This window comes from Cupressus sempervirens, chromosome 2, assembly GCF_028749045.1.
Source record: "Cupressus sempervirens isolate cs-2001-9-10 chromosome 2, ASM2874904v1, whole genome shotgun sequence".
Lineage (NCBI taxonomy): Eukaryota > Viridiplantae > Streptophyta > Pinopsida > Cupressales > Cupressaceae > Cupressus > Cupressus sempervirens.
The window spans coordinates 430918093-431176689 of record NC_143119.1 but is presented as its reverse complement, the minus strand read 5'-3'; the positions used below and the strand labels follow the sequence as shown (position 1 = coordinate 431176689).

Genomic DNA, 258597 nt, shown 5'->3' with positions numbered 1-258597 from the left:
TTCATCACCTAGTAAATTTTCAAGTGTGAATGGCAATGTTAATAGTTTTCATTGGCACCAAGAAGTTCAGAAACAATAAACATTTTAAGGCAAGCATCCCCCATTGTCCTCATAAGATGAAGCCCTGAACTACTTTCTAGTTATTCTTTGTCGAATAATTATGAAGGGAATAACATTCTTACCAACAAATTCAGTTGCCTAGCACATCTTTTCCTTTTGGTTGTGTGGATCAGATTTTAGTATCAAAATCCTCTTGATGTCTTTTTCCCAATATACACGGTAATGTATAGCCATTGTAATGTGCTCCATCTTATCATCTTCAATTCTTATTATTAGAATGTACATAATTGCAAATATTTTATCGGCTTCACAAGCTATAGACTCCAAAAGACCACTAATAACTTGATGCCTTCTATCTATTGATAACTCGAATGATGGATAAGCAAGATATCCAAGGATAATTATATACAAACCTTTTTTTAATAGAACTTCTCCTACTAAAATATTGTGCAAATAAATAGTAGTTGAACCATACACCTCCTTTTTCTATACTTCTTTTGATAGTTTTCAAGCTCCAAGAGTCTCATACATTGGCGTGCTCTGATGATCCTATAGATTGTTGAGACTAGGAAGACCTAGTTAACATTTTATTGGAAATTCGTTCAGTGCTCCCCTTAGGATTAATGACAAGGGCTTAACCACCACCTATGTACTATAAGTTGAGTGGTTGTACTAGGCATTGATAGATCAGTCTTTTGGTGCAATGATAACCCCACTCTAAAAAGTGGTATCAGAGCTTGGTCACAAGTTTGAATCCTTGGACCCTCGGGTAATGTTGAGGGGGAGATTGTTGGAAATTTTTTCAACACTCCCCTTGGGATTCATGACAAGGGCTTAAATGCTTTGTATGTGTTGGTAGTGGTCCAATGTCCCTTATAAGATTCACAACATGGCTTAACCACCTCATGTGGTTCTATAAGACTATTGGTTGTATCAAGCATTAACAGATCGATCTTTTGGTGCAACAATAATCTTGTCCTTTCTAACAATTGGTAGTAGAGCTTGGTCACGGGTTCAAATTTTGCTAGCCATAGTTCTATAAGACTACCTCCTGTGGTTCTATAAGACTATTGGTTGTATTGGGTATTAATAGATTGATCTTTTGGTGCAATGAAAATCCTATCCTTTCTAACACTATGTACTATAAGTTGACTAGTTGTATTGGGCATTAATAAATCGATCTTTTGGTGCAATGACAACCCCACTCTAACGCATTCACCTTGGTTGCAATTAACACATGATGTGCATGTGATCCTAGATGTCAAATAATGATGATGAATAATTACCATCTACTAATAGATCAAGTAGTGACAGAAGGTCTCAGTGCACATGTACTTAGAAACAATATTTTAAGGTATCTTATGATGATTCTTGAGATTGTTATGATTGGGAAGACATAGTTAACATTCACTTTGGTTGTACTCAATACATGATATGCATGTGAGCCTATGTTAGATGATGATGATGAATACTCACCATCTACTAGTAGCTCAAGTAGTGACAGATACCTAATACCTATGGTAATATCTGCAATATGGATTCCAAGGATTGCCCAGCTTCATAAAAAAAGAAAGAAAACATCCCACTGTAGAAGTAGCATACATATTTGCATAGTGATCATATTGTTTTGAAGATGGCTTATAATGTCACACAATGGTGATGATGATGATGAATGCTCACCATCTACTAGTAGCTCAAGTAGTGACAGAAGGTCTTCAGCACACATGTACTAAGAAACAAAATTTAGAGAGATCTTAAGGGGTCCTAATGTCTATTTAGACACACTAGGAACCCTAATGGCCTCTTTTGATACATTAGAGCCAACAAGTCTCTCGAAGCACTTATATTTGTTAATAGAGGAGATACACCCATTGGATTTGCAATAATCTTAGATATATCACCTCACTAAATGTCATGTTGATTTTGAATTTTTCTCCCGACTAGACCTCCTTGTCCTTTTATAGTACCTACATGAAAATAGAAATATGAAGTTTAGTGACAAGCTATATAGATACCTTGAAAATGAAGGTGCACTAAAACACAACTTAACATGATCTTAAAAAAAGATATAGAAGGGATGAAAAAAAAAAACATTCTAGTTGTCAAAAACCATATCAAACCTTGCTTGATTCAAAAATGTTATTTTTATCTTGACTTGATACCTATGTTCATCTCTACTAGTCTATTTTTGTTCTTGTTCTTGTTGTTGCCACTCTGAAGAATTTTGTGAATTGGGATTCAATGGCTGTGCAAAAGCTTCATGAGAAATCCAAAAGAAATATATATTTCTCAGAAATAACATTATTTAACCCATACTACATGCCCCATTAACATGTAGAGTCATAACTACAAACTTAAACCCAAATACTTATACAAAAATTTGTTACAATAGAAACAAGCTCATGTTTATAAGTGACAAAATGATTGTAGCATGTGAAATTAAGTGTACCATATATGATAATGATGGCTACATTTCCATGCCCTCGAAATCTAGTGGTGGTGACATATTGACAAGCTCTGATAATTTTTGAGATTGTTGAGACTGGAAAGACATAGTTAACATTCACCTTGGTTACACTTAACATATGATATACATGTGAGCCTATGTCAGATTATGATGATGATGATGATAATGATGAACACTCAGCATCTACTACTAGCTCAAGTAGTGACATAAGGTCTTTAGTGCACATGTACATAGAAAATTTGTCATGAAGATGGCACCTGCAACTACTAGATTATCATGGAAAACTTGTGATGAAGATGATACCTATAACTACTAGACCATCATGAAAAACTTGTGATGAAGCTGGCACATGCAACTATTGGACTATCATGGAAAACTTGTGATGAAAATGACACCTCTAACTACTAGCGTTTCATGAAAAAGTTGTGATGAAGATGACACCCACATTCACTAGAGCGCTTATCAACATGTTTCATTATTTCAAGATCTACACTAAATTAGCTATCAATGTCAAGCATCAATTTTTCTTTCATCTCAACAAGAGGTTCAATAATTTGTTTGGTCATTCAAGAAAAATATTATTTTAGGTTTCCTTTTTTGTCATAGTGATGCACCCCTGGATTAATTTTAAACCATTATTCTTTCTATTCTTGACATACACACAAAGACTCATCACTAAATTATCCTATATGATAAAAATCAAAGAGAAAGTTTAGTAAAATGAATCAACATACCTCAAATCCTTCACATGAAGTCTCTGTCATTTCTTCAAAAGATGATTTATCTTCTAGTTCAACCACAAGAATATCTCTCCTATATCCCAACCTTACATTGTATTCTTGCACTACAATTAGGTATGCCTTGTAAGGATCGCCATTTTGATGAACAACTAACTGAATGATTCCAAAACCCATAGTCTAAGTTCCAAAAGCTAAACTTTCCTTGATAGAATTGGCATTTGAATCTCTATATAAAACCTTTGTATATACCCACTATGCAACATCCCTCGAATCATTTATTTGATGAAATTAATCCATTTTTAGGTAGTTGCTTCAATAAATGGGTGTAATTAGGCCTATTAGGCCTTTGAACAATTGACTATACTTTTACATAGACATAACACGGTTGCTTTATGTCTAGTAAAGTCATATTAGACATAACATGACCGTGATATGTTTATTAGACATGATGCGATCACATTATGTCTAGTGTGACAATTTAGTCATATGAAGAATAACATGATCATTCTTTGTTAACAAAAAAGCGTGATTTTTTTTAGGCTTGGTAATAGGCGTATTTAACTAGCCAAAGGCTTGGATTGATGTTTTCCCTCCATTTCTTGTTCGTTTAAACATTTTTTCAACTTCTAAGATCAATTCTCATCTTTGACTTCATCAGATTTGCAAATGGTGAAGTAGATATCTATAAATTCACACCATAATCTCACAAATTTTCTTACCTTTCTAACCATGTTAATTTTTATTTTGTGGACAAGATTAGCATTGTGAAGTTGATTTTTCTATATTAGTGTCTTGACAATCCTCTCAGACATATGACTACCATTTTTTTAATAACTTTTGATCAACTTAACCAAATGGAAAATAAAATTACATATTATTGTTCTACAATTGATTCTATACACTTATAAAAAAAGTGTTGATTTTAGATTATTTTGATGCAAGTTATGCCTAGCACAAGAATAGGTACCAAAATCTTAGGATGGAGTCACTTCAAATAATCATAGAAAAAAAACTACTCTTCAAAAAATTATGAAAAAATACACAACTGCAAGACCTCACTCTTACCTATCATCCTACCAAAGGGTGTTTCAAAATACTAAATATAATTAAATGTTTTTTTGAGCACACAAAAACATCTATTATATATTTTTCACTAAAAAATATGAACAATTTTTTGTGCGCATGAGTTTGACCCTCTTAATCTTATCCATTTTTTAAAAAAATGAATAGTTTATAAACTAGATTCATAATACTACAATTTTTGTGTTTGACACCTTTTTTTTTCATTTTGAGTGCATGACCCTCAAATGGGTCTTCCAAGATCAGGTTTTCTTTATTTTAGAAAAAAATGTGTCCACTTATACCCCACTTCTTGCACACCATCTTGATGTACTTACCCATGTAGAACATAACTCTTTGACCTCTAACCTTGTTGAATGAGTCTTCTTTTGCAACTATGAATAAAATTTCCATAAAAAATGACATGTTGACATCAATGACAAACATAGTCATGAATGCAACATATAAGCACTCAATCATCTTACTGAAATACTGACAATCTCCCTGATACTGACATGCCTTAAGAAACATCAAATATTCACACTAATATTTTTCCCCTATTCCATTGATGACAACATAGATGAAAAACATCTAAGTACCATAAATACCAAAATATATTTCTTCCCTATCTTTCTTTACTCCCCCATTCATGATTCCCATTAATATAAATATATCACTCTCTTATATACAAGTTGTAAAGATTTGTTCACATTCTAATCCCCTTTCGTGACCAACGATGTTTTATCTAATCTCCCTCATTGAACAACATGTTTTACCTAACCTCCCTCATTGATCAACAATTTTTTACTCTTCCATAATATTATTCATGTATACTTCTCCCCCATTCATGAAGAAGGGTTTTCATTAACATCTCTCCCCCATTAACATCAATGATGAAGGGTGTCATTATGCTAATTCTCGAAATCATCTCTAATCCAATCTACAAAATTTGCTACTTAAAAACTGCTCCAAGGAGAATTTGGAAAGCTAGGGCCAAAGGCACACCTAACTATCCAATCACCCTACTGAGTAAACACAATGGAAGCAAACAACATAGAGAATAGCACCAAGGAGAGAGAGAACAATAGATACTTTATTGATTCATCAAATTATCAACATACATGCCCAGCTATAAGGCCTTATGGGTTACGACCAATAGAAAAGATTCAACTTCAAGATCCATGATCTCTATCAATCCAACTCTAAACTCATTCCTCCAAGATCATCTTCTCCAAACTCTCCAAGTACTGCTAAACCTAAACCTAAACACCCCTATTTATGCTTTCCAAAATAGCTTAGAGAGGATTCTAGATCTTTCCATAATAGAAAGTCGACCTTAAAACAGTCTGCACACATCCCCATACAAGATCCTTACTTGAAAGTCACAACCCAAATTAAACACACAAGTGGGCTCACACTAGGAATCAATCACAACAAACTTAGTCAAATAAAGAACCGAACATTAACAAACATTAGGTTCACTCATCACATGAAGGAAATCTTAGCCAAAAAAGCACTCGACCAACACTGGATTTGGTAGCAACTGCATCTCAACAACCCTTGGACCTTGAGAATGACTGCAACTTGACACTTACTAGCAGAATGACTAAAGATGAGCAGGATAGAAAGACAACCCAAGATGCTCTACATGAGACAACCGGGGTTGAAAGAAATGATTCCCTTGAATCATTGAGATGTCAAAACCTGAGCTAAATCCAAATTAGATTGAGAAATCCATGTAGCATCTTCAGTAATTCTATTCTTCCACTTCACCAAATATCCATAGTTATTCCTCTTATGCTTTTACCAACTCTCAGATCTGATACATGTTCAACCTCTTCAATTGGCTTCTTGAGATTATCATCTAGTACAATAACTTCATCATCTGACTCATGATATTTATGTAAATTAGAAACATTGAATATAGGAGACATATCCATGTTATCAAGCAACTCAATTTTATAAGCATTCCCACTATCAAACCTCCTCAAAACTCTACAAAGACCAAACTTCTTCATTTTCAGCTTATTGTATGTTCCAAAAGGAAATCTACCTTCAAATGAACCATCACCTCATCAAGGAAACCACAACTATTTTTAGTTCTTTTGGGTAGAATTTACTATGGCTACAACACACACACACACACACACACACACACACACACACACACACACCACACATATATATACACATATACATATACATACATACATAGATATCTATCTACACATACATATATGTATGCGTGTGTCTATACACACACACAGACACACACATACATATGTATGTATCTATATTAATATACACATATATAGAATGTAATATAAAAAATACATAATACAATATGCATACCTTTACAGATTTGGGGTGCAATGTGCTTTCATTTCTTCAAGTTAAGTCTTTGGCAATAATTAAATTGTACATGTGATTATCAACTTCAAAACATGTGCAATTGGTTGAACCCCTATAGTGCTAACTTGAATAAAATAGAGAGCAATTGTGAAGTATCATCCTATTATTTTGCATTTAATTGGTTCCTCTTTGAAAATTAAATACAATTAGACTGGTTAATGCTATAAATTCAATTTGCTTGGATTGATAGAACTTGGTGGTTGATGGTTCATAAAAATTCTTGGACTATCTTGTAAAAAGCACATGAATACATGAAGGAGGTTGACTTTGTGCCCTAATGGAAAAGGGACCAGTCCACAATACAATTTATTTATTTTACTAAATAGATTTTGGGTACTATAGTAATCTTGAAGTATATTTTTGGTAGGATTTCTTCATAAACCAATTAAATCTTTTGAGAGAATAAATGCTAAGGTACAATCGCCTTGGTGTGGAAGAACTAAAAGAGTAGAGGATTTGACATTTCAAAGGTTAATCTTGTTCATTGGCCAGAATTGTATATTTGTGGTTAAAAATATTTGAGATCATGTTCCCCAAGTTGTAGTTTTGAGACCCAACAACTTCAATTTTAATATTTTTTTAGTAAATGAAATCATTTAAAATATCATGTTTTTCCTTTGCCTTATGTGTTCATGTTTTTAGTCTATAGGCTTTAGAGCTTGATCACATATCAACTCCATGAGCTTGTCAAGACAACTTTTGAAAAAATAGTACAATTTATTTTGTTGAATAGTAAATATTTTAATGAATGTTGTTATTTTTAACACATGCTTTAACATATATTTACTTTTTTTTATGTTGCTTGAATCATGCATATGATGGGTTTGACATTAGCATAACTACTTATATAACATTACTTGTCTAGCTTCTCTTGATTGATCTAATGACTTCACATCAAGTGAAAGGTTAAATTTTAAGGCCTATGATTATGAAGGAGACCCCCCTCCCAAGATTGATAATTATGTAGATTGCTCTTACAAACAATGTTATGCCACAGATTATTGGAATAAGATGATAATTTTTTTTAATTATTGACATTAATAAAAATTATGCTTATTGTATTTATAATTTTTTATAATAATACAACAATAATAATATAGTTGAACATATTTTTAAAAAAAATTGAATATAATATTTTTAGAGTAAATGAAATTATTTTGAAAAAAAACTTAAATTTGAATTTAAAAAGTTTATCAATAGTTCCAATCATATATCAATTTTGGAACATTTACTTTTTTGACAGAATGTTTAGTAAATGAATAACGAACTACTATCAATTACAAATTAATAATATTATCCTATTTCAATTACAAATTAAGATTATTATCTTCTTAATATAATTCTCAGAAAATTTTAAAATTTAATATTTAAACAAGTTTCAACTATGTTACAATGAAACATGATAATGAATTTTTTAAATCATTTTATTACAATATATACAACACCATTTAAAATGCACTTAATTATACTCCTCATAGACGTGCATATTGACTATTGAATATTGAAATTAAATAATGTACAATTAGAATTAGGGCTATGTTGAAGTTAGAATTAGTGTTAGGATTTAAGTACATGTTTATCATTGTAGGACAAGACTATGTTAGGGTTGGGGTTAAGGTTAAAATCGTATTAGAGCAAATGTTAGTATTATTATTAGAGTCAATATGATTTAGGATGTAATTAAGATTATGGTTCTATTTAATAGTGTAATCTCGACTCACTCTAATCTTCTTCCTACCTAAACATTGAGATCTTAACAGTAATCATATATCTTATTCTATATTTAACTATAACTCTAGATCATCAACAAATAAGACTTAATAAAGAGAACAAATCTAATGATATATACTATAGACACATAAATTTATTGTTAGTCCCTGCCTCTATAGGTAGGGAACTAATGTTTACAAGCGCTCTATCTATATTAAAACCCTTACAACAATAAAAAAATATTTCTAAAGTTTAAAGAAATTTTATTTTTAAAACTTATTTTTAATTATTAATTTCTACTTAACCCTTAGATTGATAAGGCACTTGTCAATCACATTTACTCACCTACTCACATGTCAATTGCATTTATATTAAAGTTTCCAATCAATGATAGATAAATGTTTATAATATAATATTAACTTATAGTTGGAAAATATTTTGAGATCATAATTTCATTATAGTTTTGAATGGAGAGTCCAAGCAGGAAGCTAGATGTGAGTAACAATCATGGAGTTTTGAACTGCAATAGTGACTCAAAGCAGGCAAGTGATGATGGGAATATGGATGATCCTTGTAAGGAAAGTTGCAACCAAAAATATAACCATTTGCACATAACCCACAATAGATCTGAAACAAATATGTAATTGAAATTCACATGTAAAAGAGTAGACAAAATACCCACAAAAATGTGACACAAGATATACCCTGAGAACCCCTCATTGAGAGAAAAACCCAGCCTCCAAAAACATTCATCACCATGTATTATTCAACAAAAAACTATTACAATACCACCATAGAAGCCTTCAAAGTCATAGCCACAACCAAGCAATCCATACTAACAAACATGAATCCACACATCTCATGTTATGCTTCCAACCTTCACAAACTCTCACATGGCTAACTTGAAAAGCCTTGTCTTGCTCAAGTTTTCTTTTCTCCTTTTACCCTTCTCAAACAACAACTACTCTTCTGGTTTCTTATATAATAGCAAGCTCCCACAAAACCACCAAGTGTTGTTACATAAACCATGTGCTACCTAACCCCTTGACCCCACATTTAATATTTTTTCCCCAATATTAAATAATTATATCAAATATTATCACAATCTTACAACACAACTCATCAAGTATATCCCATGATAATCTCTCCATGTTGCATGTCCATCTAGGTGCTCCTACGTAAAAAATTACATAATAAAATAAAATAATGCAATATAACAATATTATGCAATGTGTGCAACACACATAATCTCAACAAACTCCCACTTTTTGTATACATTGCATAGGGTCAATCTGTAGCCACATAAATGAACAAAGAAACAATCCCTCCTAGCACATCCACCATTATGGATCAAAGTACACCATGTGCTCCATCTTGGTACCCACAACAAAATCAAATTATCTAGAATCTCAAATATGAATGATCCCACCTCATACTATGCCACTACTACTAGACATGTACATACTAGTCATCCAAAGAGAAAACCACCAAACTTGTCACATAAGAATCATAAAATCCTATACCAACTAAAATATCAAACACAAACACTTGATCCAAAGGCAATCACATATATGTAGTTGTCAAAATTCATAGCTGAAATAACACCCACAATAAGTGCCAACCCATCCAACTATCCATACCTCCAAAGGTATACCAAGTGAATCTCACACCATCAATATATCTAATCTATAACCTACAATCACAAGCCTCAAGAGCAATACTTGCCACATATTGTTAGATTGTGGTGACTGATCAGGAAAGTACTGTACATACTTCATAATTAGTGGGGTTCATGGCGTCGCCCAGAAAAAAAAAATTTTGGTACTATTCGTAGATTCGCCACTAAAGTTATGGCTAATTTATGGCCGACATGTTATAACCCTAAAGTAGTTTAATACTTGTATAAAAGGGTTTAGGGTTGGGTATTTTCATTATGTTGTGATGCGAAATTGCTTCTTGCGGCGGTATTGAGCGGTAAGGGATTACAATTTGTAATAAGGTTGTAATCACTGGATTGTAATAATATTGGACTTGTTCTTTGGTGAACGTAGCCCAGGGATTGGGTGAACCACATTAAATCTTGGTGCCTTGTGTTCATTTCTGTGTGATCTATTATTTTCTGTTATTGGTTATATTTGCATGTAGTTTTTATTTCTATTTGTGGTTTATCCTAACAAGTGGTATCAGAGCGACATTGTCTTTTAGTTATCCTCTACAGGAAAGTCTCACGGTTAAGTGGGAGTCTCACGGTTGAGTGGAAGTGATGGCAGATGAGTGTAAGCGGAGGGTTGACAGGTTTAATGGGCAAAACTTCCAGTTATGGAAGATGCAAATGGAAGACTATCTATATCAGAAGGATTTATGGAAGTTGTTGGAAGGAAAAGCCAAGAATCAGGGAACTATGTCAGAGGCTGAATAGGATCTTTTGGACAGAAAGGCACTCGAAAGCATTCGATTATGCTTGGCACCATCGGTGGCATTTAATATTACAAAAGCAAAGACGATAAAAGATTTGATGAAAACCCTAGCAACACTGTATGAAAAGCCCTCCACTTCAAACAAGGTATTTCTCATGAAGCGTTTATTTAATATGAAAATGGAAAAAGGTGGATCTATTGCAGATCATTTAAATGAGTTTAATACTATTACTAGTCAGTTATCTTCTGTGGGTATCAATTTTGATGAAGAAATTAGGGCTCTCTTGATTTTGTGTTCTTTGCCTGAAAGCTGGAATGGCTTGGTAATGGCGGTGAGTAATTATGTTCCTGGATCTAGTACCCTAAAATATGATGATGTGATTGGTGTTGTTTTGAGTGAGAAAACTCGTAGGAAATCCTCAGGTGGATCTACATAAGGAAGTGCTTTGAATGCACAAAGCAGGGGTAGAACGACTGAGAGAGGAAGTAACTCTAGAAATCGTGGGAAATCAAGAGGAAAGTCAAAGGGGAAGATGTCTCAATCAAGAGGATCAAATGATTGTTGGTACTGTGGGAAACTAGGGCACAAAAAGAAAGATTGCTGGAATCAAAAGAAAAATGAAGGAGATAAATCAGATGGAGAAAAGAAGGCAAATGTGGTAAGTAACAAATCCGAAGAGGATGCTTTGCTTCTGTCTTTAGAAAGTGTTGATGATTCATGGGTTTTAGATTCTGGTGCTTCATTTCATGCTACACCTCATAGAGTTTATTTCATTGATTATGTCCAAGGGGATTTTGGGCTTGTTTATTTGGGGGATAATGAACCCTGTCAGATTGTTGGAAAGGGAAAAATTAAGATTAAATTGCAGAATGGGAATCATTGGCTACTACATGAGGTAAGACATGTTCCAAGGCTGAGTAGGAATTTAATTTCAACTGGGCAACTCGATGATGAGAGTTGTGTAGTTACTTTTAATGATAAAAATTGGAAGGTTTCAAAAGGTTTCCTTGTAGTAGCAAAAGGTGTGAAAGTAGGCACCTTATATCTTTGTACAGGTCATATTGTTCCTTCTACTTTGATTATTTCAGAGAAAAATGAATGTTCAGGAACAATTGCTGCAATTGAGTAGGGAGAACAAATAACTGTTGTAGATTCTGATACAGCACTGTGGCACAATAGACTTGGGCACATGAGTGAGAAAGGTATGAAAGTACTTCATTCAAAGAAAGTTTTACCAAGTATGAAATGTGTTAATATGGATTTCTGTGAAAGTTGTGTGTATGGAAAACAAAATAGAGTGAGTTTTGTAAAGACTGGGAAGGAAAACAAAAAGGAGAAATTAGAGCTTGTACATACAGATGTATGGGGACCAGCTCAGGTACCTTCCCTTGGTGGCTCTCATTATTATGTTACATTTATTGATGATGCAACTAGAAAAGTATGGGTTTATTTCCTTGGACAGAAATCTGATGTATTTCAAACTTTTAAGAAATGGAAATGCTTGGTTGAAAATGAGACTGGTAAGAAATTAATATGTCTCAAATCTAATAATGGTGGTGAGTATTGCAGTCATGAATTTGAAGATTATTGCTCCACTAATGGTATTCGTAGACAGAAAACTGTTCCAAGAACTCCACAAGAAAATGGAGTGGCTGAACACATGAACAGGACTATAATGGAGCGCACAAGGAGCATGAGGTTGCATGCTGGGTTGCCCTTACACATGTGGGCAGAGGCTGTCAATACTGCAGTATATCTGATTAATAGAGGTCCCTCTACTCCTTTGGGTTGTGGTATTCCAGAGGAGGCATGGATTGGTAAGAAGGTGAGTTATTCTTTTCTCAAGACCTTCGGTTGTGAAGCTTTTGCTCATATAGACTCTGAAAATAGAACCAAGCTAGAAGCTAAATCAAAGAAATGTGTCTTTGTTGGATATGGCATTAATGAATTTGGTTATAAGCTTTGGGATTTTGAAAATCATAAAATTGTTAGAAGTCGGGATGTCATATTCAATGAGAAAGTGTTGTACAAAGATCTGTTGTAGCAACATGAGGAGAAAGAAGATGATTATGTAGTGTTGGATGATACTCCAAAATCTGATGTTCCAGCCATTCCTCATGATGTGCAACAACCGCAACAAAAAATACCACACACACCAGTGAATGTTAGACGGTCAATGAGGCAAATTAGACCTCCACAAAGATTTTCTCCCTCTTTGTATTCTATTTTACTTACTGATGCTAGTGAACCTGAAAGTTATGATGAAGCTGTGCAAGTGGATACTAAGATTCAGTGGGAGTCTACAATGAAAGATGAAATGGACTCTTTGCTAAAGAATAAGACATGGGATCTATGCAAGTTGCCTGCAGGTAAAAAGGCTTTACATAATAAGTGGTTTACAGGTTGAAAGAAGAGGAAGGAGGTAAGAAAAGATTTAAGGCCAGGTTAGTTGTAAGAGGATTTGCACAGAAAAAGGGAATTGATTTTGATGAGATATTTTCTATTGTTGTTAAAATGACTTCTATCCGTACTATTTTAAGTCTTGTGGCTATTAAAGATTTGCATTTAGAGCAGCTGGATGTTAAAACAACCTTCCTTCATGGTGATTTGGATGAAGAAATATATATGGCTCAGCCATGGGGATTTGAGGTCAAAGGTAAGGAGAACTTAGTGTGTAAATTGAAGAAAAGTTTATATGGCTTGAAGCAAGCACCTCGGCAATGGTATCTAAAATTTGAGAGATTTATGCATGAGCATGACTATAACAGGTGTCATTCATATTATTGTGTTTATTTTAAGAGGTTGGATGATGATAGCTACATTATTTTATGTTTATACATTGATGATATGCTTGTAACTGGGTCTAACATGGATCATATTAAGGGGCTAAAATGCCAGTTAGCTCATGCATTTGCTATGAAGGATTTGGGGGCAGCAAAACAAATCATTGGTATGAAGATTTGCAGAGATAGGGAGAACAGAACATTGACGCTATCTCAGGTTGATTATGTTGAGAAGGTGTTGCAACGTTTCTCTATGGAGAATGCTAAAGCTGTCAGCACACCTTTACCTGGTCATTTGAAGTTGACTAAGGAGATGTGTCCTAAGACACAAGAAGAGGAGGATAAGATGTCCAAGGTACCCTATGCTTCAGCTGTAGGAATCTTGACGTATGCTATGGTATGCACTAGGCCAGATATTGCACATGCAGTGGGAGTCGTTAGCAGGTATATGAGTCATCCAGAATTTGCACATTGGAATGTTGTCAAGTGGATTCTCAGATATTTGAGAGGAACATCCAATAAGTGTTTACACTTTGGGGGCTCTACTTCTGATTTATAGGGCTATGTTGACTCGGATTTGGTAGGGGATATTGATACCAGGCATATTACTACAGGTTATGTCTTTACTGTTGGTGGGGCAGCTGTGAGTTGGGTTTCTAGGTTACAAAAGATTAATGCTCTATCCACTACAGAGGCAGAATATGTTGCTATTACAGAGGCAGCCAAGGAGATGATATGGCTTCAGTTCTTCTTGGAAGAATTGGAACATCCTCAGAAGGATAATTATTTGTTCATAGATAGTTAGAGTGCCATTCATCTTGCAAAGAATTCAGCTCTGCATTCTAAGACCAAACACATACAGTTGCAGTACCATTTCATTCGGTCAGTTTTGGAGGATGGACAATTAAAGCTGGAGAAGATACATACAAATGATAATCCAGCAGATATGTTGATAAAGGTTGTAACAAGGGAGAAGTTGAACTCCTCTTCAGCTTCGGTTGGTCTTTTACACTGAACATAAATAAAAGAACAGCAGAGTCCAGGTTGGTTTGATCTAGTGGGAGCCCCATGTGGTAGTAGTATTGCTACAGGCTCAGTCTCCAAGTGGGAGATTGTTGTTTAGTGTGGAGCATGATCAGTCCCCAAGTGGGAGATTGTTAGATTGTGGTGACTTATTAGGAAAGTACTGTACATATTTCATAATTAGTGGGGTTTGGGGCATCGCCCAGAAAAAATAAATTTGGTACTATTCGTAGATTCGCCACTAAAGTTATGGCTAATTTATGGCCGACATGTTATAACCCTAAAGTGATTTAATACTTGTATAAAAGGGTTTAGGGTTGGGTATTTTCATTATGTTGTGATGTGAAATTGCTTCTTGTGGCGGTATTGAGCAGTAAGGGATTACGGATTGTAATCAGGTTGTAATCACTGGATTGTAATAATATTGGACTCGATTTGGTGGACGTAGCCCAGGGATTGGGTGAATCACATTAAATCTTGGTGCCTTGTGTTCATTTATGTGTGATCTATTATTTTTTGTTATTGGTTATATTTGCATGTAGTTTTTATTTCTATCCGTGGTTTATCCTAACACATATACACCATGAAGCTCCCACTGCAAAAGATAATGTCAAATCTATAACCAATTCACTCACAACATCTCAAAGAAGTGAATCCATGTAGTGTCAAGGACATTCACAACATAAATAAACAAATAACCTGCAAGAACAACTCTTATAACAAGTCTCCAATTCTCTCCCAAAATCTCCAAAGGATAGATATAAAGGAGTACCATGTCATCTCTCACATGGCATACATGAACACAAACTAGTGATCACAAGTTCCAACCAATCTTAAATCCAATATAAGTGTAACTAAACATCCAAGAAGATAACCAAGACCAAAGAGAAACCATGCAAATCATAACTTGTACCATGTCCTTCTACACACACCTCTAGATGTAAATTATGCCAAGTAAGTTCTTCTCCATAAAACCCCAACCAAAAGGCCACAACAACACCCAAACCATACCATATAACCAATCATGGATGTAAGCCTCTCACAATGAGATCAAACTCATAAATCATTCTAAACTAAGGAATAACCATTCTTAATTCAAGGAATATGCCCAATATTAAACTATCTCCCAAACTCAAACAATATAACAACAACATATGCTCATGGAGACAACCAATGCTAAATCATCTCCTAAATGAACCCTCTAGAACTAACTCATGTATCATAGCTCAATATCTAGATCCATGAAAGATAAGCATAAACATAATAAACTAGAGAGAAATAATCTCAGTCTATACCTCTCAAGTACTAAATTACCGAGTAGACCAAGAGTGGGGAATGTGAATGCTCAACAAGATATCCAAGTCTCAAACCAAGACTCATCTAAGAACAATCTCCTCTCAAGTCCATATAAGGTGAATGACCCTTGGACTACATACTCAAACCATCAAGTGTCCCAACAAATACTTCTCTAATCCAAGAGAGATCAATATTACCATCATCTCTAAGTATCCATGAGCACCTGTAACTAGTCAATCCATGCCAACTCCAAATGCAACATAATAATATCATGAAGTATCGAACAAATGATCAATGTATTCAATACAAAGAAACTAAACCAAGATCAGTGTTAAGGTTCCAACCACGGTCTCAAGAACATGAACATGTAAACATGATCTAAACCATCTCAACCAAAGAGAGAACATTCTCCATATCAGCAAACCATAACATGTCAAAACTCTAAACATGTATTAAGAGTATACCATGACATAATAATGAAACTATCCTAATACCAAGGATAACATATCAAATAAAAGCATAAACCACACCTTTACCAAGAACCCATGAGTCCTCAAGAAGCAACCATCTCCACACACCATAAAGAACCAAGTGCACCATGCAAATTTCAAAGACACTTCTGCAACAATAAGATCTAAGGAAAACCTCCAACATCTGTAAACACTCAAGAAATATATCGATGGCAACAACTCCCACTCAATTGTCGTTTCGAGATACCCATGACATCATAAAATCCATCTCCTACATGAAGATCTTGTAGGTCTACACACACACAACCAAAGTATTGGTACCAAGTGAAACCAATATCTCTAACCCAAGAAGATACAAACCAAACCAATAACTAATCTTGTACAACCACCTCATTACTATTACAAGCTCCCACTAAAGTGTGTATCCAAGGCATCCATGACATCATGATGAAAAACCATCCTCTAACCATGAGAATCAACAAGGTGTCAAACCATCAAAAAACTCAAAGTACACATCATGAGATCCGCAAAAAAAAATCAAATAACCATAATCCTCAACCAAGAAGATATACTATCATAACCAAAATAGGAATCCAAACTAATGAACATCAAAGATGTACTTGTATATTTAATCATTTCATGGCAAAATCCATGACACCATGATCACATCCATGAACTGAGCATCTAAGTCTCAAAGTGTCCAACTTATTAGCATAAAATAGTCAACCACAATCCTCTGCAATGATTGTACCTAGCAACAACATCTCATCCCCTCTACATGAAGACAAGTCAACAAATCATGTGACTAAGGGTGTAGACAACCCAAATACAAGCCACCAATTTGAATATGCATCAATAATGAAAGATCAATGGGAAAAGACAACCCATATACAAGTCATAATTACAACCTATAAGTACAGATTGCTTACAACACTGCACAGCTTGTAGACCCAACAAGTCATCATACATGTCCAAACCAAACATTGATAATCGTATTATCATGAGACCAAATTGAAATACATACTAAATATACAATGACATCAAAATCAGAATCTCCAAAATATACAATGTCATAAACTCACAATGTTACCACAACCAATATATATCATAAACTATTCAGATTAATAAATCATCTAATAAACCATGCTAAACTTGCACCAAACTTGAAGTAATGTGTAGAGCTCTCCAAGATCTTGTCGTTGACTATTTAAAGTCAAAAATTTGACTCTGTATGCACATGTTATGCTCAAATATGTAGTCAAAATAAACAACATCTAACTTTTGGGCTCTTAAAAACCTGACAAAATGTCAAAATCATAAGATAAAATCTACATCAAGTTGTAGTGCTCCAAATCAATTTTTCAACAACTGTAAGAAGTCCAAAATCTGATATCCTAAGAGAACATTATGATCATTTTGTCAAGATAACCTTTTGACCATTTTCAATGCAATTTATTTATTTTGTCACGAAAATTATGACTGGATTAAATTTAACAGTTGTCATAGGATGAAATTAAAAACCTTTTACATTTTCTATCAATATGGCCAAACTAGAGCATATTATATAACAAAATTTATGGAGAGATCAACCCAGATCTAGTGGTGAAGTCTGTTTTAGCCCAGGAGGTCATTTCTACAAGTTTCCCCCTAAAACCCTCATTTAAATCAAACATCCAAAAAACCCTTTCGGCCAACAATTTCACATGCCCAAAATATTCTAACATCCCATCGTAACAACAAACCCAAAACCCTCAGATCTACAATAAACAACCTACAAGACCCATATATATCTTGCCCTTTCTTTCATTCTTGCATGCACTGCAATGGAGTTAATCTAATGTTACAACAATAAAACCAGGGCTCTGATATCGCTTGTAAGGAAACTTGCAACCAAAAATATAATTGTTTCCACATAATTCATAATACATCTAAAATTAATATATAATTAAAATCCACATGTAAAAGAGTAGACAACATACCCATAAAAATGTGACACAAGATATACCTTGGGAAACCCTCATTGACAGAAAAACCTAGCCTCCAAAAGCATCCATCACCATGTATTATTTAGCAAAAAAATATTGTAATACAATAATGGAAGGCTTCAAACCCTTAGCCATAGCCAAGCATGAAACCACACATACCATGTCATGCTTCCAACCTTCATAAATGCTCCATTGGCTAACCTGTCAAGCCTTGTCTTGCTCGACATTCCTGTTTTCCTTTTGCCCTTCTCATACAACAACTACCCTTCTGGTTGCTTATATAGTAGCAAGCTTCCACAAAACCACCAAGTGGTTACATAAACCATGTGAAACCTAATCCATTGACTACACATTTAATAGTGGACATTTAATAATTTTTCTCCAATATTAAGTAATTACATCAAATATTATCACAATGTTACAATGCAACTCATCAAGTATATCCCATGAGTATCTCTCCATGTTTCACATCAATCTAGGTGCTCCTAGGTAGAACATACATGATAAAATTAAATAATATAATGCAACACATGTAATCTCAACATTGTGATTCATGTCAATAGTGTTGCAGTTTTGATATTCAGAAGGAGACGAGCCTTTGCATGCAAAGAATAATGTTCTAGGTGTAGATCTTTCACGTGAATCTGATGAGGTGGATCAGGGTAATACAAAGAAAGGGCCCCTTTGGTCTTTTTTATTCAAAAAAAAGCTTGTGGGTAAGTCCTTGTTTCCACGTGTCACTTCCAATTCTTGTTGGAAAAAATGAGAGTTTCAAATTTTTGTCTTAGATCCCATTGTAGATCACTCGATATCTTTGATGGAATTTACCTTGGTCAGTAGATTTTTGGAGTTGAGGCCAGACATTGAAAATTTGAGATCTATGCTAAAATGGAAATGAGCCCTTCATGGTCAAGTTGATATTGCAGCTATGACCAAAGGGTTCTTTTCCTTTCTTTTTACTTGCAAAAAGGATTTGATTATGGTGTTATGTGGGGGATCGTGGTCCTTTGGGAAAAGCACTCTGACTATGAAGAAGTGGGAACCTAACATGGATCTATTAGATGCCTTTTTCATCATGACCCATATTTGGGTAAGACTTCTGGGTCTTCCATTGGTGTTTTGGCATGAGCATGTTTTTAAAGATTAGGCAGGGTCCTTTGGGGAACTGTTGGCTATAGATAATAAGACAGTTACCAGGACAAGGTTGGTGTTTGCTAGAATATGTGTCAATGTTCATCAACTTAAGGACCTTCCACAGAAGATTGACATCATTTCTAAACTAGGAAAATGGTCTTAAGAAGTGGATTTTGAAGATCTTCCGAATGCTTTCTTTTACTACAAAAAGGTAGGGTGTTAGGCTAAGAAATATCTAAAGAAACTAAAGCCAATTAATAAGGAAGCACAAAAAAAAAAGTCCAAGTGAAAGAAAAAATGGTGTGGGTAAAGTTGGGCAGGATAAGAGCCATAAAGAAGAATCCATGAAAGATCTTCAAGGCGAAGCTACAAAGGTAGTTGATGAAAATATATTAGTATTAATGAGGAGTTGATAGCTTATAATGAGATAATGTTGGAGCTAAGGATGGGGATGTTCCTCTAACTTACCACAATGAGAATAAGGGAAAGGACGATAAATTGGTTGAGCAGGATTTGAAGGACTCAAACACTGAAAATAGTCAAAGTGGAAAAGATCATCCTGTAGAAGCTCAAGCAACTAATTTAGGGTTTTTGAGCTAGTGGGAAGGTATCAAGGAAGGGGCAATTGCTAAGAATGAGAATGAAGAACAATTTATAATTTTTCGTGAGCAGAGTCAAAGACTTGTTGGAGGGAGATAACCTCCCAAAGTTTGATTCCTTTTATGAGGCTAAAAAATGTGGAATTCTTGGATTTGATTCCCCATTGATAGAGCTTGTAAAGTCATCCTATCTAGATGATTGTCCTAGAGTCGAGGAATCTCAAGATAGTATAGAGCTTAATAAAGGGGGTCCAGTCGGAGTGGAAGACGAGAGACATAAAGTTGGAAATAAGAAGAAGACTAAAAGGGAAGGGGGTTCTTCCTCTTCCTTGTCACTTGGGGTGTCAACTAGATGAAAGAAAATTAATTTGGTATCCCTTGTAGTGAAAGTGGATGTTGGTTCTCTAAAGTAAAGTTGGAAGAAAAGCCTCAAGAATAAGAGAGAACAAGAAAGTTTGTAGAATATAGTTGATGGAAAGTAGGCTATTGATATGGAATTTACACCAAAAAATAAATGAAAATCATAACTTGGAATATAAGGGAGCTAAATAGCCACCATAAAGTTGATATGGTTCAAAAACTTGTTCATGACCATATGCCAGATATTCTATTTCTTTAGGAGACTAAGACGCATAAAGAAAAAGAAGAGAAGATAAGGCTTTTTAAAAATTGAAGGGTTTTAGCTAGTAGTTATGAAGGGGCTTCTGGGAAAATGATAAATTTCAATTTCAAGTGGTAAGACACAAACCTCAGACTATTGTTGATAAATTATGTTCAAAAATTAGAAATAATGATTTAAAAGGTCTAAAGAACCTGAATTTTTCTAAGCTCACCAAAGAAGAGCAAAATAAACTAGAGGAATTTGTGTATGCTATGATGGCTGAGTATAAGCACACACCTCTAGAATTAGATGAATCTATGCCGAGAGAATTGTATAAAATTGTAGAGGATAAATGGCATTTTTGTTTACGAATGGAAAAAGAAATAAGGGAGTCTACATTAGCAAGATTGTTGCCTAATCTGACTAAAGATCAAATAATAAATGTTGTAAAAAGGCATAATAACAAATTCACTCCCAAGTATAGAGCATTTAGTATATTGCAGAATAAAATTGAAGAGGTAGTTACCAAATCCACAAGATTGTGGAAAGTAGTTTACAAGAAAATTGAAGATGTATATAATGAAGAATATAAGGCAGAAGCAATTGCCAAGACAAAGGAAAAGAAAGCATCAGAAACAAAAGAGAAGAAACTAGTGGAGAAGGAGAGTAAATAAGAAAAGGAAGAAGAAGCACACAATGAGGAGAAAGAGGAAGATAAAGATACAGTTGAGCCACAAGATCAAAGTATGCAAGACATACAGGCATCTCCTCCTAGTCCTCCTCATGCCACTATCACACCTGCAGATATCATAAAAATAAAGGATGTTACAGATACTTCAAATCTAAACATCAACCCATTAACTGCAGAGGATTTGGAAATCCTTGACCAATCATCACTTGTAGCAAAATTAAGTTCAAATCCTGTATTGGTCAGTGTTGATGAATTACAGAAACCAGAAGTCAAGGTAAAAGAACAAGTGCCACCTTTGACCACACAAACTACTAGTATTCTATTCCTTCCACCACCACCTCCACCAAGTATAATTACTGATACACTCCAAGTGCCGAGTACAGCAGCAGGGGAAATAAAAGAAACATCTGAACAATCAACAAGTTCAACCCCACCTAGCATTCATAAAAGGGTATTCAAGCTGAAGAAAAAGAGACACAGAAAAAGGAGGAGACTGCAATACAAACATTGGTTGCATTACCAAAATCTGGTACTCCTACACAAACTCTTCAGCAGCCGAGCACAGATGGACTACAGTTGCAAATCAGGACACCAGGCTCGAGCTCATCAAAGGCAGTCAGGAGACTTCACTATGGAGTTCCTAAGCTTGATGAAGAAATAAAGCTCCCATATTATGAATCTAGCACTCTTACTGAAGAAAAGATCAATGAAATTCAAAGTGCATTAGACAAAAGAAGGAGACAAGAAGCACTAAGAAAGGAATACAAGCATAAGCTTACATTAAATGAAATTAAAGACATATTCACAGAAGTTTTTTGCTTACAATCTCCAAATGAGTCAAGACCAATCATGGAACAACTATTTGATATAGTTGACCAAGTGACTAATGAAGACTAGGAAACAAATGCCAGATTGCTTGAATGGTCAGAAAAGAAGTTCCAAGGTAAAGTAAATAGTAAAATATCCAGTGATATAGCACTGTCACAAAAAGAACTGGCAAAGAAAGTTATAACAGTTAAAATTGTACTAGGAAACATTTTTTCCCTGTACAACAAGTTGTGTGATTTTTCCACATTCACACAAGGCACTAGCCAGAAAATACTGAGATTGGAAAACAATCTGAAAACTTCTAGCATGCAACTCCTCACAGATCTAGCTCAGAGTGAGAAGCATTTTGTCCAATCGCTTCACACACAAAGAGAGCTAGTTGTTTTAGCAGCAGAGGAGGCAACCAAAAAAGCCAAATTGATACAAATTCAATCATCAATTACTCCTCATTTGGAGTTACTTCACAAGGAGCAAATAAATGCAGAGACAGTCCTCAGGAAAGATCCCAACCTTTCTTCATCTGATGGACTTGTACACCTAGCAGCAGAGATTGCCATCCAGCATAAGACATTGGATGTTGCATTAGCAAATTGGGATGCAGCTTTGAAGGTACTCCTTGAAGTAAACAACTCATTTTTGGCCAAGTATGGCATTTCACTTTAAAGACCATTGACATAAGTGTCAAAAAGGGGGAGATAGCATTGAGTACAGGAATGAAATGATAAGTATAATAATAGGGGGAGATAGCAGAGATAGCAAATTTTGTGAAATTTTGGGGGAGATAGCAAATTTTGGGAGCAAAGTTTGAATAAAGGATAAATTACTGAGTCACATGGATCTTAATTAAGTGTTTTTTTCACTCATGTCAAAGGGGGAGATTGTTAGCTTAAAGAATAAATTTCACAACTGAGTGTCAATACACTTAACCAAGATCAAGAACAAGTGCTGAGTGATAACAAGTGCCGAGTGATAACAGGTGTCGAGTGATAATAAGTGCCGAGTGCAACATGTGCCGAGTAATATAACAAGTGCCGAGTGATAATAAGTGCCCAGCGCAACATATGCCGAGTGATACAGTTTTTGTTCAAGTGCCGAGCTATCCAGAAAACAATATGTGTCGAGTGTCAGAAATACTTCAGGAGCCAAGTAACTCAGTAGAATAGCATAAAAGTTTGGAATTACACAAATTATGATACAAACAATTTTTGCAACCGACAGAAGGTAAATCTCGAAGGATTGAATGATAAGATCGAATCTTTTAATTTTCCTATGCAATTTGCATGTGGTCAATTAAGAAAATGCAAAAGGCATGCAACCAATCAGCAAAAGATAAGTATTGAGCGGGAAATTGAGATTCAATATGAATCGTAGATCCAAAACAAACCCTAAGTCTTTGGAGTCTTTATAAGGAAGACAAAATTTCACTGTAATAGAGAGATGAGACATATTGAAGGACATACAAGGGCGCAAATCTATTTTTAGAAGCAAGAATTATCAGATCACAAAGGATCAAGATCAGGAGAAGGCAAAAAAGGAGCCTGCATTCAGAAATCAAGGATTGTAATCTATCAGGTTTATTGCATCTAATACTCTCTAGCAATTGTATTAGAATAAAAATCCTATGGTGATAGGTTAGCTTTACAACTATTTTGTAAGAACCTTTTGATTAGGTGATTAAAATCCTTTAACCAGGTGACACTTCATGTTAAGTGTTTGCAAATCCTCTAACCAGGTCACTGTTAACACAGTGTAAAGCCTTTAACAGGGCAGGCCTTTAACAAGGCAAACCATCAGAAGTGGTTGAACAATATTGTTGCAGTAATTTTTGTGGGTATCATCCCCACCCCAGTTTTACCTTCTTATTCCTGGAGGGTTTCTGGGTTACCAAAATTCCTGTGTTGTGAATTATTGATGCATGTGTTTTGTTACATGTTTATTTGATATGCATACAATTTACTTTCAGTTAAAATTTTATTGGCTAAAGTTTGATACTTATGATTCACCCCCCCTCTCATAAGTACTCTTTCCATATTTGAATATTCCAACAGTTTGTAATGTGTAACTCTATCTTCCTTTGCCTCGTTCCAAAAAAGTCTAGAGAAAATTGCTCGAATTCTTATAGACAAATTAGTCTTTGTAATTCGATCTATAAGATCATTTCAAAAGTTCTTAATTTCAGGATCCTTAGGGTGCTCCCTAATCTAATTTCTAAACAATAGAATGGGTTCATTTTTGGGTGGAAGATCCTAGATTCTACTATTGTGGTGCATGAGAATATCCATTTCTTGGTGACTTCCAACTCCCAAGGTTTTGTGATGAAGGTGGATGTGTCTTAGGCTTATGGTCAGGTGGAATGGAGTTCTCTTTTTAAAGTGCCAAGGGCTTTTGAATTTGATGACAGGTGTATCCAACCCATATCCCAACTAGTCACTACTGTTTCTTTGATAGTCCTTGTTAATGGGGCATCCTCCCTTTTTTTTAAACCTACAAGGGGTTTGAGGTAGGGGCATCCAATTTCTCCTATTTTGTTTGTTATTATGGAAGAATGCTTGGGTAGATACATTGGTTCTCTCAAATAATGGTTTTATTCATGGTACTATGCCATCCTCTAACCCTTATCATGTTCCCATGAACAATTTGTTGATGACACGATATTTATGGGTATTGCATCAGTAAGAGAAGCTAGAAGTTTTAAAAAGCCTCTTAGTCTTTATTCTAATGGTTATAGTCAGAAGGTAAACTAGAAAAAAGTTCTATTTTTTCATCTATACCCCTATTCATAGACATGTAAAGATGTATTAATATCATGGGATATTCTATAACTTCATTTTCAGGATCTTATCTTGGTCTTCCTCTTGGTTTAAAGCCTCCTTAATCCTTTTAGGACTCACTTGTGGATAAGTTCAATTTTAAGCTTGTTGGATGGAAGGGAAATCTACTCAGCCAAGCTGGTAAAGTGACTTTACTCAAGTCTTGCCTTCAAAGCCTACCCATTGATGCTCTCAAACTTTTTAAAAATTTGAGCTAAATATGCTGATGTCATGGAAATAATTAAAATAAACTTTCTCTAGTATGGGATTGAGGAGAGGAAAAGATTGCCTTTGGTGGCCTGAGACTTAGTTTGTAAGCCTAAAAGTAAAGGGGATTTGGGTATTAGACCTATTAAACTTATGAAAAATTCTATGTTGGAGTGATGTTTTTGATTAGGTAAAACCAGTTTTACAGGGATCCTAAAACCCAAAGTTTTATAGCAAAAAGAGCGAGATGAAACAGACTAAACAAACAAAAAACTGCCACAAAAGGTCGGAGACAAAAGAAGGCCCAAAACCAAAGTACAAAGGCCAGAGACAGAAAAGAAAAGCCAAGCAAACAGGCTAGTGGCCATCCGTGTCCATGGTCTGTAGGGTTTCTACAGCGTCATTGTCCTTCTGACTGGCCGCACCCTCCTGAATCCTGGTAGGAGTGTTCATCTGGTTCCCCTGATTCACCTAGTCATTGACCTCTTTCTAAAATTCATCCCGGTTGAATCCTTGCTCTGTGTTCTGCTCCGCATCCCTTTCAAGGCTAGTTGTAGTCAAATAGTCCCCCAAATTGACAATATTCTCATTTAAGGTGTGAAGGGTGTCCACTATCTGTTTGGTGATTATCTGGTGGACAGAATCCATCCTTTGGACCTTTTGCTCAAGTTGGGTGAGTCTGTCATCCTGATGGTCTCTAAAGACCTGGCCTTTGTCTTTCTCCTGGCTACCCACCTAGTCCTTGCTTCCTCTAGCTTCTTGGTCCTTGTCAAAATCCTGGTTGTTGGGTTGGTTGCTCCTGTCCTTCATAGCCTCAATTTGGAGTGATGTTGTCATTGCACCAAAAGATTGATATGTCAATGCTCGATACAACCACTCAACTTATAGTACATAGGAGGTGGTTAAGACCTTGTCATGAATCTCGATGAAAATGTTGAACAAATTTCCATCAATCTCCCCCCGAAATCACCTAAGGGTCTGAGGATTCGAACCTGTGACCAATCTTTGATACCACTTGTTAGAGTGGGGTTGTTGTTGCACCAAAAGACCGATCTATCAATGCCTGATACAACCACTCAAATTATAGCTCACAAGAGGTGGTTAAGCCCTTGTTGTGAATCTTGAGGGGAGAAATGAATAAATTTCCAATAAGCTTTGCTTATTAAATAGGGTTGGAGGGTGTTTGGGGATAATAAGGAGAAGAGTACTATTTGGAGAAACAAATATATTTTTAATACACTTGTTATTCAGGAATTTATCAATTCTCCCCCTATGGCTAATGCTTCTTCTATATGGAATGTAATGCAAGGGGTTAAGGACATTGTTGTTATGGGTAGTAGGTGGAAACTGGGAGATGGTAGGAGACTTAAGTTTTGGGAAGGTTGTTGGTTGATGGACCATCCTTTGGAAAGTGATTTCAATGACAGAGTTAATATTGAGAGGTGCAAACAAAGTTATGGGGTTTTGGTTCATGATTATTGAAGAAGTGGGAATTGAGTGAATCTTGTAAGCATTAATCAAGACCTTAGGCTCATTCAAAATTCTTTCAATTCTATCTATACAAACATGCATTTTGGTGATTCATTCATCAGGGGTCTTCATCCTAGTGGTAAATTCAAAGTGGCTTCTGTCTTCAAGGCTAAAAATATATATAGTCCTCCCCTCTAGGTGAAAATATGGATGAAAGGCCTTATTCCAAAGATCTAAGTATTCTTTTGGATTGTTATTCAAAATGAAATCATGACTATTGATAATTTGAATAAGAGGGGTTTCCAATTGGTTAATAGGTGCATTCTTTGTAAGAGAAATAATGAGAAGGTAGGTCATCTCATTCTCCATTGTAGCTATAGTCAACAGGTGTGGAAAATTGTCTTCGACTAGTTGTCTCTATCTTAGGTTCAAGTAGAGAATTTAGCTAAATGCTTCAAAATTTGGAAATGCCTAATCAAAGGATCTAAAGTAAAAATCCTTTGCAGCTTCTCACTTCCACATTTGTCTTGGGGAATATGGAAAGAAAGAAACAATTAGATATTTAGGGATATAGATACCCCATCATGGGTGGTGGGTCTTAAGATCATCAAGGAAGTTAAAGAGAACTTTATTTCTCATACTAGTGGCAAAGGGGAACTAAATATATGCAATTCGACTGGAAATGTTTTAGTAGTTTGGCTTTTTCCTTTTGGTTGGGTAAATGGGACTTTTGATGGACTTATGAAGGACAACCCTAGTAATATAGGTTGTGGTGGGGTTCTAAGAGATCATAATGGTACAGTTATGGATGTAGTTGCAATGCCCCTTGGGATAAATTCTAGCCATGTTGTGGAGGCTTCTGGTGTGCTGATTGTGGTCAGATTTGCAGTGAAAGTTGGTCATAAGAACTTATGGCCAGAAGGGGATTCTCTAAATATAATTAATACTTTAATAATACAAACACAACCTCTTTGACCATTGATTCTATTATTTTAGAGTTCAAGAAACACTTTTAAAATTTAAATAAAATTCATATTTCTCATAGTTATAGGGAAATAAACAGGGTGTCAGATTGAATTGCTAACATGATTGTTTCTAAGTAAGTAGATGATGTGGGATGATGATATAAGCATCTAATTAGAGCTTAAAGAGCTAATTAATTATGATATGATAAATGTTTTTGTGGGAAGGATTAGTTAATTATTTTCTTTTATTTTGTGAGTGTTGTGATTATTATGAGGGGATTGATCAAAATTTGAGGTAGTACCTTGTCGTAATTTCCCTCTTAATGAGGCACATATTCTGGGTTTCAAAGAAGGCTTTTTGTGAGGTAAAAAGTGTGTTTCCTCTCTTAAGTGATATTGTTTGTAGTTTTTTCATCTCTCTACTCAAAATTATCTTGAATCAACTACCTATGATGGGGGTGAGCCAAGGAAACAGGAGCTAGATAGTTGCAATGACTGAAAGAAAAAAGAGTCAATTTGGAACCAACTTGTTAAAGGTAAGGTTGCCTGTTACCTTGAGAAACTCCATGGTTATAAACCTAATGTTATTGAAGAGTTCTTTAGAAGTTGGTCAAGAGATATAGTTTGTCTCTATGGGGTGTCTATAACTATCAATGAGGAATTTTTAGCTAGTTTAACTTGGCTTCCTAATATTGGTCTAAAATTTAATAAGGAAACCATGATTTGTAATTTTCTTTAAAGAAATCCCCTAACAATCAAGTGGAGGAGAAGACATTAGTTAAATTTGGAGATTTCTTTGACCTCGAGTAGATAAAGAATTTATCACAAGAATTGTTAACCTATGCTAGGGAGTATTTCATACCGTATGGTTGTTCGAAAAGGGTGCATAACTATCATTTTGTTTTCCTTAACCATTTTTGGTATAAGGATAGAATCTCGTTTCCTTATTTTCTTAAGAATTCCCTTTTACAAGGGATTTGAGTGCACTATAAAAAAGAGAGTAGACCTGTTCTCCATGAAGGCCCAATTTTGCTAATTGTAGAGCATTATAAGGATAGGGCTCCATGAGCTTCAGTTTCTTCTGGTAAAATCAAACATAAAGCTCTAAAGGATGCGATGGAGAAGAATGCTACAAAAAAAGGGAAAGGGGTTTCTGGAGTTGGGAAGAAAAGGAACATGATTCAAGGTATGGAGATAGTGTCAGATGACGGGTCTAATTCTAAGGATTGGAAGGTTACAGCCTCTGCGAAAATAAAGAAGATGGGTTTTGGAATGGGGAAGGGAAAGATTAAGAAACGAGAAATGAAAATTTAATTGGAGAAGGATTTAGAGCCCAAGACGAAGAGAAGGATTATGATGATGGTTGTGATTAAGATGATATGATTGATAATGGAGAATGTAGGTCTAATAATGATGGTTATTCTAGTAGCCAAGGTGATACCTCTACTAGGTCTATGAATAAAAATGGCGAGTGTTCAAAGATGGTATTGGGTAAAATGTATGATTCTGAGACTCCTATACCTGAGAATAAGAAAAGGAAAGACACAAAGGCTACTTGCCTTAAGGAGGTCAACAATTAGGATAGATTTGAGGATCCTCCAGCTATTAATTTGTGCAATGTCGAGAAGACTTGAACAAAAGACAATAAAGGGGACTCTATGAAGAAGAATTTAAAGGAGAAGGTTTTAATGAAGGAGGATGTCCTTGAAGACGATAAGGACAAAGACCTACAGGAGACCTCGATTGAACAATTTGAAAAACACATGGAAAATGTACCAAAAGAAAATGAGCCAGATGATGGAGTGAAAGAAATGGAGGAAAATGATCAATGTAGGGTTCATCATGATACCAAAATGGAAGAAATCAACACTGAGAAGGGGAACTATGTAATCAAGGAGCCTAAAGATGCTCATGGGGGTAACCTTGAATTTCTTCATAAGGCTAAAATGAGAGCTAATATTTCCCTTATGGTTGATAATTTCTTGTACAATGAGGTGAACTCTTTGAAAAGAATGGTTAGAGATTTGAGATGAACCTATAAGTTGAGAAGAGTAAGAGAATGGAGCTAGAGACAAATATTGGGGATAATTCTAGGTAAACTGTTGGATTATGAGGCTAAACTCTACTAACTTATCAAAGATAGTGAGCAAAATATCAATAGAGTGACTTCAAGCCTTTGTGCAACTATTGCTATTTTTGGCAAGATGAGTTCAAATGAAATTGTGTCCTTTTTTGTTGTTTCTTTGAGTGGGGGACCAAGCAAGCAGACTAGGCAAAGCATAAAGAAGGAAACTTCTAGGCTAATTGTGAAGGATTCAATTGAAGAGGTGTCTAGCCTTGGGAAGAATTTGGCGAAGGTAGTGAAAGAGCTAGTTTAGCTCTTTGATTTGCTAGTGGCTTTTTCTTTTATGTTGTCTTAGTTGTCTGGTCTCTAATTGTGGTTGCATTTTTTGGTCCCTGTTTTTTCCAATAGTTTGTTTGGGTCTCTTTTGGGGATTTTTAATTTGTGCTTTGATGCATACTATTTAGGTTCTAGGTCCTTGTAAAAACTGACTTTATCTACTACTGTGAAAGTTTGAGTTGAATGCTTATCTCATAATTTTTTATTTAGTGTTTTAGGTTCTCTCAAAACCTGTTTTTATATTAATCCAAAAAAATATTTTTAGATCATTGGATGACATAAACATATAGTCCCCAAAATAAGAAAAGTACATAAGATATTTAATAAAGCATAAATTAATACCTATTAATTGTTGTTTATCATTTTGTATTATATAACTTATTATAAATAATTTAAAAGAAATACAAAGATGGTGGTTAAGAGCGTGGTATGTTTACTTCAAAATACTCATTATCATTCACACTTACAAATAACTTTTCTTCTTTTGGAAACAAATTCTAAGTTTAATAATATATTGGACATTTTTTATGAAAGTTTTTTATCTTAAGAGGTGTAAAATTTAAATTGATAATTTTTAGGTTAAGAAATGTTGATTTAAACTTAAAAATTACCTAGGAATATTTATGACTCCAATTTTTTATTATTTAATTTATATTAGTTTCTAATATTTTCCTCTCTCATTGTTACTTTAATTATACAAAATATATTTTATCATTTGAAGTTATTTTTTAATTAATTTCACTTTTCTATTTTTAAATTTAATCACAATTATTTTTTCCTATTTGGCCTCTCCCATTCTAATAGTAGTTTTAATATTTTTACTTATTGAGCAATAATAGAAATGTGTATATAAACAAAAATAAAATATGCATATAAACATCAATTAATCATATTTATTAAAGACCTTGAGAGACTCACAAATTACACTATTTTCTAAGCTCTTGCCAATGAAAATGTCAAACTTACTCTATAAGTTTTCAAAATTCAAGCATTTTATTGTAAATAGAAATAAATATAACAATATAGCAATATAACAATTTATTAATGATACAATTTTTAAATTTAATTCTTTATTTTAAAAAAAAAAATTCTTTATGTATTAAGAAATTAATGTTTCTTAATGACATCTTATGTTCTTTTTTAGATCAGTTATAAAGTGATCTAAAAAAACCAATTAAAAATTTATAATCTTAATGAAAGAAAACAAATATTTCACAATTATTAGTCCTGCCTATTTATAGGTGGGGTATCTTTTTTCATCAGTTTCAACAAAATTAATGAATATTCCTAATGTTTTTAGTTGTCTTATTTATTTAGTTATTCTTTGACCTTTGATATTTTTGGTGGCCTTTATTTTATTTTTACATTTGCAAATTAAATTTTTCTTGCGCGCCAATGAGAAACTAGGTGGGGAAATATATTTTTAAGTTTCTAATGTTCTAAAATGTGTCTTTTTGAGGTGGATGTTTTATTGAGCTTTCTCTAATACTATTAAATTATGTCATTACATATTTTTATAGCCGTGTCTTTATTTTTTAAATTATTTTAATCATTTTTAAATTTAACATAAAATGTAATATAAGTATTGAGATTAACAACTTTAAAGAATTAATTCTACTAGATTTTTTTTTAATATCTATGGCAAAAATAGCCAGTTTGGTTGAGCATATCAAATATTCTATAGAACAACTATTTGAAAAAATGTTTAATCCAACTTAAGAAAAGATTTTATATGGCATGGTACATTACACTATTTCACAAAAAATCTCTTAATCAAAACCACAACATAAAACCAAAACTACTCTCCAAATTTGCTTGTCAAAAAGAACCTTTGGACAACAAAACAACTGAGAAAAAAAGTCTTTAACAAAAAAATAAATACATAGAACTTATTTAACATACACATACACATACACGTACAAATACACATACACATACACATACACATACACATACACATACACATACACATACACATATCCATATACATACATATAATTTAGAAATAACATAAGAAAAAGTTTTAAATTTTTTTTTTACCTTAGCTAATCTACATTTTTTTTAAGGACTTACTCAAAAAAAATTAGACATTTGTGGCAAACTTTTAAAAGCACTTTTTCTTTTTGACATATAAAAGAAATGTTTTAGACTCATAACCAAAAAACATGTAATGACTCACAATTTGACTATTTTGTGTGAGATATTTTCATTAGTTTTTATACTTTAATTAATATTAAATTCTTGCCAACCCACCTTACCAATCCTTTTTTCAATAAGGTCTCTAGCTCTTCATGATATAAATTTTTAATTATTTATGCAAGTAATAACCTTAAGGACTTCTGGGTTGTGATGATAAAGACCCACCCTCGGTTGACACTTCTGCTTTATATATATTTTTGATGAATAATTGTTCATTTGAACTTGTGAAATGATCTTGTATATCATTGATTGATCAACCAAAGATAAGAGAGGCACAGTCAGAACTAGATGGGTCCACCTTGCAAAACACAGGATCTGATAGTAACAGGGTGGCAGAGAATTAGATAGTCAGGGCACCTGTAATAGCAGAATAGCAAACAAGTCTGGGAGAAGCTACGAAACACAATGACATCTCTAGTAATAGTGGCTTGGTCCTGACATACAGGGATAGTTTAATGCACAAAAACATCGTCAAGTGGAATCAAGGGAGCTTCCTCATTCTTCCAGGACCCTCAGCCGGACACACGAGTTCATTCAATCTTGGAGGGACAAATAGTAATTTACCCACAAACACTCTAAGCTTCTCACAAGCCAGCGGACCACCCATAGGAGGAAACTACATCTATGTGAATGCCAAACAATATAAAAGAATAATTAGACAGAGAAAGATACAAAAGTTTAAAAATGCAAAAAGAGGGAAGTTAGTAGCTTTACTTCTGAAACCGATTCCACAAACCCCAGACAGCGCAAGGGAGGGGGAACAAAGTCTGAGGCTGACTGAAATCTATGAAACAATTAAGCAGTTTGATAATATCAGAGATATTCAAGGTAAAGGGAAGACAAATAATTCTCAGGTGACAAACACAGTGGAGGATAGGCTGCCAAATAATTACAGCCCCACAAGGACACCTATGACGTGGTATCCAGACATCTTTGTGAACAATTTGGTAGCTATGAAGGAAAGAGTGTGGGCACTTGAAGAGAGGAGCCAAATAGAAAGTATCACAATGAAAAGAGTTACTAAGGATAACTGAAAGCTGGCAACGGAGGTCAAGTCACTTAGAGAACAAATTCAAAAATTGCAATTTAGTATGGAAAAAGGAGAGTATGAATTAATATTGTTAAAGAAAGAAGTAGGGAAAAAGAGGACAGCAACAAGTACTATGGGAGAAGGAGAGGCTACGGAAGGAGACAAAAACCTGTAAATGAAAAATATACAAGATGCCATGGCCAATATGGAAATAAAAGAGAATCAACTCAGAGAACAAATCGAAGAAGTTAGATCATGGGCTAACATAGTAAAGGGGCTAGCAAACACTCCTATTAACAACATAGAAAAACAAGTTCAGAGATAGATTAGAGAGGAAAAAGAAAAAAATGAGAAAGCAACAAATATCGTCATCAAAGGGCTACGAGACTATGGAGAATAGGAGAAAACAACGGATTTAGTTAAAGACTTCTTTAAAGACCAATTAGACTGGCATGGAACAACCATACAAGCACAAAGAATCAGAAAATGGATTAAAGGAGGCAAAGACAGACATGTTAGAGTGATAATGAGGAATACAAGAGATAAAAATAACATTTTCAGCAAGAGGAAGTTTCTTAGAGGCACACAGATATATCTTGATGATGACCTCACCGTAACTCAACGAGAAGAAAGGAAGAAGGAATGGGAAAAAGTGAAAACAACAAGAGAAAACGGCAAGTGGGCGTGGCTACAAAATGGCAAAGCCCAAATTAGCGACAAAATTACACACAATAAATAGGAACTCGAGCCCACCTAGGAACATTTAACTATAGTTAGCTGAAACTGTAGAGGTTATCCTTGGAGAAGAGGACTTGGGTTAGGGCCGATAGCTAAAGATAATGACATCATTATGCTTACCGAGACTCATGAACATGATGGATGTAGGGTTCCAGATTTTGAAGGGTATAAGAAGGTATCACTGTAGAATGAGAAGATAGATAATGTTAAGGGGCATGGAGGCATCACCGTTCTAATAAAAGAAACTTGGAGTAGATTTGTAAACTTAGAGAAAGGAGATGTAAACAAGCAATATATTTGGATAAAAATAACTGAGAATTGGATTTCTACAAGGGTGGCTGTCTGTTACTTTGCTCCAAAAGGCTAAAAAATGTATAAAAAACATAGATTGGATCGAGAAGACCCATTCACTACAGTCAAAAAAGACATAGCAGCCTTTAGCTCTTTAGGAGAAATAATGATAATAGGGGATTTCAATGCTAGAACAACAAACAACAAAACTCTCAATCTTAAAGAGAGTTACAATGAAAGCAGAGACCCAGTTTGGCTCGAAGAAGAAGGGACACAAAAATGGGAAAGATCTTCATAGGATAGCATGGGAAAGATTAATCATTTTGGTGCTGAATTACTAGGCTTATGCTGCCTATATAACATGGTCATATGCAATGGTATGGAAAAGTGGCCTAAATAAGGTGGAATCACATGCAAAAGATACAATGGACAAAGTGTTGTTGATTATGTAATATGCTCGCAAGACTATATCGCAAAGATAATTAACTTTTAGATAGAGGATTGCCCCATGGAGCTAAAATATGATCATAATCCCATCTTGATAAGGGTGGCCACTCACTTTAAAGATCAACATATTGTCCCAAAACCTTTACAGAAGAGGAAGATGATTCTGTTTGGCAAAGTTTTAATGACACAAGAAAACCATGATACTTTCCAAGACTCTCTTTTGCAGCTGTCTAGGGTTCCGGGAAACCATCCCGAGTCTAATAAACAACATTTCACGAACAAGGATAATCTTGTTCTAGTTTAAAGCACTAGAGGAGTGTAAAAGATCCAGGGCCATAAGAGAAGTCAAGAACACTTTTTTGGCCAATCTGTGGTTTGATGAGGAGTGCAAAATGACAAAAAGGAATTGGAAAAAGAACATGAACAGAGAAAGTAGAAAGGAGTATGATCAACTGATTAAAAAAAAGAAAGAAGAGTATGTGAACAGGAGAAGAATCGAGTTGATTAATCTTGGTAAAAACAGCCTCAGAAAGTTTTGGAAAGAGCTTCAGCAGAGAAAAACTTAGATAGAGAACAACATAATAGGAACCAAATGGCTGGAATATGTCAAGACTCTTTACGAGTGTCATCTAGGATAATGTAGAACCATGGAAACAAAGACTACAGGGGAGTTATTCAGTGAAAAGGATATTATTCAAGGCATACGGAGGTTAGCTGCTGGTAAAACGCAAGATATAGATGGGTTACAAGCTGAATACTTAAAATGGGGTGTTGAAACCCTCACACCACACATCACTAAGATTTTCAACTGTGTCAATAGAGAAGGTTGCCCTGTAAAATGGACAACAAGTGTGGTGATCCCAATCCACAAAAGTGGAGATATAAACAATCCTTCTAATTACCGAACCATCATGATCAATCCACTATTTGGCAAGTTATTTGGCAACTTGGTAGAACAAAAAACCAGCAACTGGGCTGAAACATAAGGCAAATGTGCAAAAGGGCAAGCATGCTTTAGACCAAAACACTCTACTATAGATCACGACATCACTCTCAGACACTTGATAGAGAAAGTGTGGGACACTCCGGGGACTGAGGCTTTTTGTTGTTTCGTGGACTTAAAAAAAGCATTTGACATAGTGCCACGTAATAAATTATGGGATAGAATGGAAGAGTTGGAAGTTCCTAAAGAACTTAGGTCAACTGTTTATAGATTATATGAGTAGGTCAAAGCTAGAATTAGAACGACAGAAGGGCTATCAGAAGATTTTGACAGCAACATTGGGGTTAAGCAAGGGTGTCCGCTATCTCCAACATTATTCGGGCTCTATATTGACAAGTTAGAAGAGTGGATAAACAAGACCAATGGTGAGGGGGTGCAGCTGGCCCACTTTGTGATAAGATTGCTCTTATATGCAGATGATCTCATAATTCTTGCTAGAACAACTAAAAGTTTGAAAGAACACTTGAAAGCACTAGAAATTTTTTGTCGTGAAGTAGGAATGCAAGTTAACACTAGGAAAACCGAAGCTATGATCTTCTTGTTGAAGAAGAATAGGGGCATACAAGACGAGTTTCTATTTGAAAATAACCCCCTTGAGCTTATGGAAGAGTACAAATACTTGGGCATCAATTTTCATAACAAACTCAATTGGGATACTTGCAGATCAAAAAGGATCCAAGGGGGCTGGAAGGTGTTATACTCTTTACAAAACTAGTGTAGGAACGCAGAATTATGGGATTGGACGACCATGAAAACTCTTTTTGGTTTGCTGGTCACTCCGATTATTCTATACAGATGTGAAGTGTGGGGTGGTAGTATGTTCGAACAGAAATGGCGGCAAGTAGAAAGAATTCAAAAACACTTCATCACATGCAATCTTAAAGTCAAGACCACAGTTCCGCATGAGATCCTTTTGGCGGAGGTGGGTTCCTTTCCATTAGAAGCTGTTGCATTGGTCCAAATGCTAAGCTATTTAAAGAAAACCCAAGGTCTGGAAACACATTGTTGGCCCAAGTTGGTCATAGAGGAAAAACTTGTGAGGTGGAAAAGCACATGGATGAAGCAAAATGACAAATGGATGCGAAAATGGGATATCAATATCCAAACTTGGCCGGATAACATTAAAGAAATAAAGAAGTTTGTCAATGAAAAATTTCGCAAAATTCTCTAGACAAGACACATAGTGCGATCTTATTATATTAAAGAATTTAATCCCACTTCTAGTCATGATGAAAAGGCCTATATAAGAGCACCTATTAACTGGAAAGCAAAAATGTTGATGGCACAACTTAGAACTAGTTCACATCAGCTGCGATGTGAAACTGGTAGATGGCAAGTTCCAAAGGAAGAGTGGGCAGACAGAACGTGTTTATTCTGTAATATGGGAACAGTTGAGACAGAGCAATACTTTGTCAAGGAGTGCTTGGCTTACAACGACATCAGATCTGGTTATACAAAAATATTGTAGAACAAGGACTTCAACTATTTATTCAAGGAAGATCAAGTGAAGAGAACAACGGATTTGATTATCAAACTTCAGAAAAGGAGAGACAAGTTAACCAAAACTTTGCAACTGACTAGTTTCGCTCCTGACTCGGGAGGGTGATTGCATGGGTCCCATAGACTACTACTTTAGTCTCGTGGACGTCATTAAAATATATCATATCATATCATATCCCTCAACCCCATTTTAAAAAATATGTATATTTAAATTTTAATTAATAGGAAAGATCTAGTCATTAAAAAAAACTACTATTGGACTTCCTTTTGATACACTTTGCTGAAATTTTGAAAAACTTAATCGAATTTATGAATTAAAAAGTGAGGGGAACGAAGGTCACACGTGAAGACGACGTCCCTAGACGTTCAAAATTTCTCTTTGCCTCCTGGTATGTTCAGAGTTCCAATGCGGAAGCATCACGTAATTGTTAAATACTGAAAAATGTTGACCGGTTTGTACATTACACATAAAAAACTGAAAAATGTTGGCTCTTTACCCTAAATTTTGCCCGGTATTCTTATAATCCGGTAGCTTCAATCAGGTATATGCGCGCACACAGTCCACGCGAAGTTCGTATACTCAGCTGGTTTAAAAAATTTCGATGTCTCTTTCAGTATCTCCCATCTACTCGTTCCAGAAGCTGAGTAGGAACAGGGCAGGGACTGGAAGAGGAAGAGGGAGAGGAGGTTCAACACCATATGTTTTTCTTCCCACCTCTATGCTGGGGTTCAAGAGCACAACGGAGTCTGCTTCACTTTCCCACACGAATGAGGTATTTTCTCCGCAATACATTCAAACATTAGTATCTTTTCCCTGTTCTGAATATTGACATCGCACTAATGCAGAAGAAGAAGAAGGGGGATGTGCTTCATTTTGTGAAATACCATGGCATTGGTAACGACTTTATCATGGTACTGTACTTTCTTATTTCTCTTGTTTCCTTCATAGTTTCCAATGCTTGAGAAGCTGTAGTCTGATGATATTTTTATAGGTTGACAACCGGGATAGCCTGGAGCCTTGGATATGTGCAGATCAGGCAATTGAGCTGTGCAATCGGAATTTTGGGGTTGGGGCAGATGGAGTCATCTTCACAATGCCTGGAGTCAATGGCACTGACTACTCCATGAGAATTTTCAACTCTGATGGAAGCGAGCCTGAGGTATAGTGATATTTTAAATCTCTATTCATCTGAGGTGTGTTGAGTCTAGAGTATTTTGAACCAGTAACCATAACAACATTAGAAGTTAAACATGGATTTTCCATATACAGGACAGCTCTTAGAAGACATATTTTTCTTAGGATCCAGTGATTGCAAGGTCCAAGGACATTAAAGGAGACTCCAATGTTTTGGTCAATTCTGTCCTAGATATGATGGGCTTCGCTAAAATTGATGTAATCTTTGTTGAGTTGATTACGTACATAGTTTGTAAAGGTATCATTTTTTATTGACGTTCCCCATCTAATTGTTTTTAGAAGGGAGTTTTAATAAATTTAAATCTGCTATATAAAATTTGAATAAATAGTTAAGCTAAACAGTTATGTTTAATTTCTGGTATCAATTTTGGATTACATTTTACGATCTGTTATTAGGATGAAGAGGAAGGATAAAATGGAAATTGAAAATCTAAGCTTATTAAAAGAAGGCAATGAAGGAACAATGTACAAGGACTTGTGGAAGTAAAATAATAAAAACAAGAATATAATATCAACTATGAAAAGAAAAAATATAATTATGACTAAGATAAGAAAAAGATTATCTAATTATTATTATTATAATTTTAGCACTATAATACTTATTGTGTGATAATTTTTTTGATAGGTCTTATTGTGTGATAATTATTATAAATGTTAATTTTCAAAAATAATATTCTCTTCCCTCTTTATTGTGTAATGGATCATGACAAGTGAATTGAGAAGTTGATGCAAAATTCTCTGTCATAAGCTTTTTAACTAAGTATAATGGATTGTCGAAAGATCATGCCTTTGATAAATAAATAGATGTCACTCCACGTGAATTGATTGTATCATGTTTTTAATCCATTTTATGCCAGCGCAATACAGAGTGGATTCAAATGTGTTGAATTCTTATAACATTTGGATAGCTATGTAAGAATACAATTCTAGTTCCATTGCATATCCATATGCAACATCAGTTAAGCATAGACAATCACAATCAAGATATATATACATAATGCAAATAAAAGGTAATGCATGAATGAGTAAAAAAATGTTTATATTGTGTTTACATCAATAATGTGCATCAATGAGTAGCACAATGGCTTTTGGATGAGAGCATACAACTTTTTATTCAATCATGCAGATTTTGCCTTATGATTTTATCAACGTCCTTTTATAATGAGGTGAATGCACACATACGTACCGTGTAACATGTTGGGAGGTTGGCGCCTTCGTCCCCTCTAGGTGAAGGTACCATTTAGTATAGATCGATGAATTTGTGACGTGCTAAATTGCCTCTTGTAGATCCTTGTCTCTGGCTGTTGTGACGTTCATTGATAGCTCGAGCTTTTGGTGGAACAACAATAATGATTCCAACAAGTGGTATTAGAGTGTTGGGTTACGGATTCAAATCCCTCGGGTCATGCTAAGGGGATATTGTTGAGAGGTTGGTGCCTCTATCCCCTCTAGGTGAAGGTACTGTTCAGCATAGACTGATGAATTTGTGACATGTGCTTAATTGTCTCCAGTGGATCCTTGTCTCTGGCTGTTGTGACCTTCATTGATAGCTCGAGCTTTTGGTGTAATGGCTCTAGTAATTCCAACATAACAAACCTCAAAAATTTCATTGGCTATAAAGATGCAATGCATTGTGTGTGGTCTATGTTCCATGAAAATGTAATGTCCCCCTTTTGAAATAGAATTTAATAAATAATAATAATAAAATAAATATATAAAAATAAATAATTAATAATATAATATAATATAATTACAAGTTAATTAAGTATAGTGAAAGGAGAGGTATGCAATGAAGAGTTGCGACCCCATGAACATGAGATATAAAGCAGTGGAGAGAGGGAGGAAGAGAAAAGAGAAGGCGGAATCAAGAAATAATTTGGAAGAGAAAATTGGAATGAGAAGACAATATAGAAATAACTCCCTCAAATGGTAAAGGTTATGAAGGGTTGCAACTCTTCCAAAGGGTAGTAATTATGGAAGTCTATGACTCTTTTAGGGAGTAGAAATATTGAAGGGTTGTGACTCTTCCAAAGTGTGGTAATTGTGGAAGGTTGTGACTCTTTTAGAGGGTAGAAATGATGGAGGGATGCAACTCTTCTACAAGGTGGTAATGGTGAAAGGTTGTGACCATTACAAAGGGTAGCCATAATGAAGAGGTGTGACGCTTCCCCACATTGGAAGATAGAAAGGGGAGAAGGTTTCATTTGAGGACATCCAAGGAAGAGCAAGTTGGGGAATAATACATTATTCTCAAATGCAACAAAAAAAAGTGGTGACTCAATTTTTATGAAAGGTGGTGATCCTTTAAGTTTAACCAATGAAGTATAGAGGAGATTTCATTCCAAGCATTAAAGGGCTTATCAATCATCATCTTTCATCCATCAATGATCAGTCATTAATGTCTCAAGAAGTCAAGCAAATAAGCAAACAGCAAGATCAAACCGACAATCATATCCACATCAACCATCACTTTATGTTAGGATCAAGAAAACATACAATTCAGCAATTGAGCATCACTCTATCAAATCAACGTTCATTAAACTGTCATTTACCACTATGTCAAATCAGCACTCATTACATCATCACTCATCAATCATTAAAGAATCCATTCAGTCAATCAATCATTCATACAAACATCAATTGTTTAACACCAATCAATCAACAACAAAAGAAAATATATGCTCAACAAAGATAGTCAAACGAGTTAGCATAAGTGCATAAAATAAGCAGCAGAGACAGTTATATAGAGCAGAAGGATCTGTACATGAGTATATGCAAATAATGCATACTTGAATTTAGTATCTATCTATTCATCAATATGAAATTTTACAATGATCATTCATGTTGAGGGAACGGAGTGCAAGGAAAGGGAACAATACCTTGTGAATATTGTTAAGGACCATTGTTTAAGGACCACAAGGCCACCTCATGATGACAGTTAAGCACCTCATGAAGCTAAGGAGAATAGGGTCTTGAACTTGGGCCTAGGGTTGATGATAAAGGGCACCCTATTGCAGCTCCCCTACTAAGTACATCCATCAATTGTTGAAGTGAATTTATCAAAGAGGGGAGGGGTTGACATGATTGAGGGGGACAATGTAAAGCCCTCACTAGGTACACCTCATGTTGATGGTTAATGACCATCAATTAAGGACCACATGAGGCTAAAGAGGATATTGTGTTGTTTTTGATTAAGTGAAAATAGGTTTTGATGGGGACTTGAAACCCATTACATCTAGATTTTGTAAGGGATCTGAAACCCACAATAGATGAAATGGTGCAGGAAGATATTCAAGAAAAGAACAATAGAAAAAGGCTAGCTAGGGGCTAACAGAAGGACAACAATAGTAAGATGGAAAAAATGAAGCATCAGTTGCAAACAGAAGCCCTCATGAGGTACACCTCATGTTGATGGTCAATGACCATCAATTAAGGACCACATGAGGCTATAGAGGATATTGTGTTGTTTTTGATTAAGTGAAAACAGGTTTTGATGGGGACCTGAAACCCATTATATCCATATTTTGTATGAGATCTGAAACTCATCATAGACAAAATGATGCAGGAAGATATTCAAGAAAAGAACGACAGAAAAAGGCTAGCCAGGGGCCAATAGAAGGACAACAACAGTAAGATGGAAAAAATGAAGCATCAGCTGCAAACAGAAGCCCAACAGGGCAAACCAAGACCCTACAAGGTCCACCAAATCACGGGGAAAAGAGAGGGACTCTCTCCCAAACCTAAAACATAACACAAAACTTAGAACATATCATGGTCAGTCTCCTAAAAGTGTGTGTCCTTGAGCCAATTGAAACCATAGGGAGAAAATATTTCTCCATACTAGACCTCCCAACAAAACTCCCTTCCACCTCAATAGTTAGGGAGTCCACCTCAATAGGAATATGGGGAGAAATAATCTTCCCAAATAAAACTACTTCTAAAAACACCCCACCATCCTAGCAAGGCAAAAGGAGACAACGAATCCAACCACCACCGGCTTCAAAACACAATGTATCATCAACTCAATAGATGATAACTCCATGTCAATATGAGATACGTGTTGAAGACACAACATCAAAAAACAACCCTCAAACCAAGACCGAGTGAGGAACTTCCCCTCAATAGAATTTTCTGGGGAGTGAAACAAAAGAAAGCTCAAAGTCCTCCAAATGATAGATACATATATGCACCAGACTCTAGAAGGGGGAAAGCCCCCATAAAGAAAACTTTCACTTAACCAGAAACAACAAGAAGCCTGGGAGGGCCCCAGAAAACTTTCTATGCTTTACCTTCAATTCCATTGACACTTCCTTGTGGTTTTCAATGAGCCCTTTTTTTTGATCTAAATCCTAGGAGGTGGGGGGTCAAACCTCTCTTGTGAAGGATGGTGTTTATAATATTATGCAAACAATGAAAGACATTAAAAAGCCAATTGCACAATTGAAGTGGAAAGTCACAACAAATTCACAAACATGAACAAATAGTATACAATGTTTGTTCATAGACTCACAAGTAGGAACGAGGATTCCTATGACCAAAGAAGGGAACACATTTGACTGGTTTTCTTATGATTATATACTATCCATTTAATAATCTTCTCAATGTGAGAGATGCACATATAAATGGCATATGGTATGATAAAAAAATAGAAAGAGAAGTTGTAAACTATTTACCTCCATTCATCCTATTGATTATGTTCCTTGATTGTTGGCATTCTATTACAAACCAAAATGTGTCCATGTGTAGTGTTGCTAAGTTTCCAAGTGTCTTGTGGAGGACTATGCTTGGTCATGCATGGGAACATGTGATGAAGAAGCATAGTGTCATGTTTAGTGATGTGTGATGATAACGTAAGTTGTGTTAAAAATTGTAAAGAAGAGCGCAAGGGATTTTGCACATGCTTAATGGTTTCAATGGCTTGTGTGGCTACACTCTAATCTTTTTCCTTTCTTTGAGGAGAGATGGCCTGGACAATAAGCTGTGAAACTTGAATAGAGTTGATGAAGGTTGTACCACTTCACTTGATTTGCATGCTGCCTTGCTTTTAGCCACTTCACATCAATGATGTGAACCTTGGGGCTTGTGTATTGTGGTTGTTTGAATGATCTCTCTCCTCTTGCATGATAGTGTGCAAGTGCGTAGGAATCTAATTTGAAGGATATTAAGTTGCTTATTTCTGTAGAAGAGGCTGAAAGTATGGTTTGAGGAGTTATAATTGAATACTAGATGCAAAACCAAGATCTATAGAAGATTGAGAACAAGCATTCTTGTGAGCTGAGTGCAAAAATAATAGATGCTATTGCAAAGGCTTTATTTTCTAGTATTGAGCCTTGAAATGTTTTTTTGGAGATAGAACTAAACATTATTGTGGTCCTTTGAAGGAATGAGATGTTATGTTCATCATGGCACTCCTTGTATTTCTATTGTTGGCATGATAAAATCTGTTCAACTTGCTGGTGAACACTTTAAATGTGTTGTAGAAGTATTTGCACTTCATCTACTTCCCATTATTGCATGCATGACTTAGAATATGGTGGTGCGAAGAAGAATATGTGTACTTAAATTTGTTGTAGAATTTTTTGCACTTTATTTACTTCCCATTACTATTCTCACGAGTTAAAATGTGGCGGTGTGAAGAAGGATATGTTGAGGGATGTTGCTGGTTAGAACTCAAGACATGTCTAGAATGGACTATGCATTGCATAATTGTGCATAATATTGTTGTAGATATTTTGGATGTAAAGTAGGTTGTAATCCTAAGTGTTTGTGAAACTATAATCACCAACTGTCTAGCATTGACTAGGCTATAATACTGATTGTTGGAATTATGTTGATAATTTTATTTGCTAAGAAATCTTGCATATGTGTTTCAATCTAAAATTAAAGTTGCATTGAAATGCATTCAATCTAAAACAAGATTCTTTAACTTGTAAAAGGTCTATAATGCATAAAAGATACAAACAAACCACAAAAGGACACAAAATATTCAGGGAGAAATCCTTTAAGGAAAAATGTCACCAACAAAGAGGCCAAGATTCTATTTCTCAATCAAATAATGGTTACACGGGCTCAATCTTCTTCCAGGCACTTACAACTTGTAAAAAAGCACCTTTGTTCTTTGCAAAAGCAGCCTCAAACCCTTTTTCAATCAACCATGCTTCTCCAAACAAGAATTTTTATCAAAACCTTACACCTTAGGCATCTAAAGTCTACTACAGGAGAAGCCGTGAATCTTTCTTCCAAGCTAGAACCTTCTAGAGCTATGCATGTTGGATATGATGAGAAGGCCTTTGAGCAATAAAAGATGGATGAAAGTGGATGAAATCAGCCTTTTAACTGAGAGCAAAGATGAAAATTGAGCTTTTTCTGCAGCACTGCAGGTGGATGAAATGCAAGTATATGGTACAGAAATAAGATGCAAGTGCATATGTACACAAGAGAAAGCTTTTCTTACTGGTAACCGGGGTTTAGAAATCCAATTACAAGTCATTTTGGGGAAGGTTTGCTTCCTACAAATGAGTTTTAAAGCCCATTTGTAGGTAGGGGAAAAACTTGGCTCTTTTGGCAAAATAAACTTAGAAATGGGAGTTTTTAGTCCGTATGCAAGTGGGAAAAATATGCATTCTTGAAGCTCTTTCTTTGCGGGAAAACCTTGCATTGCATCTTCCATCATTTGGGGAAGAACATGTATTATTTTGAAAACAATACTCTTCAAATTTTCAAAGCCAAGAATCTTTTAAATCAACAACAAAAAAAAATATGGCTTGTAAAAGCCCAAAATTGCTGCTCGGAAACTTAGGAAAAGATTTACACGTCACGACTGTATAGACAATCGAAACTTGACAAAATCCTCACAAGAATGAAAGTCCTCTTTGAATCCTTGACAAATGGCCATTAACGAGAAAAAATATGCTTGAGAGTAGCTCTCTTTAATATCCTTGTGAGTTTGTTCTTTCAAAATTCAGCTGTGCAGTAACTATGTTACTATTAAGTTTAATTGGGCTTTGAAAACGAATCCTAGTTACCAAAAATATAGGAACTGGGATCACTATCAAACTGATTAGTAGATTATTGAGTTAACAGCCAACATCAGTATTGCAGTCTTTAAAGAAATATATATAAGAGAAAATGCTTAACCAAACATACAAATATGTAGTGCGAATTATTCAATCCATTTGTTTACTTTACGCATAGTCATTAACATTCCACTTAATATGAAATATGAAGTGATGCATCTCACGATATTTCAATGGAAGACCAAATTACATTCAAGTCATGGATGCATGCATACGAACAACTGCTCTGCAATAGATAAGATAAATTATTTATGTCCAACAAGAGACCAGAAATGAGTCTAAGGGTCTAAAGAGTACAACAGGGCCGCAACTAGTAGTGAGAACACCAAACATTGCCCGCCGAAAGAACAAAACGAAGTAAAACAGAAGCAAGAAGCAAGAGCCAGAAGAAGAGTCTAGGTACTTCTCACAGGCGAGAAGTACCCTAGAACTGAAGGATAGGACCTGAGGCGAAGGTGAGTACAAGTCCTGGACTGTTGCGAAGAACCACTGGAGGTAGGATGGAGTTGTTAATTGTAATTGCATCGAGGCCTCACAGATCTAGTGCACCCTTGAGAAGGGGAGGGAAGACTAAGCGACGTCTTTGTCCCACAAGCATGAGACATCAGAGTAAAGGTGGTAATGAGCTGGTCACACTCCTGACGTGGGGGGCATTGAGACTCGAGAATATGCACCCAGAGCTGCAAGGTTTCTTGAAGATAAAGTGCTAGGCACTGCCAATCGATGTATCTCAAGGAGGAGGATAAGATCTAACACTCTCTGAACAGGTAATAAAATCTCCCCTTGATCTCATAGTAAGCATAGAAATGAAAAACAATGTGTGTCTTTGACTCCATCTCCCCCAGAGAGTAGAGGTGACAAATTCTATCCTCCTCGACAATCTCGTGATCTGTTTGGATGCGGAGCTAGTGCGAGCCTACCTAGAAGGAGCCCAAAGAGATGCAAAGAGCATGAGTCCAACGACAAGTGAGGTACCAAGGACGAACAATGATCCCATCCTGAATATACAAATTATGCTTAGTATAGAAGGCCATCCTCGGTCGGAGACCCCTCAAGGGGTTAACCCAAGTCGTGATAATGTATTGTTAGTAAATGTCAGCCCTGAAGAACCCGTTCAAATCCTTGCGGGAAGGAAGGAGGTGAGTCGGGGCATCTAAGGAGAATTGAAAGGGGGAGGTGGTCAATTGAGATCCCAATCAAACCAAGAAGGGCAAAGGCCTGAGTGAACCAACAACGAGCCCTACTAGTAGGGTTAGACCTGGCGACCTCCACAAAGGAGCAATAAGCTAAGTAGGAGTATTTGTTGTAGGCCTCTGAGGAGTTTGCGAAGCACTACGACCGATGAATGAACCAGACCAGATAAAAAATGGTCCCCAACTTGAAGGGACGAGCATTAAACTCAGCCAAAATGATACCGTGGGGAGTGGATTTATGACACCTGAGGTATGTCGGAGCATGATAATATGGACTCTCTTGACCGAAGCCTAGGCGGACTCCAAGAGAGAGGGCCCCCAGACAGTAGAACCATAAAGAACAGTCGGTCTAACCAAGGAGCCCAAGAGGGTCATCTTGGTCATGGTGTCTGAAGCACTATAGCCGTCTCTCTGGTATCTTCCTCTAGTTGATAGTCCGCTAGAAATGTCATCCCCCTTGCAAATAACTCAATGTTGCGGGCCAGAGTTCATAGACTTACTTCTGTTAGTATGGGGTATCCGTTCTTTCTCATTGTAAATAGCTACTTGTAGCGTCCATCTGGTCTCTATGGCTTAAGTAAGCCTGATCACGCCTGACACACCTATGGATGGAAGCTCATGCTCCGGTATCAAGCCAACTTTGACTCTTGAGATTGTCCCTTACACACACCAAACGTCTTCGGCAATTTTTATAATGCCGTTGCAACCACTTCAACTTCCATATCTCTATTTACTTCTTTGCAATGTCAACTGGATTAATTTCCAACATGTGAGTTTTCAAGGATTGTTGTCCTCAATCTTTTTCCAGAACTATTGAATTGCCTCTTTTCTTGTCTTCCTAGTTCGCTGACATGTAATTTGTTTGTCGTTCTTCCCAAAATGAATGTTTCAGCATTCAAACTCCAGTATGTAACTTTGTGTCCTCTTGTCTTAATTCTCCCTAAGTGTTTGCCACCATCGAATCCCAAGTAATATGTTCACTTCCTCAACTAGGACTACGTCTAGTCTCAACTTCCTCCAAGTTTGTTGTCCTTTAGGAACTCTTAGTCTCAAAACTTCATTCTCAGGCAAACATCAAATGAATGAATGTTCTTCCTTTACCTTGCAGTCTTTCCCGCTTAAGCTAGGAAAGTGGGACGTTACGACTGTAGCAACACAAGAATCTTGATAGAGAGGAGTTCCCGCCACCATGGGACAAGAATTAGGCACCAAAATTGCAATGTATATATCTGCCAAATGCCCTACCTTCAACCAAGAGTAATGCCCACCAGCACCAATGAGAAAGTTCTTAATTACAAAGCCTTAATAAGATGGGGAGCATTTAATGATTTAAAAGAATGATTTGTATTTCCTCCTTATTGTCATTCCTTGTCTTCAACGTTAACCTACTAGGATAAGGAATAGGCTAGGTAGAGCTCTAGCTGCAAATGGATGATTTTTTGACTTGGACAAACTTTTGGAATAAAACTCCAAGCGTTGTAATCCTCGTTCAAAATTGTCTTTTAATGCCTTATATGTGCCTTTGTTTTTAACGTTGCAATTCAAAATAGTTTGCAGCCTTCCAAAATGTCCTAGATAGGATTCTTGACGCACGATGCAAATCTCAAAATGATGCAAGAAAGTAAAAACGGATATTTTGATCCATTAAACACGCCAAAATCACTGTTTATAGGAGGGAAACAGGTTTTTGAATGTAAAATGCAGGCCTTTGATGGGGTCTTAATAGCGATGACACGATTTTGTAATGATTTAGCAGCTAAAAATCACTTGCCTTGCCTTCTATAAGCCATACACGAGCTTTTGCTTCGCATTTAACAAGTCTTTTACTCATGAAAACGGTTTTTGAAAATGCAATACATGCTAAAATCACTGTCCATGGGTAATAACAGAATTTGGAAACTCATATGCAAGTAGTCTTTCATTATACATGGGCTTTTATATATGTATCATATATAAAGTTCACCACTTTTGAGTAAAAGGACTGCCAATAAAGTTTGGTTTTGGTTTTCATTCATAAAAGCAATTTTTGGTAATATGTATTACATACAAAAAACAACATTCTGACATAATGGTGGTATTTGGAATTGTTTTTACAAGTCAAACCCACATAGAAAAGCAATTTCGAGCTTTTGATTCTTATTCGCAAGTCAATTTGATTATAAAGATAGGCTTTTGTAAAAGTTTTGCAAAATGTTTTATCAGTAAAACATGCCCTTTTCACTTAACAGGCTTTTAAAACATCTTTACAAGTCAACACATGTAATCCTCAAAACAAAAATAATACTTGTAAATAAGCTTAAAAAGATCACTCAATGAGTACGAGTTTAACTAAAGACATCCTTTTGTTTTAAGGATGGGTCTCTCATGCACACTTACAAGTATTTTAACTCTAAAGAGAAGGCATACATATTAAAATCTTCACATTTTTCCTTGCAAATATGTAATGGTGGGATTTTGATTCCGCATTGTAAGTAAATGACACCCAAGTTGATATGTAATGACTGACAAGAAACCCACTTGACATGACTTTAAGAGGCCACGGTAGACATATATTTCCACATTGCAAGGTTTTTGTTAATTTTTGGTAGCTTTGGTTGGATAAACTTTAGAGAATGTATATATATATATATATATATATATATATGAGAATATTTATTTGTCATTATGTTAAATTAAATAATAATGAATGGACATGTCCCGTGAAGGGACATGTCTATCCGTTCCTCATCCTAGATTAGAAAGATGGCTGTCATTTGGAAAGCATATACCTTATTTGACAATGCAATTACATTTGCGGTGATCCTTGAACCTCAACATGGTATCAAAGCATGCTGCAAATGTAATAAAACAAGAGACACAACATCAATATATAGACAAAAAGAAAATGCAGAAATGAATTGAACTCGGCTCACGTGAATGTGATGTTGGAGGGTCACAAATTTGTGTAGGGCTTGTTGGCGCTTGGACTGCAAAGAGCTCTGCGTGACTTTGAGTGCTATGATCCCTTGTGGAAATTTAACTTATCATTCCATGTAGATATGTTTTGCATGATGGGTACGTTCATTTAGATTGGGCCACATTCACCTTTTCTTCCCATATGTGTCTGTGATGAGATGTTGCACTCAGGATAGCGTCAGAACCAACTAGAAATAAGAATGAAGGAGGAAAAGGTAGATAATAAATGTTAGACCGTCTGCCTCAAGATTCTTGCCACATGCAAACAATAGTCCCTCGGAGAATAAAGCCAATGATGGATATGCAAGGGAAAACCACAAATCAGCCGACTGATGAAGGAAAAGACTAAAAACATAGTAATATCCATACATAAATTAGCAGAGATAGCGACTAAATTGCTCAATGTGTAGATTGGACAAGATCATATTCGATTGTAATTGGTCTATGTGTCGAGGTATTTGAAATATAAGAGATCACAATATTGTGATTATTAATAGCAGAATAAAATATAGCCACGTAGGAAGGAATGGTACATCGAAAAGACCAAGTCTTGGTCAACACGACCATCGGAGACAAGTTGTACATGTGGAGGGAACGGACAGTAAGAAGTCGGCATGTGGGAAAGGTTAATGGAGGTCCCAAACACATACAAGGTACTGTCACCATTGTGACATGGCACACATCGCATATGAACTAAGTATGTACACCAAGCAAGTCACATCAGTCTGTGAATGATTTGGAAAGTTGATTGATTGGACAAGAAAGTACTTATTTTCCATTTGTGGAAATAGTTATGATATTAATATATATTATTAATATATGACAACAAAGAGCTGTTAGTAATTTATATATATGATATTATTAGGATAATAATGATTTGCAAAGAATAATAAATATTAGTAATTTATATTGAGAATATATATTTATCCATTTTGGATTGATGCAAAATTATTATTCCTGAGTATTATATTAGTCTATCTTTTATTTTTATTTCTATACAAATTATAAGAAGTTGTTGCTTTGATCTTTTCCTCTAAGAATGTTAATGCGGGAAGAAGAGGGAGATTGTGACTCAGAGGGAGTAGACCACGCTGAGATGGATTCTTCAATAATCAATAATTGTCACAATCAAGAGGACTGTGATTCATAAATATTCTTCAGAACTATATGGGCTTGCCTGTGTATACCATGAGAGACTGACGAATTCTAAATGATTATTACTTGTATTTGCAAAACTTATTGAAAGGTGACGATCTTTCAATAACTTATTCTATTATGATGGATATCTTACGATGTCTATGCAGATCATGGTGGATGTTCATATGGTAAGCATTACGAGAATGCACGTGCACATACCTTATGAACATTTTGAGTACATGGTGAATGTTAGGCAATTGATGTTCAGGAGGCCATTACATAGAGTACTTGGTGATTGTCAAATGAGTTGACATTCAGAGGCCATTACTTACAGTACTTGGTGAATATCTTGTAATTTAACATTCGGGAGACCATTACTCAAAAGGTAACCAGTGAATGTCAAATGTGTTGACGCTTAAATATCAAATGAGTTGATATTCAAAAAACTAGAAAGTCAAATGAGTTGGCATTCAATAAATTGAGAAGTCGAATGAGTTGACATTCCAGAAATCATTCTTTTTATGTTGAGGTAATATGTTATTCATATTGTGTATGAATCTTGTTTATCCTCCCTAGCTAAGAGGGGGGTGTTAATTTTGGGTAGCTTTGGTTGGATAAACTATATATATATATATATATAGTGTGAGATATAGTATATATAGAAATATATTAAATATATGAGATATTTATTTGTCATTTTATTAAATTAAATAATAATGAATAGACATGTCTCGTGAAGGGACATGTCTATCCATTCTCCATCCTACATTATAAAGATGGTTGTCATTTGGAAAGCATATTCCTTATTTGACAATGCAATTACATTTGTAGTGATCCTTGAACCTCAACAGTTTTAAACAAGAAATGAAGACTTGTAGTCAAACTTAAAAACCTCATTTGCAGGTTGGTTAATTTTTCATTATCTTTTGAATTATAGCTCTGATTTAGGCCTAAGATTGTTCAAATGAGCGGAATTCAAAATGCAACAAATCTAGGACGAAAACAAAACCAAAAACAAAGAAAAATAAAAGACTCAAAGGTTACCCATAATCGAGTACCTACAATTAGGGAAGAAAAACCCATCACAGCAAGAAACACCAAGATAAACTCGATGGAAACCTTTGAATATAACACTCACAAGATATAAAACTTTGGACAATTTAAAGGATAACTGATTGCCTTTGTAAAACACCATTAAGAACACCAAACTTAGAGAATTTGTCTACGAATTTTTGAACAAAATTTGCGTAGGTTTGTCCATTTTTTTGAAAACAAAATTGAGGACAACAATTTCGAATAAGGGTTTGCCAAATTTTCCTCAAAATCGTGGTTTCAATTTCATATTGGTGTCTTTGGTTAGAAGGAGTGATACCTTTGTTTCCCAATATCAAATTGGATAATTTGTGGTTATCTTCCTCATTTCTAGAAATTTGATAGATCAAGAGAGAGTCTTAACAACATGCGCATGCTGCAGAGTGTTCTAATGAGAATGGTGCAATTTGTGACCAAAAGATAGGTAGATTGTCATGCATATGGTAGTTGGTAAGATGACCATTAAGGGAGGGTATTAAAATAATAATGAAATGTTTTAAATGGTCATATTTAGCGAGTTCACTTTTATTAGTTAGTTTCTATTTTCATATTTAGTTAATGATTGTTTTTGATTAGGTAAAACAGGTTTTACAGGGATCCTGAAACTCAAAGTTTTACAGCAAAAAGAGCGAGATGAAACAGAATAAACAAACAAAAAACTGCCACAAAAGGTTGGAGACAAAAGAAGGCCTGAAGCCAAAGTACAAAGGCCAGAGACAGAAAAGAAAAGCCAGGCGAACAGGCTAGTGGCCATCCGTGTCCATGGCCTGCAGGGTTTCTGTAGAATCATTGTCCTTCTGACTGGCCGCGCCCTCCTGAATCCTGGTAGGAGTGTTCATTTGGTTCCCATGATTCACCTGGTCACTAGCCTCTTTCTGAAATTCGTCCCGGTTGAATCCTTGCTCTGTGTTCTGCTCCGCATCCCTTTCAAGGCCAGTTGTAGTCAGATAGTCCCCTAGATTGACAATATTCTCATTCAAGGTGTGAGGGGTGTCCACTATCTGTTTGGTGATTATCTGGTGGACAGAATCCAGCCTTTGGACCTTTTGCTTAAGCTAGGTGAGTCTGTCATCCTGATGGTCTCTGGAGACTTGGCCTTTGTCTTTCTCCTGGCTACCCACCTGGTCCTTGCTTCCTCTGGCTTCCTGGTCCTTGTCAGAATCCTGGTTGTTGGGTTGGATGCTCCTGTCCTTTAGAGCCTCAATTTCCTGTAAAAGCCACTTGATGGAACGAAAGTTGTCAATCAGGCTGTTCTTTGCATTGTTCAGGAAGTTGAAGCCAGTTTCTCGCACATTGTCAGAGATAACCAAAAGAGCCGGGTCAATGAGCTCGTCGTATGTCATGTCCCTTTTTCAAATAATTAAAAATAATAAACTTTGCTAAGGCAGGTAGGCTCCAAAAAAGTGAAGTTTCGGCAAAAGGGGCTAATCTTTGGAAACCAATGGACTAATAAATAAAAATTATTATTAAATTATATTTTATTAACCCCTCTTGGACGTGAGTTAGGGTTATGCCCTCTTTTAAGGGGTTTGGAGGCATTTTGGGCTCATTCCAGAACTTGATTTTTGCTCATTTCTTTGTTGTTCTTCAGAGGCTGTCAAACCTGTGGAGAAGGAGACCCAAGAACGGGAGTTTGAAGCCATTCCATGTGCATGCTCATACAGAGTTTGCCTTTGTGCTGAACAGTGCAGATTTATGGATTTTCGGGTGTGTTTTTTGTAAGAGTTTGGTGTTTCAAGTTGAGTATTTCATATCAGTTTGGGTTGTTGCTGTATTTCAGACTTTAGGATGTTAAAATAAAGCTGAATATATGTATTGGGACTTGGTTAAACTTCTGAGATAGATTATTAGTGTTTTTGTGGTGTTTCCGGGCATTTTTGTGCTAATTTCGGGAGCCCGATGAGCATGGTTTTTGTCCTACATTTGGGAGCTGTTGTGTAAATGCTATATAGATCTGGAAATGTCATTTTGTAGGCCGTTATGTTGCTGAAATTTCTGTAAAAATGTCCATTTTCAGATTTATTAATGATATGTGAAGTTGTGAAGTTTTTTGGCACTATTTCGGACATACCCGATTTGGGGTCTATTGAGAAATTGGTAGATCTTTGTAATATTGGTTGTTTGATTTTGAAAATTTGATTAGAGGCTTGAAATATCAAAAAAATTAGAAAAGAGACATTTCAATGGTATCAAAGCAATGATCTTGCTAGCCTGAGAGTTTGTAGAAGTTTGCATATCAGTTTTGACAACTACCCAGATCTTGCATGTCAAAATTTATGGTTGCATGTTACTTCTAATCATTTGCATGTTAGTTCTTGGTGAATTTGGTGGTTGCATGTTGCTTCTAATCAGCTGCATGTCAAAATTTATGGTTGCATGCAACTAAGTAAAAGAGAAAAAAGATATTTGCAGCGAGAAAAGAATAAATAAATTTTGATCAAACCTCCAGTTGAAAGTAAAAGTACAAAATCCGAGGAAGGGAAAAGTATGGCTGATCCAGATGAGATGGCAAAGAAATTCTTCCAAGACATCCAAAATACTCGGAAGCAAACAGTGGATAGTTTGGCAGAAACTAAAGAGGCTTTGCGAATATTGACAGAAAAACTACAAAGAGTTGCATCTATTAATGAGAAAGGGAGCACTTCAGAGGAGCCAAGAAATCTGAAATCCACACCATCTAAATCAACCAAAACTATTTTCTTGCCTGCAGATGAGCCACCAGTACCAAATTTAGCCATTAATCCCGTGGAAGAGGTTACAGGTAACTTGATTGCATTAAGAGCTACTTACAATGGCTTAGATGATGACTTTCGTAGTTTGGTTCCTTTTAGAGAATATGTGGATATGATGAACACTTTGATGCCCAAGAAAGAGAACAGGAGGGAGCATGACATAAGTGGAAGAGAGCTCAAAAATAAAATAAGCAAGTTTACAACACCTACTATTGATGGAACAAATAAAATTTCAGCTAGAGCATGGCTACAAAAATTACAGACTTTCTTCACACTTAACCCCATGAAGGAGAGTGATGTTGTTCAATTTGCAAGTCTACACTTGGAAGATGCAGCCTATGATTGGTGGTATCATGGAATGACTACTCAAGGTCATGATCAGGTAACTACATTTGATGATTTTAGTCAAAGAGTGAGTGATAGGTTTGACCTTAAGGATGATGAAGAGTACTTTAAAGAATTGTCAAAGTTGAAGCAAACCAAATCAGTTAATGAGTATATAGAAGAGTTTCAAAAAGTGGTTGTTATGGTACCTGATATGAGTGAAAAGAGGATTGTTTATCTTTTTCTTGATGGTTTAGAAGATTCTGTTAAGGGTTTGGTTAAGGCTTTTTCACCCTCAACCTTACAAGAAGCTATCAAAAGAAGCTTGCAACTTGAAACTTGCGTGCCTATGAAATCAGTCACTAATCAAAAACCCCCAAATCTTTGGCAATATAAGGGAAATTTTCAGAAAACGACTTTCCCAACACTACCACCAAAAGATGTGATAAATGTGACAAAAAAGAAGGTAGATGAAGAGACTAAGAGTGAATTACGAAGGAAAAAGCTTTGTTTTACTTGTAGAGAACCATGGGTTCCAGGACACAGATGTTTGGGGAAAGGTCAAGTGCACTATATTGAAGTTGCTTCAGAATCTGATTCAGATGAGCATGAGGAATTTCATGACACTAAGGAGGAGGTAGAGGAAGAGAAAGAAAAAGAAATCAGCAAGGATGGCACTTTAGCAGCATTATTAGGAGTCCCAATATACCATCCCTTTCGAATTCGAGGGGTACTAGCAGGGTAAAGGTTGACAGTTCTTCTTGATAGTGGGGCAACTCACAATTTTATTGATGAGGGATTTGTCATGAAAAGAGGACTTAAAGCAGAAGATTTTGAGGGATTCAATGTTACTGTAGCTGATGGATTCACTATGCCTTGCACACGGGTGGTGAAACAACTCAAGATGACCTTAGGAGATTATGAGTTATGTGATGACTTCTATGTGGTTGGTATTGGGGAGATAGATCTTGTATTGGGTGTTCAATGGTTGCACTCTATTGGAGGCTATTACATGTACCATCAAACTATGGAGTTTAAATTTCATTCCAATGGGAAAGAAGTCATATTGAGAGGCTTATCGAATGGAGCACCTAAGGCGGTCTCTGCAAAGAGGATGGAGAGGACTTTTCGAAGAGGACAAGTAGCATAGGCAGCAGGAGTCATAATCCATCTAACAAGCTCTCCAAAGAATCAAGGTAATTTCCATTTTGAAATTCAAAATATTCTTGATAAGAATAGTATAGTTTTCAATGACTTGCCTCCAGGATTACCACCAGATAGAGGTTTTGAGCATGTTATAGAGTTAGAACAGGGTGCCAAACCAGTTATAACAACCCCATACCGCTATCCAAGAGGTTATAAGGAAGAAATTGAAAAAACTATTACAGAACTCCTGGACATGGGATTCATAAGGCCTAGCTCTAGTCCATTTGCATCATCTGTGGTACTTGTCAAGAAAAAGGATGGTACAATGAGAATGTGTATAGACTACAGGGCTCTAAACAAGAAGACCATAAAAAATAGGTATCCCATACCACACATAGATGAACTCATTGATGAGTTACATGGTGCTGTATACTTCTCAAAAATTGACTTAAGATCAGGGTACCATCAAATCCGAATGAGGAGTGAAGATGTGGAAAAGACTGCTTTCAGATGTCACTATGGGCACTTTGAATTTCTTGTTATGCCATTTGGCCTCACTAATGCACCTACAACATTCCAATCTTGTATGAATAAGGTATTCAACCAGTATCTTCGAAAATTTGTTTTGGTATTTTTTGATGATATCTTGATTTACAGTAAAACATGGGAAGAGCATCTAAAGCACATAGACACTGTTTTGGGAATCTTGGAGTAGCAATCCTTCTATGCTAAGCTATCTAAATGTGAGTTTGGTTTGACAGAGATCCTAAATTTGGGACATATTATAAGTTCTAAAGGAGTACAGGTTGATCAACAAAAAATTCAGGCAATTTTGGATTGGCCTCCACCCACTAATCTTACACAGTTGAGAGGTTTCTTTGGGTTGTGTAGCTACTATAGGAGATTTGCCAAGGGATTTTCTCAGCTTGCTGCCCCCTTGACTGATTTGACAAAGAAAGGAGCTTTCGTTTGGACAGAAGAGGCACAAAAAACATTTGATAAGCTTAAGGAGGTAATGAGTTCATGCCCTGTGCTTGCAATTCCAGATTTCTCTTTACCTTTTGTTGTTGAATGTGATGCTTCTGGAGAAGGTATAGGGGCTGTCCTAACTCAAAGGGGACATCCATTAGCATTTGAGAGTAGAAAATTAAATCAATCAGAGAAAGGTTACTCCATCTATGATAAGGAAATGTTGGCAGTCATGCATGCACTTCATAAGTTTAGACAATATTTGGTATGTGGGAGATTCATTGTAAAGATAGACCATAATAGCCTCAGGTTCTTCTTGAACCAAAGGGATTTGAATGATCGTCAACAAAAATGGGTAAGCAAATTGCAAGCTTATGATTTTGATATTGAATACATAAAAGGAAAGAATAATGTGGTTGTTGATGCTCTCTCAAGAAAGCCCACTTTGTGTTTCTTAACATCTATCTTTGCTGATTGGAAAGTCTCCATAATTTTAGAGTATGCTAAAGATTCCTTTGCCACCAAGATTTTGGATAAGTTAGTGGATGATAATAGGTACAAGGTTGTTGATGAATTGATTTATTACAAGAATAGGATCTTCTTAGTGCTAGGATCAAAAACTAAGGAGAGGATATTGAGGGCCTTTCATGACACACCTTTGGCTGGTCATCAGGGATACTTCGAGACATACAAGCAAATTCGAGAGCGGTTTTCATGGAAGGGTATGAAGGAGGATGTCCTTAAACACATTAAGGAATGTATAGTATGCCAACAAAGCAAGAGTGAGCAAAATTTTCCTGTAGGGTTGTTGCAACCACTTCCTATTCCTGAACAAAAATGAGAAAGTATTTCCATGGACTTCATCACTGGGTTGCCCAAGGTTCAAGGTAAGGATTGCATATATGTGGTGGTAGATAGACTAACTAAGTATGCACATTTCTTTCCTATCACATCTGATTTCAAGGCATCACAAGTGGCCGAATTGTTCTTCAAGGAAATTTTTAGATTACATGGCTTGCCTAGAAACATTGTTAGTGATCGGGACAGTAGATTGGGAGCTCTTTCATTTGGCAGGAACTGAACTCACTCCCAGTACTAGCTATCACCCTCAAACAGATGGACAAACAGAGATAGTTAATAAATGGATAGAGGGATATTTGAGGAACTATGTTTCAAATTAACAACATGCTTGGGTGAAATGGTTACACCTAGGGGAGTATTGTTGCAATACATCTCATCACATGTCTATTGGTATGCCTCCTTTTCATGCTCTTTATGGTTATGATGCCCTTTCCTTTGTTGATCTAATACTTTCCGATAGCATAGTACCTGCAGCAAGTGATTTCGTCAAGCAAAGCCAAGACATAATAAGGTCCCTCAAGGATAATCTACAACATGCATAGAACCAACAAAAGTTATATGCTGATAGGAAAAGGATTGAAAGATCTTTTGAGGTGGAAGATTTGGTATTTGTTAGGTTGCAGCCATATAAGCAAAGCACCTTGAAGAGGAGTAGGGCAGAGAAACTCAAGCCAAGGTTCTATGGGCTTTATAAGATCATCAAGAAGGTAGGAGAGGTAGCTTATGAATTGAAGCTCTCACCAAACAGCAAAATACATAATATTTTTCATGTATCTTGCCTGAAGAAGGTTCTAGGCCAGCAAACCATAGTATTTACAGAATTACCACCTCTTGATGATGAAGGAAAATTAGTTTTGATACCAGAAGAGATTTTGGATACAAGAGAGAAAAGATTGAGAAATAGGAGCGTCATAGAGCATTTGGTCAAATGGAAAGGATTACCACTAGAGGATGCAACTTGGGAAGGAGCACATATTCTTGAGAATTCCAACCTTCATTGCTTGAGGACAAGCAATATTTGGGAGGGGAGGACTTGTCATGTCCCCTTTTCAAATAATTAAAAATAATAAACTTTGCTAAGGCAAGCAGGCTCAAAAAAAGTGAAGTTTCGGCAAAAGGGGCTAATCTTTGGAAACCAGTGGACTAATAAATAAAAATTATTATTAAATTGTATTTTATTAACCCTTCTTGGACGTGAGTTAGGGTTATGCCCTCTTTTAAGGGGTTTGGAGGCATTTTGGGCTCATTCCAGAACTTGATTTTTGCTCATTTCTTTGATGTTCTTCAGAGGCTGTCAAACCTGTGGAGAAGGAGACCCAAGAACGGGAGTTTGCAAGTTTCCAGGAAGGCTAAGGACGGGAGTTTGAAGCCATTCCATGTGCATGTTCATGCAGAGTTTGCCTTTGTGCTGAACAGTGCAGATTTGTGGGTTTTCGAGTGTGTTTTTTGTAAGAGTTTGGTGTTTCAGGTTGAGTATTTCATATCAGTTTGGGTTGCTGCTGTATTTCAGACTTTAGGATGTTAAAATAAAGCTGAATATATGTATTGGGACGTGGTTAAACTTCTGAGATAGATTATTAGTGTTTTTGTGGTGCTTTCGGTCATTTTTGTGCTAATTTCGAGAGCCCGATAAGCATGGTTTTTGTCCTACATTTGGGAGCTGTTGTGTAAATGCTATATAGATCTGGAAATGTCATTTTGTAGGCCGTTATGCTGCTGAAATTTCTGTAAAAATGTCCATTTTCAGATTTATTAATGATATGTGAAGTTGTGAAGTTTTTGGCACTATTTCGGACATACCCGATTTGGGGTCTATTGAGAAATTGGTAGATCTTTGTAATATTGGTTGTTTGATTTTGAAAATCTGATTAGAGGCTTGAAATATCAAAAATATCAGAATAGGGACATTTCATCAGAGTGGGTACTTTTGTCAAAGTCCTCCAGCACTTGGATTTTAGTAGGTTCTCTAACTATACCCAAACTGACCTTGTCCCCATAGAAGTTCCTCCAGGCCCTCCTCTTGTTCTTTCTGATTACCTGCCCCCCTTTTTCAACCATGATTTCAATCATCTCCTCCGGGGGCGAAATGGGAACCTCCTGAGGCGAATTGGGTAGGATGGGGCTGGGGGGCACATCAATTTAGTTAATGATTGTTTCATACGAACATCGTCTTGTACTTTGCTATTTAAGGAGAGTTTGTCTCCATTGTTTAATATTAAACTATCAAGTTTCATAACAATAACTTTGTGCGTTGTTTCAATATTTTTCGTAGTTTCTTTCTCAAGTGTTAGTTAAAGTTTGTTTATGGAGAAACATGGAGATGCTTAATGAATTCCTTGGTTCATATCTTTTTTTTTATTGCAAATTGTAGTGTATGGTTAGTCTGAGTTCGCTTAAACATTAGTGTGATTATGGATGTTCATTTGGATTGTGCCTAGTATTGGGTACTTGTGTGAATGTTACAATATGAAAATCCTTCCCTATCTTTGGAGATTGCATCGAGTTTTACGTAGTTGTTTCCTCATGGCTAAGCAATCTTGGTTTGAGGAATTCTAATATCCAAGTATTTACAAGTATTTTAATTCTAAAGAGAAGGTATGTAAAGAGGCTTAAAAAGCTCACTTAGCATATTAAAATCTTCACATTTTTCCTTGCAAATATGTAATGGTGGGGTTTTGATTCAACATTGCAAGTAAATGACACCCAATATGATATGTAATGACTGACAAAAACCCCACTTGACATGATTTTAAGATGCCTTGGTGGACTTTTGTTTCCACATTGCAAGGTTTTAAACAAGAAATGAAGACTTGCAGTCAAACTTAAAAACCTTACTTGCAGTTACTTAATACTTCATTATCTTTTGAAATATAGTTTCGATCTAGGCCTCAGATAGCTCAAACGAGTGGAATTCGAAATGCAACAAATCTAGGACGAAAACAAAACCAAAAACAAACAAAACAACAAAGAAAAATCAAATAGACTCGAAGGTTACCAATGCCCGAGTACCTACGATCAGGGAAGAAAACCCCATCATTCCAAGAAAAACCAAGTTAAACTTGATGGAAACCTTTGAAAATGACACTCGTAGGATATAAAACTTTGGACAATTCAAAGGATAACTGATTGCCTTTGTAAAACTCCATTAGGAACACCAAACTTAGAGAATATGCCTACAAATTCATTAGAAAATTGCGTAGGTTTGTCCAATTTTACAGTTCTGGACAAGGTTTTGCCAATTTTTTCTCCCAATCGTGGTTTCAGTTTCATATTGGTGTCCTTGATTACAGGGAGTGATACCTTTGTTTCTCAACATCAAGTTGGATAATTTCTAGTTATCTTGGTTGTTTCTAGAAATTTGGCAGATCCAAAGAGTCTTAAGAGCATGTGCATACCGTAGAGTGTTCTAATGAGAATGGGGCAAGCTTTCATGAAATTGTGACCAAAAGATAAATAGGTTGTCTTCCATATGGTAGTTAGCAAGATGACAATTAAGGGGGGGATTAAAATCATAATGTAGTGTTTGTAATGGTCATCTTTAGTGAGTTTAGTTTTATTAGTTAGTTTTCATTTTCGTATTTAGTTAACGCTTGTTTCGTTTAAAATATCGTCTTTTACTTTTCTATTTAAGGAGAGTTTGTTTCCATTGTTTAATATAAAACTATCAAGTTTCACAACAAGATCTTTGTGTGTGTTTCGATATTTTCCGTAGTTTCTACTCCTCAAGTGTTAGTTAAAGTTCATTTATGGAGAAACATGGAGATGCTTAATGAATTCCTTTGTTCATACAATTTTGGTTAATGCAAATTATAGTGTATGGTTAGTTTGAGCTTGCTTAAACACTAGCGTGATTATGGATTGTATTTGGTATTGGGTATCTGAGTGAATGTTACAATATGAAAATCCTTTGCTGACTTTGGAGATTGCACCGAGTGTTATGTAGTTGTTTCCTTATGGTGAAGCAAAGCTCGGTTTGAGGAATTCTAATATCCATGCATTATTCATTATTATCATTATCCTTGGGTGCTAGATATAGTCTAGATTCCCTAATCCTTATCCTTTTGTCTTTATTTAAATTTAGAGTTAGTTTAGAATTGAAGTTCCTCCAAATCCAGAAATAATAGCATAAGTTTCTTTGTGTGTTACCAACAATATCACATCTCTTCACTGAGTCTATATCGAACATAAAGTTGCATGTTCACAATGTTAACCTTGGGGTTGCCTTATTTGATCACACGGTTTCACATTTTCTAGCATTTGAGGTTACCTTCCTCAAAGAGATTATAAAATACTTAGTATTTATTTTGTGTTGGCAAGTGTCATCAAACACACTTCAGTAGGTTCTAATTGTGAAGACCCAAGTTCAAATCTCGAAAGTGAGGTAAGACTCAAAGTTGCAACCTTTGGTTTTCCACTGTTTGGCTTCTACTAGTAATTTCTATATTTCTAGTATAACTTTATAAGATGTTGTTCATAAGGAACTAAGTTTATATTGCTTGTCAGGGGCTAAGGATTTGTTTCTGTTAGTTCAAACTTCGGATGCTTGTTTGGGCTATATTTGCAGACTATCAGAAATATGAAACAAAAAAAAACCAAGGGATTAACAATTTTCTTTTCATGTCAATAGAAGGGATTAACAATTATCTATTCATGTCGACACAATATTAAGTGTTCTGTAACATTTATTGGGGAAGTTTCTTCTCAATCTTATGGATTTGTAGGTGCAGTTTACTTTTTGGGTGTGCAGCTGCTGTTAATGATTTTACTCTTATATAATAGTGTATCCTATGGTTGCAACCTGCGGGTGCCCTACAGGTTATCTGAGTGGGTTTCAACTTCCTTATTTTTTGATTGAAAAATAGTACAAGGTATAGAGTGCTTTGTAAGTTGTACTACAGCAACTTCATATTCCTCTTTTATGTGAGTATTTTGGGAAACCTTGAAAATTATGCCGAAATTAAATTTCTGAGTTTGAGTTGAAACTCTAACAAACAGTAGATCTTGTAGTCTAGAGAAAGCTTGTTTTTTGTATCAAAGTCTGATTTGATTTCTGTACAATTTTTTTGATTGACTTTGTGCTGTGTGCAAATTGAACTTTCTAGCTTGGACTGAAAAGTTGAAGGCAGATGAATCTTTGAATTCTAAAAACTCTTTACTTCTGCTACTGATTCTGTTTTTCTGTCATTTTTAAGGTATTAAAGGTTTACTTTTCTTGAGAAGGAAAGGAGTTCTGCTTGCTTTCTCATGTATCCTTTCATAGAGTGTTTTATGTTCAATCAAAAGGATATAATTTATGAAACAATCTTTGGCAGATGATAAAATATTGAATATAACTTTAATCCAGAGATTTACTTATTATTTAATTATCCTTTACTGACACAAATGCAGATGTGTGGAAATGGAATTCGTTGCATGGCTCGTTTTGTAGCAGAACTTGAAAGTTCAGATGTACCTCGAAGGTATTTTATTTTTTGACTGTATAAGATTGATGGTTTATATACACGATTCAATCTTAATCTGTCTCTGCATTTACTTTTGTTTCTTTATACGCCATAGATCAATTATCCCAATTTTTTTTTACCTTATCAAATTGTGTGCTGTACAAACTCTTAATTTGCGTGGTTTATAGAAGAGAAATGATTTAACATTGATAATGAATAAGAGATGTTTCCCATAAAGAAAATTAGTATAAAACTAGAGATGAAACCAGGGGAATTCGAGGCAACAATTTTTTGTGGAGTTAGTTACACATTTTTCTTGTAGGAAATGAATTCTAAATCAAGAGTTGGCATCCATTTTTTTTTACAGAAAGAAACCTTTTTGAATTTAATGGCGAATGTAGAGGCGTTGCTTCTATGTCCCAGTTGAGATTGATGGAAACATTTGAAGAGTAGAGGAAAATCTTTGAAGTCTTGCTATGGTTATTCTATCCTTAAAAAGGTTTTCTAGAGAATGGTGGGGATTTAGAGTCTGATTTGTTCGCTTTGGGCCTGCAATGTTCTTTAGTGGATAGGGAGGGACCCTTTATGTGTTGCAGTCATCACCTTCTCTAGTTCTATGAGTCCTCAAACCTGATTATCAGGAATGGTCTTTCTTTCTTTCTTGGATCTAGTTTGCTCACATGTTGGCCTGGGGAGCGTGGTGGACTACGCCTTCTCTTGTCCCTCTTTCATTCCCTCCATCAACTGCTTCACCGTCTCCCGCCTCCCCTTGGTAGACCACACCCTCCTTAGACTTACCATCAAGGTGCCCCCTTCCTCCCACGCCCCTCCCCTTCCCCCCAGTGCTGCCCCCCTCCTTCACTTCCATTTCATTCGATGATGTAGAGCAAGACCTCTTTGCCCTTCACCTTAGGTGGCTCCTCCCCCTGCCCCCCAAATCTCTTCACAGTTTTTGAGTGTGCCTCCATCAGATTTGATTGCGTTGCCACTACAATTTGGGAGTCCACCTTCTTCTTTCTTCATCGCACTACCTCTTCATCCCGCAATCCCAAATGCAAGAGCACTTGTCCTATGAGCTAGTGGTAGGGCAAGGATTGCAAGTCGTTCCACCACCCAGTTCGCCTTGCCACCCCATCCTTACCCTCTCATATAGTCAACTGAACTTGCCCTACCACTGCGTCCTCTACCATAAAAAGCGTGTATTCATCGCAATGCAGTGCAGATCCCTTTACATGTCACTTTTGTAGTCTCCCAAGTCTTTTTAGCGCACCCTTTTCCCCCTCTATCTTAGATCATAGTTCCTTGGTCCTTTACACCTCCTCCCTTTACGACATCCCAGGCTAGCCCCCCATCCTCCTCACCCCCCACTTCATTTCCATCTCTTCACCTTCTACAACATCAATGAAGCTATCAAATCCATGAATAATAGTAGGGCAATGGATGACAAAGGGTTCCAAGCGAAACACTTCAAGCTTGGCATTACAGTTCTGGGCCTCTTCTTCAAGATGGGAGCATGGTGGACTATGCCTTCTCCTATTCCTCTTTCATTCCCTCCATCATCCATTTCACTGTCTCCCGTCTCCTCTTTGTAGACCATGCCCTCCTTAGCCTTATCGTCAAGGCCTCCCCTTCCTCCCACCCCCTTTCCACTCCCTCCAGTGCTGCCACCCTCCTTCACCTTCATTTCCTTTGATGATGGAGAGCAAGATCTCTTTGCCCTCAACCTTAGGCGGCTCCTCTCGTTCCCCTTGAATCCCTTCACTTTTGTTGAGTGTGTCTCCACCATGTTTGATCGCCTTGCCGCTGCGATTGGGCAATCCACCTCCTCCTTTTCTCATTGCACTACCTCTTTATCCTGCTATCCCAAATGCAAGAGCACTTGTCCTATGAACTAGTGGTAGGACAAGGATTACAAGTCGTTCCACTGCTTGGTTTACACTGCCTCCTGCACCCTCACCCTCACATGCAATTAATTGAAGCTGCCCTACCATCGCTTCCTCCACCATAAGAAGCGTGTGTTCATCATGGTGTAGTGTAGATCCCTTTACATTTCACTTTTGTGGTCTCCCAAGTCTTTGTAGCATACCCTTTTGCTCCGCCACCTCGCCTCTCTCCACCTTGGATCACTGTTCCTTGGTCCTTTACATCTCCACCCTTTATGACATTCCAGGCTAACCCCCCATCCTCCTCACCCCCTACTCCATTTCCATCTCTTCACCTTCTCCAACATTAGTGAGGCTATCAGATCCAAGAACAGTAGTAGGGCAACAGATGACAATGGGTTCCAAGTGGAACTCTGTAGGCTTGGCATCATGGTTTTGGGCCCCTTCTTCACGATGCTCTTTAATATGGTGGTGTGTACTAGTTTCCCCCCTCTTAGTTGTGACATATTATCCATCTGATTCACAAGGTTTGTCGGACTTCTTACCCCAACAACTACAAGACCATCATAGTTGGGCACACTTTCTCCAAATTATATGCCACTGTTTTGCACACTGTTCTCTCTAGGGAGCTTGACCAATGTCATTTGTAGGGGAGGAGCAAGCTGGTTTCCTTACAAACTTTCAGACCATGGAACACATTCTAACTCTACGAGCTATCATTGAGGAGACTTAACACCGCTTTGTAAAGGTCTACTATTGTTTTATGTACTTCCTTAAAGTGCTTGATTCCATCCCTCAAGAGACTCTTGTTTAGAGACTTAGAGACATGAGGATTCTTGAGATTCTCCTAATGGTCATCATGAGGTTGTATGAGAGTGTGGTGGGAAAATTCAAGACTCCATAGGGTTTTTCGAACCCCATTCAAAGCACCATTGGGGTGAAGTAGGGTTGCCCTCTCACCCCTACCTTGTTTGGGATCTACATTGATGAGTTGGAGGCTTTCCTTTCTTAGCAGTCACTCCTGGATGATGGTTGCCCCTTGCATCAGGCCTTGATGTCCATTTTATTCTTTGGGGATGATGTGGTCCTCTTAGCCTCCTCCCTAGAGGGTTTGCAATGGGTCATGGATGGCCTAGCCGCCTTTTGTGATTCACAGAAGCTAGTGGTTGATTGGGCAAGACCCAAGTGATGATCTTCAATTGCTTGAAGACCTCTAGTCTCTGCTTCCTCTATGGTATAGAGGTTGAGATCCTTTTTTCTTACATGTATCTAGGGGTCAAGTTTTTGCCCCTTGCTTCAACATGAGATCAGCCATGCAACATCAACATGGGTTATCTTCCCTTGTGCTTTTTGAGAGAGTTCTTCCGACATCACTTCCAGGAAACCACATCCAAGTTGGTCCTCTTGGACACCTTGATCATGCCGATTGTGCTTTATGGTTCTGTGGTTTGGGGGTCCTCTTTTTTAGAGTCAGACTGGGCTTCGGTGGAGAGCATCTAAATCCTTCTTCTCAGGTGCATCATTAGGTTCACCAGTTTACTCCTCTTAGTATCATTTTGGCTGAGTTTGGGGCAAAATCTATTTAGACTCAAAGCCATCTTCGACTTGGTTTAGTTTCTATACTATCTTTAGTGCTTCAAGGATTCGGTTGAGGGGCATCACATTCTTACTTGGCCTATTGCTCCTTGGAGGCAATTGTGGGTGTTTGCTCCAATGGTCAAGCTCGGTGTTGGTATGCCCATGCCTCTGCTCTTTTGGGTATGGTGGGGATCAAGATTGACCGCCTTTCTCCTTTTTAGTACTCTTTGGATGCTCCTACTCATTTCCTCCCCTCCCAATAGGAGTGGAATAGGCATGTTGGGATGGACATCTACATAAGTCTATTGATATACATGACGGGGTCATTGTGCGCTCTTCATACCTTTCTTGGAATTGGATACATGCACTCCACATCTCCTTGGGCTCTTTTAGGGTGGGCTCTCATTGGCTCCGTATTCAAATTGACCACTAGATTGACAAAGGGAACCAAATTTGTCAACTTGTGACATGGGGAGGCTGAGACGGGTAGACACTTCATTTTCTATTGCTCCATCTAGTCTGATGTTAGAGAGAGGTTTTACTACCTATTTAGAGGGTGTTGGTCTCTCTTGTCCTTTTTTGGAGACATTGATTAGCAATGTCTTGTGCTTAATCTTCAGGAGGCCATGAGGCTTCAGGACCACACCTTGCAACTTCAGTTCCCTTCAAGATAGACCACGGAAAATCTTATCACTTCCTTCTTCACGTTGGTCTCTCTGGCTCAGGGTACCAAGTTGACTGCTTGGTCTTCCTACCACTAGACACAATAGGTCCCCGTGGCATCTCAAGGATTGCACACAACTTCCCTCCACTCCTAACAGTTCTTGGATAAGGCCCGAGGCCTCTACTCGCCTCGTACTGTATCCTTTTGTTTTGGACTTATTCTTGGCGGCGAGGAGTGATTGGCTTGTTGCTGGCTGCTGTTTTCGTCTCTTGTTTTGGCTTTGTTCTCTTCTACTTTTTATTTTTTCTTTGGGTGCTGTTTGGCCATTGTCAGTTGGTTCTTTCTTGTTGTGTATTGGCAGTCCTTTAGTGGGTAAGTAATCATTCTATTGTGGAATAGAGTTTGACTGCATAACAAGCAATGAAATATTTGATTTTCTAAGTCCTTTCTAATGTTTTGGAAAATGTAACTTATATTGTTTGTCTATTCTTCGATGCCCCTATGATATGCAAGAAGAGAATTTATTATCAATATTTATAAATTTTCTTACCCTTTAGTGGTCTTCTTTTGGGTGCTTATAAAGTCAAAAAATGGAGTTTTGGAGTGTTTAGCCTAGGTTTTTTCCCACCATTCTGCCATGTTGCTGGCATGGTGAACCAAGTGGAAAAACATGGCAAAACAACCTGGTGAGTAAACTTTCTCAGTACTAGACAACTTGCGAGTACTCAGTGTCTCATTGAGTTTCTGAATTATGGTTGTAATCAATACAACATACTTTCTTGACTCTTTGCTAATTTCCTTCAATGCCTTCAACTCCTTCATTGTTTAAAACTTGTTTCTTCTTAGTGCATATATTCTTGTTTCACTATCATTGATTATGTTTGAACCATCTTCTTTATGCATTTTTTTTTCAGACCATGAAGACATTTTGCCCCCACTTTCTATAATAGACACTTTCTATATCCATTATACTCTATTTTATGCTTAAGCATATAATGATGGTAATACTAGATAAACAATTTTTTTCTTAATGAAGGAATAATCCTTTCAATGAATTATCTATTTTTAACCTATCAATGCTTTTTTTTCTAACATTTCAAGTAAGTCTACAATTATAGGCTCTTTCGATTTTTAATAATTAAATGGTCTCTTATGGAAGATTTTTACTACAATTTTCTTGTTAGCTCGAAGCAATTTAAATTCTTCTTCAAAGGCCCTCGATTTCTCCCACATATTTTAGATGACTGATTCAATCTTTGTATACCAGATGATAGCTAGACTTCTTAGGGTGCCTAGAATAGTTTAGTAGGTTATGCAATTGATTACTATATCTCTAGCCCATTTCCTATAAACTTAGGCAGCTTTTTCCTTTTCACTTTGACTTCATGGGAGAGTACCATAGGTTTTCCTTGGTGTGATCTTAACACTTGGAACCTACTCCAATGCTATTTTGGCACTTTGAGACATGTGAGAACCCTCTACTTTAAATGCAACTTCAACATTCCATAGACTTGTTTCACCTTAAATTCTCTTGTCTTCCCCAACTCTTCGCCCTCGAGGTTTTGGCGCTAATCTTCTTCTATTGGCAATTGTTCAGTGCTTCAAAGGTTTTTCTGTTGTGTTCCCTTTCTCATGTGAAGAATTATATCTCCCAACGAAGATTATCCTTGTTTAGAAGAGACTTTGTGGATTCTTTTTATCAAACTTGGTTTGCGAGGTTGATGCCTGCTTCCTTTAGCAATGGAAGACGTCTTGATATTGCCACCTACTTTGCCTTACATGTTTATGTGTAGAGGGTTGAATATTTTTGATATATTTTTTGCTTGCTATGACTAACTAATGCTTTGACTCCAACTTTTGCTTTGGGCTGAACTTCTATTTAGGGTTTGAATTACAAGATTCTCTTTGGTGGTTTCCTAGTTTTCTTTTCCATTCTCATTGCTCTATCTTAAAGATTGCTTGATCTCTTGATCCTTCCCACCATTAATTGGGTGTGGGGTTTAAGCACATGGATCTCTCAAATTGAACTTGACTTCTTTAAGGCGATGGTAACAGTGTTCACTCTTCTATTTGTTAAAACCAATACTTGAAATATTGAATAGAAAGAACTATGCATACCAGGTAGAGTAGTAAAAAATATCTTTATTCACATGTAGTTCTAACTTCTTACATAAGCAAACATTAGATGATTATCCAAGGATTATACATCTTTCCCTAACTAAGCACAGTTCATTTAAAGAATCCAATGGCTACAAGGATCATAATTCTTTATCAGCTGACTTCCATAACTACATGGAAGCCGACAAGCGATTAATTACATATTTGGGTACAACCATTTTAATGAAACATAATAAAGGCATTGTATTCTAACTACAAGGACTTGATTTTATGATTCTAGTTAAAGTTAAAGTTGCATTGTTACAAGTATCACATAATGCTTGAACAATTTGTCAGAGACCAGAGCTTTGCTTGACAAAAGAATTGTATGATTTATATATGAGGAGGTAGCCACTAGATATGGCTTTCCAGTGTAGATAACAAGTTATAGAGTTGCACATTTTATTAACCATTTTATCTGGTTGACAACATTGGATACACACTGTTTCTAGTCTGCCTATCCATGCATAAATGGTCAAGCTATGGGCACTTATAAAGACTTGATATTTGAAGTGAGATATTTTGTATGGTAGAAGTAGTTGATTGAGAAGAGCACCTTCCTCTTGTTCCAAGGTCTTACTGAACACCCTACAAGGTAAGTAATAAGTCAACATCAGGGCAAACAATAAGAAAGATTTAATACTTTATATTGAATTCAATATGGTCTATACACATCAATCCGGGGGCATAAGCTTGTGAAAGGTGTCTGGACAATATGTCCTCAAGGGGTGCTACTTGTGAGTTGAGTGATTATGAATGTAGCTAGAACACATGAAAATAAACTTGTAGCAAACCAAAGAAATCTTTGCAACAGGAGCTGTGCGATAGGAAATTTAAAAAATGTAATATTTCTAGAAATAAAACTCATAAATCCAAAGAAGACTAATCTACAAACTACACAAGTACATAAGGTATGAATAATTAATCTGGTAAAGCAGGAATTTCGTCAATGCACATTTGATTAAATTTTCTATTCTATTTCTTTGATTAAAATGTGACAGCAACTACGCAGAGAAAGAGGATTCTACAATGAAACAAATTAGCTATTAGCAGAAAGAAAACCATTTTCATCACATCAATTATATTTAAACCAAACTTAAATCTATTATTCAAACCAATCTTAAATCATGATCATTTCATCAAACCAAAATCATTGAACTTTAAATCATACAATGCGAAACCAAAACAGAATAACACACAAAAACATAAAACATCACCAAGGTTCCGAGGAGTGGGCCCTTGCTCCTAGTCTGCAAGGTGGAGGAAACAAGAAGCTTCATTAGAAAACTGGTTCGATCGGAAGAATTGAGTCTTTATTGACACAATAAAATAATACTGTCTGCTTACATAACAATCTGCAATATACAATAATCTGCAATGCTGAACTACTCCTGATATTCCCCCTTTCTCAGTGATGCCCTTTTTACAATATATAAGAGGACTCAAACCCTCTATTCTCAGCCCTTTCCATGTATTATATTATGCAGTTATTATAATTTACGAAAAATGTGCATAGTGTAAAGGTTGAAAGGTGACAGTTGGAAGTGTTAAAATTTGAACCCAGAAATATAAAGATAAACAACAATAAGGGAGAGCAAAAAAGAAACAAGAGACACACAAACTTATCCTGGGAAAACCCATCTAGAATGAAGGGAAAAACCCAGCTACACAACAAAAAAATATCATTTAATTTATAATAAAATTCAATTGTTACAATGCCTTTTGCTTGATGTGATATATATAACTTAAGGATGGACTCGTCACATTCCAACCGAAGGTCTCTTCAATTCCCAACAATATAACTCTTTACTACAAACACAATGTTTTGTATTTCAATGTTTTAATGCATGATGAATGACACATGTCAAGTATCATAAATGTCCTTTTCAGCTGAAGGTGACTATTAGGGAATTAATGTCTGGAGATAAAGATTTCTATCACAACTACATACTCCAACACTCCCTCTTAGCGAGAGATAAATCTTTAGTTGAGTAGTCACACAAGGGTGCAATCAAAATGTCAATGATAAATTCTAATCACATAGATCCTACAAAATTTTATGGAATATGTTAAGTAACATGGACCGTGTGTGCAAATGTAATTATATTGTCATTATTATCAATATGTTCCAAATGCAGATTTAGATCTCATATAAGTATGAGAAGAGGAGACATGTCTCCAAGGTTTAAACATCATTAGCTAGTATATTAATAATATAAATAACCATATGTATAATAAATGCATATATATATGTAATATATATTATATATTATATATAATAATATATGTATATAGAAGAATATTTATCTAATGATTATTTAGCATCAAAAATGAAAATCATGATCATATCAAACAGATTGTAACTGCAAGCTTAACACTTCCTCTTAGTTAAGAAGGATTGATATAGAACATATTATGTTCTTGAGTATATGAAGAGATATCATCTCAGTATGATATTCCTAGAATGACACATTTAAGGATATTAACATAAATCTATCAACACACATATATGTAATAATATATATTACATATGGAATTGGCTTCGATTCACAATGAGGATAAATTTCTCAACACATCTTCTTTATCAAAGAGGGAATTGAAGCAAATTCTATAACTTTAGTATAAGTTTAAACATCACCTTAAGTGTGATCTATAATTAATTTATGTTATAGTGTCCGATAAGATCCGGCCTGAACAACCATAACAATTTAATTTCATGGTGTCCGGCAAAATGCGGCCAGAAGAACCATGATGAGTGGTTATCAAGGTGTTTGGCAAAATCTGACCCGAAGAACCATGATAACACTCGCTCCAACACATTTTGGTGTTAGGAGATAGGTCTACTATTGATAAGATTATCACTTTACAATAGTTACCTTCTGTTCATTATCATAACTTCCGACACACTGGGACAACAACTTACTGTAGATTGCTATGATAATAGGTGCAACTATTGATAAGATCGTAACCTTTCAATAGCTCCCCTCTAAATGTATACATCAATGAAAGATCGTCACCTTTCATGACATAATCACAACAACATGCAGTAGCTCACATGATATTCACCATGAACTAAGTTAGAGGGTGGACCCACCATAGCTGCTACTAGAGGGTGGAACAAAGGGTTTTCACCTCATACATCTCAATCATAGAGGAGAGCGCATTATAAAGAATTTCTCTTAGAACTTCTCCTCATAGATAATATATCATCCACAAAGGATTGCATCTCAAAATTTCTCCCTCTGAACATCGATCCTGGGAATTTAGGTCCTCTAGTTACTTCCTTAGAAACTCTCTTCACCCAAGGATGCCTGTCGAACTCGCTCTGAATCTGATATCAATTTTTTGATTTTTTGGTATAAGTCACCACTTCCTCATGATATACGTAGGAGTAGGCCCATCAACATCATGCAGTCACCCACATGTATTTCTAGACTCCCTCTGAGTATCAATCTTCTAAGCTCCTGCATTGCTTTCGAAGAAGTGTCATACTCCCTCTCAATGTAGAAGAATCTCATAATCTCAATCATCAAAGACGAGTGCCTCATTTTATCCATCTTGATCATTAGGGTCTTCAGAGTTACTATCATTAGGTTGAGTCTGCACAATATCTGGTAGCATGTGTAAAGTATTAGCTTTTTTTTCTTGTAAGAACATCTTCAAACATAAAGGAAAAGATCAAGGCAAATAACCTTTATAGTATGTATAGAAATTACAAATAAGAGAGATTAATGTCAAAAATAAGAATACTTATTGCACATGAAGATTCATAATTTTTTTCTCAAATTATTTGAGAATGGAACATCTCCCTTCTAAAAGTGGGAATGGAACATTGACTATTATTCCCCCCACATTGTAAAATTTCCATATTCTTATATTGTTGAACAATATGATAACTCCTTTCTAAGTTCTAACTTACGCTTTTTATCCATTGAAAGTCCAAACATTCATTTAGCTTAATAGTAGAAGCAAAGACAAACTCGTCTACAATACACCAATATCTTGATTGAGTATGATTGTGCCATTTGAATAACTTTACAACTCATGTGTCAAGTTTCATTTATCAAAGAGAGACTCGTAGATGGTTCAATTGAAGTCACCACTTTCTTATGATGTACACAAGGGGTAGGCCCATTAAAATCACATAGTTGCATGGATTCCAGTCCTCTTGACTGTTACAATTTATCGATCACTGAAGATTCCATCACAACATGGTTTACTCCCTCTAAATCAATATGATCGAGATCATTGAAGGTTGATGAAACCATATCCTTTATCTGCTCCTTCTCTTTCAAGGTTGCAGCTGATGAAATGTCAAATGTCCGGCTCCCTCTTAATCTCAATCTCCCTTTTTTTTTCCTGCAAGAACATTCTTGGAGGAGAAGATCAAGGCAAATAGCTCTTATAAAAATATCTTTATGAGAGAGAGAGACTACAATAATATTCAAGGATAATGATTAGTTCTACATAATAAGACCATTCCAATAAAAATATAGATAAAATATATTTTGAACATACATATATTCAAACTTCTTTATATATTTTAATCTATATATTAAACATATATATGATCCTTATAAATACCACATAAAAATCTAAGATAACCAATTTCACTTATATATATTATTATTATTCCAAATTAGTGACGTATGGAGTAGATGTTATCCAAGTTGCCTAGATGCCAAATATGCAAATGGATCCCCTCAAAGTTTATAGGTCCAAGCCCATGTCTCGAAGAATCATGGGTCGCTGATCCCTACACTATCTTGGGACAAAGATCCAATTGCTTGGACTTAGACAAGCTCCTCCTTGGTAACATTGCATACTTTCAATCAAAAATTCAATAATGATAATATTAGAAATAAATAGTTATAATATCATAAATTAATTTCATTAATCTAACAAAATTATGGATCTTCTAATTGTGTATAAACAATTACAACATAACTCTTATTTTGTATATTTAATAGTAAAAGGATGCATCATATAAAAAATTATAATGATGTATAGAAATTAAAAACATACCCATTCCTTAGATACCCTCGCGTAATTGGATGGGTCTTTTTATATTAAGTTCACTCCATTTGATACAGTACTCAATTAGTGGTGGGCCCCTCATGCACGCATGGCAATACCAACAGATTTAGCATCGTTTCTTTTCTTTTAAACTTTTTTTTATTTCTCCCCATTTGCTAATAACGTATACACTTTGTAGATGTGGCAATATATTTTATTTTTCATGGCCTTTATCGGGTTCTATGTGATCCACTGATGTATAGAAATTAAAAACATACACATTCCTTAGATATTCTTCTTTCTCACAAATGAAAACTTATAGCTATTTTGTTGATCGTTTGTACCACTTGACTGTATGTGTATGTTGAGCATTGCTTTTCATATTATTCATTGCCTTTGTCATTTTTTATATCCTCCATCTCTGATTGCTGACATATATATCAGTATTTGATATTGTTCACTTTTATCCCTTCCTTTTTGGTTTATATTGCTTAACTATTTGGAGATAATTTCTAATCTTATTGTCTTGATTCATAATCTACTCATGAATTTAAAAAGGTTCAATTTGTCTCTCCCTTTCTTGACTTCTAACTCCAGTTTGAGTTTTGAATTTTACTTGCGAGAACTACAATTTGACTTGTGAATATAACTTCCACAATGTTGTATATATTTATATTTTCTCTTATGTGCGTTTGGTTTATCGGATGTGGATATTTTTATTGGATTATATGTTAACTATATCTTACTAGTTTGTACCACTGTGAATTCTTCTTGGGCGTAGTTTCTTTTTCCTGAGTGTGGAACAATATATTATTGCCTCTGATGTTTAATAACAATAATTCTTGCCTCATCTAATTGTTATAAATCGCCTCATATTTCCTTTTTAAAATATATAATGTATAGCACGTATGAATCCTTGTGATGTCCCCACTCTAATATATAAATTAAATAATAAATAAGTATTATACATAAAGTGATTAATAAAAATATTAAAGTAATAATATTTTATATGTAATATTATATAATAATATCCTTGCATTATAATAGCAATATGGAATTATGAAATTAATTAAATAATAATCTAATATAATAAATAATTATATTATAATGATTAAAATATGATTTAATATAGAAACACTATTAATATAAAATATTATAATATTATAATATAATTTATATAGTTGATATATTCATAAAATGATATATGTTACAATATAATTATTATTAATAATAATTATATTAATATTACAATTACTAATATATTAATAATAATTAATGTTACAATATATTATTATTATTAATATAATATAATTAATATTATAAAAAGACGCGACTCTTAGAAATGAAAACTATATATACATAGAGGAATATAATATGGAGTGATATATGATAAGAAGGAGAAATATAAAGGGAAATAAAAGGGAACCAGTCGTAATCTGGGAGAAAAAGGAGAAAATTATACACAGTAAGGTTATGAATTCTAATGTTCCAAAAATGGTTCATTACAAATGGTATCAAAGCAGGTTTTCTTGCCAACTTGTGAAACTTTATCAGAGATAGTTACAGAAAGTTTCTTATTAGAGCAGATAAAGAGAATAGTAGCCTGGTTTTTGAGTTAAATTTCAGGTGGCTACATCAGAATAAAGTTTATAATCCTTAACTGAAAATAAATTTTTTCAAGTCTGTTGAAATTTATATATTACTGGCAATCTAGAATATTTCCTCTAGAAGTTGTATTGTACCTGCAACCCAAATTTAATCAAATATAAACCTGTTCATATAGTCCCGAGTAATGAGTGAAAGGAATAAAATTATTAATGTTAATTTGTATAGTTTGGATGGGTTAGAAATTGTTGGGCATGTACATATTTATCAATATCTGTTGAAAGATTGACGTGGGAACATAGAAAGTTGGGAATAAAATTTCAGGAAGCCATTCAGAGACCAATAGGCAATTTATTAAAGTCTAACTTTATCCAAATGTTTTATATAATTATCAGAAGGACTCTCTAGTTTGAGCCGAAATATTTAGAGACATGCCCAAATTTATAAAGTGAAGTCTTCGCATTTTAAAGCATTAAAAATCATTGGGTGTAAAGTTTGAACAAAATATTTGGAAAGAGAAAATGACCCTTTAGTGCTTACCTATTACAAAGTTTGGCCAAAGAAATATCTAAAGTCTAGCAAATATTTAACATATCCAGCTAAGCATTTCATGGAGCTTGTGCGAGTCCAACCATCATTACAATATTAAATCGATTTTCAAGTTCCTTTCCAGGTTTTAAATGTAGAACGAATGAGCTCAAGGTCGACTGATCCATGCTCAAATATTGCCATATCTGTAAGGCAACAAAATATCATATAATGGAAAAACGAGGCCAATCAGTACAACAAATGCAATCAAATGATTGCCACAGAACTTAATGAAATTAAGTGTCCCCAAGCAATGAAAATAGTGCTGGTAATGGAGTATGAAATGCGTAAAGATGGACAAGAAGGAAAATCTTTTGAGTCGATGTAGCAAATGGGGTCAGTTGGCAAAGAATGACCCAATGCACCCACAGGAAGGTTAAAGGTATATACTGAATGTGATCGCAGTGACCACGATGAAGTTGATCGCAATCCAACGTTAGAAACAATGAACATCGAGGAAACAACACCAAGACACATGATTGATAGTTGGCTTTGTAATGGAAAAGAAAAAGCCCAATATGCAAAGGTAAGAATCAACCTCATTACAAAGATGGTGTGGGTACTTCTCTGGCATGAGTTATCCGAAAAGGACAAGATGGGCTAAACTATAATAATTTTGAATTGAAAGTGGAAATGAACCTTTGTTTATAGTATATGGGACCACACTATATTCCACATACGAGGCATCTAACATGTTACAATTAGTACGCATTCTAAACAAAGTTATGATTGAGATCTCTTCCAAGAATGCAAGTTCTCTAAGGGTTATTTGCGGCTCGTCTCTTTGAATTTTAAACTAGGCATTGGAAAAATAGCTAAGGAAAGAGATGATATGAAGTTGCCGAGGAAGAATATTTATTGCAGAGCTAATATCTTATTTTACAGGAATTATATTCTGATAGAGTTGGAGAACTTGTTTGCACAGGCCCATAGTTTGGGATTTATTTGTTACATTCCCCACAAAACAAATAATCGTGATCATCAAGAAGTTTCAGAAGGAAATTGAAATTCTATTCTGTGCAGTCGCCAAGAATGGGAATACATCGAGTTCCATTATTTGGAGAAGTAGTAATATAAAATAATATAGGCGTTACAGAGATAAAAACGATCACACCAGGATAGACAGGAGTTTATTAAAGAATGATGATCATTGACAAGTAGACCAAGAATATATGACATTTGATGGGCACTTCCTAAATGTATGTCTCATTTGAGATGGCTGCGTTCAAATTCACGTTTATTAAAATGTTTGCCATCGGAATGGTCTGCAAAACGACTCATTGTACTGGATTTGAATCCCAATATAAAGGGATCTCTTAGTGAGTTAAGAGAATACTAAAGCGGGTGAGACAAACATTGGAGATCCTTTTTCACTATTGTCTTTAGAAGAAGATGAGATATGATCAAGGGAACATCAATAACATTCAGTCAATGAACAGAGAGGGAAGCCAGTGGAGCTTCGAGGAAGTTCAACCATAGTTAAAATATGAAATTGTAAGTTTTCTTAATTAATGTAATCATAAAGGTGTAAAATTGATTATTTGAAAAATGATTTAGGGATTTCAAGTAGCTTTCCTATGGAGTCTACAATCAAGGAACGTCTATAAGACGCCTTGTTGTAGTACTAGTTAAGGGAAAGACTATATAGAAACCCTACTGTATATAACTTTCCTATGGAGTCTGCAATTAAGGGAGGTCTGTTAAGACACCTTATTGTAGTACTAGTTAAGGGAAAGGCCATATTTAACTTTCCTATGGAGTCTGCAATTAAGGGAGGTCTGCTAAGACACCTTATTGTAGTACTAGTTAAGGGAAAGACTATAAGGGCATCTATCCTTCCTATGGAGTCTACAATCGGGAAAGAGCTGCTATGATACCCTATTGCAGTACTAGTTAAGGGGAAGATAGTAAGGGAACCCTACCACTTTCCTATTGAGTCTGCAATAAGAGGAGAACACCCTATTGTAGTACTAGTTAAGGGGAAGATAGTAAGGGCACCCTACCAACTTTCCTATGGAGTCTGCAATCAAGGGAGAGCGGTTAGGACACCCTATTGTAGTGCTAGTTAAGGAAAAGATAGTAATGGCTCCTTTTCACAAGAACCTTTCTAGCCAAACAAGCAATCCACTAAGTAGACCACCTCGTGTGGATGCCTAACATTTGCCACCGGGGCCAAGGGGGCCAAAGTTCCGCTCTTGGGCTTAGTATGGAACTGGCTTGGATTAACTTATTATCATTCGAATTTCTTTGAAGTTTATATATATTTACATGCATGTACTGATGCTTATTTTGTGGTTGCAGGGTTCATAAGCCTAATGAAGATGTATAGTCATTGGGCATTGCTAATTTTAGGATCTAATCAAGGTTATGTATGATGTGTCTTCGTTATGTTTGCTTCGTGCCTTCATCTGTTTGCATCGTGTCTACTTTGTGTTTTTCATAAATCTCTCTTGTCCTTGAATGCAAATGTGTTTTGTGTCTACGACAAAGTTTGTGTATGAAAGATTTTGCTTGAGGGCAAGCAAATTCGAGAGGGGAGGACTATGATGTCCCCACTCTAATATATAAATTAAATAATAAATAAGTATTATACATAAAGTGATATTAATAAAAATACTGAAGTAATAATATTTTATATGTAATATTATATAATAATATCCTTGCATTATACTAGCAATATGGAATTATGAAATTAATTAAATAATAATCTAATATAATAAATAATTATATTATAATGATTAAAATATGATTTAATATAGAAACACTATTAATATAAAATATTATAATATTATAATATAATTTATATAGTTGATATATTAATGAAATGATATATGTTACAATATAATTATTATTAATAATAATTATATTAATATTACAATTACTAATATATTAATAATAATTAATGTTACAATATATTATTATTATTATTAATATAATATAATTAATATTATAAAAAGACGCGACTCTTAGAAATGAAAACTATATATACATAGAGGAATATAATATGGAGTGATATATGATAAGAAGGAGAAATATAAAGGGAAATAAAAGGGAACCAGTCGTAATCTGGGAGAAAAAGGAAAAATTTATACACAGTAAGGTTATGAATTCTAATGTTCCAAAAATGGTTCATTACAATCCTGTAATAGATTACTTCACTGGATAATAAAGTTTTTGAACTTTATCAAATGCTCCCTAATATTTTCTTGCAGACTTTAGTATGTTCAATTTTTTATTATTCACTTATACATTTGCAGTTGGGCTCTGATACAATGTTAAGTAACATGGATCGTGTCCGCAAATGTAACTATATTGCCACTATTATCAATATGTTCCAAATGCAGATTTGGATCTCATATAAGTATGAGAGGAGGAGACATGTCTCTTGAAGAGACATGTCTCCAAGGTTTAAACTTTAAACATCATTAATTAGTATATTATTAATATAAATAACCATATGTATAATATATGCATTATTATATATATATGTAATATATATTATATATATATAATAATATATGTATGTAAAAGAATTTTATCTAATGATGATTTACCACCAATAATGAAACTCATGATCATATCAAACTGACTGTAACTACAAACTTAACAGAATCACTCAACATGAAAATCCTACAATAAATATAACTAGATTCAATTATGACACTAATAGAACAATCTACTCATGGAATCACTCAACATGATAGACCTGAAACTATTCTCATAATCATGGAATCACTCCACATGATAGAATTGCAAGAATCCCAGCTAAGCCTTTAATCACAAATTCTCTCCTGGTGAACTGTCATGGAATTACCCAACATGACATCCAACTCCCATCCTCTCCATGTGATGTCATCATGGATTCTCTCCCTATGATGATCATTTCCGGAGCAAAAGAGTTATCATAGCTGGTTCTTACAATCTTATTTATTCACACGAGAACGAAAATAGACATAACAAAACAAGACTTGGTTCCATTTAAGTCTCAGATTTTACAAATACCACAAGCATCACAAGCATATATAAGAATGAAGGGGATTCCATAAGCACTCCCTCCTAATAATGAAGCCTCCCTTTGAAGCTAAAATCTCCCTCTAAAGCTCAACATCTCCCTCTTAATTAAAGCAATCTATTGCTTTTCTTGTTGCATCTTGCAACAATGAGAGATAAAAAATCAATCGCAATTTATAATTAACATTCATAAATACTGAAAGATAACCACTATTTTTGATTATAATAGAACTTCAAAAAATCATAGTACACTTATCTCTGCCAACTGTATTCAGACCAGAGTTTATGTAGAGTCTACACATATTATCAAGATCAAGCTTGCTCATTAAGAGGATGAAGCTGTAATCAAGAGCCAAAAATGAATGATTCCATGTGGTCACAGATGGCCACCAAGGACGGGATACCCAAAACCTTTTAGTGAACAGACTTATTAAAGAGAATTGAATTCACTTTCTCCAGAATGATATTGGAAAATAATCATGGTAAACTCATATGATAATACAGATGATATCTAAAATCCGATGATTTCTAAATACTTACATATGGATTGAAATTATAAAAAAACGTTAAAGCTTATTAAACATAGACGAAATTCCTACCAGTTCTACTAGTTCTGATGGTCATTCCAGATCTGTGAAATCTCGTAGTGGTCTCTTGCGTCAGCGACACTCCTCCACGAGTTTCATAGAGATAGTTTAGGGCTCCTGTCCACTCACAATCTTATCCTTCTGTGACTGATTTCTTTTTGCCAAGGAAGGACTCATAGTCTTTACCTTGTCCTCTCTATTCTTGTTTCTTGTTGCTTCTTGTTGTTTGCTTTTCTCGGACACCGTTTGGTGCTCCCGTTGTTGTCAGCTGTCTGGTTGTAAAATCTCAGTTTCATAGACCTCTTGTGGTCTTTTGTTGGACATTAATAATTTTATCTTATCTTATCTTATCTTATAGATTGGAAGACCAGAAAAATAAATTTTTTTTTTCTAGTGGAGAACAACAGAAGGTGAAGAAAACACGATAACTAAGAAACAAACAAATACGAAACGTGAAACTATTGCCAAGATAAGAAAAAAAAACACTATGAAAATGCTCAAATTACACCTTTCGCTTATCATATGAGAATGATAGATAAAAAAATAATTCCATGAAGCTGAAAAAGAAAACGCATGATAAAGATGACAAACGCAAACAAGACACATATACGGCTCTTCTAATCATTGCTAATAGTCGTGGAAGGGACTCGAGAAAAAACTTGCCATACATTACATAGGCGATAGTCATGGCAAACCTGAAGACAACCTAGAAATAAACAACAATAATCTTGAATGAAGATAAGAGAAACATAACACAAGGTACATAATGCAGAGGTGGGAATAATTGTATCCTAACTAAAGGCACGAACGTGCAAGACTAAAGACACGAACATGTAAAAGAGGACAAAAATACACAAGTGTGAACAAAAATGACAGCCATATAAAAAACAGATTCTCCAAAGAGATTGGATACGACTCTTCATAATGAGGAGAAACGAGCTAACATAGAATCATAAATAACGGACTGGAAATAATAGAAAGTACGATGCTTTGCCAACAAAGACAAGGGACACAAAATAGAAACTGCCAAAAAAAACCTTTTAAATTTTTTTTAATACAATGCAGCAACTCTTACTCTAACCGACTAACAGGGACTAGATGGTCAACACACTTGAGCCATCGAATACTACCATACAAAACATGTTATACTAAGAGCGATTCGGACTGAAACATGCAAGCTTATTGAAACCTGATTTTATCATTCCTTTCCTGACGTAAGTATGAGAGCATCGTGAATGCATGCATGTTAAAGACAATATTATCAGAATTGAGAGCTCAATCCTGCGATATCTCCATATACATAAAAAATAAAAACATTGTACCAGCAGGCACCAAATAATCCAGGGATTTCCATAGTCAACCATGAAAATATGAATGATCAACACTGAACAACAAAAAAAATTGGAGCAAATACATAGATATGCAAATATCTCTCAACAGTGCCAAACTTTAGCACTAACATACTAGGAGAAAAAGAAAAACTTCCATTTATCAAACTAGGCTCTGATACCATGTTAGAATTTGAGCCCAGAAATATAAAGATAGACAACAGTAAGAGATAGTAGAAAAGAAACACGAGACATGCAAAATTATCCTGGGAAAGCTGTTCTAGAATGAAGCGAAAAACCCAGCCACAACAGAAAAATATCATTTTATTATAGTAAATTTCAAGTGTTACAATGTCTTTCGCTTGGTGATATATATATATATATATATATATATAGGAGAGACTCTTCACATTCCAACCAAAGGTCTCTTCAATTCCCAACAATATAACTCTTTACCACAAACACAACTTTTTGTATTTCCATGCCTTAATGCATGATGAATGACATGTCAATTATCATCAGCGTCCTTTTCAGCTAAAGGTGACTATAACGAAATTAATGTCCAGAGATAAAGATTTCTATTGCAGCAACAAACTCCAACAACAGGTGGGAGGTAAACGGTTCAAACAATTGACCTTCCACTTTACTTATAAGAGGCACCGCTTTATTTCAAATATAAGATGATGTGGGTTGGTTTCCGAAAACCACACATGGTTTAGCGGTCAATGCATAAAATAGCATTGAGGAGGTTGCGTGTTCAAAGCTTCCCCTAACAAACTTTTAACAAACAAAACCCCCTTTCTTTTTTCAGCCTGAATATAAAATGGGTGTTTTGTAACCATAAAGAACATAGAATTTTATTGCCCAATATTTGTAATTTTCTCCTCCACATGAAATATTCATTTTCTTGTCACAATAAATGTTAGTAAATACAATCAAATATTGATTATTCATATATTTTATCTCAAAACTAAAATAAATATTACTAATGTGTATTGAAACATATGCAACTTAAAATGGAAAAATGGTATAGAAGTGGAACATGGAAATGAGTATGGTGTATGTGAAGGCTAAAATATGGTATAATTTAGGACATAAAAAGCTCTCATCAGCAAGTACCAACCATACATTCTTTCATTTGATGTACAAACATACAATATCAACACCAATGATAGTCATGTACTACCTTAAAGATTGCTGTTAAGAATTATATTTGGGGATGGAGACACTATGAAAGCTTCTTGAGGTAACTGTAAAATAGCATGGGGAACATTCCCTACTTTTGGTTTTCAGAGTGTTTTTAAAATTAATTTTGAATTTTGAATTGATTTATAGTATGGCACATTTTTTTTCAGTATTATTTGATATTTTCTAAACTTTATCAATAATGATATTTTCTAAACTTCGTCAATAATTCTAACTCGTTATAAGCATTTAAGTATTTTAAACATGTCTTAGTGATTTTAAGTTACATGATCATATTTGAAGGTCTTTAGCCTATTTTGTGTTTTTAATGTTTGATATTCGTCCATTTTGCAAGATCCTGGGCTTGTTATCTTTATCCAGATTTATATGGATCTACTTTATCTCTGAATTATGTTATCTTTGATATTGTCATTTAAACATTTTGTTAATCAATACAATACAGGATATTTAGAAAACAGTGAAAAACTTATGATATTCAGATTTCAAAAATAATGCAATATGATCTCTACTTCAGTTTATTGAATATTGATTTTTGAAGGTATTGATTTTTTGTAACTGTTTGCAGTTATAGCATCCATACAGGAGCTGGTCTAATTGTTCCTAAAATTCAAGAGGATGGAAAGGTAGGAGAGCAATCTACCCAGCAAAGCTCAATAAGCTCAATTGTTTGTTTTTAGGTGAGCTTATTGGAATGTCAAAGCTGATATTAATGAATAATTTCTTATTTTTTGTCATTTGTGGTTAGAAATTATGCATCCAGCCTTTTGTTTTCATATATTGTGTTCCACATCTTGCCCAACATTTTTTTGCCATTCTATGATTTTATTTACAAAGTTTTTCTGAATAAATCTAAGGTTATAAGGTTGATATTTTCATTTTGGATGTTATTGGTTTTGTTTTGGAGACAATTATGAGGCATGGAATATATGATTAGTGTCTTAATTTGTCCTTCCAGGGATAAAACAACATTGAAGGTACAACTTTTCTTCAAATTACAAGTAGCATGTGGCCCCCAAAAAGAAACAATTGTAGAAAAGTGGAACACTTAATCATAAAGGCAATGATGAAGAAACTATGTAGTCAAAGCTATAAAGCTATTGGGAGAGGTCTTAAGTGTTTAAGTGATTTGCATCATGAATAGGCACCCGACTAATGAGCATTTGTCAAAAAAATTATTTGCATAAATTTAAGACTTTAGTCTTTGATATAGTGTTACCCACATTTTGCCTTATATTTTTAAACTTTTTGTGTTGAATGCAAAAGACCCTCAAAGGAGTCTCGAGCCTTGAACTTGAACTTTCTTGGTTCATGGTTCAAAGGTTCAAAGTCATCCCTTGCTTCATTTCGGTTTTTTGTGTCTAGTTTCAGCTTATGTGGAACCCGAACGTCAAACTTGAACCATTGAACCTCTTGGTTCAAGATTCAAAGTTCAATGTTTCATCCTTGCATGTCTTCGTATGTCCGACATGAATTTTTGTGATCGCTAGCTGACCTCGACGCTCTTAAATGAAGTTGAACTTTGTACGTCCTGTCTTGCTAGTTCAAGTTCAAAAGTTCAATTAGGTAAAATTTAGTCAAAGTCATTAGAGTCAGGTCCATTGAGTGCCATGTCCCAATATTATTGGCAAATGGAACTTGAACTCTGAACCAATTATTTCATGGTTCGAAATTTCAAAGTTCACAAGCTTATAGTTGGCCACCCATAAAGACGTGGCATTATGAAAACAACTCAATACCTTCTGAAAAAGGTGAAAGGATATGTATTAAATGGTGATTGAAAAAGGTGATGACAGAATGAGATTTGGTACGTGTGAAGGTAAAGCCGCTCATTAAAGATTATGACACTGTCAAATTGGTACTTTCCCTTATCATTTAGCGAGCATGTTGCCCAGACCTGAGCCATCATAAATCCCTTTTCTGGTAAAGTTGCCATGATTGTATTGTTGGAAATATAGGAGTAACTGAGAGGGGGGGTGAATCAGTGACCACTAAAATAAATCCCAGATCCCTTAGATGTCAACAATGAAATTTAAATTGAGAAAACTGATTGCTGTTGATACTCGGTTAACAAATAGAAAATGCTGTAACTCGATAAACGCAGAGTGTGAATTACTTTTAGCAGATCTTAAAACATTAACAGTAATTAATTTGCAAGCATAAGAGAAATAACATGAACACATGAGACACCAGGATTTAACGTGGAAACCCAATATGGGAAAAACCACCAATATAACTAGTTATTGTTTTTCACTCTTTTGAAGTGAGCCCTGTTAGGAGCCAACAATGAGCTCGGTCGACACTGTCTTCGCAGAGTAAACTTCAGGAATGCTCGGTAGACAAGGAAAACTGTCTTGCTGACCAAGTGAGCTCGGTAAACACTAACTGACAACTGATATGACATTTGTGTGACATCAAAGACAACACACAATTAGACAATTGTATCCAACATGTATGAATGAGGTAAGCTCATTGTGTCTTCCCATTGAGATATATATCAGGACTCACCACAGTGAGGTTCTGGTGTATGTGAACCGCATCACTGTCATGGGAGCCTTAAGAATTGTGCCCAAGGAGTTGTATGAGGATTGGACAATAAGCCTATCATATTTCCAGTTCTTTACAATTACTAAAGACTTCAACAGTGCCAAAGCCAAGAACTAGTTGTTGAAGCCAGGAAAAAGGTGGTTCCTACTTGCCGCGACCTTTAACCAAGAATATCATCAAAAATCAGAAATCGGGGTTATCATCATTTTTTTGAATGGCGTAAAGGGGAATCATCATGCTTTTCTATGGGAAAACTGGATGTGTTACTTTGTTCAGAGTATTCTTGGGGGGGGGGGGGGGGGGGGTAAGTAAATTGACTGGGTAGAGATTATTGTAGACAAGCTTCGTTAGGGGCTTTCACAGGTATTTGGAACTGTTGGTTTTTACATGTCATCTTATCTGTTTTACATTCTGGCCTATTGTAGAGAGTGGGAGGGCTTACCTCACCAAGTCTTGGTTGATAACATGACTATCCATGATTATTATCCTTTGCTGCAAAAGAAATGAACCTTGAAGATTTTTGGAGGGTACAGGACATATTTTTGACTAGACTAGCTTTTGAGTTGCAGGGCAAGGAAAATAAAAGGTTGTCTGAAGAAGCATTTAATTATAATTTCTAGCAATTTCTTTGTCAATTTCCCTAAATTCACATATCTAAGGGTTGGTGAATTTCGGGGGAAATCATTGAAGTTACCCATGTACTATTTGGACAAATATGTGCTAATTGAGATATGTTGACAAGTTGCTGATGTGGACAAAAATTGTAAAGTAAGGAGAGGTTCCAGATTTTTCTTCGCTATTGAATTGGGCCACTTTCGCTGCAAGAGCATTCAAGATGCTTTTAAATTGGATTTTGAATTAAACTATGAACTTGAAGCCCTGCTTGGCCCGACCTAAGTTTGAGAGTAAAAGCTTCTCCCAGTCTCAATTTGAACTAGACCACTCATTTGTCCATGAACCCTAGATGTAAGATTACGTGGCAGATTGCAAGGATGACTTCAAAGTAAGAAAGAGGTGGTGGTCTAGATTCACTTTGAAACAAATTATAGAGTTAAAGTTACCAATGGAGATTTCTGGGATTGAAGAGGTTGAGGACAAAGAAGTAGTGGATCCAAAATCTGTAAAAAATGTTGAAGCCTTCCCTATACCCAAATTAGATTGGGGCAAACCAGAGGAAGATGACCCCCATGCAAGAACTCTTTCTATTGTTAACAGGACTAAGGAATGACTTAAAGAGAAAAGGGAGTTGAATTTGAAGGGAATTGAACAAACCCCCTAGATGGATTCAACTAGTTCTAGTTCAAGATTACCTCCCATACATATTGATGAAATCATACCATGTCCCTTTTTAGGTAATCAAGAACCTGAACCCCCTGTGCAGAAACCAGTTCAAGTTCAAAGTTGACCTTCAGCGCGGATTACCTGTTCACGAAGCCAAAGGAAAAAGGTGCAAGAAATAATTATGGCGGACTGGGTTAAGGAACAAGGCGAAGGTGAACTGGTAGCAAAATCTACAGCGGGAAGTCCTATAGAAGCCATGGATCAAGGGAACAAGCAAACAACTGATGATGCCAACACTTTGAGCTCGCTGGCTGTTGGGAACCCTCAGGGCTCTGAACACCTCAAATCAAAGGCAGCTCCATTGCACCTAATTGGTTCAACTTTTCTGTCAACAAAAAGAGGAGCATAGTGCCTATGATTATTCTGGTAGAAGACATGGTCATCAAGTGTTTAGGTAAAATGCCAAAAAGTGAAAAGCCCAAAGTTAAAGCTATGCTTGAGTTATATGAGAAAAATGGACATTGGGTGGCTGATGTATACAAGCTAGCTAGTGACAAGAGCCAGGATGAAATTCTGCCATAGGACTATACAATCGAAAGAACTAACCTTGGGATCGTGACTAGGGCAGGAGACATGAAAACTTTCAATGCCAGCAATCAAAAGATCGCAACTAGGATTTGGAAAGATTGGAAGGATAAGAGGGACCTAAAGCAATCCATGCGATTGATGGCTTAGTACATTCGTGCACTCCAAAACCATGATACATTAGCCTTGCTAGATGCTACTTTTGTAGTAGATGTTACATCCCCTTTTAATTAGAGGTTTATAGATCAAAGGAAGAGGGATAGATCCGTTGCCAAGGTGTTCAACAATTGGATAAATTTTGTAATGGATGAAGCTAACTATATTTCCAATTTCATTGAAACTAAGGCATGGGCAAACAAGGTGATTGCTGCACTGGAGTTTGAACTCAATGCGTGGGAGGCAGAGAAAGTCAAATAGGATGGAATATATCATCCATATCAGTGAGGTTTAAGTCTACAGTGTGGCCAAATTCTTGACAGAAGAACCCAATGGTGGTGTTAATGCTGATCTCCTGTTTGTGGCGAGGGCCAATTTGGAATGGAGGAATGCGGTTACTGGGTAGGGCTTATTATGAGGTAATTTTTAAATACTTGCTTTATATTAACAAAGACCGAAAGGTCAATTTATACAAAAGAATGAGACCATATTTCCTTAGGAAACGATCATAAAGAATAGAAACATTCTATTCTAGAGAAAGCAAAAAACGAAAGCAAACTAAAGCTTATTAGATATTTACAATAGATAACCATTAACTAATAATGGATGACTTATCTATTATTGTAATACCCTCCCTTAATAGTTAATCTATCTAACATGTCCTCTATATTTGACAAACTTATCAGGACCAAGAGGCTTGGTGAGAGTGTCGGTAGTCTGATCTGTGGTAGGAACATATTGCAAATCTATAGTCCTGTCTTCAACCAGTTGTCGTATGTAATGATAGTGAACATCCACATGCTTGGTTCATTCATTGAAGACTGGATTTTGTGCTAACTTGATAATGCCTTCGTTATCAACAAACATAGTAGTCAGACCTACTGGTGACGTCTGTATATCCTCGAGCATCTGACAAAGCCAAGTAGCTTCACATCCTGCCTTAATAGTCCCTTTGTATTCAGCCTCTGTAGAAGAGAGAGAAACTGCCTGCTGCTTCTTACAGGTCCATGTGACTGCATTGGATCCCAAACTGAACACATATCTAGATGTTGACTTTTTATCATCAACAGAGCCTGCCCAATCCAAATCTTTGAACCCATTGAGCTTATGATTAGAACTTCGAGAGTACAGAAGTCCATAATCTGAAGTGCCCTCCACATAACGAAGCACACACTTTGCTGCCATCCAATGATCAACCTTAGGAGCTATCATAAAGCATGAAATATAGTTGATTGCGAAGCTGATGTCAGGGCTAGTAGCAGAGAGGTAGATGCCTGTATGTAGTATCATCAACGGAAGGAGAATTAGATTTTGCTGATAACTTGAGACCTTTCTTCATAGGTGTAGATGCAGGTTTGCAATACTGCGTTCAAAATTTGTCTAACAAGGCATTGACATATTTGGACTGAGAGATGAATATACCAGAAGACTGTTGCCGAACTTCAACACCTAGGCAATAATGCATGAGCCCAAGGTCAATCATATCAAAAGATTGGGATAGATTCTATTTGATTCCCTGAATCAAAGATACTGAACTGCCAGTGATGATCAAATCATCCTCATAAATAACTAGAAAGATGATGTCACTGTGAGTAGTCTTGATGTACAGATTTGAGTTTGAAGAACTCCTCTTGAAGCCTTGATCACTGAGGTACTTATCAATCTTGATGTACCATGCCCGAGGGGCTTGCTTCAAGCCATAGAGAGCTTTTACCAATCTGAGAACGTGATGGTCTTTACCAGCAACCTTGAAATCAGGAGGCTGCGTCATGTAGACCTCTTCATGGAGATAACCATTCAAGAAAGCACTCTTGACGTTATCTAATGGACCTTCCAGCCAAACTGTGCTTCCATGGATAGGACTAATATGATGGTGCTCATCTTTGTAGTAGGAGCAAAGGTCTCCTCATAATCAATGCCCTGACATTGAGAAAAGCCCTTCACTACTAAACGAGCTTTGTACTTATCCAAAGTAGCATCCGATTTGTATTTCATTTTGTAGATCCATTTGTAGCCAATGGGTTTATTCCCTGGTGGAAGATCAAAAAGGACCCAAGTGTTGTTCTTCAGTAGGCTTTGGTGTTCAGATGTCATGGCATGTTCCCACTCTGGAATCCCTTTAGCCTCAGAATATGTTTGAGGTTCAAACACACTGTGAATGTTGGCCATAAGAGCAAAGTTAACAGAATCTGTAGTTTTACACTTTTTCCGATCAGTTCTCCTATCAATGAGCTCATCATTATGAAGATCAGCAAGTGTCTTAGCCCACCACTTAGGCCGGATAGGAGAATGACCAATAGTAGTACGAGGAGGTGCTTGATTAGCAAGATCCTCATTTGAAGAATCAAGATCAAACTCAGGTAAAGCATCTACAAAGCGAGGTGATCCTGTAGTAGAAGTTAGAGGTGTCTGTACAGGTATCACTGGAATAACTGGAGCTGCAGGAGCTACGGGAGCCCTCCCATTAGGTGGACCTAATGGAAGCTGAACTCCCAAATCATGAGCCATCATAGGTTGGTCTGCTGGATTAGGAATAGGAGAAACTGGCATGAATGGTCCTCGCTGCTCATCAAAGACTACATCATGATCGTATATGAGACGAGATGTCTCAACATCGATCAGGCGGTAGGCTTTGTAAAGACTGCTATATCCAACAAGCATCAGTTTTTGACTCTTGGCATCCAACTTGGTGCGTGAAGCATCAGGGATCCAAACAAAAGCAAGAGAGCCAAAAACCTTCAGGTGATCGATTCTGGGCTTGCGTCCTGACCAAGCCTCTTTCGGAGTTTTACCTTTGACCGCCACTGTGGGTGACCGGTTCAACAGATAAACTGCAGTGTTAACTGCTTCTGCCTAAAACTGCTTTGGAACATGTCTGTGTTCGAGCATGGAATGAACCATCTCTGTGATTGTCCTATTCTGACGTTCCGTGATTGTCCTGTTCCGATGTTCAACTAAATTGTTTAGTTGTGGTGTGTGGGGTGTGGTTAACTAGTATTTGATGCCACGTGTATCCAAGAAGCTGGAGAAAGCATTAGAACAAAATTTCCCCCCCCATTGTCTAATCTAAGAGTAATAAAATATTTCCTAGACTTTTTTTCAACTAAGGGTTTAAACTTCTGAAATATAGGAAATGCATCAAATGTCTTTTTAGGGAAAATATACCCACATTTTTCTATTGAAATCATCAACAAACAATAGAAAATACCTGGACCCAAGAATAGAAGGAGTCGCCATAGGGCTGCAGATATCGGCATGAACAAGCTAAAGTACTTGAGAAGCTTGCCACGAATCACTATTGGTGAAAGGTTTGCGATGTTGCTTCCCAGCCTGGCATGCGTCACAAACTCCAAGCCGTTGAGTCTGAATCTCTGGCAATCCAAGAACAAGCTCATCTCGAGCAAGCTGTGAGAGAATGCACATTTAAGTGCCTATATCGTTGGTGCCAAATTGTGTTGATAGAAGATCGCTGAGCAGCCATAGCTAAGTCCTGAGAATCACCAAGTCTGAAAAGACCATGATCCTCAAGACCCATTGCAACAGTAGACTTAGTCGCCCGATTAGTGATGGTGGACTGATGTGAACTAGAGGTGACTGCCAAGTGTGGAGAATGTCGCAATAACTGACTGACAGAGAGTAGATTTATTTCCATCCCTAGAACATAGTACACATCAAGGAATATGAGATTCCTCTTAGCAGAGTGAATTTGAATGTTGCCTTTACTGACATCCGTGTACTCTTCTCTGCCACAAAAAATAACAGAATTTGAATAAGGCTGGTAGTCAGTAAACCAGTCTCTGCAGTGAGTGAAATGACGAGAGGCACCTGAATCAATGTACTAGGCAGATGACTTCACATGATCTGTAGGTCTTTTAGCCATGAAGGCGTAAAAGGCAAATTCTACCTGTTTAGTGTGCTCTGCATTGTTCGCTTTGGGCTGCAAACCTAATTGGTTAGACTGTGCTGCTAAGCGTTTTGAACATTCAACCTTCATGTGACCAAACTTGTGGCAGTATTTGCATTGAATGTTCTTTTTGGAACCATTTGATGTTGGAGCAGAAGACTTCTTCTGAGATGGTTGCTGAAACTTGCCCTTATTTTTTTGAAAGGATTTCGCAGCAAAGGATTGCTCTGTGGAGGTGGAACTGGAGCTGCTATCGAATTGTTGTTTCCACCGATCTTGCTGAAGCAGCAATGTGCAGAGATCAGTGAACTTCAAATCAACACTAGTAGATGTGATGTTGAGAGTCTCGATAAAATGCTCATAGGATTTTGGTAAACTCTAAAGAGTGATAACTACAATATCCTCCTCCATCTTGCGACCAATGGTAAGTAACTAATCACGGATTTCCTAAATTCGATTCAGGTGTGCCTGGAGTGAGGTGCGCTCATCTATGACAATAGAAAACAGAGTGTTTTTCATAAAGAAGGCTCTCATTTTGTCAGAAGTCTCATGAAGACCTTTGAGATGTGTCTAGATTTCGACAGCTGTCTTGTCGGATGGAATCTGAGAAAGTTGATCACTAGCCATAGAAAAATTTGAGAACTATCACTACCTCTCAATTATTCAGATTCCATGTATCTTGATCAGGACCCGGAGAAGTGGGACGCTTCGTAACACCTAAAACAAGTTGATCGTTGTTCTGATATTCAAAAATTGTAATGATGCGCTGCTTTCAAGTGCCGTAATTGCGACCATTGAATTTGGAGTTATGCTTGAGTAGAATGTTTGTCAGAGATGTCATGGCACGTTTTTCAATGGAAAACTATGAAAATTTGTGAAGGCACGTTCTTCAAGGCAAAAATACGGATGACAGACCCAAAAGAGAGCTCAGAAAACCCAAAAGGAATATGTTGTCGGTTTCTTGATCCACTGGCTCGAAAATCGAGGCATCAAGAAAAACAGACGACAACCCAGTTGAGCTCTTGAAAAACCCATCAAGAGTTTGGAATCAAATAATTTTTCTGACCCCAAAAATTAGGGTTTTAGGCAAAACCCTAATCGTTGGCTTGGAAGGTCGATGCTGCAAAAAAAAATGGTGGATTTTGGATAAGAGGACACCCAAAAAGGAAGATTTTGATGGCAAAGAAAGTCGAGAGGGCTGGTTAGTCAAAAAATGACCTTGTAGCAATGATCACAACAAAAAAACTAGTTGTTTTCCAGCGCTTTCGGCTCAAAAAAATAAAAAACCCGTCAGTTTTTTTGTAGATGTTTTTTTTTGTAAACTTTTGCTGTCGAATCTGACCATGGAACAAGGCGTGAGCAATCACGAATTTGGCGAGCATAGAACTAGAGATGTGCAGGCCATGAATCTCCCAAAAACGACCCTAAACAAACCCGCGATTTTCCAACAAACAAACCCGTGATTTTCCAAGTCCTCAGACCAAAAAAAAGTAGAAAAAAACGCGTTTTGAAGTCACGGTTAGGGCAAACTGGTCTTCGATTTTTCTAGCTAGAATCTCAGAATAATTTAAAAAATTGGCTCTGATAATTTCGGAAAGGAAATTATAATTTTGGAAAAAATTAACAAATATGCTTGGATACGACATTACAAGGTAATTGGTAAATACTTGCATTATATTAACAGAGACCAAAAGGTAAATTTATACAAAAGAATGAGACGATTTTTCCTTAGGAAACGATCGTAAAGAATAGAAACATTCTATTCTAGAGAAGGCAAGAAACGAAAGCAAACTAAAGCTTGTTAGATATATACAATAGATAACCATTAACTAATAATAGACTACTTATGTAACATACCAATTTTTCATAACCGTTGTAAAACAATATTTATCTGACAACAAAAACCCTTTCACAAGACTATGAACTCATTTAACTAACTATAACTAGAAAGAATTAATTGCTATCTAATCTATTGGATCTTAACATCAACGGATGTAAGGAATTAAATAAATGATTTCTTATCATTAAAATCAATCTAACATGCTCAACTGAAAATAAAGAAACAACTACTATTCTTTAACATGCATATATTTGTACGCTACTTATTTAAGCTTTCATGATTTTAAAAGAAAATGTGCAAAGAACATACAGTTATGAGGAAGAAAATCTCTTCGTCTTATTCTTCAAGCCTCGGCTTTGGTGAGAGAAGAAACATTGACATAGGCTTGACCTTCCAACCGTGGACCATTACTTATCCCCACACATCCTAACTTAATACAACGACCCTCCCTACCTCGTGATTGGGCTTGAGATGTTCTTAAGTCCAGCCATCTGAGTAATCAGGTGGTTTGAGTGTCCCAACAATTATTCTCCAAAATAACTGAAGCAACTGGACAAACAAAAAAAAAATCACATGTTCGACACATTTGCCCATTTCTACCCTGGCCAAGGATTTCATATTGGGTCTGTAAACCCGATCTCCACCACTCGACTTGACAATTGTTTTCATCATTGGGACATGCATGAGCTATTATATATGTTTGTTTCGTAGTTATCTGATTTATATTTTGATTCTTGCAGGTAATTCATCACCTCTTCACCATTTATGGGTTCCTGCTGGTGTGTCCTAGGTGCATAAGAGATTGTACCCTCTTTATCTCGATTTCACCTCTTCACCATCAATGGCATCACTGCCGGTGAATTCCTCGGTGTTTTGTATATCATGATGTTATTCACACTTTTACATAAGATATAAAAAGAAAAATAGATAAATCAAATGGGAACATTGTCTTATGGATATCATTATAGTTTCCACCTTTCTTATTTATGACTGTGTCAAACTTATGGATTATATTATTGCTGGAAACATGATAATAGACCCTGTGCTGATTCGACTATGAGTCTACAATTTGCACATATTACCCATTCAACATTACATTTATTGGACGACAACATTAACAATAAGACAGAACACTGACTTAGGAAAATAGTAAATGAAGGAAAGGTAACCAGACTGTATATGCAAAGAAGGGTGGTTTGATGTAACTCACGTGACCTATTGCCATGAACTCTCTCTTCTACCGCGGCCGGGAATGATGTCCTCCCATGTTATTTCTTGCTCTAAACTCGTCGAAGAACAAGAATGTGGATGAGGAGATAGACAAAATGCAGACTATGTGATTGATAAGGGTCAGAATCACTCTATTTGCTCAAACACGAATTCAAGTGATTGGAAAGGTAGCCGAAAATTTTAGGGAGAAGAATGAATCGAAAATGATCCTAGGTGCTCTTTTAAAAAGGCCGGTTTAACTCTTCGGCTGCCTTTGGTTATCAAGAAGGCTGTTTGAATGACTCATAAATTCGAATTATAAAAAAAAAAAGGAAGGAATAAGAGGGAAAGGACTAAGGAGGTGAAGAGTCTTTTATTTAATTATTATTGTGCACTCATTTATATGTTCATGTGTACGTATTGATTAAGTGACATCTTTAAATTATAAACTTATAATTTATTGGTGTCACCGCATTTTTATATACATATGTTCGTATTTGAGGGTGTAAAATAATGGTTAAATAATAAATTCAAATAATAAATCTTCAAAGATATGAATTATATTTTTAATTTATATTATTTTAAATTTATATTATATTGTTTTTCTAATAGCTCATGTGGTCCTATAATGCATCATGTTGTCAAGTCTTAGTATCCTTATCAGGGTAGTCTTAGGTCAAACCTATCGATCCTGATGACTGGACCAATCGACCATCCCCTTCCGATGAGCCCATTTAGGAATGCTTCCCGTCTCTTCAGTCTTCTTCCTGTAATCACCCAAACAAAACATTCTCGCCAAGACATTAGTTCAAAGATATCTTAATCATTAATTAAAAAACCATTGTCGATCATCTAGCGACAGTTATAGATTTCATCAATGTCTACAATAACTAACCCATTTCACATGATCAAGAATGAAATAACTCATCATCAGTTGATACAATGTAAATTAACTAACTCGCTTCACATGATTAGGAAAGAAATAAATTGATACAACGTCTATAATTAACTAACTCACTTGACATGATTAGGAAAGAAATAAATTGATAAAATGTTTGTAATTAACTCACTTGACTTAACTAACAGCTATGATCAATTTTAAAACTTAGGGCGGAATTTTGGATGTAACAACTTATCTATTATTGTAATAGGGCTTAGATAAATCTTCAGAGCTCTTAAAGGAAATGAAGTGCCTCATGTAGATCTTGGATAATGACATCAAATGCATTGATGTCAGGGTAATGGAGAATGAGAATCAAATTGATTGAGGGACTAAGGAAATATTGAATTCTTGCAAGGATTAGATGAAAATTATGAAGATAATAAGAGAAATTTTAGTGAAAGATTTCACTACCATCGCCCAAGCTAACTCCATGATGATCATTTGCAGAGACCATCTAGATGCACATGAGAGGTAAATGGACTACGTTCATAGGGTAAAGGACATATGCAAGTTGAGATTGGAGCACCTTGGAGTCTGACAATCTAAAGTGTTGATCAGATTCATGGCTGCACACAAGGAGTGGAAAGAAGTAGGTGGAGGTCTTGCCGTGAACCAGGATGAATTGGTCAATACTCCTACCATAGCTGGCAATTTAGATAGGGATTTAGAGGCCACTAGCCGATAGAGTGCTTCTTTCTTTAGTTAGTTGTTTTAAAAGGTGATCTGTAAACTAGGATTTACAATTTTCTAGCTTAATCCAAATTGCAGATTTGATTCCTGATCCAGGCAGTAAATGCGTGGTTATATATCTTAAAGCATTGAAATTACAAGGAGATTTATGCATTAAACACTTAAAATTAACAATGTGTTAAATAACATAAAATAAAGAACATAACTAAAAATGAAATGAGAGAAGTAAGAAAGAGATGGAAGAGACACAAACAATTTGATACGGAGTTCGTCCGGGTAGGACTACGTCTCCGGGTCCACTTCTCAATTCGAGGACCGCTTTATTAATGTCGCTAGGCAAAACACGCCTTCTTACAACATCCAAGCTTCAACCTTTACAGTCTCTCTCTTTCACACTTGAAGATAATAACTTCGTGCTTACAATAATCTCTCACCTACAAACTCTCTCAAGAATTACAAAACTTCCCCAAATTCTCCCAAGAGCAATTTTTTTCCTTCCAAGCTAATTGTCCATCTCTTCTAAATTCCCCTCCTTTTATACATAAAATTTCCCTTATTTGGTCTAAAACCAAATAACAAAATTTACAACCATATCCCCATTTTAAAATAACAAGTAACTTCATTTTTGGCTTTTATAATTATAAGCCTTACAAAAAAAACGATAATAAGGCTAACACCTCCATAATTTTAGGGAACATAATGACAAAATATTTTAAGAGGAAGTTTGTATAAAACAACTTCCCGTGAAAATTCTAAATTATATTTGGACTTGTTTTCCTAATATAATTTAAAATTCCTCCAAAATTTCTAATGACATAATGATGACATCATCAATATATATATTTTTTTCCAAACTTTGAATGATGATAACTTTCACATATGTACTCTGATTTTGATGAAACAAAGACCATTGGAAAGCTCTCATTGGGCTCTTCATTTTGAAATCCATTGTTGACCACTTTTGAGATGGTCTGATTTCGACCCTTATCTAGCTCTCTAGTTTGCTTGTTGACCTAAACTTTGACCGAGCATAACTTTTACATATGAGCTCTTTTTTAACCCGTTCAAGTTGCATTTGGTTCTATTCTCTGAGCTCTTTGTAGTGATACTAAATTTGAGAGATTATGAGACTGTTGAATTTTTGGCCTTTTGGATCCACCTGGATCAAAAGGTTAGGCAAAATTAATGACAGTTTACCAATTTCTTGAGTTGTCGGTTATCAAAACTGAATTTAGAAGCCTTGCGTGGCTATTTTAGGATGTTTCTAAGACATTGAAAGGGTTGACTCTCTGTTTGGACAGAAAAACTTATGTTTTAGTGTTTTGCTTTGAATCTGTTTGCAAATATATACGATGCAATAGAAATATGAAATCCTATGGTTCTATATTTGAATCATTTGAATAGTAAATCTTTTGGTGTGTGAATGCATATTGTTTGTCTTCCTATGGAAATGAACGATGTATGAAGTTGGTTCTCTCTTCATTGTATGATATTCTTCTATCCAAAGTATCATAGAGTAGTGATTTGAGTTAACAGATTTTGATAATTTCATTTTCGTAATTAGTCATGTGGCTTATTATTATAGCGAGGTTTGAATGGTTCTTTAATTTGCATATTCTCTTTATTTTTATGAGTTGAATGTTATTGCCTTATACTTTCTGGTTAAAAGTACCATTTTAAGTAATTTATTCATAATAAGAGTTAATTGCAAAATCTTTTACGTAAGCGAGTTGCATCTTGTAAATGCAAAGAGATTGCTAGTAAAGGGACTCATTTGTTGGTGTATTAGTTTTTCTTAATATTGGGAATAGAGTTGTGAGTTAATCGAGATTGCAAAAGGGGAAAAACTATTCACAACATATAGCTTGAGAGATATTCCTTTATGGCAAAATTGATAGATTTAGGTGAGGGAATTTGTCTTGATCTTGGGAGGAGCCCACCCACACTATTGGGAGAATGCAGCCGAATATTGAGCAGATGGTGACCAACCCATTTGTCACCCAACCAATCATGATCAGCTAATTAGCTATCTATCTAGAGGCTAGGAAGGCCACTTGTGATAGGTTTGCGGGCATAGTTAGAGTGGTACGATGTTAGGAGTAAGCGGTGCTGATTTGGTGGAAAATGCTAGTTGTACGAACCGTTCAACAATATCATAGATTGCGATTGTGAAGGTGTTAGTCGCACGTGTCTTGAGGATAGGTTATCCATATGGAAGTAGTTAGTGGCATGCGAGAACATTACAATGGTATCAGATTTGGAAATTTTGCTAGCCTGTTGGGTAGTGGATGTAGGTGTACAACAGTAGGAGGTACCGTTTTGTTGACCGAATGGGGGAACCTCAGGATCCTAGGCATTTTATGTTTATATGTTGATGATATGCTTGTAGTCAGGTCTAATGTGGATCACATTAAGGGGCTGAAACGCCACTTAGCACATGCATTTGCTATGAAAGATTTGGGGGCAACAAAACAAATCCTTGGTATGAAGATTTGCAGAGATAGGAAGAACAGGAAATTGATTTTATCTCAAGCTGATTATTTTGAGAAGGTGTTGCAATGTTTTTCTATAGAGAATGCTAAAACTATCGGCACACCTTTACCTGGTCATTTGAAGTTGACTAAGGAGATGTGTCCAAGACACAAGAAGAGGAGGATAAGATGTCCAAGGTACCCTATGCTTCAACTGTAGGAAACTTGATGTATGCTATGGTATGTAGAAGGCCAGATGTTGCACAGGAAGTGGGAGTCGTTAGTAGGTATATGAGTCATCCAGGAATTGAGCATTGGAATGCAGTCAAATGGATTCTCAGATATTTGAGAGGAACATCTAGTAAGTGTTTACACTTTGGGGGCTCTACTACTAACTTACAGGGCTATGTTGACTCAGATTTAGCAAGGGATATTGATACCAGGTGGAGTACTATAGGTTATGTATTTATTGTTGGTGGGGCAGTAGTGAGTTGGGTTTCTAGGTTACATAAGGTTAATGCTTTATCCACTACAGAGGCAACCAAGGAGATGATATGGCTTCAATTCTTCATGGAAGAGTTGGGACACCCTTAGAAGGATAATTATTTGTTTACAGATAGTCAGGGTGCCATTCATCTTGCGAAGAATTCAGCTCTGCATTCAAAGACAAAACACATAGTTATGGTATCATTTCATTTGGTCAGTTTTGGATGATGAACAGTTAAAGCTGGACAAGATACATACAGATGATAATCTAGCGGATATGTTTACCAAGGTAGTAACAAGGGAGAAGCTGAATTCCTTTTTTGCTTCGGTTTGTCTTTTAGACTGAATAGAATAAAAAAACAACAGAGTCCAGGGTGGTTTGATATTCCAGTGGGAGCTATAGGTTTAGCAATGCTATGATCAGTCACCAAGTGGGAGGTTATTATTGTGGAGTCTGATCAGTCTCCAAGTGGGAGATTGTTGTAATGTGGAGTCTAATTAGACTCAGGTTTATTTGGTGCAGTTTTCTCCCCAAACTATTTCCACGAGGATTTGGGGACAGCACCCTTACGGGGTCTTGGGGCAACGCCCTAGGTGTGCTCCCTGTCGCAGTACAGGATTGGGTCAAAGGGGCAATGCCCAAAGCCAAAAATGACCTTATATTGTAAAAGGTGTTGGCTGCTATTTTTTCCATTGGACGGCTTATTCTAGCCCTAATTTTGAAAGCGGCAAAAGCTTGTATAAAAAGGCTTAGGGTTAGGAATTTCATAATGTAATGGTGATATTGTAGCTTCTTTCGGTGGTATTGAGCTGTAAGGGATTGTGGATCATAATCACTGGATAATAATAATATTGGACTTGCTGTTGGTGGACATAGCCTAGGGACTGGGTGAACTACGTTAAATCTTGGTGTCTTGTGTTCTCTTTTGTGTGATCTATTATTTTCTAATATTGGTTATATTTGCATGTAACTGTTATTTTTGTTTGAAGTTTAATCCTAACAGAGGTGATGACCAATGAAAAAGAGAAGTATGATGAAATTGAGCTTGAAGGAGATGGTCAACAAGCTTTGAAGGAGGCTAACGTAAACCATCCATAGAGCATTGCCACACTGGTGCAACAAGGAGGCACCATTGCGACACTTGTTGGTACTCCTATGTGCAGTATATTTTGTGTATGAGGTACACCCTAGGGGTAGCGGGTCATAGTCGTGCTTGACAGTGGGGCCACTCTCAACTTCATCAACTCGTGAATGGTGTACTGAAGGAGTTTACGAATAGAGGGACGCAGTATTTGAAGTTAAGATGGGGGCAAGAAATCTCTTGTAATGTACTCATTGGGTTTCGCAACTGAGCATCACCATGGAAAACTACACATTGACAAATGGCCTCCTTTTAGTAGATCTGGATGACACAAATGTCATATTGGGCATCTAATGGATGGAGACTCGATGAGTACACACAGAGCGTCAAGAAGATGGAGTTATCTTTTGAATAGATGGCAAAAAGGTGGTGTTGATGGGGATGTCAAATGGCAATGCGATGAATGGAGGCAATTTTCAAATATGATAATGTAGTATGGGCGACACATTGCTTAGTCTCAACAAAATCTATACATGGGCGGAAAATTCACTACTAGGGAGAGAAGCCTTAGGCAGTGTTGGATAAGCATAGTTCGGTCCTCACCTATGTTCCTCCTAGCATACCTTCGCACTATGGCTTTAAGTACACCATCGAGTTGGAGGAAGGAGCCAAATCTGTCATCACCATGCCTTACCACGATCCTAAGAAGTTTAACGATGAGATGGAGAAGACGATCCAGGAACTCCTCTACAAAATGATGCATCGGGTTTAATTCCAATCGCTTTGCATCATCAATAGTGTTAGTAAAGAAGGATGTATCCCTTTAGATGTGTGTGTCTTTTGTGCGTTTGATGAAAAGACCATAGAAAATAGAAACCCCATCCCTAGGATCGATGAGTGGTTGGACGAATTACACAACACAATCTATTTCTCCAACATTGATCTCTACTTTAGATTCCATCAGCTTTGGATGAGGAAGAAAGATGTGGAGAAGTCATCATTCATTGCTATTACTGATACTATGAGTTCTTGATCATGGTGTTTGGGTTGACCTATGCTCTAGCCACCTTCGAGTCCTGCATGAACCACATCTTTAACAAGCAACTATGCAAGTTCCTGTAGGTGTTTTTCAATAGCTCACTCATCTACAAGAAGATGTAGGAAGAACATATGAGGCATTTGGACAAAGGACTAGGGATCATGGAGTCACAATCATTTTTTCCCAAGAGGTCAAAATGTGAGTTTGGAATTATGAAGATATTGTACTTGGGATAGATTATTAGTGCCAAGGGGTTTAAGCACATAGGAGAATATTCAGGCCATTCTGGACCAGCCGACTGGTTCCCAAGACTCTCTTGGAGTTATGTAGATTCTTCAGATTGTGTAGTTATTATAGAAGGTTTGTGAAAAGGGTTTTCACAACTCTGTGCACCACTGTTAGAGCTAACACCTTTGACAAGTCGAAGGAAATCATGGGTTCTTGTTCGATCTTAGTGCTACCAAACTTCACTTGCCCCTTCGTCTTTGACTATGACGCATCAAGAGAAGGTATTGGGGTGGTGTTAATGTAGGACCATCACCCCAATGCATCTGGGAGTGGAGTGACTGTACTCTATTTACTACAAGGAGATGATTGCCATAATGCATGCATTGACAAAGTTTCAATAGTAGCTTGTTGAGAAAAAATTATCATGTGAACAAATGACCACAACTTGGGATATTCCTTGGAGTAGAAGGATTTGAATGAACGTTAATAAAAGTAGGTCAGGAAAATCTATAAGCATTTGCTTTTTCATATTGAGTACGTGAAGGGAAAGAATAATGTGGAAGTTGGTGCCCCATCAAGAAAATCTTCCATATGTTCTGTATCTCAGATTTCGGTCAATTGGAAGGCATATTAGTTGGTTGAATACTCCATGAATACAGTCATGTGCCAACTGATGGATGGTCAAATGCAGGATGACAAATACAAGGTGGTGGATGACATCATTTACTACAAGGGAAAAATCTATATGGTACCCTTATTCAAGATGAAGGAATTTATACTATAAAAAACACAAAACTCACCATTGACCGAACACTTGGGATGCCTGAAGACCTATAGAAAAATCCAAGAAGGTTATCGTGGAAGGACCTTAAGAATGACTTACTGCAATTTGTGTAGGAATGCTCTACTTGTGTGGAGAATGAAGTCGAGCACACCTTACCTGTGGGATTGCTTCAACTGTTGCCAATCAATGACTAGAAGTAGGACACCATCTTGATGGACTTTATTACGAGGCTTGCCTAAGTGCAAGTGAGGGGTTGCATCTTTGTCATGGTGGATTGTTTGACCAAATATGCCCATTTCTTTGCCATCTCCATTATATACCAGACAACTCAAGTGGTCAACTTGTTCTTCTATGAGGTATTACACTTGCATGGCCTTGCGTGGAACATAGTGAATGATAGGGATATCCACTTTCTTAGCACCTTTTGGATGGAGTTATTTTAGTTGGCAAGAACAAAGTTATTGCCGAGTGCAAGCTACCATTTGCAGATGGATGGTCAGTCGAAGATTGTTAACAAATGGTTGGAGGGTTTATCTTAGGAACTATGTTTCAGCTCAATAGAAGATGTGGGTCCATTGGTTACACTTGGGAGAACATTGTCACAACACCACATATTACATGGTGATTGGTATGACACTCTCAAAGTGTTGTATGGTTATGGGCCTTCATTATTCATGGATATAGTGTTGGGGGATAGTCGCGCACTGTGGGCCAAGGACTAACTCCAAGAAAGCCTAGATATCTCGAGATCTCTCAAAGACAACCAAGAAAGAGCACAGTTTCAGCAAAAGATGTATGCTAACTGACTCAAGGTTGAGCAAAGTTTAGAGGTAGGCGATATGGCATACCTTCAACTTCAAATGTATTGATAATCCTCCTTGAAGACATGCGGTAAGGAAAATTTGAAGTTGCGCTTCTATGTACACTTCAAAGTGGTTTAGAGGGTGGGCAAAGTTTCCTATGAGTCGGAACTTCCTGAGGGAGTCAGATTTACAATGTCTTTCATGTGTCGTGCCTCAAGAAGGTCATCGGACAGTGTGTCGTAGTGTCAAAGGAATCGCCACCCATTGGCAAAGAGGGGAACTAATTCTGACATTGATTGAGATCATTGACGCTAAAGAGAAGAAGCTAAGATCGTGCACCATCAAGGAATTCTTAGTGCGATGGAAGGACTCGTCAATTGAGGATGCCAGGCGAATAGATTCTGGAGCATCCAAGTCTACATTTGAGGACAAGCAAATCTTGAACTGGGAGGATTGTAATGTCCCCCATATTATTAAATTATTTAATTTAATAATTATGTATGGCCCAAAATTAATATTATTACTATCCCTCGAGCCCTTCTTACTTTATTGTCAGTATTGTTTTGTCCATGGTGACACATTTGTGATCCTTTGGGAAGTTTTCTAGAGCCATATATAAGGCTGGGTTAATTATTGTTCTAGGTATGCGAATTTGGTGTTTTCTTTGTATGTGCAAATTTTTGTTGGAGTTCTGTTGTCTGCTATTTTGGAGGTGAAAGATCCTCCCTACTTGGCAGCCGTAATTTCAATTGGAGTAACTCCTTACCCTATTCTGCTGTTTGTCCAAGACTAATGTAATATGAAGGCTATTATTATTGAATTTGAAGTTCTACTTGCATTGGCGAACCTTGTAAAAATCTCTAGCGATTCAATGACTATCGCTTTGGTGTTCATTCTTGTGCCAAACTGTGTCAATGTAATTGTATTACATGACATAATATATATGTGTTTTCCTTCATACCATAATATTGGAGTTGTCTGCGCACGAAGAAAAGTTGTTGAAGAAGAATCAACAACTGTAGATTCCACACAGAAAAAGAGCAATCGAGGCTGTATCACCTTTGGACCATACACAAGGCAAGAGGAAGTGATTGTATGGTCACGCTCTCACTATTCGAGTGTCATAGTGCCATTGTACGATGGTTTGACTGCCATGAGTCCATACACCAAGCCGTACGAAGGAGCTTGCATCTGCTATGCTGCATGATGTTGTGAGTAAGTAGTGCCAATTTGGTGGGCAAGGCTAGCCCTATAGGCTGTATGACAATATCATAGATTGCTGTTGTGAAGGTGCCAATTGCATAGGTGTCTAGAGGATAGGTTTTCTATATGAAAGTCAGTGTCATGCGAGAGCATTACATCTTCCTCACTTTGAAACAAAGTTGATAGGACTTAATTAAATTGAACTGGGGACTTAATTAAAATGAACTGGTTTTACAACTCTTTGGTGAATTTCAAATTCATATTCATTTAACCATTCTTGTGTTTCAATGTGGACTGTTGGTTTTAAATTTTGTGGGCTGGATCAATTGTGACCACAAGATTTGACTTGATTCAAATATCTTTTTCTTGGAGGATGCGATACATTAAGAGGTATTGACCAATCAGGATTTGCCAAGCAACTAACCACTTTACAAGTCATAATTATGAGGCCCGAAATGTGAGTAACTTCATTTGAACACGAGGGACACATGTCACCTTGTGCATAAATAGAACACATGTCACCTTGTGCATAAATAGAACGAAGACCAAATTTTTATTTATTCTACTCTTCAGTCCAGACCGACATAATTTTATCATTTAGGTGTCTTTAGAATCCAACATTGTGGAGGACAATTTGGAGGGTTGAATAATAGTGGTCTCCCTTTTACCCTTTTCATAACTAGTAAGAAGAATTTAGCTTTCTTCCATAAAAGCTCAAGTGCACATTTTAAGTTTGCTCTTAGAATTTCACAATGCTCTTGCAATTGGTTTCTTTTCAGGGCCTTTTAAATCGCTATCCGTCCAGTTTACACACGCTTCTTTTATTAGGAGGGCAGGCTTTGGGCTCTTGTAAAGCCTTTCAAAGCAGTTACTGTTTTCCCTAGACTTGGGATTAGAGATGATAGTGTTACTTCGCTTTTTTTTTTTTTTGGTATTTTCTACGAATTCTTCAAAGATAATATCATCTTAATATCTCCATCACATTCATATTGTTTTAGTCACCAACATTAGTACATTAGTACTGCACCTATATTTTTCTGCATTCTGTGCAATACTTTAGAGTCTTGAGCAATATCATTTGCCTTGCAATCATTATCCTCTGTTAGGGTTCATTCCTCCTACCCCCTCCTTCCCCCTTCCCTCCCCCACCAAAAAAAAAGAAAAAAATCTGATGTAAATTTGATCTCCACTTCATTAGATCTTTTTGTCATTTGGTCGGGACAAGGCTGATATAACAAAGCATATCAGAGAGGAGTATGTTTTCCTACAAGGGCTTCCTCCATGTCTCTTTTATCACAACTTCCTCTTCCATCTTTTCTTGGGCAATTTGAAATATTTTATTTAGAAGGATTTAATTTTTTCAATATTCGAGAGCAATCTTTTCTTTGTTGTAAAGTGTAATGTCTCCAATCAGACAACTGTAGGAAATAGATGAGATGTCAAAAATGTGCAAGTTGAAACTATAATCAAATGACGAATGTAGATGTCAAAGCCTAGCTGATTAACAATGATGAAATACTCCAAACCCTTATAAATTAAGTTTATATTCCGAATAACAAATTCAAAGCCTATGAAGTGCCAGCATCCATACTCAAATGCAATATAAACAAAAGATTTGAATTATTTGTCAAACACATCAAATGCGACTGATTTTTTATGAACAACAGATATAAATCCTAAGATATCAAATATGCCCATCTTTGAATCATGAAGAGCTTGGAATAATTATGACAGCGATGTTTCACATCAAAATATAACAGACATAAACCCTAGGGTTTGAAGCTGATCTGTACATAATTGTAGTTGTTGGAATTTTTACAAGTGCTGATGAAATGAATTGGAAACACAATTTGAGGATTGTATATGATTAGTGTCCACTCACTACATGCTGTACAATTGTACAGATAGTGTATCATATTGATTATTGGCTGTTGATAGAGAACACACAATAAATGCTAATCTTACTGTGCTAGTAGAACAATTTACAAGGTTGGAAACCATATGTTAGTGACTTCCATGATTGAGAATGACCTTGAAACATGCAGATCTGAACTTATTTTGCTGATTCCAACCGTAGCCCAACATTACTATGACCCCAGATTGCTAGGCAATCCTCGATATGATGTTGGTACTTCCAAATATAGTGAATAATGATGGTGAACAACAGCATGTATTGTCATGTCCCCATTTTCGGAGGCAGTCTGATTTAATTAATTTAATTAATTTGGTTGTCCAAAATAATGAATATTTTATGAGGACGGCTAATTAATTATTTTAATTAAATATATAAGTGATATTAAGTTAATTATTTATAAAGTTATCAAATAAATAAATATTAAAAGATAACTTTATATTTAATTAATTTAATAAAGTGACTTGAATTATAAAATATTTTATAAAGTCACTTAATAGATAAATTAAAATAATGTTCTAGAAGCTACTGGAGAAAATGGAGAGAAAAGAATAAATAGGCACCCCGGGGCTCCATTCGAATCAAGCGGTTGTTTATTTTCTCTTGTTATCAGATTGTGATTCAATCACATGTGCATTGTGGAACCTAGGGTTTCTGCAATTGTCACAACTGGCCATTGAGAACGATAACTCTCACTTGGTACGCAATTTTGAGGGTGTGAAATATCATCTGAATTATTGCAGATTGGAGGTGACGTTTCAGTCATTTCATCAGGGGCAGAATCTGTGGCTTAAGGCCAAAATTTTGGAGGATCATTCTGAGAATTGAGATTCGAAGATATAAGCTATTCACAAGGTTTTACAGGATTAGTTGGCAAGAGGAGTAAGGCGACTTCTTCAGCATTCTATATGGAAAGTTGCAGTATGAACAGATCGGGAATAGAAGACGAGTTCCAGAGCCAACCTTCCAGCAGCATTTTCATATATCATTAGGGCCGAACCTGGGCCGAAGGCAATTGCAAAGATCATTTATGGTGAAGCACTTATGAACAACGATTGCACTAACATGCATTATCAGGCCGGCCAAAGCTAGGGACATTCGCTGCACAACTATATCAGTGGTCGGGTGTATTACTGGCTTGATGCCTGCAGCTACTCCTGGTTTTTTCTATGACTTGATTTGGGAACTCAATCATAGCAGACATCCAAGAAAGTGGGATTTAATCTACCCGAACAGGGCGTCATTCATCAAGACATTTTCGTCATTGGAGGGCCGGTGAATATCAAAAGGGCAAAGCAATCGCAAGTGCCGGAATCATCTCTTGGCGGAAGATTGAAGAAGGGCACGCGATACAGTTCGGGTGCACTGTCACAGGTCGCGATTTTAATAATAATCACCTACAACATGTCGGGAATCAGTCCGAAAATCCATCTCTGGTTCCAATCATAAAATCGTAGGTGACAGAGATAAGAATTACAGAGGGCAGAGGCGCATTTGGTTTCCCTATCGGCTTCACTTTTCCTTGCAACCTGCGGACTCAACTTCCGTCAGTGTGGGCACCTTAGCAAGTAGCGATTTGATTTTAAATACTCATGGTCGGGTTCCAATCACATCACAGGCGTCAAGAAATAATGTAACCGGGCGGAGGAGCAATGATCCATTGAATAGTTGGAGAGAACCCAGTATTCCGACCAAGCTTAGCTTTCTAAGGCAGATTGTATAATAGGAGAGACGACACCACATCCAGTCTGTGAAGATAGTCAGCTTTGGATCAACTCTTGCATTATTCGATTATCAGGTTCCTTTCATTGCTCAGTTGTAATTTTTCAGACTCAGTTATTATCCATTTGATTGTTAATAAAACGAGTTTGCTATGACCATATTACTTGCAACTGAATCACTTACCCCTGAATTTTGTCATTATCCATTGCATAAGGATTGGTCTTGTTTCATGTCAAGTATTTGATGAGTGGCCATTTTCCAGTATAGTTACTTTAGTGTCTCATTTAGTGAGGGTCATTTCAAAGGTATCAGACTTTGTTTGCAAATTGCCTGACGAAACGTCAAACCCCTGAAGTATTAAGATTTCGGTGTTAAAAGAAGCAATAATCCTGTTGGGGTTATTTCATGTATGTTGGCAAACTTTGAAAAGTCAGCAACGGATACCTTTGGAATAATATTGAACAACAGCATGTATGTTGCTTGCAAATACCTATCGCTTTAATCATCCACAAATTGCAATCTCCAATAAATCACTGTAGCAAGTTGAAATTCACTTCAATCTTGAAGAAAAGTGTGTTTCGTCCCCTAGATATCAAAATTTTGCTCTTATATCAAAATTTGGGAACCAAGAGGGTTTCGTCCCCTAGATATCCAACATCAAGAGTTTTTACCTTTGAGTGCTTCAATAACAAAAATTATTATAATAATGAGATGATAAAATCAAATGATTTTCTCCGAGTCTTGACCTGTCTTTATAGATGCTTTACTTCAGACTCTATTTTAGTTTTCCTTAGGATCATTTTAAAAAATGCTTTAAAATTACATTTGAAGGCCTCATTTTGAATAAAGTTTAAAACACACTTTTAAAATATTACATAGGACTTATAATAGTATGAAGGTTGACTATTTGGAAATAAAGTGTTTGGGTCCAACTTAAAATATTATTATCTGTTGTGAGTTATGCAAATCACTTATGCACATTAAAACCATAAAAGATGCAGATCAATTGCATGGAGCTATTGAAGTTATGCCTTGCAATGAGTTCACCCTAACTTTACACTGCGACTTGCAATCAAAAAGTTACAAAAAGTTTGAACATAAGAGGTTTCACCATTGATCAATGACAATTTCTTTCATTCAATTACGCGACATGAACAAATTCAAAGTGAGAAATAAGAAACCTTGCTAACACCCAAATAACACAAATCTTCACCAAGCTTCAATGATTTTTCAATTATCTTGGCAACAATTTCACAAGTCCCCCCTTACAAGTGAAGTCAGCAAGCCTTTATATAGGGCTCTCAATTACAACCAATAACCCAGATTGATTCAAGATCAATAGCTGAGATAGTTCAGAGTAACCCTTGTAAGGGTCTTCTATAACTACCACTTACAATCATTAAATGCTGGCCAATGCAAAATAGAGCATCAACGATGGGCAAATAGGAATATTCCATGCCACATAATATCTTAACATGTCTTCTTCTAGAATCATGTTTCCCTTATCCTCTTTGTTGATAGAAAATTCAATACATCTAAACATGATAGTGATGTGGAATCATTTGATTGATAAAAATGGGTAGATGCCACATCATCTTGCTTATCTTGAAATCTTCTATATCACAAAAATCATGACAGCCTTTTATGTTTAGTAATATATTTGCATGAACTATTACTAAAACATCAATATTTTTCAAATCCATCTCGTTTAGTACAAAGGTTAAGCTTAGAGTGTTAAAGAATCGAGTTCTCATTGTGGAGATCCAAGTTCAAATCCTAAAGGGATATCTAATGTGAAATTCCAAGCTGTGGCATAGTTTTCCACAGTTGGCTTCTAGTGTGGCTCTTTGGTGTTGTTGCTTGCAAGGGGCTAAAACAAGTCTCATTACTGTGCTGACAAGAGCTTATATTAGTCTCATGTTGATGATCTTATAAGCAGAGGATAGGGTAACCATTAACAATACATAAAAAATTAAAATCCATTTTGTGTAGTGATTAAATAGGTTACCTCATGTAGAAAACATATTGGACATGAATGGGTTGTTGTCATTTGATAATATACAAGTCATATATTTATTCAGCTTGAGTTTGACTACTTGTGAGCAAGTGTAATTTAAGAAGGGGCATTGTAGCAATCAACCATTTGTTGTAATTACACATTCATTATTCACGTTTTCATCTCTTGGGGCAGTGCATGCTTTTGGTTCAGTGCATTATATTGTGTCTCTCTTTAAGAAGAAAGATTGGTAAGTGCAAGATGATTCCAATAATATTGCTATCATCATTGACAGAGAAGGATAGGAAAAACTCTTTATCTCCCCAAGGATAGTCAAGGTGTAAAATATACCCTAGATATTCTTTGTAAAAGATGAAATTTCTTATTAGTTTTGAACTTTTGAGAGTCTGTATTTTGATAACCACTATCTTTTATAATCTTGGTTTAATGATAATTGCAACAACGGCTTCTCTATATTAGTATGAAAACCAAGAATAATATATTAGAAAATACCATGCACTTCAAATGAATTTAAAAAGCTTTTCCTAGCAGGTTATAGTAGATATGGGTCAGCCTATCCTGAATGCAGCAGATATACCAACAAATCTGCCAGGGAGGGATGACGGAGCAGTTGTCAAAAGTGAATTGTTGGTGAATGGGAAAACATGGATAGTCACCTGTATTAGCATGGGCAATCCTCATTGTGTGACCTTTGGTTATAAAGATTGTGAGGTAAGGATGCAAATATATGCTGCTTTTTCTTTTTGGTTTCATATCATGTCTTTGGCACTACTTCAGTAGTCACATTATTAAAATTTGAATAGACAGGATGGTTTCCATGGCTTCCTTTCTTCTTTTCTTTTTATATGCACATTCGGTTCCTTTTATGTATTTACTGAATAAAACATTTGAGAGAGTCAACAAATTGCATAGTTTTATGCCTTCGACAATTTCTTTTAGACAATCTGCATACCCATTGTTTTATCAGAATGATGTGGGAGTAATTAACAAGCATTGATCTGTAGCTCTGAGTTTTTGTTGATTATATCATGATTTGGTTGGCTGCATTTGGAGTTGACAAATAAGACTTTTATCAAGAAAGATATATAAGGATAATTTGAAATGTGTTGAAAACCTTTTTAACTTTTGGTATTAGTACTAGTTATACAGGGCATTTCAATGCATTAGTTGCACTATAACATACATGAACGATTGCATCTTGTTTGTGTCTATTTGTTTGACAGGATCAGTGATCTTCATTTATATGAAGCCCTAATGATCTGTTGACACTAAGTGCAAACATACATGACTAGTGAAGCATACACTATCATACACTTATGCAATATTCTGCTTCATGGATAAGTACTTGTATAATAATTAAAAGTTGAGTCAAATGACCTATGAATAATTGCCGTTTTTTCTCACATCATCTACATGAAGGCATTTAAGTGATTTTTGGATGCCGGCAGACCTGTTGAATGGTATCTCTTACAGCTTCTACTTGGATGTGCTCCCCCTTAGCACTGTGGTATTGTTTCTTCCTGATGGTGCAATTTAGCTTCTCGTTGACATAGATCCACACATCTTTGACCATTCCCAAACCGTACAGGGAAGATGCATATTACAAGCTTCTTCACTAATCCAAGGATTACTTTGGCTTTGGATTTTAGATGCGATCCTAATGAGAGTATCTTCCTTAACCCTCTTGGTCCTCAATGCTCATTGATGTGCATTATCAGATCTTCTATCAGTCCCTCACAGTGATTGATGATGGTGCCAACGAGTTCACCATTTCAAGTCTGTCAAGTGAAGCTCGCACATAGATGTACCAGTCCATCCTAAACATCCTCTAGCATCAAAGAAGTCCTCTATCCTAAATTATGCCAAGAAGTACAAAAGTGGGATCCATTGTCGGATCATTTTTGATGCTCATCGCCCTACAAGAAATATAGTATTCTAAATGAATTTGTTTGGAAAAGTTTAACATGATGTGCTGTTAAGTGTACTATTGATAACAAAAGGTTGATGACTATGGTCATGCTTAAATTTGTGGGTAACTTTTATGCAAGTGTCAATGTTAATTTCTCTATAATGTATTCAGCAAATGTTGGAAAACCTACAATCTGAGTTGCAATGGTTTCTTCTCTCTTAAAGATCACAATGACGAAGATTCTATAAATTTCTTACCTCAGCTTTCGCAGTGACCTGTTCTGCCGGGGTACCATGCATCTCAGATCTGTGAGCCTGGTAGGAGCTATTCACAGCAGCAGCTCACCACCATTTGCAGGACTCAGAGACGACGCAGGGCGTCCTTTCGTTGAGGGTTGTATCCTTCAGTTCTTGGTTTCTTCTCTGCGGGAGTGGGCAGCTAGCTTGTGGCTGGCTGCTGTTCCCACCCCTTTGTGTTCTTTTCCTGCTTTCTTTCCGAGCTTTGTTTGGGTGCTCTTGTTGTTGGCTGGGCATCTCTGTCTCTCTTGGCAGTCCCTTGGACCCTCCTTGTGGTCTCTTGTTGGACATTGACAAATTTACCTTATCTTAGTTCTCTACCTTTCTTGAGGTTTTCATGTAGAGTGCTATTGAAATGCTTGTGCCGTTTTATAAGAAAGTTTAAAAGGCACTAGATTGGAACTCCGATATGCATCTCATCCCCATTTGATTGATATTTGTGATGCCTTGGATATCTACGTCCAAACCTCAGCCACCATAGGTTATATTGCTAAGCAATTTGTAACCTGTACCTGTGATTTGCTTGTTGAAACTGCCAATTTATCCGACGGAGAATATAATGCTTCTTTAGTCAGAGGTTGTTCATTGAATGCCATGTTTAGATGTTTAGGGGGTGGCACTGATTTGTTCACTTGTGTGCATCTTTGGCATTCTACATAAAATTGCTCTTTTCATTTTTGGCATTTAACTTTTGTTGCGGCATTTACATGGCTTCGATACATCTCTCCTTGGCTTCAATCTCATTACTGATGACATGATTATGAAATGATTACATTGGGTTATCAGATTTGCCAACTTCCCCATGTAAAGGTTGAAGTTCTCTTTTGCAATGGAGTATATCTGGCAACTATTGGTTCTTGTTTTTGAGATGTTGGTGTTTTATTAGCAGGTGCTGTTTCTCATTCATGGACTCTGACAGTGTTTATTTTACTTGGTGATCATTCACTACTTATTTTCTTCTTGCATGGTCACAAGAATGAGTGTTCTTTGTTCTTATGGCAATTTTCTAAATTGGCAAAGGATGGTATTAGAATATAAAAATTGACTTCTGGGAATTTACAAGAATGCAATAATGAACCTAGAAATTGACTTCTAATAGATGAAATATGGATTGCAGCTCTCAAGAAATACTCCAATTTACTCGCAGGTTTAGAAATACATGTTCCTTGCGTATAATTGCAGGTGCTCTAAAATCTGATTGCTTTCCTCCAATAATTGATTGCAGCCTTTCACAAAGTCTGAAATCACTGCCAAATACAAGGACGATAGCCACAATACATTCCTCTTTAACCATGCTAAATATTACAATAATAGATAAGACGTCTATTATTAGTTAATGGCTATCTTGTAAATATCTTTAGCTTTAGTTTGCTTTCTCTGGAATAGAATGTTTCTATTCTTTACGATCGTTTCCTAAGGAAACATCGTCTCTTCCTTTCGTATAAATTGACCTTTCGGTCTCTGTTATTAATAAGCAAATACCAATTACCTCGTAATATGGTATCAGAGCTAAATACTTAAATTTTTTCGGAAAAATTTATAATTTCTTCTTGAAATTATTTGTTTAAATTTTTCCAAAATTATTTCAGCTAATTTCTCCAAAACCCACCTAGGGTTTTTTTTTGCTTGGAGAAATTCTCGAATTACGGGTCTGCAAATCGCGTGGAAATCGTGGCCATTTTTTGGAGACTCGCGTTTTTGGGGTGAAAATCTGCATGTTTCTGTATCAAATCTTCATGCTCTTAGCCGTCTCAGTCTGTCATCGTGCTCTGGGAAGCAGATTCGACCATTTTTCATCAAGAAATCTGAAGTTTTTTCAAGCTTTTTTCAGCTAGGGCCGTTTCTTTTCGAAACCCTAATTTTTGGGGTCGAAATTTTTTTTTGTTTGCAGATTCTTGGTGGGTTTTTCGAGAGCTCAATTGGGTTGTCGTTCGTTTTTTCTGGGTGCCTCGATTTTTGCGCCTCGATTTTCGAGCCAGCGGATTCAGAAAACGACAGCAGATTCCTTTTGGGTTTTTCGAGCTCTCTTTTGGGTCATTCTCTGATTCTTCTGGGTCTTCCGTATTTTTGCCTCGAAGAACGTGCCTTCATAGATTTTCACAGTTTTTCATTGAAAAACGTGCCATGGCATCTCTGACAAATATTCTGCTCGAGCATAATTCCAAATTCAATGGTCGCAATTATGGAACCTGGAAGCAGCGCATCATCGCAATCTTCGAATATCGAAACATCGATCAACTTGTTCTGGGTGTTAAGCAGCGTTCGACTTCTCCGGGTCCTGATCAAGATACATGGGATCTGAACAATCGAGAGGCAGTAATGCTTCTCAAACTCTCTGTAGCTGATGACCAGCTTTCTCAGATTCCATCCGGCAAGACAGCGGCCGAAATCTGGACACATCTCAAAGGTCTTCATGAGACTTCCGACAAGAGCAGAGCCTTCTTTTTGAAAAACACTCTGTTTTCTATTGTCATGGATGAGCGCACCTCGCTCCAGGCACACCTGAATCGGATTCAGGAAATTCGTGATCAGTTACTTGCCATCGGTCGCAAGATGGAGGAAGAGGATATTGTGGTAATCACTCTTCGGAGTTTACCAAATTCCTATGAGCATTTTATCGAGACTCTCAACATCACATCTACTGGTGTTGATCTAAAGTTCACTGATCTCTGCACCCTACTACTTCAGCAAGATCGGTGGAAACAACAATTCGGTAGTAGCTCCAGTTCCACCTCCATTGAGCAAGCCTTTGCTGCGAAATCCTTTCAGAAGGATAAGGGCAAGTTTCAGCAACCATCTCAGCAGAAGTCTTCTGCTCCAGCATCCGATGGTACCAAAAAGAAGAACATTCAATGCAACTATTGCCACAAGTATGGTCACATGAAGGTTGCATGTCGGAAATGCTTAGCTGCCCAGTCTAAGCAATCAGGTTCGCAACCCAAAGCGAACAGTGCAGAGCACATTGAGCAGGCAGAATCTGCCTTTTACGCCTTCATGGCTAAAAGACCTGCAGATCATGTACAGTCATCTGCCTGGTACATTGATTCAGGTGCCTTTCGACATTTCACTCACCGCAGAGACTGGTTTACTGACTACCAGCCTTATTCAGATTTTGTTATCTTTGGTGGTGGAGAAGAGTACACGGTTGTTGGTAAAGGCAACATTCAAATTCAGTCTATTGGGAGGAAGCTCATATTCCTTGATGTGTACTACGTTCCAGGGATGGAACTAAATCTACTCTCGGTCAGTCAGTTGCTGCGACATTCTCCACACTTGGCAATCACCTTCAGTTCACATCAGTGCACCATCACTGATCGGGCGACTAAGTCTACTATTGCAGTTAGTCTTGAGGATCATGGTCTTTTCAGACTTACTGATTCTGGTGATTCTCAGGACTTAGCTATGGCTGCTCGGCGATCTTCCATCAGCACACTTTGGCATGAGCGATATGGGCACTTAAATGTGCATTATCTCTCACAACTTGCTCGGGATGAGCTTGTTCTTGGTTTGCCAGAGATTCAAACCCAACACCTTGGAGTTTGTGACGCATGTCAGGCTGGGAAGCAACATCGCACACCTTTCCCCAGTGGCGATTCTTGGCGAGTTTCTCAAGTACTTCAGCTTGTTCATGCTGATATCTGCGGCCCTATGGCTACTCCTTTTGTTCTTCGGTACAGGTATTTTCTGTTGTTTGTAGATGATTTTAGTAGAAAAATGTGGGTGTATTTCCTTAAAAAGAAATTCGATGCATTTATTGTATTTCAGAAGTTTAAACCTTTAGTTGAAAAAGAGTCTGGGAAATCTATAATTACTCTTAGATCAGACAATGGGGGGGAATTTTGTTCTAATGTTTTCTCTAGCTTCTTGGATACACATGGCATCCAATGCCAGTTCACCACACCCCACACGCCACAACAGAACAGTGTAGTTGAACGTCGGAACAGGACAATCACCGAGATGGCTCGTTCCATGCTCGAACACAGACATATTCCGAAGCATTTTTGGGCAGAAGCAGTTAACACTGCAATTTATCTGTTGAACTGGTCACCCACAGTGGCGGTCAAAGGTAAAACTCTGGAAGAGGCCTGGTCAGGTCGCAAGCCCAGAATCAGTCACCTGAAGGTTTTTGGCTCTCTTGCTTTTGTTTGGATCCCTGATGCTTCACGCACCAAGTTGGATGCCAAGAGTCAGAAATTGATGCTTGCTGGATATAGCAGTCTTCGCAAAGCCTATCGCCTTATTGATGTTGAGACATCTCGTCTCATATACAGCCGCGATGTAGTCTTTGATGAGCAACGAGGACCATTCATGCCTGTTTCTCCTGTTCTTGATCTAGCAGACCAGCCTATGCAAGTTCATGATTTGGGAGTTTGGCTTCCATTAGGTCCACCTGATGGGAGGGCTCCAGTAGCTCCTACAGCTCCAGTCCTGCCAGTGATACCTGTACAGACATCTCTGGCTTCTCCTGCAGGATCACCTCGTTTTGAAGATGCTTCACTTGAGTTTGATCCAGATTCTTCTGATCAGGATCCTGCTGATCAAGCATCTCCTAGTACTACTGTTGGTCATTCTCCTCTCCGGCCTAAGTGGTGGGCTAAGACACTTGCTGATCTTCATGATGATGAGCTCATTGATGGGAGAACTACTCGGAAAAAGAGCAAAACTATAGATTTTGTTAACTTTGCTCTTATGGCCAACATTCACAGTGTGTTTGAACCTCAAACATATTCCGAGGCTAAAGGAATTCCAGAGTGGGAACAGGCCATGCAATCTGAACACCAGAGCCTGCTGAAGAACAACACTTGGGTCCTTTCTGATCTTCCCCCAGGGAAGAAACCCATTAGCTGCAAATGGGTCTACAAAATCAAATACAAATCAGATGGTATTTTGGATAAGTACAAAGCTCGTTTAGTGGCAAAGGGCTTTTCTCAGTTTCAGGGCATTGATTATGAGGAGACCTTCGCTCCTACTGCAAAGATGAGCACCATCAGATTAGTCCTAGCCATGGCAGCACAGTTTGGCTGGAAGGTCCATCAGATGGACGTAAAGAGTGCTTTCTTGAATGGTGATCTCCATGAAGAGGTCTACATGACGCAGCCTCCTGGTTTCAAGGTTGCTGGTAAAGACCATCAGGTTCTCAGATTGGTAAAAGCTCTCTATGGTTTGAAGCAAGCCCCTCGGGCATGGTACATCAAGATTGATACGTACCTCAGTGATCAAGGCTTCAAGAGGAGTTCTTCAGACTCAAATCTGTACATCAAGACTACTGACAGTGACATCATCCTTCTGGTTATCTATGTGGATGATCTGATCATCACTGGCAGTTCGGCATCTTTGATTCAGGGAATCAAACAACACTTATGCCAGTCTTTTGATATGACTGAACACTTATGCCAGTCTTGGGCTCATGCATTATTGCTTAGGTGTTGAAGTTTGGCAACAGTGTTCTGGTATATTCATCTCTCAGTCCAAATATTCCAGAGCCTTGTTAGACAAATTCCGAATGCAGGATTGCAAACCTGCATCTACACCTATGGAGAAAGGTCTCAAGTTATCAGCCAAGTCTGATTCTCCTTCCGTTGATGATACTACGTATAGGCAACTAGTAGGCAGCCTCATCTACCTATCTGCTACTAGGCTTGATATCAGCTTCGCAGTCAGCTATATTTCACGCTTTATGACAACTCCTAAGGCTGATCATTGGATGACAGCAAAGCGTGTGCTTCGTTATGTGAAGGGCACTTCTGATTATGGACTTCTGTATTCTCGGAGTTCTAATCCTAAACTCAGTGGGTTCACAGATTCAGATTGGGCAGGCTCTGTTGATGATAAAAAGTCAACATCTGGATATGTGTTCAGTTTGGGATCCGGTGCAGTCACATGGACCAGCAAGAAGCAGCAGGCAGTTTCTCTCTCTTCTACAGAGGCTGAATATAGAGGGACTGTTAAGGCAGGATGTGAAGCTGTTTGGCTTCGTCGGATGCTTGGGGATATGCAAATGTCACCAGCAGGACCGACTACTTTGTTTGTTGATAATGAAGGCGTTATCAAGTTAGCACGGAATCCAGTCTTCCATGAACGAACCGAGCACGTGGATGTTCATTGTCATTACATACGATAGCTGGTTGAAGACGGGACTATAGATCTGCAGTATGTTCCTACCTCAGATCAGACTGCAGACATTCTCACCAAGCCTCTTGGTCCTGATAAGTTTGTCAAATTCAGAGGACAGCTTGGTGTGTTAGATAGATTAACCATTAAGGGAGGGTATTACAATAATAGATAAGACGTCTATTATTAGTTAATGGTTATCTTGTAAATATCTTTAGCTTTAGTTTGCTTTCGTTTTTTGCTTTCTCTGGAATAGAATGTTTCTATTCTTTACGATCGTTTCCTAAGGAAACATCGTCTCTTCCTTTTGTATAAATTGACCTTTCGGTCTTTGTTATTAATAAGCAAGTATTTACCAATTACCTCGTAATACTAAACAATAGACAATAATGGCGTTCCAAATCACAAATTCTCCAGCCACAATGAAATTCCCAAGTACAATACGTAACAGTTGGGAAATACTATAATTTAATTAATGCAATTCTTAGAATTAACTCACAGTACCTCAATTGTGAATTACCAGGCACTTCTTAATTCCAAACTCTTATACTTCAGCAAGGGCAAAGAAGTCGGCAAACTCAGAAACTCTTCGCAGACAACAAAAGAAAATAATCAATCGGATACTTTACTCATCAAATGGGCTCATATTTATAATCTCCAAATGGCACAAAGTTTCCCAAATGAACTTCACTTAAGAAACTTCCCACACACAACATTAAAACATAATAAAGTGCTATTATAAACTAATTTATTAAATGCTTTTGGCTCTAAAAATGACTTTTTCCACCATAACTTCAAATTCTGACATGTAAGGCTATTGTTTCTTGTTTCCATGATTTAAAACTTTTCGTCCTGGTTCCAACGAGCTATGATCCTGAGGTGACCAACCAACAACACTAACAAAAATAACAACCTCAGTGTATTTAGATGAATAATAATAATAATTCACTCGTCTTGTGAAAACAATTGAAGAAGCATCAGAGTCAAAATCCGACAACACTAAAATGATCCTGATGATGAAAGACAATGAATGAACTTGATGGGGTCCCTTACTATAAATAGACACTCCCTCCAAGATTATTGGAGACCAAGCCGAAGGCTCGAAATAAAAACTAAGAGCATCCTTCAACTCCTCTGATTCAACTGAGCTCATCGGAACCAACTGATTGACTTACTATAAATAGTAAGTCCCTCAAACGGAGCCAAAACACACCATAGGCTGCTGGAAAGCCTATAACCACACAACTAAGACCCTCAAATTTTATTGTTAGTTCACGAGGGTTGCGATGGTGAATTGACTTGGCCAACTACCTTGCTAAAAGTGGGGACATTACATTTTTTCTGCAAGTCATATCGATCAAGGTGGTCCTTCACGATCTAATAATCTCTGGATTTTTTTTGGGGCAGCCTTCCTTACATTTTCTAGGTATTCTAAAAGGTGGTTATTTTAATCTATTGACTCCACATGTAATCCATTTGCTACATTCGCTGCAAGTCACCTCTCCCTTTTTGTTTTGCTTTACTACATGCTACCATGCCTTATGTTTGTGTTTTCTTGATTTTGAGGCTACTATGCCCTTTTTATTTGAAGTTGACATAGCTGTTGTAACATGAACAAAAAAATAAAAAAATTCAACATGGTTTTATTGAAAAATAACCAAAAATTTATAATGAATCATTTGATAAAAAATAGTTTAAAAAAACAAGATAAAAGTGCATGGAACTAAGTCAAAAAAAGAAGCAGAAATTTCTTTGCCAACATTTTTGCTTGTTTTTCTAGATTTTCTTGATTTATAATAGACTGAAAAAATAGAGTAGAAAAATTATTTAACTGGATGTATTTTTTTGATTTGATATTGATTGTTCAACTCATAGATTAAAATCTCTCTGAGAAGTGGCAAATATCTCTACTTCTCGTGAAAACTTTTGCGAACGAGAAAACTTAAGGTTTTATGGCAAGAAATTCAAGTCATTTCTACTAATAAGTTTGCCATTTCTTTGCAATAAATTGCGATTTTTTCACGATAACTTAACTATTTGTCTTGGGCAATACTAGTAAAATTGGGACCCCTTTCATTGTTTATTTTGCAATTTTGAGTGTTTGGAGGAGAGAAGGGTTTTGGCAGCCTTGTAGATCGATCACCAGTGGATTTGAAGAAGATTCAAAGAGATTTTTCAAGAAAATCCGGATTCACAATCATGTTTTCTAAATTCTTTTTCATTTTAGTGGGATGGGAAAGAGGAAGATGTAGATTAGTTTCATATTTTAATTAACATTTGTATTTTCTTATCTTCTTACAAAGACAAATTTCTATTTCTAGTTTGCTTTAGATTTTAGAGTCTCTGAATATCAACAATTCCGTACGAGGACACGATTTTATTACATATTGCATTTATATATATATCTAGATCGACTTCTTTGGTTTGTTTACTCATTAGACGCATATCCTTATTGAATTTTGCAATAAAAATGAATTTCTTGTTAGATTTAAGTCATTTTAAAATTTCTTATATTTTCCAAGAATTTATTGATTTATGTCTGATATTTGTTGAGAACTTTATTTTTTGCCTCGCCAATAAGTGGTGTCAGAGAACGAGATTTTGAACTATGGTTCAACTTCTTCACACTGTAAAATCCTATAATCACCTATGTTACGTCAAGTTTTTGGGCCAAAGGGATGGGAAAATGAGTTTCCTGGATGTCTTTTTTTTGTCAAAGCATGGGGCAAGGGACAGATTATATATTAGAGTTGCCAAACTTGTTGCAAGTTGGGCGAGTCCGATGAGTTGGCAAGTTGAGTCTGACTTCTATTCCAGAGTACATTATTCATAACTTTCGTTTATGATATTTTTTTTCCAAAGCCTTTTGAGAAATTTTTTCAAATTTGTCCTTCTAAAACATATCCAAATCTGAGCCTATTCCAATAAACAATTTACAAGTTATGGTCTCTGCACCGAGACCCATATTTTCTGTCATAAACCAGAAATAAAATCTGTAACCCTGCCTAGGGCATCTAATATCTTTCTCAAGATAAATCCAAATGATCCCAAACCAATTTTAAATGAACTATTTATGAGTCTAGTTTCAAAATCTGTAAGCCATTAATTTTTCCAATGCATAAATCATTATACAAGCACAAATCATTGCTTGCAACTCCATTGAAGGTATTTAAGACCCATTTTTCACTAAAATATGTATAACTTCCACAAATTTGAATGAAAATGACTCAAACAAAAAGGGAATCAAAGCTGATTCACATATCTTTCCAGTGAATATACTTAGAGTCCCCAATTCTTCCACGTGTCCATACCAAACCTTGCAATATGATTGTCACCAAGAATTCTCGAATCTGAAAACAACCATTGTTACCAAAATGCTCATAACTTCTTCAAAACTTAATGAAATTACTCCAAACCAAAAAGAGAAGGAGAATTTTTCATCAAACTATCAAAATTTACAGATTATACATGGTTTCTAGGCTGTACATGGTTGTACAAGACCTGGAACCAACACAAAAATTGAAAACCCAATCAAAATAATAAGAGTAGAAAACACCCAAATTCCTCTAAAATGTTTCGTTCTTCTCCTTAATGATTTGGAATGACCAATACAATGATTTTATATTTGTTGTGGTGGTTTATAACTTGCCAACCACCTTCTAAACCAACTCCTCATATTCTTTTAACCCTTTACAACATTATGCATTTGTTTTGACAACATTTTAAGCATTTTATGCTCTTTTGCATTATAACTTACATATAAATCCAACCTAGACCAAACCTATGACTCAAATGAATTTATAGGGATATAAATATGTCCATTCACATATAAAATAATCATTTTGACATTATTAACCTCATTAAGACCTCCTTGCACAGTTTTGACAACTTATTACAAATGACTTTTCTAGCCTTTAAATCTTGATTTATGGACTCAAATACAATACAAATGACTCAATTAAATTTCAATTTCTCATATAAGGACTCTTGAGCACCTTTTTTTTTTGTACTTTAGGTGCTTCTGCAACCTTGAAAAAGCTTCCAAGTCTCTTGGAAACATAGAACCAATAACTTGCAAGAAAAAAATAGACCAAAAATCTTCATATTTACCTTGGCCTCCTCATATCTTCATCACCATCATCTTTGCCTTTAAGGACACAGGGCTGTCCTCAAAATCATATTCTCAAATACTCTTATCAGTGGAGCATTAATGGCTGAAACTCCACGGTGCCTTATCAGTCAGAGATCCACCTTTACCATACTGCTTCAAACTCACCACAAACAACTCTCCCATGTGCCTCACCTAGGAGTCCCATCCTTCCTTTTTCCCTAGTCTTTTGGCATCCATTAGATCTTCCCATGGCCCGGACAGAACTTCATTTCCTGTCAACACAACAACACAACACCTTTATGCAGCAAAAAGACTTGCAACCAAAAAGTCATCAACAAATCAAAACCGAATCTTCAAGGTCCTGGTTTTGATTGCCTCCTTCGCTACTCTACCCACACACTCAAGATCTTCAAGCTTTGATACTAATATGATGCAGAGCATCTTACAAACCAACCAATTGTTAGGATCCATTCTGATGCCTTCAACATCCATTCAATAAATTCATTAATTAGAGGCATCTCATGAGGTAAACAAAATATGTTTCAACTCAAGTTGATCAATATTTTACCATTCATATGGTCTGACTTCTATTCCAGAGTATATTATTCATAAGTTTCGTTTCTGACATTTTCCTTCCAAACCCTTTTGAATTTCTTTTTCAAATTAGTCTTTCTAAAACATATTTAAATCTGAGCCCAATCCAATAAACCATTTACAAGTTGTGGTCTCTGCACCAAGACCCATATTTTGTCATAAACTAGAAATAAAACATGAAACCCTTCCTAGGGCATCCAATATCTTTCTCAAAACAAATCCAAATGATCCCAAACCAATTTTAAATGAACTATTTTTGAGTCTAGTTTCAAAATCTGTAGGCCATTAATTTTTCCAATGCATACATCATTATACAAGTACAAATCATTGTTTGCAATTCCATTGAAGATATTTGAAATCCAGTTTTCACTAAAATATTTATAATTTCCACAAATCTGAATGAAAACGACCCAAATAAAAAGGGAATCAAAACGGATTCACATATCTTTCCAACGAATATACTTAAGAGTCCCTGATTCTTCCACATGTGTCCATACCAAACCCTGCAATATGACTGTTGTCAAGAATTCTCAAATCTGAAAACAATCACTGTTACCAAAATGCTCATAACTTCTCCAAAATTTAACAAAATTATTTCAAACCAAAAAGAGAAGAAAAATTATTCAGCAAACTATCCAAATGTACAGATTATACATGGTTTTCAGGCTTTACATGGTCGTACATGACTTGGAACCAGCACAAAAACTGAAAATCCAATCAAAATTATAAGAGTAGAAAGCACCAAAATTCCTCCAAAATGTTTCCTTCTTCTCCTTAATGGTTTGGAACGACCAATACAATGATTTTATAGTTGTTGTGGTGGTTTATAACTTACCAACCACCTTTAAACCAACTCCTTTCATTCTTTTAACCCCTTACAACATTATGCATTTGTTTTGACAACATTTTAAGCATTTTATGCTCTTTTGCATTACAACTTATGTATAAACACAACCTAGACCAAGGCTATGACTCAAATGAATTTATATGGATATAAATAGGTCCATTCACATATAAAATAACCATTTTGACATTATTGACCTGATTAAGACCTCCTTGCACAAATTTGACAACTTATTATGAATGACTTCTCTAGTCTTTAAATCTTGACTTATGGACTCAAATACATTACAAATGACTCATATATATTTTAATTTCTCATATAAGGGCTCATGACCTCTTATTGTTTTTGTACTTTAGGTGCTTTTGCACCAATGATTAAGAAGGAACCTTGAAGTCATTTTATGATCTTACTTTGCAAGCTTAGCATGAGAGATGACTTTATGTTAGTAAACAGTTTTGTCCTTCCAGAATTAACTAGAAAGAATGACTCAAGATGCCCAAATGGAAGAACAATTGCCACTAACAATTGGAAATACTATCATGAGATTGATAGCTTTCCTCTGAATTGAGTGGTACAACTCCCTCTTAAAAGATATTCAATAAATGTGATATCTGGTTATGTCTTTGACCTGAAGACACAAAGGGTTTTTCAGACATTCACCCATCAATATGCAGACATTCACCCATCAATATGGAATAAATGTGATTAAAGATTGCTAAACTAGAAATGAATGAAAAACTAGTAAACAGCCACAGGACTATCTACCATGTTTCCATATTACAGAGAGAATGGAGAGAGAAAGCTGTAAACATCTTTATGCAAAAGTGTGAATACATAACCATAAGATTATATATATCACATCCGACATAATAATAAAGAATTGCATCTAAAATAGAAATAAAAGGACTTCAAAATCCTCTCAGATCAGAACACAAATGTATATGACTATAAAATCAAACACACTAATGTCCCTCTTTATTTCAGAGACATGATAAAACAATAATAGTACTGTTCCATCCCCTTATTACAATCAATCTGCATAAAATGAAATTGCTTCCTCTGTTACAAAATAGAAATCTCTTCCCCTGTAGCAGTAGCTATAGAACTTCTGCTTCCAAAAAGAAGAACCCCCCTTTCCTTACATCTGAATCTTGCAATAAATAATAACTTTGGGTTGTCTTTTGGTTTCCATAACCGTTTTTTGAAAAATCAATTTAATTATTCTCAAGAATAATCTTCTTTTTGCCCCTTTGGAATTTTAATAGCTGAGCCACTTTAAAGTTTCATAAATTATAACAAATCTTTTATCAAATTTAAAATGAATCCCATGTGCATTCTTGGACAAGTGGCATATGCTGGTTATAGATTGCTATCATGATTTTGTAACTGTCACTGGTAATATATTGCTGCACTTAAACAGTTATAACTTTTGATCCGTCAAGAATTTTGCAAAACGGCTTGGAGAGAATTTAGATAATTAGGTTTCCTCAAACATATCCAGAATTCAGCTCAATCCAATGGTTGGATTAAAAGTTGTGGGCCCCGCAACGTGACTGTATTTTTTTTTTAACTGTGGCATATCTGTATTTGCTGTTCTGTTCACAGACCTGCATTCAGTTCCTCATAACTTTTGACTTTGGCCAAATTTTGAAAATCTCTTTGGTGGACCTTTAGAAAACTTGATTTTGAACAACATATCCAAAATTCGATCAGATCCAATGATGGAGTTAAAAGTTATGCCACCCGCATTGTTACTGTTATTTTAATGCTGTCAAAAATTTTGACTCTGCAGACTCAAACACGAAGTTGAAGTAGAAACCTTTGGTTCAAGTTCAAGTTTGACTCCACAGATATGCTGCACCTTGGAATGTATTAACAATTCAGCCTTTTGCAAACCCAATCTTAAAATGAACCAGAAAATTGAAGTTCTGAATTTGATGGTTCCACCTCAACATATCTTCATAACTCTATCTTCTTCACAGGTTAGAGTTCATAATCTATCATCAGCAATTAAAAACCAACCCAAATTGACTTTGCAGAGTTAGCTTGGGAGTTTAGAATGTAGGTGCTAAAAGCATGGTAACACCTTATATCTCAGTAACACAGGGACATGTTCCCACCCTTTTTGCCCCACACACCGGGGATGGGGATGCACCTAGGACTTGGCGACTCTATTCGCTCGTCCCCAACAGCTCCACCAGATTCCACTACCTCCGCCAAGGATGGGGGGACGTCCTAGTGTTAACTATTTGCTGATTTGACTATTTATGTTTTGATGTTATGTTTCAATGCAATGTTCAAGTATTTACTCTTTTACATCTTTATATCTTATATTGCTACACATCTTTCCATAAATAACATTTTAAGTACCATATGTATAGGATATATAAACCCCCTTGGTTTGCTGTCGTCCCCCTGACATCCCCCTTTCATCTCCAAATAAAGACCCATTTGTCCCTTTGTTCCGAAAACTTGTCCCCTCATTCCACCATCCTCCCGTCCCACAAGGCAGTGTAACAATGCCTTATATCAAGAGAGGATTGAGTGTTTGGTGTTTCTCCTTGAAACATTAAGTATTTGATTCTGCATGCAGTAGTGGAACAAAAATCACATCAACAATTCCTTGGTCTTGCTAATTTGGGTCCAATTTGGGCCAGATTTGGTTTAGAGTTTAGTTTGTTGAGAAGTTTGGCCAAGGTTTTGTAATTTCCATATGGTTTCATTTGGGACAAACTTGGGCAATCTCATCGTATATTTCTCCACTTTTCTCTACTGTAGTGATGAACATGCCAATTGTCCTGCATAAATCTGTATTTAAAATAGCTGAAAATCTCTCTAAATCTTTTTTTTGCTTCTCTAAAGAATGCATTCATAAGAAAGGAAATTTTCACTTGTGTCTATATTTCTTGAGACAAAATGAGCAAATACATGCTGTTAAAATCTTCTAAGAAATCTAAATTGTTTCAATTCATTGTTAAGTGAATTTGGACTATTGTAGTGATATAGAATGTGCAACAATCTAGGCTGCTGCAGCTTGCTATCTGAACCCCATATGTTCACATGATAGCTGTAAATGGTATCCTTGCAAACTGAGAAACAAAGAAATAATATTTATTACTAATTAGAATTTATGAATAGTTTGTTAAATTTTTTTTTTGGATAGGCAACAGGCCGAAGCGAAATGATTTTATTAATAGTGGAAATCTATTTACAGCTCAGCTCACTAGGGGCACCATTAGGAAAGAGCTGAGAAGAGAAAGCCTCTTCTCATTCCTCGAAATAAGAAAACAATGTTACTGAATTTTACAGACTTCTTCAAATGCATAAGGGAACACAATTAATTACAGTCCATCGTGGATGATAGGATATATTCCTATTACAAGAGGGTCATTTATTCTATTCCAACCATTCTGACTTCAGATTAGTTTACAAAATCCTCTGCCTTCATCCAGTGTTCCAGGGTCTTAAAGTTTCTTCTTTAAACCTGAAATCTGCAATTGTCACAACCATTCTATCTTACTAAACAGCATAGATCATACAATTCCAACTGTTACTTATTTCATAGTAATCATAAGGACATAAATAAATTGTTAATACCACTATTAATATTAACAATAGAAAAATAATGGTTTCTGTTAGTTGATTTAAAAAATTAATAATAATTATTGTTATCAACTTAACAAATACACAGACACAGACACATACACATATATAATGTCTTATATTCTTGATTTTATGCTGTAAATATGTATATCTTTCTATTTTATGATTTTTATATGGTTTTGTATTGATGAACCCAAAAGGAACCCAGCCCCCAATTTGTTTTGGTCAAGTCTCCGTAAACAGATTGGAATTAGTACTAGGAAAGCTAACAAGCATAATGAAGGCCAAGCGTTTGGATCCAGAGGGGCTAGGGTGTTGCATGTCAAAATAATCTAAAGCAAATGGAAAATTCAGCCTCCTTGTGGAATGCTTGTATCAGGGGTCTCATCCACCACGTTGGTTTCTTGTTTGGCACCAATGTTAAAAACTACTTTTACCTAAACCTTCTTACAAAGTCTTTGATTTTTCTTTGCAACACTGACTTTTGATGCAGTAACTTTGTGCATCATCAAGATTCTTGGTTATTTTATAATTTTTTCATTGATAACTGGACTGTCCACATTCGTTTAAATGTTTGAATCCCATTGATCTTCTCTGACTATTTGTTAATTATAATACGAACTTTGTATTTTACTATATAGTGAATCGATTCATTAATTTATATAACTACTGTTCAAGTGTTCTTTCTGGCTGACATTCAATCAAGTAGAGATAGCCATCTACCATAAATTAATAATTTTATTGATTTTGTGCAAGAACAAGATGTAAATAGCGAGAGGTGAAAAATGATGTATCTATTTGCTGTATTGGATCAGAATGTTCATTCTTTCATTGTTTGTACCTCCTAGCTTTTCCTTCTTTTGTGGATCTTATTTTCTGTTACGCTAGTTATTCTGATTATTTAGTCAAGAATTCCTAGCCAGTATTTGAGTTCACATCTACGCACTGGCTGATTGTTGCTTATTTATGGAATGGTCTTCTGTTGGTTTCCCAATGGCTAAAACCTGTTATTTTTTGTGTATATACTATGTCCCATTTTTTGTTGTTAGATTCTCTACTATCAAGCACTTTTTGTGTTTTTGAGATTATCTTTATCAGCATTGTAATGTTGTTTCTACTGTGAAGGCATTTGATGTAAACTCATTACATTTGGAGCATCTTGGTCCATTGTTTGAGCACCATGAGATGTTCCCAGCGAGAACTAATACAGGTATTGCTGGATATTGCTGTGTGGTGATTATTTTGCTTTCCTTGAAGACGTGCTTTTTTTGGTTCTTGAACATGCTATACAGATTATATATTTCAAGATTTTCAAAATGTACCTTGTTTGATCTATGAAGATTGCCATTAGATATTTTTTAATACATTCACTTCAATGTTTTTACAAAAGTTGCATAACAAAATTTATTTTCCAAACATTCTTGTGTTGAAGCTTTCAATCATGTAAAATCTTCTCTCGAAATGTATTTTTACTATGAAATTGATTCCAATTTGGCTTGGGAGAGCTGTAATACATTTATAATTGTTTCATAAAGTTTGTCTCTCCACCATTTTTTGACAACAGAGTTTCTTGTAGCAACTTTTGTATTCATTGTGAGTATTGGAGATTCAATAAGGATACACTAAAATTGATTATCAAAATTACTGAGCTATGCTCACATAATACAAATTTCTATCTCCAGAATAGAAATGGTTGGAGCAGTTATAGAAGATCAATCTTTGACATCCATGATGTGGCAGCTTTTAATTATTGGCTTTTCTGTTCTGGGTGGCTTAGAAAGTAAGCTATAAATCTTAGGGCTGATCCAATGTTAAGAACATCAAGTCACACCTTTCTTATTAACTTTTCTAGTATTGTTAAGTTCATTGTAGTGGACAAGATCCCCAACTAGTGAAATATGTTACTTCACTTGTAAACTGCGTTGAATTAGAAACTTGTGGGCATTTTTGAATGGACTCTATGGCTATACAATGATGCTGAAATATCTCAGATCATACAAAAAAGCAAATAAAGACAAGATAGACAACGATCTACCAGCAATATACAATTCCAATTATTGTTCATACAAATATATATGCTATACAATCATGAAAAAGCTCAAAAGATCTTGCATCTTGGCCTTCGAATGATTATCCCACGTTAGAAGTCATGGAATGATGATATCCATATGCATGATATGCCGACGACAAGATGCACAATATGCAGATGTCAGAATGTTTGGTATGTTAGTGTCAGTATATCTGATTTACTGATATTGGAGGTTATTAGCATGCATGTCACTGCACGGTGACTAGTGCTGATGTATGTTAGTGCTATATGATATTGCTGGCTGTGGATGTATGATGTCAATGCAGATGTATGAATGGTTGATATCACTGATTGCGATTATGTAAATATATGTGTCGCCAATGCAAATGTGCCTATGCAAATATGACAATGCAGATATGACAGGGCAAATGAATGAATGATGTTGCTGTTACCAAAAGTCTGATCCCAATCTTGGATGCCTAAGTATGAATGTCTCATACTGAAAGTCTGATTGCTGATCTTGAATACAGAAGTATGAATATTGCTGATACTGAGAGTCTGATTGTCAATCTTGAATGCCAAAGTATGTATCAGATTGATGTGTTCCCTGCTGATCCTAATCACAACCTCCAAACGGACGAGATTATGAAATCCTGCTCATGATGCAAAACTACCATTTCAGTTTGGTCTCTAAGAGACTTCACCAAATTGCGATTGATAGCAGACTAGGAGGATACTTCACCTCTGAAACTGCTTTCTCCCAAAGAACCCAACTTGGAATTACCAATACCACAATTTGCAAACTGTGTATTCTCCGTGCACTATATTTTTTTTTGCTCGGGATTAACTCTCTCATTTTTATAGATGCAAAAAAAAAGGCTAAAAATGTGTACGCATGTAAAGCACTGGTTAAAATGGCTTTTTCACATACTGTTTTTTCCATTAAACCATGCATTTTCTCTTTCAAGATGTCAATTTTTATTTTAATACATTTTATAGTTGGATTTAAAAATAAAAGTTTCTTTAAGAGATTTTAATTTTTAGAACTTTCTAGGTTGCTGAGTTGTTGAGTATTTACCAAGTTTTTGCTGATGTATTATCCCTTTCAAATTATTTTTATCAGATCTGAAAATTGTTTTTTAAACCTTCAAATTTATCTTCGCCCAAAATCTAGAAATGCATCAAACACTGCCAACGGATTTCATTAAACAATCACAACTGGTATACAAAAAACTTCATAGAAATTGATATAATCATTTATTGATATAAGATGGTTCTGTTACCAATTTAGCCTACCTCTTAAATTGCTATGTTATGCTTGCCTATATACTGTGCAAGGTGTTTTAAGTTGCTGATCATACATATTATAGAATGGTTTGGATGCAGAAAGTAAAGTACATAAATCAATAAACAAGAAAAAAATATCATTTTTATTTAAGATACAAGTATTAAAATAGTACATTTTATTGAGATATTCATAACTGTTTTGATAAGGCACAAAGTGTTCAAATTTTAAACAATACTTAATACAATGCATTCAGATACCAGACAAGCATTCTCAGTTCCTAATATGACATCTGAATAAACACACTGCATAAACAGAAAAATACTAAAAAGATAAGGGGAAAGGCCTCCATTGCCTGAATGGAAGGATAGTTGATCTGAATGTTGAGGAAGGTTTGAGCCCGCATCTCTATTTGGGAATAGACCTGCAAAAATGTAAAAGAGGAGGGTCAGTTCATACAAATTGAGCAATGGAAACCATTCCAATTATCTTTACACTACTTAGTGTTCTTACAACGTAATTATTTAGATAACTGCATTAAAAGATGTGAAGGCAAGAGAGATATTTGAAAGCAAAGCAGGTTTTATGCTAATAAGTTTGTTTCATGTGCAAATACAGGTATGAAGTTTGAGGTTGTTGAAGAATTTTGCATAAATTACATGTATGAAGCCTTTCAACTGAAATTTGTAGAGGCCAAGACTAAAGGACTGAGGAGACTATCGAAGGGACACGCATAAATTACAAGCGTGAAACCTTTTGGTCAAAATATGTAGAGGCGAAGACTGAAGACATGGGGAGACTGTTGAGGGGGCATACATAAATTACAAGTATGGGACCTTCTAGTTGAACTATAGCAGAAGATTGAAGACACGAGGAGATTGTGAAAGGGACATACATAAATTATAGGTATGAAACCTTTCAGTTGAATCATGGAGGGCATATGGGATTTTTAGTCGAGAAGCTGAGGGAAAAGATAAGGCAATGAATAGAGAAATCAGTCAGTCAAGGTTAGGAAAAACATTTGTTTACCGTACAGGTAAAGAAATCAACGCATACAGACAATGGAACAGAATGGTAGAATTATATTCGCATATGCCAGAACATATATTATGCTTGATAAGATTCGCAATAGTAGATGATTGATGATTTACAATGATCCCAGACGGGATATGAATACTATTCGCTGAACCTTCCCGGAGGAGTCCGTCGGCCACAAACATTATGTTCGCTACAAACTATTTATCCGTCGGCTACAAAATACAAAACACCGACGACAATCATTCCGTTGGCTACAGAATACAAAACATTGACGACAATCATTCCGTTGGCTACAGAAACACTGCCGGGACCATCCAGTCGGTTGACACCATCCCCCCCAAAAAGAAAAGTCGTCTCCGGACGACAATTAGAAAATATCTGAGACAAATTAACAAACAAAATACATTATCAGAGTGACTACAACAAGAACAATCTTCTTTTGTCACATCACTTCCACATTCATCCCGTTACATCTGTAGCCTCTGCTAGCACAATACTGTCTTCTCAAGCTGACCTTGATAGGCACCCGTGCTACTTTCTCTGCTTCCAACATTGGGTCCACTGAGCTAAGTGTCGCTGCACTGCCTCCTGGATGACCCACTCCTCTCGAGCTCTCTATGCATCCACCAAGATAGCTTATCAGCCAACACCTACGGCCAGTGCCTCGTGCCTCTGGTACACAAACGCTCCATGCTTGCAGCAACTTCAACTCTTCTCAACTGGTTAGACTCCCATGACTGATATCTGCAACGACTGGGGGTCAAGGGGGCAACGCCCCCGGCGGGGTCAAGGGGCAGCTTGTCACAGCACACAGAATCGATTCTCCCCAGGCCTCCGTTCGAACGACTCAAGGAGGTAATAGAAAAAACTTCATCTGATATCGGCTATTGGCTTGATCTGCACGGAATAATGTCCGCCAATCCCTAACAGTAAACACTTGACACTGCCTTTGCAGTCTTCATAAATTAAGTTTTAAGCTCGACTCTGTCACTTTATTTCTCCACCATCTGATTGGTCGCCCAGAAGTATTATAGCAGGCTTTGTTGTAACATGTCTTCAGAAACTTTTCCAACTGGTTAGACCAGATGCAAGCTTTATTTCTCACCCGTGACTCTAAAGTGCGTGGGATTGTTTTGTTTTCTGCCTGCGGAACTCTCTTCTTAATGCGCGGGAACGTTGTCCTCCAATTGCAACCCACAGAAGAGTCTTAAGACGGCGGAGTTCTTTTTGTTATAGCTCGCGGACCTTTCCTTTTTACCTGCGGAGATTGCCCGTAAGGTCTTTCTAGCGGAGGAGTTTAGAGTTAGAGCCTGTAGATAGGCTGCTCGCGGGGCTTTTTATTTACCCGCGGACAGTCTGTCTACGGGGCCTTTGGCTTCCTCGCCCGCGGACCGTCAGTTGTCCGTGGGGCTTTTCCTTAAACGCCTGCGGACAGACTGTTGCCCGCGGGGCTTTCCTGTCCGCGGGGCCTTTCTGTCCGTGGGGCCCCTCAATTTTTCTTTTTTTTTTTTGCCTTTTTTAAAAATATTTTTTATTTTTTCAAATTTTTTTATTTTTTATTTTTTTTTCAAAAAATATACAAAGCACCTCAAATTTGCCTCTGACCGTCGCCATTCGGCAACGACGAGGGAGTCCCCTCTTGCGACAACGACAGAGTCTTCTTGGCACCATATATTTTGAATTTGGATCCGTTGACTGCCAGAGGTACCTTCTGCCCGTCCAAAGTTGATAATTTGATCGCTCCATTGTTGCGGACTTTCCGAATCTGATATGGTCCAACCCATCTGGCCTTAAACTTTTCCACTTTGATTTCATTCCGACCGTCGTACGCCTTATGTCTGTTCTGTGCCACCTCCGTCGCCCACTGTGCTTGCAGTCGTCGCGCAACTGGATTATTTCCTTGCTGTTGGTGCCCTTCCACTAATTTTATGCTGCGGTGTAACCTTTTCTTTCCGCGCGGTCCATTCACTATGTATCGGACAATGAGATCTTTCGTTTTTCTGTGTTCAGACTGTATGTTCTTCCCCTCAGCTTCAGCCATGGCAGCTTTTCCTTCTTCCGTTTCCCTGCATTCCTCCGGACATTCATTTTCCTGTGTTTTGTCACGTTCGTCGACCATTAACATATTGCAACTTGGAAACAGTTCGTAGTCTTCTATCTGCCAGTGGAACAGGCCATTCACCGAGTCCAAGTTGTCGTCATTCGATCCTTCGTCATGTCTCAATACTCCTTCGTCTGGTTCCATTCTCTTCTTTCCTTCGTCGTCACTTTCGCCGTCACTTTCTGAATTTGACGATGCTGCCTCCTCACCAACCATTTGTGTATGCAGGTTAATTGTGAATCTTTTGCCTCCGCGCTCCATTGATAGGGTATTTCGTTTCCAATCATGTTTTACTTTTTCTTGGACCAACCAATCCCGTCCCAGAATAGCATCATATCCTTTTCTTTTTAATGGGATGACCACAAAATCCAATAAAAATGGTTGCGTACCAATTGTTACCGGTTGTGCTTTCAAGATTTCCAACGGTTTGATTCCATGTTGGTCTGCTGTAAGCAACTGAAATGCAGGTGGCCACAATGTCGACTTTCCCAACTTCTTCCAAATATCCTTCGGCAACACATTCACGCCGGACCCTCCGTCGACAATTGTGTTTGTCAAAACATTTCCCAAAATCCCCATCTCGACGACCGCCGGGTGTCGTCCGGATGTGAGTGCCACCAGCATTGGGTCTGTTGTCATCACTTCGCTACTATCCCTTCTTGTGTCCTCCGGTGCTTTCAGAAACAGTGTATGATTTAGAATGGCTGTCCGTAACTGGGGCGTTGTGAGAAGGAGGTCACTTATCTTGACCGGTATCTCCGTTTGTAAGATTTGTCGTACAATGTTTTGTTCTGTGAAGTTCCTTGCCAAGGTGCCAGTGATGTCCTTCAACTGAGATGTCCCCGTCGACGATGCCTTTGCAATTTTTGCCTGCGCTTCCCTCACTTTTCTATTTTCCTCCGCTTTCCTCCGTGTAATTGCCAGAACCTCCTCTACATCCGTGCCAACAGTGATCAAGTTTACTCCAGCCTTTGGACATTTGGAATCTTCGTGATCGCTGGGTCCGCACCATCTGCATAATAATTTCGGTGTGTTTGTCGCACAATTCTGCGCAAAATGGCCCCACAAATTACATGCTCGGCATTGAATGATCAGCCGTTCGTTTGCATCATACTGAGTTCGACTGCGGCTCCCATTATTATTGTTATTATTTGTATTGTTGTTATTTTGCCCTCTACTATTATTCCTGTATCCTCCGGATGTAGCACCGGCGGTATTCGTGTTTCCGCTACTACTCGACGGGGAAGCCTCCTATGTGAGAAACACCTGCGGAGATCCTCTTGTCTTCATGTTAAAGGGGCACTCCTTTATCGAATGGCCCATGATTTGACAAATGTCACAGAATTGGTTCTTTGGACACGATCCTTTAGTATGCCCATCTGTTTTACACTCCGTGCACCACAGCTCACTACCTTTTGGCTCCTTTTGCATGTTTTTAAACTCCATCATGCGAACCATATCCTTCTGTAGGGCACGAACCTTCTTGCTGCTGCCTTTGTCGTCGCTGCTATCATCTCCGACAGGCTTGTCGTCATCAGAATCAGAGGAGCTAGTTTTCTTCTTCTTTGTCTTCTGCTCACTTTCAAGGTCCAGTGCTCTGTTATACGTGTCCACATATGATGACGGTGGCACAATTTTCATTTTCCTCTGCAACTTCGATCGTAGGCCGTCCACGAACCATCTTTTTTGCAATCCATCCGCCGGCTTGCTTTCCATTTTGTTTATTAAGTCTTTTAATCTCTTAGCGTAGACGCGAACAGTTTCGTGCTTCCACTGTTTGGTATTGAAAATCTCCGCTATGATCTCATTATCATCCCGCAAGAGTTCAAATTCCGCTAGGAACTCCTTTTTAATGTTATCCCAGCTATTTAGCTTTTGTGGATCCGTATTCGAAAACCAATCAATCGCCACACCCCGTAGGGTTGCCGGAAATTGCCTGACCCATTCGTTGGCATCTATGATTCCATTTGCCCGCTAGATCGTCTCACATGTCTTACAATGTCGGATGGGGTCTAGAATGTAGTTTAACTTCTTTGGTTTGGAGACAAACCAGACATAGATTCGGAAACAATTAAATATTTCTTAATATCTATGATGTTCAATTTTAAAATGCTATAATTGATCCTGTCCACTTATCTATCATATAAATTATTTATGAAATTAAAATAATAATTATAAAGGACGAAACTATATAATATTTTAAGTCTAAAGCTTCAGGCAAATAAAATAAATATTTCTTATAGATCATGCTAGAAATAAAATTGCACTGCAGACACTCCTTATAGATGATCCATCCAATGCAGTTTGACTCCAGAATCACATAAATATATTTACTCAATAATCCAAATTCATGAGTTTAGTTCAAAAAATCATTTCTTTACCAATGAAAGAATAAAATATATCATAAAGCATATATATAACTTGGGTATGTAAAAATTTGATATAAATATGAATTGTCTTGATTTTACATCTGATATATATATAAACAAGGAATAGGTGCGAATAAAAAGTGACAACCTTACGGAAAACTTAATCACACATTTAACTTGATAAAAACTCATCCGGATAATGAACTATATCATTAGTTTAAATATATCTCAAATATGTTATAGAAGTCGAGAAGCTATTGCAGAAACTTCCACAATGTGCGTCCCTTATAAGCTCCATTTCGTCCCAACTCCTTGCCTCTACGTCCACCTATTAGGGTGTATGCCTGGCAACTTGTGCAACCCGCATTTTCATCATTTGTGTCTACAAATAGTCAGGTGTGTCCTTTCTCATAAACACAATGTGACCACGTCTGGAGTTTGGTCATTGTTCAGAAAGTGTGATGAAAGTTCCAGAAATCCCATACTAATCTTCGTTTCTCATGTGTTCCTGTGACAGATTTAAAAATGCCAAGAAATATTAGACGTTGATTAATAAACAAAATATTAATCGACAAGGTGGCTTTTCCATAGATTTCTAACGCCCAAACACACGTTGCTTGACATTCTCGATAGCATCTACTTTTCACATTGGCACTATTTGAACTCCTTCACTAGACAAGATATTTTGCAAATATCCTTTTTGTTTGTGCCTTCCATCTCAGACATCTAACTGAGCATCTACCTTCACCGCTCATATCTATTAAACACACAGATATGTTCTCCTCTGACTATCGATACAGTAAACTTCAACATAACTTTGGTGAATGATGATATGGTTGCTCATTTTCCATCACTTCATAGACCATATTATGGCAGTGCCTAAAGGATGCTATTCTTATTATTTGACGAACATATCTAGTATTAGTTCCTGTATAAGTGAATCCAGAAATATATAATACAGAGCACTTTACAGATGTTCAAGACTTGAAAATAATCTATCATCTTTAGATTTCACGGATATGGTGAAGATCTTGATAACGAATTGCTTAAAAAACACACAGTATCTCTGTATCATTTTTCCTGAGAAAAAATCATTGGCTAGATATAGATAATCCCCCAAACTTTCTTGATAGGATTAGATTTATTTACATTGCTTCTTCCCATGTATGTCGCTGTGAATCTTCTATGTACAGTAGGGAATTGATGGTTTAGAAACCCCCAATATAAAGATATTAACTCCAGCATATTGTCTCATTCAATCTGCCACACATACTCTGCCATACTCTGTTGTTACGGAATATTTATGATGCCCGTGTGATTTACCTCTGCATAGAATATATAGTTAATATGCTAAGGATGTCTACCCATCATTGTTAACATAATGACAGGACTTCATGTATTGATCGCTGATCATTTTGCATACAATACTCTACGATAAAACTCCATTCCAGGAACAATCTTTAGCAGGAATGGGTTAATTGCAGCATATCTGACTATATCTCAACCAGTTCTTTGGGAAAGACTCTTTAGCTAACCATATATCAAATACAGCCTTTATAGAAAAAGGTACTAGTCTTTTACAGCATCATCCACAGATTGATTGAGAACAAATGGAATCTTCATTGACTTGGGAGACATTGAGTGATTTTCTGGACCAGATTCTCTTATGCATATAACATCCTTCATGTTTCAGAATTAATGAGGTTGGGCATTGATCTGAAAGTTCATGATGATGAGTTTGATATCAAGCCATTTTGGATAGTGATGAAATTCATGCCTGTATGAAACAACTTCCCTTTCCATATTCTTTTGATCATGACTTTTCTTAGTGTCTGGAAACATTGTTTGAATATAAGTAGTGGGTAAAATCTGAACATTTTCTCTTTTCCATGGTGTTTGGTACTCTAAATTTGACCAAAATTTAGAATTCCATTAGCATGCATGTCATATGTTGCTTGGAATGCTGTGCCACTATGACAGATGTGATGTACATGATGGTCATGCAAACACCTATTCTCTGACAAAGGATGAAGTTAGAAGCAAAGGGATACAATAGTGCTAGGGTATGTCTTGTTGATGGGAGATGATTTCTAGATGGCATGAAACATCAATACTTGTGTTATGCTTTAATTCTGAGGGTGGATAAAGAAGGTAGTAGAGAAGTTCCTATAGAGGTTTCAGGTTTGTTAAATGAGTTTCAGGACACTGTGTCTAATAATGTCCTTGAGGGGTGCTACCGGTAAGACAAATTGGTTATTTAAATAGATTTAGTCCTTGGAGTCAGTTTTCTTAACAAGGTTGCTCATAGGATGACTCCTAATGAGGCTAAGGAGTTGAATAGACAAGTTCAAGAATTGTTGAGGAAGGGTCTCATCTGGGAGAGCCCAAATCCATGTGTGATACTTGCAATACTTGCACCAAAGGATGGAGAGTGAAGGATGTGTATAAACTCTAGGGCTATAAACAAGATAACCATCAAATATAATTTTCCCCTACCAAGGATGGATGATCTTATGGACTGTTTGAGTGGAGCTCAATACTTCACAAAGATAGACCTCAAGAGTAGGTATCACTAGATTTAGATCAGAGAGGGTGATGAATGGAAGACTACATTCAAGACCAAGGAAGGTTTGTACGAGTGGTTACTCATGCCCTTTGGGCTAACCAATGCATTGAGCACCTTCATGCGACTCATGAATGAGATACTCAAGTAATTTATGCAAAAAATTGTTATTGTGTATTTAAATGATATTTTATTTTTAGTACTAGATGAACATTTGATGCATATTCGTAGAATATTTGAGAAGGTAAGGGAAGAGAAACTTTTGATTAATTTGAAGAATTGTAGCTTTGTCAAAAGTGAATTAGTCTATTTGGGGTTTGTTGTCTCACCCGATGGTCTCAAAATGGAATTTGAGAAAGTGAAGGTCATCCTAGAATGGCCTACCCCAAGGTTTGTCTCTGAGGTGAGGTATTTCCATGGTTTGACTAGTTTTTATAGGAAGTTCATTAGAAATTTTAGTAGTATTTGTGCACCCCTAACTAAAACAATGAGGGGGGATAGAGAAGAGTTCAAGTGGATTGCAAGAGCTGCAAGGAGTTTTGAATTGTTGAAGAAGAAGGTGATAGAGCAACATGTGTTAGCACTCCCCAATTTCAACAAGGTGTTCCAAGTGGATTGTGATGCCAACAGTAATGCCATTGGAATGGTAATAAGCCAAGAAGGTAAGCCTATTGCATATTTCATTGAGAAATTAAATGATGCAAAGAAGTCTATTGTTTGTGATCAAGAGTTCTATGCAATAGTTCACACATTAAAGAAATGGAGGTATTATCTATTGCCGAAAGAATTTGTTTTGTACACTAATCATAAAGCATTACAATAGCTAAATAGCTAGGGTAAGCTGAATCAAAGGCATTTGAAATGGGTAGAGTTCATGCAAAGCTATACATTTGTATTGAAACATAGAAGTGGACAATCTAATAGGTTTGCAAATGCGTTAAGTAGGGGGCAAATATTACTGATAGAAATGTAGGCGGAGGTGGTTGGGTTTACTGAACTCAATACTTCGTACTCTAAGTCTCTTGACTTTGCATAGGCTTGGAGAGAGGAACAAGGTGGCTAGACTACATGATCCAAGATGATATGCTATTCAAAGGGCATCAACTATGCATTCTGAAGAGTTGCAAGAGGGAGAATTTTGTTAGCTGACTGGATGGTTCCGGCGGTATTTTGTATTCTGTAGCCGACGGTCCGGCGGTGTTTCTGTACTCTGTAGCCAACGGTCCGGTGGTGTTTCTGTATTTTGTAGTCGACGGTCCGGCGGTGTTTCTGTATTTTGTAGCCGACGGTCCGGCGGTGTTTTTGTATTTTGTAGCCGACGGTCCGGCGGTGTTTTTGTATTTTGTAGCCGACAGTTCGGCGGTGTTTCTGCATTCTGTAGCTGATGGTCCGGCGGTATTTCTGTATTTTGTAGCCGACGTCGTCAGTAAATAGTTTGTAGCAGATAGAATAATTATGGCCGACGGACTCCTTTGGGAAGGTTCGGCGGTAGTATTTATATCCCGTCTGGGATCATTGTAAAGCATCATTCATCTACTATTGCTAATATAATTCTGCTGTTCGTGTTCATTGTCTGTATGCGTTCATTTTCTTTATCTGTACGGTAAACATTTGGCGCCGTTGCCTTATGAATCTGGAAGGTGGGAAGAATGAAAATTAATGCCAAATCAGCTTAACAAGGATCAGAATAAGGTCAAAGGAAAAGATGGAATCCGTTTTGCACAAGAGAATTTAATTCTGGCACAGCAAGCCGAATGCCGACGAAGATTTCAGAAGATTGCCGACGGAAACCGAAGTGCGGAGGAATTGTTGGAGGAGACTCAGCAGCGGGTGGCACAGAACAGACGTAAGACGTACGACGGTCGGAATAAAATCAAAGTGGAAAAGTTTAAGGCCAGATGGCTTGGACCATATCAGATCTGGGAGGTCGACGACAATCGAGTGGTAAAGTTGGGAACTTTGGACGGACAGAAGGTACCTCCAGCAGTCAACAGATCCAAATTCAAAATATATGGTGCCAAGAAGACTTCGTTGCTGTCACAGGATGGCCAACTGACTCCGTCATTGTTGCAGAATGGCGACGCCTGGAGGCAAAATGGAGGTACCTCTGTTATTTGATTTCTTTTGAAAAAAAAATAATTTTTTTTTTAAAAAAAAAACAAAAAAAAAAAAAAAAAAAAAAAAAATGAAAAAAAAAAGGGGCCGCGGACAGAAAGGCCCGCGGGCTGAAAAGTCCCGCTGGCAGCTGCTGTCCGCGGGCAGAAAAAGAGGGGCCGCGAACAGACAAGCCCGCGGGCTGAAAAGTCTCGCGGGCAGCTGTTGTCCGTGGGCAGACAAAGCCCCGCGGGCAGACAACCGGAGGCCCTCGCGGACAGTCTGTCCGCGGGTTACTAAAAGCCCCGCGGGCAGATGTCTGCGGGCTTAACATTTTATAGATCCTCGCTCAGTTAGCCGTCGGCGAAAGAATGGGCCGCGGGTAGAAAAAGAAAGATCGTGGGTGAGGACAGAAAGGCCGCGAGGAGGACAGGAGGCCGCGGGTGACGACAGGAAGGCCGCGGGTGAGGACAGAAAGGCCGTGGAGTAGGGTTCGGAATGCAAATGATGCGGTTGCAAGAATCCAAATACCAGAAAAAGGAGGGACAATCACACACAGCTATTGGCAAGTATTGGTTTAATTGGCAGCACTGTTGATTAAGATTTCTCTTCTCCTCTTCCGTGGGCTGAGATTTTTTTATAACTGACGGAGGAAACAAAATAAGAAGAAATAAGTCATTGTTGCATGGAGTCAGCAGGCAAGCGGAAGCCGTGGAAGAGTCAGTTGCGGCAAATATGGAGAAGAATTTCTGTGTGCAGAGGGATTTGTGGTGGATTCTAGAGGAAGCAGTAAAACCAAAAAAAAAAAAATAAAATGCCAAAGGGAAGGGGACACATCCGTGGTTGCCAGAAAGAGTGTAGAATCGACAGATAATGACAAAAATGGTGTGATCCGTGCATTTCTGTGCGGGGGCGCTGCCCCTCGACCCCGCCGGGGGCGTTGCCCCCTGGACCCCCAGTCGTGGGAGTTTGACCAGTTGAGAAGAGTTGAAGTTGCTGCAGGCATGGACTGTTTGTGTACCAGAGGCAGTGGGAGCAGGTGTTGGCTGTGAGGCTGTCTTGGTGGATGCGTAGAGAGCTCGGGAGGAGCTGATCATCCAGTTGGAGGTAGTGCAGCGACACTTGGCTCAGGGTATCGAGGAATTGAAAACAGAGAAAGCATCACAGATGGCTATCAAGGTCAACTTGAGGAGACAGTATTGTGTTAGCAGAGGCTACAAATGTAACGGGATGAATGTGGAAGTGATGTGACAGAAGCAGATTTCTCTTGTTGTAGTCACTTTGATGATATATTTTGTTTGATTTGTCTTAGATATGTTGTAATTGTCGTCCAGAGACAACTTTTCTTTTTGGGGGGAATGGTGTTAGCCGACTGGATGGTTCCGGCGGTATTTTGTATTCTGTAGCCGACTGTCCGGCGGTGTTTCTGTATTCTGTAGCTGACGGTCCGGCGGTGTTTCTGTATTCTATAGCCGACGGTCCGGCGGTGTTTCTGTATTCTATAGCCGACGGTCCGGCGGTGTTCTGTAGCCGACGTCGTCAGTAAATAGTTAGTAGCAGATAGAATAATTATGGCCTACGGACTCCTTCGGGAAGGTTCGGCGGTAGTATTTATATCCCGTCTGGGATCATTGTAAAGCATCATTCATCTACTATTGCTAATATAATTCTGTTGTTCGTGTTCATTGTCTGTATGCGTTCATTTTCTTTACCTGTATGGTAAACAAATTTGATCAAAGAGAAATATAGTAAGAAGTCACTTATTGTGTCTGTTGGAATGAAAGTTTAAGTTTCTTGTGGCTGTTATTATTCTAGAATGGTAGCATGCTAGGAATATCATTTTATATCTCTATTTTGTAACAACAAATTTAAATTTGGAAATTAGATTAGGGGTTTCTTGGCTACAAGCAAATTGTTTGACAAAATGGTCCAGTAGCAGGGGTAACCTATTATAGCGGAAATGTGCATCAGATTTTGGGAAATTCAGTTTGTTGAAAAACAAAATGAAATCAATGGAATATTAGAAAAGTGAACTTTTCTCGAAAGAATTCAATGGCATTCAATGGTGATTAACTAAGGGACTTGCAAAAAGAAAAGGGAATATAAAATTGGCTAATATGCAATTGGATTACAATTGAAGTCTGTGAAATGTTTTGGTGGTTGTCTGTGAAATGTTTTGTTTGTTTCTCTTTAAGTTGGAGAAATTAGATTTATATTTGTCTAACGTGACCAGTCTGATTAGATACTTTTGAATTTGGTTTTGCAACCCTCTGTGCTTTCCTTGGTCTAGCACAAGTTTTTGGGACATCCTTGTGAAGAGGTGAGACTTGCAGTTGCTTCTTGTGATAGTGATATCATAATGATAAGAGTAACTAGACCTATAACACCTTATAATGATGACATATTGATGAAGGTTCTACAACTAATTATGGAGAGCCTACATGGGTTTCATGATGTGAAAACCTCTACTTTGTTGAGAGGGCTAAGATTTTAGATATTATGGTAAGATCCAAACTAGTTGTCATTATGTTGGATATCTAATGTGATAAATTGGTTCTTCAAATGTTTCAATGCTTCTTAGTTGGAATGAGGAAACATCATCCAAACAATGTGAGGGCTTGTATGCAAACCATCACGCCCTCAATCTTAGACAATGACGACGATATATGTAAGTAGTTGCAATCAAACTTGTTGGCCATTTGGAGGTATGAGCAGGCTATATAACCTATTGCTTATGAGTTCTCCAAAAGACAAAAGTATAAATTGGAAGGTTCAAGGATGGGCTTACTGATTGCAGGGTCTTCCAAAAAGAGTAAGAACCAAATGAGGAAAGGAAAAATCTGTTTCACATGTTAGGAGGCATGGACACTTGATCATAGTTGTAAGGGGAAAAAACATTTTGAAGCCAAGTTGTGATGATGGCAGAGATACGAGTGAGAACAGTGCCATGACTCATGAGGAGCAAACTAAATCTACAACTTTGAATACACCTATTACTATGCACGATGAAAGTAAAAAAGATAATGACTTCCAATCAGCCAAGGTAGATAATATGGAGGAAGATTCAATCATCACAAGTGGGGATATTCAAACTCTTTATTTGTGAGTTGCAGATCCGTATTGATAGATTATTTGAAAAGAGAAACTTCTTTGATGAATCCATATGTGATCATAATGCTGTCCCATTGGTGCTCCATGAAGAGTGCATGATATGTTCTATAGAGACAGCAACATGTGATAATCGTTTCATATTTGAGAACAAATCAGAAAATGAAAGAGACGACAAAATGTGATAAATCTTTTCATATTTGAGAACAAATCAGAAAATGAAATGTGTGACAACTCATGTACCCTAGGTGAATTTGAACACAGAGCCTTAGCATTGTAAGATTGGTCTCAAAGTAGAGAGTTGTGCAAGTATTTAGAAGGGTTGATGATTCTCACAAATACATTGAAGATCTGATTTGGAAAACTCTGATTGATGAGAGGCAAAAAAAGAATTGCATGTGGTGTTACTAGTTCTCAGTTGCACATTGTCAAAGAAGCATGTGAAAGAATGAGATCAAACTACTTGCATGTAATGTCCCCATCTTTTAGCCTCTTAATGGAGTTCTTAGCTTTTTAATTCTCCGAAGACTAAGTGGAGAAATAAGGAGAAATTGATTAAATTAATTTCTTATAAAGTCAGTAAATAAATTAAAATTAAAAGCTGACTTTATATTTAATTAATTTAATTAAAAGTGATTAAAGTTAATTAAATAAATTAAAAGAATCTTCTAGAAGGGGGAATTAAATATTATTTTATTTCTTCTAGAAGGAGGTCCATATATTGGAGGAAAAGAATAAATAGGGAGCGCAGCCTCATTGTTGATCATCGAATGTGTTGCTTTCTACTCTTCCGGATAATTTGTGGAGCCAAGGGTTTCTGCAGTAGTTACATAGATGGTTGGGAACAAACACTCCCATTGATTTGCATAACTGAGGTGGTGAAATATCTTGCGAAGGGTTGCGGGTGTTGGAGAAGACAAATCAGTCTTTTTGTTGTGCCAAATTTATGGCCTAGGGCCAGATTTGTGGAGTAAGATTGAAGGAATCAGCCAGATATTGCTACAGTACAGATTTGCTACAGTACTGCTGCTATAGTGATACTGCTACAGTGTTGTAGCTACAGTGATGCTGCTACAGTGTTGTAGCTACAGTGATTTGCTATAGTAACTTGCTACAGGAAAATTCATATTTTGGAGCAATTCCAAGTTTTTTATCTACTACATTTTGCATTGTTTGATAGTAGATATTTAGGGCATTGGTAGGGTTTGTGCGATATGTTGTACTCTGATTTATATCAGAGTTTTATATCAGAATTTGTTGCCCTAATTTCTTATTGCTGTAGATGCATATTTTCTCATTTGTAACTAGTGTTTATATGTTCAAATGAAAAAAAAAAAAAAAAATTGCATCGCCATTGTTAGTCATTTGGAGTTTGCAAGCATATCTCTTTTAGTTTGGCATTTTGGAAAGAAATCAGAGTTTAGATCTGCAATATATCCCTTGTGTGCAAAGTGTTTGATGAAATTCTTAGGTTAGAAATTAGGAAATTAAAATTAGAATTGCAAGGGATATTGCAGTGGTATCAGAGCTTGCTTTTGAGAAGGATTTGGTGTTTCACGAAGTTATAACCAGTTGGTGTTATTACATTGCAGCTGTTAATAGATAGGGATCTTGTTATGAAATTTGGGGAAGACAAGGAAAATGAGGTTTTGATCTTTGTAATCAGCTTAGCATGGCTCATTTCTCTCCATTCAAATCAGAAAATCAGATGTCCATTTTATTTACAACGAAGCATCAAGAAATTGGTACAATAGAGATGAAGATTAAACAAATAGTAGAGAGGATTGATGGAATCTTAAAGGAAGAAATATGAGACATTTTATCAATTTACATACTAGGGACATCCAATATGTTGAAGAATTTCACAAAGTACTTTTCAGCCTTGTCACATTGTTTGTTGAAGAATCATTTGAGACACCACCACCTTTGACCACTTGAAAAGGACATGCAAGAAGCCAAGATTTGGTGATAGATGAGGTGCCCAAAATTCTAATTTGGGGCAGCAAAAGTTCACTTTCTCATTCATATGAGCTCGCAGCCTTTACACGCGGGAAATCTAATGAAGAGGTGTCTACAAGTGTTAGTCCCTGAAGTGCAAGTATGGGCCATAAAATTTCCAGGGAAGAGGTGCTTGAAAGGGTTGAAGACATGAGACAAAAGCATGGTAGCAATTATGATTTTTGTAACAGCAATCATATTTCTCTTCATTATCACGAAGTAACAATTTTTTCACATTAGAACATAGTAACGAGAATCGCCTGAATCGGCGATTCCGCGACCTGATTCATCCTGCGCGATTTTTTTTGAATCGTGAATCGGTATCGCCGATTTCTGGGCCATGAATCGCCTGAATCGCCGATTCAGGCGATTCATGTAAAAATCGCCAAAATCGCCTTAAAAAATCGGCTATGAATTGCCCGCGGCATGTAAAAAGGGAAGTTGAAATTTTAAAAAAAATCACTTGTTTTTTTCACTTTGTTTTTGACTTATTCTCTTTGTTATAACCCTAAAGAGCCTTCTATTTGTGAAGCATGAGTAGAAGAGAGGAAAAGTGAGAGAGAAGAAGAGAAAAGAAAAGCCATAGGTTTTCAACCAGCAAGGAGGAGGAGCACCAAAGAGATCAGCAGGCCATTTGGGGAGCCCATCAATTGCTTTGGGAGCATTAAGGAGCCAATATCAACACTCCTCAACTCATTTGCAAGAGGTAAGTGCTTATTTTTTTTCTTGCATGTTAGTGTATTATGCATTTTTTGTTAAATTTTTAGTGTATTATGCCTTTTTTGTTAAATTTCTATAGTTTTCAAGACTTTTAGTGTAAATCTTGAATGCTCTTTATTTTTACTAAGTTGCAAGCTAGGGTTTGTTGTTTTCTAATTTTTATTAGCTTCAAACTTTGATATTTTACATAAAATTTTTTATTGCAGCAGCCTTTGCTCTCATTTTTCGCAATTCCAATGGGTAAAAAAGATGAATGTTGGAAATATAATGAAGAGTTTCCTGGAAGAACCAAATATCAAACAAAATGCATGTTTTGTAAAGAAAAAATAACTTCCGGGGTATTTATAGATTGAAATTCCACATTGCTGCTATACCTGGACATGATGTTACAGTTTGCACTCACCAAACTCTTGAGGCAAAACGCACTTGCTTAATGGCATTAGAAAAAATTGAAAAAGACAAAGCAAATAGGAAAATGCAAGTTGAAGGGTTAAGGGGTATTGGCTCCCATGTTCCCGCATCCGCAGTCGCATCCACATCTGCATCTGCATCAGTTTCCGCATCCGTAGGTTGTGTTGGAGAGGGTTTTTCTAGGCCTCCTTTTTATCCTAGTTCTTCTGCTCGTGCTAGTGCTAATGCTAGTCGGTCACATACTGAGACGAAGTCCCACACCAACCTATTGCAGCCTAGAGTGCAGAAAAACAGAATGGATAGTTACTTTGTGCCCCGCACTACTCCTGGTTCCCAACCCACGCTTGAGGGAATGGGTTTGAACAAAGAGATTCACGATGCTGCCAGAAAGGAGATATGCAAATTTTGGTACTTTTGCAACATTCCATTTATTGCAGCCAGGTAATTGATTCTTTTTTCTTTGTTTTCTTTAAAGCTAAAATTAAAAGTAAAAGTAAAACTTCAATTATATCTACTTGTTTTATAATTTGAGTCTTTGACATCTAAACTTTTATTTGTGATAGGGCTCCTTATTGGCAGAATATGATAGATGCGGTTGCTATTTGTGGTCCGGGGTTTAAAGCCCCAACTGAGGCCGAGTTGAGTGGATACCTCCTGGATGAGATGGTAGAGGACATGAGGGTTGACCTCGAGGAGAACCGAAAGGAATCGATTGCAAAGGGTTGCACCATCATGACTGATGGTTGGACCGATAGGAGGAATAGAACACTCCTCAATTTTCTTGTATCCTGTGGAGGTGATTGATCATTCTACTTTCCTACATACATTGTAAATTTTGATTTGTTGAATGCTAATTCGTTAATGATCCATTTAATATTATAATTCATTGTTTTGTTACTTGTAGGATATACCATGTTCATAAAATCCATTGATGCTTCCGCACATGTGAAAAATGCCACATATTTATGTGAGGCTATTGAGGAAGTTATAGCAGAGGTGGGAGAACAAAATGTGATCTAGGTGGTGACGGATAATGCAGCAAATTATGTTGCAGCAGGTAAACTTTTAACTTTGCAAGTTTTGAAAATAAATTTATTTGAATTTTGAAATTTGAGTTTCTAATTGACTTAAAATTGTTGTAGGTAAACTTTTGATGGAGAGGCACCCTACCATATTTTGGTCCCCTTGTGCGGCACACTGCATTGACCTCATGTTGGAGGAAATTGGCAAACTTGAGTTTGTCAAGTCATGTGTGGAAAGGGCAAAAAATATATGCAAATTCATTTATAATCATGCATTTGTCCTTAGCACAATGAGGAAGTACACAAAAGGCAAGGAGTTAGCTCGCCCAGGTATCACGAGGTTTGCCTCGAATTTTATCACCTTGCAGTCCTTGTTGACATCAAGGGATGGATTGAGGAGCATGTTTGTTGGGCAGGAGTGGATTTGCTCTTCCTATGCTACGACCACTGTAGGGGTAGATGTGGCGGATTGCATATTTGATGAGGATGGTTTTTGGAAACCCACTAGAGAAATCCTTAAGGTAAATTTATTGCAATTTAACATTTAGTATTTTGCTTTTACTTTAAGTTATATTATTTTATATTTAAGTTTTGACTCAAATTTTTTGTTTTACTTTATATGTAGGTCATTGAGCCCCTTGTAGCTTTGCTACGAACTGCTGATGGGGAGAAGCCCTCTATGGGCTACATTTATGAGGGCATGGATAGGGCCAAGGAGGCCATCAGAGCCCAATATGCAGGAGTGCAGGAGAGGTATGGCCCTATTTGGGACATCATCGATAGGAGATGGCAGAATCAGCTCCATCGACCCATCCACACAGCAGCTTACTATCTGAATCCGGCATTTCGTTTCCGTCCTGAGTTTAAGGCGGATGCAGAGGTTCTCACTGGCTTATACACAGTGATTCAGAGATTGAGTAACGATGAAAATAGCGCTGCTGCGATTGTTGAGCTAGACCAGTTCAACAATAAGGAGGGGCCACTTTTCTCTGGCAAGATGGCCATAAATGCTCAGACAACACTACAGCCAGGTAAAAATTAAATAATATATTCAATGTTCATGAATCCAGATTCTAAACTTAAAGTTGATTATATAATGCATTAATTTTAGAGTTGTAATTTGTAAATGAGACTAATTGTTTTTGTTTTTTCCTTATTTCAGATAGATGGTGGCAAATGTTTGGGGCCACAACCCCAAACCTTTAAAAAATTGCCATCCGCATTCTGAGTCAGCCGAGCAGCGCTTTTGGATGTGAGTGCAGTTGGTCCATGTTCGAGCACATCCACTCAAAGAGGAGAAACAGGTTGACAGTGCAGAGGTTGAATGATCTTGTCTTTGTTCATTACAACCTTCGTCTTAGGATTAGACAGATTTTGGGCGCTGACTCCTCTCCGATCATTCTAGAGGAGATTGATCCAGAATCAGAGTGGATCACAGAGACCGTGGACCCAGTCTTCACTGAGGAAGACCGCGCGTGGGTTGACCAGGTGGATGTAGAGGCTGAGGCTGTGGCTAGGGCAGAGGAGGCAGCTAGAGCACGTTCAAGCATTGGTAGACGCACACGCGCACGTACAGACGCAGGCCCTAGCTACGTTATTCATGAGCCCATTGCCCATGCAGGGGACATGGCTCGACGGTCCTCTAGGACCTACCTTACACGCCTTTCTCATAGACAAACTGGATACTCAGAGGCTGAGGTTGAGGCTGCAACAGAGCTAGAGGATGATGAGGCTTGAGCTGGAGCCTTGTTTTTATATTTTGTTTACACTGTATAGATATTGATAGTGATACTGAATCACTGATAGACATATGTTTCAAACTTTCATGGATCTTCATCTTAGATTTATACATACATTTATGATTTGATGTCTTATAAATCTTCATGATTTCATCTTACTGATTCTATGATTTGAATCATTATGATCATTTGATTTTTATTTACTTCAGCTAGCATACAATTTACATTTTAGTATATAATGATAACATAGTTACGTATGTGATGGATTTTATGTTTCATGTTTATGTATGTTAGATTCTATTTGATGATGTTATAGTGTTTTTAAGTTATATTCAATAAAGGGTGCATGAAATAAGTCTTAAATTGTTAAAATCTTTACATTTAAAGGGTTTTTTCAAATTTGCCGATTCATCGCCGATTCACCGGCGATTCACCCCCGATTCACGATTCGATTCGGCCGTGCCGATTTCGATACGATTCCGATTCACGTTACTATGCATTAGAATGATGATTAATGGGATTTTACTAGTTCTGAAATTTTGCTTGATGTTGATCAAATTCATTGGAGAAGTGGATTTTGTTGATGACACTTGTATTGAACTAGACACTAGAGAGTTGTTTTCCACGGGTGATGAAAGCATCTCCTATTCATTTTTAGGGTTGTCCTCAATTTCATGTGAGATGGCAGTCATTAATTTATTGGTTGGCAATTTTTTCTTCATAGAGTCTTCAATTGGTAGTGGCTGTCCTACTTGGGTTTCCATTGCACTATAGATTTGGCATGTTCTACAATAGCTAGTAAGTTGCATGAGAATTTGAAGAGACATGACTATGTGTTAGATATTGCACATGAGATGGAATTCTTCCCTATACATGGTAATGGTGACACCTTTGACATCATTCTTATTGCTAGCTTAAGTCTTAGCAAGAACATTTGGTAGCTTATTTAGTTGATCTATGAGCAAAATGCACTTGCTTTTGACATCTTTAGAGTGAGCTACTTATTCAATGGATGATACATGAAGATTCTATAATGATAGGCATCTATTTCTGCTCCCATGGCCAAATGGATAGATTGGTTTGGGATTAGGGTGTTGACATGATCAATGCTTCGGTTTTTATGGATCGTGATGAAATGTTTCACAACTCAAGGCTTTGTGTTAGTTTTAGTGCGGTGCAATAGATTGGTTAAGGTTTTAGTCCGGTGCAATAGATTGGTTAAGCAATGTTTTTGATTGACAGGGGATCTTGATATTGACACACAAACTCCAATTGCTTGAGGACAGTCAATCTCTGGGAAGGGAAGACTGCAATGTCCCTTTATTTGGATATCAGAAATTAATTGAATAATTAAATTAAAGTTGTTGAAGTATAATAAATTTGATGACTACTTAACTTAATTTCCTAAAAAAGTTTTAAAATGAGTTTAATGGTGAAATTTAAAAAATGATGAAGTCATTTTAATATTATTTCCCACAGCTGAAATCAAATTAAAAAGGGGAAATTAATAAAAAAGAGAATTGAAGAGATAGACATAGGGAAAATGAAGAATCACTCCATTGGGCTTTGAAAGAAGGGGAGGCTCATTCTTGATATGCTTGGTTGATGCTTGATTATTGGTTTCTCTTGGAGAATTCTGGGAAGCTTTGACTTTCAGTCTGAAACATTTAGGATTTCATGGTGAATTGGACGAAAACCCAAGTCACACCTTGGTGGATTAGTGAAGGATTTCACAGCTGGGTAGATTTGTGACAAAGGTACTTCATTTCTATATGGAAACTAAGATTTTAATGATCTATCCTCATATTTAGTTCAGATCTCTATTTTTCAGTCAGATATTACATGGTTCTTTAGTGTAATCTATTAGTTTAATAGAAAATAGTTGCATGCAAAGTGTATGTTTAATTTTTGTGGTACCTTTTGAAAACCCCGAAACCAATATCCTCGCTGGATATTGCAAAATCTCGGGAAATGGAATAAAGAATTAGAAAATGGCAAGGGATAATAGAAAAACTTAGTGCCATGGATCCTATGGTGCAAAAATTAGCAAATGATCGACTTCAATTCAAGAAGGCAATACCACAAAATCCTCGACTTTGATCATTGAGATAGGTGTAGAGAAAATAGCACTTGATTGTATTGTTGGTGTGAATATAATCACTAAGATATAGATCTTCAAGCTTGCACAAGGAGACCTCTTTGCAATAAACATATTCAAGGCAACTCAGAGGACATTGCAGCCAAGTGTAAGTCTATTAAACGCATAATTTTAAACTTAAAAGTTAACACATTTCACTCTTTCACATAAATAACATAATTTTCGAAGTGAAACTATAGGATCGATTTTTTTTCCATTTTAGATGCGTGTTGATAAAGGTTTGGTGATAAGGTGTCAAATCTTTATAGGAAGCAGTTTGTGTCTTGAATCAACCATGTAGTTCTCTAGGACATGATTGCAATTGGAGTATGTTGGAGCACATAAACTTCAAGAAGCACGATAGGTTGTTAATGCAAATTTTGAATGATGTTATGCATGCTCGTTACAACTTTTGTCTCTATTACAAACATATATTGGGTTTGACTCATCTTGTATGGAGGTCGGTCCCATAGTTAAGAATGGATCACTGAGGTCAATAATCTCGTCTTTAGCAATGAGGACCTTGCATGGGTTAATGAGGTGGATTGAGAGGTAGAGGCAATAGCCATGATAGGGGAGGATAGAGAAAGAGTAGTTAGAGTATGAGGAGACCCCTTGACTGTTGGTGTTACTAAGACTCAAGGTTATATCATGGCTGCATCATCATCTAGGACATAGGATGTCCAGTAAGAGCAGCCACAGGTACAAACTGGTCCTGTGGTTTTGGTCTAGTCTACTTGTGGGTCCAAATAGGGTCCTACCCGTGGGGGGTGGTTCAAACCAAACCACACCTACTTCGGACCTAGGCGGACTAGGGTGAAAAACATAGAACCGCCAATAGACTTGGTCTCGCAGATGATTAAAGTGGGTGGTCGAATTGGTTTTTTTGCAAATTAAATTATTTTTTGACATCCACTATTAGGGTTAGAATATGTTGGTAAATAGAAAAATAACTCTTGGTGCCCCTTGATCCCATCTTGGGGGCGTTGCCCCCAAACCCCCATTAAAAGATTTGGGGGGAAATTGTGCCAATGAAAGCAAGGAAAAATTAACCTTCGAGTGTGATTAGGCTTCATATAATAACATCCACAATCCTAAAGAGTGGATTCCAATGGCTTATGTTGGCTTCTACTTCTTAGGTTGAACTTCATGAATTTGAAGATTTTGAGACCAATAATGTTATTGGTGTAGCTGATCCCATTGGCCTTAGCTTTGTTTGTTAGTCAACTGATGCCAATGTAGAAGAAGAAGACGATGATGATGATGATGATAATGATGAAGAATATAAATAAATTTGTAATGCTTTCATTGAACTTGATGTTATGATTTATCACTTGGAATTTTAATGTTTTGAATCTTTGATGTTGGACTTGACCATATGTGAATATGATGCTATGATTACAAGTTTGTGGTGCTCAAATGTTTTCATGATACTATGTGACATTCTAGTCTTAACTCCTGCTTCTAGGGTGCATAAATATGTGTGTATGTGTGTGTGTACTATTGAACCTAAATGAACCCAAACTCTCAAATGTTTTTATGATCCTATGTGACATTCTAATCTTAACTCGTGCTTCTAGGCTGCATAATGTATGTGTGTGTGTGTATTTTACATGTATTTGTACTACTGAAACTAAATGAACCCAAACCCTTTAAAATTTTGTTGTACCGGCGAACCAGTCTTTAGTACCCAAACTTGGAACCGAACTCAAACCGGCATCCTAGTTTAGGACCCATCTTAGATGCTAACCCATGACTTCATGTGATGCTTGAACGAGCAATGCAGACTTACATTTTCACTTTTGATATTTCCTTTGATGCCGTCAATTTCATAATCCATGAGATTTGTACACATTTGACAATATTTATAATTTTATGTATCTTACAATGTTCTTCCCCTAGCTAAAATTTAAAATTCAATTTTGTACCTCTAAATCAGATGTATACTTCTGTACATGGTCAAATATCTTCTATTTGATTAGTTTGTTGTGTCTTTAAAGTTTATTTATTAAAGGGCTCACTATGCAAGTTTTAAATCCTTAAAAACCTTTGTATTTTAATGATTTTTTCAATTTTCTAAGCTTGGGTGCAAAGGGCAAGTCCTAGTAGAAAAATAGCTTGCGGAGTCTGACTGTTGTAACACTGTTCTAAATACTTTTTTAAGTGAATGCAAATCTTCCATGCCACATTGGTTTGAATGATATCCTCTTGGTCAAATGTGAACTTTTGATCAAACATAAAGAAAATTTATAGAGTTTGTGCTGAAAATTTAATTCATTTTTATAAGTGCAGATATTTTGGCTTGGGCTCAACTAGGGTGTAATAACCCCAACCGGTTATAACTTCATCAAACACCGAATTCTTTTATAATTTAGTTGTTTGGCATTTCTTCAAACACTTTGCAAGCAAGCTTTGATACCATTGTAGTAACTTGACTGACTCACACTACTGTAATGTTGGATAAGATTGTTTTTTGTTTTGAAATGCATTGCAATCTTGTATTTTTTTTCCTATAGAATATATGAATGTTTTCATATATATCAAATACTAGAATATGCAAGTAAATAACTCACAACTAATAATGCGAAATATCAAATTCTAAACAATCTTGCAATTAATGACTTGCAAATTTATTGCTTCACAAATTGAATATAAAAGGAACCTAAAATGTTTGATATAATTCCAATTTGCAGTAGACTGAACACATTCCACCTTGAGCTTTAAATGACACCAATCACAACCTGTATAGGAAAGGCCCACATCCTTTAGTAGTCACCAACAATGCCAACAATGGCTCCAATACTGCAGCCCTTTAAATGCCCAGATAATGGCATTAAAACCAGACTTCCGATCTGTTTCTAGATGCCCAGATTTGTGATTGCAACAGCTTTGGAAAGCGCCAATAATGATGTCTGAAAGATAAAGTCGTGTGGGAATAAACACAACACAAATGCTATCCAACGTTGCTCAATATATATCACCAGCAATTAAAAAACCCAATGCCAATATGCAGCAAAAATTGACGGTAGAAAACAGAGATGTGAAATGCCCAAAATGTGCCTCTATATAGCAGATGCAATTATCAATAATACCTCAAATTTCCTTCACAAATTCAGCCAGCTAAAACCCTCTCAAAAACAACAGCAACAGTCAGGAGGAATGACAAATCGTATACCTCAACACAACTTGCCAACCATTCTCGAAATAATTCTCAGAATTGAATCTACAATACTTCAGCTATAGATCCCAAACACTTATACTTCAGCAAGGGCACAAAATTCAGAACTTTAGAAGTGTCACAAAGACAACAAAGTAAGATAAGATAATCAAATAATTGGATGCTTTTTTCATCAAATGTCCTCATCTATAATCTCCAAATGACGCCAGTTTTCCAAAAGAACTCCACTTAAGACGCTTCCTCTACACAACATTAAAATGTAATAAAGTACCATTAATATAAGTTATTAATTGCTTTTGGCTCCAAAAAAGACCTTTTCCACCATAACTTAATATTTTGACACGCAAGGCCATTGCTTTTTATTCCCACAATTTAAAACTTTTCGTCTCGATTCCTACGAGCTATGATATTGAGGTGACCAACCAACAACACCAACAAAAATAACAACTTTAGCGTATTTAGATGAATAATAATAATTCACCTGTCTTGCGAAAACAACTGAAGAAGCATCAGAATCGAAATCTGAGAACACGAAAGTGATCTTGATGATGAAAGACGATGAATAAACCTGATGGGGTGACTTACTACAAATAGAAGCTCCCTCCAAGATTCTTGGAGCCCAAACAAGAAGCCTAAAATAAAAATTGAGAGCATCACCCAACTTCTCTAATTCAACTGAGCTTATCGAAACCAATAGATTGACTTACTACAAATAATAAGTCCCTCAAACAGAGCCAAAACACACCATAGGCTATTGGAAAGCCTATAACCACACAACTGAGACCCTCAAATCCCATTGTCAGCTCATGAGGGTTGCGATGGTGAAATGACCTGGCCAATTGTAGGAACCTGCTAAAAATGGGAATGTTACATAGGGCATGCTTAAAATGACTAAGATGTATCTTGAATATTTCATAAACATAAGCAAGGAACTTATCCCCTAATCTTGACCCATTTCAGCCAGGTATTGTGGTATGAATGGGTGAATTTAGTTATGTAGCAAAATACTATCACTGTGACTGTATTTAAACTCAGTCCTCCAACTGTAGATGCATCATAGGGTTTTTATTTTAAAATACTCATAAAAATGGAGTGATGAGATCCAAAGCTTATTTAGTCATAATTTCTTCATTCTCTTGGCTTTCTCGTAGTTCAAAAGTATAACAATCTTGGTCATTAAATGATTAGATATGAGAAATATGTCAGTCAATTTAATTTTTTACTTTAAACTTAAAATATAGAAGATATTCATGCTTTTCTCTCTGTTACTTGAAAAGAATTTTATTTAGTTTTCTTCAACCCTATGAATTCTAGCATCTAATTTATTAGTTTTTAATTTGTATATGGGTCTGGGTTGTAGATGATCTTTTGTTTTAGGCTTTCTTGAAATATAGGTTTAAGTATTTACTGTTGTGAGTTTTGGATTTTTGGCCATGACAGAGTTTGTACAAGTTCTCTCCTCTAGGCATTTGCGAATGCGGGTTTGGGAACGTGGTGCAGGTGAGCTATTCTTTTTCATTAGATTTTTTAAAATTGATGCAGTTCCTTACATTAATGCAGTTGCTTGCTTCTCTAAAATTGTTTGTAATTTTGAGCACAGTTGTTTTTTAGCCCTTATCTTTTTTCGGTGTTTTTTTGTAAATGTTGATTAAATTTATTTCAGATTTATAAACATGAATGTCTATTTCTCAGATTCTGATTAGTACTAATCTCAGAATAGTACTTTGCGGAATGTAATCAGAAATGGGTCTTTGTCAAATGTGGATGCAAGTGGTAATTCAATATTCATAAATAGTGAATATTGATTATTAGTTCTGAATCTGATTTGTGTATTCGCCGAACTCCAAGGGGCAGAGCATTAATTAATTTCGATGTTCTTCTTGGCCGTTCAGTTTGAGTATATGTAAGAGATGAGAAGGCATGTCCATGGGTGGACATGTCTCCACTCCATTCATGGACACGTCTCTTCAAATGCAACTATTTGATTCCAAAGAAAAGCCCTATCCTAATCGGGATTAGCAATAGTTAGCATTTAACCAATATAAATGACATGTCGCTGATCTGCAATGAGGAATAATCAGACTCCAATCTGATTTATTCATGCATTTGATCATAACTTCTTTTTTGGGCAAGAGGAACACGAAGTGACAATAATCTGTAGTGGAATCTGCAAGTGTAGATCTACAATATACTTGGATTTATTATGATCTGATATAGATAATTATCTATCTTCAATAAGATCATATATTTATAGAGTTCCAATTAGATATAAGCGTGATGATTGTTTTCCAAACCAATCAATTATTATATCTGACCGAAGCTGCTATTGTTTAACAATTTTCTTCATGGATTTTTTACCGTCAATTTCCATATCATCATAGTTAGTGGCATACTTTCATTTACGCTTTGTCTAGAATGGGTCAATGCCTTGTAACATTATTTAGTCAACTTTGTTTGTAAAATTTTGGAGGGCATTCAAACATGTATGTACACTTATTCGGTCACATAAGAACATATATGTTGCTAAAAAATTCCCCTGTTTAGACATTGGAGCAGTAATTTTGTGTAATAACCCCAACTGGTTATAGCTTCATCAAACACCATATTCTTTTATAATTCAGTTCTTTGACATTTCGTCAAACACTTTGGAAGCAAGCTTTGATACTGTTGTAATGAGCCCTGTTGGCTCTCAAACAATCTCTTCATAATAAATGATTTCTTTTTTTGTTTTTGAGGTTTTGCAATTTAGGATACAACAATATAGCAGAACAATAGAAGATATTCCAATAATTATTTCAACTCAAACATTTGGATATTACATAGGGAATATACAACTAAAAATTCCAAATTTTAATATCAACTTTGATACTGAGTATTTTCACAAAATACCAACAACCCAGTTGATAAAATATCCCCTATTGTTTAAATCAACAATATCCAAAAAAATTAGAAGTTACAATCCATGAACTTACAGGTAAGACATGCCTTGAAACCTTTTAAAATGAAGTTTAGCAACAACAAAAGAATTCTCCAAAAAACAAATGCAACTGTAGATATGTAAAACGCTTCTCCCAAATTGTAGATAGAAAATAATGCCTAGCAGCAAATATAAATGGGTGCCCAACCAACTCGAAATAAACCAACACCCAACTGCTTCTCAGCAATAGTAACAACAGTATAAGAAGATGCCAAATTCCAAATTCCGAACACCACAATGTCTCCCAACCAGAGTGTATACAACAATGGAGATAAAGACCAATTCTCAGAAAACTTATTCAAAATACCTCAGCTATGAATTACAATGAACTTCTCAAGAACAAACCCTTATACTTTAACAAGGGCACAAAAAAATCAGACTTTAGAAACGTCACAAAGACGACAAAGCAAAATAATATAATCAAATAATAGGATGCTTTTCTTATCAAATTCCCTCATATTTATAATTTCCAAATGACACCAATTTTCCAGAAGAACTCCACTTTAGAAGCTTTCTCTACACAACATTAAAACATAATAAAGTGCCATTAATATAATTTATTAATTGCTTTTGGCTCCAAAAATGACCTTTTCCACCATAACTTAATATTCTGACATACAAGGCCACTGTTTCTTGTTCCCATGATTTAAAAATTTCGTCTTGGTTCCAACGAGCTATGATACTGAGGTGACGGGCCAACAATACCAACAAAAATAGCAACCTTAGCGTATTTAGATGAATAATAATAATAATAATTCAGCCGTCTTGCAAAAAGAATTCAAGAAGCATTAGAATTGAAATTTGACAACACCAAAGTGATTCTGATGATTCTGATGATGAATGAACCTGATGGGGTGACTTACTATAAATAGATGCTCCCTCCAAAATTCTTGGAGCCCAACTGGAAGCTCGAAATAAAAATTGAGAGCATCACCCAACTCCTTTAACTCAATTGAGCTGATCGGAACCAACAGTTTGACTTACTATAAATAGTAAGTCCCTCAAATAGAGCCAAAACTCAGCATAGACTGCTGAAAAGCCTATAACCGTACATTTGAGACCCTCAAATCTTAATATCAGCTCACGAGGATCGCGATGGTGAATTGACTAAGCCAACTGTAGGAACCTGCTAAAAATGGGGACATTGCATTTTGTGCCATCAAGCTGAAAATTAATACTTTGAATTAGTAACAACTGAAAATATTCCCTTAGTTTCAATTGCATGGTAGATATGAATAATAGACTCCACTTGGGATATGTGAGGAAGGATGTTTTGTGGAAGGAACTACAATGGGAATTTAATGCATGACTAAAGAAACTAAGGTGAAGGATAAATAGCAACATCAATGTGGAGAATGTGGGTTAGATAAGATCCAGCTAGGATACTGCAGTTGTCTATTTAACTTAAGGAAAGTTCAAGACTGAAAGTAGAAAACAACAGAGTTACGGTAACATTTGCTCAAAGGATAGAAAAAAGGTATTTGGATGGACTAATTCTTGAGTCAACTATTTCAATTTATTTCTGTTAAGGCAGCTTGATTTTATCATAATTAATTGGGGTATGAATTTTGTTTCAAGTCATGGGTTAGCCTACATTTTGTAAGGTTTTTGCAAATTCTGCTAGAAATCAAACTGATATAATGCCTTTCTTAGTGCTGAAGATGGTCTTGAATATACAGACTTGTATATGAAGTGTTACTTGGAGTATAATAATTATTCTAAAAATGTTTTTATTATTATCCCTGCTATAGATCGCATAAGGCAGTTAAGTCACAGGGTTCGCCACATTTCAGCCATGAAGTTCGAAATTCAGCGAACATAAAAACCTTGCCAAAAAATTGTTCGAATTCGCCCCATATTCGTACACGTAAAGGCCATAAAGTTTTTTTGAAATAAAATATATTGCAAACACATTTATAAGGGCTTTTCCAGGTCGAGCGATGCAAATCGGTTCATCCACGAATGTTTTTGCCATCGCTTTTCAAGGTCAAGCGGTTTGTATGAATGAATCCACCCCCGACAAAAACGAATTTTCTTGAGTTGCCGAATGGGGTAAATATGATTGGGAGAAAACCACGTACTCTGATTGGGCAAAACCTTACGAAATGCAAATAGCTCAATGCGTAGATTTGTGAATTAACACTCAGCTGCATTTTTAATATAAATATTAGATTTAGTTTTTAACATTTCCATTTATTTTAAAGTTTTCTTTTTCTTTCAAATTGTCCTTCCAATTATTTTTTTATTAAATCATTTAGATTTGATGTTTAATACATATATTAAAATATAAATTTAAACATTTAAATTTTATTTTAAATTATTAAATATTTGTTATTTGATTTGTGTTTTATTATATATATATATATATATATATATATATATATATATATATATATATATATATATATATATATATATATTAAAGTTTAATATTTAAATATCTAAATTATAATATATTAATTTTAGTATATAATTTAATATATTAATTATTATATTAAGAATATTTTATATAAGTTTTAAAATATTATAATATAAATGACTTTTTAAATTTATTTATTTATACTTATGTTTAACATAATTTTTGTAATTTTAAAGATAAATAATTTATATTTTTAATAATAAAATTAATATAAGACGATTTTTTTCTGAACATTTTGTCCTAGTCAAAGTTCATCTGAATTTTATTGTTGTCGAACTCGAATTCAAACTCGAAACTTGTGACATAGTAAGGCAGTAATGTAGAGGAGCAGACTTAATTGTATTTTTGTGTGTTCTCTATCCTCATTCTTACCTCATCTTATATAGCACCCAAGAGGCATGTCCTTACAAAGGACATGACTCTTTCTAGGTCGGCCCTTATGTATAAACTAATGATAATATTCCAAGATCGGCATCTCCTAGAATTCATAATTACTTAGTAATTATACTAAAAACAACTATGCAAAATGGAACAATATTAAATGCTCCCAAAGAAGCCGCTGATTAGGTTAATCATTAAAGTTTATTAAAGAGGTAAATCCTGTAAGGATATTCATGCTTTACTATATCTGTGCGATCTGTAGTTTGTTTACCGCATAGGTTAATTAAGAATAGCACACAGATAATGAACACGAACACGAATAGCAGAACTCTTCTTATTATTATTCGCATATGCCAGAACATTACATTATGCTTGAATGATAAGATCTGATGATAAGATGAATATAATGCTTCCTGAAGGGGTTATAAATACTTTCCAAAGAACTTTCCCGAAGGAGTCCGTCGGCCACATACATGTTGTTACATAACAAAAACCTTTCCGAAGGGATCCGTCGGCTGATACACAATTTCTTTTGCGAAGGAACTCGTCGGCTGATACACAATTTCCTTTCCGAAGGGACCTGTCGGCTGATACACAATTTCCTTTCTGACGACATAGTTCAGATCAATTATGATATCAGAGTTACAGAATTAACTTCTAATTGTTTTGAAGCTGAAGGTTTTGAATTTTTTATATTTTTATGTGTAGCGTAGAAACTGATTTTCGCTTAAAATGCACCTGATATATTCAATTGACAGTTTTCCCTTATATCTGTGTTTTCTTAGCCACATTGTTGAATTTCCAAATACAATATCTTGGTTGCTTTTGACTTTTTTGTTCTAGACAACTAAAAAAAGTTTCAAAGTTTGATGGCTGCAGAAATGTCCAGCCAGCACTGGGATGTCAAACTTAGTTCTGATAAATTTCAATCATGCATCCCCTTTTTCTAGTACTTTCAGTGATGGCTGGACGATGTCTCTTTGTTGCTGTTACATTTTGAAAACATGAAGGGGCAGGGATGCATGACAAAGGCTTTGGTTTACATCCTCTTTAAGTGGCAATTAAAGAAGTCCAGATCTGAATCACAATCATTAAATAGCCATGTGAGCATCAAAGATCTTTTTTTCATGATTAGATTATAAGGCGTATTACTAGTCAATTTTATGTGCAGACAAACTCGACTTTCATATCCTATTTGTTCAAGGAATAGACAAATTGGAATGATGCATACTAGAACTTAGCCACCATTTAATGCCAATGAAACATTGAGGGTCTAGAAACTGAGAACAAGGAGCCAATGGAAACTGCTTTAAAAATGAGGTTTAAAGCTTGCATTGATTCTTGAAATTTACTTTTAGGTTGCAGATTAAATTATCAACACCATCATAGGATGTGAAAAGGTTGAAGATTTGATGATCATCTAAAATTTGAAAAGGTTGAAGATTTGATGATCATCTGAAATTGTTTCCTCGAGGAAGAAATTGGAGAAATCAGCTGCTCAATTGAACACAGCCTTAGTCTTATATACGAAGAAAATAAAAAAACAAGATTAAAATACAAAAGCTACAGAATCACCAAAGATGATAAATGAAGAGAAGCCAAAAGGCTATGCAGATGCAATTGAGGGGTACATCAATAATGGAATCGACAAAAAGGATGAGAACAATGTTCTTCAGATAATCAACACTTCCCACCAGAACATCAAGGATAAAAATATGTTGAGATTTTTTTTCCCCCTTTGAGGTAGGCTCACATGACTAGGTCTCAAGGTTCTTTCTTTTATTATCACTTTTTTATGTAATCATTTTGGTCATAAAGCAATGAATTGTAAGGAATGTGCAAGAAATAATTGTATATGAAACAAAAGAAGAAGGGCTTCTTGCTTCTCAAATAAAAATTACTATTCATTTTCTCTTTGGTTGGATTAAAATGTCAGAAGTCTAACAACTTCGGACATATAACATGTTTTTGTACAAGTGGTTTTGTGGAACCTCCTAGATAGACAAGAAAGTGGATACCCCTGCTAAATAGAGGAAAGAACCTGCAAAAGTTTATAAAAGGAAGCACACACAAGAAAAACAAATGAAAGAGAAGTCTATGCCAGTGAAAACTACTTTTCATGCCCAAGATGAAGGAAACTGGTGGTACATTGACAATATATACTCAAGCCTCATGACAGGGGATAAGAGCAAGATTCTCATGCTGAAAGTGAATATGGTAGTAGAATAGTTTGTCAAATTGGAATTTCGGGCAAAATTTCTGAGTGCTCAAGGAGAAGCACAAATTCATGGGGAGCTAATGACTGTATTATCTTTCTGCCTTGTAGATTTCTTGACGATGTGCTTTCAAGAGACAGATCAGCTGGTGGATTCCAGAAAGAGTGAGAGTTATAGGAAAAGGGTGATTGTTGCCATTGATTTCAAGAGGAAGAATTACAGAGTGGGGGATATTCTTTGTGAGAGAATAGGACATTCCTTTCCATTGATGACAAGGTAGAAGAGTTACAAAAAGGGACAGTACTGCAGAAAGAGGGAGTATTATGTTCTTGTTGCATGCACAGATGATTAATTCTTTGCAAAGTTGCTGGCAATGACAAAGGAAGAGATAGTTGGAAATTTTGTCAGTGAAGCAAAAGTGTGCTTTGTTCAAGAGGGTAAATTGTTTGAAATATGGTCATATTGATGTTAGAGTGAGATTGTTGCAAGTATTATCATTGATGTCAGTTTGGAAGATTGTTTGTTATATTGGCTTCAATTGTTTGGCTGACTATTGGAATTTTACTATTTTTAAACAGGTGTAATTGGAGACTGGCCGATGGAATTTTATTATTTTGAAAGAGGTGTAGTCGGTGACCAACTTATGGAATTTAATTATTTTGAAAAAGATGCAACTGGAGGCCTACTATGGAATTTTCAACATAATAATTTGATTTTGTATGGAGGACCTGTGTACAATACATTTAATTTTGGTGCATGAAGTGGTATAAAAAGGTGAAGTAAGTTTGTGTGTTCGTGTGGTGCATGAGAAACTGTTTTATCATCTTGTTATATTGTAGGGAAGATTTCAATAGAGCAGATTTTGTGAGTGTGAAAGTGCAGAAAAATAGGTTCATCGTCCAATGTCTGAAGAAGCAACATCCAAAAGGTGAAATCTTGCTTAAGAGGTTGGTGCCTCCCAATATAAGGGATTGATGTCTCTTGCTAAGTTGGTGCTTACTAGTGGAGATTGGTGTTTCTTGTGGGTTGGTGCCTACAGAGATTTGCAAGAGCATTTTATTTCGTGGTTGCATTTGATCAGTAGATTCCAGTAGTCTTTGTGGTTTTCTCCTGAAAGAGTTTCCACGTAAAGCTTGTGTTTCCTAATTGTTAGATCTTATCTGATTGCTTATTTTTGTGGTGGTTAAGTTTTAATAAGTAGAAGATTTTGTTATACTGATTCACCACCCCTCCCCCATCATCAGTATAATTGTGTGGTCATCAATTTTGTCAAATAAAAGTTGGCTTTCCTTGCCATCAAGTAGTAAGTGGAGAATTAAGATAGGCCCTATAGAAATGCCACAGCATATTTGCTTCACCTACTCAAGGAAACATACATAATTAAAACAAAATAGAGCCTTCCGCTGACAGTTAGATTAAGCTTGAAAATAAAAAAGAAATTAAATTTCTTGCTTGTTGATCCTCTGTTTATCAGATAAAAAATATTCCTCATGTATCTGTTCCCCTTGTTAGCAGATAATAAAAGTTTCCCTAAAGCTTCCTTTGTTTGAATTCGGTGTTTAGATAATTATCTCATTGTTAAACTCAAAGAACATTTAGTCAATGCAGATGAAATATTAACAGATTTGACTTTTGCAGGAGCAACATTGGCCTGTGGAACTGGTGCCTGTGCTCTTGTTGTTGCAGCAGTTTTGGAAGGTCGCTCAGAAAGGGTAAGAATAGGATGTTAATTTAATGATATCACTAATAAATTCAACACTTCGAAGTTTGGAATTAGCTTGAAGCAATTGTTTGTATTAATTTCTCTCGTGGATATATTAGTGTAGTTTACTAATTAAATGTTTATGGAAGAACAGAAATGTTTGGTCGATTTGCCTGGAGGTCAGCTAGAGATTGAATGGAACGAAAATGATAATCATGTATACATGACTGGATCAGCTGAAAAAGTATTTTCTGGAACTGCTTTTTTGTAGATCTATCAGTGCATAGCCCAGAGCTTTGATTTGTTCATGGTTGTGTTGGTTAACTGTAGACTCGTAATTTGACAATGCCATTGCTACCCAATCAATTTTTATGTTACCTCATATCATAAGATTGTTTGTGTTAATTTGAGCATTACTTTGTAGCGCGAGATTCAATATTTACTATGAGATACTTTTAGTATGATGTGCAAGATTTTAAAATTGCTACCTTGTGGCATTTGTATAACTAATGTTCAGATAGGATGGGCCCAATGGGTAGTTTTGTAATGATTCAACTTAAAATGGTTAATGTGTGAAATATTATATATTTTCTTTTCAGTAGGCATAATGCATGAAGGGTTTACCCTCCCCAACTTCTATTAGATGAGTGGTTATGTATAGTTGGAAGCAATCATTATGATTCAACATGGACAATGTATTGCATATTATTTCTCTTTAGTAGCTAGACTAAGATAGCAGGGTTTGAATCTTATATTAGGTTATATATCTTGGAGTCTCTCGTCAAGGAATATTTTACAGTGCAATTCTACTGTGAAATATTTCTATTTTCTGTTCAGAGTAATATTGAAAATTAGTGCCTATCAATTTTTTTTGAAAATTAGCAAATTTTTGTTGAATACACCTCTTTTGCATGGAATTCTGAATTCTTTTACATAATTTTTGTTTTTAATATTTGGGTTTTTAACATTTGGTATCAGATCAGTTATTTGGGCAACATGGGAAAACTCATGAGAATTCTGTTTCCATAGCTAGGTTTATCTTGCATAAACTTCCCTAAACATCTGTCAGAATCAGCAAAAAGTGGTTCTCATAGCATATGTGTCAGATTGTAGTCATTCTAGTGCTTTAGATAGTATGCTTGAAGAGCTGTATGAAAGAAGTCACAAGCCAAATATTGTGCAGTACTGAGGAAATAATAACTGAAAAGTTGGCCTCCTGGAACAGCAAACTGTTACTTTTTGACTTGCAGAAATTAAGAGACCTGTTTACATGATTCCTTTGAGAGATTTGGCAGTTTGGTCAGATTTTTATTTTACTCATCTTTTTAAAAATCTTTAAACCGATCTGTGTTGATTGCTTTTAGCCCATGTTCTCTCAACATCCACGTCTTCATTTACTTATGCTAGCATTTCTTTAGAACCAAAAAAAGACATATACATACTCTTCATGTTTATTTAATAACAATCTAATCTTTTAACAATTTGTCTCAGCTGCTGTAACTCCTTCAACATGTGAATGGAGGACACCAAATCTCACTTAATGATCTGGAATAATTAGTCTATTCCATGCATACATCTTTGGTTACTGCCAAATGTTTTCCGTAGCCCAAAATTCATTTTCTAGCTCAAAATATCAGATTTGACAATGACATTACTTTGGAGATCATTTTCGAAAAATTGCAACGTTTGAGCTCATGTTCAAATGGTCATGCTTCAAATCATGTTCAAAAGACCATCTGGACATCATATTTTTGTGTCACAATGACACAGCATGTTGAGGTTCTTGAGATAATTTACATGAACCAAGTGGAAGGCATACAATTGTTTGGTAGAAAGATAATTTATTAGATTAACAATATGACGGTTTAGAATTTAAAGAGGCAATGATGGGTACAGTTGTAGCCTTATTGCAGCAGTGTTGTAACTTTTGTCAAGCACTTTGCTGAACTGCTCTTCTGGGGGTCTTTGTTTTTGCCTTTGTTGTGTCTGGTTGCAAAATGGTTTTCTGCAATGTCCCCTTTTTGGTAGCTTGGGAAATTAAGGACTTATTCATGTAATATTAACATTGACTTATTAGAACATAATGCAACTTAATTAAAAGTGGTCAGTTTAATATTTTAAAGTGGGCAAGTAACAAAAGGAGGAATAAGATGAAAAGACAAGAGAAGGCAGCTGAAGAGGCACTGTTTGAACATTAAAGGAGGAAGTCCCATTCATTTCAGCAAGCTTGGTTTTACTGTTTTGGCACTGGTTTTCGAGTTTCTCTTGGAGAAACATTGGGAGAGATTAGGACTTTTTTATTCATACTTGAGGACACAAACTTTCAGGCCATTTTTGGTGGATTGGATGAAGACTTGATTAATCATTGCAATAGATTTGAGATGGAGTTCATGCTAAACTTACAATTTATTTCTTAGTTTTCCAACCTGAATGTGTAATTGTATTCAAGATTGAATTTTAGATATCTGGTTATTGTATCAGTGATGTAAAATGCAATAACTTATTTTGAGGCATTTATATGAACACTTTTCTGTAATGGGCACCCTAGAAATGCCCAAAAAACTGAATCAACTGCTGATAGTGATTTTAATGTCTTTGCATAGATTTGAAACCACATAACATGAACAAGAAGGAATTTATGCAAAACTGAAGATTGAACTGCTATCGAAATAGTATTAGTTTTCAAGCTAATAAAATCAAATACATAGCAAACTCTCCAACTCACTAATCACTCCAGCATTATAACATATTATTCCAGTCATGATTTCCCAACTTGCTGCTACAGTAATATGAATAGTGCCGTGCTATATTGCTGGTACAGTAAAAACTGCCTTCAATCAGTCCAAGACCCTCATTAAAACATTCCTCCACAATGGCATAAGTATCGGACAAGGAATGAGAATGGTATGAGCAACACCCAAACCTGTTGTAGTTGGAAATGCGCCCAAGCTGCTTGTCAATGAAGCTAATAGCAATGAATTCCAAAGGCCAAATCCTAAGGGAATGACGTCTAGAATTTCACAAGAAAGGATAGACGTCCTCTAATAAGAACAGATCCGTAATTCACGCATCCAATTTCTTCTCATATTCAACCCTGCCTAACAATAGCTACAAGCTCTCCTTTTATTCCTACTTCATAGGGTCTACCACTTTACACAAGCAATGTGGGATAAATAAATTAAATAAAATAAAAGAAAAGACTAACGGTCACACAATTGGACAAATGCTAAAGTGGGAACATTACATTGGCTGGTTTATAATACTTGATTTATTTGCAAAAAGCTATATGTTGTTTCTTGAAATTTGTTGGTGAAAAGTTGGGAAAAATCTCTAGTGGGATATCACAGTGGTATCAGAGCATCAGCCTACCATTCTGTTGGGTATAGTCAAAGTAATAGTTTTATGCAGTTCTAAAATTTCTACTAGAGCCAGCCCGTGAGGCTATTTGAAGGAAAAAAGTGTAAGTGTTCACAAATTGGGAAGTTTTTATCTAGTTCAAGATTCAGATTAAGCCAGGTAATACTTGTATTCGAAAGGAGGCAAATGTTTTACCCGCTGAAAATAATAATAATAAATAAACAGTTCTGAGTTCTTTTCTATGCAAAGAATAACATTTGTAGTTGTTTAATCAATTTGGGGGCCTTTTTTTTTGGTCAACAAACCTTTATGCAAGATGGTACAGGTGAAATATTTGAGGAACCGAGTTGTTTCATACAAGCCTTATCTCTAACAATATTGATTATTGTGCTGATATTAATATTTTGATGGGGACATACCGGGGTTTTAATCAGGTGATTAACGTGAGATTTATATTCAAGTTACCGTAAGTATTCTTTAGTTTTTCCTAGGTTGTGCAAGTTCGTTCCAAGCAAAAAGTATGTGGTGCACAGTTTTGTTTGCATACGATTGTCTTTTCATAAGAACAATCGTACCGATTCATTTTAGTGAGTCTGAAGCTGTTTAATTTTCTCATAGTATTGACTCATTCAATGGTACACCTGCTAAAGAAAGAACTTATTTTAACAAATGATTTTTAACAAATCATCGATCCTAATGACCGTGAGATGAATTGGCTATATGTTAGCGATAATATTCTGGCAGATATAATTTATATTTGCCGCATTCTATTTCTGAAGGCTTATTTATCTGAGAATTAAATTGCTATCATCAACAGTATGTAAGGCAGAACCTTGTTAGGGGAAATACATTGCAGAACCCAACTTTGAGGTTGTTCGCAATAAGTGATAAATGACTTCAAATCACAATATTATGTTTGGGCAGAATCATTAACATTTGCGAATCCAATATCATTTGCAGCAATCATAAAAAAAGGAAAAAGATTCTATTGCAGACTTGGAGTGAATTTTTCAAAGACCAAGTAGTTGTGAGGAGTGCAGAGGCATTCCTAGCACCAATCCAATGGAGATTCCAAGTTATAAACCACAGTTGCGTGATGTAGAATGAAGTTATGCAACAGGAGGATATTATCAGAGGCTATGCACAAAACAATTGAGGATTCACAGTGATGTTATGTTTGCTTCTCAAAACTACCTATAGTCTTCTTCGTTTGTGGCAACGTATCCCTATGGTAACGTTGGAAAGGAAAAGATGACATATTAATGTTTGAAGCTTGTAATGTAGTCAGAGGATAGGTAATTAAGTGATTAAATCTGAAACCTTTGGAGTTACGCGGTAACTCATCAAGGAGATTATTATTATTATCAGTATTGTAAAGTTATGGTGTACAACTTCATCAACTTTGTCGTATATTTCAAATGTTCTTAAGCCACGATGTCTAGAGAACAAATTTTCAGTGCCAAATGTATTGAGAAAAGCAACGAAGGAAGTTGGTAGAGTTTCAACATGTCTGGTAAGATCATTGTGATTTTACTACCATAAGTTTCAGGAATATATCAAAAGCGTTAGTCTTCTGTTAGCAGCGTTAGTCAGATTATTAACGAAGGAAGAAATGCAGTTGGCAACTGTGGATGCGAGAAAACTATTTGTAGTTTGGGAAATAGTGAACTTCAAACACCGGTCAGAAATAGGTAATAGTCGTGGCCCTTGGAGAATCTCTAAATATGTGCAGAAAGATATAATATTCGTACCTATGATTTATTATATTGCCAAATAGAATTATATGTGGTTCACAGACTTCTGAAAATTCTGTACAAACTAATTCTTGTTGGCAACTCTGAGCTGGGAATATTTGAATCTCATTGGAGGACATCTGGCGAATTGGAGTCTTGATTGAGGTTTCTGTTGAAGATTATTATAGCATCATGTGGTGAGGAACGACGACAGAAAAGAGCAATATCTGAGTTATTATTTTCGGCTTTCACTGACACGGTATTGACACTCTATATCATTGGTTCTTGTATCTCCTATCATACCCATTAATTCTATTATCTGAGTATGAACTCAAGAACAACAACGCAATAATTCCCTAGCATTGCTATTGAGGTGTTTGTGAATCCTACTCATTGACGTGGAAGGATCAAGACTGGGTTGATCTCTTATAAAAATGGATAAATGCTAATGAAACAATTAGAAGGGAATTTCTAAGCTACAGGAGTCATTACAGTAATCACGTAGTGCGTTTCTGATTAAAATCACCCGTGGTTAACAAAGGTACAAGTTGTATTAATGCACTAAAGAGATGTGTTTAGTTTATTAGCACTTTGTCGCTTCATACAAAGTCGTGTATTCGTATATGCAGTAAACACATTTGAGTTTTTGTCACTTCCATGATTTGTGAAGTCATCTAAAGATACGTATTTAGACTTCAGATGTTTCCTTCAAACAACTGCAATTGTTGAGAACAAACATCCGTCGCTAAGACATTTACGGTTTTTACTGAATGCTTTTCCCTAGCACCATCCACCTACAAATTCGATCGGTATCTATTTCTAAATTATATTGCTCAATTTATCAAATTCATCGGTGCCCTTAAACAGTTCGTTTGAAGCTTGGCTTGGAACACCTGTTCATCGAGCTTGCACTGAAAAGTCAATGAATCGTTACCAGCTACAGAGGTCATGGAGTTGAATTGAAGGCTACTTTGAGAAAAATGAATCAATGAAAGTAGTGCAAAATACCTGGTAAGGGAGTGAAACAAGGTAGTATCTTCAACTATCAATTAAAGGGGTAGCTAACTATAATAGTTTACAATCAATTATCCGGTAGCTTATTACATCCTATTGAGTAGTTCAAATTAAAGGATTCTCAATTGACATTAAAAGGCACATTAGAATTGGCCAAAATGCCCTATGAGACAGGTCGCAAACTCAAGTTGGCAAGGGAAAAGGTTTTCTAACATTTTGATATGTTTGGAAGGATGTTTACGCATGGTCGAACAATCACCCTCTAATTCATTGTAGATCACTCTTGTTCCTATAGTGATTGCATTGAATCCCACAAGTGGCTGAAGCACTCAGATAGTGAGATAAGGTTGTTGGCTACTTCTTTGTTGAATTTTTGCTCTTCAAGAACCATATGAAGAAGATGTTAAGTTTGTAGTTTAGTCAAATTGATATGATCATGAGATTCATTATTGATGATAAATCATCTTCACGCACGCACACACGCATGCATGCACGCCTGTCCGCCTGCCCGCCAGCACACACGCACGCTAGCAGACTCGTCAAACATTCTACATAGCATTGGAGGACATTAGAAGAGTCCAGATGGATGAATAATTCTCACTTGGATTATAGACCAAAGTGCACTCAACCATAATTACATCTTCAATAAATAAACAAAAGAAGCTATATATCAACAGTTGAGTGAACAAACCAAAAAATCAATCATTCATATTGCCTTATTTCATTCGAATGGGGGATATAATGGATAAACATAGTTTAATCGCAGAGAATTATAGAAGAGTCAAAATAATTATCACCATGATACAATAAACGTGATCTGCAAAACATTAAAGACATCTATCACAGGAAGACAATGAGAAAAATAGAGAAATCAATATTGTAAATTGACTTCAGTAAATTTGACAACAATTTCATCAAGTGGTATATTGGGAAGATGATGATAAGATCATAGTGACTGCAAGAAAAATCCAATAGGACAAAAATCCCTATATATGAGTTGTGAGGAGTCAAGTGGGTAATTGGTCAAGTATAAATAAAAAAATTATCAAAATTGTCAAACATGTAGAAGTCGGGTTAGTGATAGAATTCAAGCCAAGCCTTCATAAACCTGCTAAGGAAGATATATAATGTTAGAGAAAATAATGTTGGGATTTAAGGCATGATGGATAAGTAATTAAAGCAATTTGAGTGAGCAAGTATCCATCAACAATGTGTTCAATATAAAGGAGAATTTATACAAAATCAATAATTAGTAAGTAGATGAGGGAATTCAAAGTTTTTCAAAATATTGCAGATGAAGTCAAATAACTCATTAGCGTTGAATTCCTCTCATTTTGTTCAATATGGGGCATAAGAAATGTATTCCATAAAGAATAGGAATGGGATAAAATATACAATGATTCCACATAATATAATAAAAAAATTGACGAGGGATAAATATGTATAGATACATAAGGATTATGTGATGGAGAAAATAAGAAAAACTTGAGGCATTTATAGAAATCTCAATAGAGAGGAGAGTCTAAGATCAATTTGACAAGACAATCATTTAGGTTGGTCAATAAAATTTAGAAACTAGAAATAAATGAAATGTTAACAAATTAAAGGGTACAAATTTATTATGAAGTGTCGATCTTTGAAAGAAGACTTATAAATGCAATATTTAAAATGAGTTGGAAAGTAATGCAAATGATAAGAAGCCTTGTATAGTGAGAGAAATGTCGGAGGAAGAGTCAAATGAGAATCTTCTTGTATAGAAAGTTGATGGTGGAATTCCAAGGTTGGACCTATAAGGTCAAATACAGGTAGTGAATTATGTACCCTTGAAATAAAGATTAGTATTATGAAGTGTTAAGAGAACAAAGAAGAATTATCAGATGACAAGGATATGGATTATGAAATATAACAAAGCAAGAACACACAGATCATTTCAAGAGGACAAAATATGAATATAATTATGGATATTCATCTAGAAGTAAAAGTGGTACTCTTTTCAAAGTTGCTGAACTATACTTGATGGTTTAAATTAATAATGATGAAGCATGCAGGAATTCTACATTGAGGGGGGGGATGAATGATTACCTTAACCAATGTTTCATTCCCCATTGGAGGCATTTTTTGATGTTTTTGATTAAGGAAAACAGGATTTAAAGGGCCTTGAAACCAAAGTACAATAGAACAACAATCCAGAGGAGAAACATGTCACCAACCCGTAAAAGGTGACCATGGTGACAACAAAGATAACACAATACAACTCAGTCACAACAACAGGTTTTGAACGGGCACCAGGAACCCCATGGTTAAAAAGATAAGCATTAAGACCCTAACCATGAACCACAACAATGGACATCAGGCCAAAAGAGCCAGGAGAGCAAAAGCTGGACAGGGGCTTAAGATTTCCCAATCGGACCCACCTTTTGAGAACGCAAAGGCATATCAAAAGCTGGGGCGGAGAACTTGACCTTTTTCTTCTTGACAACTGTCCAACCATCCTCCACCAAACCGGTAGCCTTCTGCCAAGCCAAGACGTCATCAACGCAACCATCCCCCAAAACCCTCGCAACCCGAGGACCTTGGAGCGAGGCAGAAACAACAACAACAAAAGGAATCATAGGAGAAGAGCCAACATCAGGGGCAGGAATTGGAGGGGTCTCTTCTGCTGAAGGGGGGGCAAGAGGCACCACTGAAGGGGCAGCAACAACACCAGTCGGGTCTGTCGCCTGAGGCAAGCAAACATCCCCAACCGGGGGGGCCTTTTCAACCGTGTAGTGATTGTTTGAAACCCCTTTCCACCAAGAGGGAGACTTCTTCAGTCTGAATAGAATTGAACAACAATGAGCAAGGTGTCCAGTTTTGTGGCATTTCTAACATCGGAAGGGGATGCCCTCGTAATCAAGCTTTTGAATCCAAGAGCCAAGAGAGGTAATCGGCCGAATATTTTCGGGGAGTCCTTTGGAGATGTCAATCTTCACAAGAATGCGAGTATACGTTGAACGAAACACATTGGATGACACTGTATCAACTAGTAAGAATTCCCCAAGGGCCATCCCCATCGCCTCCAAGACAGAATCCAACCAAAGGTGAAGGGGAAGATTCGGTAGCCTAACCCACAGCGGGAATTTATTGAAGGACTCAGTCATTGGGTCAAAGTCCATAAACTAGGGTTTGGACATCAAGGGGAACTTCTCCCCCCATGAGAAACCACGACGCAATATGGCATTTTTGTTGTCAGTAGAGCCGAACTTCACAATGAAAAAACCTTGAGCTACAAGGTAGATTTGGGCCTCATCAGAAAGAAGGGGCTCCCATTCACGGGAGATCCAAGCATTTTTTGATGTTGATGTACATATAAGTACTTATTATTCTTAAGTATTACATTTATCTTTTCATTATAGTCTCTCTTATATTTCTATATGTACTATATGAACTTTTCCCTTGATCTTTGCCTTTGTATCTAAAGATGATCTTACAGGAAAAGAAGATGGTACATTAGGCATATTGTGCATACTAAATCTTATGAAGTAGCTCCAAAGAAGTTATGATGATCAAGCTAGATAAAGTGAGGCTCTTAAAGAAAACATCTGTAATGATCGAGATTATGACTATCCTTCTATATTAAGAGGGAGTCTAACACTTCTTGAAAGGAAACATTGGAGCTTAGAAGATTAATAATCAGAGGGAGTCTAAAAATACATATGTGTGACTGCATGATTTTGTTGGGCCTACTCTCGAGTGCATCATGAGAAAGTATCAACTTATCACTAGAAAATCAAAAGATTGATATAAGATTCATAGTGAGTTCAATAGGCATCCTTGGGTGAAGACAGTTTCTGATGAAGTAGCTATAGGACCTGACTTCCCATGATCATTGTTCAGAAGGAGAAATTTTGAGATACAATCCTTTGTGGATGATATCTTCTCTATGAGGAGAAGTTCTATGTGAAATTCTTTGTAATGTGCTCTCCTCAATGAGAGAGGAGTCCGAGATTGAAACCCTTGTTCCACCCTCTAGTAGTAGCTATGGTGATTCATGGTGGATATTATGTAAATTTTTGATTAAGTAAAACAGGTTTTGAAGGGTGCCTGAAACCCTTTACACCTCAAAATTTTCAATGGAGCCCAAACAAAAAATACAACAGACCAGAGGAGAAACAGGTCATTGATTAGAAAAAGTGACTAGGGTGGCCATACAGATAACACAATTCACTTTTGCCACCAAATTACAACTTCATAAAACCATTTAGGACCCTTTAGTCCCAAAAGAGTGAGAACGAAGAAGCCAATTAGAGGATTGTTGGGATTGTTTGTATTTTTTTCTTTAACCTTTGTCCAACTTTCCTCCACTAACGAAGCCTCCTTCTCCCAAACCAAAGCATTGACATCATGCCCATCCGGAGAAACAGACAATATCATACTAGAAAGATTACCCACAGTATCCTGACCCATAGAGAAAGGGGAAGCCACAACATCCTTATACAACATCAAACAAGAAGCCTGGTTAGACGAGGAAGAAACACAGACACCTAGAGCAACCACAGACTCTGGGGAAACCAAAGGAGCAGGGTCTTTAAGGACAAAGTAATGCTGATCCAAAGCCTCAGTCGACCAAGAAGGTCTTTTCTTTGATTTCCTTAGCTCCACAGGGCAATGTGTAGCCACATGTCTAGTTCTAGAGCAGACCCTACAACAGAAAGGAATAGACAGTCCTCTATGGTTCCGTGGTTTGGGGACCTTCTCTTATTACTTCTGATTGGGCTTCTATTGAGCGGGTCCAGACACTGTTGTTGCGTCGTATCATTAGGTGTCATAGATTCACCCCTCACAACATTGTTTTAGCGGAGTTTGGTGCTCATCCTCTCAAACTTGCCGTTATTTTTGACTTGATTTGGTTTCTTCATTGGCTTCGTGGTTTTATGGAGACTGGTGCTGACCGACATAGATACTCTTTTTTGGCATATTGCTCTTCGGTGGAGATTATGAGATCTGACACTTCTGCTAGATCAAGATGCTGGTACGCTCAAGCCACCTCTTTGTTGGGTTCGATTGAGATTGAGATTGATTGTCTTCCTCCCTATCAGTTTTCGCTGGATGCCCCAGCTCAATTCTTCCCTCTCATCAGGAGTTGAATGAGCATGTCAGACAGGATATCTATAGGCAGTACATTACCACTACTTGGTGTCATCCCCTGGGTGGTTTGCGACCTAAGATGGCCTTCTATGCTGAGCATTTTCTTGTTATTCAGGATGGTATTTTTGTTCGCCCTGCCTATCTTTACCAGCATTGGAATCATGCATTACGGGTCTCTTGGGCTCTTTTAGGGTTGGTTCTCATCGTCTCAGGGCTCGGACTGATCACCATATGGATTAGGTTGATCGATTATGCCAGTTATGCACTCTAATGGAGGTTGTCATGTCCCCTTTTCAAATAATTAAAAAATAATAATCTTTGCTAAGGCAGGCAGGCCCAAGAAAGTGAAGTTTCGGAAAAAGGGGGAGAACTTGATTTTTGCTCATTCTTTGTTATTCTTCAGAGGCTGCCAAACCTGTGGAGAAGGAGACCCAAGAACGAGAGTTTGCAGGTTTCCAGGGAGACCCAAGAATGGGAGTTTGCAGGTTTCCAGGAAGGCTAAGGATGGGAGTTTGAAGCCATTCCATGTGCATGCTCATACAGAGTTTGCCTTTGTGCTGAACAGTGTAGATTTGTGAGTTTTTGGGTGTGTTTTTTGCATGAGTTTGGTGTTTTCAGTTGAGCATTTCATATCAGTTTTGGTTGCTGCTATATTTCAAACTTTAAGCTGTTAAAATAGAGCTGAATATATGTATTGGGACGTGATTAAACTTTTGAGATAGTTTATTAGTGTTGTGTGGTGTTTCCAGGCATTTTTGTGTTAATTTCGGAAGCCCGATGAGCATAGTTTTTGTCCTACATTTGAGAACTGTTGTGTAAAGGTTATACGGATCTGGAAATGTCATTTTTTAGGCTGTTATGTTGCTGAAATTTTTGTAAAAATTTCCACTTTCAGATTTATTAATAATTGGTGAAGCTGTGAAGCTTTTGGCACAATTTCTGGCATACCCGATTTGGGGTTTCTTGAGAAATTTGGAGGATCTTTGTGATATTAGTTGTTTGATCTTAAAGATCTGATTAAAGGTTGGAAATATCATGTAAAATCAGAAAAGGGACATTTCAGTGGTATCAGAGCCATGATCTTGCCAGCCTGAGGGTTTGTAGAAGTTTGCAGGTCAGTTTTGACAACTACCTAGATCTTGCATTTCAGTTTTGAGAACTACCCAAATCTTGCATGTCATAATTTATGATTGCATGTTGCTTCTAATCAGCTGCATGTCAAAATTTATGGTTGCATGCTACTTCTAATCATTTTCATGTTAGTTCTTGGTGAATTTGGTGGTTGTAGAAGTTTGCATTTCAGTTTTGACAAGTACCCAGATCTTGCATGTCAGTTTTGACAACTACCCAGATCTTGCATGTCATAATTTGGTGGTTGCATGTTGCTTCTAATCAGTTGCATGTCCAAATCTATAGTTTCATGCTACTTCTAATCATTTGCATGTTAGTTCTTGGTGAATTTGGTGGTTGTAGAAGTTTGCATGTCAGTTTTGACAACTACCCAGATCTTGCATGCCAGTTTTGGCAACTGCCCAGATCTTGCATGTCATAATTTGGTGGTTGCCTGTTGCTTCTAATCAGTTCCATGTCCAAATCTATGGTTGCATGCTACTTCTAATCATTTGCATGTTAGTTCTTGGTGTTTGAAGAAGTTATATCCTATTGGGGTTACACTCTACTTTATCCAGAATGGACAGGTATAGTATAGAGTCTCAGAGGGAACGATCTTGGACAATTGATAGCCAGAGTCAAAATAGTAGAAAGGATGGTTATTTAGACATTCGAGATAAACTTATGAAAATAAGCCATGACATGTCTAAACAGTTGGTTGAGCACCACCGTATAATGAATGACATGTTATTTGACCCAGCTAAGGTGGATAAGTTGACTGGATTTCTATTTGGCAGATTTTCTCACAGGACAGATGACACAATTCCCAAGAACTTGCATGAGGAGTTTGAGAAACTAGCTGATAGCCAGGTAGAGGTCTCAGATTCTACTCTGCCACAGGAGGTGGTGGGAAAGGATATTACACAGATTGATAGTAACGGTCAACTTGATACTCAAATTGAGACAATTGTTTACAGGTTGTCAAAGGGTGATGCCACAGGTATTCAGGATGGTATAGTTACAACAGGCAGTGACTACAGTGTAGTGGGTTCAGATGATGATTATGAGGATGTTGTTGTGCAGGAAGGTGAGATACCTGGTAGAGATGAGCAAACATTGAGCATTCATGACTTTGTTGAGAAAGAGTACCAGGCACAGTTAGATGCTTCATCACATGAGGTTGAGGCAGGTAGTACTTCACATGATTTATCCTGCCAGCTGAAGGTGAGTGAAGATAGTATTTTGACTTCATTATCTCATCATGATAGGTATGTGGAGTTAGTTGGTATTGGTCATATTACTCACGTGAGGATTTTGCTTTAGTTACCAGCTAATTCTAGTTTACAGATATGGACTCAAGATTGTTATATTGGCATTTGGGATTCAGTTGACAGGAGATCTTTAACACTTTTTGGTAGCAGTGTTTGTTTGGGTGCTATCATGGATTTGATTAGCAGATTGCACGGTGTTGTCTTTTCTTGTGCTAGCAGCTTGTCCAATGTTGGTATTAGTTTTTATACACCGATGTTGGGCTTTGTTCATATATCCAGTCGACCATACTTGCTAGAATGTGTTGATGATATTTCATATTTGGCAGTGTGTATGGATGAGTCCCAGGATCATATTGGCATTGATGACATCCAGGAGGATGCAATGGGCAATTTTGAAGACTTAGTTTCCTTGGGTATAGAGGAGTTGGACAGCAATGCTAATGTTTTTGATACTCCGTATGTTGATATGAGTTTTAGATTTGATTCACAAGATATGGATGGTAATACTCTAGAGACTAGTAACTTTGAGGATACTCCTTTAGACAGTGCATCAGAGGAGGTTTGTAGGAGACAGTCAAGCCAGTGCCATCATGTGTCTAATCAGTTGAGAGTTAGTGACCAAGACATTGCTATCACTTGCCAGCATTTCGATGCTGCTCGTCAGTTGTTAGCAGTTTATGGATGGGGTTCTCCTACTAGTGATGAGCAGGGAGGCAGTTATCTTTCCTTGACAGAGTTCCACTCTTTATGGGAGGCTATCCAGATTTTGAGACATGATTATATGCAGTTGGTAGCCGACAGAGATTATCTTATTAAGTGGGGCAGTACAACATATGATGCATTGTTGGCCAAGGAAGATGAGGTGAGTGAGCTTACTGAGTAGCTTGTGGTGACTTCTGAGATTCTTGAGAGTACACAGTTAGCTTTCAAGGAGTCATAGTTTCATTTGGCTAAGGTGACCATGGAGTTAGAGCGACTATAGTCTTCACCTGATTCTATACAGTCACAAGCAGTGGTGTTTGGTGATCCGAGGATGTCCATGGCTGAGATTGTCAGAGACAGTGGAGATGGGGATGCATCCATTCTTGATACTAACATTGGAATATCAGGTTCATTCCCACTAGAGTTAGGTTCAGTTGAGTTGGGTGTTGTAGCAGATTGTTGTATGCCTGACATGGTGGTGGCCTCTAATATTGATGGCACAGAGACTAGAGATTTATCAAAGATCATGTGTGATGTTGGTGAGTCGACAGTTGGCATGGTTCCTACTAGTAACACTACTCCCTTGGTGATATCTTCGGAGGTAGTAGTTAGTTCCAACATGGTTAATGATCAATTGTAGTTAGTTTCATCTGGATTACAGTCTGAGCCACTGACTGAGATTGGTGCATTCTATCGGCATTACACTGTGAGGTATGCTCATCAATTTACCTTTGATGACCATGTTGATGAGATAATGATACAGAGATGTACTTTGGTTCCTAGTGCTTATCATCAGTTATGGGACAATTTGATGCCTCAAGATGAGAGTTGTGATGGGCATGACATGACGATAGGTTCTACAGTTGACAGCTTGATAATACATGACTTAGAGTAGGAGTTTCAGAGTGATGCTTCAGCGGGTGTTGTTATTGATTCTACTCCTTTGGCTATGACATCTCCTGACTTAGCTGGTGATCAGTCACAATGGGTTGTATCACTTGTTCATGGTGAGTTGTTGACTAAGGTTGGTTTTTTTTATCAACATTATATTGCAAGGTATGTACATCAGTTAGCATTTGATCCTTGTGTTGAGGAGTTGATGGCAGGAAGATTTGGTTTGGGTTCCAATTCTTGCTATTTATCTTGTGATGGCTTTTCACCATCAGGGGTGCATGGTAGTTATGGTTATGAGATAGTGGCCGATGATTTGCAAAGTTGTGTTGACTGCAGGAGTTGTACAGTGTGTGGATTCTCCATACTTGGTACAGTTTCATTCGAGAGCATTCACCATTGTTGCAGAGTTGGATTGTGCATTCCGTATAGGCCAGTGGGATGCGTTGATGGTATTTACTGTGTTGGTAGTTTGATTTGTCCACTTTGCTTGGGTTCTGATGTTCTAAGAGTTTGTGCCTCATGGGTTTTTGATTGTGGTAGTGGTGATTTCAGAGTTTGGTTGAGCTATAATTGTCAGTTTGATTATGGATTCCTCTTGGTCATATTGCAGAGGATATTGCAGGAGCCTGTGTTAATTGGTAGTAGTATAGTTCATGACTACATTTGGGATCCAGGTGGATTGATTGGTTTATTGTTCAACCATTGCTTGAGGACAAGCAATGTTTGGGAGGGGAGGACTTGTCATGTCCCCTTTTCAAATAATTAAAAAATAATAATCTTTGCTAAGGCAGGCAGGCCCAAGAAAGTGAAGTTTCAGAAAAAGGGGGAGAACTTGATTTTTGCTCATTCTTTGTTATTCTTCAGAGGCTGCCAAACCTGTGGAGAAGGAGACCCAAGAACGGGAGTTTGCAGGTTTCCAGGGAGACCCAAGAATGGGAGTTTGCAGGTTTCCAGGAAGGCTAAGGACGGGAGTTTGAAGCCATTCCATGTGCATGCTCATACAGAGTTTGCCTTTGTGCTGAACAGTGTAGATTTGTGGGTTTTTGGGTGTGTTTTTTGCATGAGTTTGGTGTTTTCAGTTGAGCATTTCATATCAGTTTTGGTTGCTGCTTTATTTCAGACTTTAAGCTGTTAAAATAGAGCTGAATATATGTATTGGGACGTGATTAAACTTTTGAGATAGTTTATTAGTGTTGTGTGGTGTTTCCGGGCATTTTTGTGTTAATTTCGGGAGCCCGATGAGCATATTTTTTGTCCTACATTTGAGAACTGTTGTGTAAAGGTTATACGGATCTGGAAATGTCATTTTTTAGGCTGTTATGCTACTGAAATTTTTGTAAAAATTTCCACTTTCAGATTTATTAATAATTGGTGAAGCTGTGAAGCTTTTGGCACAATTTTTGGCATACCCGATTTGGGGTTTCTTGAGAAATTTGGAGGATCTTTGTGATATTAGTTGTTTGATCTTAAAGATCTGATTAAAGGTTGAAAATATCATGTAAAATCAAAAAATGGACATTTCAGAGGTTGAGACTGAGACTCACTTCATATTTCATTGTCCTCATTACTATGAGATCAGAGGGAGATTCTATTGCCTTTTCAGAGACTGTTCTTCTCTCTCGATGTTCTTCAATTATATTGATGAGCGATGTTTAACACTTTATCTTCAGGAGGCCACCCATCTTTGAGAGAATACCTTGCAATCCTTTCTTCACAGACGGACTTCTGATCAGCTCATTACCAACTTTTTCTCTCCCTTGTCTCCTTTGAGGGGTTTGAAAAGGCCTTCCACTACTTCACATTCCAGATCTGTCAGACATTGTACCAATCTCTATAGGCAGCATCAGTTCTATAGGGGTTCTTCACAGCATCCGAAGACAATGGATTGTCCACGGATGTACCTCTCTATTATGGATTTCTTTGTGACAATGAAGGACCCTTAGTCCTTACCTTGTCTTTCTTTCTTCTTGTTGCTTTGTTCCTTTTCAGTCACCATTTGGTGCCTTTGCTTGGCTGACTCTTCTGTTTGTATGCTCAGTCCCATAAACCGTTTTGGTTTTTCGTGGACATTAATACTTTTATCTTATCTTTATCTTATCATAGTCTAAAGTTTGAATCGAGGAACCATTAGGGAACTAAAGTTTGATCTTCTCAGGGAGGCCCTTCGAAATATCAACCACCACAAGAATGTGAGTGTAAGTAGTATGAAAAATATCCAAAGATTTAGAGTCCACCATCTAGAAGATCTTAGTGGCATCTCCCATAGCTTCAAGAACCAAATCCAACCATAGGTGAAGGGGGAGATTCGGGAGCCTGACCCAGAGAGGCATTTGAGAGAAAGATTTAGAAGAAGGGTTGAAACCCTCATGCTATGGTTTGGCCAACAAAGGGTGACGATCCTCCCAATTGAAGCGATTGCACAAAATAGCCCTCCGATCTTCAACACCATCAAATTTAACTATGAAAAAAACCCTTGGCCATAGGGTAAATCTGGACAGATTTAGAAATCAATGGGTCCCAATGCTTAGAAATCCAAGCATGAAGAGCTGGGAGGGAAGGCCAAAAGCCTCTAAATTTGAAAATAGCTGCCTTCTCATAGAAGTCCTCAATCTTTTGAACAATTTCTTTTGCAACATCGTCCTCCAACTCCAACCGAATAGGAAGGCAGACCAAGACAAGAGTCACATCCAATGAGAAAATCGGATGAACCATCGCCGAAACCCCTAAACCATATGGATGACGGCTTCAAAAGCAACCACATCTGCAAAGGAGTAGCACAACCACCTGTAGCCAAAGCAGGAACCCAATCCTATGTCTGACTTCTGGAGACAGGCCGAGAAACAACCCCAACAGTCATCTGTAGACTAGGCAAAACGAATGGGAGCAACAAGTAGGAGCCGCGAGCGGGAAAACTATATACCATGTAAGTTACTACATGATGCTGTAATGATATGTGATGAAAGGTTATGATCTTTCATTGGCATATTAAAACAGAAGGTAATCATTGTAAGATGACGATCTTATAAATGATAGCCTTGTTATCATGACAAACTTGATTAAATTGTTGGCCCAGAGTGCTAGAAGTCATGATAATGAACAAACAGAAGGTAACCATTGTAAGGTGGAAATCTTATAAATGATAGACCTGTTATCATGATTTTTCAGGCCAAATTTGTCCAGACACGTTGATAACCAACTTATCATGGTTCTTTAGGCTAGATTTTGCCGGACACCATGAAAGTTGTTATGGTTCTTTGGGAGAGATCTTGCTAGACACCATAACTTAAATCTATTATAGAAAACACTTAAGGTGGTATTTAATGTTGTATTATATATGCTTCAATTCCCCCCTTGCCAAAGAGGGAGTGTTGAGAAATTTAGCCTCGTTGTGAATCAAAAAAAATTCTATATGTAATATATGTTAATATATATATATATATGTGTGTGTGTGTGTTGATGGATTTATGTTAATATCCTTAAATATGCCATTCTAGAAATATCATTATGAGATGATGTCTCTTCATATACTCAAGAGCATAATGTGTTCTATATCAATCCTCTCTAACTAAGAGGGAGTGTTAAGTTTTTAGTTCAATCAAATTGATATGATCATGAGATTCATAATTGATGATAATTCATCTTTATATATATATATATATATAAAATTATTTATAATATACTAACTAATGATGATTAACTATAGAGACATGTCTCTTCCTCTCATATTTATATGAGATCGAAATCTACATTTGAACACATCAATTACAATGACCATGATAGTGCATTTGTAGAAAATGATCCATGTTACTTAACATAAGACATAATGAAAGATGTAACTCAACTTATCGTTGGTGGTTTTCAACATCTCAAGGATGAAATTAGTCATCATTTTCTTAGAAGGGTTGCTACACTAAAGTCATTTACAAAAATCAGATTATGCAATCTCTTGCTTGACTTGAAATTGTATGACCTAATACACATTATGTTTTAGTATTTCTTGGGCACAATTGGGCAAAAACACCTTGCAGATATTTTGCAGCTATGGAGACTATTATGGTTATGACCATAAATGAGAGTGATACTCATTATCAAACTCTTATGCATATGTTAGCAATTTCAAGGCAAGAAAAGATGCTTTAAAAATAACTTATAAGTTGGTCAACAATGTGCTCAAACAATGTGAGCTAAAATTTGAGAAGTACAAACAACAGGCTAACGAAGAACTAATGCAACCACATATTGCTAAGGACATAGACACATATGTAAGTGGAGACTTACTTCATGAGGCAAAATCTGGAACAAATATGTCTAAAAAAAATTAGAGGTTGGCTTCCAACCAAGTGAGGATACAATTATGGAAGAACCCATTGTTACTAACAAGAGGTATTCTAAGCTCTTAATTGGCAAATTGTTGATTACTATTGGCAAAACTAGTGGAGATGAAAACTCATTTAATGGATCTCTAGATGATCATAATGCTATTCCATTATCACCCCAAGAAGAGTGCATGACTTCAGCTGTAGAAGCAATTCAAGATGATTACATCACTTCAACAGTTGAGGATTAATCATAAAATGTGCTATGTGATAACTCTTACTCTCTAGGTGAATTTGAACATGAGACCTTTTTGAAGATTTCATGGACATATTATTGGTTACAAAAGAAAAACTAGTGCAAGTGTCAACAACGACAAATAACTCCCACAAATTCATTGAAGAACTTATGTGGAAAACCCAAAGTGATGAAAGGCAACGAGGTTTCTTATGTGGAGTCAATAGTATGCAACTAATATCAATCAACAAAGCATTTGAAATGATGAAATTAGATTAACTGCAACTCTTAGTGGATAGGGAACTTGCTATCAAGTTTGGAGAAGAGAAGGAAAAAGTGATAGATAAACTTTGTCTTTAGCTAAGTATGACACATTACACCTTGTTCCAGGCTAAAACTTTGTCTTTAGCTAAGTATGACACATTACACCTTGTTCCAAGCTAAAAAATAAGCATCTATTGCAACCATTCACAAGGAGAATGAAAAAAAATTGGAACTATGGAGATTGTACAAATTGTTGAGGGATCAAAATACAATTTGTAAACATGAAAGTAAACACAATGTTTCCACCATTCTCCATCCCGACAAGGCATGTAATGCCAATGCAGACCATAAGGATCAGCAAGAAGTCAAACACATGAGTTGTGATTTTTACACCAACAAAACATGGTTTAACAATATTATGAGTTAGAAGATGAACCAAGTGATACAAATAATTGAAAACTCATGTGATGGTGAAACTCTTAGTAGTAAATATGATGTTTGACTATTGATATTTGTAATGAATGAGAAATTGCAGAGATGACTTCATGTAATAATGAAGACTCCTAAAACTCACTAATAGATTTCCAGTTGAGCTTTGTGTGTGTTGCAACTATTAATTCATTAGGTGATAGTTTTATTTTTATGCATATCCCCATTGAAGGTGGTTGCTTTGATGGGTCTGCTATTACATTTTTAGATTTAGCTCATCCTTTAGAAGATAGTGAGTTGTAGATTGATCTCTTCTTGAGGCACATATCTTATGAGGTGATTTTCCTTCCGATACAAGGGTATAGTGACCACATAAGTATTATTCTTATTCCTAACTCATATTATGGCAGTAGCTTGGAGAATTTTTTGGTTTTGGTGAGGTGATTGACTTGTTCAATTGGTTGATTCCAAGATGACAACACGTTGATAGACACCTATTTCTATACCAAAGATCTTGGTGACAGGTTGATTTGGGATCCATGAGTTAATATGATGGTTACTATGCATTATGTGGACTATGATGAGAGACTTGACACAATTGTCTTCAGAGTAGCATTGTAGGTAGAAACAACAACATCTCTTAGGATGACATGGGATGCAAGGATCATAGCGACAAATGGGTTGCATTCTTATTTTTGGTATGAGAGCATGGCAAGTCCTAAATTTAAAGGTACTAGTATGTGCCACAAAGATGCTAACAAATGTATATGGGATCCTAATATTGGTTGGACTCATGATTTCTTGAGGAGAAGTATTCTCGGGGAGGGAGGACTATAATGTCTCTTTTGGGAAATTAGGAAATCAATAACATATTCATGTAATATTAAAATTGACTTGTGATAACATAATGTAACATAATTGAAAGAGGTCAATTTATTATTATAAAGTGGGAAAAAGTGCAAAAGGAGGAATAAGACAAAAAGACAAGAGAATGTAGTTGAAGAGTCATTGTTTGAGTATTAAAGGAGGGAGTACTATTCATTTCAACAAGCTTGGTTTCATTATTTTGGAGCTAGCTTTTTAGTAGCTCATTACATCCTATTGAGTAGTTTAAATTAAAGAATTCTCAATTTTAAATGACATTAAAAGGCACATTAGAATTCGCCAAAATGCTCTATGAGATAGGTAGCAAACTTGAGCTGAAATCATTGGCAAGGGAAAATGTTCTCAATATTTTGATATGTTTGGAAGGATGTTTAAGCATGGTCAAGCAGTTACCCTCTAATTTATTGTAGACCACTCTTGCTCCTATAGTGATTGTGTTGAATCCCTGCAAGTCACTGAAGTAGTCAGATAATGAGATAAGGTTGTTGGCTACTTCTTGTTTGATGGAGGTTACAAGAATTTTTTCTCCTCAAGAACCTTATTAAGAAGACATAATGAAAAAGGCAGTTCAACTTATCGTTGGTAGTTTTCAACATCTTGGGGATGACGGTAGTCATCATTTCCATAAAAGGGCTTCTATACTGAAGTCATTTACAAAAATCAGATTATGCAATCTCTTGCTTGACTTGGGATTGTATGATCTACTACATACCATGTTTCAACATTTCTTGGGCACAATTGGGAAAACACACCATGTAAACATTTTTGCAGCTATGGAGACTATTATGGTTATGACCATATATGTGAGTGATACTCATTATCAACCTCTTATGCATATGTTAATAATTTTAAGGCAAGAAAAAATGCTTTAAAAGCAACTTATAGGTGGGTCAACAACGTGCTCAAACAATGTGAGCTAAAATTTAAGAAGTACAAACAACAAGCTAAAGAAGAACACAACTACAATTGCTAAGGACATAAACACATGTAAGTGGATAATTGATTAATCAGGCACAATATGGAACAAGTACACCTGAAAAAAATTAGAGGTTGACTTCCAACCAAGTGAGGGATAAATTATGGAAGAACCCATTCTTACTAATGAGAGGTATTCTAAGCTCTTAATTGGCAAATTGTTGATAACTATTGACAAAACTGGTGGAGAGGAGAACTCAGTTAATGGATCTATAGATGATCATAATTCTATTCAATTATCACCCCAAGAAGAGTGCATGACATTAGGTGTAGAAATAATTAAAGATGATGATTATATCGCTCCAACAATTCAAGATTAACTAGAAAATGTGTTACATGATACCTCTTACTCTGTAGGTGAATTTGAACACAAGCTCTTGTTGAAGATTTGATGGACATGTTGCTGGTTACAAAAGAAAAGGTAGTGCAAGTGTCAATAAGGGCAGATGACTCCCACAAATCCATTGAAGAACTTATGTAGAAAATCCAAAGTGATGAAAGGAAATATGGTTTCTCATGTGGAGTCAATAATATGCAACTATAATCAATCAATGAAGCATTTGAAATGATGAAATCATGTTACTTGCAACTCTTAGCGGATAGGGAACATGCTATGAAGTTTGGAGAAGACAAGGAAAAAGTAATAGATGAACTCTATCTTTAGCTAAGTATGACACATTAATCCTTGTTCTAGGCTAAAAATAGGACTTTTGTTGTAGCCATTCACAAGGAAAATTAAATTGAATATAGAACATGGAGATGGTGAAAAATTTCTAAAGGAATCAATACCATTTGTGATCATGAAAGTAAACATAATGTTTCCATCATTCTCTTTCCTGATGAGGCACGCAATGCTAATGAGGACCAACAAGAAGTCAAACATATGAGTTCTAATTGTTATGTCATCAACAAACATTTTCACAATATTATGTAGTAGACTAACCAAGTGATATTGAATTCTAAAAGCTCACATGATGGTGAACCTCTTAGTAATAAAGATGATGGTTGACTATTGATATTTATGATGAATCATAAAATTCTTAGATGACTTCATGGAACAATGAAGGCTCCTAAAACTCACTAATAGGATTTCAAATGAACGTTGTGTGTGTTGCAACTATTAACTCTTTGGGTGGTGATTTTTTTACTCATATCACCAGTGATAGTGGTTGCTCCGATGGGTTTGCTATTATATTTTCAGACTTGGCTCATACTTATGAGGCAATTTTCCTTCTGATACAAGGGTATATTGACGACATGGGTATCATTCATATTCCTAACTCATATTATAGCAACAACTTGGAGATGTTTTCGATTTTGGTGGGTGACCCACTTGTTCAATTGGCTGATTCAAGATATGTCAGGTTGGTAGACACCAATTTCTACTCCCAAGATCATGCTGACAAGTTGATTTTCTATCCATGAGTTAATATGATGGATACTATGCATTATGTGGACTATGTTGAGTTGCTTCACTATTTGAGACTTGACACAGTTGTGTTCAGAGTAGCACAATAGGTGGAAGCAACAATATCTCTCACGATGACATGAGATCCAACGATCCTAGTGATGAATGGGTTGCATTAGTTTGCATTCCTATTTTTGGTACCATAGCATGGTAGGTCTTCACTTCAAACTTACTAGTATGGGTCACAAAGATTCTAACAAATGTATATGGGGTCCTAATATTGGTTGGACTCATGATTGCTTGAGGGAAAACAATCTCAAGGAGGGAGGACTATAATGTCCCTTTTTGGGATATTAGGAAATTAAGGACATTCATATAATATTAAAATTGACTTATGAGAATATAATGTAACTTAATTGATAGGGGTAAATTTAATATTACAAAGTGTGCAAAAGTGACAAAGAGGAATAAAACAAAAAGACAAGAGAAAGTCGCTGAAGTGTCATTGTTTGAGCATTAAAGGAGGAAGTCCTATTCATTTCAACAAGCTTGGTTTTTTTTTAAATTTTGGAGCTGGATTTCTATTATCTTATTACATCCTATTGAGTAGTTCAAATTTAAGAGTTCTAAATTTTACATGACATTAAAAGAAAAATTAGAATTGGCCAAAATGTTCTATGAGACAGGTAGCAAATTTGAGCTGAAATTGTTGGCAAGGGAAAAGATTCTCAATCTTTTGATTGTTTGGTAGGATGTTTAAGCATGGTCGAGCAATCACCCTCTGATTTATTGTAGATGACTTTTTCTCCTATAGTGAGTGCAATGAATCACCACAAGTGGCTAAAGCACTCAAATGGAGAGATACAATTGTTTCCTACTTCTTGTTTGTTGGAGGTTACAAGAAGTTTTTCTCCTCAAGAACCTCATGAAGAAGCCATAATGAAAGAGGTAGTTCAACTTATCATTGGTAGTTTTCATCATCTCGGGGATGATGGTAGTTCTCATTTCACTAGAAGGGCTACTATATTGAAGACATTTACATAAATTAGATTATGCAATCTCTTACTTGACTTGGGATTGAATGACCTAATACATACCATGTTTCAACATTTATTGGGCACAATTAGGCAAAAACACCATGCAAAATTTTTTGCACCTATGGAGACTATTATGGTTATGACCATAAATGATAGCGATACTCATTATCAACGTCTTATGCATATGTTAGCAATCCCAAGGCAAGAAAATATTCTTTAAAGAAAGCTTATAAGTTGGTCAACAATGTGCTTAAACAATGTGAGCTAAAGTTTGAGAAGTATAAAGAAAAAAAGGCTAAAGAAGAACTAATGGAAGCACACATTGGTAAGGACAAAGACACATATGTAAGTGGAGATTCGATTCATGAGGTACAATTTGGAACAACGACATCTAAAAACAAATTAGAGGCTGACTTCCAACCAAGTAAGGATAAAATTGTGGAAGAACTCATTGTTACTAATGAGAGGTATTCTAAGCTCTTAATTATATTGGCTAATTGTTGATTACTATTGACAAAACTAGTGGAGAGGAAAACTCATTTAATGGATCTATAAATGATCATAATGCTATTCCATTATAACCCTAAGAAGAGTACATGACATCAGGTGTATAAACAATTAAAGATGATGATTATATCGCCCCAATAGTTGAGAAAATGTGTTATGTGATAACTCTTACTCCCTAGGTGAATTTGAACACAATGCTTTGTCAAAGATTTGATGGACAAGTTATTGGTTACAAAAGAAAAGCTAGTGCAAGTGTCAACAATGGTAGATGAATCCCAATGAAAGGCAACATGGTTTCTCATGTGGAGTCAATAGTGTGGAACTATAATCAATCAACGAAGCATTTGAAATGATGAAATCAAACTACTTGCAACTCTTAGTGGATAGGGAACTTGCTATTAAGTTTGGAGAAGACAAGGAAAAAATAATAGATGAACTTTGTCTTTAGCTAAGTATGACACACTACTCCTTGTTCCAGGCTAAAAATTGAACTTCTATTCACAAGAAAAATTAAATAAAATATAGAACTACTGAGATTGTACAAATTGCTAAAGGAATTGATACCATTTGTAAGCATGAAAGTAAACACAATGTTTGCACCATTCTCCATCTTAATGAGGCATGTAACGTCGATGAAAACCATAAGGACTAGTAAGAAGTCAAACACACGAGTTTTGTTTTTTTACATCAAAACAACGCATTTTAACAATATTATGAAGTAGAAGACGAACCAAGTGATACAAATTCTGAGAACTCATGTGATGGTGAACCTCTTAGTAGTAAAGATTATCATTTACTATTGATATTTTTAATGAATAAACAACTTTAGAGATGACTTCATGGAATAATGAAGGCTCCTAAAACTCACTAATAGATTTTCAATTGAGCTTTGTATGTGTTGCAACTATTAATTCATAGGGTGATGATGTTATTTCTATGCATATCACCATTTATAGTGGTTGCTCCAATGGGGTTTCTATTATAATTTCATATTTGAATCATCCTTTAGAAGATAGTGAGTTGCAGATTGATCTCTTCTTGAGGCACATGTCTTCTGAGATGATTATCCTTCTGATACAAGGGTAGAGTAACAACATGGGTATCATTTCTATTCCTAACTCATTATAGCAACAACTTGGAGATGTTTTTGGTTTTGGTGGGGTAATCCACTTGTTCAATTGGATGGTTTAAGATGATGATGAGTTGGTAGACACCTATTGCTACACCCAATATCATGTTGACATGTTGATTTGGGATCCATGAGTTAATATGATGGACACTATGCATTATGTGGACTATGTTGAATTTCTTCACTATGAGACTTGACATAGTTGTACTTAGAGTAATACAATAGGTAGAAGAAAAAATATCTCTTAGGATGACATAGGATCTAGGGATCATAGTGATAAATGGGTTGCATTAGGTTGCATTTGTATTTATGGTACCATATCATGGTAGGTCTTGATTTCAAAGTTACTAGTATGATCCACAAAGATGCTAGAAAATGTATATGGGATTCTAATATTGGTTGGACTCATGATTTCTTGAGGGCAAGCAATCTCGAGGATGGAGGACTCTAATGTCCCCTTTTTGAAATATTAGGAAATTAAGGTCATATTCATGTAATATTAAAATTTACTTATTAGAACATAACGTAACTTAATTGTAAGTGGTCAATTTAATATTATAAAGTGGGAAAAAATGACAAAAGGAGGAATAAGAAAAAAAGACAAGATAAGGTAGCTGAAGAGTCACTATTTGAGCATTAAAGGAGTAAGTTCTATTCATTTCAACGAGCTTGGTTTTAATATTTTAGAGTTGTCTTTTTAGTTTTTCTTGGAGAAACATTGGGAGAGCTTACCACTATTTTGTTTAGACCTAAGGACAAAAACCTTCAAGCCATTTGTGGTGGATTAGACACAAACTTGACTCATCATTGTAGTGGATTCAAGACAAATTTCATGTTGAGCTTATAGGCTCTTTCGTAGTTTTCCAATCTGATGATGTAACTGTATTTAATATTTACTTTTAGAATTCTAGTTATTGTATTATAGATGTAATGCAATAACTCATTTTGAGGCTTTTATATGAACAATTTTATGGCCTATAATAGTGGATTTATTTGCAAAAAGCTATATGTTGTTTCCTAATTTTTTGGGTGAAAAGTCGGAAGAAGTACCTAGTGGGATATTACATTTTCAACCTATCAAAACCTATTTTCACCCTTAAAAATAAAATAAAATAAAGAACATATTTTGCTATCAATTACCATTTTATAGGATTTCAATGGTAAAACATTGAGAAAAATAGAAAACCCTACTACTGTACCATAGTATCTATTTATAAAGAAGAGGGGATTTCTAGGTATGTGGATACAACCTAATTTTCCATGAGGACTTATTTAATTTTAATTTTGCAAAACAAACACATTGGTTGGTTTTGAGAGAAGGAAAATTTATGCAAAACTTTTTAAGGTAGAAGGGAAAGAGCTAGAGAAAATTGTAGGAAAACTATTGGTCCAAATTCTATACTGTCATATGCTTTCTTTAATTAAAAATAAGGTCTTTAATGACTAATTTTTTGATGTTGAGGATATGTGATGACTTAGAGCAATAATTTTCTCATGCAATTTTGTAGTTGTCTCTTCCAAACTATCTATGGACTCAATATTTGATAATGCAATGTTGCTTTTGTCTTGTTCAAGTTCTATTATATGAACTCCATGGCTCATGGTTAGGGATAGATAGGATTGTAATTCCACTAAATTCATCACTTTTCTATCTTGTTCTCATTGTAGTTGCCTCACCTTTTGTATAATCTTGTTGACTACTCCACTTTATGATGTAGTGGAGCTTGAAACTAGATGAAGCTAACTACTTAGCTTTTCCAAGTTCCTTTGTGCTTCCCCCTTTTGTTATTCCAGGTCCTTAACAAATTTTTATCCATATGTAAATAGTTTTCCCACTTCACTCAATACTATTGTAATGTCATTCACTAGATCTGCTAGCGTCTCCCATTCTATAGTATTTTTCTCCATCAATTTACTTATCACTTTCTTCTACAAACTCTGCTAAACAATGTTTATTGCAACTATCTGCAAATCTTGACCTTGATAAAAAAACCTTTGATAAATGTGTCTAACTGATCTATTAGTGAACCTTCTTCATTCTAGGGTGTATTAGGAACTAATTATGCTAAAATATTAATGGCTTTTCTTAGGAATCTTTCTTTCTTATTCTTAATTCTTTCCTTACCTCTTACAACCTTCCTCTTTACCTTTTCTAAATACTTAAATAATTATGTAGGATTCAACTTAGTGATATCTAGTAGTTAAGGTGTTTCTTCTTCTTCTTCTCCCAAATCCTCTTCTTCTTCTTCCTCTAAGATCTACACCTATTTGTGCATTTTCTGTATACCTAGCTCAAGACTTAACTTTATTTTATCATGATACTCTTTATCCACTTTTTCTTATCTTTCTTCTTGCTAACTCTGTGCAATTTTCTCTTTCTTCTTCTTAGGTAAGACTGACTCTTATTATATCATAAGGGACTGTTGTTGACTGGTTATATCAATAACTTAAACTTTAGTTCCACTAGTTGGTGAGATATTCATAATTTGACCTTCAATGTTTTGTACCTATTTAGGAACACCATTAATAAAATCATAAATTATCTATTCAACTATAAATGTATCATCAACTTGAATAGGCATGGATTGATCCTTTATCTCCTCCTCAATCCTTCAATTTTTCTTCAACATATCAACTGTTCCAGTATGTAGACTTTATGTATCATCTATACAAATTCTTGTTGCTCAATTTTTTGCACCAAATTGCTTTATGTGAGCTTCATATAATACTTTAGCATCCTCAGGGATCATCTTAGGTTGTAACTCACTTAGTGTTTTTTCATAATTTCTTTATCCATCTATAGGGAAGATGACCATATGACAACAATCAATTGATACAATTCATTAGGAATGAATAGATTTATCTCCATAGGTGTTCTACTAAACTTATGAATATGTTGCATGATTACATCTTCAATCTTCTTCACTTCCAAAATTTTATTTCTCTCTCGACTATTGCTAATCCACCAATTTCTATGATACCTTTTGTGATCTCATCAATGATAGGCTCTTTACTTTTTACACCCCTTTATTTTCAATTCTGATGCTTCTTTATCTAATTATATTCTCTCAGCTTCTTCCTCTTCCTCTTCTCTTTTATCACTTTTTCTTTTTAGGAATCCACTTAATAGAAGAATTATCTTGACCTTTCTGTTTCATTGGTTTAGTATTTTCTTTTTTGATCACAAATCTAGTCTACCTGCTTTACACTTTTCTATATGATGAATGGATGTTGGTAGACGGGTCGTCAATTACAACTATAGTAGTACTTTATGTACCAACTTTCTTGCCACCAGTTTGACTAGCTGACATCCTCCTCTTTTTACTTTCTGTTACCACTGTCTTCAATTCTTTTCAAATACCTGCAAAGGTTTTGTTGAATGTTCCAAACCTTTTTTCCTTCTTTTCCACAAGTTTTGACAATAGTATATCAACATGATTACTTAAATATGCATTAGTAAACTCATTTCCCATAGGTAGAAGCTATTGGTTTCTGGTTTCTATGGGCTGCATTATGTTGAAGATTGTAGCTATGATTGAGATCTTTATCTCTAATGTTATAAAATAGAATTATATTTTTTTATGACCATTATGGTCATCTTCAGCTGAAAAAGATATTTCGTGATAGTATTTAAAATAATATTATATAAAAGAACATGTGTCATACATCATGTGAAGTGACATACATATGCTAATATGAAGTATTAAATATCTAGAAATATGAAGGATATTATTTTTGGAATTCAAAGAGACCGTCACGTGAAAGATGAAGTGTCTAATGCAATCTATTTATGTGATTGCTTGGTATATTGTAATTAAGTGAAGTGAAAAGAATTTCATTTGAACATTTTATCATCAATAAAATTGATATTTTGTTGGCGTGGCTTTTGCTTTTCCCTTCAAATGGAAAGGTTCTCCCAAGATAAATATAATAAATCTTGTGTATTAATATTTTTTCTTTTATCGTTATTCATCTAATTATTGGACAAAAAATTACTTAACATGGTATTAGAGCCTAATTAGATAACTATATGAAAGAAGTCTCTATTTGCATTTATTTGAATTTGTCAAATTTATTTCATCTATGGTGATTTTGATTATCTTCCTTCTTAGAATCCTTGTGTTTGCTTCTTGCTAACAATCCTTCTTCTAGTCTTTGATGAAAGATTTTTTATATTTTTATATTTAATTATAATTTTTTTTTTCTCTTTGTGGTCCTTTGTCTTATCATTGTTTATTTCCTTCAGTATTTTGCTTCAATTTTTTTTGTTGATTAGTCCTCAATTTTTCCTTGCTTGGATCTAGGTAAAGGGGAACATATATTGCTTACTTTTCATCAAATAGACAATATATTCCAAGATATGTTACTGATTCTTTCAGATAAGTATCATGAAAATTTATTTGATGACATTCAATGCATACTATTGTCATGTTCATTCTATGATTTCTTTTATGGTAATGACTCTTCTTCTGTCTCCATTAAGATATTTCTTTCTCTTGGTAAGTGCCATTCATTGGTATTCATTTTTTGTTCTCTTATGGAATTGGACTATATTTGTTATAATTTTTTTATTGTTTTTATATAATTTTTGGTCAAAAGCCTCTAGTTGCTGCCAAAGTCTCATTGTTGTGGGCATAAGGAGATTAAATGGATTGTTTTAATATTGTTATATTTCCTTTCAACAATTGTTTTATTCATTGCTGGAATAATAATGACAACAAGTTTGTATAAATCAATGATGAATTTAGCACTGGTTTTAGCATTTTAAATGGTAACATCTTAGATCACAAACACAACAAGAGAGACCATGTTCTGCTTTACACCATCAAAGTTGGTTCCTTTAGTAATTCTACGTAGACTTTCTTTAAATGTATATTTGTAAGGCTCATAAGCTTTATTCATTTTGTATTATTGACTACTTATATTCAACTTTACTTTTTAAGGTTGTTGGAAAGGATATCGATCATGAAATAGAAAATAACCTAAGATGGGTGCTTCTTGTATGGATGTGGTGACCATTCAAGAAAGAATCATTATGTCAATCTAAAGTCTTGCTTGATTATTTATTTTATTTGTTATGCTACTATAAGTTGACATCAATTCCCTTTGATAGATCATTAATCAAAGGGGATCCTTTATGCGGTCCTTCTCTTTGAATTTTTGTTATGGTTGAAGGGTTGAATACATAAGACATTTGTAGCGAGTCTGAAATGAGAATTTTGTCTTGCTAATGTAAATACTATGTTATAGATATTTTTGTTCTAGGTTGCTGTCATTTGATGCATTGTTGCAAATTTTATATTAGATGTATTTAAGACTTCATTTTCAAGTCTAAGTCAAGGATGTTAAGTTCAATATGTTTCTAATTCTAGCAATGATGAGATAATGATTAATGACTAGGATAATTCTAAAAAGAAATATGGGTTTGAAGCAGTGGGTTTCAAGTTGTTCCTTCTAGTGTAAAAGGAGTTTGAGCTACCTTGTTAATGAATAAGATTTTTTTTTCAAGTATAGTATAATCAAGAGATGATATTGTTGGATAAATGAGAGGAGAGGGGTGAATCAATTATCTTAAGTCCCTTAACACAAAATTCACCTTATATATGTTAGAATAATTAGATATTTCTTAATCAACTCTAGTCTACTTACGCTAAATTTTAGGCATCTAATAATTAATTCTTTTATAAATTATTATTATGCAACCCAGGTTAGACCCTTTTTGGGTTTTGATCTCTCTTATAAGGATGATCTCTCTTTGTAATTAACCAATTCAATTGAGATTAATTCATTTTGATTATAACGATCTTTCTTTTTTTTCATCAAGAATGTCTCATCTATGAATCTAGCAATTCTAGCCTCTATAGCTTTTTGCTGTTCTCTTCTCTAATAGGTGTTTGCATGTAGGTGATTCTTGGGAGCTATGGAATTGATCTTTCATCAACTTCAACATGGTATCAGAGCCCCAGATCTTCATACCCCTATTGTATTTTTGAGAGATTTGGCATTGGTTTTCAGATCTGTGGCTTTCAAAGGATTTTATATTAGATTTTGAGAGACCTATTTTTTAGAGCATTTTGAGCCTAAATGGACATCACTATTGATCTCAGAGTGCTTGAAAACCTTCATTTCTATATAAAATATGTTTAGACACTATTGAAATCTGCGGCAATTTTTTTTGCATCCCGGGCTTGAAAATCAAGGCAATTTTTTTAAATTTTTATTTATCAAAAATTTTAACCTACATGTGCAGGCTCTATGTGTAGAACGATTTTTTCTTGATCTACGCTCTGGCCAACCTCGTATTTGGTGCATTATTTTTGCCCATAAAAAGTCTCGCTGCACACCGAGCTTGCCATTTTGGAAATAGTTTTCGATGGTTTGTCATGGAGATTTGAGCCCGTTGAAGCCTTGACTAGCAAAAATATGATTCCAGTACATGTTAGTTGTGCTCTTCTTCTCCATCAGGATTTTCTTTCTTATCCATCAGTAATTCATTATTTTATGAGCAATCTTTGTGTTTGATCTGGGCGTTTTGGTTTATGGAGCGCGCCTTGTTTTTTTGGCCCTTCAATCACTTGCCTCATTTGTACTCAGCGCTGCCCTACATGAATCAATAACATACGTCTCCATCTTCTGGTCCATATGCTCATGCTCGTGCTTTTGGTGAGAAGACCCATGGAGGAAAAGAAGATCACACTACCATACTATACACCTCGCTCTTTTGCATGGGGGCTTTGGATGACTGCTGTCAAGCCACCAACTTAGTAGCTTTTTGAGCCATTGTGGAGTTGAAGTGGAGGTGGGAGTTATGGGGCTGCCCTTGGATTCTCAAATTTGGTGAAAAGCATGGTGCTCCTGCTGAATATCAACCTCAACATTGGAACTCTTGCTTCCCACTCTCCCTACACGCTTTTGTTAGCCAAAATGGGCGGACTTTGTAGATGATGCGTCTGCCGAGGAAGAGATCTATGCTAGTACATGTTAGCATTTAAAGCACTTTTTAGGAGAACATCAACTCTCCATCGAACCTCTTTTTCTGTGCGTGCAGGCCTATGCCTTAGAAGGCATGACTCCATGTGGGAGTTCAACAATTTTGGCATTCTTTGGTGGGCATGATGTTCATTTGTAATTCCACTCACCTTCTCGGCTTGAGTGATGGTTTTTGGTGAATGCCGCCAAGTTTGGCAATTTTTAAGGCATTAAATTCATTTGTGTTGGGTGCCCCCATCGTTGAATGCATTTCAATGTTTTTGGGGATTGTTTTTTGCAGGTTGGTAGTTTTGAATGGTTTGTTGATATTTATTGGTTAATGGCCTCTTTATTAGGCATTTCTCCACTATGCCCTTGTGTGCCTTCTTCTCTACTAGTCATCTAGTTTATGGTTTAGTATTGGTGTCTCTTTCCGCGCAATGCACATGTTTTGCATGATCCATCACCCAATTATTTGCAACAACGGGATCCTTTGCCATGAAGATTTGGCGATACTTTCATAAGGATTTGAGGTTGCTACACCTTGAGCCTAATGATTGGATATGAGAAATTAGTGTTCCAGCACATGTTTTTTGCCCAAGCAAGGAATACATTTTTTTTAAACACAAGCTTTGACATGTGGCAACCATTTTGGCCATCAATTTTTAATCCGGCATTGACCCTTTGATCTAGCTCTTGTTTCCAACAGTTGGGATTTTTCTCCAACAAGGGTCTTTTTCTGGCTTTTTTTTTCCTTCAATAGTCGTTTACCCATCAAATTTGGGCTCATCACTTCCTGACATTAGTGCCACATTAGCATTGCATCAACATTCTTGTCACCTCCTCGAGCTATGTTTGGACCTACCTTCACATTTTTGCTCATATCTCGAGTATGCGGACTTCATTTTCTACAAACGAGATATCGCTAGAAATCTGGTTTCGAGGTCATCACAGTGGTACAATTCATTTTCAGCGTCAATATTTTTTTGATGGCTTTTATTTTCTATAAAAGTCAGGAGTTTTATTTTGCACTCCTCGAGACATATCTTGAGCATCCAATCTCTGATTTGAGAATTCTTTATATCATTGGAAAGGTCTTTCTAAGCTCTTTCCAATGATGTGGGTTGTTTTTCCAGTTTCTTCTCCAAGAATATTCTATTTAGTCTTCTACATTTTTGCATTCTGGTAGATATCTTGGTTGTTTCAAGTCCAATGATCAATATAGTTTCTTCAGATGATTCGTCATGACTTGTACTATCTGTTGTATTAGTTGTATGTCTTTTCTAATCTATTTAGACTTTATTTGTATGTATTTTTGCAAAAACAATAAGATAAAGTGTCATATTGCATTTGTATTTTTGTTTTAGTTGTTTTTTCTTGTTTTTCTTTCTAATTCAAGTAGTGTTTTCTGAGGACACTCATGCAGATTATTGTATTATTGGGATTCACCATTTCTTGTGCCTTATTGTACATGCACTATTCTAACTAAAGTGCCATGGGGGTTGATGTTTTGCCTTTCTTTTCCATCTTCCTTTGTCCAATGAGTGTCTCTTTCGTGACATTAACCTCATGACGTGTCTGAGATCAATCACCTCAGTACACACATATGTACTTTTTTGTGCATCTCAATCATGATTCTTTAATATGTAGTTCATTTGGTACACTTTTTTAGTTACCTATCGCCTCACTCTTGTCTACATTAGGGGGGTTCTTCTCTTGTTTCTCATGCTTCCTTTGTTCAATTGATCAACTTTTCAAGCTTTGGTGTTTCATGCCATCTATGTTTTTAAGTTCAATTGTTTGTCTTTTTGTGCCTCCTAATTTGATGCAAATTATAGTCTTCTCTACCTAGTTAGGTTCTATTTCAGTGGAGGTTCTTCAAATCAACAACTACTTTTGATAGAGTTTTGCAATTTCAACATGCTTTAGTGGTGTTTTTCATGATCATCATTTGTTCCTATCATTTGGGATATTTTCTAGTTTGGAGCCTTCTTTAGTCCTTCACTAGTTTCTTTCAGCATATTTTTCATCTCTTTTTGGAGTAGGGTTTTTCCCACGTGGTTTTCTTTATTTCTCTTCTTTTCAGAGATTTGGTTGTGCTTGGGTACCTCTTTAGGCTTGTTTGTCGAGACCCAAATCTACTTTTAGTAGTAGTTTCTAGGTTTTTAGCTACTCCCTAAGTTTATCTTAAGGGGAGTGTTAGAGTAATTAGATGTTTCCTAATTAACTCTAGTTTACTTAAGCTAAACTTTAGACATCTAATAATTAATTCTTTCATTAATTATTATTATGCAACCTAGGTTAGATCATTTTTCAGGTTTCGATCTCTTTTATAAGGATGATCTCTCTTTGTAATTAACTAATTCAATTGAGATTAATTCATTTTGATTATAGCAATCTTTCTTTTTACTCATCAAGAATGTCTCATCTGGCAATTCTAGCCTTCATAGCTTTTTACTTCTCTCTTCTGTAACAGGTGTTTGCATGTAGGTGATTCTTGGGAGATGTGGGATTGATCTTTCATCAACTTTAACAATATAACCTTTCAACACTTAACTTGGTAAAGAATTCAACCAACCAACAATAATTTACAACTTTAAGCATACAAAAATATGAAATATGCCCAATCACATATTAACACTAGTATTTAACATAGAAAACTAGTTTGGATAAAGACCACCACGGAAATTTTTGCCCACAAAGAAATTCACTCTTTTGAACTATCCTCGATTAAGAGCCAACTCTATTAAAGGTTACACAAATAGTTTCTAAATGTGACCCTATTAGGGTATTTCAACCAAAGATCAATCTATTTCTCCTCAATGAGTTGCCTTATTAAAGTGCTTAGTACATTAATTATAATGTCACCTTACAAATAATTTACAAATAGGACTCATAAATCTTCTTAGTTAAGAGATTTTTTGCTACAATGGTTAAAAAATAATAGTGAAATGATGTGTAGAAATAGAAACTACCTCTTCCTATTCATATCTTCTTTCTTCTCTTTACTCATTTTCACAATTTTCCTTATTTGGATAATCAACACACTTCATTCAACACAATTTGTTTCACTTGATTCACACTTTCCTCTTGCTCTATTCTGGTTGGTATATCCCCTTGTACTTGTTTGGTAATCAACAACAAAATTATTCTTCCTCATCCTTTATATTGGAATTGTTTCGTCACTTAATCATTATCGTTACAATTTCCCTGAGTTTTTCTTATCTATTTAATAATATCTCATCTTACATATAATGTATCTAGCACTCAAAAAAATGTTTTATGCATCATGTGAGTTGTAATTCACTTTTGAACTTAAACTTTTCTTGGATCACAAACTTTTCATTGAATTTCTTCCATTTGATCTTACCTAACCAATTTCATCCATAGATTCCTTAAAAAAACTTCTTTCTTTCCTTAGAATATTCTAGATTGGTCTAGATTCTCACTACTTGTCATGCCACAATTGATTTTTTTAAAATTGTTTATCTTTATCGAGTTGTACTCTTCCTGTGTTGAATAACCTCATCTGCTATGTTAACATTGTTCACTCGGTTGACATCTCCTTTCTTGGTAACACTTTTTTTCTCAGTAATACTTACAAATATTTTTCTCAAATGTATACTCGATACACTTCTTTCGAATAATATCTTTTCTTACCAACCACCATTTCCATCTTGATAGCATAAAGTTATTCCTTATCTATTCACTTCACAACTTCAATCCTTTATTTGACTTGTGCATTTTTCTAACTCTTAATCAAATCACTTAAAATAATCAAACCAATATTACCTTGTCAAAGAATTATTCATCAATTTCCCATTTAAGCTCATACACTTAACACTACTTCTTTATTTCATCTTTTAACTTTACCAACCTTTTTATTCTCAGCACCACACCCTTTAGATGATTTGACAACTTACATAAATTAGTAAGTCAATAGTCTTGACATCAATGAAAAAATAACAACTATTCCAATTCTCCTACATGGCTTTTAGTACTTGGTTAAATAAACTTGTTAATCATCAACATCACTTTGGATATTAATATTAGTTGTAGTAACAATCTCCCCCTTTGGCATTGATGACAACACATATGCTTTAATGTTAACTCTCCCCCTTTTATTATTCTTCTCCTTCTTTCATTATCTTCTTTGTCGCATTCTCTCCTTCATTCTATATTCTCTACTCGTCTCCCTTTCTCTTCTCATCCCCATTTGCATTATTCATCTTCCCCTTTGTCAACAATGCCAAAGGTGCCTCTAGTATTTAGGCTAATACTAATTTTCTTCAAAGTTATCTTTGATGTACCAATTACTTATGTTTCATTACAACTTTTATATTCTTCACAACTTTACACTTCTCCTAAAGTGTAAACATCAACATCAAATCATAAGAAGGTATTTTGATAAAGCATGAATTGATGCAACATTCATCTTTCTCTAATGAACATTAGACAGGGGAATAATCCCTAGTTTACCTCTCAAATATTCAAAAGTATCCTTACGTAATGACTTGGTGAAGATATTGACAATTTGCACTTTTAATTTCACATATTCCAACTTTAATTGTTTCTCATGAACTTGTTCTCTCAAGTAGTGATACTTGATTGATATATGCTTTATCTTGGAATGCATCACAAGATTCTTTGAAATTTTTATGATATTGGTAATTGTATTGTGTAAATAAAGCACTCCAATTTAATTCTATGTTTGATTTCTAGGATCAAAGACTATTTTGGGACCCCAAAGGTTATGGGCTCTAACTGTCATGGACACAGTGCACCCCTCATAGGCCAATTAGGGACACAATAAACCCCCTAATAGGACAATGAGGGATGCAATGCACCCTTGATTAGGCCCTATTTTGGGTCCTTTATATTCAGGTCTTGTGCCTAGATAGTTTTGGGGTGTTAATTTCTAAGTAGGTCAGCTTCTGCGAGTTATTTAATTTCAAGCTCTATATGAGCCCCTCCACTTTCTTCATTTCTCATCCAATAATTCTATAATCTAATCTCATATCATATCAAGCACTCACAAGTTCAAGCATTCACACACTAACACTCAAGCCTTCAAGTCTTCAAGCATTCTTCAAGTATCCTCCATTGAAGATCAAGGGTTTAAACATTCAAGAAATTATGGGAGCTATCTTCAAGATCTCCTTCAATCTATTCAAGATCCTTTTTCACATCTTCTACATCTATTTATCTTCATCTTCTTGATCCAAAGCAATTGGTGAAGTAAGCACATTGCACTCGATTCAAGAGACCCTACTATTGTAAGGTGAATTCATACATTTACTTTACATTAAATCTTATAATTATTTCAATAAAAGGTTAATTCCTAAGCTGGGGTTTGACCAAGGAAAACCCCCACCATAAAAAATACCCTTTCTTGTTGTAGATTGCAGATATCAGATCAATGAAGAGGTCGTAGGTTTGAGTACTCCTTTTGAATTTCTTCAAAACTATAAAATTAAAATCAACATTACACTCATTCCATAAAGGCCAATAGGTCACCCCTAATGAATCAATGGCAACTAGGTCACCCTAGATCATCTAGTTTGGATTTGATAGATTGTTGAGTGATTTCTAGGTTTTATCCATTGCACAGTTTCATGCTTAGACCCAACAAATATCATACATTCTCATTAGCACATCAAGAATAAAAACAAGTTCTAAAGGTGTTTTCTCTACCTTATTTATCTTTTTAGAATATTTACTTGTATGAAGCTCTAGCTTATCACATCATCTAGGTTTCTCAAGGATTTGGTTATCTTTGCTCCTATTCTTCCCCAAACCTGGTTTGCATTAGTGCTCCTTTCTTATTTGGTTAGCACTTACCTTTCTAGATCTAGTTCTTTAGAATTAGGATTGTAAGGACCTATCTCCTTGACTTCCCTCTCTCTTTTATCTAATCTATATGGTTATGTGATGAGCTTAGGTTCTATATCCTTGACTCACACTTTTACCACTACATTAATTGATGAAGCAAACTTATGACATTTCCACTTTTGATTTGGTGTTAGATTTCTTATTAAAATTTATATCTTTGTATGTGAATTCTTTATATATTCCTTAGGATATATCACATGTTCTATGATTTAATTCATATCATAAGGTTAGATTTATTGTCCATCTTCTCAACTTGTTTGACGTATGACCTTGTAAGATATAAAAATATGGATGAATAGGATTTAGAATAATGCACATGAAAGAGACCCTAAACTCATATTTTATACATACATATGAATTGTAAGGAGATGGAATGTAAATTTAGAAATGGTAATATTGAAATGAAGAAATGAAAGTACATACCTCCAAAAAAAAATCTACTAAAAACCTTGTCAGACAATTGAAAAAATTGTTAATTTTAGTGATCTTGAACAGAAATTGTGAGATCTACAAAACCTAGAAATATTTTTCTTTTATGAGTGATCTGGTGGACAATTTTAGTGAAAATTGAAGTGTCTCATTTCTCTCCAGAATTTGCACCATCAGAAAGATCTTGGTGTCCTGATTCCAATGCAACTTGAATGGACGAAAATGGAGTCCGGATGCAGAAGTTACACTCAGTCAAAGTTTTGGTCAATAGGCAAACAAGAGGGCTAGATAAGGGGAAAAATTAGACTATCTCAAAAGTGGTCAACAATGGATTTCAAATTAAAGATCTCGTCACAAGCTTGCCAATGGCGTTCGTTTCGTCAAAAATGAACTTCATATGTGAAATTTATGCTTGTTTGAAGTTGGAGGTAAAAAGTTAAAAATGGTGACATCATCATACTATTTGGCAAAAAAGTGATGAGGCAATGGTTCCAATTGTATTCTGACACGTGGCACTTAAGTTGGCATTGGTTGTTTGTACCAAAAATTAGTTCATGAGTTTTGAACTCCAAACCTCTCACCTCCTAACTTTACTCTCCACCATTCCACCAAAGAAGGAGGATTACACTTTTTATGGCAGCCAAACTTTTTCATCCTATAACAAATCAGATATGATAGAAAATTGTGGTCGGTGGGAGTTGAACCATTGACTTGCTATGCACTAAAATTAGTGACAACCACTACTATGGCGCGACAGTTTCTATTTGAATTGATTCATTTTCGATAGCTTTTATTAATTAAGGGTTATTTTTAACAACATTAACCCCTAAAATGACACATAAAATCAATTTTGTTAAACATTTGTTTTCTTTCATTTGTAAGCCCGAACTTATAAGGGCCATTACCTTTAAGATTTAGAATTAAATTAAGGGGATCTAGTGGATATTTTTGTTATTTTAAAATGGCAAGATGGTTATTTGGTTTTAAACCAAATATGGTAAAATTTTATGTATAAAAAGGGGATTATTTTTCTTTGTAAAATAGGGGAGACTCGGAGAGAAATTGGTCTTGGTGAAGTTTTTCAAAGGAATAGGTAGATTTTTCTAGGAGATTATTGGAGCCATTTTTGTACTTCATAGAATTGTTATGCCGTCGAAGTGCTAGAAGAAATGGTCTTGGTGCATAATTGTAGTTGATTTCTGGAGATTAATCGGATAAGTCATACTCTATTGGAGCCGACCCAGAGATGTATTCATGTTTGTGGTGAACTCCAAAATTAAACTTTGTTTGCACTTTCTATCTTCTTCTCTCTCAATTCTATTTCTCACCTAGAGTTTTAATGCCTAAATTCATTAATGTATAAATGTAATAAGTCTTCCGCTAAGTTGCGTTTTTAATTAAGCATTCAATTCTGCAATTAGTCTAGATCCACTTACAAATCAAGTTTGGTATCAGAGCCCAGTTGACTATTACTGCAGTTGTTTTCTTAAATGCTAACAAGATCCAGGATTCAAAAGGGCGAAGGCAAGCTTGAAGAATTCAATCCTCAGATCGGGAAGTGAAGAACATTTCCAAAGATGTCTATTTCTGGAATGGAGGTTCTTGATGAGATCAGTGAGCAGGAATTTTGAAGAGCATTCCTCGAGATGAAGGCTAAGGTGGACATACTTTTTCAAGAAAGACAAGAATAGAAGGAATGTGAAGGAGGTTCATTGAAGCAAGAAGAATGTGAAGACAAGAAAGGGAAACATCATGGAGATGGTGACAAGAAACTAGATCCATCCTCTTCTTCTTCTCCTCCCTCTTCTCCTTCTTCTCCATCTTCTCCTCATTCTACTTCTTTTAATCCTTTCAAGAGTGGGTATAAGCCTAAGATAAAACTGGATGTAAAATTTGACTTGCCTACATATTGTGGTGAACATCATGCTAAAAAATTGGATGATTGGATTTAGCAAGTAGAAGTCTACTGTAGAGTCCAAAACCTATTAGATGATGTTGATAGGATCCAATTAGCTACTCTTCGGTTAGGAGGTACAACTTTAACCTAGTGGGAGAGTAAGACTAAGGCAAAAGTTTCACAGCATGGTAGAGTCAACCTTGACCCAAAAGTAGGGTAAAATCTTACCCCTTTATTTTTGACTTTGACCTGCATTGCTCTGATGACAATTATGTTCACAAATCTCGAAAGTTTGTTGAAAAAGGCACTCAAAACTGCATTGATATTCACTTTCACGCACCCACTCCTACAAGAAAAAGGGTTTTGTTGTTTTGGATGAGGGGTTTACCTTGGTCAAACCCTAGTTTGGAATCAATCTTAATAATGGAATTGAAATAGAGAATGTTAGCAAGTAGTAGAAATAAATCTAACAACAAAGCTATGATATTCATTAGATATGCAATTGCATTTGAAATGTAAACAAGTATATTGATATGAAAGCTTGGACTCAATAATGTAAATCAAAACCTCCATGATTGTATTCTTGAAATCCACCTTGAGGAAGAATGAATAGATATTGAAGATGAACAAAGGATCTCGAAGGAAGATCACACCACCATGATGGATAGATCCAAGGTTTGAATGATGAATCTTGAATGCTTGAATGAAATACCTTCAAAGGCTTGAATTCTTGAATTCTTGATCTTCAATAGAGAAATTGAATGCTTGAATGGGTGATTTCTTTCTAACTTGATTTTCTTGCTTGACTTTTCTTGGGAGAAAACTTGATTACTTGATCATGAAAAGTGGATCACTTAATTGCTTGATTGAGAGAATGAGAGAGGAAGGCTTCCTTTTATACTAGTTTAGGGCATAAACTTCTATAGAGGCTTACATAGGAGAATTAAATTCTAATTAAGCCTCAACACCTAGAAATGGACCTAGATTAAATGAAATTTAAGAGTTTATCATTCTAAAGCTTGAAAAAACTAACCTGGAAGTGGGAAAACAAAATTTTGAACCTCTCTATGCATTTGACAAACTTTTCGATGAAAAGGGGGACTTCGGTCAAGGTCAAGGTTGAATTTGAACTAGGTTATGGTTGAGGTCCATTTTGACCTAGGTTAAGTTTGAGGTTGAGCTTGACCCAGGAGTTTAGGACCCTTTGAAAATGAGCTAGAAGGGAAAAATAATGCCTAGAGAGGCCCAATAGAGCCCTAAATAGGCACAAAAGATGGGAAAGGGGTAGAAAATAGGGGAGAACTTGATGAAGGCCCAAAACACCTTGTAAGAAGGTATAAATGTTCTTAACATGGAAGTGCTTCCATTTTAAGGTGATACATTAAGCCCCTACTTTAGCAGGAGTAAGGAAATCAAACATGCTCACGATAAAGGAGAAGAAAGATCCAAGTGGATTCACAATGAGATAGAATAACACTTAGTTGAAGACATAAGCCCAAAAGCAAAGGATACTAACTCAACATACATGCACAAGGGTGCAAAAAACAAAGAAAAAAAGAAAGAAAGCTAAATGACACAAAAAGAGGGGTTATTACTTGAAAAACTCAAATAAACTAGTAAAGGAAACCTTGCTAAGAAATGCATCCTATACTAATATAATATTTGGAAAGCTATCATAAAAGCATAAATGATTACATAAGAAAGATGAGAGAAACACTATAAATAACATAGCTTCATGATCCAGTCCTACTAGCATGAAAGTGGAGAGAGAGAGAGAGAGAGAGAGAGAGAGAGAGAGAGAGAGAGAGAGAGAGAGAGAGAGAGAGAGAGAGAGATTACCTTGTACAATAAGATGACCACCTTACCATGAATCACTAAGGAGGGAGATCCCAATAGGTGGCCAACTTGATAGTTCACCCAAAAACTATACTTTGCAATTGTAATTCATCTTCTGACTGCTTTTAGAATACTCATAGATCCACCTTCTTGAATCACCATGGAATATAAAATGTGTGTCCCTTCAATATTTACAAACTTATGTGCATTACCTTTTGTGGATTTAGCATATTGAAAAATTTGAAAGATGCATGTCTCTTCAGGATTTAGCAAGTTATATGTGTTACCTTCAAAGGAATTAGTGTATTGAAAATTGAAAATTGTGTGTCTCTTTAGGATTTAGAAACTTATGTGAGTTACCTTCAAATGATTTAGAATATAAGTAAAAAACTATAGTACAAGGGAGACCCTATATATGCCCCCCTCCTTATCGTGGTTGTCTACTAGACATGATAAGGAAGAGAAAGAGGATACCTACTTCACAACATAAGGTGATATCCTGTTAACAACAACGTATACTATGTTCTTAGTGAAGGATGTTGAACCCTACATACAAGAGCATATATAATCATAAAAAGGATATGTCACTTATGGAAAAAGGATCCTCAAAGAGAAACAAATCTTATCAACAATACCCACATCATAGAGAAGTGCTTTAGATCAAATACCATCTTTCAAAGATAAGCCAAGCGGGAACAAAGATTCAATCATCAAGCCCCTTGCAAATAAGAGGAAGAGAAAACTTTGATTGAGGGAAATGACACTAACATCAAAGTAAGGGTAAGAATTTATAAAGAACATCACAACTTGCAAAATAAAGAAGAGGTGATGATCTAGGACAACAACATCTCATAGAAAAGGATATCCATAGTCAAAAAATCAATCATTATAATGAAATAATGTTGCAAGATAAACAAATTCCACTAGGCTAAGGAAAGTAGATCCCTAGACAAAGAGAAAGAAGGAAGAACCTTACGCCCTAGGGATGAAGACAAGGGATACATTTGCAAAATAAATGTTTTTAGAAAAGATATCTAGAATAATAAAAGAAAACTATGAATGATTATTAGAATAATAGGATAAAAAATTAAGCTCAAAACAAAACATAAAGGATCTTTAGAGAACTGAAATAAATACCTCTTATCCCCTAGTGGAGAGACAAGAGGAGAAAATATCTATTTTCTAGAAGAATGAGGAGTAAATTATGAAGAACTCTCAAAGGGGAAGTTTATTTTCTCTTTCCTTTCATATCATTATGGATCAAATAAGGAGGGGAACGTAACTTAAAGAATTCTTGCACATTTGCATCATAAACCATAGTTTGAGCCTCATCATAAGTGTAGGAAGAACTAGAAATAGAAGATGGAGAATTGAGAATATGAATACTAGGAATCAAATTAGGAAGGATAGGATTAGGATTAGGAGGATTAGGAACTAGATTAGGAAGAGTGTAGGAAGCGACGGGAATGGAAGACACAACCAGAGGAACACTTGGAACCACAGTTGGAAGATGGTTGGATTAGATATAAGGAATACTATGGTAAGAAGGTTATGAGGTAAGTAAATACACCAGTGGAACACTCACAGGAAGAGATGAAAGAGATGTAACCACTATAGGAGGAGTGTAGGTAGGAATTCTAGGTAAAGGAATAGAAGAAGGTTCCACACTAGTGACAAGAGGAGTGAATCCCAAATCTTGAATTTCTTGAATTAAAGTTTTGATACCACACATGATATTAACACCTTCATTTCTATCACAAAGGACTTTCTTCAAGGCCTCTATAGCTTGAATAGAAGTTTGAGGATATAACATTCTAAGTATATCAATGTTGTAAATAGTGGAACATGAAAGTAACCATGCACACACCGTATGGTAAAGATCAATTGAAGAGGTTGTAAAGGAAGATGAAATAGGAATAGGATCAATGAAGATCTCATTTGAGCAATCTTCATCCTCACTTCCATTTACCTCATTAAGGGATCTATCCTTGTTTGTAATAAAAGCCTCATCAAAGTATTCAAAACAAAAATCGTACATGTTGAACATAAAGTAACACTAAAAGCATGAAAAATATAAATATTTTTGTATTTTTAATGGAATTTTGCATTTTTTTATATTTTTGAAGCTTAAGCATAAATATGCTAGATCTAACACAAGATGAAAATCTAACACCAAAAATAAAGTGTTTTTGTAAATGCATTCACCAAAATGTAAGATAAAAAATATAGATGAATAGGATTTAGAATAATGCACATGAAAGAGACCCTAAACCCATATTTTTATACATACATATGAATTGTAAGGAGATGGAATTTAAATCTAGAAATGGCAATATTGAAATGGAGAAATGAAAGTACATACCTTTGAAAAATATTGCTGAAAACCATGTCAAACAATCTCATAAATTGTTGATTTCCACATTTCTGAACTAAAACTGTGAGATCTACAAAACCCAAAAATATTTTTCTTTTTTGAGCCAGGTCAACCTTAACCCAAATGTGGGGTAAGATCTTGCCTCTTTATTTTTGACCTTGACCTACATTACTCCGATGAAAATTATGTTTGTGGATCTTGATGGTTTGCTGAAAAGGGTACTCAAATCTACATTGATATTCACTATCCCACACCTTCTCTTGCAAGAAAAATAATTTTTTTATTTTGTTTTGGATGAGGGGTTGCCTTGGTCATGTGAAAATAAGAGCTATCAAGTCAAACCCTAGCTTGGAATCAACCTTAATAATAGAATTGAAATAGAGACTGCTAGCAAGTAGTAGAAATAAATCTAACAACAAAGCTATGATATTCAATAGATATGCAATTGTATTTGGAATGTAAACAAGTATATTGATATGAAAGCTTGGACGCAATAATGTAAATCAAAAATATAAATGTAAATCAAAACCTCCATGATTGAATGCTTGAAATCCACCTTAAGGAAGAATGAATAGATCTTGAAGATGAACAAAGGATCTTGAAGGAAGATCACATCACCATGATGGATAGATCTAAGGTTTGAATGATGAATCTTGAATGCTTGAACCAAATGCCTTCAAAGGCTTGAATGTTTGAATCCTTGATATTTAATGGAAAATTTAAATTCTTAAATGGGAGACTTCTTTCTCACTTGATTTTCTTGCTTGAATTTGTTTGGGAGAAAACTTGATTACTTGATTATAAAAAGTGGATCACCTAATTGCTTGATTGAGAAAATGAGAGAGGAAGGGTTCCTTTTATACTAATCTAGGGCACAAACTTCTAAAGAGGCTGACATAGGAGAATTAAATTTCAATTAAGCCTTAACTCGTAGAAATGGACCTAGATTAAATGCAATTTAATAGTTTACCATTTTGAAACCCAAAATAGCTAACCTAAAAGTGAGAATTTTTTTTTTGAAACTCTCCCCACATATGACAAACTTTCTGATGAAAAGGGGAACTTGGGTCAAGGTCAAGGTCAACTTTGACCTAGGTTAGGGTTGAGGTCATCCTTGACCTAGGTCAAGGTTGAGGTTGACCTTGACCCAGGGGTTTAGGAGCCTTGGAAAATGAGCCAAAAGGGAAAAATAGTGCCTGAGGAGGCACAAATAGAGCTCTAAATAGACACAAAAGATGGGAAGGGGGCAAAAAATATGGGACAACTTGATGAAGTCCCAGAACACCCTCTAAGAAAGGCTAAATGTTCTTAACATGGAAGTGATTCTATTTTAAGATGATACATATCTTTACTACTTTTTTCCTACTTATATTATTCCTGTTAGGAGAAAAGTAGGCTTATGACTCTCTTTGATTCAGATTCCTCTTCTCCTCACCTTAGAACCTTATTGACCCTATGGTTTCTCACAATCCTAATCCTTATATGAACTATGACTCTTATCACTCATCTCTTAATGAGGATGAGGCTTTAAGGGTTCCTCTTAAACAAGTTGATAATTTCTAATGAGATTAATGAAATGCATGATTGACTTCTTCAAGAAAATCACAATATTGATATTATTTCTTCTTTTGATGATCTTAACAAAGTGATCCATAGTGATGAGCATAGTATTAATATTTTGTGTGGTCTTATGCACCTTGTCCATACTCATGCTAAGCCTTTGACTCAAACTACATTTGAACTATTAATGACTCTATCTATTTCTACTCTTAAACCTTCTTGCTTATTTCTACACCTATCTCTATCATTTCTACTTAGGTTTCTCCTATTATAACTACTTCTAGTCAATCATCTAATCCTCTTTCTAGTAGTCTTCTTATTTTTTATTTGCCTATGAATGTTCCACCTATTTCATTTCTCACTTCACAACCTTCATATAATAGTGTTCATTTCACTTATTCTAATCCTCATATTATGTTTCCTAGTGTTCCACCCACAGTTCCTTTTATTCCAACTAATTCAAACACTCTTCCTAGTGTATCAAATATGTTTATGCCTCCTATTTCCTCTAATGATTCCAGTATCCTTAGTCTTACTCATACTATTTCTTCTTTGCATCAATGACTTTCCTCCTTTACTCAATCTAAGCTTAATGTTCCTACATGTGATATGGGTAGTCTTTTTTCTTTTTGATATTGTCCATATCACTTCTCCTTAACAAGATGATATGCCTTGTTTGGACACTTTTTATGGTAAAGGTGATCCTGTGACTCATCTTAAGACTTTCTAAGTTCTATGTAGTGACTATGATCATGATCATATAATTTTAGCTAAGTTGTTTTCTCATACCTTTCATGACAAAGATTTTCAATGGTATTGCTCTTTGCCACCTTATTCTATTGATTCCTTTCATAAACTTGCTAATGCCTTTATCCAACAAGATGATATGCCTGGTCTGGACACTTTTTATGGTAAAGGTGATCCTGTGACACATCTTAAGACCTTCTAAGTTCTATGTAGTGACTATGATCACGATCATATAATTTTAGCTAAGTTGTTTTCTCATACTTTTCGTGACAAAGATTTGTAATTGTATTTCTCTTTGCCACCTTATTCTATTGATTCCTTTCATAAACTTGCTAATGCCTTTATCCAACAATTTTAGAATAATATTGGTCCTTCCATCTCTTTGATTAATTTGATGTTGCAAATAAGGTCCTAAGTAGAAATTGATTGATTTTATTGGTAGATTTAAGCATTTGTATGCTCAAATTTCTTATCTTGTTCCTATTATTGATATTCAACACACACACAGAGGAAATTTACAAAAAGACATTATAGATAAGATTATGCTTATTGAGTTTATTTCATTTTTACAACCTTGTGCACCACTTCATCATTATCAACTACAAGTAAGTTGGTTTGAGAGTACCATTCCAATGAATTCTGTACCCATTGATAAGAGTGATATCACACTTAATCATATAAAATTTTAGAAACCTAACTATGTCAAGATTGGAAAATCCATAAATGCATTAGATGAGCATGTAGTTGTTGCATCTTGAGGTGCCACTGCTTCTTCCTCCATTTTTTGGATAGATCATATGTTTAATCCTCTTTTTGAGTCTTTACATTCCATTATGGGTAGGTTGTTAGTGCTAATATGATTATACTTCTGCCTATTGAACTGCTTCTTCCTTCTACTACACCAAGTCCACAATTGAATCCTAAAGGCTTTTTTTCAAGATCGTCATCTTCCCAATCATGATACTAAGGCACATTATTCTTGTTAGAATGGTTTTAGAATTACTTTGGGGGGGGGGGGTGATTGAGCTATCCTCATGTCCAAATGTTCCAAATAAAATTTTAACCACTTTTAACAACTTAGATTTATTCATTAATCCATTCGATCTCTATATCATCTTAACAATAACATAAGCTTGAAGTTTACTATCCCAATAGTAACCTAATTACAAAATGTAAAGAAATAATAAATAAAACACATCAAATACCACTCTCACAAGTATGACACCAGGATTTAATGTGGAAACCCAATTTGGGAAAAAACCACCTATAACATGGTACCAACATTTTACTCTTTTGAAGTGAGATCAGTTAAGAGTTAACCCTATTAAAGGTTACAATACACACTATTAGGTGTGACCTTGTTAAATGATTTATCAACCTGTTTTGAGTGGCTTTGTTAGAGGTTTTAAGAACATTCCATTAGAATGTCACCTTGCTTAAAGGATTTACAAACGACTATTAGGCCAACCTTGATCAAATGATTTTAACCAATACAATGGTTATAAAGTAACAATAGGTTGATCTGATAAATACAACCCACTTAAAAAATATAGATCACAATGTAGCTCATATACTAATCCATTGAATGGCCTCCATTAATATCTACATCACTAATGTTGGCCCTCAAATTGAGAGGATTTTAAATACCTTTTGAAATGCAAAAAACACCTAGGAATTAGCTAAAGAACATGATGGGTATTCCCACACAAGAAAATAGGATCAACTGATAAGACTATATAGTCTTCTTCCCTTTGAATTCTACAAGATTCAGGCGGGTATACACTGGAATTTATCATCACTTTCCTTGACAATAACTATCATAAATTCCATTATGATAGACATTTCCTTTGATTCTTCTAATTTAGAGGTGATAAGAGGGATGTAAAATAACTAATTCTCCATACCCTAAAATTCTCTAAATCAAGCACATGCTAACTCTCTAGATCTACAAATAAGACATAAGATATTAAATATTTTGTTTATGAATTTTGACACTATGTAGCCTTACAAAACCTATCCAACATCAATTTATGATCAATATTTTATCCATTTGGGCTATTTATTTTTATAGAATATGACACATCACACCATATCTATTCTCTCATTTTGTGAAAATAAAATCAATACTCAATTTCAAATCTCATACTTATCAAAAAATCCGTATGATACCTTCAATTACCTCAAGTCATATTAAGCATTTACATGATCAATTTAATGACCAAAAAAAATATGAAACAAGATATGATTAAAAAATGAGTTACAACTAAAAACCTATGCACTTGTCATTGAATCTTAGAAAATAAAAAATGTGACACAAGAAGAGACAAGATCCAAATCTAGGAATCAAATATTTCTATAGTTGTATTAATTAGCTTGAAATAAAACAACCAAAGTATCAAATTCTATGAAATAAGATGACTCAAGATAGATTGAATGCACTAAAACTCTATATTTCCATTATATGAATTAGATTAGAAAAATTTACTACACAGTATTTGAATAACTTAAAACATGAAAATAGTATTCATTCTCTCAAAATTTAGACCTTTCTTTAGCCTTAGGAACTCATTTATATAGATGAGTTGCGACAAGCTTCAGCCTTAGAGAGAAAAGACACATGCCACATTTTCATTTGACAGTCACAACTTATTACATATAAGACACAATAATAAGAAACAACAAACGAAGACAGTTTGAAAGTGAATAGCTGGTAGGTGCGTATTCAAGATCAACTCTCTATTTGCAATGCAGGTTTATCTATAGAAGGTGAAACACAAAAGTAAGATACCCTATTTAGATGGTTGCCCTCCCTATATTTTCTCTGCATGACTTATTTAATCTTTGTTCAATCATTGTCTCCATCGGGCAATGCCTTGATCTCTTCTACATCTTTCCAAATGGTAATGTCAGTGTCAATGTATAGCCATGTGACATCTCTAATCATATCCAATTCATTCATACTCTTGATCCACCTTGCATCTAAAACCACTTTATTCATATCCATTTCAATTTTATATAAAATATCAATAACCTCATAAAAACTACACTCCATCATCACTATTACAATAGGCTGTAACATTTTCATGATTCAAAATATTCTCAAATGATGTGGTCCACCCATGTTATTCCCTCAAAATTCCATCATTATCAACAATAAGGGGAATAAAACCAAGTGTTTCATCTACAATAATCTTCATTTTACTTTGAATTAACAATATTTTACTAGTGAAGAACCTATCTAGTTCCTTAACCTTTCCAATCATTCTTCTAGTGGGAATAATAATTTCCTTTGGAAACTCCTTTTTTTGGGTTAAATTTGGAACTAGCTTTTCAAAGAACTAGCTATAATGACCCTACTTCTTAAACAAATGAGATAACAATGAGAGTGCTTCGAAAAACCACTGTTCTAATCCTTGTAAAGAGATATAAATACTATGAAAATTTTGTGAAACATTCTATAATTATTTTATCCTATGAGAGAGTATACCTTTCATTGATCTTGCCTCTATATCCCTATCTATGAATTTTTCATCAATATTCATGCTTGATGGCTAGTCAATCATCATTATGGGTATTGATCCTTCATCTATCTAGATTTATTTGTCACTAACTACTGTAATAGGCCTAGTAGCACTTTTTAAAGTTCTTATTTATGTCTTCAATTCCATGATTCTTTGTTCCATCACATAAGTCTTTTTCATCTCTTCATCATATTGTTTCTTGGTAGTGACATAATCTTTGAAAGTCTGATGCAGTTGATTCTCAATCTGAATCATCTTGTCAGAACTCATAACTCACACTACTTATAACAAATCAACCATTTCTTTAACATGTGTAGACTCTATAGTCAAAAATGTCACATTTCATTGAGATGTGTCCTTTACCTCCATTATCTTTGGTTTGTACTATTCAAGAGCTATACTCTAAATAGCCAGGGTTTATACATCTATATTGTACTTTGATCCTCTTTGAAACCCACCTAGGCCAAAGATTAATTTAAAGGAAATTGACTTTTGTTGTCTTCTTATTTGATCTAACATGAAAGAGGAACTTAAGTCCCAACTTGGTAGCAACAACAACCCACTTCTTTTCACTAAGTCCCTAGCCTCTTCCATTGTAAGAGTCTCAGTGTTGGGATCATAGGATTCCAGTTTTCCAACTAATTCAGACACCTTCTCATCTAAATCTCTAGGCTATAATGTTAGGGATAGTTGATTTTTCATCAATATGAACAAATAAATCTTGAACTCATCTCTCTTTACAAAGTCATCATTCAATAAAATTTCTTGATCCTAGATGATCCTGCCATCCAACATCTTTGTTGCAAGTTCCATTTCACTAGGGGCCTTTTAATTTTCAATAGCCTGGTTGATAAGGAAATTTCACCTCAAGTAAGAAAAATAATGAATTTTTCTAGGTAAAATTTGTAAATATTTTTCTCTCACCTTTTGTGGGATTTCAATCAATTTTTTACCCTCCATGTGCCCATATCGATGTCTTAGGATGCTCCTGTTCTTCATCTAACTCAAGAATGACATCAGGTTTAGAGGAATCAGGGTTCACTCTATCCTCTTCTTGATCTCTAACATCAACTAGCATGTGATTTCTTAGTAATTTTGAATTCATTTATCAAACCTATATAGATATTTTTCCTCATGATAAGATCTAGGAAAGAGGGATCAACCCTTCTCATTTCTTATTCTACCTTCATACTATCTTTCCATTTCAAAGTTCTATTCTTGCATACACCTTTATATAATTTTTTAAATCACATTCGTCTCCCACAAAGGCTTTCTCTAAGGAAAATTACATACTCTCATTTTCCTTAATGCATTCCTAACTACACTATTTGGGTCATAAATTCTAGTAATAGAGGATTGAAATTACCATTGTCTAATAAATGTATACATTTTATCTACTGCATCTTTACCAACATTGGAATCCACAATCTTAAAATTTCTACAAAGGAAAGTGCACTTCTTGTAGGCCCTAAATTCTCTCTATTCATCATAATTAACTTCCAAAAGAATTCCATAATCCCCAACCTTTCTGGGAAAAATCTAGATAGAACATGGGGTGGTTTTTGGCATGCATAAATCCTTATAATAGTAGAATTTGCAAACAAGAAAAGGTCTCTCTAATCATGTTCTTATTTATGATCACCATCATAACATCTCGATGGATTAAGAAATTTTCTCACATTAAGTGGAATTCTTTCCAAATTAAAATATAGCATACTTAATATAGGGAATACAAAGTCATTATAAAATGAAATTAAATTTGCATAAGGGTAAAACTTGTTCCGTACCCTTTTCCCTCATAGCATAGGCAATGTTTCTCCCATCACTCTAGTTTTTTAATAAAGCTTTGACTAACATGGCCAATGTTTTTTGTACAAAATTAGGTGCATTAGAAATGATTAATGGTGGAGCTTAAAATTTCCCAACTCTCCTTGTTGTCCAACCACAATCTCATTATGCATAACTATGATTATGTGTTTGACATAATCATATTTGATATTTGTTAACTGATCCTGAATATTGATGACCATTACATATGATGCACGCGTAGCATTCATGGTCCCATCAACTCCTAACACTATGTTAAAGTCAAATATGGTGTTTCAAAATATCTCCTGAAAAATTCAAGAGGCATGAACTAACCCACTTTCTCAAAATTTCTCCCAATTTCTTCTTCTCCAAGGGAATGTGTTGCCTCATGAATCATCCATTGAAGAAACTATTTTGTGATTGGAAAGTATTCTAAAGCTTTTCCAACTCAGTTTCTAACTCCATTGATCCCTCTAGACAAATGCTTCAATGAATGACTCTCTATCTAATGCACATAGCACACTCCTATCTCATTTGTGAAATGAGTGAGTGATAGGGTTATAAGACTCAATCAAGGATTTCATCAAATCTATATCAAAAAATATTTCAGGCACAATCAAATTACCCAAATTTTTATACCATGGGTTTAAAGATGGAGGATCCTTCAGTCTACTATTGTAGAACCATAAAATTTTAGTTCCATTTATTTCCGATATAGTTACATCTCTACAAAAATCATATGGGTCCATTAACTCATGTGAGTTAGTAGATTGGGTGTTGGAGGAACCAGGGAGAAAATACACCCACTCATTTATAAAAGGTCTCTAACTTTTAGCTTTGGATTGTGGTGGAATTGATGGATCTTCTTCGATTTCTACTTGCATGATCAATGTACCTTCTTCCTCCACCATTGTTGAATCAAACCAATCTACAAATCTAAGTGAATTCTTTTTCCCTAGAAATCTAGAAGCTCCATAATTGTAGTAATGTCCTTTTGTTATGACAGGTTTAAAAGCTTTTATGAGTTAGAAATGGCATTAATTGCATTAAAACTTCACATGCGTGAAATCTTTCAAATTCTTAGAAACACTTTAACATATACTTTTTTGTGTTTGTACTGCTTCGTCATCAATTTTCTCTTGTCAGCCCTTATACTAGTCCTTTTGTTCAACCTTAAATCTATCTATCCTTATAACCAATGTATGACATTTAAAATAGGAAGCTATGATGTTAAACTCAACAATCCCCTAACCCTTATTACATCCTCGCATCTGCTAATCTCAATATCCCTCTATCCTTTGTGAAGTTATACTCTAATTCATCCCATGTTCATCTCAACTTTGCAACTAGGTTTTGACCATGACTCCCAACTGTTGCAATAACGCACTAGACTACTTTCCTTAACAACCTTAGACCACTATGAAGTCACAGCTTCCAATTGATCCCTACTTCACTAATGTTATTTGTAAAAGTTGCATGATGAGACTAAGATGGTATGCTTAACCATTTCTTCTTATTGCGTAACATTGCAATCCTATAAATTGATTGTGTAAACCAACTTATGAAGCCACACTTGATTACCTTGTACTCTTTAATTGTGACATTGTGGAGGTTAAGATGTTAAGCCACTTAAGTGAGGAGATGTTGTGCTCACAACTTTACCTTATTAATAGTGACATCACAACCTTCTATTTGAGCTATGATACATAAAAAACAATGTTACACTTTGGTACATTTGATAACTTCTTCACAACTTTACAACTTAAAACTTTAACTTTATATATAATATTGCAAGCACACAAAATTTTAAAGAAAATTGACCCACATGATTCAACAAAGACCATTTTTTACCATTGATCTTCCATTCTTCGCTCACCATATTTATCCACATGGAAACATACTTCTTCATCATTATTATAGTGACACTGTACATAGTCATCTTGCCACTACCTCATGACTTAATTTTTTTGGTTTGAAAAAATTGCAAAGATGTAGTGCTCAAACCATTCCATAAACATCACAACATCTTGACTTAGACATAAACCATGGAGTAAATAGTAGAGATGTTGCGCTTGACATTTATTTACCCTATCACCACTTGGAAGCTATCTTACAACTGCTAGGTTTGACAACGGAGAGGTCACAACATCAGAATATTACAATGGGTCACAACATTAGAACCATGAATATAACCATCAGGAAAACCGATGCAATGTAGCATCCACAATCAAATTACTTTAAATCACAACCTTACAACTTGAATTTCTAACTGTGAACAAGGACCAAAGATATTGTGGTTAACTACCAATCACCATTTTATGATTGAATTTCTTTAAACACTAGATACATATTGTGAAGTTACATGATTCTTCATATCGATAACTCACAACCATAATCTTAAGATTTGAAATTAGACTAGAGATGCTATGACCCATAACATGTTTCCACTTCACCAACTTAAAAAAGTAAAACCCTTATGCCTCTTGCAAAGTTACAAACCATTTAAGAAAAAAACTAAAACATGGGTTAGGATACCAAAATAAAATGAGGATTAATACAAAGTAGAAAAAGAAACCCATGGTTTGAAAATTAGGGTAAAAGATACCAATAATAAAACCAAAATAACCCTCTATGAAAACAAAAAGATTATTATCGCTAGGATACAAAATTTTTTTTAGCCTATCAAAATAGTGTTAATAGTGACTTTATTTAAGGATAATGAACAAATTATGTTCATACAATAATTTAGAATTTCTTGGAGAAGAAGACCACTCATGAAATTGACAACTTTGGAGAGAATCAAATAACCTAAACAATATATTAGGCTAACTGAGATATATATAAAGAAAACTCAGTAGGAAAAGAGATACACTTATTTACAAAATTTACAAAGTATAATATGCAACTTAACCTATTGTTCATGGAATAAAGAATACCCTTAGAAGAAGTATTTCTTCAAGAATTGTCCATGAACTAGTAGACCAAGAAGATTTCTAGAAAGTTCCTTAAGGATGTATGAGTCCTCTCCCCACTTGCTATCAAGTGGATAATGACTCAGCAAAATAGGATCAAATTTGCTATATTTTCCTTTATCTTTAATACTTTCATTCCCTTAGAAGCACTAGATCTTCTTATTCAAACTTCTAGCTAATGGACCTTTTATCATACAAGTGTTTCATTTGCAAATGTAACTTTGTATTTCTAGTTAATGCCTCTCTCCCACTTTCAGCCAATCTAATAAGTTCATCCAATATTTCATGTGTGTCATAAAATACATCATCATTATCATATTTTTGAACAAATTTTTACATCCTAATCAAATTATTTTGGGGCAGTCTTGCTTGGATTCCATAGACTAGATCAAAATCTGTTGATCCAATAGCCTTCTTTACTACCACCTTGTTAGTCTATACAGCTAGTGGTAACTTAGAGTATCATACCTTCTTGTTCTCATCCAAGATTCTCTTGATGATTTTGAGAATACTTTTTTTTTTGAACCCTTATTGTTCATTTCCATGGGGGTGATACGGGGAAGAAGTTGACCTAGTTATGTCATATTTATCACAGAACTGGATATACTCATCATATCTAAATTACATCGCATTGTTTATCAATATTTTTTTAGTGCATCTAAGTCTAGTAATGATTTTATTCAAGATGAAATCATTTACTACTTTACTAGTTGATCTCTTTGTTGGAATATCTTCCACCCATTTTGTAAAATAGTCAATTGCAACCAAGATCTAGGAATGTCCTCCACTAGATTTATTTGTTATTTCACCTATAAAATCAATACCCCATTTTTGGAAAGAAACATGTACTTCTAATGTATTTATGTAAATTTTCAATAAAAATATGTTGAATATCAATATCAGACACATGATACAAAATCAAATCATGTGAGTTCTTAAACCTACCAATAACGTCAGTCACTTTCTCCTTAGGACCTTGTTTACAATGCATCAAATCAGTCAAAGAAAAAAAAGGACAATTATTATTATGAAATTATTGTATAATGGAATTAGTAATTTTATGAAAGGATTTAATAGAATAAGGTGGAAAAGAGAAATACCATTGAAAATATTTGTGGTGAAAGGTGTGAGCAAACAACTTAGCTAAAATACTATGGTCATGAGCATATTCACTAGATAGAACTTGGAAAGTCTTAAGATGTGTCATGGGATTACCCTTACCATTATAAGTGTCAAGGTGAGGCTTATCATCTTGTTGAGGAGTAGTGCTATACATAATGTAAAAAGAGAAAGGACTACCCATATCACATGTAGGAAAATTAAACTTAGATTAAGTGAAGGAAGAAAGTTGTTGTTGTAAAGAAGAAACAATCTAAACAAGGATAAGGATAGTGGAATCATTAGAAGAAATTTGCGAATATGCACATTTGATACACTAGGAATGGTTTATGAATTAGTAGGAATATAATAAACTATAGGTAGAATACTAGGAACTATAGTAGGAGGATTACAATAAGTTAAAGGAACATTATTATATGAAGGATTTGAAGTTGACAATGAAATAGGTGGAATACTCATAGGAAAAGAAGGAATAGGAAGACTGATAAGAGGATTAGAGGTGTAAAAATAAGTAGTCTTAATAAGAGAAACATAATTAGAAATGATACAGATAGGTTCATAAATAGGAAAAATAGGTTCAAGAGTAGAAATGGGTAGAGTTATTCCTACTTTAGAAGCAACTTGAGTTAAAGGCTTAACATGAGTATAGACAAGGTGAGTAAGACTATGCAACTAATTAAAACCATGTCATTATTAAAAATCACTTTATTAATAGAATCATAAACAAAAATAGTCTCAATATTGTGATTTTCTTGAAGAAGCCTATCGTGCATTTTATCAATCTCAATAGCAAGTGTACACTAAGAAAGTGCACTCCTCTAAACCCTTCTATCCAAGGTATTCCATAGATTGGAAATCTTGAATTATGGCTTAGAGCTCCCTAATAATGAAGTGCAAAGGAATACAAACAAGCATAAAGGTAGTTCTCAGTTGAGCTTTAGAAATGTAGCCCTTTCTAGTAAACCATGAAATAAGAGATTCTTTAGACAAGAGGAAGAGTGCTAGTGTCAAAGAACTCTGAAAGAATGCAATGCAAATGCTACTATACTAGAAAAACATGAAAAGATGCAACTAAGCTAAGAATATGAGAGTATTACAACCATAATAATTAAACTAAGTGAGTTATGCTATTGCAAGAAAGAAACTAAGCTAATGCAAATGAACTAAATTAGTATGAGTACACAAGAATGAGAAGGTAGAAGATATAAGTTCTCCACAAAATTATCGAAGTAAGCCTATGAGAAAACCTATAGCATAAAATAACTCAAAATTGGGATCCTTAGATGAGGAGAGAGCTCCCCCTTTTAAATATGTATGGACGGTTGAGATCAAGATCAAGAGATGAATGATCAAAGGGCAAGGGTTGACTTTTAGCATGATTCATGTGCGAGATCATTTCCACCAATGAGAAAGAGTTGACTTTTGCATCTCCATGTGAGACAAAAGTCTTTTATTTTATTTATAAATTGGGGAAAATGCTTTATGTGTGCAACTTAGGACAAAGGAGTGAAAGGGGTCTTTTATTTAATTAAAGGGGACATGTTCCTTTTAATTAAATATGAAATTGAAGATATAATGGTCAAACTATAGGATACAATCAAATAAATATTTGTTTAAAGATTTGGTCTAGGTAAATAATTAAATAATTTAGCCAAAATAATGAGAAGGGGGCTAATAGTGTAAGTGACCATTTTTTGGTGATTACATTTGCCCCTATTTGAATAATGTGTAATTGATTTGGGAACACATTACATCAAATAGTGAAGGAGCCAAGTAGAAATCAATGAAGAGATCTAACTGTGAAGAATAAAATGGAGAACGAGATAACAAGTCCTAAATGCACGAGCTCAAATTGACAATACTAAAAACTAGGAGAAAGAGACGATATTAGAACTCAAGAAGAGTAATAATATAGAGAAAAGACGATAGATTAAAAGTAAATGGAAAGATTAAGCATATGCTCTTGAGAAATAGATAGCCATAGCAAGCAAACAATTTGTAGTATTGATAGAATGTTCGTGCCCCCTTGGAATCAAAATTAAAATGAGGTATTGGGGATGCAAAAATTAGAAATATATGATAAAGTTGAGATAAAGAAATGTCCATGATGATAGATAAGTGATTAAGACCAAAGAATGACCACCAAGCAATGAAGATGTGCCCTAGTGCAACTGATTTTAACCAAGAAAGATAATGCAATAGAATTAGGTCAAAGAAAGAGGAAAGGTGAAATGAATGGAATGAGAAGGGAGGTGAAGAGAGTATACATGATAAATAAATGAAGAAATGATGAAGGCCCCAACAAGATTGGAATATACAACCTCAAAAAGTTAGCCAAATATGCAGAAGAAATAAGAATTTTAAAACATGATTTTGACCATTAAGATGAACTCAAATTTTAATTTTGATGTCAAAAATGAATCTAGGATGTCAAAATTAGGTCAAAATAGGTTCAAAAAATCATATAGATGTGATGACAGGATAACAAAGAGATGATAAAAACCCAAGAGGAGATGAAAAGGTATGATCAAGAAGAAGCAAGAGAAGATGAACAAAGTTAGTTGACGTGTCCACGAAAGATGAAGAGAGAGTTCTCTTTGTATGAAAGATGCAAGCCTAAGCTAAAATGATCCTTAAAATGTAAACTACTATGAAAAAGGTTTGATCACAAGGGAAAAATAACTTTGGGACTTTAATTTCATCATTGAGCTTTATTAGGGATATCAGAAGATCATACAGTGCTCACTAGTATAACTATGAGAACATGAATATGACCTTTATAGGATAGGTATGTGGGAGTCCAACCTAATAATCAAAGACATGTAAGTTGATATGACTAATGTAGTTAGACTCCCTAAGTTTAGTATAGAAAGATCACACTTGTATCAAAGCAAAAGCACCAGGATAATCCTCAAGTGCGATCTTACAAAAATAGACAATGGTGATACATTGTAGGCCCAAAGTGTCAAGTTTAAAAAGTACAAAGGCTATCAACACCTTAGAATAAAAAAGTATACCCACAAATAGAAAAAAAGTAAAACATTTCCCATGCTTCCAATCTTATAGTCCATGACATACTCAAAAGACTAGTAGGGAGGGAAGACTCAGTAAAGAAATATTCATAGACAATACACAAATAAAATAAAATTCATCATCTCTCAACAAGTTTAATGTTGAAGTGTGTGTGTAAGTCACATGACCATTTCTTCAGGACTCACATATGCTAGTGAGAAATATTTTAGCATTGTAGATTGTAGGTAAGATATTCTAAGAGTGTTGAGAAACACTTGATGTCAATGGGGGAAATGTTGAGAAATACTATTTTAGATAAGTTTCTAGAGAAAACCTAACACACAAGAAGACCCTGATAAGGTAATTAGTTGTGCCCCCTAGATAAGAACAAGAGAGAATTCCAAGCTAGGAAATGCACTATGAAATGAATGAGCATGAAGTGAGACTGATAGACATAGGTGCAAGGGTTTCAAGTAGTGCTCATTTCTAGGTTTTCACCACTTCATAGATTTTTTTAGGACTTTATTTTTTTCTTGATACATAAAAGTGCCCATTGCTAAGTTTTTACTAAGATGATCATTGTTTCAGGACATTTTATATTTTTTAGAAGTTTTTCAGCATCATATATGATTTTTTTGGATTTTTTAGAATGATTTAGAGATCACTAGTTCTCAAGAAAGATCACATTTTTTTTTCCTAGTGTCTAGCAAGGTATATGATATAATGGAGTAGTGAGCTAGTAGATAAGATGGATAAGCAAGAAAGGATGAAGAAATTGAAAGTGATTGGTGCAGGAGCACCTATTCGTCCACTCTCTAGAGTATCTACTACAAAATCCTCTTCATGAGTTTCACTCAAGGGAATTCATGCCTAAGAGTCTTTAACAAGTTTTAGAAGTAGTTTTTCAATACAAATAAGCCTACTTGTAAGGCCTAGTCACCATTGATGTTTTATGAACCATGGGTTTTTGACTATGTTCATTAGGTACATCTTAGTCCTAGGATAGGGTAGGCATTTTCTTAGGCTTCTAAACATGTGTACTCAATTAACATAGGGGATCCTTTTGTTAACCAACCCAACTCAGTTAACACTAAACACTGGACATATACATGGAATTGTCTTTGATGCCTGAGTGAGCTCGGTTATCACTGTCTGCTTGGTAAGGGCTTGATAGTTTCTCATTACATTTAACAAATTTCACTTAATCACTCCCAATGGTCACAACCTTTAAAATTAGTTGGGAAAGGTCTTCAAATAGCCCTTTCAGGCAGGTACTTTTGCAATTTGAATCAATAAAATCTCCATTTTTCCTTGTAAATTACTGCATTATGTAAGTGTACAGACTAGTATGGATTAGCAAAGGAAAATAAATGCTTGATCTTGAAACTTGAATGTCTTAGGAAAATAATGCAAGTGTTTTGATGCATTGGAGTGATTAGCATCAACAGATATCTAACTTTCTTCCTCGATTGCACTAAAACCCTCATTTCATTGACAAGTTTTGCCAAAATTGTCCTAACTTGTATTTCCATTGTGGGAACCTCATACCACTTAGGAAAATGAAAGTTAGGAGGGTGTATTATAAGACATGTAAAGGGTGGGAGATGGAAAGGAAGAATTCTAATTTTACAAGATAGGCCTAGGCCAAACATCTCTATGTTTGGTGTAGGACAACATGTATTGAAGTACTGCAAGTACTTAGGGGATGGATGAAAAATTTCTAAGGGTAGAATATGATATTTTATAGATGCCTACTAGTTTCCTAGTTTCTGGCTTAGCCTTTTCAATCATTTAGTACATAGTTTATGATGGCATTCCTTTTTTAACTAAGCCAACTCAATCAACACTATCTCCAAACTTTGTTAACATTGAGTGCTTGACATATACAGGGAACTGTCTTCAATGCCTGAGTGAATTCAATTATCACTATCTGCTTAGTAAAGGCTTGACATTTTCTCATTAGATTTAGCAAATTTCACTTAATCACTCCCAATGGTCACAACCTTTGAAATTAGTTGGGAAAGGTCTTTAAATATCCCTTTTAGGCAGGTGGAGGACATAGAACATGTACATTTGCAATTTGAATCAATAAAATCTTGTTACATTATGTAAGTGTATGGATTGGTATAGATTAGCAAAGTAAAATGAATTTTTGATACTAAAACTTTAATGTCTTAGGAGAAGAATGCAAGTGGTTTGAAGCATTGAAGTGATCATTATCAAAATATATCTTTCTTCCTTGGGTCCACCAAACCCCTCATTTTCATTGACAAGTTTTGGCAAAAATGTCCTAACTTGCATTTCCATCATGAGAACCTCATACCACTCAGGGAAATGAAATTTAGGAGGGTGTATTATAAGACCTCTAAAGGATGGGAGATGTAAAGGAAGACTTCTAATTTTTGAAGCCAACCCTAGCCCACACATCTCTATGTGTTTGGTGCAAAACAACAGGTATTAAAGTGTTGTAGGCACTTAGGAGATGGATCAAACCTTTATAAAGGTAGATTATGATATTTTATAGATCCCTACTAGTTTCCTAGTTGATGGCTTAGCCTGGTCAATCACCTAATTCACACTTCCTTCACAAACCCCATTAATTAGGCCTAATAAGGCTAATTGCTACATTTTTGGTAAAGGGGATCATTTGATTAGTCGAGAATCTAAAAGTTTGGGATCAAAATCATCTTCCAAAAGGGTATCCATATATGAAATTTTTTTCCTAGTTCTTTGGAACTATTTCAAGCTAAGTCCTAAATTCCTCTTTGGTAGGGCTAATTGGGGCTCTCAGGCCTAAAAGTTAATATAGCTATTTAAAGCCTTTAGGTATATGGTAGGTTGTTCTAACCCACCAATTTGATTTTGCTAAATGTCTTGGAACCTTTCCATTCCCCTTTGAACCTATATATTTTAAGCATCATCCTTGGATTTAGTGATTTTGTGCTTATAGACCTAGTTATACTCTTTTGGGTGCCTAGTCTATGTTTGTGAATAATTTTCATTCAAAGGTGCAGATCCCTCTCTTGACTCCATTTTGGGGAATTTTAAGTAAACCAAGGCTATTCTAGAAACTAGTTTCCTTTATAAGGGAGAGCTCTGCATCAAGTGGTATCAAAGAAACCTAATATCCCTTAGGGTAAAGGATTTGATAACACTATGGAAGGAGAAGATGATGGAGGGTTATCTTCAAGGATGACCAATGTAGAGATTGTGAAATACACAAGAGACCAAAATCTAAGACAAGATAAAAAAGGAATAAGGAGACAAAGTTGATGAGGCAAGAGATGGATAAGTTTAAGGACAAATTTTGAGATATAAGTAGTGAGAACTTTGAATAAGTTAGATAAGGGAGTGATGAAGAACCCCTTGAATAGGAGGAAGAAGAATGATCTAATGACCAGAGGCTAATTGTGAAGACTCTAAAATCTATTGAGAGGAGAACCATGGATGCCAAGCTTGATTTGCCTACATATAATGGGAAGATGGATGTGTTGGACTAACCACCAACATTCCCCTTCAAGATTTGTGACATAGCTTGATTGCTTCCTGTGTTTTATAAGTCTAGTGGTTGTATTAGGCATTGACAGGTTGATCTTTTCATGCAACGACAACTCTATTTTATAACAAGTGGTATCAAAGCTTGGTCATAGGCTAGAATCTCCTTTGGTAATGTTGGGGGGGGGAGGGATTTGGACTAATTTCTAATGTTACCCTTAAGGATTCATGACATGGCTTTACCACCTCTTGTGTTCTATAAGTATTGTAGTTGTATTGAGCATTGACAGGTCGATCTTTTGGTGCAATGCAAATAGGACCCAGATGCTGCAATAGATTGGGTAGATGCCCTAACTAGTTTCATTGATTGTGAAGACATCATTAAGAACCAAATGGTGAAGATTTTTGAGTCTAGACTCAAGGACTCTGCACTCACATGGTGGAATTTCACTCAAGATGACATAGTGAAGAACAAGAAGAATACAATCACCACATGGAAGAAGATGGTGGCCCTACTTAGAGAGACTTATGTCCCTAAGGACTATGAAGTTCAACTTCATAAGAAGAGGATGAGTTTGAGATAGAAAGAGACAGACATCTCTATGTATACTAAATAATTCCAAAAGTTATTCATGAAGTCTAAGCTTATTGAACCTGAGAGTGTGAAACTTGCTAGATAGTTGAAAGGATTAAGAATTTCCATTCAATATGAATTCAGTCTAACAAGTCCTACCATAATAAACTAGTGCTACCAATTGGTACTCAAGTTTGAAGAGAAATTCAAAAGTAGAAGTGAACAAAGTGGTAGAAACAAAGGAAATAATGACAGAGGAAGAGGAAACTATGGAGGAAAAGGAGCACAAAATAACATACCATAAGGAGATTACAATAAGGATAATAGCCAAGGAGAAAGTAGTTCTAGAGGTGGATATAGAGGAAGGAGAGGTAATGATAGAGGCAAAAATGGTGGAAAAAATAATGGACATATCAAATGCTACAATTGTAACCAGATGGGCCACTATACAAACAAGTATCCTGAGAAGCAAAATAATCAAGGAGAAAGAAGAGAAAATCTTGTTCAAGATGATGATGAGGAAAGTATAAGATAGTGTGTTGGTGAAGAAGGGGTTACTCTCATGATGAAGAGGACATTGATTCAAGCACCCATGCCAGTGGAGCCTCCTCAAATAAAGACTCTCATCAGGATCACCTGCAAAAGCCATGGAAAAGTATGAAAAGTAATTATTGATTCTAGTTCTACTAAAAATATTATTTCTAAGAAAATGGTAGATAAATTAAATCTAGAGAAGATACCCCACCCAAATCCTTGCCATGTATCTTGGTTGACCAAAGGGAAAAAAACACTAATAAATGAACAGGCTTGGGTAGAATTTTCAATCAAAGACTACAAGGATAGAGTCCTTTGTGACATTGTGGACATGGATGTATATCACCTTTTTCTAGGGCATCCATGGTAGTATGAACTCAAAGCCAAGCATGATGGGGTCATAAATAAGTACCAAATAAATTAGAATAGTCACAAGTATAACCTACTCCATCTCCTTGATCCTCACCAAGAGAAGACTAAAGAAAAACTAGTCATAATGGTAGGAGAATAAGAAATGATAGATACTATCAAAGGCTCTCAAATAGGGTATGCCCTAGTTCTCAAACCTAATATGAAAGCAATCAATAAAGAAGTAGATGGTCTACTATAGAAGCATAAAGGGATACTTGTAGGAGATATTCCAGATGAACTCCCACCATTGAGGGACATCTCACACTAGATTGACTTCATACCAGGTGCTTTTGTCCCCAAAAAGGCTACATATAAACTCACCCTTGACCAAAATGTAGAGGTATCCAAATAGATCAATGATTTGTTGGAAAAATGAATCATTAAAAAATATTCTTATCCCTTGTGTAGTCCCTAGTTTATTGGCCCCTAAAAAGGATGGAAAATAAAGACTTTTCACTAACTCTAGGGCAATCACCAAAATAACCATAAGGTATAGGTTTCCTATACCCAGAGTTGAAGATCTACTAGACCAACATGGAGGAGCATGCTATTTTTCTAAAATAGACCTTAAATTAGACTATCATTAGATAAGGATTAGGCCTAGCGATGAGTGGAAAAAAACATTTAAAACCATCAAACAATTATATGAATGTCTTGTCATGTCATTTGGTCTCAGCAATACCCCTACCATGGTGTAGGATCACTTAGGGTATGGTAAGCCCTAAACTAAATTTTTGGCTTGTAGATGATCTATCTAGAAATTTGGGTAATAAGGAAAATATATAAAGTCCCAAGGTGATTTTAGGTGGATTGAATAGGTAGGATTTGGAATGGGAGTCAAATCTTGTCAATTAGGTCATGATAGGCAAGATTGCTCAAAAGTTGCTCTAGGTGGAAAAATGTGGCAAAATGCCTTAAAAGGGGGAAAGAAGTGTGTAAGGGTGGTCCTTAGGTTTCTTAAGGTCATTATAGGATTTTTGGTAATATACTAGCCAAGTTTGAAGAGCCAATGTGCAAAATTTCAAAAGTTGTTAAAAAGTTGCATTTTTGACAACTTTGCAATTTTTGCAAAATTGCTTGACAACTTTTTATGCAGTTTTGGAAGAATGAACTACTCTAGGTAGTTATTGTTTGAACTAAAGTTGAGAATGAAACATGAATTCAATTTAATATTCTCCAACTCATTTCTAAGGGTTGGATAGTGGGGTGTACAGACAACATCTGTAATAGAGCAATATTATGAATTGGAACACAGTTTTTGGAGTTTGAATAGAGTGTTTGGATTGAAAAATGGACTTTTTTTGATGGAATAGAGCATTTTGATCATTCTATTAATCTTTTCATAGTTATTTTGGTTTTAATCTTTCATTTGTTAGGGTTTAAAAATTAATTAGTTTCAGGGTTCCTGATGTCCAGTTTTGTATTGCTAGTATGAAAATAGTTATGGCTTGATTGTCCTTGGTCAAGACACCATGGCTCTTGGAGACCAAGAAATATATTTTTTATATAGTGTAAATAATATTTTTTTATTTTGTGGAAGGACAATTTTTTTTACAAGCGAGCCCTAGGCAAGCAAGCAAGCTTGGCAAGGTGCAAGGAAATGGTTGTAATCGAGTTTTGTGGTGAACAAAAGATTGGCACAAGTCAATATTGAATTGGAAATATAGGAGAAGTGTATCAAGGGACAAAAACAAAAAGGAGGAGGTTGGATATGGAGTTTGATTCCTATGGTGAAGGATACATGAGTATTGCCTTTGATACCCATAAAAAGAGGGTTTTTTGAAGCCGTACTATACGGTCAACCCAGGAGCCCAAGACCTAAAAAATATTCAAGATTAGGTCATAGAGAAAATAAGTCTTAAATACACTAAGGGACTTGTTAAGTGATTTTATGAGTAATTTTACATTCATTGTTTCTAGGAAGGCTAATAGGGGCTCTTAGGGCTACAAGTGCCAACCAGGAAATTTGGGGAAATATTAATGGGAAACTTGAAAGAATGATGTAGAATGGTAAGGAATGGGTTAATAAACTTAGTAAGAGGGTTCAACCTTGATTTTGGGCTACTTGGTGCTTATGGTGCAATTTTGGCATCTTAGGTCAAATAATGCATATTTGGTGAATTGGAGGAATAATATGGAAACTTGAATTGTTGGGAGAGTTTCTTGGAGAAAGGGGATTGGTAAGGGATTCTCTAGGTTAGGAATAGGAGAAGTAACCATAAGTAGGCTAGGAGTAGCCTAGGAAGAGTGAGAAATCGCTTAGTTTAAGAGGCTCCCCATCAAAGTGCTATCAGAGCCATAAGATTAAGGCTTGTGGTGTTATGTTGTATTCCATTGAGTCAAGTGAATCTACAATGATGGTTACCAAAGTAGAGTTGGAAAAGGAGGTAGATGAGAAGAAGAAGCTCATAAAAGAGAAAAACTAGGGTCCTTGATGAGGGAATAAAGGAGATGAAAGATAAGATAAAAGAGATGGAAGATGCAACCCAACCTGAGGAAGATGAAGACTTTGGCAAGTGTAAAGAGAAGGTGAGTTTGGAGGATGAGAAACCTGAACCAAATCATCCACTTGGTGTGTTGGTGTGCAAAACTGTTGAACAACAAAGGCTCAATACCAAAGTAATAATACTCACCAATCTAGGGATTAGCTAACTCCCATTAATAGTTATGTGTGTATACCCTTTAGGTGCAACTTCAACAAAGCCAAGATTGGTTTTCTACTCTTAAGGCTTTGCAAGACCAAGGTGGGTATACCTAGGAGATGATTCAAATGAATACTACTATATGAGAATTATCTTAGTTTCATTCTGATTCTCATCTTCTATCCCTTCCATAAATATGTAGCTTATTCCTTTCTTGACATTTTTAGATGACATTCATTCCTCATAAGCAGATTTGTCATAATTCTCCTTAAGTTATAAATATTTATGGGAATAGTAGCTACCCAAGATTCAGAAATTAGATATAAATGAATGCTGACCAGCATTTACAACCTTGCACAAAGTAGAATAAAATTGATTTTGATTTTATAATTGATTGGATATGTAGTGGTAGAATTTACTCTCACTTACTTCTGATTTATGTGACTAGTGCCTTATCCATTGGGCAAAAAGTTAGCTATTGGTAGGAGATCTAATTCAAATAACTTGTAAATGAATCTATTAATTGTAATCACCCATTTCCATTCTTATGAAATATCCCTTTCATAAACTCATGAACTCTACTAATTTACTAAAACACTTCCTTAACTCCTTGAATTAAAAGCAACAATAAAACTAGTAGACAACCTATCCAGATTGCATTCAATCAATTAAACCTTATTTAAATGATCTCAAAGTAAAAAAACTCGTAAAATAGAGACAAAATTGGTGAGAGATATAGTGCAAGTACCCCTTTGTATTATCCAATTAAAACATTGATACAATAACCAATAGAAACTCAATAAAAAAACCAGAATATCTTGCTGATTCTGTCATTTCTATATGTCATTAGAAAGTACACAACCTGAAAGTAAACTAAAAAAAACTACACACAGATGGACCGACTGCACTTTTCTTGAAAATAAGAGAAAATTATACAACTTTCAGACCCATCATAATGCCTTGAAAACTCATTTATATAAGCATGAGCTGCAACAAGCAAAGGGAAAAATGTGATTGACAGGTGTCCTTAACAATAATGAATACAACAAACTTTTCAAAATATCTTTGTGTCCTTAAGAAAAAGAAACAACAAAAATAGTTGCATATGTTAGCTGGAGCATCAAGTCTTCAATTTTGTCCTCTTCTTCAACTGCCCCTTGTTGGTAAAGCCTTTATTTCTGCGATTGCCTCCCATACAATAACCTCTCTTTTTGTTGGCAAATTGCATGCTTTGATTGTTGTTAATTCACCAACAAACTTTTTCCACCTAGTATCCATGACTACCTTCCTCTCTATTATGAATCTATTCATTTCAATTTCAATTTTAAATATGGTATCAATGAGTTCATTGAAAGAAAACTCATCAGTGTCACCTTCAAAAATTGATGCCACCTATGGAAAATTTACAATGTGGTCAAAAGAACTAGATGATTCATTCCAATCTTTGATATGATCATCAAAATGAAGAATAGAAAGGATTAGGGAATAAAAACCATTGATCAACACTTTCATCTTATTCTGGATGATTGTCAATTTTTTGTAAATAATTGTAACAAAACCTTTACTCTATCCATACCCTCTTTAACTGAAATGACCTTAGCAGGAAGGTCTAGCTTTTTAGCCAACAGAGGTATCAATCTATCAAAAAATTGCATATATGGTCCCCACTACTAGAAAATGGGGTCTAACCAGAGTATTACTTCTTTGCACATTTTCTCAATAGTTTTCAATTTGGTGAATGAATTATATGCATCTTGAGAAATTCTCTCGAAGATGCCTATCCTATAACTCAACATATTCATCATTACACCCCTTTTTGGTGCACCATCAAAATTAGGAGCCTTACCTTCCACATTGAATACTAGTGCTTGCACTATCACCCCTATGGGTATATCCTCTGTTTGGACTTCCACTTCAATAGTGTGCCTAGTTTCTTCCACACTCCCTTATGCATGTTCTACCTCTATTGCAGCTTTGAGTTGGTCCTTCAAGGATGCAATTTCTTCTTCTAAGCTCTAAATTTTACCCTCCAACTCTTCTATTCTATGTTTTTGCACATAGCTTGTTTTAAGTTAATCTTTATACAACTTCCTAACATCTAGGCATTCTGTCATGCCCAAAAGTAAGGGCAAAAAACACACACTTACTAGGTTCACTAGGGTTTAAGAGTTGATTCGCAAAAATTAGATTTACTATACTCATCCTAAATTATACTCACGTGAAGAAATGCATCGGTAAGGTAAATGGTCGTTATTAAATTTGTAATAACATTTAGTTCGTTGTCACATTAAGATCTCAACGATAATTTTAAATCGTTTGAAGATCAATATAAATTAGTCTTAAACTACGGAGGACGAATCACATTATCAGGGTAGTCTAACATAACTTGTTATGTTTACAACATAATGATAAACTTTCTTAGCATCTAACTACCTTCTTACTAATCAAATTAAAACTAATTAATTTTTACAACTAAAACTAAACTAAGTGACTGATCCCTATAATTAACTTTAATACAACTGAGATTCAACTTAGTAATTTCTAGTTACTAGCACAATAATACTAAATTACTTCTTTTAACAAATCGAATCAAACAACATTACTTAAATGACATATTGTACTAGTAATGGAAACTAACTTTCTAATTACTATCCAATATTTAACCGATTGAACACTAAAAGATCAATTAGATTTAACTATTCAACTCATGCTAACTACGTATAAAATCTTTAATCCAAAATCTATTTCACCATGGTGTCCTGCCACAATTTTTAACATAAATTTTAACGGGAGAACACAACCAAATTTTTTTTAGGAAAAGACATTTCTAAAGGTAACACAATATAATTAATATAACTACGATTAGATAATAAAATAAAACAAGCTTTCATAACTTACCAATCTTAACATTTTAAACTATCAAATAACTCCAACATACTTATACAATCTAATTAATTAATTTAATGTTCACTATTAAAGTTGGTGACTATAGCAAATTCAATGAATCTATATTTTAATCTAATCTTTATCCGAATTATCGTAACTTAAGTCCACATTAAAATCAATCTATAAAGCTCATAATAGAATAAAACTAATTAATGAAACATTAAAATTGTTCAAATTGGAATATTCTAATTTCACATTTAAAACTTTTTAAATTAAAACTAATTTAATATTTCACATCCAAACTTTTTTTTTTTTTAATAATAAAAGAACTAATCCTTATTTAAATTGAACATACATCTAAACCTAACTAAACATAAATATAATTAGAACGAACCTTGACTAAATTAAATGCTACTAAAATAAACTAACTTAAGTAAATACTAAACTAACCTAATTTTAATTCCAAACTAAATATATATCAAAACTAAATTAAATTATAATTATGATAATACTAAACTTAAAATTTAAACAAACTTAAACTAACTTAGAAATAAACATTAACTAAATCACCCAATACTAACATTATTCTGAATAGTCTATAAAAATACTAACACAACCAATTTAAAGAAACTAATCCTATACTAACAATTATTGACATAACTCGATTAATACAGAATAACCATAAGTACCAACATTAATATAACTACATCATTTAGTCACACTATCCTAAAACTGAACATGAATAAATAAAAAAAAAACTCTAAATAATATAATGCCATGCTTATATAAAGTTAAGCATGAATCTAATTTCTAACTAACATTACTAATCTGCACATACTAACTAATACATACTAAAACTAATCTAGACTTGTTTAAATTCACTCAACATAGCCCATACCTAACACTAACCTAGCAAATTACACTACACAATAAAACATAATATTAACCTAGCAAATATACCCTACCAACTAAGCAAAAATTAACATCCTAACCAAACAAACTAACATACAGCTAAGCCAACCTAGCCTAGACTATACCCTAACCACCCTAAGCTCCTTACACCTAACATACCCCAACTACCTCCACGCTAGCCAAGGTCTGGCCATGCAAGTAGCTCCCCCTTCTCCCTTGCGCGCTGCCCCAAAACCCGTGCGCTGACCAATGGTCTACGCACGTAGACCTGTCCCCTCCCTCCGCCGTGCCCTCGGGTCTCGCGTGCGACAGAAGGGACATCGGGATGGGGGGTGGGTGAAAAGCGCAGGGGGGGTGTAACTTTAATGTCAACCCCCAATTACTACTTTCGCAAGCCACCATGCTCACGTCCTTCGCAGGTATAGAAGGTGTGTGGGATGGAAAGAAAAAATATTTTTGACACCCATTAAGAGGTTAAAGAAAATTCCCATGCCCTGCCAAGACGTGACCCCTGTACTTGCTGACATGCAATTGAGATAATAATTTTCTTTTGTTTGTATATTAATATCCTCTTTATATGATTCGACTTGCACAATAAGTCTTGTAGAATTAAATGCCAAACAAGTTTCTTGTTGGGAAGAAGAATTTAAAAACATTACCATGTATATGTTTTAAGGCGTTGCATTCAATTCGAATTAAAGTTATATTATTACAAAATTTAACAATGATTTTTATTTACAAGGCAAGGAGGAATATTTAATGGGATATTGTCTGTGACAAGGAAGTGGAAAATAAACTTTCTCATACATTTTCCAGAGAAGTATTTAGGCCTGGAGGTGCATTTTTTTTTTTTTGAAAGCCAGTTTTGGTTAAGAGTTGGCATATTTTCTTACTAAAGTTCTTTGATATGCAAGATGAGTTTAAACATTTCTAGAGGCAATAAGGAGTTATAATCCTCTTAATCAAATTGATTTTGATCTTTATGAAACTTAACAAGGAATTATTATCCTATGTTCAGAATTCAAAAAGGTGATGAATAATTCTTATCATTTTTTTTTTATTGTATTACTAATGAAACTTAACAATGAATGTGATAACTTGGTGATTACAATGTAGGATTATTATTACATGACAGTACTCCAAACATCAAATTGGAAGCTCAACACATCAATTGCCTTTTGTTACCATGATTGAAAAAACTTGCAAATTTTATAATTCAAGACATCATCTTTCATCCTATTTTCTCACTTTCATAACCTAGATTTGAAATCACAAGAAGACATTGCAAGGTAGATTTCATTATCTCTTCTATTTTCTTTTCTATTATGCAACCTGGTTCAAGACTCCATTAGGAAAGAACTAGTAAGAAAACCCGATTTCATTGCCCATCATTCACAATATAAATATACATATATTACATCAAATTCACAATACAATGATAATTTCTTCAAGCTTCTTCACAATACTTTATCCCTTCAACTTCAATTCTTCATGGAACCACAAGGGGAAACAATGCTGACCCAAGGCAATTCACACAATCACAAAGACACAATTCAACATACACCCATCCGGTTTAACACACTAGATCCATCCATAGGACCTTATTAGGGGGGGAGGTGGATTTTCCCAATGGGAGATGTCAATCACCATACCTTAACATAACCCTTTCGGGGTTAAAACTCAAGAACTTTCTTTGTTCCTCAAATGCCCTTTCGGGGCCAATTCAACAAGAATTTTCTTTCCTTTCCATACTTAAGATTTCACAATATCAACAAGGTATGTGATGACCGGTAGGGGCCCATACACCCTACCCTTCTTTCCCTCCTCTCACCATGAAAGGAGACTCTGCACCATTGAGGTCCAACTAAAGCCCTACCCCCACATGGCCACTTCTTCCCCATCCAAGGGTGAGTAATACCAAATACAACCCCATGAAAACCCCTCAATACAATACATCAAGATGAACAAGAACACATTAAGCACAACATAAAGAAACCCTCCAAAATCAACCCAACATACAGGCAAACAAAAATTACCAACACAACACAATGTGCAAGCACAAGCATGATCAAAACATGGAGAAGACCAAAATACAAAGCCAAGAATCCTACCTTCACCAAGGTGTGATGGTAACAATGGAGGTTTGAGAAGAGCTTTCTTTTCCTCCTTCCATCCCCCAACTATCTTCCAAGATTTTTTCTAAAAATAGAGATTGGGTGACCAAAAAAAAGAAGAATCCCCAAAACTTCTCCCCCAAAAATCCACTCAATAGGGATCCCTCCTCTCAATTTGACTTCATGAAACCTTCTGATGGAGTTTGAGTTCCACTCAAGTGGATGAAAATCCATTTTCGCAATCAACCATAAATGAGATTTTTAAGTGACCCTAAAAGTCAACTAGGGTGGAAAAAGTGGGTGGAAAGTACCCTCAACCCATATCCTTACCCATGCGTGCTTAAATTTAACATTTTTAAGCCTTAGAGACTTGGTAGGAACACATAAAAGTTAGGAGAAAATAAAATCAAATAACAACCTTTAAAAAATGGACAATACAAAGATAACACAATTTAAAACGAGGGGTTCAACTTGTCTCTCCATTGGATTTCCCGACTAGATTACCTGCACACTCATTGCACCCGTCAGTAGTTCAAGAAACATATGTTCATAAAATACACATCAAGATTTTTATGTTATTAAAAGCATTCATTTCCACAATTCAATTATCCATCTTATTCTATTCATTAAACTTGGAAAAATTCAAAGTGTTAGTTCGCATTCATTCACTTCATCATACATGTTTATAAAGCATTGATTTAGATCGAATTACTAGAATAATCATTGTTAGGTATGCATATCATAAGCATCATTAATAAGATAAAATGAACTATCTAAAAGCATACCAATTAATCATTGAGGTACCAAAATTGGCAAACCTCATTATCAGGTGAAAGCACCTAGCATCATTGTTAGTAACAATTAATGTTTTAAATAGTCGAGGTGATGAAATGTTTCTTGAATCACTAGGCATAAACATGGTTGAGCCAACTGCTCTCAGTTTCATTAGGGCATTCACAAAATAAAACATAACATCATATCCATCCCATTCTCATACAACAAAGTTTTACAGAGGAATTCATAGTTAATAAGTACGTGCGAAAAGGAACCTTACATTCTCCCCCACTAGCCTTTGACTTCCTCCCGAAAGTCGCATATCTAATATGTTCATTCTGTGCTAGACCTTGTCTAGACTTATTCCAAAATTTACTCTTATGAAAAGAATGATTAATAATTCACATACATACACAAGAATGATAAACTATTTGTCTGATTACTATTGCTAAAAGAAGAAGTTCAATCCTAAACTCTGACGTGGTTGCATTTTCTAAGGTCAATTATTCCTTAAACATCTTGGTCACATATAGACAACATTCTAAACCCTTATGAAAATAAGCTTCCAATAATAATAATAAGGTAAATTGAAAGCTTCTATAAAAGAAGTCCTATCAAGTGTACATAAAATGCTCCCATTGTGTTTATGGAATGACCTTGTGACTAGATTATATGAGTTTATTAGGGGCTTCAAAAAATCCACATCAATAAATACTTTGGGGAATATTAATTTTTCCATATTCTTGTTCCATGGGTTACAAACTAGCACATTTTCAGTTCTATTCTGATAGAAATACATGTATAGATTAAACCCATCAGTCTTGGGGCATATTGTATCTCTACATAATAAGTAAGGGTCTTTAAAAATATGGTCATTATCTGAAATTGCATTGGATGATCCTGGGAGTATCCTCATCCATTCTTCTACATGTTTATTTGGCTTCCTAACCCAAGTTTTCTTTTCAGTCTTGGTTGTGCCCTTCTTCCTTTTTCTCCTTGTTGTTACTTCAACAACATCATCTGCTTCCTCTTCAACTTCTACCTTCATTAGCAGGGACCTTCTCAACATCTATGTCAGCCATTATTTTTTGCAAAATTATATCTCAAACTCTTGTAACAATGGCATAGAAAATCACAGAACTATGGACACCTAAAGAATTTTCAGAACAGAAAACACAAGCTCTTTGAAAGTGGCAAATACTTTGAACTTTCAATCAAATCTTTATACTTTATTCATGTAATCTACCAACTTTAATAAATTCTACATGCACAAGCTTTAATACTATCCTTGTAGGGTGTCAATAAAGAATATCAGTTGTATAATATGATTCTAAATTACCTTTCTACTTTTTGTTTTACTTGGCTACGATGAATTCGTCCTTTTTCATAACTGGCATGACACCTCAGTCGATCTCCTTTTTCAAATTTGGTCCCCCATTTATATGCTGAATTAAAAAGCTTCAGCCCTCAACTTTAGAGATACAACTATCAAACCCTTATGCTTGTCTCGAAAAGCTTCAGAAAACTACAAGCATAGAAGCATTAACCCTCTCTAAGCATGGCATTGCGATATTTTCTATGCCCCTACGAGGCCATCTTTATCATAAGATCTCAAACCCTTTCATCAGATCCTTACATAGCTACGCTTTAAAACATTTTGTGGCAACATAAACATCCTTTTCACCTTTCATTTTATCCTTTACACCCCTACACTAAAATGAATGATCTTTCTCTTTGAAAAGTTCCTTACACTTATACGCCAAACCCACCTTTTATCCACGAAAAGAGACATGAAACACTTATATTTCTTCATGCTATACTTGCAAATGTAAGAACATAAGGGAAGACTTCTCTCTCAGAATATCAATGACCTAGATTATATTTAATAAAAAAACATCACCATCAATTCAAGCACATGCAAAATATATGACTTATCTTCCATGCAAGCCATGCCCATTTGACATATTTGACATGTTGCAATTTGATTGACTCTTCTTAGGGCCCAAGTTGCAAGTTATCAGGTCCTACATGATACATTCCTCCTTATGACACCATTTTATGGTTTTTTGCAAGCCAAAACAATAGAAGCACATAGATAAAATCAAACATTACTTTTCTCGTACGAGCTTCCCTTGTGCATAGAACTATAAAACCCATTTGATATTTTCATGAGACATCTTTTACGCCATCACAAGCCTTTACACCTTAATGCAATTCAACAAAATGTAAGTGCGTGAATCAAACCAATCCACCTTTCTACCCATCCACTCAACTTGTCATTTGTACCCCCATAAATCAATAAACATAACCACTTTATAAGTTTCTTATGGTCATACACCAAAGAAGAAAACCTATAGCCAGATGTACCCTAATGAAAGGCTTTCATTGATATGGGATGACTTGTCACCATGAAAGCATAAGTTAGATCTTACAAGGTATGAAAAACCTTTTACACACCTTCAGTCAAGGATCAATCATATGACCAGAAAGTTCCAAAGTCCACTACTTCATTGTTATGAGATACACAACCTTATACCCATAAACTAAACATTTCTCTATGCCCTTATGCCAAAATAGTGAAGCATAACCATGAAGATAAAGGAAAGAAAACACAACGCTCCTACAAGAAGCTCGAACACTGTAGAATCATAAGAGAAAAGAACTTAAGATTTTTGCAAACCCTTTCAAAAATTCAAGATAAACCTAGGGTTTTAACATATTTAGGACATTTTGAGGACTATGTTGATGAAAAACCTTGAGAATTTAATAAAATTTAAACAACACAAAGATCAAGGCATAGCTAGGGTAACACAAGATTTGAAAAATGATAAGAATAGAAACCCTAATTTGCAGGGCACAAGGATTATATGATTTTTCACACATATTTTCAAAATTCTCTACATTGTGAAAAATCAAACCACTAATGGATTTTTCTAGGGATGATAGACTACTTGAGTCTATGCAAGAATTCAGAATCTATGGTAGAGCAGACCACATACTTGACACAAAAATGACAACTTCCTTAGAGAGCACAGAAACAAAAGAACAAAAATAGGAGACCACACTGTATAGGGGTATTTACAAGGACTTTACAAAATATACATAATGTAGAAGGACACAAGAAAACCTAAAACTAATGTTCATGGAAAAAAAACAATTTAGGAAAAGTACCTCTTCAAGAATTGTCCATGAACTAGCAATTGAAGAACATCTCCAATTAGATCCCTCAGAAAGTATGAGTCTTCACCATTTTATCACAAATGTTGTATGGGACAAGCCAGATAGGATCAAATTTAACATGCTTACCTTTTTCCATCCTAACATTCCACATCAATACCATATCAGCTATTTCAAATTTCCTCTCAATGGCCCTGTTTTCATGCAAATGCTTCATTTGTGATTGTAATTTGGCATTCTGAATAGAAGAATATCTTCTTGTTTCTTCTAGTTACAAGATATCATCTATCCTAAGCTGCATCTCATCAATGATATCGTCCTCATAAAGTTGAACAAATTTATACATTTCCTTTAAATTATTCTGTGGAAGTCTAGCTTGTATGCCATAAACCAAATAAAAGGAGTATATCCAATGGCCTTTTTCACAGTAACCCTATCAGCCCATAGTGCTAATGGAAATTTTGAATCCCAAGCCTTCTTGTTCTCTCCCAAAATCCTTTTGATAATTTTCAATATACTCTTATTTCTTGATTCAACTTGACCATTCCCTTGGGGATGATAAGGTGAGGATGTGTGTTTTGTGATGCCATATTTCTTACAAAAATTTCTATATTCCTCAGATCTAAAACACATAACATTATCGGTTACAATACTCTGTGGGCATCCAAACCTAGTCATAATGTTATTTACAATGAAATTAACCACTACTTTACTTGTTGCATTCTTAGTGGGAATTGCTTCAACCCACTTAGTAAAGTAATTAGTTGCCATGAAGTTCCAAGAATGTCCACCATTGGACTTGTTTGAAATCTCACCAATGAAATCAATTCCCCATTTTTGAAATGGTGCCTACACTTCAATAGGTCTTAATGGTAGATTCGTAGAGAACTTTAGCTTTCTAGTAAACCTTTGGCAAACATCACATGTTTTAACAAACTCATGAGCATCTTTGAAAAGTGTTGGCCACCAAAAGCTAGCCCTAAGAACTTTATGAGTAGTGGTTTTAGCCATATAATGACCCCCACACACACCTTCATGCATATCTCTTAAGATCCTTTTAGATTTAATTTCATCTACACATTTCAAAAGAAACCCTTTCATATTCCTCCACCACAATTGCCCCTGCACTATAACATACCTTATAGCCTGCAACTTCAAGAATCTTTTCTGGTTATCTATTAATCTTGGTGGAGATTTCATGTTATAAAAATAATAAATCACATCTCTATACCAATCAAAAGTATCTATTTCAAAAAGATTATCACTACAACTATCATCAAATTGCTTGATTTAATTTGCTTCAAAATTGGATTCTATCATCAATTTAGCCAAGCCTTGACCTCTAACTAGTTTGGTGATCTAAATATCAATATTAAACTCTGGTATTATGTTAATCCACCTACATCTTCTACTAGATACTTCTTGTTGTGAAAAGATATCTTTTACAATAGTAGGGACAAATGCACTGACAATGGCTCCCATTAGGTAACACCCAAAAGCCTTCACCCCTTTCACTAGTGCATATGCCTATTTTTCATTTATTTCATACTTAAGTTCTGCTACCTATAATGATTTGCTAAAAAATGCAATGGGCTATTCATAACCTTCCTCATTTTTTTTGTAACAATACAGTAGCAACAGTGTGAAACAAAGCAAAAGAAAATATATGCATTAGCTCATCATAATTTGGTGTCCTAAGAATATGAGCATCTTTAATAGCTTGCTTGATCTTCTGAAATGCAAGGCTAGGCTCCCCATCCCATTTTATCTGAGATCCTTTCTTTAACATCTTTGATATAGGCCTACTAATCTCTACAAAATTAGTCACAAACCTTCTAAGAAAGTTAATCTACTCAAAAAATGACTGAATTCCCTTAACATTTTTAGGCTTTTGAATCTTGTCTATTGCTTCTACCCTTTCAGGGTCAATCCTCACTCCATGCTTACCAACTAGATGCTCTAAGAAATTTCCTTCAGTAACACCAAAATTACACTTTCTAAGATTTAAAGAAATACCATACTAAATAGATCTTATAAATACCTTTTCTAGATGCATGCAGTGATCATTCTCATCCTTAGAATAACTAGTTAGATCATCCTGATATACAACCAATAATTTATCATTGATATTAGAAAAAGCCACATCCATAGCTCATTGAAAAGTGGCCCTAACATTAGTAAGCTCAAAAGGAATCTTGACATACACATAGGTACCCCATGGAATAGTAAAAGAAGTTTTAAACTATTCTAATTCCTTAACAACCACTTGATTATACCCTAAAAATCCATCCATCATGGACATAAGTTATGAACCAGTGACCTTTTGCAACATAGCCTTCATATTTGGCAAACCATAATTATCCTTTAATGAAGATATTTTAAGATTCCTAAAATCAAAACACAACCTTATGTCTCCATTTTTCTTCCTAACATGGACTAGATTAGACACCCAAGAGGAATGTCTAATAGGCTTTATGATCCCTACATCTCTTAACTTGATCAATTCCTCTTGCATTTTGGGAGCCAAAGTTGGATTTATTGGCCTCTATTTTTGTCTAAAAGGCTTAGCATCTAGTTTCAAAGGGATTTCATGCTGAAAAAATCCTCTCTATAAGCCTTTAGGTCATCATATGACCATGCAAACACATGTCTATATTTTCTTAACAAACCTATCAAACTCTACCTTATTTTAGGAGATAACTTCGTACCAATATATATACCTTCTTAGGCATTTCTTTAGTTCCTAAATTTACCTTCTCCAATTTTTTAGCATTATAATCACTAGCATCCACTTGGGACCTATCTTGATTGTCAAAAATAGTTTCTAAAACAACCAAACCCCTTAGGATTTTTTTTCTTTTCAATTGTACAACTTCCTATCTAAAAATAATATCTTTCCCATTTATATTTTCTACATAAGCTGCATAATCAATTTCTTGTCTTAACAACACATTTTCACAATTCAAAAATCTCAGAGTGTCCTTATCATCTTCAAATACTTTCCAATTCTAGAACTTATCGGGAATAGAGGGCCTAGTTTGAATCTCAACTTTATATATACTAGAAAATGTAATTTCATCAAGTTTTATTGCTATATTTTCTAGCAAATTTGCCATCTTGTTATTAGTCCTATCTTTCCAAACTATCCCAAATGCATCAAAATATTCAATCATGTCCCATACAACATTTTTGTATTGCTTTAATCTTTTTTTTTTGACATATAAACATTTCTTACTTGGGATACAACCAATTCAGAATCCCCTATAACATGTAAACATTTAATCCCATGCTTGTGAGCTAATTTGAGTCCTAGTAACAAGGCCTCATATTCTGCTATGTTGTTAGTACGAGGGAAACTCAATGTAAAAGAGAATTTGTATGTTACCCTAGTAGGAGAAATTGATAAAATACTTGCACCAAATCCATCCCTATAGCAAGCACCATAAAAAAACATAGCCCATAGATCACCTTTGTTTGTTATTATGTCAGCTTCTACTTCCATCAGAGATTTATGCTTACCTTTCTTCAAAGTTAGAACCTCAACTCAAAATGCATTAACATCTGTATCCATTAAGTTTATCATATCATCCTCTATCTCCTCTTCTATCATATACATACTTTTAGGATCTCTATTTATTTTTACCAATTTCCCCTCAATGTTGAAACTAGCAAATGATAAATCACATTTCAGACTCCCTCCCATGGCAACACTCCACTTTCTAGACAATAACATGGCATACTGAGGTGGAATGTCAATAACCAATACACTCATAGTAAGTTCTGTGTTAGGATAAGCTATCAATTTATATGGTAAAGCATTAATAGTGCCTATGACTATCACTTCTCTTTTATCCATAGCATAACATCTTCCCTGAGTAGTATCAACCTTAAGCCCAATTCCTTCATTATCTCAAAAGGCATCATAGTATTGGAAGCACCAGAATCAATCATGCAATTTTTTAGTGTTTTACCATTTACTAAAATACTCAAGAAGAATGGCTCAACACTTCCTAAACACTGATTTATAGAGTTATCCAAAAAAATATGAGGAATTTGGGACACAACTACTTTAGTTTCTTTGTCTTCTACCTCTTCTTTATTTTTCTCTTTGGGCTTATGATTTTCTTTACAATCATGTCCTACCTTTGTATCCATATCTCCCAACCATGCTATAACTTTATTTTGGTGTTCAGGGATTCTTAATATTTCAAACAAAGGGACCTAGATAGTTATTTGTGATAACATATTAGTCATATCTATAGAAGAATCAAAGGGGCCATTAATCAACATACTCCTTTTCTCATGATGTTTATCCAAAATGTTTACAACATCTTGATGATTCTTGTCATTCTTAGTGATCATTTTTGGTACCTTCTCATCTAACTTCTTAGGAACATTATTTGGGAGATCAAAACCCTTGGTACTATCAACTTTCTTTGGTTCCCATTTCTTACTAACAACTTTAACTTTCATAGTAGGGATTTCTTTAGGTTTCACAACTTCCCCTTTTTAAAGATTAACCCCTTTTATAAACATACTAGCCACCTTGTCATTACCATCTTTTTGAACCATGTTTCTAGTCTGTACCTGAGCTATCATTCTAGTAGTAATTTGATCAATCTCCTCCTTATAAGGCTTCCTTAATGTCACATATTTGGTAGTTACCATATTACACACATTATCTTCAACATCACTCTCATCAAAAAATATCTGTTGCTACATATTATTCTGGAACTACCTTTGCTCATTTACATCTCTATCATAATCCTCAGAATTAGAATAATCATAATGTGATTCAAACATATTACATCCTACATCATCATTGTTTTCTTTATGTTCATGGCATTCTTCTACTTTAGTCTGCTTCTTAGGAAATGACAAGGCTACCACACAAGATTTAGGGGCACGGGGTAATTGACAAGAAAAGCACCATGTGGGCTTAGTAACGAATGCAAGATCATCAACCATATTTATAGAATTTTTGGATAAAGGGTCAGGAGCCATCTTGTTGTTATTGTTCTTGGGAGGAGGAACATTAGGTTGACCATCCTTTGAGGTAGTGTTGTAGGGGAAATTTTGTAATCTATTATGTCTATTGAAATTTGATTGATAAGGGATCCTATTATCATTGGGATTCCTATCATTTTTTACTTGAGGAAGAATTTAGACCCTTTATAGCAGTTAGAACTTGACTTATCTCACTAGGCTCTTTCTTTTTTCCACCCACACTTTTGTGATCTTCCTTTCTATTTCCTTTATTCCCAAACAACCTAGGATCATCTTTTTTTTTTTCTAACCTCCTTGAAATTCTCAAATTATTTTCCACATTTATAGCAATTTTGAATGCATCTCTTAAAGTCCTAGGTTCTTTATCCCTAAGTTGGTATGCCATTTTACCATAGAAACATTCAAATAAGTGATTAGACATATCTTGTCATCAACTCACATGGCTTGCATTAGCTTGTACATCCTTTTCTAAAATCTATTATTGAATTTGATGACATACTCATTAGGTAGCCTCTTAATGTTACTAAATTCACTTAGGATATGGCTTTCATTCTGCTTGTAACCATATTGTTCTTTGAAATAGTACTCAATATCCTTCCAATCAACAATGGATAATTCAGGAAATAGTACTCAATATCCTTCCAATCAATAATGGATAATTCAGGAAGTCTCTTGAACCACTCTCTAACATCTTCAGTCAATGACTAAACAAATAATTTCATAATAACATCTTCAGCCTCAAACTCATAATCACTCATCATATCAAGAAAACTCCTTAAATGGTCCTCACAAGTGATAGCATTATTGCTAGCAAATTTAGGCAACCTTTTTCTCATTTCTTGTGGGATAGGATTAGGGAACCCAGGGATTCCATCAAAACATATTTTCCTATAACCTTCTGATTGAATAGGTCTCCTTTGTAAATCAATCTTAGGGTGATCCACAACATTTCTCTTACTATTATTTAAAGTATCACTAGTACTAGCATCACCAACAGATTTATTAATATCTATTTTATATGAAAAAGAGGACAAGAAAGAAGTAGGTACCTTATTAGTATTTTTATTTGCACCATTAAATCCACCACTTACATCATCTTTAGGCATAATTGCAAACTACTTCCTAGCACCTTCTAGGAATTTAATCTTATTGTTCATCTTAGCTATAGCTGCTTTATTTTCTACAATTTCTAATTTCTTAGCCAAGGAATCCTTCCCTTTCCTTTCTTTTCCAACTCAATATCAAAAAGTGACAATGAGTCATGGATCTAAATGAATTTTAAGGGTTCACTAATCTTAATACCAACTTCCTTTTATTTTCTTTTGTCTTGGCCATCAACACCATGTTCCATATCCTTTTTAACATCTAATGTCTTGTAATTCTTGATTTGTTGTACCATAGGACCCTCTCAATTTGAATCTTAGATTTTTAGCAACTTTTTCTCTTGCATATTGAGATGCTCAACTTGATCCACAATATCAGGCTGCCAAGCACTGACTGCTATCTCATTTTTCTTCTTCAGTATAGCAATTCGCCTAAGTAGTTCTTGCTTTTCTTCATAAGCTTTCATGATGATCTCTTCCCTCTCTTTTTGAAATTTCTTATCAATAGCCTTTGGCTTAGCAAGCTTCATTCTCAAGACTTCATTCTCATCAGGATCAAGAACAGTAAACTTAGAACTAGAGGTCTTCTCATCATTGAAACTCTTGGTCTCTAAATGTTTAGGTCTTATTGTTTTAGGAGAATAATCTGACATGAAAGGGTTCCTACTATGCTAAAAAATATTATTACTATTCCTATCATTTAGATTAAGTGCATGTGGTTGCACAAATTTCTCGTGATATATCATTTTAGGAGTGTTATAAAAATCATCATTAGATAAGCTAGGATGAGATCTAGGACCTTTGCAGAAGGGTTCCCTCTTAGTAGTGGAAAGATAAACATTGTCTTTCCTTGCTATTTGCTCCTGGGAATGGTTTCCCATCTGCATTTGAGCCCCTTTCATAGCCCAATTCTTCTTTCCTTTAGGAGGGAGATCAATTTGTAACTTAATTTTTGGCTTTTCCTTCACAATTTCCTGTGTATTCTTCTTATTTTCCATAATTTGAATCAATCAATTCCTAGATTTTGACATTGGTTAAAACCTCTTGAGTCGCCACCCATGCTTGCAGAATGGGAATAATTGTTAAATAAATTACAACCACTTCACTAAAAATCTTAGACAACATGTAAATAATCCCCAAAACCATGGAAAACTTTAAGTGAAATGCCTACCTCAGACTCTACCCAAGGGATACACAGATCTTAGATGATATACTAGTTTACAACAATACTAAGTGTTTATTTTCCCTAGTAGCATCACCATTTTGTTGGTGTGTAAAACTATTGAACAAAAAAGGCTTAATACCAAAGTAATAATACTCACCAATCTAGGAATTAGTTAACTCCCATTAACAATTATGTGTGTATACCCTTTGGGTCCAACTTCAACAAAACTGAGATTAGTTTTCTACTCTTTAGGCTCTATAGGACCAAGGTGTGTATACCTAGGGGATGATTCAAATGAATAATCCTATATGAGAATTATCTTAGTTTCATTCTAATTCTCATCTCCTATCCCTATCATATATATGTAGCTTATTCATTTCTTGACATTTTCAGATGACATTCATTCCTCGTAAGCAGATTTGGTCATAATTCTCCTTAAGTTTATAAATATTTCTAGGAATAGTAGCTACCTAAGATTCATAAATTAGATATAAATGAGTGTTAACCAACATTTACAACCTTGCATAAATTTATAATTGATTGGATATGTAGTGGTAGAATTTACTCTCACTTACTTTTGATTTATGTGACCAGTTCCTTATCCATTGGGTAGAAAGTTAGCTATTGGCAGTAGATCTAATTCAAATAACTTGTAAATGAATCTATCACTTATAATCACCCATTTCCATTCCTATGAAACATCCCTTTCATAAACTCATGAACTCTACTAATTTACTGAAGTACTTCCTCAACTACTTGAATTAAAAGCAACAATAAAACCAATACACAACCTATCCAGATTGCACTCAATCAATTAGAACTTATTCAAATGATCTCAAAGTAAAAAAACTCATAAAATGGAGACAAAAATTGGTGACATAGATATAGGCAAGTACCCCTTTATATTATCCAATTAAAAAGATTGATACAATGACTAACAAAAACTCAATAAAAAACCCATAATATCTTGCTGATTCTGTCATTTCTATATGTCATCAAAAAGTACACAACCTAAAAGTAAACTCAAAACAACTACACACAGATGGACTAACTACACTTTTCTTTAAAAGAAAGGAAAATTATACAACTTTTGGACCTATCACAATGCCTTGAAAACTCATTTATATAAGCGTAATTTGCAACAAGCAAAGGGAAAAATGTGATCGACAGGTGTCCTTAACAATAGGGAATACAACAAAATTTTCAAAATATCTTTGTATCCTCAAGAAAAAGAAACAACAAAAATAGTTGCATATGATAGCTAGAGCATCAAATCTTCAATTTTGTCCTCTTCTTCAACTACTCCCTATTGGTAAAACCTTTATTTCTTTGATTTCCTCCAATACAATAACCTCTATTTTTGTTGGCCACTCACACGCTTTGATTTTTTTAATTCACCAACAAACTTTTTCCCCCTGGCATCCATGATTTCCTTCTCCTCTATTATGAATCTATTCATTTCAGTTTCAATTTTAAACAGGCCATCAATGAGTTCATTAAAGCAAACTCATCAGTGTCACCTTCAAAAATTGATGCCACCTTTGGAAAATTTACAATGTGGTCAAAAGAACTAGATGATTCATTCCAATCTTTGATCTGATCATTAGAATGAAGAATAGAAAGGGTTAGGGAATACAAACCATTGATCAACACTTTCATCTTATTCTGGATGATTGTCAATTTTCCTGTAAAGTATTGTAACAAGTCCTTTACTCTATCCATACCCTCTTTAACTAAAATGACCTTATTAGGAAGGTTTGGATTTTTAGCCAACACAGGTATTAATCTATCAAAAAATTGCATATATGGTCCCCACTACTGGAAAATGGGGTCTAACTAGAGTACTACTTCTTTACACATTTGTTCAACAATTTTCAATTTGGTGAATGCATTATATGCATCTTAAGAAATTCTCTTCAAGATGCCTATCTTTTGACTCAACATATTCAACATTACACCCCTTTTTGGTGCACCATCAGATTTAGGAGCCTCACCTTCCACATTGACTATTGGTGCTTGCACTATCACCCCTATGGGTATATCCTCTATTTGAACTTCCACTTCAACATTGTGCCTAGTTTCTTCCACACTCCCTTGTGCATGTTCTACCTTTGTTGCAGCTTTGAGTTGGTCCTTCATGGATGAAATTTTCTCTTCTAAGCTCTAAATTTTACACTTCAACTCTTCCATCCTCTATTTCTACACATAACTTGTTTAAAGATCTTCTTCATACAACTTCCTAACATCTAGACATTCATTATAGGTAATAACAAGCCTATCCTCAATCTGATCCATCTTTGCCTCATTCATGAATGCAAAGTGTTTAACCATGATAGAGATCTCTTTGCCTATGGTATTGTCCAATATCCTAACAATCATATTACCCTGAGCAGTCTCCTCTACATTCATCATTTTAGGTTTAATGGTGTCAGGGGCAACACTGCATACAGCTAGGGTCTTAGTATCTATACTACAACCTAACCCTCTCTTCAAACCTTTGCTACTGTTGGCCTCATAACTAATTGCCTTGTCTTGCCTTCTGATTTGGTCAAGTACAAAGGCTCTTTCAATATCCTAACCTGGTACTAGAATCATGCCACTTCTATGTACCAATTCCATAGCTTCTACAAGGGTCATCGTCTTGCTGTTTGGATCATATGCCAGCAATTTTTCCACTAGCTCTTTATTTTTCTCAAGATCTTCTCCTAGCATAAGGCTCAATGTGAGCTCATTTTGCTTAATTTTGTATAAAAAACTTTTGAACTTTGATGATTTAATGAAATCATCATCTTCCATGAATTTCTCAAATTGGATGAGCCTATCATCCAATTTGGAGGTTGCAATTTGTAAATCTGTTGAGCCTCTACCTACCTCTGTTGCCCTCTTATGCAAATAATTTTGCCTAATATCAACAAAATATTGATTATTTCCTAGTATGACCTATAGGGCTCTGCTCACCACCTTCTCTGGGATATGCATAGTCTTTTGTCTCTTTTTCCCTTTAGCTACCCACGTAGAAGATGATAGTTGTTCCTCCTCCTCAACATCAATCTCCAAATGGACGTTAGGCTCAGGGATTCTCTATTTACTATTTCCTCTTCTCCCATTGTCTCATTTGGAATTTGGGCCATAATATGATCAAAATTCTTAACCATTTTTCTCAAATTTCTAGGATGCGGGATCTCTATGTAAAAATGCTTGAAGTCTGGATTGGTCCTTTTCAAGGCATCCTCTAGCTTTCTGATCTCACCATACTTCCCCAACAACTCATTAGACTCCCTTGTTGCTACTATATTAGCAATTAAATCTTTTATAGGGATAGGTTTGTTGGGAGGTAGAATATAACCTTTAATATCTTTGACCTCATTGGTTACATAATTTTATGGTTCATACATTCTATAGGGTCTAGTAGAAAATTTATATTGGCCTAGATACTCATTGAGTTCTTCATAGGCATTTTTCCAATTAAAAAAATCTCCCACTTTAAAACTTCTACACACAAATGTAGGTTTAGTTAGGGAAGGAGGAATCATTTCTTTGTTCATCAATAAAAATTGCCAAAAGAATTCAACAATGGCTAATCTAGGAGGTAAATATTTGGGTAATATGGGGTGGCTGTGGGCATGCATAAACCCTCATTAGGGTACACTCTTTGAACAAAAATATATCACCCCAATTATGGTCCAATTTTACTTTATCATCCAAATAGGAGGGTCTAAGTAATGTTCTTAGAATGGAGGGGGCCCTAAAAAAGGTATGATCTACCATTCTCATGATCACAACACTAAACAAATTGAAAAACACAATTGCATTTGAATAATAAAAATTTCTATCCCAAATATGAGTCCATAATTACACAAGAAACTCACCAAATTCATTAGACATTTGATCAATGAAATGCTGACCGATATAGGCAATGTTCTTGTATAGGATCAGGTGCATGAGTAATGAGTAATGATGAAATTTGAATTCCTTCATCTCTCCTTTGTTAGTATTCACAATTTGATAATGCATGCTGGCCATAATGAACCCCACAGAGTCATATTCTCTATTGTGGAAAGGGTCCTATATGTCACATGCTATTAAAAACAATGAGCCATATACACAATGCTCTACCCCATCACTTCCCAGAACTTTGTGTAATCCATACATAGTATTCTTAAAATAGTTCTTGAATCTACTCAGTGGCAAGTGATCCTCTACTTTCATTGTTATTTTCCCTATCTTTTTAACATTGTAGGGGATGTGAGGTAGCACCACATTATTTAGATAATGAGTCTTATTCCTTTCAAATTTTCCTTGTAAGTCCTCAATATCTATGGGCACATCTGTCTGCCCCTGCAAACTGAAAGCTTGTATAAGAGAAGTCGTATCAAGTGTACATAAAATGCTCCCATTGTGTCTATGGAATGACCTTGTGACTAGATTATATGAGTTTATTAGGCCTTCAAAAAATCCAAATCAATAAATACTTTGGGGAATATTAATTTTTTTATATTCCTATTCCATGGGTTACAAACTAGTACATTTTTAGTTTTGTTCTAATAGAAATACATGAACAGATTAAACCCATTAGTCTTGGGGCATATTTCATCTCTCCATAAGAAGTAAGGGTCTTTAAAAACATTTTCATTAGCTGAAACTATATTGGATGATCCTGGGAATATCCTCATCCATTCTTCTACATGTTTATTTGGCTTGTTGACCCAGGTTTTGTTTTCAGTCTTGGTTGTGCCCTTCTTCTTTTTTCCCTCTACTGTTACTTCAACAACATCATCTCCTTCCTCTTCAACTTATACTTCATCAATAGGGACCTCCTCAACATCCATTTCAGCCATTATTTTCTACAAAGTTATATCTCAAACTCCTACAACAATGGCACAAAAAATCATAAAACTATGGACACCTGAAAAATTTTCAGAACATGAAACACAAGCTCTTTAGAAATGGAAAATACTGTAAACTTTCAATCAAATATTTATACTTTACTCATGTAATCTACTAGCTTTAATAAATTCTACATGCATGAGCTTTAATACCATCCTTGTAGGGTGTCAGCAAAGAATATCAGTCATATAGTATGATCTTGAATTACCTTTTTGCATTTTGTTTTACTTGGCTACGATGAATTCGTCCTTTTTCATAATTGGCATGACACCTCAACCGATCTCCTTTTTCAAATTTGGTCCTCTGCTTATATGCTTTAATCCCTTGTAACTTTTGACATAAAACTATCAAACCCTTACACTTATCTAGAAAAGCTTTAGAAAAATACAAGGATAGAATCATTAACCCTCTCTAAGCATAGCATTGCTATCTTTTCTACATCCCTATGAGGCCCTCTTTATCATAAGATCTCAATCCCTTTCAACATATCCTTACGTAGTTATGCTTTGAAATATTTCATAGCAGTGTAAGCATCCATTTCACCTTTCATTTTATCTTTTACACCCCTATATTGAAATAAATAATCTTGCACTTTTAAAAGTTCCTTACACTCATATGCCAAACCTAGCTTGTATCCATGGAAAGAGACACGAAACACTTCTACATCTTCACACTATACTTACAAATGTAAGAACATAATGGAAGACTTCTCTCTCAAAATATCAACAACCTAGATTATATTTTAGAAAAAGACATCACCATCGATTTAAGCACATACAAAATAGATGACTTAAGTCATCTTCTATGTAGCCTGAGTCCATCTGACATATTTGATGTGTCACAATTTGATTCACTCTTCTTAGTGCCCAAGTAGCAATTTATCAGGTCCCACATGATACATTCCTCCTTATGACACCACCTTACGGTTGTCTGCAAGCCAAAATAGTGGATGCAAGTAGATAAAATCAAACATTGCTTCGCTCTTATGAGCTTCCCTTGCACATAGAGCTGTAAAACCCATTTGATATTTCTATGAGACATATTTTATGCCATCATGGGCCTTTATGCCTTTACACCATTTAGAAAAATGTAAGTGCATGAATCAAACCAATCCACCTCTCTACCCATTTGCTCAACTTGTCATTTGTACCCCTGTAAATCAATAAACATAACTACTTTAAAAGTTTCTTATGCTCATCTGCCAAAGAATAAAACATATAGCTAGAGGTACCCTAATGAAAGGCTTTTGTTGATATGAGATGACTTGTCACTATGAAACTATAAGATAGATCTTACAAGGTATGAAAAACCTTTTACACACCTTCACTCAAGGATCAATCGTATGACCAGAAAGTTCCAAAGTCCATTGGTTCACTGTTATGAGATACACAATCGTATACCCATAAACCAAACATTCCTATAGACCCTTATGCCAAAATAGTGAACCATAACCAAGGAGATAAAAGAAAGAAAGCACAATGCTCCTATGCGAAGCCCAAACATTATAGAACCGTAAGAGAAAAGAACTTAATATTTTTGCAAACTCCTTAAAAAATTTAAGATAAAACTAGGGTTTTAACATATTCAAGACATTTTGAGGATTATTTTGATGAAAAATCTTGAGAATTTAATAAAATTCAAACAACACAAAGATCAAGACATAACTAGGGTAACACAAGATTTGAAAAATGATAAGAACAAAAACCCTAATCTGCAAGACACAAGGATTATATGATTTTTCACACATAATTTGGAAATTCGCTACATTGTTAAAAATCAAACCACCATGGTGAACAAGAACCATTCCTCAAATTTCTCAAGGAATTTGGAGGAAAATCCTAGAGAATGTTTCCATATTCCATGGAAAGATGGATGTATAGGTGGTACTAGAATGGTTTGAGAGCATTGAGAACTACTTCAAATGTGAATTAACAAAGAGCCTCAAAAGGTGAGACTTGCAAAATCTAGATTGAAGGGTCAAGCTTTGACATAGTGGAAGTTTTTACTAGAGGAAAGATAGAGTTAAGGGAAGAAACCTATAGCTAATTTAAATGCTATGGTAGAAAAGATAAAATAAACCTATCTACCATAAGACTATGAGATTCAAATTTAGAAGTAGAGGTAGAATCTCAAATAGAAGGATCTTGATGTGGCTACTATAATGAGGAGTTTCAAAAATTGGCCTTAACATCAAGGGTGCAAAAAGTAGAGAGCATCAAGGTGGCTAGATACCTAAATGACATTAAATGGTCTATCCAAGATGAGTTGAGCCCATTTAGTCTCACCACTTTGCAAAGTTGTTTTCAGATGGCTAGAAAGGTGGAAAAAAAAATGAGAAAGAAAGGAGACTCAAGTTCGAAGAATGGGGGAAAAGGTAAAGACTTTAGAGGTGGCTCAAGAGGAGGTTCTAGTGGTAGAAAAAAGGAGTAGAGGAGCTATGGAGATTCTATG

General features: G+C 35.6%; 3 protein-coding genes across 6 annotated transcripts; all 3 read left to right on the top strand.

Moving 5' to 3' along the window:
• Window positions 1-37602: 37602 nt before the first annotated feature.
• On the top strand, window positions 37603-166533 carry LOC149572932 (diaminopimelate epimerase family protein). Of its 4 annotated transcripts, none has more exons than XM_089814050.1 (11): window positions 37603-37726; window positions 37880-38110; window positions 38187-38249; window positions 38330-38497; window positions 63406-63476; window positions 84647-84704; window positions 111512-111691; window positions 129574-129658; window positions 157681-157740; window positions 165872-165945; window positions 166090-166533. In XM_089814050.1, exons 2-11 carry the CDS (start codon window positions 37940-37942, stop codon window positions 166204-166206), a joined length of 1047 nt encoding a protein of 348 aa, XP_089670176.1. In that variant the 5' UTR covers window positions 37603-37726; window positions 37880-37939; the 3' UTR covers window positions 166207-166533. The 4 variants fall into 4 exon arrangements, with proteins under 4 accessions (XP_089670176.1, XP_089670174.1, XP_089670173.1 ...); XM_089814048.1 differs by having other exon boundaries at window positions 38184-38249; XM_089814047.1 differs by lacking the exon at window positions 37603-37726 and having other exon boundaries at window positions 37743-38110; window positions 38184-38249.
• On the top strand, window positions 147936-149440 carry LOC149572934 (uncharacterized). The gene is made up of 4 exons (XM_089812041.1): window positions 147936-148605; window positions 148728-148960; window positions 149069-149221; window positions 149307-149440. Exons 1-3 carry the CDS (start codon window positions 148187-148189, stop codon window positions 149182-149184), a joined length of 768 nt encoding a protein of 255 aa, XP_089668167.1. The 5' UTR covers window positions 147936-148186; the 3' UTR covers window positions 149185-149221; window positions 149307-149440.
• On the top strand, window positions 149312-151064 carry LOC149572933 (uncharacterized). Its single transcript, XM_089812035.1, has 3 exons — window positions 149312-149707; window positions 149812-150217; window positions 150349-151064. Exons 1-3 carry the CDS (start codon window positions 149318-149320, stop codon window positions 150390-150392), a joined length of 840 nt encoding a protein of 279 aa, XP_089668161.1. The 5' UTR covers window positions 149312-149317; the 3' UTR covers window positions 150393-151064.
• Window positions 166534-258597: the final 92064 nt, after the last annotated feature.

Bases quoted from the DNA above. Each gene is read 5' to 3' on its own strand.
- LOC149572933 (XM_089812035.1), top strand. From the start codon at position 149,318: ATGGAGAGGCACCCTACCATATTTTGGTCCCCTTGTGCGGCACACTGC. The intron at 149,708-149,811 runs GTAAATTTATTG...CTTTATATGTAG, and splicing joins CCACTAGAGAAATCCTTAAG to GTCATTGAGCCCCTTGTAGC. The intron at 150,218-150,348 runs GTAAAAATTAAA...TCCTTATTTCAG, and splicing joins TCAGACAACACTACAGCCAG to ATAGATGGTGGCAAATGTTT.
- LOC149572934 (XM_089812041.1), top strand. From the start codon at position 148,187: ATGGCATTAGAAAAAATTGAAAAAGACAAAGCAAATAGGAAAATGCAA. The intron at 148,606-148,727 runs GTAATTGATTCT...TATTTGTGATAG, and splicing joins ATTCCATTTATTGCAGCCAG to GGCTCCTTATTGGCAGAATA. The intron at 148,961-149,068 runs GTGATTGATCAT...TGTTACTTGTAG, and splicing joins TTTTCTTGTATCCTGTGGAG to GATATACCATGTTCATAAAA.
- LOC149572932 (XM_089814048.1), top strand. From the start codon at position 37,940: ATGTCTCTTTCAGTATCTCCCATCTACTCGTTCCAGAAGCTGAGTAGG. The intron at 38,111-38,183 runs GTATTTTCTCCG...GCACTAATGCAG, and splicing joins CACTTTCCCACACGAATGAG to AAGAAGAAGAAGGGGGATGT. The intron at 38,498-63,405 runs GTATAGTGATAT...ACACAAATGCAG, and splicing joins CTGATGGAAGCGAGCCTGAG to ATGTGTGGAAATGGAATTCG.